The sequence below is a fragment of the Corvus hawaiiensis genome, chromosome 30 (genome assembly GCF_020740725.1).
Source record: "Corvus hawaiiensis isolate bCorHaw1 chromosome 30, bCorHaw1.pri.cur, whole genome shotgun sequence".
Lineage (NCBI taxonomy): Eukaryota > Metazoa > Chordata > Aves > Passeriformes > Corvidae > Corvus > Corvus hawaiiensis.
In genome coordinates, this window is record NC_063242.1 from 21004687 (window position 1) to 21293044 (window position 288358).

General features: G+C 39.5%; 1 protein-coding gene and 1 long non-coding RNA gene across 3 annotated transcripts; one reads left to right on the forward strand and one right to left on the reverse strand.

Moving 5' to 3' along the window:
- Positions 1 to 13786: 13786 nt before the first annotated feature.
- On the reverse strand, positions 13787 to 130461 carry CDH2 (cadherin 2). Of its 2 annotated transcripts, none has more exons than XM_048289424.1 (16): positions 130292 to 130461; positions 119028 to 119139; positions 52812 to 53038; positions 50857 to 51003; positions 49632 to 49787; positions 48111 to 48255; positions 46912 to 47084; positions 41915 to 42052; positions 41377 to 41562; positions 39303 to 39559; positions 37853 to 37995; positions 36425 to 36658; positions 35872 to 36105; positions 34506 to 34645; positions 23316 to 23480; positions 13787 to 15216 (listed from the first exon to the last, which is right to left on the reverse strand). In XM_048289424.1, exons 1-16 carry the CDS (start codon positions 130364 to 130366, stop codon positions 15010 to 15012), a joined length of 2739 nt encoding a protein of 912 aa, XP_048145381.1. In that variant the 5' UTR covers positions 130367 to 130461; the 3' UTR covers positions 13787 to 15009. The 2 variants fall into 2 exon arrangements, with proteins under 2 accessions (XP_048145381.1, XP_048145380.1); XM_048289423.1 differs by lacking the exon at positions 130292 to 130461 and adding an exon at positions 129239 to 129424.
- An 83839-nt stretch (positions 130462 to 214300) lies between these two features.
- Positions 214301 to 217937, forward strand: LOC125318644. The gene is made up of 2 exons (XR_007200462.1): positions 214301 to 214537; positions 217861 to 217937. It is a non-coding gene; the product is annotated as an uncharacterized LOC125318644 (long non-coding RNA).
- The last annotated feature ends 70421 nt before the right edge of the window (positions 217938 to 288358 follow it).

Below are 288358 nucleotides of genomic sequence, written 5' to 3' on the forward strand. Positions count from 1 at the left end.
CTTAAGGTTGCAAAATTCCTGGGTGTAGTGGGTGTAGTGGTTTGGTCCAAAATACTCATTACTTACTTATTTACCTTCTGTGAGATAAGAATTAGGAGAAAGCAAAGCAGGCACAAAACTTAAAAGAATATAAAGAAGTTTATTAACAGACCTAAAAGGAAGAAAAAAAAAAATCATACCACACCTTCAGAAAACTTCTCCTCCCCCCACCTTTCTCCCTTCTCCCACTGACAATGTAAAAAGACAACCCTTGAGATGTTCAGTCAGTTTTCCACTTCTATAATAACCTCTTTTCAGTTCACTTAGGGAGAGGAGTCTCTCTTGCTCATGCTATGGAGACATCTCCACAAGAAGTTCTCTAATGGCTTCAGTATCACAGTGAGACAGATGCCCAGGTTGGTTCTCTGCTTGCATGTGAGAGTCCCTTCCCCCAACTTACAGCTTTTCCCACAACTGCTTTCGAGGGTCCAATCTTGAGCTACTGGGGTACCATTTTAAGGTTGAGCTGTTCAAAAACAAAAGGTTCTCTTCACCCATCTCTGGGAGCATCTTCATCTCTAGGAATAGAGGCCCTCCCCCTTCCCTGGGAGCAACAAGGGTCATCATCATCTTCATCTCTAGGAATCTCTCTGGGAGCATCTCTAGGAACAGAGGTCTTTCTCCTTCTGATTTGGAGCAAGAGTCCTCATCACTTCCATCTCTCCCTGTTCAAACTTCTCATCAAATTACAGCTGCTTCAGCATTTGCTTATTCCAGCACAGGTGCTTTTGCTCACAAGTACGGTTTGAACGCTCCACCCCCCGTGCTTTCATGAAATTACAACGGGTACTCTGATATATCATAGTCCATCACCACCATAGCTTTACACCAGAATTTCAGCTCTTAAGCATCTCCTCTTTCTCCTCCCTCAGGTTTTCAGCTCTTCCTTCTTTACTTAATGTCAGCAGGCTTCATCTGTTCTGGAGGAAACTTACAGCACTAAAAGGGTTAATCTCACCCGGGCCTTGCAGCTGGAATTTCACTTATCGCTGTTGGTCACAGGATCTTTGCTGGACAGCGGGGCAGCTTCAGCTGAATCTTTGGCCGCACTGGAGGAGGAGGGGAGGGGGATTGTGTAGAGCTGGGCCACGCCGTCTGCATGGAACAGGGATGTAGGGGGCCGCGGGTGGAACAGGGCCACACGGCTCCAGGATGGCTGTGTCCTGGCCTGGCCCCGGGTTGAGCAGGGCCCAGCCCGGCCCTGCTGGGCCCCATACGGGCCCAGCCCAGTTACCTGTCCCCCAGCCGGAAGAAGGAGAGAGCTTCCCGGGGTTTTTTCATTCTTAAATGTGGACCACAGAGGCGGTCAAAATTTTTAAGGGGCTTAAAAAATTGTCAGTATTCAAACTAGCCAGTTGATAGGTTCTTTTAGGTCATAGAGGAAGCTGTAAGCACCTCTCTGCAAGAAAATCACTTCCGGAGCTATGCTAACCTATGACACTGGGATATTTCACTATTCTATTAATGCTGCACAGAGCTGAGAGAACTAAGGGACCAGTGTGTGTGTTTGTTTCTATATATGTTTTGAAAAGCTAATGATGCTGTGATACTGCCACTCAGCTATTGTTGGTGATATGTTTTTGTGGTGGGCTGACCTTGGCTGGCCATCAGGTGCCTACCCAGCTGCTCTTTTGCTATCCCTCCTCAACAGATGGGTGAGAAAATAAGACAGGGTCATGATACACACAGGGAAATCACTCACCAATTACTGCCACGGGCAAAACAGATTCAACTGGGCAAAATGAATTTAATTTATTGCCAATTAGAGTAGGACAGTGAGAAAAACAGACAAAACTAAACCACTTTCCCCCATCCCTCCTTCTTTCTAGGTTCAATTTCACTCCCTCACTCCTGACTCTTTTACTGGAGGAAGTAGGGAGGGAGGAATGGAGGATGGGGGTCGTGGTAAATCCTTAAAATTTCATCTCTGCTGCTCCTTCCTCTGTACTCTTCCCTTTCTCCATTGTGGGGTCTTCAATTATGTACAGTTCTTCAGGAGCTGCTCCAGCATGGGTGCCCCGTGGGCAGCAGCTTCTGCCAGAAAATATGCTCCTGGCAAGGCCTCCTTTCTGTGGACTGCAGCTTCCTTCAGGGCATGTTCACCTGCTCTGCTGTGGTCCTCCATGGGCTGCAGGGGGACAACCTGCTCCTTTACATTCTTGTCCAGATGCTGCAGGAGAATCTCTTCTCCAGCATCTGGAGCACCTCTTCCCCCTCCTTCCTCCCTCACCTTGGCGTCTGCTGGGCTGGTTTTTGCATGTTATTCAAACTCTCCCTTCTTGCACAGCTGCCGCACTATGTTTTTTCACTTTCTGTAAATATGTTATCACTGAGGCGCCACCAGAGTTGCACAACCTCAGAGTTGCTGAGAGGCTCAGCTTTGGGCAGCAGCAGATCCTTTTTGGACCCAGCTGGAAATGTCTCTGGCCCACATGGGGGCAATTCCTGGTTTCTTCTCACAGAGACCACTCCTGCTGCCCTTCCTGCTACCAAAATAATGCAGCATAAAACAAATGTATTTCTTCTCAGACTTCAAAAGAGTATTTGGCTTGAAATATGGTGGTCATCCAGGACACCTTTGAAAATCTTTGAAATCTGTTTTTTTATCATTGGTATCAAAATACTGTGAGCTGAATCTTAAGAGAAAAATAGAAGGTTAAGAACAAAAACCAATACAAGTGTCTTGTTCTCTTGTTAAACCAAGAAGGATTGTCCTCCTGAATAAGTAATTCACAGCTCTACCAGTTTCCTAAAGACCTATTTGTTATAGATACTAGATACAGATAAACCTGGAAGCTCATGAGTATGAAAAACAAAGGAAACATAGGGGACAGGGAAGTGAGAGCTGAGAAGAGCAAATAGGTAAAAGTGAATGGAGGCATTTTGTGCATCTTTGACCTCACAAGGTCTGGGTGATCACAGAGTAAATATGAGGCAGCAGTAGTTTTCTGAAGTTTCTGAACTAGAAAGTTCCTTGTAAGCATTCTCTTATTTTAATTTTACAGCCAAACTTTTTTGTTTCCCAACTGCTGCAGATTTTTGTTATAGGCACCCCTATTTTTAAGTGAAAATGTGTGAATGAAAAAAAAATCTCAGCACCTTCAGGCTTTGGGTAGTGAGGCAAAAATTGCTTTTAGCAGAAAAAGTGCTTGAACTAGGAAGAGCTTTAGCATCCAGAGGCTGGTGTTATAATAACCCACAAGTGTTGTAACACAATATCACATACCATCTAGTGTCATCATCATTCTCTTACATGGACGGTCGTGGGCTCAAGATTTGCCTCGTGGTAATAAACATGAATATCAAGGTCTGTGAAGTTACATTTGTGTAAAAACTGTGTCGTTAGAGGTCATCATTTAGAAAAGTGATGAATGGAATCCCAATATTCTTTAAAAGTGCTCTTGAAGGAAGCTTCTTGAAGGCATAGCATCTCCTATAATCAGTGCTTCCTACAATGACACCGTTAATGAATAACTGAAAAAAGCACATGAAATAAAAAGCATTTTGCATCTTCTTACCTCTTCTGTGTTCTAGCCTAAGAGTTTTCTACTGCAATACCCCACGCTTCTGGTCAGTGAGAATGAAGCACATTCCAACTCACACGTGGAAATAAAGCAGCTCAGCAGGGTGCAGCATGGAGGGCTGCTTCCCCTGCTGGCAAGGGCTATCTAAGAGGCAGCACCCTGCCTTGCTGTACCCCCACCACTGCGTGTAGCTTTACACCTCTTCCCTTTCCTTTTCTCTGTTTACAGTGGGGCTGTAACTGATCCCAGCTATTCCACCCCTCCTTTTCCTGGCTGAATAGTGGCTGAACAGCTTCCAGGCTCTATTAGGGCCCTGTCTCTCCATCAAGCTGACACTCATGCATCAAATCCTTTCACAGGCCACTTTATACATACAAATGTTGGAAGAATTTGGAGAATTTGACCAGGAACAAATGTTTGGCTTGGTTAAAATTTTAAGCTAACCAAACCAAACCAAAAGCACTCACACCTGTTTTCCTCTTGTTTTCTGAGGTATGTTCCAGGCTGAGCTGTCAGTGTAAGACAAAGACCAATCCGTGAACGTAACACAGAGACCCATAGGAATTATTATGGTCTTTAAAAGAAGGACATTCTCAGCTAAAGAAGACCCAGCAGGTGAAAATTCTGCTTTGCCTGAGGTGTTTTGAAGGTCTGGAAAGCGCTTTGTGTATTGGGGTGCCCATGAGAGACTGGAGGGAAAGTTAGCTAGGGAATGGTGACTCCAAGAGTATTCATCATTTTGAGGCTATACGTGGCTACTATGTTGTTCCTTCTACATCCTGCATCACTAAAACCTCACACTGAGAGCCACTAATTGATTGATACATATTTTTGTAAACATAAAGCAAGTGAAATAAATAAAATTCTCAGCTAGTGTAAATTAGTTTAGCCTGAATGGTTATGCAAAACTGAAGCAGGAGATCAGGGAATCTGCCTCAATAGACAAAATATTAAATAGTATTAATCTATTAAGAAATTACTAAATATTAAATACATGTGCAGGTATGTTTGTAGGTGTGTGTGTTCACATTCATAAGACCACAATACAATAGTAGCATTCTGTTTTAATATTTTTTAAATTCAACCTCCAAATGGATAAAGTTGACGACATTTTGAGGCTATCAGGTTTTATTAAAAAACCCAAAAGGAGCAATTCTTGCAGGGTTTGAAGCTCTATCTCAGTAATACTGTGTCCTATTTATGGCAAATAGTCTATGTGGCAATTCTTTAGAGCAGAACTGGAACAGGTCTCAGGTTGGATGACATTGACATGGTTCTCTGACAAGATGAGCCACTCAAAAGTCGTGTCATTAAAAAGAATGTGCCATTTTCTGACACAACTGAATACAGTACTTTGCCTACCAAAAAACAGGAAAAAAGCACTCTACCTAAAACTTTTCTCATTTCTCTCAGAACTCCTATAAAAGCCGTCATGATTCCTCCCTGCTATTGAATAATTTTTGGCTTTTAAATCCTTACTTTTCCCTTTAGTTTCTGATGATTAACTCTCCCTGTAAACTGCTTTGTAATACTCTGCATGGAGGACAGTATATAAAAATGAATTGCATTGAGTTTGATCCAAACCTCATTTGACTCAAAACTACACTGAGGTTTTAGGTTGCCTTTTTTTTCACCTCCACATTTCTAAGTCTGACTGGCAAGCCAAATAATTTCTATTTGCTATCATAAAGGCTAAATAAAAGGGCGAACAACTGTATGCTTTTTCAATAAAATTCATGTTATTTCAAAACGTAGCTCTCCTTTGTCAGTCCCCACCCCCATATAATCATTCACACACAATGCCACTTGGGTTGCTCATGTCTTTGCATATTACAGTATGCAGAAATTATGGAATAAGGTTCTACCTCTTTTGGTAAACCTGATCGCTGAAGAAAGAGCGAGTCTGTTGGAAAATTAGCCTTTATTTACAACACTGACAACAGTGAAAAGATGCAGCTTCGTGCTATTGTGCTGAGGTTATTACCTTCCTAGTAGCAAATCTCAGGACGCCCAATTAAAGTTAACTCACAGTTTGTAACAAGCAGCCTGTAAAGTTTGCGGGAAAGGAGCTGCCATATTGTCATTCAAAGTACTTTATACGAAACAGTGCAAGACAGCGACAAAACATCTAATTATCTGATTACTCTGCGAGAATGGCTTCTTACATGCACTGAATTTTGCATACCATCAACGAATACAGACTGTGTGCGTCAGTGACTCACAAAAACACAACAAAAAAAGGAAAATAAGATAGAACAATATGTTTCTGCTACTACTGTTCCTAAACTGCAGAGACAGTTTTGCTAGTACTTCAAATTAACCCTGGGGATTCTCAGGACATCCAGCTCAGGAACAGAAGTCTCTTCTGCTCTGATTTTGGCTGTGCACAAGGTGCATGGTGGCCAGAGACTGGACAGTCTGGGTGGCCACCATGAGGAAAGCTGTGCACCAGCTTTTTGGCAAAGGTGGTGCTCCATGGAGTCAAAAGATTTTTCTAACAGAGGATGGAGTACAAAAATGCACCCTTAGGCTTATTATTTCACATTTCCCTGCCCCTGCCACTGTACAAGGAGCCCTTTGGAGAGTGGTTGGGGCTAATAAAAATGTTCCGGTGGTGTAAAGGAGGGTCAGGATTAGCAGCTGCTTCATGGAGAAGAGATTGTGCACTTGCTCTTACCCTGGAAAGATCCCAGAAAAACCATTCAGGAGCCCTCATGGAAACTCAGACACAGACAGAGAAAATTAATAAATTTCAGTTTTATGCACAGGTTTACCCCACAGCTGCTGATTTCTCTGAACAATTCAGCAGGTGACAAAAGCAGAAGAGCATCAGCAAAGATTCCGCACAGTTTTTCCATAAGCTTTTCTGCTGGTTAGTCCCACCATGGCTGGGCTGCCAGCTGATTGCACAGAGAACATACCTGGTACTGCATGTGCAAAACTAAATGTGGGTAATGCACTCCCACTTCTTTTACTACAGTTTGGGGCAAGACAGAGGAGAAAACAGATTTTTTTTTTATATCTTACGACAATAACAAATTCAGTGGAGGCAGTTTTTTACCATGCCACTACTTTACTATCTTCATATCAGCCATAACATTGTCCAACTTTTCCCAGTTCCAACTCTTTACACCATTAAACACAAATCATGGCCTCAAGAGACCCCCTTTTCCAGAAGGGAGAAGCAGTTTAGCCTCCATAACATATCAGTCTCCAGCTTGTCCTGAAAAGGCTGTCAATTGTGCTGAATTATGTATAAAATCAATGAGAGGTTCTGTCTGCCAAAGATGGGTTGACATTAGCAATTTTATTTTCATTGAGGGGGGTCACAAGTCCCATTCTTCAAGATCACAGAATAAGTGCTCATTCTATCCCTACTTCTCTAGTTCTAAAATTATACCCATTTTGACTCTTTTTAGAATTAAAAGAAGGTCACAATAAGATGATACTGCTATGAAACACCTCTTCAGTTGTCTGCAATGAGCAAATTTATATAGTATTTTTGATGGGGTGCTATTATAATCTGCCCTTTCTACCCTAATTTCATTATAATCTTTATCAAGTGGACTTTAACAAACATATTCTTTTTGTTGGGGATCCCACACAGTGTTATATTCAATTAACAAAAACATACACTTACTTAAGACTCACTACGGGTTTTCAAATAGTGGAGAAAACCTCCCCTGCAGTAAGATCCACAAATGCAGAAGTACAGCATATTCATGTAAGCTGAAAGGACAAATAACCTTGTGATGATCTTCAGAGAAGCCTGATATGTTATTTGAGACTGAATATGAATCCTATCCTTGTAAAATCACCATCACTGTGCAGGTGGCCCACAGACCTACAATAAATACTTATACAGCATCTAGCTCATGATTCAGCACTTTACTTTATGATTTTTGCTACTGTATGTGTGAGTGGAGCAGTGTTAAAATCTAATTTCGCAGCATCATCTTTTCCCTCTCCTCTAGAATGGCAGCTGATCTGATATTCCTGTGGCAACTACTAAAATTCTGAGGGTCTAGTGGTCTTTGAGACCGTCAGCCAACAAAATTGCCATCAAAATTCTCTTCCAAATAGTCCTGAAATAGATTTCTGTAAAAGCTCATTTACACTGGGTCACCTGTCATCACAAGATTCTCCAGAGTTCAGCAAGCATAGTGCCTTGGTGAATACATTGAGTTGTTAAAAAATAGTAAGTAAGTCATTAAAGGACATTTTTCAAAAGGAAGTAGACTGAAAATTGATAACAACTTGAAATTGCTATGTCAGTCTCTATTTTCTGAAAACAAATGCATTCTTGCATATATTACTGGTGATTCAAGGTTGTTTAGCTTCAAATGCTACCACATATGGCTGCAGGAATAATACAGATGTAAATATTTCCCTGAGCTGAGTGCCTGGGGGGCATCCCCAGTGGGAGCATCTCGGTTGACTCAGGGGCTTTGGGTCTGAACCCACGTTGGAAGGGCTGTGTTCTGCCACTCTCAGTTATGTTTTGTAATGTTCTGCTCCAGTATATATGTTGACACTTCTGAGTTTCAAAGGGGAAACATTTTTCATGAGAACTTGACCTGATGGACTGCTATTCAGTAGAAAGGATTGCTTTCCACCCTCTGAAGGACAAGCCTGAAGGCTAGCACTCAAAAGGTTTCCTTGTGGTCATCAACCCATATGAAAACCTTATTGCCATTTCAGGGTTGCCTTCAAAGAGCTGAAGGCTGAGTGGGAATGTCCAGAAAACAATTTATTTTGTGAATAAATGCAAAAGATTTGTGAACTGTTTCTTTCACGACAAAATCTGGAGCTTTACAAGAGATTTTCATTAGTTTCAAAATAATGGCATTCACTCAGCATATAAAACACCTAGACATAGTTCCTGAGCATGGGCTGGGGCTTTTTTACATCCCAAACAGTAGTTCAAGTGTTAAAGTATTTTCCTAGGTATAGCAAGTATTTAATTAGTCATACCAAGAAGGAACAACAGGAAACACCAAAGCAACTCTAAGTCAGAGCTTGGAATTAGACATTCTGCAGTCAGATTATTTGGTCTCTAGTCAGTGTGAATTCCTGCCACACAAAAAAATGGGAAGATCAAAAAACTTGGCGATAGCCTGGAATTCTTTGTTATGAAACATGACAGCAGAGCAGGTCTTTGAAGCTGCCTCTCCCATTCCATGAGGAGTTTTTAAGGGTTGGGTTGACTATTTTTGGTCATTTTTCTTGTTTGCTTTCATTCTGCCCAAATGAGGAAATATTAGTTCTCAGAAAGATAGGGCTCTGAATATTGCTTCCTCACTAGGTCAGGCTAAAAGATATGTTTTTGTTTATTTCTCAGTTTATCTTGAAATAACCTTGCTGAGCAAACTGCTCTTTGTTAACTTCAAGTCAAAGCATACCAGTAATGATTCCACATTTTTAGTGTAATTCCCTCTAATCATCCTAGCACACTGCTTGTTTTTATAACTGCTTCACACAATGCCACCAGTAATGAATGTTCTAGAATTGGAGCATAATTTTGATTATCTGGCCATTACTTTTGATTTATGGTGCACAGAGACAGCTGGCTTTTTATAAGCTCACTCTGCAGTACTGCAGATAAAAAATGTAATGTAATAATCAAACTTCTGTAATTTGGAACCCAGAACGGGTGGGCTCATGGATGTCTGTCTGTATATACCCATACCATATCAAAAAATTTTATCTTCAGAAGCAGGAGTATAAAAGTAATTTGCACAATGCTACTATTCATTATTCATACCCAGAGCAAAATATGTTTCTTTCAGAAACAGTATTCAGGCTCTTTGGGAGGGAGTGAACCACCTAAAGGTGGTTTCATAAATAAATGTGTATCACCATGAGGTTTAAAAATGCATTAGTGCTTTAAAAAAACCCAAAAAAGCCTCTCAAAATGAATATATTTTAAGAAATAGTAATAAATAAAATCCATTGTGAACAATGAAAAATCTAACTTTTTTTCTGGGTGCAACACAGGAAAACAGGAAGTCTACAAGAATGTTCTCCATTAGGAGGGAAAAAAAATAGCCAATTTCAAGAAGAAAAGATTGGTCACTGTCTTGTTACAGCATATTGATTAAAGGTCTGAAAACAAGAGCAAAAGAGATTCTTACAAAAACTGAAAATGGGTAAATGGAAACAGGAACAAAAGTGGAAACATTTTCTCAGTCTTGCCAAGAGAACTAAGAAAGTAGAATTTGTTTATGCAAGGCAAAAGGGTTTAAAAACTATGTATTAGTTGGGAAATGCAGCAAGCAACAAGAATATTTCATAAACCAGAGTGCATTCCCTTTGTTAATGAGAGACAAATAGTCCTAGGTATTTTCTGAAATTTAGTTTCTCACAAGGTGGGGGCAGAAGAACAAGGATGGAAGCAAATAGAAAATAATGACCATCTTTTTGAGGAAATAAATGATTGCAAAGGTGGCAAGCATACAGGAGATGAGATACGTGGGTGCATTCCATGGGTCCTATATGGGCTGCTGTGTGCTCAGACAAGAGCAGCAAGAGATCTGCAACTACGCCTAAATCTTCTGAGAGGTGACAGTTACGCAGAAATGCATTCTCTGCAGCCAGAGCTACAGGAGAGCAGCTCGGAGAACACGTCCACCACCTCACCCTGACTGATCTTTCCAAAAAGCTCTCTGGGTGGGGTTTCAATGTCACGTTGTCACCACAGGATATGTCCCTCTGTGACAGAAGAGTCAAGAGAGCACATAAATGTGAAATCTGATTATAAGTACCTACTGTATCACTGACAATTTCTGCATTTTTAGATGTCCTAGAAACCCACAGAGGTTTCGGGGGTAAAATACTGTTCAGGACACTGAACTTTGAAAAGGAAGACAAGACTTCCCAGCTATTGCTATGTGGAGAATATATCCTCCAGCCTGCAGCAAAACAACCAAACCAAAATAAGACTTAAGACCTTGATTCTTTGAGGCTGTAAATTGAAGATTACATAAAACCTAGTGTGAGATTTGGCACTGTTCAACTATCTAGGTAAACTGAGGAGGAAAACTGGGAAAGCTCAGTGCTGGAATGTAACCCAGCAGGACAGACAGCAGCACAGACACTGGGAACTCCAGAGAAGGGGCATCTCCAAGCTCGCCGTTACACTCAAAAAAGCTGTTTGGCCAGTACAGAGCAGCAGGTTGGCTGGAGAGTGTCTTGCACTGATTGATCAAAGGGTCCATAACAAATGGGATGCTCTTTCCCTATCTGTGTGATGGAAGGCACCTTGGGTCCCTGTGGGGAACACTTAGCCATTTTTCTTTAGCCTTTTCTCCCCACTTCTATTTCCTAGACGGGCTTTGTTGCTAAAGGGAAAGATTTTTGTTATTCCTGTGACATATATTAAGTAACGGGAAATTATCCTGTGCTTTAAAGAAATTCCTCGGAAAGATCCTTGTCTAGAGAAAGACTAAACATTAAAGTTTATTTAAGCAAATGTAAAAGAAAAAAATAAGGGCACCATACAAATCCAGATCATCCCTGGCTGAAAATTGTGTATAAAATATCCATGGTGGATTAGGTATTTAAGCATTCGAGTGACTTTTCTGATTATTTGAATAATAAATATTGACTGAGGTAAAAGCAGGAACTTTGCTTTCACATTCCTGAACCAGAAATGTAAATCTGCCAAAATCATGCTACTACTGCTAGCAGGAAGATTCCTCAGGAAGGAGGGAGCAGTTGTGTAAAGGAATTGGCAGTGGCTTACATGAGACAACTATAGAAACATTTGAGAGACCCTTTTGTGGATTCTGTGTCCCATCACTCGTCAGAAGAGATTTTCCCTTGAGCGTTAAGGTGAATGGAACCACGGCAGAATAGATGTAAATGTTCCTGGGTAAGGAGTCTGGTCCAAAAAAGTACTCATACCAAGAAAGACAACTCCCAAGCAGCAGCCTTCATGTGGCTTTTAATCACTTTGCTACTTTGGCACCAAAAGAACCACTTGGGAGTTCAACTACCTGGAGGGAGCATGGCGAATACATTCTAGATTGTTATGTGATGAGTATTAGCATCGATTCATCAACGTTTGGCAATCCCAGAGAAAATGCAGTAAGGTAGACCCACCCACGTAAGGCCATTGGTATCCATTTCAGATGTTTATTCCCTGAAACCACCCTTCCCCACCTTTACTAGCCCTGAAGTTGAGAAGGATATAGGCTATGAAAGACTATCATTGAAAGGAAATACAAACTGCAGAAAGGCTGAAAGGTCAAAGTTGCTAAAACATCATTTCTTGCCAGTAACTTCCCTTGGATAGTGTGTCTACAAAGCAGAGATAATGCATGCCGCTACCAAATGCCATTTACAAATCAGGCTGCCAAAATTTCCACTTTTCAAAAATATTGTATGGCCCAAAGTTCAGCCATCTTCCTCTCAGTGCAGCCCTCCCATGGGGACCGAAGCAGGTACCATGGGTACAGAACCTGGTTGCACATTTCTAGAATAAGAATGAACCTGAAACTTGATGAAAGATGATCAAACATCTTTTTTCTTCTTCTGTAAGCATCTGAGATGTCTAAAAATGATTTGCCTTTTTTTTTCTGTTCAGCAGACCTAATGCTGATCTATCACTAGGTCTGAGAACTGTTGCTACACTTTCAAAGGAGCTGTAGAGCTGGAAGTTTGTCTGATCAAGATAAAGCTCCTACTGCTGTGCAAAACAGCCAAATGCTTATAAAAGATGACCACTGTCCACTTCAAAAAAAATATATGCTATAGCCCAAATTGGAAATCTTTCACAGATCTCTCTTCCAGTGTGTCTTTTAATATCCAATATCAATGAATAAAGTTCATTTAGCATTTCCAGTTTCTTGGTTCCAAGTAACGGTAATAGATTATGATTAAAATACATTTTTGCCTAATTTTTTTGTGCTAAAAGTGGTCTTCTGCTTATTTAACATGCACTTACAGTTTAAATCCTGCCCTTTATGAGAGTTTTCCTTACTTAACTATGCATAGTCCAGATTTCATTTTCATGTCCTGATCTACACCTCTTTTTCCTTATAATACAAATTGAATTTGGAAATAGTTTAAAGGTGCTTGTTGGTAACTCTGACATATTACTCAAAAATCAAGGCTTTATTACAGCATTAAGTTATAGCTGCAAATGCATGATATAAATGGTAGCCAGGTGTGCAGAGGTTGAAATAGTATACCCCAACCTGAGAGGATTGCTACCTTTCATCAGGAGCAAGAGGAAGGAAGGAGACATGCCCATGAAAAGCCCAGTGCAGACACCCCCCAGATAGCAGTTAACGCTCCCCAACTCAGATTTTGGGATTTACTTCCTGAACTCACAGTCAAATTATGTAAATTATGGTGTGAGTGCTGAGGTAGCACTGAAGTGGCACCAGTGAAGAGCTTTCCTCCCAGATTAACTCGCTGCCCATGCAGCTGCCCCAGCACAGAAGGCAGCTATGCCAGGCCCAGAGCCTGGTTCCCCTCCCTGACCAACAGCAGAACTGTGGGGTTTCTGCCGAGTTTGAGCTTCACACTGTTCACACTTAGGTCCTTAATGTCTGTAAATGTAGGCATTAAACCTGAGCAGATTGCTGCAAGAGAACAAAGACGGAACTGCTGTACCCACCATGCTTGCTTTGTTTGCAAGTAAATCATGGTACCAGGTCAGAATCATGTTTAGTAATGACAAATCTCCTAAAGGGGCTTTTTGATAGAGTTCCATGATCGTAAGCACCTCCTTGAAGGATATGATTTGATGTGCACTCAGGTTAGCAGGGGCTTGTCTTCACTTCAGCACAAGAAAGTCCAGGCGGCAGCTGACTGCCACAATCTGCAATTTATTTTATTTATGCAACCTGAGGCATAATCACAAACTCATTAAGCTGTCAGTCTAGAAATGAGCCAAAAATGATGAAAAAAATAGAAGAACCAACTTCTTTTTTAGATAATGCACATTAAACCAAAGAGCTAGCCATCGGTGGGGAACTGAAAATTGTGAATTCCCAGAAATCCCAGCACACATCACTTTGCTTTCACCTGGGAACTTGCCTTCCAAATTTGTGCCAGGCTTTCTTCTACATGCAGCTTGTTTCCAGTGCAGCAGTGTGAAATGCCAAAGAAGCACACACAACTTCTCACAGAACTCAAACACATTTTGCGTACTTTTTATTTACTGTAGTCAGGACTGCTCAGCTAGAAGAAAGAATGCCAAACCAAGCACCAGATCCAAAATTAGCATTTTATTCAGAACGTTGGGGTCAGAGGTGTATCATTCATATTCTGGTACACAATACAGAGGCAAAGCTGTTCTCAGAAGTCTCTCCAGTTTGAAAGCTCCTTCCCCTCCTCCCCTCCCCGCCCCCAAAACATACTGTATATTTTCTCGTGCCACCAGTATCAGGCCAACTCCCCTCCCTCCCCTTTTTTTGGTACAAATTATGTAAAACTTTTTTGTGCTAAGAACTTTTCTCCCTCCCCAAACAAAAAAAAATAATAAAAATAAAAATAAAAAAAATATTGAGTACTCTAACTACAGTTCAACAATTGAATCAATGTCACTTGTTTGCAACCTGTTTTGTAAATACTTTATCCATAACGAAAGATATAAACATGCAAAACCCTGAATCCATAGTCCAAATAATACATACACGTGTTCTGAAGTTTCTGCACTTCTCCACAGACTATGCCAATAAAACATTATGTACACATACCATTTTTTTACAGTGAAGTGGGAAAAAAATACTAGAAATTAAAGAAAAAAACCAAAAACCAAAACCAAAAAGTGTACATGGATTAAGACCAAAATGTGTCTAACATTCTAGCATAAGAAAAAAAAAAAATCAATTCTGCTACAAACTGGTGATATGAAAACTCCCTTTATTTGCAACCAGCTGCATAAGTTTTAGAATTTTAGTGAAAAAAGTCCCCTAACATCTAAAACTAGAAGTAATGTACATTGTTCCACCTCATGGTCTTCTCTCCTGGATAATAAAATTGTTCCATGAGGATTTTTTTGTTTATTTTTAATCTCCTTATTTTAATAAAAGCAATGCGATGTAACAAAAGCATGTTGAAGTATATTGTGTTTCACCTTACTCCTCCCCACCCCAACATATTTCGTCTCTTTAATGCATCATTTAATAAATCAGTACCATTAAAGCCTTAAACATAAAACTAATTCCGATCTGAAAAAGGTACAAAAAGGCACATAAAATCCCAGTGCTTCTGTACTGTAAAATTCAAGTGTAACTGAGCTCAATATTTTTTTCCAAACAGCATTGGATCACTGATATTCCACGGAGCCCAAATTGGTTTGCAGCCTAAGCCAAAGCCTTCAGCAAGCACTTGTGCTAGTAGACTACAAAGTTAAAGCCTAGCTTCTGTATGCTTTTGGGGAATATCAGATGAAATGTTTGTACTTGTCCAAAACCACAGTTCACTTTGAAGTTCAGTCATCACCTCCACCATACATATCAGCAAGTTTCTTGAAACGTGGGCCCCAGTCATTTAGGTAGTCATAGTCTTGCTCACCACCACTACTTGAGGAGTTAAGAGAGCTCAAGGATCCAGCAGTGGAGCCGCTTCCTTCGTAGTCAAAGACTAACAGGGAGTCATACGGTGGGGCTGTAGGGTCATTGTCGGCTGCTTTAAGTCCCTGCAAGAAGGAGAGGGAGAAAAGAAGATAAATTTCTGTATCAGAGAGTGAGACAAAAGCATATCCAGAATATTTGCAGCACAGTTATCTATCAAGCACCACTTGAGAAAACAAAGTTCTTCCTCTTCTGCCATTCAGTACAAAACAGGATTTACATTTTTGTAACTCTGATGCCTTAGGCTTTCACTTTTATATTTTTCAAATCCTGTACTGCCTAGTGTGTAACTCTGAAGTTTCTTGTAGCCTGTTAATTTCTGCTCTCTTGTGCTAGGTAGACATAACAAAGCCTCTCCAGGCCTGCCCTCCAAGGACACCTAGAAAGTCCTAGGCCCAAGAAGTATAAACCAAAGAGCCTCTAAGGGGGGGTAAGCTGAGGGGGCATTACAACATTAAACTGAAGCTTTAATTGGAAAATTAACCCTGATATGCAAATGAACCAAACCTATAAAAGTGTGAAGAACTCGTGACCTGTCGTCTATCTTGGGGTCCATCTTGGCAATAGCCTCTGTCTCCCCAGGGGGTACTTTGAAGGCCTTTCAAATAAATACCCACCTTTATTTCCTTACTCCTGTCTAGTCTCTGTTTTTAGGTGGCCTCTCAAGGCATCAACTCCTTTTAGAATGGCCAGGTTTCCAGCCATTCTAAATTCTGGACATTTTGAATGTAGCTGCAATTACAGCCCTAACAAAACCTTAAGAGAGAGTCATGGCACTGGGACAGAAGCTAGTAAATAAACAGTTTCAAAGATATACAGCTCACAACCTGCGCCATGGGCAATGTGGGACTGGTTAGGCAGATGAGAAAGGAGAAACATGCATGTTTGCAAAGATTCACTTTAACAACCATCTCATATGGCCAACAGCGTATGCACTGACTTTTCTGGCCTGCAGTCCATCTGCATGTGCCAAAACCCGTATTTGGTTAGTCCTGCGAACTCATGTACCTCTGTAAGCTGCTGTGAGAAAAATACAGGGTATGCTGTCTTAAGCCTTTTATGTTTTGCCACATCCACCCATGAGATCCACCTGCTCTTCAGAAAAAACACACAGTGACATCAAAGCTGAATACAAGATGATGACAGTTTTTCTTTCCTCATTTCAGAGTACTGAAGTTACCAACACACGAATAGCGGGTCTTCAGCAATTTTTGATTTTCAGTCTGTAGAGTTGAATAGCCCAAATTAAAACCAACACAAATTGAATTGGAGGAAATGCTGGGAAATTGAAGAGGAAAAGCCAGGAAAGAACCACACTTCTTCCAGAGAAAAGCCTCTTCATTCCCTATTTTCTTACATAAGTCCAAACGTAAACTGTTGCATGAGTAACTAATTTTAGAATATGAGACAATTTCTCTGTGCTTATCCGGGGAAGATTTACAAGCTGAATATAAAAGGCTGAAACCTGGAGTCAAAAAGCCCTCTCATGATTTGTGTTTTTTCAACCTCACAGTTTCTTCGATGGTATTAGCAATGCTTTTACAAGCTCTTCCACTCTGGCAGCCACTGACAAGGGATAATGAATCTTCCAGAATTCTATAAGGCTGTGCTAAGATTTTAAATTGCTCACTATTAATTTTTACCAGTGCTATTTTGTGCTGGCTTTACTTTTAATTTTTAATGTTTATTTATTTAAATAATGGCTTTATTATACTCCCACGTATTTGAAGGAATGAGTGTGCCTCCTTCAAACTATTTAACATATTCTGGTTTTAGAAAAGTACATTTTACTCTCAATTTTGCTTTGACCAAATATGACAAAATGGAAACAGATGCTGATTTTTCTTCTACAAATATGTATTATGAACATATACAAATTAAACCCATTAATTAAAGCATTTGGCATTGATAAGGTAAAAGTGAATCCTGGTTCTTTATTACCTATCTAAAATAATTCAGAATTGTGCAAAATGTCCCTAAAATAATTTCCAAATCAGTGGTGGAAAAGCCCAGCATATTTATCAAGCTGATGACCTCTAATCAAGAACAAATGTTGGCCTTGAAATGATCATTCCATGTAATACAACAACATCAAGCAGGTTATTAATAGCACACATTAAAAGTGCAATTTTGAGTTATGAGGTAAGAATAATTGGCGATGCTTGTTATCTCTCTTTGGCGTTTTCCAACCTGATGGCCGTAGTAAGCACAAAAGATGTGAGATTTTGAAAAGGCAATAGCAAGTGTTGGAAGACATCCCTTATCAAGCTTCCAAGGGGGAAATTCTAAGGCTTTCTCTTACTTTCTGCTGCTGAAGCACAAAGGCAACTTTACTTCTTAGGCAGTAACTGGCCTTATGGTATTTAAATCTTTCCTTAAGCCTGCTTGGGGTGACAGACACCCATGTGTTTGGAACGCAGGTGACAAGGAAGGAGAATAAATACCAGTTGAGCTCAAGGAGAGCTGAGGTACGAATGCCACGTATCCATGTGTGAAAGTCATTTAGAAAGTCGGTTTGGAGATGAAATGTTATTTTTCTCTGCAGTTCTGCCTACTAATAGCCAGTCAACCATGGGATACCAATTTATTAAAAAAAAATCAGTGAACAAAACATTTTCCTACATCACTGCAGAAATTCTGATACCTATCAGTCATCCATGATAAGGCAGAAGGCAGCCTCTTTCCATCTGTTTTTCCAAAGGGGAAGTTGTAATTTTTTTTTCAATTTGCTGCTGCTATCATGATAGCATTTCAAAAAAGGAAACTGGTTTTGAGTTACTGACTTACAAGATAGGATCTCACTAACAAATTCACTTTCTCAAAGGTTGTGCTGGCAGTGTAATCCATTTCATTCAGAGAACGTAGCTACGGGTCATGTTTTGGAGGTATTGATTCAACCGCGCAGCACAAGATACACTGACATCTGCACCTATCTTCTGGTTCACAGTGTAATGACTGAACTTAGTCTCTAACTCTTCAAATGACAACCAAGATTTCTGCTGTATTTGTGTCGCAAGTTACACACTAAAACAAGAAAGAAATACTACAGTGTTTTCTCTTTCCCTCTGCTAAGCCGATTCTTTGAGCATACCCAGCGTACTGCTGTGCTTTGCTGTTGGGTTCTACAGCATGTCAGACAGCCCTGGCAGTGATATCAGCCTATGAAGCTCCCTCTGGTTTCAGCACTGCCACCTTTTATTGTTTGTTATGCTGTCCCTTTCAGTGGGTGGAGGCGGTGTGGATACACAGCCTGCTGCATCTGCACAACTGAAAAGGCAACAAACGGCTGCCAGGAGTGGCTTCTACTGATTTTTCTGCCAAGGTGTTGTCAGCTGCTTCTGAAAAGAGATCTCAGTTTTCACCAGATGTGTTCAAGAACCTCAGAGCAGCAGAGTTGTTACAGTTACTTGGTTTACAGTTTCCTGTTCTAAAACCCCAAAGTTTTTATTAGGATGAGGAGCTCATTCAACAGCAGAATTTCCAGGGCACATCCTCAGGAGCAGGGGAACCTGCTGGGACAGTGAACTGTCACATTTCCTTGCATGTGCTACACCACCAGTGCACAGCGAGCAGTCACAGAATTGCCACGGCAATAGAAAGGCCAGCTTGAGACCTCGGACAGACTCCCTTTCTTGCTTTTCCTTTTTTATGTATGTAGTAGAGCTTTCGCTAAGGAGGAGGTAAGGGGCAGAACTGGAGAAACTACAGCGCTTGGCTGAGGCACAACAGTAACCTTAAGTTACACTTGCCTTAGTACAGGTTGCATTCTCCATTTCTCTCAAATTAAAGGACAGCAACCCCCCTCAGATCTTGAACTAACGTGGAACATTACAAAATCTAATGCTTCTATTTTCATTAATCCTACTACTTAATCCTATTCAGCAGACCTTCAATGAGAAGGAAAGGAAGAACACAGACCATCAGGGAAATGCAAAAAAAAATTGGTTTATATCTGGAACCATTTTTTGACTTGATAAGAGGAAACAGAAAACATTGAGGGACTCCATTCTGCATGGAGGTGCACTGTATCAATAACCATTTACTAAGAATGAATTGAGGGTCCTCCATGTCCCCTTGGGGTGAGACCTTTAGCTTGCAATTTAAACTTAGCTTACCTCAGGCTGTGTCCTCTATTGATTACAAATATATTCTTAGCCACAACTCTCCACCACAACAGAACTTGCTTGAGATTTCTAGGGACAATATAGGTGGGTCTTGAAAACAGGATTAAAAAAGCTACTTTGAACAGGTCTAATTTATACTGTCCTGCAAATCCTGACTATTCTAAGTGTTAATTATGCTCCACACTCTGCAGGTTAGGCTTTAAAAGGCTCAAAATGGAAAACAAGGTCTACAGAGGATTCTTAGTAACACATGACTTATTTCACTGACTTGTTTGTACACTGGACTGGAAGAAAAGGAGGTTTTTCCCTTCTACTCTAAATTAGAGATTCATCTACCCATTGAAACAGACAAAACAAGAAAGTCCCTGAGGTCATTTAGCTTATGCCTGCAAAACATATTTTGACTATCAAGATACCTCTGGAACCTTCCTATTTTACACAGTTCGTAGTTCTGTACATGCTATCTCAACTTTGTGTTATAAAAATGCAGGACTTTTTATCGTAATTCTAACTTGTTTTTCAACTGCAAAGTCACTAGAACACTACAAAATAGTCTTACTTATGTATGTCTCATTAAGTAGATTTAATAAAAGGGATGACAGACAGAAAGTAATACACCAGAAGAAACAGAGTACTGCTTAAGAGAAAAAAACCTGAATGACCCACTAGATCTTTTTCGCTTTTTGTTTCTATGACTCTGTAATGAAAACAAAGAAGAAAACCCCCAAGCTTGCTTAGCAAGGGGCCCTAAACTCTCCAGTATCTGAAATCAGTGACCTACAGTTATTTTTTGTCAAAAGCTAGAGTAATTCAGAAGCTAATCCGAACAATGCTGTCTGTGCGTCTGCGGTGCTGGTGAGCATTCAACAGACTAAATTAATTCCTGCATGTGGACCACCATCCCAACAGATCATAGTGACCAGCACTTCCTGGAATAGGGCCAAGTTCTCCAAGATCAGACTGATCTCCAAAATGCTGCATCTTTTCAAACCAAGGGGGTAACACAGACTTCGCTACTGAAGTACTGACAATTCAAAGGCAGCCTCAGCCTCTCCCTGCTCAGCTAGGGACTGGGCTGGTTTTGTTGGTGGCTTGGCTTAGAGATGCCCAAGGGAGGAATTTTACGTCTAGTAATATTGAAGTTGGATGCAGAGAGATATGAACTTCGCTCTTTCTTATCTTGCTATGTTATGTTGTCTCCACAGCTCAGCTTATCTTCTGCAGGAACTGCCTTAAGAAACGTCTGGTACAGGCTTTACTCAAGATATTTCTTCAATTTACCTCAAGTAAAACTGAGAGAAACTTACCAAGCTGCTTGGATTTAATTGTACCAGGACTGCAGGTGCAATTTTCTGGAGAGTCTGAAAACCTGTGCAGCCTAGACACTGATAACTTTGAAATTTAACAATGAACACTATTACGAAAGACCCATTTCTCCCTAATGAAGTGAGAGCTTCGGTGGATCGATGCCGCGTTTGTCGCTGCTGGGTCCCTCGTGGACACGCTCCGGCAGCACTCTCCCAGCACCTACACGTGCACACGATCTCACCTTCACAGGTGGTTGTGAACAGCTGCTCACACACGCAGTCTAAGCACAAACTGAATACAGACAGGTGAGAGGGGCTCTCTGCCTGCAATTCCGAGGTGTTTAATGGCAACACCCCCAAGGGAACAGAGGCAAGAAAGAACAACTGAAAGCCCGCACCTGTTTTATCCCAAAAACTCCCAAAGGAGGGAAGAACATCCAAAACCAATAGCCTGAGGGTTAGGGGGCAGAGGCAAGGTTGAATGGCATAACAGGGGCCAATGGGAAAAGGGATGGGATGGGGAGAGGGCCAGTGACCAGCAGAATCTAGACAACAGGAGAACCTTCTAGCACAGTGTTGTAAGGAGGGACCACTTTTAAGGCAACTTGAGGGGTGTAAAGTGGACTTAGCCACCGCAACATCTCCCCACACCCAGTGGACATTTTATAATCACATTTGCCATGGGAAAATTTTTACATAAAACACAAATTAAGATGACACTATTTTAGAGAAATAAAATGCCGTTTTGCTCAGACTTCTGGGAAAACAGAGAGGACATGGACAATCTTTGGGTGGCTACTGTCTGCTAGAGAGAGGGTTAGGTGGAATGCCCCACAGTAAAACAATACATTGGTGTGAAATCCTAAGAAAAGAATACCTTATGAAGAAGACAAGCTAAATATATAATGCTTAAAACATAGAAACTACCTCACATAGTTCCTTTCAATCAGAGGATAAAATTAATTCTGAGCTAATTTGCAGACAAGAAAATTACTGTGTTTTCTTTAACTTCATATATATTTCCATATATTAACTTAATCAATGACATTAATGACATGATTTTACTGTGTATGAATAGTTGGGAGAAGCTTTCTTTTTTGATGGATGGCAAGGGGAAGCATAAAGGAGGCTACTGATATAATGCAATAGGCAGCAGGAAGAAAACGACTCCATGCTCGTCTGTACTGCAATATAAACATACTGGGTTAAATCAAGACAGCAAGTACTGTTTCTTCAGCTCCATGTGTGCACACTGATGTCATCATCTTCAAGAGTGATGACCTATTAAAAAATAATATTGCAAGAACAGCTTGCTAAGTCATTTAAAAACTGTAGGAGGCCGGACAACCTCTGGCCCCTTTCTGGCTTTCCAGCAGAATCACACCCATTCCCTGCCTTTGCTCCAGAACAGAGCTTCCTAGCTGCTTTGAGAAATGTAAAAACAGGGTTTTTCACAACTGCCTGCCAGGTGGGCACAGTCTGATCTCAGCTGTGTGAGAACAGGATGGGAATCTCTGATTGTCTGGAAGCACAAGAAGTTCTTGTGTGCACACTGCTTTGGCCAACAATGTGGGCTTTTTATTGTCCCATGTCTGCACTATTTTCCAGAAGCCAATTATAACTGTAATATTTAGAAGTGTAAGGCATGAAAAAATTTGGAGTCGCTTAAAATGCAATGTCTTACAAGAATATTTGTACATTTCCTGCTAGTCAATTCCCCTCTAAGTTTTCGGACAATTGTATCACTGTATACCTTACAAGAGGCAAATTCAATTTTCTGCAGCTTTCTAACACAAAAGACTTTAGTATATTAGCCTGACTTTTCTTCAAGGCAAACAAGAATAGGCACATTTGCAGAAACCGTTCTGCAATATCTGCAATGTGTGTCCAGCTCTGGCTGACAAAGAAGATATGAGAAAATCAGAGAAAATAATTAACTACTACAATTCACGTACAGAATAAAGTAAAAATAGTAGTAAATTCTGGGTTAGCTTTTCTTTTTCTATAAGCAGCAAGCTTATAGAAACAGATTCTATCATATGAACACCAATGATTTAAGACTGATCAGTGATAGAAATAATGAGGATCATTTCTTTCACAACTATCAGCACTCTGGTATAGTCTGAATCTCAATTATGTTACATTTATCAGATTGAAGAATCAAAGATAATGCAAAATCTTTGCAAGCTCTATGACAAGACAAGTATTAAAAGCACTTACATAACATTTAATTTAGCTGCCCTGCTCAGTAATCATATTTGATGGAATTCTTTCTGTCTTATTGAAGGTACTGAATTTCCACTATTATCTGGATTCAAAGGGTAATGTATGAGGAGAATGAAAGTGAACCTCTTCCATTATTAAATTACTGTGAATTAATAAATGAATTTAGGCTACACTACAATTTTGTTAGTCTGTTTATTACTTGGAACCCATTGCATAATCCTGCTTGGAGGTACTGTGGTTGCAGCTGATAACGTATTATGAATGTAATTAATACGAATGCACAGAAGTTAATTGATATATCTTCCCTTTCTGTCTGAATGAGTTAATTAAATTTGTCTGCACTTTAAAAGAACATATTTACTTCTGTCTAGCGAGACAATTTTAATTGTCTAAGGAAGTTTTGAAAAGTTATTACGTTCTAACATAACAGCTACTCATGTGGAGTAGAATAAACAAAATATAAAAGCCCATCAGATCTTAGGAGGAAACTCTTTTTCGCTCTTCTACCTCATTAATGAAGTCCCCAATGTCCCCAGGATGAGGAGCAGCTGATCTGACTGGATACTGAGGTTCTGCATGGATTGGCCTTTCATCAAGACGTCTGATTCCAACAGGTTTGATGGCATCTGGTTCCACAGTGTCAGGCTGCTGGAGCTGGCTCAAGTCATAATCCTGCAAAATATGAAACAGAGACAGTACGTTAGCAGAATTTCAAACAATATCTGTCAGGGGGAAACATGAGAAAGAAAAAAGGGAAAATGCAAAGTGTCATTTCACCAGAAGTCCCGCTTTCAGGATTGTAATGCTTACTGAGAATAAGTCAGTAACATTGTTATTTGCATACCAACAGGATGTTATTTGATTTATACTCCCTGAATCTCCTGTTTTGATTCTATTCCATCAGATTTGTAGAGCTTCTCATAAGTTTTCCCTTGAGAAGCAGGGATTTGAGTAGTACTATTAAGAGACTAAACACTTTACCTAGTAATGATGATTTACAGCACAGAGCAAAGATGCCAAATCCAACGCTTACTTTTCTAAGAAAATAAATACCATACATTCTGAGAAAAAGGCAAGCATAGTGCTCTGCAGTATTTTCTAATACCTTCAAAGAATGAATTTAAGACTCCTTGCAGATTTCCTGTGGCTGCCATAATATGAAAGCCAAAGGGGGAAAAATGTCATAAGTACAAAGCTCCACAGATTTGGCCTTAATTCTAAGCACTTTCTAGAGATTACTCATGAATCTGTTCATTAAGTACTTGATCCTGCAGTTTCAAACTCTGGCAGACTGATGAAGTTAGCATAGCAGTATGAGTTCCAATAAGCACTATGCATGTATGTAAAGAATTTAATTAGATCAATGTTTCTGCATTTAACACAGATATCCCTGAATTCTCTTTGCACAGTGTGATGCATTTCATCATTGTCATTCCCCTCACTGCTGCCATATCTAGAAGAAAGTCCCGCTCTAGATGCCTTTACACAGGGTGTTGGTGAGAATGTGCAACAAAGAACTGGACTTCACAGCTTAAAAGAAAGCCATTCAAGAACTCTCAGCAGATGGGGGGGCTCATGCCAACTCTACTGTATGCCAGATACCCTGCCCCACAAATAACCCAAGCAGTTATAAGCATCCTAAATAAGCTACTCTATCCATCAAAAATAGCCATTTCTCAACAGTGCTGTTCTGGTAAAAATCTTATTTATAATCTCAACTTGCTGGAAGTTGTCTGTGTAGACTATCAGATTTTCATTAGTTCCTTACTGGCTCCTAAAGGAAGGAATGCAAGCTTTTACTGCTGCTGTTATCTCACGGGATGTAGATCCTTTTAGAGAGTATGACCTCCTGTGACCCCAAACTGAGACTTTTCAACAGGAGGAGAATTCTTTTTGACAGCAGTTATGGTAGTTTGGGGAAGAACTGCAGCTGATTATCAAATCCACTACACCTTCTGATTTGTTACTTGGGTTCTCAGATGACTGCACACAAATATATAGTCAAAAAAGGTGGAACAGCTCCACTGAGATCTGAGAATGCAGCTTCATATGCTTTAATTAGATCACAAGTTCCTTGGGGCAGCGCTGTAACTCCTACCCTTTGGTACTTCATGTACCAAACAGAATAATAAGTGATCTCCAGGAAGCAGTATGATACAAGGAAAAGTAAACAGAACAGAACTTTTTATCCTTTCCCTTTTTATTACGTAAAATAAATCAAAATAGTTTAGAGACATGCTATCAAAAAATCCTGTCAAACAGAGAAAAATGTACTTTTTAGAATTTATAAATATGTAACACGAGTGCTTTTCATACCCACCCAAAAGATAAAGGTGGAAAACACCAACACGGAGAAATGAATAATAATTTTTTTTTTAATCTAAGCCTTTCATTGTGGAGGAGTTCAAACTGGTATGATTAAATAACAATGTACTAAAACCAGAAAAGCGTCTCTTCATTTCAATTCTATAATTTTTTTTCCCCACCCACACATACATGTACACAATTCTTTTATTGGTTAGTGATCATACAGAAATATAAATCAAGTCTGTCAGTCTATTATGACCAAAACTAAGGGCATCTTTTTGTAGGTATTTAATAGTTTGAGACATATCCAGGCTCTAATAGCTAAAAAGACAGCAAAGATGGCCACCTGTGAGCTAACAGCAGTGCAGAAAGTGTCCTTGGATGGACTCCCACTTTGGTTTTCTTTTCTAGGGTAATTTATGACACTGTCATTCAGCCTTCTATCAGAGGAAATTTATCTTGCAGGTCTAATAGTGTCCAGACAGGAAAAGATCCATTGTACGTATTACCTTGGCCTCTCAAACTCCTCGTATCATTAGAATCAATACTAACTGCACATCAGTGGGGTATGGCCAACTCATCCACCACCTCCCCAAACTGGCTGAATGCCAGGCAAACACAGCATCATGCAATGACTCCAGCTGTTTCAACATTCTGTCTGAAGTCAACTCTACTCAATTACTGCAAAGTAAAAGAAGGAAAAATGTTTTAAAATGCCAGGTCATTTAAAGGTGCTGAAGTCCCATCTCTTCACTCAGTGCTGCTTTCACAGACAGGAAAGTGGAAAAGCTTTTCACATATTACCTAAAGCTCCTGAATGGACTTAAAGGTTAGCTTCAAGCAGAGTTTGTTAAGATAGTTAACTTTAGAAGTGACCGCTAAATGGAAAACCGGCACATCAAAGACAGAAGAGAACATGCTGGGATAGGCTGGGACAGCCAGCTTTGAGCACTATTATGGGCCATCATTTTCACTCTTAATTTCAGGACCACAAGTCAACAGCATTTTGGTTTTGCTCCAGTCTTTTCCCATAAAACCTGTTCATAATTAAAAGGGACTTAGGGACTACGGGCAGTTCCTTGAGGAGCAAGACTTGGCCCTCCATTGGAAATGTACTTCAGTGAGAGCTGGGAGCATCTAATTCATACGGCTGCCAATTTTGTCAGAGGTATTTATTTTTACTGTTTAGCCCTAATTCCAGCAATTCTAGAAAAAATTCCCTTCCTTCGGTCTGGACTTGAGCACACCCAAACAGAGTATGGTTAGTTTGAGTTTTTCCTCCTCAAACTTCTGGACAAACTTAGGATTGTTGATAAAAGAGAGAATCTACTTAGTTTTTCTCTACTGTGAGATTGCTAAGACATATTAGTTTGCTCACATTTTGCACCTAGAAAAACTCAGGCCTTTGGAAACCAGAAATTTGGACTAGTCTGATAGTCCTAGCCTACAGTCAACAGGGGAACCTCACATTCTACAAGAAGGATCTAAGTGAAGCAAGTTGAATGATTCTTCGTCTTTCCTCTTGTTTATGAAGAGATCTGTTATGACTGGAGACAATAGAGCCGCCTTTTGAATAAATGGTGGTTAAAGAGATGACAACCTTAATGTGCTAGAAGGGCATTTTATCAGAAGTTGCATCTTGTGAAATCAATCAATCTCACTGCTCCCCCCCCACCCCACTAACCCCCTCTCCCCTCCAAGTTGATTACAATATTGACATTATTAGCTATTCACTTAGTTCTAACAGCTTTAAGCAAATACTTCAACCTCTATTAGTTCAAACCTTATGTTCCTGAAACACACAATCCCAGTGAGGAGTGCTAAATGTCAAAATCAGGTAGACAAGCCCTACAAATTAGCCACCTTACCAGAACTGTAGGCAGAAGGCTCTAAAACTCCCAAAAGCACTTCTTTAACAACATCTACACAGTAGTTCAAAGCACAGTTCAAGTATCTCAACTTGAATAGAAGAAATATCCAAAATAGAAGAAAAGGCCATTTTATACTCCCAAGTAATAGCACAGAAACAAGATAATGCAGCCTGTAAAAGTCTCTTCCTTAAACAACTTCCTCTTGGGCAAGGCAGCTATTCACTGAACAGCACCTGAGTAATAATCCCTCCTACAGCAGTCATCAGTTACAGCAGGAGAGATTTTTTAAAAAGTACTTCACTTTCTGACTGACAGTTACCAGATCCTACAATCCCTGAAAAAAAAAAAAAAAAGAAAAAGAAGAAAGAGGGAATAGGCCAGGAATCAAGAGTTTCTCAGAAACTTCTATTTTTACACATCTTTTATTTTTTTCATCCTGATTAGCTGTTCTACTGTAGAAGATTTACTTAAGTTCTCATAAAAAACCCTAACAAAGCAAAAATTTTTACTGCAATTGAATCTGCCTCCTATGAATGTATACTGGAGCAGTGTAAAGCAGAACTGCAAATAGAATGAAACCACAATGTACTACAACTATAAAATGCTATGCACGGACAGGACTGACTTTTTTTACAAGAAAGGAAAACTCAGAAAATACTGTAATATATTACATCTGAATTGAGCTTTTCACTACCACAGCCTGGTGCCTGGAATGTGACTGACGGTCAATAATGATTTATGACTCTGGCTTCTCTGTTATCTCAGAGCTCTCAGTTTGTATCCTGACTGCTCATGAGACTCTAAGATACACTTCTAGGGATGACTTGGGTTTTTACCTTCTACAGAACTAAAGCTTTGACTAGGCATGAACGTAGGACTGGACATATGAACAATGTAATAAAACCACTATACCTGTTTCTCACTTTCAAGGGACGTACCCTTTGCAAAGAAATATGAAAGTTCAGCTCTATCCCCATACAAGAAGTAATCAACTTGCCACCAGAGCAATTTGACTTAACTTGATGGTGAGACCTGTGTCTTTCACTGAACACAATCCCCTGCAGTGGTTTAGGTGCATATAAAGCAACAGGAGCAGAAATTTGAATTTCACCTGCCCGTTTTAGAGGATGGTGCCTTAGCATAAACTCATGTTTTTTATTTTCTGAAGAGAACAGAACTAATTATGACTTTGAAGTATCTATGGATAAAACACGTGTTCTGCTTTGCCTTTGTGTTCCAAAGACAATTGCTGTCTACTCCAATAGAGAAAGGGGATGGGGAAGGAAGGAAAGAAGTATTTTACTCCTGTATATTCCCACTGAGATCTTTTAAAAACAAAGAAAAAGGAAGTGAAAAACAATCCTGGTATAATACTCTACACCCCCAAACCACCAAACATCACCCTAAAAAGCTATTAGAAATTTGCACTTAAATATTGCCTGAGTTCTGCAAAATGCTCCAACCCACCTTAAAACTTACATTTGCTAAAATAATGAGACTTCAAAACAAGCAAAGACAGAGGACTGACTAGATGTAGGCTGCAGGTGGGAGGATAGTTAAAATGCCTACACCAACAGTTGCTCTTTGTTTGTCACTTGCTTTTAGATTACTTTCTGACATATTGCTTTTCCCATTTGTTTTTATTATAGATGCATCTGGAGTACTACCAGTTAACAATTTTTAAGATAATGAAGAAGCTAGCTTATCTTTTTAATAATAAAAAAGGTGAAAGTTAAACTCCAGCTGGAGATAAAACACAGTAACAGGCAGAGGTTCTAGATACGATAAAATAAAACAATTTTGTAATGGAATTATGGAAACATTACTTTTCATATCATGAGATAAAGATTCACTAAGGAATGACAGCAATTCTTCCACAGGAGCACTGTATGAGTCACATATTCAAAAAAGTGAAGCTAATGTCTTAGTAAGCAAACACAATCCCTGAAATAACTACCTTTTAATTACAGTACTGTATATTCATGGAGAATATCTTAGCAACTTTTATTTAATTCATTATGTTTGGAATTTCAGAACATAAAATATGTTCTCTTCTTAATGCAATTCAAAATGAGGGTTAAAAAGTGAGAGTAAATGATCTGAGTAAGACTCAGGGTGGTGAAAAAGAAAATCTAATCACATGGATTTATAAAGTTCATGGAGTAAGTAAGGACCATTATCATGTTTACAACAGAGGTCATAACAAGATGCAGCACAGAAGGCTAACGTTATGCAAAATGTGGGCATACAGGAAGTTATGACAATAAGGAAAAAAAAAACCCAAAACCCACACACAAAAATTCAGAAGGATTGCCTAATTTGCTTTTATCTATGATACATAAATGCTGGAGCACAGCTACCCTTTCTATCAAGGAGCAATTTCTGTTTAGGAATTTAGATCCTGCACACATAACAATAAACCATTCATCTTTTACTTTTAATGCGATTAACACCATTAAAATAAATGCTACTATTTTCTTTCTTTACATAATATGTAACAAAATATGACAAAAATACTGACTAATGTAGAAAGAAAAACAGTGATGTAGGAAGGACCATGAAGAATCCTCAGGAAGAAAACTACTTTAAATAATAGTAAAATCATTGCATTGGAAATTCTTGTGCTGCAAAGATTTGAGGGCTGGATTACCCTACATTTTCAAAACAGCTCATCTGCAATACTTTAAAAGCATACCACCTACTTGCTCAGGCAACTTGCTTCAACAGGACCACCTGCGTGAGCAAGTACTACTGAAGAAAGTACAGAAAACATTACAAAAATGAACTCAAAGGAGAGAATCATCTCGTGCAATGAGATGTATACAAAAGCAGTTAGATGAAAAAAAAAGTATCACAGTTATCAGGCTGACATATGCTGCACACATCCCAGTCAAGCACCCCCTGCCTCGATGTTAAGTCATACAAATGGCCCGAGATACGCGATGAGAACGAGTTAGCGATGGTTGTGGGTTGTGATGTGCTGTGGGTGTGAACTACACTGCACACACATGCTAAGTGCTTCACCACTCAGTCAGCAGCAGGTTTTGGTATCTGGGACTGAGACTGGTGTTACAAGTGCAGAGAGCACGTTGCATCAGGAGACAATACCCATCATTTGCACCTCACACCTCCCCAGTTGCTAAACAACTACAAGCTACAGATCATGTGGTCCATTAATAATCGAGAGGCACTCACTACCAGTTTTGTAATTTGAACCTTCTGTTTCAGAATATAATGAACTATACTGTCCCCTAGCCCCATTAGTTTAAGAGTTAGATATAATTTTAAGAAAAACAAAACAAAATACCAAGGTTTAACAAAAAAAACCAACTCCAAAAGACAAACAAAAAAACTAAGCACAAAAAAATCCAACAATTCTCCCCTCCCCAAACCAGTCCCACTGACTTCCATAGAATGATGCTGACTCAAACCCTCTCATGGCCCATCTCCTCTAAGTCAGGTAGCTAAATTATTAAAAGCAGAAAAGAGTAAACAGAATCCTGACAAGAATCCAAAGCTTTCTATCTGGAATACCTCTGCTTTCTCTCATTTCTCCCTTATCCCCAACTTCTGCTAGTACAGTCATCTTTCACAAAACCGAGAAAGAGTTTGTGCCTGGAACGTCAGGAGTGCTGTACACCTTCTGGAGCCTGTTTTTCAGTCTGCTTTTTCTAGGTGAAAGAAGTCCCGAACATTTCCAGTGTTGACAATGCTCTTCAGTGGTGAGCAGGCTGACTTCAATTATGACCCACAGATCAAAAGCTTTTCTGCCTTAGAAAATTAATAGCATTTTTCTCAGCTGCTGTGGAGATCACACGACCCTGTGTACATCATGCCAGACTAGAAGATGACTGTGAATCATTCAAGATCCTCAATTTTCTTGACAAGCATTCAGTCTGTCAGAGCAAACAAAGCAGGCCAAGATGGCCTCAGATGGGATTAACAGAAGACCTTCATGATGGACTAAACTGCTCTTTTATTACAGATTTCACCTCATAGTTCCTGGGAATTGTTGGCACAGGAGAAAAAAACCAAACACACCAACAAAACCAAACAGGAATTCCAGCTTGTTGTTGGCAGTTGGTATTACTCAGAGGAACTAACTGGAATTTGAACTCATCTAATTTCTTACAAGAGACATAACTCTGATAGAATGTAGTTTGAAAGGAACATGCTGAATATGCTTTAGGAGTTTCTGGGTCTGCCATGACAGCTAAGAAACCCAACTGTGTAGCTTCAAAATACATAAATTAAACCTCTCAAATAAATAAATAATTTTAAGATAAAAACCTCCAGTTTAATTTGGTTTAGGATACAGAGAGATGTAACTTCTATCACTTAGCTTCAAGCCCTAACAGTCATATCTTCAAATAACCTAAACATCTGGGAAATATCAGGCCACACAGGGTAAATCTTCAAGTTGTCCTTCTACAGAAGCATGCGAATTTAAGAAGTAATTTGCTGGCTATAAATAGAAGTAATTTTAAATGGTACCGATTATGAAAAGATCTGAAGCTTTTAAAATATTGTTTTCACTGAGATACACATGAGGCTTTAAAATTCCCTTCTATTTCACCACATGAGATGCACCCTGGGCTGGATGGCTCTGTGTGTGAGTCACCTTGTGTACTGCCTTCTTCTGAAGCTGCTTGTTAAATAATCTTCAGGATTTTAGGGATGGTGCACCATAAGAAAGTTAATACTGACACAGAGCATTTTCCTGTCATTTGCTGATGACTTACGGATCCAAGACTGACACAAAGCAATTTTTCTTGATTTTAATAAAACAGCGGCAGTTTTACCCTATGAGGCCTCATTTGGAAAATACATTTTTGGTGTAAGTCCTATGTTTTTTTAGAACACTCACTTTGGCTCTTGAATACTTTCATTAATATTGACAAAAATGCAAAGATCTTTATAGCCAGTAACTTTTGCCCACAATGCTCTGCACACATCTTTGCTTATGCAGTATTTTGCTAAGCCGTGGTTTGCAAAAATGAGATTACCGCTTGCAGAGGACTTGTTGGGACATTCGAAAAGCTTTGCATTCTAAGTTCTTAAGTCTCACATAAAATGTGTGCAAAACCAAATAAACCCCAATGAAATACAATTCTCCCTCTTTCCCTTGGGCACAGGAGGTGAGGATGGCCAGGAGGGAACCAAGAAGAAACAAGCCTAGGAATTATTATCATCTAGTTAAGCACAGGCAGAATTTAGATTTTACAAAATGCCAAACCAAAATAATGTAAAATAATCTCCCTGAAAAGCAAGACAGAATTTATCTACAATCATCCATTGTAGACAGAAAAATAAGCTGAAAAGTTTATGCTCTCTCTTCATCCATTCTGCATAGGAACAAATTCCTAGCTTTGAAGCTATGGAGAACCTACCCTCATTTTGCCTAGTACTGGTGTAAAACCAGCTACTATAGAAGTGATCATAAAAGCTTGTTATACTTTGTAGGAGCTGTTCTTTTCCTGACATGTTTTCTACATTTGGAGTGTGAAAGGGTGTTTTAGACCCCCAGAGACTGGCCTGCTGTCAATGGATCAAAAAAGGGACCCATATACCCGAACCAAGTGGCTGGCAGTGGAGATAACTAAATCGCAATAGTGGCTTTAACATTCGTCTTAAGAACGAAATAAGGGGTTTTGTGACTAAAAATCATTCAATCTTTTGCAAAGCCCTCAAAATTATCTATATCTAGATGCCTTCTACGCCCACTGTGAGAGGAAATGGTCCTAATTTCACGTTTCTTACTATTTTACTGCTAGTCCACCCGTTGGCAGTTTTCCTTTCACTGCGTGCAGCACATTCATTCACTGCCAGTGAAAGGCTGTGATTACGGACGGTTTACGTCGCGCTAATCTCTGCGGCACTCGCAGGATGCTGCCTCCTGCCACACCACCCTAACTGCTCCTCTCACAAAGGCAGCACTGCCAACTGGAGTGGAGCACAGCACAAGATGGGCAGAGGAGAGACTTCAGAACCAGTCCCGTTTTACTCTCGTTGTCCACTGTTACAACGGTGAACGTTTCTGATCTGCAGCGCAATCTCTCCCTACGCTACCCCACCATCACCTATGACTTCCCAATGGACTATACTCAGAGAACCTCACTCACTCTGTCCTGAGGGTTATGTGGACAGTAATCAAAATCAAAGTTCCATGACAATTGCTGAACTGATCCTCCAGAGAATTCAGGATGAACAAGAGCTGGGGATACGTGAACTGAAAAATTACTTCTCACAGGACTGAGTTTTCCTGATTTTCTTTTAAGCTTGTAACTTTTCTGTACAATAACAGATGCACAAACAGGATGCAGTTCTTGTAGTCAAACCATGTACAAACAACTGGAATACATGCATAGACTCAAAGGGTTGTTTTCACTTTATTTAACAACATAAGCAATTTTCCAAAACTGCATAAACTGAAGTTTCCTTTGAAAACTGCCTAAGAAGAACATTATGCAGAAAAGCCAGGAAGTAGGAACAGTACTTGGGGAAATGCAGGAAGCATGGAAATTACTAAGGGGAACACAAATTTCAGACAAACAAACAAACGAGCAGAAGGAAACTATAAAAGTCTGTACCAGTAAAGGGAGACACTTTTCAGATAACTCAAGTGCCAGATGACTGGGACTGGGGATGTGTGGAAGAATTGCACTTAATTTTTCAAGGCTTTTAACTGGAAAATTTCTTAGACTCTATTATATGCACTGTTCTCTTTGTAATTACTACACTTCTACTATTAATACTGTGCATAAATCTGCTGTTTGTCATGTTCATAAAGCACTTAATAAATGTCCTCTGAAGGAAGGAAATCACACTGCTTGAAAATCCACTAACTTGGAGAGAGAGAGGGAAAAAGAAGCTATTCTTAGCATATGCACATCACTCCTAGTCCTCTGACATATCAGCAGTGGTTCAACCAGAGGCGACATGAGAGTAAATGCATATGGCACCTGCCTGGAAAGGTATTTGAATAAACACAGATGTGCCCTGACAGCTACTTGAAACCTAAATGCTTTCCAAGCTTGAAATCCCAGTGGTGGCAAATCTATCAATAGCCAACATCACTACATATCTAAAAAGGCATTCACCCACCACCAAGAAAGGGTCATACTTGGTTTAGGTGGTATTAGGCACCCTGCACTTGTGTTTCTGTACAACAATTTCCCAGACAAAGAGTGAGGAAAGTTTACAGACAGCAGTGAGAGTGGATGCAAACTTTAATTTAAATATAACAGCCTTAGCTGGAATCTGGTCAGAATGCTTTTACTGCAAGAGGACAAGATACAGTTTTTACACATCCAAATGGCAAGCAATTGGTATATCTGGAGCTGCAAAAAAACCTGAATGAAAAAGCAGTGTTTTATTTAAAGCTTTGAAAACCTCACTTATTGCCTTCACTATTTAACGTAAAAATTAGCTACCTACCATAGTGTTTCAATGTAAACAAAATAGGTAAGTGAAGTAAGAAGTGTAAATCTATACATAAAACCCATTAATCTTTCCTCACCTGATCTTCCTCTCCACCCCCTTCTTCATCGTATTTCAGAATGTTGTCCCTCACATCATCTTCAGGATCAATCAAGAGCTGCTTTGCCTGACGCTCTTTATCACGGCGTTTCATCCATACCACGAACATTAAAACTAAAACTGTAATGCAAAAATGGAAGAGACAAAACCACATCTTGATTCTGAAATACAGCCATGGAAAATCGTAGAAATTTGACGTCAAGATTTTAAAAGAAAAAAAAACCCAAAGAAGCAGTAAAGTTGGGATTTGACCGTTCTTGATAACGTACAGGTTTTTTTAAAGTGAAAAAACCTGGCAGAAGGCAGCTTATGCAAGATATGTTTAAACTCAGACCTCTATAGGCAATTTGGTCTGGAAATCAATCACATATTCAAGGTTGTAAGGAACAAATCCATTCCACATCTGCAAAATACACTTGTCATGAAAAGAATTAAGGAAGACTATGCTTCATAAATCACTAGATTCAGAAAGAAACCTCTCCTTCAATAAAGTTCTTTTAGTTTCATACCTAGCATTTAAAAAATATCTTGTATCATGAAAACAATTGTACCGTGTCCTGGTATAGAACTGTGTGCTTAGCCAGGCTCAATTTTTTTTTTTTTTTTAAATTACTCGTTTCCATAATTTTCTGTGTTCTAGACTGGTGCATAGTGTACTATGAACAGGCTACTGGTTCCTTGCATTCCACCAGATTAGGGAATCAGTTAAGTATAATGTGTAGGAGATCTAGCATCTAATTTACTACTGGACAGACACTTATGATTTTTAGTCATTTTCCTTGCTGAATGCACTTGACACAAAGTAGAATACTAGTACAGCTTTATGCTTAAACACCATTGTTCCTGCATACCTGCCTTTCCTGTCAGGCCTCATGTGAAGGGCTGTGATGTATTACTTTCCAACAGCCTACTTGCATTAATCCGAAGCACAACAGCAGTAACATCAGAGCACTCCTTAAAAGCACTGTTACCCGCTGTGGGTGGCACCAAATCACACAATACTGGCAGCACAAGAAAGATTAGATGTCTGGGGACTAATCACATCTTCAACCTGGTCACTCACTGACGTATCATTCCTAGTGTCCATGCGTATAAATGGAAAATCTCTTTGACAAACCCACTGCAGTGCTTGACTGCCGAACAGGTGCTAGCTGTACTCTGTCGGAATCTAAATCCTGTACTATCAAGGAAGTTTTCATACTTGTTCAGAACACTAAACCATGCAGGAGCAATTCCTGGTCCTGAGCCTTTAATAACTCCCATCTTTGTCAAGGTACCTGATACTAAAACGTAATACTGTACTTGCAAGAGTAAAGGAGTTAGAATTAAGAGAGCTATCTACTCACTGAGCAAGATGATGATACAAAGCAGAATTGCAATGATGGCACCAGTGCCCAGCCCTGCACCAACAATCCGGTCAACATCAGTGCAGTCTCCGTTTAAGTCACACTGGCAAACTTTCACCTTCAGCAAGGAAGTGCTGGATGCATGTGGATTTCCAGAATCTGTAATAACTATGGGCACGTCGTAGATACCGGCCTCCAGGAACCGGATTCTTAAGGAGAGCTGGGCGTGATCGCCTGTGTGTGAAAATAAGGTGCTGGTTAAAAAGTAATGTATTGCTCACATGGGCTTAAAATAGCACTGGCAAAAATAGCTCATGTTTGAGCTCTGTGTTAACTTGTTGCTCAAACCGCTATGTGACACTCAGGGTAACAGACTTCCTGACTGCTGTGAACATCTTTTCTTTCTTAAAATTTCTTGTTCTCTGGGGAGCTTACAACAAGGTGATTTCTTGTTCGTATTAACCCAATTCACGTATGTTGTGAAATAATACCAAAGAGAAAACATTTGCGGAAGTTTCTTTAAAACTATTAAGATTTCCATAATGTTAATTACCACTAATCCGAACAATGGTCCAATTCCTCTTAATACTAGCAGGTGTGTCAGGCAGCTCAAAGGCAAACGGGCCTGCATTTGGATCTATGTCAGGGTCTACAGCCGTGATGTTAATAGCATTAGGCTGCAGTGTTTCACACGTTGTGGCTTCTTTTGGATGCACTTGGGGGGCATTATCATTGATGTCCAGCAGGTATATCTGAAGTGTGCCAGTTCCACTCATTGGGGGTATTCCTTAAAGAAAAGGAAATAGTATTAAGCCTGTTTCCAGCTGCAAAGTTATTTAAATCAAGCTGTATGAACACTTTTATACATTTACCTCAGTTTTGGGATTCTCTCTTTACAAAACCAATCTAACACTGTTACTGCTCCTGCTAACACACTAGTTCTTACGTAGTCTGTTCTTGGAAAAATGGCCCTACTCAGCAAAATTCAGCAAATAACTGCAGATCCACTGATCAGGGACTCATCCACTTCACTGACCAGACAGATAGTCAATATCCATAGACAGTCCACATCAAAGGCTTCAAAGAAGAAGGTGCAAAATTGGGATAGTTTGTCCTCTGGACAAATTATTTTCTAACTTTGAAGACTTAAGATCCCCCTTTACCATAAATGTGCTGTTTAAATTATTTCTAATACTGACTTTCAGCATGCTATTTCTAGACATTCCTGCTATCCCTATCGAATGTGTAATGCTTCCATAAACCTTGTTGGAATCACCCATTTATGTGATGATTTGGCACGGAATGTTTCAGCATAACTCACAATGGTTCTCATTCCACCTCCCATAATCTTCCATTTATGTTTCTTCTCCAGAACAGAGCCAAAGTATAGAAACAGCTGATCCAGCTTCCAGTTCAGAAAATTTTACCATGTCTTCTTTCCAATGCAAAGAGCCCCAGTATTCCAGTTTTCCCTTCTAATGGGAGAATATTCCCAACTGCACCTGTCCATCTTTCTGCTATCAGCTATCAACAGTACAGCACTCCAGCTGAAACCAAAGGACTCATTTCTGAGCAGTGTTAATTGTCATTAACAAACTGACAACAAAGAGATACTTTTCCCTCTGCACTGCTGCAGCCTGAATGTGGGAAAATACAAAGCCCCCTCCACCAACACATCATTCTCCATAAAGCACATTCACGCTGTGCATTCACTCAACCTACCACCCTCCCATGCAGGCTTTTTTTCAATTTTCTGTCAACTCAACTAATGTCACCAAGCCAGTGTTTTTCGACAAACTCAGAGAACTATTTTTCAGCCATTTCCCAAGTAGCTGGGAAACTATACACAGTCTGATAGTAACACAGATTTCCAACGGGATGTATTCTAAGCATACCCTGTTTTCTGCCCCAGTAAAACTGAGTGCCATTCAACCAAAAAGAAGAAAGCTTTTTGAAAAAAATATACAATATTGATACATACCATTATCAGAAGCAAGAAACGTTGCATTATACATATTGTTTTGCACATATATTGACTCTCTGTCCAAAACAGCTGTAGTAGTTATTTGTCCATTAACAGGGTCAATTTTCAGCCAGTTTGCAGGATCAGAAAGTTTTGAGTACCTGTGTATTTAATAATAAGTTGTGTTATTTATCCACCAACATAAATATTGACAACAAAGGCAATATTAGTATTTTAATTTGTATTCTGAACACATTTTTGGAATTTTAAGATAGCATTTTTAAAATTTCCATTTATCAATGGAAATACGTATTAAAATCAGTCCTGCATTTCAATTCGTGAAGTGCCTTGCCCTGTAAGTTACCACATAATTGGAGAGAATCATGCAATTACCATAGACTATACAACATTAATACTCAGACTAAATTAAAATATTCAGTCAAGATCCTTCTTGGTTTTTCTACACCTACAGAGCTGTTCATACTAAGGTTCATCTTGTCAGAGTGCTGAGAGCAGGAGAGGTAAAAAATGGATAGTGTTACAGTTGCACTAACTCACATTGTTCTAGCACTTCAGTATCACTTCACTTTCAGAGACTCTGGTTTTACTGCATGCTTCTCATCTTAATTTGAAAGAGAAGTGTCTTTCAAAACCATTCTATCTGATAAATTTTCCCTTTGACATTAATCAAGTGCAAGCTATCTTAGCACTGAAATCCTCATGCTGTCATTTCTACGATGGTTATGTTCACAAATGAGCAAAATATCACAAACAGCTAACCAAGAATCAAGAGAAAATAAAATTGCAATGATCTTGATTTTGGAAGGAAAGACAGAACCTAAGTTCTGGAGTTTCTTCTAAATGAGCTAAAAGGAAAAAAAAATGCAGGATAAGGTGAGTCCTCACCCATGGCCAGTCAACATCTTAGCTTTGCAGATAATGACCGTGACTAACACAAGGCATGTTCATGTAGCAAAGTTTCAGACATAAGAAAAATTATGATCAAATTATGATCATAGCTATCAGTACAAGAGTTCACAGACAGACAACAGGACTACTTTGAACTGCTGGAGAAAAAATTAGAAGAGAACCCTTCAGATTTCATCAACAATCTGATTTTCCTGCCATGTGAAAATTACTAGTGAATTTAAATTGCAAATGATCTTAGTTCACAGAAGCATGTGTCTGCTCTGACTGAATTTGCTGGGATGGAACATATACTTTACAACAGATGCATAACTGCCTTCTACCTTGATGAAATAGGACTTAGGATGAGAAAATTACACAGCTATGAATACTGGTCAGTTCACCCTCTCTACAGCCAAAAATCCCTTTGGAGAGAGCTGCACAAAAGCCACAGGATGTGTTGGGATAGCTGTGTGCTACAGTAAATGCAGTCATTCCACATGCCATCTCTTTGCTCCCCACCCACTCCATAACACAGACATAGCAAAATGTTTATATAGACCTTAGAGACGTTTGCTGCATGTAACGATCGGGGTCCTGAGCAGTGAAAGTTGTCAACATGCTACCAGCAAGTAGCCCCTCTTCCTGACGCACGAGCTTGGGGTTTGGAACAAAATATGGGCTCTCATTCACATCAATGACCGTAATGGACACAGTTGCTGTTGACTGAGGAGGATGCTGAATCCCCTTAGCCAAAGGCACTTGATTTTCTGCAGCTACGGTAAGTACAAACATCCTGTTGGTCTCGAAGTCAATAGGCTGGGAAGAGCAAAGAGTGGGAAGTGTTAACGTTTATTCACAGCAGCAATAGACACACAGTAACATTTTAAATTTAAAGCACATTTTTGAAGATTACTTGTACTGCTTTTCTCAAAAATGAGTATGGAGTCTGAAGAGAACACAGTCTCATCACCTCAACATGAGCCTGTGGGCTGGGGTTTTGCTTAGCAGCAGCAGTTTTGAAGTCAGAAGAGCTAGAAACCTTGTCATTCCTAGATTTAACTTGCTCTGGTACTGCCATTAGAGACAAATGAGGAAACAAATAGTGGAATCACAAAATGATGAAGAAGCTCCTAGCTTTGTGCCAGGCACTCACATGTGCCTCCTGATGCTCTCTCCTGGGGAGAGAAAAGCTGCCTCTTTCTGTTACGAGGATTAAAGTTTCCTTCAAGCAAGTTCATGACCACAGCTATTCCCGTAGATTAGAGATTCTCATGCCCTTAACACCTTACTAGAAATACTCTTGGTAATCCCAGCCAACCTCATGTCTGGTATACCTATAGCTCCCATCTTCCCAGTGCAGACAACCTTCAGTTTGGAGATTTCCTCACTGAGCCAGAAGTCCAATTTAAGAAAAAATAAAAACAGTTTGAGTCTAGAGTTCCTCTGTCGTGCTGCATAGGGTTGAGGAATTCCCGGACACAGGATTTGCCTTTGCACTATGCACTGTACTATTCACACACATCCCAGACTGAAGAAACCTTGTACCTTACAGGGGCATTTGGCACGTGACAGTATGAAGTAAGTGACAAGAGACAATCTAATCTTCATTACAGGTTGACAGATCAACTCATTGCACTGCCAATAAAAACTGTAGGCATGTTTCCAACTTTTCCCATGTCTGGGCGCTTAAAGGAGTGCTAAAAAGCACAGACACTCACATAATTCTTCCTGGAAGACTGCAATATAACAATTGGCACCTCTGGGGAAGAGCAGTTATAAACCAGAGACAGTTCTTAAAAAAACCCAATGTGAATTACCATTAATGCCATAGGTGGGTTGTATCTTTCTGTCACCTAGATACTGGGAGGATTAAAATCAAACAAACCGAAAGAAAACAAAGCAAAAAAGAAAAAAAAAAAGTAAAACTAAAAGTGAATTTTTTAATTTCCAAATGGGAATACTGGCATCACATGTTTGACTTTGAAATGCATCAGCCAAAACGAGAGCAGGCCAACTCAGAGAAGAGACACTTATCAGAGGGTCATGAGCAAAGGTGGCTACTGCCTGGCAGGTTTAATTATAGAACCACATTGTTATTATCACTTGCAGTAAGTCATCCCTCAACACAGAGCTGTGTTGGTTAGAGAATGAAGATAGACAGGTTATTCCATAAAAGGTATTTAAACGAGGTTTTAAAAATAGCCAGTCTTTAAACATCTCTTGTGGAAGTACCCTCCCACCTATCATTTTTTCCTCTCTGATTGTGCTTTGACTGCCTATATCTGTTCCTTAATGGAACATCTTGACACAAAATGTGCAGACAACATGCATGACTACTAATTGAGGAGAAGTTGTTCCTTCAGACTAGCAAAAAATACTAAGCAGTCATTTTTTCACAGAGCAATTTCTATCTTTTGGCAAATAAAGCTTCACGATTTTTAATTTTCAACAGCCTTGTCTGATTTTTAAATCAGATGGAATACTATTGATAGCATAAGAAGGTAACAGAAGAAGAGACAGATTGCTAAATTCCAGAATTCACGATGGCCTCAGGAATTCACATATCCCCCCATTCAGTGTTCTCCCACTTCTTCCATCTCTGCTGAACTGTCTGGAATGCAAGCACGCCTTACCTTTACGACAGTCACCAGCCCATCGTTGCTGTTGGGATCGGTCAGGATGGTGAAGCGGCCCGTCGGGTCTCCTCCAGTCATTCGGTACATGGCATTCCACGCCGGCGTGTGGGGCTGGTCTTTGTCTGTTACGGTCAGGTTCGCTACAATCACATCCACCCTGTTCTCCGGTACTTCCCCGTAGAACTGCAAAAACCACACAAACACTTCACTCGTCTGGAGAAGCATGCAAGAGCCACACCATGCTGAGCATTCATCAAAGCCCGCCTCTCTTCTCTGGAATTCCGACAATTTGTCTAATGAAGTTTACCTGAGGCCACCCAGAGAATCAATGGCTTGATTCCCTTGTCAGCTTTTGCCTTTTGGCCAAAAGCAGAACACTGTATGTAAGGGATATATATTCTGCATGTATTTTAATTCTGCCTGCCAGTACAGTATTTAATAAGTAATAAATATTTACTGTCTGTGAATATAATGAGAAAAACAGAGAATGGTTATAAATATGCACATCCTTCAGTAACTTCTATGCTGTACTTACAGTCATGGCAGTGAACTCTGGAGGATTGTCATTGACATCTGTCACAGCGATGACAGCAGTTGCTGTGTTTGAAAGACCATATGTTGGGTTTCCTTCCATGTCCGTAGCTTGAATTATTAATGTATATTGTTGTACTTTCTAAAACACAAAATGACAACGTAAGTTTTAGACAAAACTAACATTACCATAGGACAGCAGGTGTTCCCAAAATTGCACTCTGCTAAGCAATGGAGCCTATCACACAGTTTATTCTAGTTAGCATCACCCAAAATGACAGGAGCAAAGTTTGTGCCACAGGAATACAGCAGCAGGTTGCTTATACTGAACTACCATTTGACTTTCTTCAAAGACCATCAAGGTAAGGACAGGCTGACTGCTTCCTACTCTAATAAATCAACCCCCTTTAGACAGTTAATGCATGATCACAGGTTTAACAATGCTTTTCAAATGGCAAAAAGAGAACCAGAGTGCAGTTTATACTAAAACAGGGAAAGTCCTCAAAAGCATTTGAGAGCACTGAGCCAAGGTAGGTTTCTCGGCCAAACGGCCACAACTGCCAAGGTTTTGTTTCAGCCAAGCCTGAGTATAAAACTGCTGCTGCAATTTCTTGTGATCTCTATGGAAACCAAAGATGTCGAGGCCAACAGAGACGAGTAAGGGCACTGGGAGAAAGGGGGAGGGAAGCACCAAACGAGCTATTTCCATAAATGTTAAACACCCTGGTTGAGGACGGCGCCCGTGGGCCCCCTCTCCCCCCACCACTGCTAACAGCCCTTGAGCTGGGCACTCACTCCCCCCTCACAGATGGAGCGGGGCCAGGGTCCCTAAGCACCAGAATCGCCTGGCGGAGACCTGACCTCAGCCTGGTGAGCTGTTTAAAATGACACTGACAAGGTCCTATTGAAAAAAAAAAAATAAAAAGGAAAATCATAAAGATGTTTTCTGTATAGAGTTGCTGAAAAGTTTATTTTAACTCACTGCACTCAAATATTGTGCATGCTTCTTCATTTACCAGTTCATCATCCTTCCTTGGAGAGAGGTGCTACCATTCAGTTCTTCCCAGAAGAAAGGACACAAACATAAGGAGCTGCTATTGCTTTGAAATGGCACTTTCACAAATGGTTTACTAACACTGGCAAAAACCTTTTGGCAAAATAAAAATATTTCAAGAAAAGCCTATCTTTATGTTTTGGGGTTTTTTTTCCACCTGGTACGTTATTTTCTTACACTGTCTATAGAGTGGGGTATATGACAGATTACTTATGGAAACAACTTATAGAATCATGAAACATGCTGAGTTGGAATGGACCCATCAGGATCAGAGAGTCCAGCTCCTGATCCTAAGCAGGACAGCCCAAGAATCACACCATTTACAAAAAGGAATTACAAGTACTGATACAAAAAATAAGCAATGGCACTTCCATGGATAGTATTTAGCATTCTTTCAAATTTTGGCCAGACAGTACGACAGACATGAGAGGTTTAACGGTTTACACATTTCCAAGCAACAAATATGAGTCACTGAATAGAAATTTTTTAAAATAAGCTGTATGGATCTTTATCTCCCACTGAAGATAATGATTTATGCTCATGCCCTCTTTCAAACAGAAACCCTTACAAGACACCCCAAATGTGTATTGCTATATATGCATCCCATGATTCTTCAGAAAAGCAAGATTAGTATTAAGTCTACAGAAATGCAGTATATATGTTTAATAATGCACAAATATATATATGAATTCGGACTTGGAAAATATACTTGCAAACTGACCTTCAAAAGGCTTTAAACATCCTAAAGGTTTCCTTCATGACACCAACAAGAGAAGCAGTCATGAGGGAACCAAAGAAATACTTTTACCACTTTCATCCAGGAAAAAATCATACTTTACTTACTGTGAAGCAATAAAACCTAAAGCAGTATTGAAGCAAATCTCGCTGCCATATGATTCTATGTTATTGAAACAGCAGGTGCTTCTGATTCATCTTGGTCTTAACACATTGATCCCAAGAAGCAAATTTCATTAAGGAAACTCCATTATTATTACACAGGGACTCAGCTTCCTTACAATCCTCTAATTCCAACAGAACCAGCACACTAGAAGCTTCCCCAGAAAGTGCCCCAAAAGACAGCGTATCAGTGGTTTTGTCTGGTTCCTTGTTTTTTTTCCCCCCTTCCCAGCACTCACATAAAGCAGATCAACTGCCGAGAGTGAAATTTCAGAAATCAACAAGCACACAACTTTCCAAACATGGGGAAATTGGGGGAGGTGGGGTCTCCTCTTTTCACTATGGTTTGAGATGCAGCCAGGAATAAGCTGTGGAGCATGTGTCAGCAGCCTGCACAGAGACTTAGCAGCAACACATCCAAAAACGAGCTGGCAGCTTCAAGAAAGAACGCAGACCTCACCAGTTCACATCTTTCCAATTCAACACAGGCCAAATAAAGAGCACTTCACTGAATTAACCTCACGTGAGGCAGGAACGTCAGTGTGTAAATTTAAGTACCCTGCCTGACTTCTTCAGCACCTCCAGCAGCAATGCAGATGTTTTAATGCTGAAGTGAATTCCACAGCAATAACGGAAGAAATAAGAGCAGCTGGATCTCATGAAACAGCATCTTTTGAGATAACAAATGAAAGATTTCTTCTGCCTAAAGCTGGGTTTCCTTACCTAAGCAAATCTCCTCCTGTGCATGTTAGCACAGATAACGCATTGTGCATGCTAATCTAAAATACCAGCAGATGAGGAATGCTATCAGAGGAACTTTTTTTTCTTTTCCCTAATGCCTACAACACTTATGTTCCCATAATGTGTCACATTATTTAAGAATTTAAAGTTCTCTCTAGTACTTTATGATTTTAATTAGAGCTTTATAAAGAGACACAAGACTTAAGAGAAAAAGAGTGGAAAGGCAGAAGTGGGCAGACCAGCTGGGGTACATGGAGAACAAGGCACTCCCCCGCCCACTGTCACAAGACAATTCAGCTTTTGCTTTCTAGACTCCTGGTCATTTTAATTTAATTGACTTCCACAAAATGATTCAGGAAATGGAGGAAGAAAAGCAACGGCTTGGGAAGGAAACCATTTTATCTCATATTAGTCTAATTTAATATTTGAGTCATTTAATGTTAATCATTAATATCCAACATGTTCAAGAAATGTTTATATATATGCATTTGGGTATCAGCAGAGTGATCCATCAGGAAAACTGATGGTGAATGACAAGGTTTTTCCAACTGTTAATGTGAGGGTCTAAGCTCCACAGGCAGCTGGTTTCTTCCGAGTTAAATCCCTCTAGTACAGCTAGTCACCAAGTGATAAAACCTCAAGAATTACTGCTATGTCCTTCTGAAAGTTCATCTGTCAAAGATGACCAAGGGATTTTAAAAACAAGGGCAAAGCTGCCCATCATTCTTTTAATTTAATAGGGCAATACTGTAAAGTTCAGGGTTTTCCTTTGCTCAAATCCCTTCTCTTCAAAACCAACTTGAATAGAATGAATGTTAATAAAACCTCAAAAATTAATTGCAATATCTAACAGTCTGTTTAGCTTTTCAAATCTTCTGATTGCTCCTTTCAAACTGAAATGCATCAGAATATTAATAGCAAACCCAGAACTTCAGAAAGCATTTTTATTCTCCATTTTAAATAACTATAAACAAGCAGCTAAAAGATGAAGAGCAAATCCAGTACTTTGGATTTAATGAAGTAAAATGAGGTTAGTAAAACAGAAGTTGAAACAACATGTGTTCAAAAGAGATTTGTTTGGATTTTACTGCTTGTTTATAAAATAATGCTTATCTCTTGTGAAGTTTTCAAGTGGTTTAAAAGCACAGTTAGTGTGACAGATTTGGATTTTGGGAGGGAAATATTTTTATTCCCAACCTCACAGATGGGTGAATCAGAGCAGAGGATCTGACACCCTCCTTCTCCAGTGGTGGGCACAGTGAAGAACTGTCTAGACAGAATGGGCCTTGCCCACCATGTAGCAATGAATTACTGACAGATGATTTATTTTCATTATTATTATTATTATTATTGCATTACTCTGCTTTAGTGTGTACCTGTTTCTTAAGAGCAAACAGGCTTATGGGACAAGATCCTTTCCATGACCCCACACAGCCAAGAGTGACTACACGTATGGAATATACAGGTCCAATCTTCATCCCTAACATAATTTTCTCTCCTCTGAGTTTTTGTACTCGGGGACTAGGACAATGACCAGTGTCAACAGGGTGAAGAAAGGGAGTAAGTTAAGACTGAGGAGGGGGAGAAATATTTCACAGCATCATAAAATTGCTTGGACTAGAAGTGACCTTAAAGATTATCTAGTTCCAGACCCCCAGTCCTGGGCAAGGACACCTCCAACTATACCAGGTGGCTCAGAGCCCCATCCAACCTGGCCCTGAACACTTCCAGGGATGGGGCATCCAGAACTTCTCTATGCAAGCTGTTCCAGTGTCTTACCACCCTTCACAGTAAAGACTTTCTGCCTTTTAGCTGATCTAAATGCACCTGCTTTGAGTTTATAGTCATTTCCCCTTGTCCTACCTTTATATGCCCTTATTAAAAACCCCTCTCCAGGCTCTCCTGCAGGCCCCATATTTAGGTACTGGAAGGCAGCAATAAGGTCTCCTCAGAGCCTTCTCTTCTCCAGGCTAAACAGTCCCAGCTCTCTCTCAGCCTGTCTTCATAGGAGAGGTGCTTCAACCTTCTGATGATCTTCACATCCCTCCTCTGGACTTGCTCCAGGCAGGTCCATGTCCTTCCTGTGCTGAGAGGCCCAGACCTGGATGCAGCACTCCAGGTCAGAACAGAGGAGGAGAATCACCTCCCTTGACCTGCTGGCCATGCTGCTTCTGATGCAGCCCTGTATTGATTGCCTGCAAGTGCACATTGTCAGCTCATGTCCAGCCTCTCATCCACCCAGATCCCTGAGACGTGCATCTTTTCAATATTAAGTGCAACCCAGACCACGGGATTAAGACCTGCCATACCTCTCTGTCAAGCCCAGCTGCTACAGTGATAATGTCACCAGTTTCGTTGTTGATTGTAAACATGTTTGGAGAGGGGCTGCTTGGGGCCTGTGACAAAATTCTGTATCTCAGCATCCCATTCTGTGCGTTGGGATCATCAGCATCGATGGCAGTAACAGTCATCACGTAGGTTCCTAGCAGCAGGATAAATAATTGATGTTATATAAACAGTTTACACTCAGATTATACAAGATCACTTTACAAGCAGTCGTCAAAGCATGTATTTCTTTTGGTAAAATCTGCACATTCCTTCTTTACTTAAAACAAACTGGCTAAACTCAAGACTCACCAACAGAGTAATTAAAATACATAAGAGAAGATAAAAATAATCTTATGTTTATAAAATACTAGATTTGCTTAAAACTGAAGAAGCTACATAAACAATGAAATCCTACAGTTCTGCCACAAATAACATTTCTATAACAGGAGAACATCTCATGTTTAGATACTTATGTTATTAATTGGGCCAAAGGAAATATACTTATTGTTCAGAATTGGTGGACATACTGATAGTGACTGAAAATCAGTATAAATAATACTTTTTCAAAAGTCTTTGAGATGTATCTCAAATGCCAAGTAAACATTGCAAAGTTAGAAAACACATTTCTGGTGCTAACCTTTCATTTTGCACTTCTGACAAATTAAGAAAGTGGTTTCAGCCATAGTGCAAACTTTAGTCTGAGCTGATTAGAATTTTAATGAGATCTGAACAACACTTAGGTTTTCTCGAGAATTCAAATGACACTGATTTCAAATCCCAGTATTTGCAAAGCTTCTGGGAATCAAAACGAACTGGATCTGGTGACATTTCGGAAGTCTCTTATACCCTGACCTGTCAACTAAATGAACATCAATGTCTATCACAAAAATAAATTAAGAACTGTGATGTTATAATTAGGATTTCCAAAAACATGAACCAGAAGTCATATTCTTAAAGCCTTCCCTGGTTTTAGTTCACGTACATAGCAATTCTACCTTTTGGAAATGAATCCTAACATGCTAAAAAGTGCATTAAAAATAGGGTGTCATAAGAAGACAGTATCTAAGATTTTGCTCATCACACTAAAGATACTTTTCAAAGTATTACAAGGTCTGAAGGCACCCCCTTCATCACACCTTCAAAATGATACTGTAAATGTGATACTTAGCCCATATTTTACCTGGCTTTGATCCCTCAGGGACTGTCCCATTCCAAACCTGGTGTAAGAATTCAGGTCTATTGTCATTCATGTCAATGACATTAATAACAATGTCAATAGGATTTTCCACCTGGTTTCCATTTACATCCACTGCGTGTGCTCTCAGCTGCAAAAATCATTAAAAGTATTAAAATTTGCACAATGTATAGGTGCAAATAGATATAATAATAGTGACAGAAGTTTCAGGCCAGACATTTTTAGCTCAGTGTATATTTTGTTATCTGCCATTGCACCCTCATATTGACCTTTTAAGTTTTCAAGTTGCTAATTGAACTGACGTTCAGACTTCCAAACTATTCTAAGTTGCAGACTTCTTTCTCTGATATGATGAAAATTATTTTAGATCATGCAATTTTGATTACTACTAGTTCCTACTGTCATATAGAATTCCGGTTTTAATAATGACTACTAGAAAACATTCTCTAAAAATATGCAGATTTAAATGTACATCTTTGTATTTAGACCAGAGGGTGGCCATTGTTAGGGAAAAGAGCAACTTTCTCCTACAGCAGTCCTGCTGATGCCCCTTACATACATATACACACACATATCTTACGGCTACAAAACTACTAGAAAGCAGCAAGGTGGCATTATTAACTTACCACTCTGGAAATGACTCATATAAATGTAAATTCCCAAGTCAGTAAATCTTGAATTGCCAATGTCAAATGCTCAGTTAAAATCTTACGGATGCCGGAGCTGTTGTTTGAGAGAGCCTTTCACCCATGCCTCCCCCCCAGACACCTCCTGCTGTGTCCTCTGTTTGGAAGAAGCACTCAAGGGGCTCCCCAGAGCACAAAGCAAGGAGTGTTTTAATCCACGATATGTTGGAAAACTCTCTCCAGGAGCTGGGTGACTTCTGTAACGATTTCAGCATCGTTTCCCAAAAGCACAGAGAACTTCAGGTCACAGTCTGCTCTCCCTCTTCCTTGAAACTTTCCTTTTCCACTAATACTGGAATCTGTGGTCTACTTTGTCAATTTCTTTAGAGCAAAGAATATAATTTTCATAAGCTGACAGACCTAATTTACAATTCTATTAAAATGCTTAGATTTGCCCCTAAAATAAAAATTGGTACGTTATTCTTCCCATTAATTTCTCAAATCACAGCTGCTGCAATTCTAATAGCAGTCACATCCTAATTTAAGTTGCTGAATTAAAAATAAACTTCTGGAAAGTATACAATTCAGTGTAGACTGTGATCAATGGCCTGTACTTGAAATATAAGCCCCAGCATCCATATTTCAATCTTTTAAAATTACTTTATCTAAATACATTTAATCACTGTTTACATATGTTAATGTATTTAAGCTGCTTAAATATAGTAAGAGTTAGCCTTATTAAGTACAATAAATACAAATCTGCTACAAACTCTTCAAATCATATCTCATGCAAAACTAAACGCTGGCTGCTCAAGTCATGTTTGAAGCAGATGTTCGTCTTCAATTTGATAATCTGATTTATGGTAAATTAAACTCTTACATGAAAAGAAGCAATCTGCTCCCGGTCTAAAGGCTTTGTCACAGACAGCTGTCCTGAGATGGGGTTGATGATGAAGATGCCTGTTGGAGGCTGGTCAGCTCCTGGGCCAGTCACACTGTACCGTAGCGAAAGGCTTTTATCACGATCGGACCTAATCTGTGTGTCAAAAAAGATGAAGTTTACATTAGCTAGAAACAAGCGCAGGACAGGACTGCTGCTGAGAAAAGCAGCAGCTCTCTATTTTCTCCTTGCTCCTTAAGCTGAACTTGCAAAAATAATTATTCTGGAAATGGTACAGAGTTGGTATAAAGTCTGAAGTTTTCAACACCACTCTTTGTTAGAAAGCTGGTCAATGAATACTCAGAAACATAAAATTATCCCTGTCTATTTCTCAGAATAAAAATGATTTGCATTAAACAAAAACAAGTAAGAATTTTTAACTTAGACAGAATTGTTTAAATCTTAGAGAAAACATATACTATCATAAAATTACACACAGAAGTCTAGTTTGTGTTTTTCCCCTTCTCTCTATACCTTTCCAGCCCAAAGCTACAGACTCTCTTCCACTACAGGCCAGCTCTTGAGAAACTCACCATTTTTGCTTGGACTGAACTTGTTTCATCTTCCAAGGAAACAACTGAAGGGCATTGTATCTGTGAGGAGCAGCTGAATCACCAGCACACGCATCAAACAGAACAGAGCAAAACTGTGTCCTATCAACTGGGGCTAATGTTCTGCCAAGTTCCAACAAATTGATCATGACCAGCCAGTACCATGGCTGGAAGCCAGCCCAGAAGAGGTGCTTGGCTCCTTGCAATGGCCACTTCTGGGCAGCAGAGTCCTGTGGAACAGCTGCTGTCCTCACCCTATCAGATCCCATTTCCTTTGGTCTCCTGGTGCACTCTGCTTCCTGCTCACTCACACACCATTTCCCAGGTAGAGAACTCCAGTGCAGGAGACTGGAGAACTCCTGAACCAGCAGAGATACCCCTTAACACACTTACCATCCAAAACAAGGTCATCTTCCACCAGTACAGAAGCATACAGACAACTCAAAGCCCTGGAAATTAGACGCATCCCAGCATGCAATGCAGAGGTAGCAACAAGAAACCAGCCCGAAAGACTCTGATAAATGTCTGGACGATGAACAAGACATCATTTACACAAAATCTCTTCAAGAGCTCTCTGAGGGACACTGAAACCACACTTCTATTAGCTTCCTTACCCTAACTAATTCCTGAGGAAAAGGTCCTTTGGAATTTTCTGGTAGGTTGATTGGAGGAATAACCCAGTCTCTCTTCTGCCTCTTCAGAGCGCTGCTGTGCTTGTATTGTTGCCATGGAAATATGATTTCTTCAATTTTCCTTTGGTCCTTTCCCAGGTACAAGATAAAATTAAGCACATGTTAGTAGGAGCATTACTAGTAGACATTATAATGTAACTCAGGTACAATTACAGAACTGACTGAAAGGCTGTCTTTCCTCTGTGTTCATCGAACTGTTTTATTTCCATTCCCAGTGCAGTTTGAAAATAACCAATATCATTTACAACTGCGCTGCAAAATTGTAAGAACCCTTTTTTACCTTACTTAACTAGGATGAGAAAGGGAATTATAAACCATTTATAACATGGCACTACTGTGTAAACTGTTCTGCACTTTCTGAGAAGTAGTTAATATTTTTCAGAATTTAATAGTATATGCCTTTATGTATTTCTCATTAGCCAGAGCTCCAGTCCAGGTAATGTGCTACTGTACACTAAATTTAGATCTGGGTGTGCTATAATGTAATTTGAGTTCCAAGAGAAGTTTAATACATACTGGTAAGGAATGTCTCAAATATTTATGACCCTATTAAATCCCATAGAATTAATGCTGTAATTATTTTAAACCTATGTCAGCCATGATGGATGCAGTAGATGACCCACTTTACACACTGGGCATTAATCTCTGCTGGGTGTCAACATTCCCTTCCTATTCCCTTCTATATCTGCAGTCATTTCATCCTTTGGATGACAGCACACAGAGCTAGCTTGTTTTTAAGGTTGGAAACAGGGCAACAAAAACATTTTCCAACTCTTTTAGAAGAAGAATTTTTTTTAAATCTAATCAACTATGTCACAGAGTATGAACAGATGCCCAGCTGAAGGCCGAGATTCTACTACTCTGCAGTGTCTTTGGAATAAACAGGGCATGCTCCGGCACATCTAAGCATCTGCTCTTTTACTACACTTCCATGAACAAAATGACAGTATTTCCATTGTTTAAAACATGCCTTAGCAGATTTAACACAATCACCAAGTAAGCAAACAAAAACCCGAGGATTACACAGCAGTGGTCTCCAGTGTGTTCTCAGGAAAAACGTCTTGCATAACCACATTACCTATTTTGACATTATGCTTAAATCTTTAATGTGCACCTATTACAGGTATGTTAATCTATGAATAAATTTTGTTCTTTATCTGTAAATTAAGCACTTCTCCTTCACTAAGAAGAAGGCAATAAACAGCAGGCAACAGGTACTATAACAGAAAAAGGTAGACAACCTAATATGCTTTTCTGAAGTAAATACATTGCTAATTGCATATTGCTGTGTCTGATTTTTGTTACAGTACATGGTTTATCCTATGGCAGCTTCCAGCAGAGGGAGACTATCTTCCTTACCAAGTAGTGCTGGAATCATGAATAATTTACAATCTCCAATTTGATTATGACGGGACAAGACAAAGCCAATATTCCCTGCCAGAAGTGCTTTCCTACTTACTGCTGTAAATCTACAGCTCCCATCTAATAAATGTGACTTATGCATTCTATCACAGATTTGGGTTTTTTTGCGGTTATATTTAACTGCTTGAATAAACACTGTAATACTTTCAAGCAACTTAAAATAAAGAAATGGCTGTGTGAGACTTAAATTCAGGTATAAATCTCAAGCTATACAAACAAAAAGCTCAAACATAAAGAATCCCATATAGTTAAACAGGCATCTCTTTCCGTACCTTAGCAGAACTACAGAATAAAAGACTACAGAAGCTCCTTCTAAAGCTCCAGCTCTGCATGCACTAGGTGTCCATTAATAAGCTGGTTCATGGAGAGGTGCATGACAGGCAAAATTAAACCCCTATTTTTAGGCCTCTTTGTGGATATACATTTATACAGAGTGCATTTAGCTGTTGTTTTACCTTTTCTGAAGCCCCTGTGAAGGCTGGCTCAGGGGTTAGCTTCACTCTCATTTGCCATTCTTGCTGGGTTTCCTTGTCTTGAGCAGACACAACAAACTCTGTGGGCTCTGCTGAAAGCTGAAAGCTACGCTCTGCATAGACCACACCATCTTCACCTACTCTGAAATCTTCTGGCTCACTGCTCCCAAAGTGTATTTTTTTGTTTCCATCACAGCTTCGAAACCTCACTGTAAAACAGATGTAAAATGACAAACAAAAAAAATTGGAAAAGTGGCCTACTTGAATTCACTGTGACATAAAATGCACTAAGAACAAACTCAAAAGCAGAGATACTTAACTTGCTGCTGCTATTATCACACGCAATTATGAGTTAAGAGTTGTACTTCAGGGGTCAGTCCACACTGTGTAACAATGACAGTCTGTGGACTGCTAGACAGAGATTTTAACCCTAGACAGGAACAGCCTCCCTCCTACAAATTCACCACACCACCAGCAAGCAAACCATCTCCTTCCATGTCCTATGCTACATTTCAGTTGGTTGCCAGTCGATGGCTGCGGGAAGTTGCACCTCAAGCCTCGAAAAGATCCAGTCAAGCCGATTCATTAAAAACACTCAAAAAATTTAATTACACTGCAACCACAACTGCAAACATAACTGTGCTTACAGCACCTTCTCTGTCAGTGGGGATAAGGCAGAAACTCAGAAATACGTTAAAAGTATTAAATTCTGTGCCCACATCAGCCTGTGATTCAGCTGTGTCATCTCAGGAAGATTACTTATGAGCTCTGGGAGTTTCTTCGTACCTCACTGACAAGATGGAGGAGGCAGTTAAGTACCTCACAGAGAACACCTAAGTTAAAGGGCTTGAGTTTTTATTTTGGTTTGGGTTTTTGTGCTTGTTTGATTGGGGGTTTTTTGTTGGTTTGTTTTTTTTTAAGCTACATTATGTACCACACACATCCCTTTATCTACTTAGGAATTACCTGTTCTTGTTTAATTCCCTCCCTCCTTCCTTTTGTCATGTCTGAAAGATACACACTGGAACAAGAAGTCAGTAAAACCGATTGTACAGATAATGATGTGACGTGAACAAAACAGAACTGGTAACAGGTTACTGCCTTCTCTACCAATTGTTTTCACCACCACTTACCTTCTGGGTTACTGCAAATAATAAAAAAGTAAAAAATTGAAAGTGTGCTTTTATAAGCAATGATCGCTCTTTAATGTTTCCAAAGCATTATGAAATATTTTGATTGTATGGGCAATAGAAGTGCAAAATAACATTACAAAGGTGGTGCTGAAATCCACATAGTGAAGATGAAGATGAAATGAGGCCTTAAGCTTCATTTCAGTTATTGGACTTTTTATATTGTGCTAAACCATGCACAAACTATTTAGCTTCAAAACCTAAAGGTCCTTCTCAAGAAAAATCAGTACGAAATGTCATGCATTGTATGCTTTCTTCTGCAGTGCACTGTTTCCAGGAAGGTACTGGGAAGAAGAATCATACTTTTTTGTATTTGAACTTCAAGGACCAAGCTGATGTTCTGACGACAGACTAAATTTCTTTCCTTATCGCACCCTTTCAGTTATCTCAGTTATCTAGAATTCCCCATTTGCCTTCTCCTGACAGGAAAGACTGTAATTTAAAAGGGTCCATCAGATACAAAAATGAGACAAAGCACAGCACTACTCTAAATAAATGATATAGCATCAACCTTCTTAATTTTAATCTTGCTGGACTGGGTGGGGATACTGCTCTTTCCAGGCAGATCCCAGAGTTCAAAGGTCTTTTCCTGTGAAAGGCCAGCCTCCCTTGGGAAGAAGAGCATGGCATGTCCACAAAACACTGCGCCCTGGAAGAACAAATCTGCCTGGGTAGAAGGCTGAAGCTTCACCATCAGGGCTGCTCCTGTGACCCACCTTGAGGAGGCTGACTCTGGTCTTCCTCATAAGCAGAGAGAGTGCTTTTCTAAAATTCTAATAAATACTCAGTCTCTTACGTAAGTCTTCATGTACTTAAGCAATTCCTATTGCTCAAGTCCATCCTACCTGCTTTATCAGGTACAATGACTTCCTTTCCTATAATCTACACGCCACAGGTCTGTAGAATATGGAGAAGGTGACAGATCCTCTGGTTTGCTGTTCACATGGGAGGAGAAAACTGACAGACAGAAGGTCCAGATCCCATATGTTAACCATCCCATTGACCTCCCACTTTTTTCAACATGGGCCTTGCAGCTCCAGTCAGCTCACTGCAACATTATGTTGAAATGCAATGGCCGGCTGATAAAATGTATTATTCTACGCCAAGAATATAAAACTTCCAGTATGTAGAAACTATTACCACAGTTCTAATTCTGTAATTCTGATTGGCCCACCTTCAGAGCTGGGCAGACTGTATTGCCCAGCACAAAAATAAAAAGATGTCTAAGAAGAGCTTACTCAAAGGTCACTACATTTAATGATATAAGAACTAAATGACTGGACTATTAAACAGTGCTACTTGTACCTGGTTACAGAGGCACAGACCACCCAGACTTCAAGCATGGAGGAAGATGGGCATCCTTGAAATGCCATCATTGTTCACAAACAAAACTCTCAGAAACAGTTCACATAAGTCAAAACCCAAAAAGCCACCAGAAACATAACCCATAGCTCTGTGTCTCTGCTAATCTCTCATCTCAACTCCAACTGCTCTCAAAGTCTGCTTTCCAAAAGAGTGTCTTGACCAAAAGAACAAAGAGCAAAGCCAGCTCCACCTCTGGCTCTTCTCAGACTTACTTCTGTAAAGTACGAGAGTGGGAAAAAGAATGAAGATTAATCTAAACTTTGATCATTACTGTTTTTCAAAAAGGTGAAAGCTAAAATGAGTATTTGTCATTATGCTCCAAAAGACTAAGATATCACAATAATATTTTATAAAAAAGTATTTCCTAACTATTGCACAGTAACAGTATACATTCATATTTTAGATACTCAAATTCATAAAGAAGACTTCTTTCCCCCCATCTCCTTACATAGAGACTCCAGCAGCACAAAAATAAAGCAAAAAAAAAAAAAAACCACCTTGCTAGCCACTTCATTGATATTCTTCCTCCAGGCAACCGTGTATTATGAAATTCAATGAAAATCCCTTCCTATGACAGTATCCTGGTAAAAACATATAAAATTGCCAATGTGAGAATTATTCTCCCTTTGCAAGGAGCACACATTAACGAATTATAGTCAAGTATAACCAACTATAATTAAATTCCCTTGACAGAGTACAGGTTGTGCAGGAGCTACTCTCCCCCCAAACACATGGTTATCAGTCCTGTAAATTCAATTTAGATCACTTTGCTTCATTTTTCAGTGTTCAACTAGTATGAACAGAGTGATTTCTGACAGTAGGTTTTTAGGCAAAGATTTTTTATTTGCAAAAATGCTACAGGAAATATTTTTTTTACTGTGAATAATGACTGCTTATGCAACCATGTTCTTTTCTAAAAACCACAGGAAAGGGAGGCATGCTTTCCCCAAGTCACTTTATGCTGACAGATCAATCACAGACTTTTTTCCCACTTAAAAAAAAGGTTAACTAGATATAACCTCTCTGCAGAATCTTAGTCACTTTATATGCAATAGAAAGAGTAATCAAGTATCTGATTTTACTGCTTTTTAATAACACTCTGCATAAATGACTGGATAACAGTATCATAATCTGTAAAAATAACGCATGGATTTTTAAGTATTTCTGAGTTTCCTGTGCATCTTCTGAAAGTATCTGCTTTTCAGAAGTGTATTATTTGAAAGCCCCGGGAAGTAGTCAGTCAAACTCAAATATAACTGTTTCAGTTTTAAAGAGAATACCTTTGGTTCTATCAAAGTATTAATATGCAACATGGGAGTAAATGCACTTAGTTCACAGGCTCAAAACAAGGCTGTGCACAAGGATTTACAAAAGTAGAGTCTTTAAACAGAAGAAAAATTGTACTTAGTACTAGCACATGATTACTATTAAATATTACACCCTAAGACAGAAGACCATTAATACCCTAAATTTGAGTCTTTTCTTCTCCTAAAACCAATGCAAGTATATTCTATTAAATAAAGAATAAAAGAGGACCTCTGAGACTACAACACTGTAAAATGAAAATCTACAGCTCCATGGTAGCAAAGGATACTTTCAGCTTAACACTTTCTCATGGAAGTAATTACAACATATGCATACACATGTAGTGTACAAAACGTTAAGAACTAGACATGCAAATTCATTTAAACTGCACTAGAGATCACCACCACTCAATGCTCAGGTCTAATGAGATGAATGATTCATACTATCTCTAAAATACATGTCCAACCTCATGTACCTTACTAGTAATCTTCAATTACCTAGAACCATTTCTCAGACAATAAAACACTTTTTTCAGCTACTCATGTTGGTTTGCACTCTTTGGCAACCTGCTTCTGCTCGTTTTGTCTTAGGCAAATAATATCAAAATTACTTGATCCAAATAAGGACTGAGTAAAAAATGATACAATGGGCTTGCTAACCTATGACAGGGCTATATTATTTACATCAATTTTTAATGAACATACTATATTCATGTGCAATACAGAATATTCATACAGAATTTTCATTACTCGTTTTGATCGTGAGACTGAGTCTACCATCTGTATTTTTTGCACTTGGAAAATATTCAAGTCACTTCTAGATAACACCCACATGCACACAAGCAAACTAGCGTGTTTCCTTCAGTAAATTTGCTGGAATGCTACTCCTCTCAAATGCTCTTCTCAATGCCTAAGCATCAACCTCAAGGCAAAGGCTCACTTAGCAGACATTATGGAAATTGCAACAAATGCCAAGTGCTAACAACACATATACTTCAGCAACACAGTTAAGAGTGTGCATCATAAAACAGAAAACCTATGGCTATTTAATCCACTTGGCATTGTTTTGCAGCAGACAAAATAAATAGAATACGAAAGTTTCTTAGGTACAACTACCTACTAGATACCACTTTTACCTTTGACAGAATGAGAAACTATATGGAAACACTCTGCTTGAACTGTCTAGCTATCTCCATACTTAATATCTGAACACTCTCCAAGAACACTGTATTTAACAAGTCTTTACTTCTCAGAGAGAGAAGCAGGAGAAAACTACACAAGAAACAACATATAATGCTTGCTCCCCCCGCCCCCCCACCACTTTATAAATTAGTAATTTATTCATACTGGTTACTTCTGTATCTGTAAGATGATCTGTTAGTCCTACTGACATGGTGCACAAGCTCATATTTCAGTTCATGGCTTGTTGGAGTGGCATGTGTAATGCCCATGAGACATCCTTTACTATAATTATAGATGACCTTGAAAAGAACGGGGTTTTTGACATCCTGGTGAACTGTTATAATCACAAATAACTAAAGTACATCCTAAATTGCCTTTCCCATCAGTGCCTTTAAATTTGGTCTGATTTTAGAACTTCCTGAAACCAGCTTTAAGTATTATTAAATATTATTTAGTATTTGATTTTCTGATACGTGGGTTGTCCACACCAGCCAGAAAAATACTGTTTGCACCTGTAAACGGAGAAAATTAGCTAAGGAAATTACTGAGTCAAAATAAATATGAAATATAATCAGGTTATTTTAGGCAATGGCATTTCCCTACCTGTATTGTAATTCAATTTGTCTTTATATCCTTTAGAGATATTTCCATACACCAGCATTATTTCTAAAAGGTTCTTCTGGTCTTTTTTCTAATCCGTTTTTCTTCTCTGCTTTTACATTTATAAATGTAAATACATTTATAAACCTGTAGTTTATCCCATACTCCAGACCATCAAAAAATCTCAAAGCGCTACTAATTCTGAGCCTTGTTGGAGTAACCAACCTGTGACACTTGGAAAGAAAGCTGGCTGTCAAAAGACAGCTACTTACCAAAGCCTGCTAATTCAATAATTGCTTTTGAAAAAAAACCTGTGCCTTGTGCTGAGCACTGTGTTCTGCCACCCCAGCCCACTCCGAGTAGAGGGCTGCTTCAGCAGGTCACGCAAGCCCAACTGGAGTTTTGCCACTTACTAAGGGCCAAATACGGCCATTTGCTTCTAATTCCCATTTGCACTTGTCTTCACCATCTTTACAACCCGCTTCCACGGGTAAGCCTGGTTATGAGGCTCTCAAGTAGCGAACAAGTGTCACATCAGAAGGTTTCAACTGAGGTAAAACCGAGGACGTATTCAAGCTATTTACCAACTTTAGGTGTTTCATGATCTGACTAATAGCAGCTTAACCTCCCACATTTCCATGCTCAACTGTTTGCTTAATTGTCTATTCAGTTAGGAAAACAATAATTAAAAGGGAAAGTGAGTTGCAAGAGTAAGGCTTAATTCATACTGTACACGTTTTTCATTAATTGAAAGCAGTTCGAGTGATCTGCAGCAAGCATTAGGTAAAATCTAGTACTAATATACGACTTTACTCTGGGGAATTAGGATGTTAAATAAGTAGTCTACTGCACAGAAGTGCTAAGTTTTTATGAAAGTTGTACATTATGCTGGTAAAAATAATTTGTACTGGTTACTACAACTATGATTCAATGTAATTCTCTCTCCTGCCCCACCCCCGAGACTGCTACTGCTAGATAGATAAATACGTACATTTCCTAAAATAACACACTTTCAAAGCAATCTGGCAGTCTACATGACAGAAGGACACCGGACATGAACCTCCCTTCTCCCTATTTCTGCAACATAATTTTTTTCATTCTTAATTTGTACAATTACTGTGACATTTTTTTCTTTTGAAGTATTTTGTTGCAGGGTACAATTCGGAAATATTAAAGCTGCTTCCTACGTTACAGGAATGCCTCCTCATGAACCCTAGTAATTCAAACATTAAGGTCTATTTTTAAAGTATTTTCTTTCACAGGTAGCTATCACCAGACTGCCTAATTCTTGCATTCACAGGGAAAGACTCACACAGTTCTTTAATAAAATGCCATCTAGTTTCCAGTTCCCATAATCCTCTTTGTTTACAGAACAAAGTCGTAACAGGCATGCCAGAATGAAAATGGGGATAATGTTCTTTCTATTCGATAGAAATGCCTCTGCAGCTTTTCAGTACGGGAATACCAGCCATCAGCAAAACACAGGACTGGTATCTCAAACAGAGTCCAAATTATATCTGATTCACTGACCCTTTTCAGTCCTTGCCTCTACCACTCACTGGCACAAAGATCTGTGCTTTCACACCCTTTTTGTCTTTATTTAAAAAAAAATAAAATGTACAAAAAGAGAATAATCATCTTCAAGAGGGAAAGTACTTATATTTCGACAACTGCTTTTGTTTTAAAACACAAAAAGGTTTCTTTCCATTTTCCTCCACTCTGTATTGTTTGAGGCAGTTTCACTATAGATGAGCTATAAGCCCCTGCAGAGTTCTGCACCAGCTTTTTTCCTAAATGATGCTAGCTGAAAGAAAACTCAGTAATAAATGTCATTTCTGTACTCTGGAGTATGCAATGCACCTTTAATACTTTCCCAAGTATACCATTCCACACAGTAATAAAAAGAAGGATTAAACACTAATCTCTTATACCCATAATGCATCAACTGACTACACCTGCTAAAATCCAATTTGGTAATTAAAAAATGTATCTACTGAACAGTCAAACCAGGAGACTAAAGGGAAAGTACTGTCTCTGCAGATAGCTAGCAGAAAACAGTTGCAAAACTGAGGCACTTAACACAAACCTATTTTTACCTCTATTCATTTTTATGTGACCTTAAGCAGTGTAAGAAATAAATACCTACAATTACAGTGCAGCAATTAAAGGGCAGTTTTTGTGCTACAGTAATGACTTAAGCATCTAGTAAAAACTAGATAAGCAGCTTTGCCTTTTAGTCTATCTTTAGAAAATGCCAAAAAAGTTACTCTTCTTTTTTTTTTTTTTCTTTTCCCTCACGAGCAATAAGGAAAGTGAGAACAGAGAATAGATGCTTTTATATGTTCTCTTTGCTAACTGTTCTTGGCCTGAAGTCCTTTTAGGCTTCAGGTTTCAAGATTTTTTCCTTGCTCTTCTCTCTGTCTTTATTGTTCCTTCTCCCTGCCTCTCCAGGTGTTCTGTTTTCTAGTTTCTTTAAACTTACTTTATTCCCTGATGCTCCCATTTTTCCTGTCCCCTCTTTCAACTGTTCTGCTGACAGAGGTGCTGAGGTGTCAAAGCATTGCTAATTTCAGGCTGCAGCTTAGGCTTTGAGCACATCTAGGCAGAAAGATCACTGGAGGGCTGTCTTTACAAAAATAAACAAATTAACTAAATAAATAAATATCCACACTCCTAGAGTTTCTGTAAAAAGCCAGAACTTGCTGAAATATCAAATGGGTGCATGCTTTCAAATGAGCTGATGATCTGTTTTACAGATTCAACTGGTCAGCAGCTTTAAACAGTGGCTTAAGCCCGCACACTAAAAGGGGTTCAGGAACAACAACAGAACATAGGAGAGAAGCATATATCACTTTCAGGCAGTGTGTCGCTTCTTACCATAAAAAGAAATACAATAAAATAAAATTAGGGATTTTTCTCATTAAATTACAGGATTGCTCAGGCAGAACTGAGTGTTGTATTTGCATTGCATTGCATCAAACAAAAATTCCCAACACTGACAAAATGGCAGTGATCCTCTCAACAACCCTGCCTCCCATTAAAAAAAAAGTCTTGAAAAATGCAGGAACATTTAATGTTTTGTATTCTGCTGCATACCCCAGCATACCACCTGTTTCTTGAGATCACATTTTGCAGTCCCTCCCATGTGGCTATGGATGCTTCAAGGGGAAGGGGACAGCTCTCCCTAAACTTGCCTTTCAGCTTCACAAACCAGCACACATTTGAATGCAGTGACCTTCCTCAAGCACCAGTACAGATTTTCATCTGCTTCCTTCCTTCCTCTGTCTGGTCTGCCCAACACTGGTGGCTTTTGTCACTCTCCCACATGTCATTCCTCTGGGCATGCTACGGTCTAATTTTCCAAAGCTGCAGCTATTCTTTATGACTTTTAAAAGGTCCTGAGTCATACTCTAGTTACTGTGGCAGCTCTGTGTGCCACTTATTTCCTAAAAGATGAACACTGTTATCCTCTGGGGGGAACCTGGAGAACCTTCCAGCCAATGGAGCTGGATATGGACACAACTGCACCAGCACCCCCACAGCAAAGAGCAGGCACAGCTGATCTCAAACCAGAACCACCCTGTTACACAGGGATGCTCATTTCCTTAGCAAATGGACAACAGGGAAAAAATACCCTGCTTGGACAGTGTACTTTTGTATTAAACAAGGGCAAGAAACCTGCCAGTTGCCAAAGGGGGTGAAAGAGACAGCAGAGACAGCCCAGCAGTATTTACACTGATGTGGTTAGATAGCAATAAAAATCATAAATCCCACAGATTATACTATCACTGGATCATGTCCAGTAGGCCTCAGGCAGAAAATTAGTTGGCATGGCAGCTTAATAGTATCTAGTCAGACCTCAGGTTTTCATCATTATTATTCTTAAACAGAGATATCTGACCTTAAAAATCAGAAAAAGCTCTTGGTGACTGGTGCAGGCTAGTACAGAGTATTTCACAGCTAGGCCACAGTAGTGCTCCCCACAACAAAGCAGAGGACTCGAAAAGTTGGATGTCTATCCCATTATGAGGGAGTACCTGTGAGTGAAAGTAACCCCAAAATGGGTATTCACTCCCTCTGTGTATTGCTTTGAACATTTAAAACAGCAAGGGTGACAAGCTAATTAACTGATTATCATTAAAGAGGGGGAAATATCAAGAGAACTATCAGGAAAATGCCTGATTTCACATATTTGAAGATTATTATTTGGGTAGTTCATAGAAGCCTGTTACAGCATCTCTCTCAATATGCCTCACATTCCCCCTCAATCCAATATACGTGTGCATATACCTTAAAAATAAATGAAGAATCACTAGTACTAGAATTAGATTGAATTAGAAATATATAGGAAATATACTTGACACTGCTCACCATGGAAGCTCACCTAAAACACTGCAACATCACAGGGAAACCTTAATGTTGTCATCAGTCCACACATGGGAGCAAAGAGTAATTAGTGTATATATTACGTATTTTTCCTCATGAGCTAAAATAAGTACAATGATCAGAAAAAAAAAAAAAAAATACAGTGCTGGAATACTTTCTAGTGACTGGCACTCAGTGAACACTCACAAATCATTATTAATTATTTTTATATTCTTGGTTGACTACCTAAACCATATTCTCAACAAGATGAAAACCGCCCATCCGTGCTAGATCACCAAGTATCAACAGTAGGAAAGGAAAAAAAAAAGAGGAAGAGAAACTTGGTCTTTTTGTATCTACACTACAGAGTTGGGACCTCAGACTTGAGTCTTTTCAAACTACTATTTTATTTCATGTAAGGCCTACTTGACTAGGTAAATTAGACAAACACTGGCTGCAAGCAGAAGTAGTACTGTTGCTTCATGTTTGACTGCACCATAGAGCACAAACTCATTAAAATGACCAACATGAGGTTACTTGTGTACAGCTGACACAGTGTAAGTCAAAATTTAAGTGACACTACTTTCCTTCAAGAACGTTTACCGTTCTTTGAATATCTTGTCTAGGGATTACAAAATTACGAGGCTCAAATAATCCCCTTAAGTTCACATTGACAGTAACAGAATTGACAGAAATAAAAGAGGCGTTACACCAGGAAAAAAACACTGATTAAAAAAAACCGCAAAATGCAGACAAGCGTGACAGCAGCACAACATGGTACCAGGATTAATATAGGAAGAGGAAGAAGAAAATAAGTCCTTGGATATAATTTGCAGACAAATGAGAGAAATAGAGACAGACTTCATTCAAGAGGGAACTTTCAGTACAGCCACTGCAAAATTAAGACATACTACAGGATTCTATGCCAGAGCAATGCTGTGCAAATTTATGCCATTTATTCCAGGTGGAAACAGAAGAGACAGACCTGGCTGAACAGACTCTTGTTTTACAATCGTGATTCAGTCTAGTCACAGAAGAACAGAGAAGAAAAAGAACAGATCTTCTGGTATATTTGAAGATACTGTTCCTATGATAAATGCAGCTTTTTTTTTTTTATGTCTAGACTTTCCTGGTGGCCTTGTGAGCACAAAACACGAGACATTTGACATTCAAATTGTGTTAGATTGGAATAATGCCTGAAAATAGCAGGGGCTTGACTGATTGAACTAGAACTGAAAATTCTACTTTTAGCAAAGCCTAAGGATGAGAGCAGGGTATTACCTTTCTGAACCCCTTCGCTGGATTGAACAGTTACATGAGCTTTGAGACCAAAGATTACAGTTATAAATATCTCAATGAAAACCCCACATGTGATAATGGCTCCTAGAGGGAATCATTAGGATTCATTTCTGGATGTGGCAATTAACCTATTACTGTCTGAGTCAAGACTACTTTGCTGAGAAGCACTGAGCTACTGCACTCTATGCAGTCTTGATTTTTCAACTATTAGTCACAACATTCCAAGTTTCTTAGTAAAGATTACACAGCAACACCCTCCAAATGCCCAGACTGCATCCCAAGTGTCTGGGGATTATTTCTACAGCAATCAGTATAACGGGACTGATCCTTGACTAGGAGTCGTAGGTACAAGACAGAAATTGTAGTAACTTCTAACATTTAGATAAATCAAACATGATTCAAATACCTGAACAATGGAAACACTCAGTGGTAACTTGCAGAATCAATGCATCACAAAAATGAAACTACATTTTCCTTTAGAAACCCAAGTACTGTATTATTCCAACAGAAAGGCACTCCTTGCTTTGCTTACCAGAATACTAAATATTCATTTCCAAAAGGAATCTGAGTGGAAAAGCTCCATTGTAATAAGCATTTTAACATTTCAATGGCTATTTCAACTGCCATCTGTATTCCTCTCAATTTTCCTCAGATGTTTGAATTCCTCAAAAAGACACCTGTGGCATTCACACACAAGAACAAACATCTCCTTTCACTTCCTCTTCCCAAAAACAATGCCAGTTTGCAAAGGGAATAAAGCAAGCCATGCTACACTTGCTATATACTTCAGAAAATACTATCCAGTGTGTCCGACAGTAATGACTGCTCATCCAGAGGTATTTTTCCTTAGGATAAGCATTACCATGAACATCTTCTGCGAAGATCACTGAAATGCTGTACTTTGATGGCTAATATAAGCAGATTCATGAACTATCTAAAAGACTGTTAAAGTTACTCATGGCAATATTCTTTCCTTTCTTGGTGCATGATGCACAGCTCCTCTCTAATACTATACTCTAGATGTGTCTTTGTACGCATCTGAAAATGCTTTTGGTCCATAAATGCAATAGTGTCACCAACAGAGAGACGACAAAGTCATTCAGTGAAACAGCATTCTGAGTGTTGAAACAAAAATGCAGAGGATGAAACAGCAACCTGTCATCAGATGTTGGGAGTCTGACATTCGTCAGTAGCAGATAAAAACTGCTCACTGCTCTCTGCTCTCACCTCTGTCTGAGGGAACTCACTGCATGCAGATGTGGCCAGTCTGCATCCATAGGCAAGGACTGGAGTCTCTGCAGTGATGTTTAGGATCTATTTCACTAGGGTTTAGGGCTGTGTTCTAGGAAGTTTAATAAAAAAACAACAAACAAAGAAAACTACACCAAACAAAGCAAGAAAAAACCCACCAAAAAAAAAACTCACCCCAAAAAATGCAAACTAATCCAACACTAAAAAGCTACAAAACAAACTGTCCCCTCATACATGCATGCCCTGAAAATAATAATAAAAAAAGCCCCCAAAGCTAAATACTTCCTATTAATTTCAAGTAATTTCAGTGCAGGTATTCTCTACTACTTTGTACTTTGTATTAAGATGTGCACATTGTCACTGTAAGATAGATTCATATTCACAGCACCCTACCCCATTTTATAGGAAAGGTGAGGAATTCAGTTGCCCTCTGGAGGAGGCTCCCAAGGAACACAGCCTGCAAGCCTGCAAACACAGGCTCAGTAGTTGACCAAAAGGCACTATCCAGAACATGTAGCATGACCTCTTCAGCTTTGTTTGGACAGGCTGCTCACAGTCCCTGTACTGCAGACCTTCTGCCCAGTGGAGAGCGTACATGGCTGGTGTTAACACTTTGATGAGGTAATCAGACAGGTTAGCAAGCAATATAATCAATTTGATCTGCCATGTCAGCTGAGCACTTGGAGTCCAGAACAACTCTTATTAAGTTAGGCAATGCCTACAGTAAATGAGTGATATTTTATTTTGATTTGCCTCTCACGGCTCAAATACCAATTGTGGTATCTAAAGCTCACCTTCCCATGAGAAAGGGATTTCTGCAAACTAAAAGCAGCCTCTCCCTCAGCAGGAACAAGCAGCAAGTGAAACTGAACAGATCTGACCTTACAATAAACATATGAGCTACATTTTAAAATACTGGCACTGAGATGTTATTACTTTGCTTTGATATGCTGCCAAGGGAAAGCAAAGAGCCATTGAAAATTGAACTTCATTTTGAGGTCCTGTCCATTTTTCAATAATCCTTGTGACACTATGTACATAAATTAAGGATGTTACAAAAGGCAACATACTATGATGTCATAAAATAATAACATTCATGTGAAGGTCTTAACAGATTCATGCTTAGTAGTGTCATAAACCAGAAAAATTACCAAGGAACATACACATGATCCCACAAATGAAATACATATGGTACCCTGGGTATGGAGAAAGGTATTTGGGTAAAATTAACAAGGTTTCTGGCTCACAAGCACACAACATGGCTGTTGTTCCTTATTAGAAGTAAAAAATTTATGAAGTTCACTACAGTATGGATTTTTTTGTTTTATAAATGCAGAGATGTCACTTTTAATGTGCATCTGTCAGCATTTTGTACATTATAGTCATAAACTTACAGATTTTCAAAACAAATGGTATAACCAATCTATATGGTTTTTCCTTAACTCCTTTATTGCTGGATGTCTCCAATACACAATTCAAATTTTTCTTTGAGGACCAAGGTAACAGAGTAACTTGAGACATCTGAAATTTTAGTCACCGAACTGTGATTTATCTGTGCTACTCTCAACAAGCCCCCAGGATAAAAATCAGTAAGTGCATTCAATCTGTTTAGAAATCACCTTCAACTGTCTCATGTACCACTACATAACTGTTTTCACAGTAGTTTACCTCCAGATCCAACAGATTTCTGCACTTTTGCCAAGTATTGCAATATTAACTTGTTTTGGTATTAATTAATATCCTTAATACTGCTTGAATCCACCATGTCTTTTCTTAGCCTGCTTTCTCACACATGACACAACCCAATTCTCTGCCTTCAGATTTTTCAACTCCATGTCTGCAAGAGGTGCTTGCCATAAAATGTGTCCATGTTTTTCAGGGCAGTACAATTGCTACATAGGTGCTTATTCTATCATTCTCCCAAATGGTAAAGATGGAAAGAAAATAAAAGTCTCTGAAGGTAGCAGACCCAATGGTCTTCACAAAATCTTGACACAGGGTGGCAGAGCCAAGACAAACAGCACTATCTTAAGCAAAAGCATCTCCCTCACCTGAGAAAGCTTAACTCACAGTATTTTAGGGGATAACAACACTGGATGCATCACTTCTTTCCATTATTTTGTCAAATGCATTCTGCCCATCCCAACTAGAGATGCTGTTATCTAATGATGGGTGAAGAGCAAACACAATTTACGCTGTATTTACAAATAATCAGAAATAATTCTTAAATTAATTTTAAAAAGCAGGCAAGGCCTAAGTTCAGAAGACTTCCACAAAGGAATCAGAAAACAGCACGAAAGTCTATAAAGAAATATTTGAAAGTCATACTGAAGTAATTAAAAAAATGAATGAGGCAACACAACACTACTCTCAAAACACTGTCCTGAAAATCTGTCACCACTTAAACGATGTACAGAAATCTTTGTTTATTTAGAAAAAAAATAAATGAGTATGATTTCTGTCAATGTTTCCTTTCTTTTGTAGCTTGTCAAAGAGAGGCATTCTTTCTTTGTAGCCTCATCAGGTCAAAAGCACAGGTGAGCTTGTGATTCTCATTGACTTGAAGGAAAAACTAGATGTTTAAGATCAAAAAAGCTATTTAATTTCTCTAGATGAAAGTGGAAAGGATGCATCTTTTCCGTAGAATGTCTTCTCAGTCATGTAGCACTTTTTATTTTTTAAATATTTGCTAATATTTGATACTTTTATTCACTGTGGTCATCAGCTGCAAAAAGCTGAGATTTGAGAATTTTTTTATTACTGTAAAAAAAGTGACTTTGTCCTTCACTTTTTTCATCTGAGCCTGAAACACATTTAGAAGGCCTGGCCAACAAATGTATTTAACTTTGAATCAGAGAACTGGCTTATCAGAACTAAACACGGTTTTGATACTGCTTAATGCTGTGTTGTAAATTATTACCCTTTCCCAAAATTAAATTTACCAAGTTTTTAAAAGGTGCATTTAGGTTTCCTGATATAGTACTTTACCAAATTTATGGGCCAATAGCCAAGTCTGCATTTCTCATCTGCTCACTAATATCATGCACATATAGTAATGGTTTGACTATTTCCTTTTCTTACCATGGATAATAAAGTCAAATAAAAACAACACCCAAACTTTTTAAGGGCTTTAAATGCAGCTACTATAAAACATGATCTAAGGTAAACAAAACTGTCCAGTAAAGGAGGCAGGGAATGAGCCTATGCCCACTCCTACTAATGCTGCTTTACTGGGTAACCCCAAGGAACATCATTCCCTGGTCAAACAGGAGGAGTTTCCCTGCAGATGGAGGTGGAGAGGTAGGACGTGAGGAGGATCCACTGCTACTGGTGCCACAGCTGAGCTGGGCGGTTTTACACTGCACAGCGAAAGCACCATCTGAGCCTACACACAAGCAGCTTCTGCTCCTCCTACAATTACCACAAACCTCTGTCTTTCTAGGCAAGAGCAGCCACCTCAGTCTCGGCTCAGATGAGGAATTTGTGCTCTGACCCACAAACACAGAGCTCAGGAATACATCATCAAGCACCACCCAAATACTGACTTTTCCAGCGACACCACTGCAGGCACAGCTGTGCCATACAGGCGGGACAAGAGGTCACGGAAGTCAGCAAAATATTAAGGGCAGCAAATTGTTTAGTGACTATGTTGTTTACTGTGCAAGTGGCTTTTGACTACAAGGGGTGGCAATTCTTTCCAGCTTGCCTTGGGCAGTGAGAGTTACAAAAGCATTTGTACTTGACTGGTGTCTAGGGAAATTGGCAGTCCTAGGTCTGTTTATCAAGTCTGCCAAGTTCTATGCTATGTGTGGCACACTTATTTTTTTCTCTCTCTCCTCCCTCCCCAATTATTCTATATAACGTGGCCAGGAAGAGTGCTAAGCAAGCCAGTTCAAAAGCAAACAGAAAGCCGGCAAACAAATCCCTCCAAAACTCAGTATTTAGCAAGCTGTTTCTGCAAAGGTTTACAATGGGAGCAAGAATCTGCTCTGGCCTTCATGGCAAACCACAATGCCACAGAGACTCCTCATGAGAAAAATGTCTCTCAGGCTGAAGATGTGCATGGCAAGTTGAAGGAAGCAATATATGGCTGAGAAATAATTTTATTTACAGCTAGGCAGACATTAAGTCACAGAGCCCACTAGCAGTCATTACCGATTATAAAAATAGAAGCATGGATTTGTAAAGTTTATTTATGGGCCATTGTGTAGTTTATGCTGTACCACTAGCACATGTTAAACAAGAATTATAACACAGCTGGTGACAATGGGGAATAATTTTGTACTAACCTGGAACAATCAGTTTTCCTTCCTCCTAACCTTTATCTAAGAAAAAGTGAAATTTTTGTCTAAACTCCTAAAACTGAAGTCAACTGTAACGTGTTACATTCATAGAAGAAGGTGACTTGAGCTAATACTGATCCATTTACAGAGAAACAATTCACCTTTCAAATGAAAACATTTAACATGAAACACTGATTTTATAAAATGATTAAATCATGAAATGATTAAAAATTTAACAGATTATAAACTGTGATTATTAAATGCAACTCAGAACAGTAGAGAAAGCTGTGTTGTCTTACAGGTTATTTTGACAGCACAGTAGATGAAAACTAATTATAGTTTCAAGATCTTCATTATTACATAACTTGATGCCCACATCAGTCAATTTACTGGAAACATTACACACACACGAAACAAATGATTTATGGTGCAACTGTACAACTAAAGGATGGCAGCCACATTATTAATGAATATGAATCTACTGAATTTAAGCAAGACCTGAAAAGCCTGAACCAACCAGCCATAGCCCGTTAATTTAGTAAGACCAATCATATCAAACTTAAGTTCTTGCAAGTCTTTATAAAATTTAAATCTCAAAAAAAATACTTAAAAATTCATGTGTCCTCCCGCCCTCTCCAATTTCTAGGTATTATTTACTCCACTCTTCTGTACTCTTGGGTAGTGTCTACTGAAAATGTAATTTCATGCTGTTTTGCAAAAAAACCCCAAAAACAAAAAAAAACCCCACAAAACAAAACAATAAAAAAAAACCCACCTCAAAGACTGAAAGCAGTAAAGTCGTGTCAGCATTATTTATTCTTGCTTTAAATGAGGCAAGAAAGGAAAAAATGAACAGACTGCTACAGAAAAATGCATGAGGTCTTCACTTGTGATTTCATTTGAAAGTTGAACAAAAAACCTTCCTGAACATGCATCTCAAATTGATACTTAATAAATAAATAAAATCTCAACAACCAAAGACCAGCTCTTCCAGAGTAAAGTCCCTGTGTTTGCCAAGTGCTAAAGGGAAACAAGTAGATACCAGAAAACTCTCTGTACTACACACTGGTATTGATTTGAGGGGTTTGGTATGCAGGAGAACTGCAAGACTGCATCCTAGGGAAATGAAAAGGAGCTCCAACACAGTTTCTGATGTCTGGAATCTTTACTACCAAATGGAGGATTTGCTCTTGTAGCTTTTCCTAAAATTTCTGATGACAGAAAAAGGGGACAAGGGGGTGTGTGGGGGGAGGGGAGGGAATCAAGGCTGCCAAAGCACAAAGAGTGTCCTAGTCTCCTCCTCCTTTTTAGCATATCCTCTTGCCCCTTAATTTGACTGCTCTGCTGAGACCCTGGTAAAAAACCAGAGGAAATGTTTCTAAGCACAGTGCTAAGGGAATACATAACTGGTCTCACCAACTGCATGCAGGCAAGGGAGAATGCTTCTGCCAAATTAGATATGGCCCTGGTCACAGGCACCACAGCTTGCTCTCATTCATTCCATTGCAGACTACACCTCCACCAATACTGTATTATCCACACAGTCCTTTCTTACTGTCTACAGGCAAGTCTTCGCTTATCATTTTCAAGTATACCAATACAGTGCTTGCAGAAATCAGTTTTATCTCTAAGACACTGGATTCTGACATACAAGTAAATTAATGGCCTACAACAAACACTATTAAAGATGATGCATTCATATAAAGATTTCCCAACATACATAAATGTTATCTACCTAGGTATTTATCTCTGTATTTGTACAGTACATTATTCATATATATTTTTACAGTATATTAAGGCTGCCAAGAAAACAGAATTGCCACTACTCAGGCTGGTACTTGCTATGAGAGAATTTTATTTCTTTTTATTTTATCTAAGCATGTGGGTCTCACACATTCTGGAAAGGGATAGTAACAGTTGCTTAACTCTTAGACATACCCATGCTAACTACCTTGACAAAGCCCATGGCAGGAATGGGGTGGTGCTCTTGACTGTGGAGGCTATAAACCACAAACAATTACATTCTCTTTAACTACTCTTCACTTCAGCCGGAAGAAACATGCCTTGGATCCAGCTTCTCCTAGACAACTGTAAGGAAACAGAACAATGGTAATTCCCAAAGTCCCTGACCTCATGGAACCGTATTTCATTAACCAGTTTTCTCTAAGCAAGTGGCAGAGAAGTACATTACACAGAAGGGGACATAGAGGCCACAGATCTGGGGCAGCTGAACACTGGGAAAGGATTGTGATGCTGTTGCTCAGAGAACGCATACAATGAATGATCACTCACCTCCCTCCCCGCCAAGTCTGCAGGTTTGCAAATCTGCAAACTGACAATTATACAGAAATCATAGAACTAAGTATTTTGACTCTCTCAACTTAAATTTGAAACCAGTAATCATTCAAGAAGGCGACACACATGGCAACAAAAGAGGAGGCAGAACACAAGACTCAGTACATCTCTATTCAGTGGCAGGAAGGCATCTATTATCAGATGCAGAATGGACCCAAAATGCAAAGAAAGCCAGCATTGTTGCAGGCGTTACTGGGAACATCCTAGCTGCTCGTTACAATTATTCAACAGAAGATGAGCTGGGGCAACCCCAAAACACTATCTTTAAAACCAGTATCTGATAAACCAAAGCTTAATTCTTGCAATAAAACTGAAACCAAAGCAAGCACATAAAGTACTTAGGCACTACCCAGAAAACACATGGATGAAAACTGGCTAGAGGTTGGCCCTCACAGCCGATCTCGGCAAGCTCACTATAGAGCAGCAGTGAAAGATGCAGTCAGCCTTTTAGACATGGTTGTCTTGGAGACACCAGAACACACTGTATTGATGACAAAGGAAACAAAAAGCTGGATGCACTTTCTAAGGCTTTTAGTCTGCTCTCTTTCATGTGGAGTTTACGGAGGAGGGCCTCCCTGGGATGGGTATGCGGGGAATGCTGGCAGCAGAACAGCTCATTGAGGTAGAAATCTGCACTTGCTTAGGAGTGTCATGCAGCCCCAGAGCTCCCTTTATCCCAGGGAACAGGAGGCTTCGACATGGAACCTCTAGCAAATGAGACTCACATTTGCTGACTTTGAAGGTTTAGCCCTGCACAAGCATTAAACCCTTCCACCTAAGGGTCTTTAAGAGAAATAAAGCAAGCAGTCTCTCCTGGTTTGTGCAAGGGCCCTGGAGCTGCTCTGGGGGCTCTCTCCAATTATTCAAGTGCTCTTTTGCTAGTCTCCTTCCAAACTTTGAAGCAGAAATCCAGCAAAGTACCTTGAGGTAACTAGCAGACAAATGGCTAATGACATTTAGGCTGTAACTGTGAGAACTCCAAGTTTTATCTCATTGCAACTGAGGTAAGCACGGAAAAGAATTTTGACGGAAGTTCAGAGACCATGAGCAGTGAATGCTTCTTATTCCAATTATCGAGTAAGTCCTGTAACGCTGAAATGTGTAACTCCCATTCTAGACTGTCAGATTCTAGCTTTGTGAGGAGATAGGACAAGCATATAATTTTTGTCACCTTTAACCTGGTTGGAGATGAAGGCTACTACCATGAAGCAGCACTCGGTCAGTATACTGCACTGTAGTCTGTGCATCATGTACAAGAACCTTTTCAATTTGTAATACTTTTCACTGATAACACAATTTAGACCTACATCAGAGGATGCCAGGACAATAACAGTAAATACTGGCTTAAGGTACACACTGCCACATGCATCTATCAACCCTTGAATTAAGCACTATACCACTGAGGTCTAGCTGGATAGTGTGAGTATTTAGCTGATAGTGCAATATTTGCTGCAAGGGGTCTGCCTCCCTGCCGCCACATCTTAACTTCCTGCAGGACAAGCATGATACCGACTTCTTATTTGCAAATAGAGTACAGGGGCTGTAACTATTTCTCACAAAAAGAGACGAAAGTTCTCACCCTGCCACAGGTCGCCTGCTTGCATGAAAATTTATGAATTTCCTGATTTCACAGGCTGCTGAGTTCTGTATGCCCACTTCCAAATTCTGTGAGTACACCAAAAATTGTGCATGATATATCAACATTTATTTCTGACAGTAGGATGGGTGAAGCAGGAAGAAACTGGTAATTTTTCACATCATAATCGCCTCTTCGTGTTGCTCCCCTCTTTTGTCTGTACAGGGGATTGAAGAAGAGGGAAGCAGGTGAGGCTACACAGATAACTCCTTGCCTTTCCATCTCCTCTGAAGAGTTGTAAAATAGATAGGTAATGAGTACCTGACAAAGGGATATTGAAATAATCAGCACCAATACCATCTCAGAAGACCTCTCAATGTCTTTAAGTAAAACTGTGTATCTGTAGTAGATGACTGCTGCCCACCCATATGTCTGATTGACAATGGCAGAAAACCTGGGTCAAATGATGCAAAAGACAACTCAACCTGATGGGAGCAATTGCTACTGGTGTATTTCCACATCAGAGGTGCCTGTGTAATGATGTAGTGTTAAAACAACCAACTCTGTTCATTCTGGCTCATTCGTTTTGTCACTAAATGCAAAACAGTATATTGAATTAACTGAATTGCTGACAGCAGCTGTGGTTTTTTGGGACCACTGAAAATCAAACTATTTATAAATACCACAATATGGATTTTTGAATCTCATTTCAGGCATCACATAGCTAAGGCATATCCAGACCAGGACAAACATCATCAGGACAGAATGCCTCTCAGCTGCAGAGCCTATGATTTCTGCAAGGTTTAAAAAAAAAAAAAATTCAGAAACCCTGTCCTCAGACACCACCCAGAACACTGGTTAACTGCACCCGTACAGGGCTTAGCCTGTGGTGCTTGCTTTTGTGTGAAGCTTGCCAGGTCTACAACATTATGAGTCTGTACTTGAAATAAAAAAGATCAATCTAACATCCCTGTGTTTTCTTGGGCACAAGCCAAAAACCCAAGGAACCTGGGATTGACCACTTACAGCTGCAGCATCCTAATGACCAGTGCTTGGTCATTATTTCTGAAGCAAAGGCTTTGACTTGTCAATCATTTGTATAATGAAAATCTGCCACTATTACCTTAAAAAAATTCAGCAATGCAAGTACCAGTTTGAAAACTGTGTTAGTTCCCCAAACTGGGCCAGTGTAACAGAAAAGTCTTTTTGATGCATCAGAGTTTCTTTGACAATGAGTAAATCCACACACTCTGTGTACAGATGACCTATTCCTTGGTGTAGCTACTTCATGTAACTGAAACATTTATCACAGTACAATTCAGCATGATTTGTGAGGAAAAAAATATTCTATTCCCTCAGTTAGTAAAATTAAAACCCTGCCTCCCACAGAGAGGTCCTCCAATATGGATACAGGTGAATTCTGCAGTCATGGAGTCATGACTCCTGCCGTGAAGTTTATAGGAACTAAATAGTCAAGCTGTGCTATCACCATTTCAGACATTGATGCCAACAGTGAAAACTAGGCTCAGAAAACACAACCATGTGATTTTGGTGATGATGAGCAAAGCAGAACACAATACACAACATCCTTTCTCCATCTACTTCTATTTTTAAAATAAGTGAAACATTACATGAGAGTCATGAACAACTGCATCCATTTTGTTATGTCACTCTAGAGACACATTCTGACTGGCAGGAAGAGCAACCAGAGGATGAACAAAAAAGGCATTTGTGTATGCTTTTGCATCAAAATCACTTTTTAGGTTGGATGCCAATCTGCAGCCTACCTCATTCTGTTAGAGGAGGCTCTCAAATGCTGCTTGGAACTGGAGCACAAGATGTTTTTACACGATGAATCCAAGGACATTTAGTAAAACAGTCAGGCAACGACCATAATGTATGCTCAGGGTAAGGAAATTTTTAGCTAGAAGAATTTTTTTCTTAGATTAAATTCAAAAACTTCAAAACCACACCAGAAAAATCTCCTCTTGACTCCCAGACCAAAAAAGAAATCAAAAATTGAAAGTTCTAATCCTACTTTTCAGGCAAACTATAATTAAGATCTTCTACTGCATTTATTTACAGGCAAGTGAAATTGGAAAGACAATACGCTTTTACTGATAGCTGAACTGTGCCACTGTGGACATGCCACACTGGATGTCTACTAAAATTATTTCACCATAACAAATCTGGGAAACAATGAATTAGAGGTTGCTCTTTAAAGCACATTCCTCTCTGCCCCAGCTCAAAATCACTGCAGCTCACTTTACCAAAGCTTTTTTAAGGACCTGGACTTTATATAGTTTATGTACAAAGACTGCCAAATTTCAGAGTTATCACTGACCCACCTATTACGTCCTGGTACAACAAAACCTAGAAGCAACAAGAAGGAACACAGCTGTAAAAACCAGAACCTGGAATATTTTCTTCCTTTCTTTTGTCATAAAAGAGAGTGAAACTCTGTGAACCTATTCACATTTGGACAATAAATCTCTGTATGTTTTCTGTATTTGCAATAATCAGCCAATAGACTAAGTTTTCACAAGATCGATGCCCACAATAAATATTTGCAAACTAACATATTGAAACTTTTATTACTAAGTAGAACAGGTTTCCTTATTTTTTCGCAGCAGAAGCTACTTGCTTCCATTACTTTGTTTTATGAGAATTCTGTTCTTCATTTAGACTTGAGCACTAGAGGCTGCATGGTTTATGGATACAATTATAACCACAAGCTTGTTTTCAATTTTCCAAAGCCAAGCCTTCATTGTAACAGTTAAAGTCAGAATTATAGGAACAAGGCATGATCACGGAAGAATGACACTTGTAATGTAAACATATAAAACATTATACTACACAATCAAAAAGCATATTTTGCAGCCTTAGGTAATACAAATCACCATGAGGTCAACTGTAGGATTTGCCTGACTGGAAAACAAAGCCTGAACCACTAAAATAATTTTTGTATTAATACAAATACTCTTGGCTACTCATATACTTTGAACTGGACATATGTATAAATCCTTGTGGAGATGCAGTTCTGGACTGTTAATATATACATCTCAGTATTCATACAGTAGCTGAAAAACTGAAGTTTTACACTCCTGCTGCTAACATCACTTTTATAGCTTGAGCTGGTATTTACACCCATGCTATTCCTATGGTGGAAACTGGCAGGATAAAAAATTTGGTAGGAGACACTTGTTAAGAAGGTATCTATGACTGACTGCTTCCAAAAGAGCAAAATCCCTTCAAACCCATCAGAGTAGGCTCTTAATACTATACTTAACATTACTTCCTCTAGCTCATTTCCCCCTTACTTTTTAAAATCTGTGCATTATATCCCTTCACCATTTTCTTCAGCTAAATCCCTTTTCTATTGTGCAGATGCAAAAAGAAATGCAAAACAAGCCTGTATTCCCTCTGTGGGATTGTGTCACCAAAGCAGAGAGAAGTTCACTAGAATTATATACTGTCAGCTCTGCTCTGCTCACAGTGATACTCACAGGCATCCTACTGTACAGGAGGGAACAGAGATGCAAAGCTCCAGCTGATAGCAAATACGTATTGGGGTGGTGGTGGGGGAACAAAATGGGAATCCTGGCGTATAATAAATATTACGGACTCTGACTGTGTGCGTAACAGATTGCTAAGCAGAAGCAACAGGAATGCTAGTTCTATAATCAACAGTCTTCCAATTTGATTCCAAATTATAGGTGTGTATAACTCATGGAGCTGGGGGTAAATCACTGCTTAAACTCAGTGATGTCAAATAAACTATACATGAACAATTAAATGTTTCTCCCCTCCTCTAAATGCAATATTCATAACACAAAGTCTGACAAGTTCCTTTTCAGCTGAAATCACAACTAAATACACTTCACAGGAGAGAGCTGGTTGCCTGTGAAGTTATTAAAAAGATTCAGAACTACTTCAGTTCTCATAGGAAAGTCATTCAAGTTTATGATGGTCAGAAATTATTTCAACATCTAAGACTTCCAAATATATAGGTTATTGTTATACTTATTCAAAAGTGGTCACGGTCCTCCCTTAGAAAATCTTAGATAAAGAGTCAAATTTGCTAATAACACTGCTGAAAAACTTTGATTTTTCAAAGACTGTATCTGTAATTGATATTAGAAGTTCAATTTCCATTTTGAGAACAGAACAAAAGAATAAAAGACAGACAGAGAACTGAAATTTTTTGTATTACCTTGTCCCATTAAAAAATGTTTTCTTTGGCCTTTATCCAAAGACAAGAACTAGATACATAAGAGAATCTCACATATGTTGGAAAAGGACCATCAACTAGTGTATTTTCAGAATTTCAGCTTAACCTTAACAAGATTGATATTGTTAGGGGATACAGAAAAATTCAGAATGTATTCAGAATTTAAACTAACAGGTTTTCCTGTATCTTAGGACATTTGCATTGTTTATACATACATGGGTGCCCTACACACATGCTAATAAATATATACGGAATCATAACAATGCCTTAGGACACCGACTGCTATTTATCTCTGCCCTAAGTTAACTGTGTATTTAAGACCTTGAAATGGGGATGCTGCTGATGTAGTATTCATATAATGGCTTCTGTCTTCAGGAGATCCTCAGAAGCAGACTTCCAGAAATTATCTGGCATTTTTTTATCCAATTTTCTACTCAATTTATCAAATAAATGTAAACATTTTAAAGACAGGAACAACTAGCTGAAGATGGTGGAATTCCTGTAGCAGGTTCAAATGTGTCCCATCATCTGGACACTTTCTGTACTCAACGGAAAGACAAATTGCTCTGCTAAAGGGTTAAGACAAACAGGGAAACCTGCCATCTAAAAGTAACTCCCTCTTCACTGGAGAAGCCAACACAACACAGACAACACAGACTAGAGGATTAACAACGAATCATAAGATGAAGAAGTATCTTTCATTAGGCCAGCTCACGTACTTTTTAAAAATGACACAAGACTTGGGGCAGACGAAGCCTTTTTTGTTTTGAAATCTTTCCAAAGTTATTCTCATCTGGGTAAGTATTCTTATTTTGGAGCCAAAGAAAGGCACACATACAAAGTCAAAAGATTTGCCCTGGGCTACGTGCAAGCCACTAGCAAACTAAGATCAAAGACCATGTGGTTCTAGATGTAGATTTGGAGTAGGCTCCTTTCCCAGCTTACATCACTTCTCCTGATACTTCTGGAGACCTTGCACTGAACAAAGAGAGACTTGTGAAAATGCCTTAAATGAGTTTTTGCAGGGCATATTCAAATGAAAAGTATTTTGGTGTCATCTACCCAGCAAATATACTCACTGCTGATGATAAACAGTATCAGTTCAAGTCACAAGAAAACTCCATACTCCACCCACACTGTCTGTTTTTTTAAAATGTCAAATCCACCTATGCAATTATTTCCACGAAGTCAAAGAACAGCCAGCCGCCTACAAGGAGGAAAAATGCTTTTTTTGGTTGCACTTGTGGTTGTTTGGTGTTTGGGGGTTTTTGATAAAAAAATATAATGTTACACTGTAACAGATTTGTTCCAAGTAAGATTAACTGGACTGAAACAAGAGCCTGGTTTTTAGGCACTGTTTCTGAAAAGGGGAGAGAGAGAGAGAGTCAGTACAGATCAGAAGTAGTCTATACGTAAATATATCCAGAGGGAAAATTTACTGAAATATTTGTTTACAGTTCTGAGGTTGAGACTGCCTAGAGATAAATAGTCTAGATGAGAATTAGCATCTGAGGGTGACCAGTCTTTCAAAAGTCTCTGATCTGATATAATCCTTCCACTGAGCTGTAGATAGATATCTGTGTACTTGCCCCTTGGGGACTCAGACACCAGACCCGACCTTGGATGGATACCAGCTGGTCTGGCAAAGGCTCCTACCCTGTATCTGAAACAGCCTTGATGATACACCCAGTGTAGGTCACAATTAGCACAGCCACTTGACAAGGAGCAACTCCTTCTCTAGTCCGCGTTGCAGTTGGCGGGCACAAACAAAAAGCTTCCCATAAATTGTTGAGCAGTGCCCAACAGAGCAGGAAGAATCCAAAGGGAAGCTTTAACAGGCCATTGAAGAAAACTGTGATGAGCTAAGTATGAAACAGCAACAGAAATAATAGAGGAAGATTGCAAAACAAGGGCATAAGGCCTAATAAGAAAAGATGTGCCAGCTGGAAGCAGACAGGAACTAACACTGGAAAGGAGAGATTACAACGCAATTCTTAGAATAATGAATCAGATAAAAATACCAGGTTCCTCTTGTCTTTAGCCTGTGATGCATTTAGTGTCATTGCATACATAGGGATGCTGCTTTGCTATTTGACTGTGCTCCCTGACTGGCTCTCAGCAGTCATCAGCCAACTGTGGCACCAGCTCCCGCTCCTCGCCCACAAACCTACATCCAAATTTGAAGATGCTCAAATAGAAACAGACTGATGATTGTTTTACCTTCTCCTCTGCTTTCTACAACCTGTAAAAGACACACCTCTCAAACGTAAGTCTGAAATTTAAGGACTGGACATTGTATCGCTAAGCACTGCACGCAGCACCTCCCCAAAGAGCACCGGCTGCACTTCATGGAGGCTCTGCTTCTCTCGGTACAACCTCACGGTGCTGCAGTGGCAGGGAAGCTATTAAGACTAAAGCACAGCGAACTAAGATCAGTTAGAAGATGGTGTGAGGTTTCCAATTAATATGTTTACAGATAAAAAGGGACTTGTTATTACAAAAGGAAATCAATGGGGAAAAGAGATGCCATGAAGGTTTGCTGGTTTTTTTTTTTCCCCACAGAAAAACAGTTTCTCTCAAAATGTCCAAGCAGCCAAACAAGACATGAATTTAGGCAACTATAACAAGGTACTCCCCGATCAGGACCTATCCAGGTTTAAAATCACAAAATTGTTTAGTTTAGGAAAGACCTTTAAGATCATTGAGTCCAACACTTATTAACATGACACTGTCAAGTGCACCACTAAACCATGTCTCTAGGTGCCACATCTACATGTCTTTTAAACACCTCCAGGGATGGTGACTCAACCACTTCCCTGGGCAGCCTGTTCCAATGCTTGACAACAGTTTCAGGGAAGAATTTTTCCTAATATCCAATCAATGCCTCCTCTGGCACAACTTGAGGCCAGAAAGTACCAGCTGCTCAGTACTAGCTGACAAAAATACACGATCTTGCACTCCAAGTCCCATAAAAGCCAGTCTTAAATAAATACATTTCTTTCTTTAGAGAAAAAGGATTTATTCTCTTTAAAAGTTTCTGAGATTTGCAGTAAGGTAAGCACACAGACCCAGGGGAGCAAAATTAGCCGCTGGAAGCTGAGCCCTTCAGACAAGCTGACGGAAGAGATCACATACTCTAAGAATATCTAACTGCAGAAGATCTATTGTTTGGAAGGAGGTTCATCCAAATAATGTATGAGAGAAGTGTCCCTGCTATTTGTGCTTTGAGACTAAGAAAAAAAAATCTTTTAACATACAAGATTTCTTTATTTAATTCATTTACTCTAGTAATGCTTTTAATTCCTTTGATTCAACCTCTTCAGAAATCATTCTTTTACTGACTAACAGCAAGGAGAAAAGCATGTACCAAGACACAGGAGTAAGTACCAGCGTGGCGGACAGAAATCTGATAACTACAGACTTGTGTTTTATGTACTTCACTGTATTAGAGTCAGATGATGCAGAAGGTAGGACATGAAGGACATAAGTTGTTCCAGCAAGGAAGACTCCTAGGGCTGCTAAAGGATTTGGTTCTCAAATTATTTATATAGTTCTTAAGAGTTTATTTATTAAGCATTTCACTAAATGGTCTACATAGTAAACTGACTGAGCAGAAACAATCAGTGTAGAATTCTATCCTGCCTCAAACAAGAATCACATCAATAACATCTATAAGGCTATTTTCAGCAGGCAGTATTGCAATGAGAAAAACAAAGCGTTTCCTATCTGTAGACAGCGTTTTCACAATCAGGATATATGAAACATTTAACATTGGTCATGCAAAAATTGTCTAAAGTAAATATCTGCTATTCCTTCTGCATTCAGAAATGACCTTCAGTGGTAACAGTTATGCCCTTCCAGCTGCATGGGCAAACACGGTATCTTCCATCCTGTCACTAACAGATTGTCACTCTGACAATGATTTACAGTGATCACAGTTAATGAGTAAGACTGCATAGTGAAGAACACAATGTTTCTCCCTATCAACTTACTGTAGTAACTGAAAAGGCTAAAATGAGATTTACAAGCCAAACAGTATGAGGTAAGAACAAAACAATTCACTTTGTTCCAAGAAAACACTTTGTTTGCTTTTCTAGGACACCTCACAAGTTTAGGTTTTGCAAGTCTACAACAGCATAGCTACAAGAGTCACTCGTAGCACTCACAGAAGCAAATATGCCTGCAGATAAGGATGGGCCTGAGGCTCAGATTTGCCTCTGGAATATTAATGTTTGTGAAACTGTTTCTGTCTTTTTTAGGTTGTTTCTGCAAAGGCAGTTCAAGGGTTAGGAAGTGAGTAGCAATTAAAAAGAAACCCAATAGGAATTATTGGGAGGGGAGTGGATCATACTTTTGTTTTACCAACAGCATTTAGAGAAACCTAACATTTGTGTTTCCTGCACTTCAAACTGTGACATTCCAACTGGTAAACTCTTCTAATGTATTCTGTTATACACTGGGTGTCAGTTGCCCAAACTGACCATTTCATTATAGCTTTTAAACTCTGTTCTATTTTCTTCACAAGAAAAGCCTGGAATTACATTTTGGGTATTTACTTACAAGTCCATCTGTGTCCTCCCCTTGCCTGCCCCCTGCTCCTTGCTGTGTTGGCTTCTCACTGGTGCCGAGCAACCTGCTGGTTTTTTGCCTTTATTAATACTTCAATGGCTTTTTGCTGAACAAAGAAAGCCTAATCATCAGGAGGCAAGACCACAAATCCCAGCTTCACTACATATAACCAGCCTAGCTATTTACCAACGTTATTATCACAATAACAGAAAACTATTTAGAGAAACAGCATAAAAGTTACAGGAAGATTTACTGCTTGGCTCTAAAAAGTATTCATTGAACAGCTGGACAGATAACAATGCAGGAACCAAAAATTATTCCCAGTGTTAATCTTCCAGCAATGAGCCTGCCCCATCATTATTTTCCTACAGCTAGCTTTTCCTCGTTAGATACCAACATTCAAAAAGAAATAACATGATGCTTTAAGTACTTCTATTTCTATCAGTCTCTCAAAATCAACTACTCCATTGTGGATGTTATGCTAATATGTTACTTCTGAATTCAATTCTAGAGAGGGGGACAAAACTACAACTACTTTTAAGTCAGAGGCTTGTTTAATGCTACTACTGGACAAAATCTTAGTGGAGAGGAAAGACTGTGGCTATTGCTATTTACTATCAAGGTGGACAATAAACATTTCTATGTTTACACTATGCAAAACAATCCTTTCATCTCTGAATTTGAATCAACCAACTGCAAAATGCTTTTCAGAAATCCTTTTTAGTGGATTAAAGCATCTTTTAAGTCATACATTTTACAAATGGTTAATTTTGCAAGCAATGGGAAAAAAACCCATCAAATCTAATATAAAAATTGTTAGCTTCAAAACAAATTATTACCTTTTATTGAACAGAGACACATGTAAATTCATTTATCTCCTTAATGCTTTTACAGTTCTGCCTCAAACCCAACATTTTCAGGACAGGGTATGCTAGACAACATGTAATAGGCATAATATTTTTAGGCTGTCCATGATAAAGAGATGATAAATACTGTGAGAAGCCCACAGCTATGCCCAAGACCATGAGAAGTCAGGGAATACTTTGGAGGTCCCTGTGAACTTTTAAGAATTAAAGGCTAATCGCCTTTTTAAAACAGAGATTGCTTAAAGCTTTCCGCAGAAGATAAAACCTTTACTAGATGAACTACATCTGTTCATCACATCATTTAGAGTCAGCCACACCAGTCATCTTGGAATGAAACACAACAAATCTGGGTGGAGGCTAAAAAGAGATTATTCTGACTTCAGTCCTTGCACACACTGTTCAGCGTGAGCCCCCCGAGCTCAATGGGGGCTTGTGCTTAATCACCCTTTCCCAGCGCAAGACCTCATCTAATTACAATTTCTGTATCCTCTGGTCCTGCAGAACTCCCCCTTACCTTCCCTTGTGTTAAGGCACTAAAGACAGTAATCTACGTCTAATTAACGGAACTGAGTCATAACGAGCTTCTTTCTTTTACGAGACTTGAATGTTAAATGTCTGAAATAACCAATGAAACACAGCTTTTAGTCCTGCTCCGTGTGTTAAGTTCCTGCAGCACAAAGCTGTTATTCAGGCCTTGCTTTGCATACAGTCGGAGGGTCGGGGGTTATTCACACTGACAAATTCTTAAGATGGCACAGACAGAGCCACCAGCTTCAATATTTTAGCTACACAGCCATGCTGAAACAGGCTCATCCTTAGGGACCTGCTGATTTTCTCCTCCAGAAAAGGAGGGTATCCTTTTCTTCCTGACTGAATTTGACAGCACCCTTTAGGAGGGATCAATTTCCATGCTGCAGAGACAAAAGGCGGGACAAAGTAGGACGGCAGGCGCACAAAGAGCTGCGTATCTGCCCAAAGAAAAGCATGATAAAGCACTTCTGCTGCTGATCCAAGATGAACCACCAAGATGTCATGAGGTAAACCAAGGCTATCAAGGAAACCAACCGTGCAGGAACAAAAACATGCACGAAAACATCAGAAAAGAAACTGAGCTTCTCACTCCATGAAAGCAGCAACTGTTTCTGATCCAGTGAATCGAACCACAATAAACAAAAAACCAAAAGGTATAAGGATACTGATGTATCATGTCAAAAGACAAGGCAAGTTCTTCTACCATATTTTCATCATTGTGTTTTAAAAGTTATACAGACAATGATGACCATGCATAGATTATGCAAATACTAATATGTGTAAGGAGAAAGCCAAGAAAACAGCCTGAGAAGGACCAGATAGACCATCAACCCACAGTCTTGAAAAACTTCGTTCTTCCATGTCCACATGAGATACCGTAACTTTGGAAGTCTGGTCAAATGGACCGTTCCACCTGCACAGCACAGATGTCTCTGCACACCCACTCAATTACAAATGGATCCATGAAAGATGAGGTTTCTATTCTACTTCATTGGGCCTTCCTGCCTGAGTTTACACAAATTACAAACACAGACTCTTTTGTGAGCTATTAGATGCAATAAAGACTGAGAATTATCTTTGTATTACAGCAATTCTATATGCTTGTTGTAACATTAGATTTAAAATCTCTTTTTTTTCCAAACTCACTTTAGGATAAGAATCTTCTTTAATGTTCAACTATTATGCCTGATGCCAAGTGACACATAAATATTTATAAATCTACCTACCCATTTTTATCTGTAGTTCACCTGAAGTGCGAAGTAGCAACAACAAAATAAAATCTTAGTCTAAATTACTAATATTGAAATCCAGTTTATATGGAAACATTCACAGATTAGACTTTGTGTCAGTATCGTCACCTTACCCACAAAAACCTACATTTCCATATATATTGTTGCCTCTTAAGTTCAAACTCAGCCTCTCTAAAAATGTCATGAAAAACAGCTTCAACTGGCATGGCATTTAGTTTTCAGCTGTTCTGACTTACCTCCCCAGTCTCTCTACATCATACTTTTTGCACAAACTTGTGCTAGTAAGACAAAATCAAAAGATCATAGTCTTTTATACTATTAAATTAATGCAATTATGATTTACTGCATAAACTTTTAGGGTTTTTGGTTATAACAGATTGAATATATTAAGCAAAACCTACATAGTTTTTTTTCCTCTCATGTCAGTCAAAGTAACTGAGGCACATTAAGTTAATAATCTAGTTACACGGTAAAAATATTTAATTTGCTTAATAGAAAGAAAAAGTGATTATTTTTCATTGGATAAAAGCACCATTTGTTGAGACGGAATTACATTAAGAGCACTTTTAATTTTACAGCCATATGAAACGAAAAAACAATGTACGTTTAAAGAATCATACTTGTCAAACATTCATTTTGTTAATGTACTATTCTAGTATTCCATGTTAATGGCTTACTAAATGTACTTTTCAAAGAAATTTAACATATAAAGAAAACAATTTAAGCATATCCCAGTATATTAAAACTAATCTTCACTTGAAAAAATACTGGTAATGAGTTGTTAGTAAGTGGAACTGCGTTCAGAAGCAATGCAACTTCCCAATCAAAGATATGATTAATCAAACATGACTATTTTAGTAAAACCACTGCAGTCTCTTTAAACCTAACCACCAAAAGCAAGATATATAGTTTTTCTTTTCCCCACACATATTTTTCTTCATATGTAAATATATAAAAAGAGACAAATATCAAGAACCACATATCATGAGTTTGTCAAGGATCCCATTCCTCTTTCCTCAATCATTCCAGTTCTGCTCCTTTCAAACTGAGTCAAATGGATTTGCAAAGGTTGATTATCATCCTTTGCATGTAAAATGCATTTTTACTGGAGAAGTACATAGGGCAGATAAAAAGACAAAGGGGAGGGAAACTGCTAATAAAAACATATACACGAAACATGAAAAATTGTTTCCAGAATTGTTCTCCCCCAATACGAATACACAACAACAGCACAGAAATGGAAATCTGTTGATGAGACCACTCTGCTTGCTAAGAGCATAAGGTTCAGCCTAAAGTGTACCATGTTTTCTCAGAAATTCCCAGTGCATAGTTTCCTGGAAGATGTATTTTTGAAACAGTATACATAGTGTTTCTACAAAAAGCACAGTGTAAGGTGCATCACAGATTACATGGCTCTACCCCTGGAAGAAAAAATAAGAAGTCTGACCAGCAAGGCTGCACATCGTTTTCTACTTCAATATTTGAAAAGGAATTTAATAATACCAAATTTGGTTTCTTATCCTTTTGATCCACATTATTTTCTATTCTATCATTTCAACATTTTTTACACATTATTTATGCAAGTAAATTGAATTATGAAGAAAATCCTGGCAGACTGACAATGTGTCAATGGATGGCATTGTTGTGCTAAACTCAGATTGCTTCAACACATGCTGTACTACACCTGATAGCATCTTACCTTTCCTCCTCTATGAAAACTGAATATAAAAGCCTGCATTCTCATGTAGCTAAAAGTTTAATTGTGTATAAGAAGAATCTACTAAAATTGAGGAGTGGTGGTCAATGAAATTTTAATGCTAGACAAACATGCAAGATAGGATTCATTTGTGCAATTTAAATCTCAGGTCTCTTTATTTATGTAGCAATGCAGTCTACTATTTAACAGACAACCAAAGCAAAACTTGCAAATCTATGGGAAAATTTCATTCTGAAACAGGGATAAAGATGGACAGAACACCGCAAAAAAACCCCTGTGTGTTTTGTTTTGTTAATAGATGTCTTCAAATGGGAAGCCCTTCTGCTGGCTCTTCCTAACACCACATTCTTAATTCTCAGTTATTGGTTCCACCTTGTCAGAAACTCTATTCTTAACTTGGATATATAAAAGCCCTTTTGTTCCTGTACTTAGCGAACGACCAACAGGAACAATAACAGCAACAAAAAATTCAGGCTGGAGAGAACTAGTTTTAGGCCTCATCTCTACAAAGGGTCTTTTTAATTGCTCGGTAAGATTCTATTCTTATGCATTTGTGCCCCAATGCAGCTGCACCAAAGCCAAACTCACACAACATAATGGATGCAGCATTCTACAGCACTGCAAATGTGTGCATCACATCTCCGACAATATCACAGGAACACAGTATTTTCAATGAAACATCAGTGTTGTTTTCCACATCCTTAAGTCTTTGCTTTATAAAGCTTCTCATTAGGAAGCACAAATAATTTCAAATAGATTAAATTAAGTGTTTTACAAAGGCATCAGTGGGGTCATTTTGCTGGGGTTTTTTTTATTTTTGGTGGTATTTATTTATGTTTACATAATATGGTTTCAGCAGAAAATGTAAAAATGCTCTGAAGATCAAAACTGTGGCTAATGTATTTTTCCATGTCTGAGAAAAAGGAAATATGCACTTTTCCTACAGAGAGCAAGAGGTCTTCAGGTGTTCACATAGTCATGATAAGTAAAGAGCCAAGATCCAAGAGCTGGATACCAGATCCATCTTTTAAACATTACCTCTCCAATCAAAGGAGTTTACCATCATGATAACATTAAAAGAGAAATTAAACAAATGTGGGCTTTTTTGCCAATATCAACCCCAAATACTGCTTTTAAGGTGCTCATCTCAGGCTTTCATTAAGGAGATAATGATGACCACTGCAACATCCAATCTTCTCTGCTAAGTGTTCCCAACTTAAAACTGGAAAAAGTCTGAAATGTAACACTAAACACATTTAAAAATACATTATTTCAACACTATGGGACATGCTGAATCAAAGGCTTTTTTGTTCCTTTTTAAAATTTCTGAATAATTATACTAACAGAGACATGCAAAACCTCTTTTCAGAAAGGCAATGTGTTTTTGCCTTCAGAGCAGAATTCACATCACAGTACACATTCCTTGATGAGTATAGGACTCCACTGAATAATGTTTTCAGAGCTGCAGAGCACATTATAAATCCTGGGTCACAATTAAAGTGTCCCATAGCTCCACCACACCAGCTAAAATTCCTCATGTGACCAAGCACAGTACAGCGTTGGTATGTCCTGAAGAAACAGCGAGGGCAGGAACATTGTGTCTGTGACTGAGGCAGAGAAATACTCTGCATAATACATGGTTCTCTCTGGTGCTCATTTCAGAAGCAAAAACATGCAGCCAAATAAAGGGAGTATTTCATTTTGGCCAAAATTAAGCATGACTTCCACCAGCATGGGTACAAGAACAGAACACAATAAACTACTTCTAAAATTGCACTGCTATTTTATAGGAAAAAAAAAAAAAAAGTAGTATCCCAGGAAAATTCTTCTCTAGCTTAAGTATTATTTGACTGCATTTTTTTAAAGCATATTTCTTTATTTCATTTTTATTCCATTAGGTAAGTGACTGTCTTGCTACTGGGTATAGACTAGTTATGTATATTGGAATTTAGTCTTTGTAACACAGAAACTACTCCAGACTTCTGCTGAAGGTTTTTATTTTTGTGGTTCTTCAGTTCTCTATGTGCGGCACCACTTCTGTGCAGAGCTATTGTGATGTGCCCATGATTGTTAAAAAAGAATAAAGAAAAACTCTCATCTTGAAAATATTGAACTTAAACGACAAACTTCCAGAGAAACTATTCTGATTGACCTGGTCCACACTTCCCAAGACTTTTCTTACCTCCTATAATATAAATTACTTCTCAAAGTATTGATTCAATCGGGTATGAACATAAACAATTATAAAGAAGCCAAGATTTATGGATGAAATAATTTTAAATCTAACCAGTCATCATTTTACTATAAGGGACTGTTCTACTCTCCATGTAGCAGATTAATGACTTAGAAATATTACTGACTTAGAAAATAACCATGCTGGAGAAAGCCAAAATATGGCAAATGAATTGCATATAAAAAAATATTTCCCATGCAAAGAAAATGGGTGTGCTTGCAAATAAACCTTTACAATACTGAATACGCTTTGTAAACAGCATTATTTCAGTAATAAATAAATAAATATCCAGCACCTAACATCCAATCAAGTCTGTTTCAAGCCTAGGAAAAAATATTTCGGATAAACTGTGGTATCTGCTGGTTTACATGAAAAAAAACCCCAAACCAATAAATCTTTAAAGATGAACAAAACACTTAAAACTGTAGTTTCAACAGGGTTGTAAAGTATTACTTCACTCAGTGCAGCTGGTCAGAGGGCAAACTACCAGTCAGTGATTATATGTTCTCATATAACAACTCCAAGTCACAAGAAAGGAAACACAGGATTTGGAAAGGGGCACTAATTCCAGAAAGGAAATTAGAAATTCCAAATGAACACCCATAATGACATTTTTTTTACTTTTTTTTTTTTTTTTCTCTTCTCCACAGTCCAAAAGTGAGCTTTCAGAGGAGGATAAGATAATGGGCATGAGGATATCTGAACAGAGCAAGGAACACACAAAAATAAGGAGCTGTTGGATTTTTTTCTCCCTTTTCTGAGGAGGCCTGAAACATTTTCCACCGGACATGTATCTCTCCATCCAACAAACGTCAGCCCCCTGATAAGAGAGCTTCTTAATACATCTACAGGAGACCTTCCAAAATATACAAACAAGAAACAAAAATCATAGTAATTGAATAGCTATCCTTCCTCATTGCAACTGAGATATAGAACTGACACAAGGCATCTGGCTGTAAAGACAAGGAAGTCATGGCTGCTCAGTAATTCTGCTCAACCAGAAAAAATAAAAATCTGTGACTGTGAGATTTAACCTATCAAATAACAATTCTGGAGGGCAATAATCCTTTTATTTTCTTCAGTCTGGAAATCTGTCTTTCCTCAATGGTGCTTGCAGGCACTTACAGTGGGAACAATGAAACTCAAACCACATATTTCTTAGAGGGCTGCTGTTAAATTTAGAAGAGCATATATAATTTGGGGGAAAGAAAAAAAAAATCATTCTTACTTGCAATGATTTCTTGCAGACATCTGCCAGATGGGACAATTCCCCAGACTGATCTGCTTTCCAATTCTGTTTCAGATACCCAGCTTTCCTAAATAATTTTAATTGTCTGACATAAAATGCCTGGCAGTAAATCATAGATATTTCTTCTATAACTTGCTGTAAAAATTATACCAGTTCTCACTGGAGTATGAGTTGTCATCATTTACATGTTTGTAATAACCTCCTTCTTTCTTTCTCTCTTTCTGTCAACTGCTTCTTGATCTTTGTTTTAAAAACACCATTCAAACATACAAAGTGACAAGTTACCAGGTCAAGAAAACAGAGCTACATAAGGACTACAGATCTACCACCTGTCTGATAACCAGATAATGGCCAAACTGCTAAGTTTCTTTAAATCCATTTCCCCTCCATCAAAAAAAAACCCAAACAAAACCCTTACATTTACTGCAGTGGGGATGCAACCAAAGGATGCAGATGCTTATTTTTAAGTCAACGCAATACTAAAGATGACTTTCTTCTTCTAATGACATAAAGTAGAAAAAAGAATACATAGCTGCATCATCCAGAAAGACTGAAGGTAGGATAATCAGTGGTATTCTATTATCCTCCCTAACTAGTATTCCAAATCCTTTGTTTGTCCAAGTCTAAAAAAGAGAACGATAAAGACAAACCTAAAGGAAGTTAAGAAACAAACATAAGAAGCAGCCTGGCAAAAGCAGTTAATACTGGATGACTAAAGAGCTGAACACAGTGCTTCACGTATCTTAGTGAAGCAACAACTGAGGGAGGCGTGATATCCTCTGCGAAGTATTTGAAGGACACATAATATGGAGGAGGATGAGGACTTCTGTAAGGCTGCATGACCCATGAGGGTGCCACGAGTGCACCAGCCTGTGAAGACAGGAGCAGTGGAAGCAGAGTATCAGGAAGAGTCTTTAATAAGAATCACTTACCATGCAGTTATGTTTGAAAGAGTAACACTTCCCCCGACTCTCCTAACTTCCAAAACCCTGCACCAACTTTGGAAAAAAACAGCCTTTCATGTGGGAATAGCTCTTAGCCCTTTGCAACCTATGTGACAGCAGGGAGTCTGAGTTGCTCACCTCAGATGTGTTTTCTTTTCTGCAATCTTGGTGTTTTTCCACATGGGCTTAGCTGGTATGGCAGGAATCATAAACCATAGATTTAGAAAGCCCTATCACTGGCCACACAAGAGACGATTTCATTTATTTTTCTGAAATAAAATCCACAAACAGGAACAGCAAAACAAGAAAGCCCTTGAAAAATCCTTCTTAAACATGAAAAAACCAAAACCCTTGAATACAAAACCCACGAAACAGCAACAAACACCCCACCTACTTCTCCAGAAGAATCTGGAGGCAATACTCTCTGACATGCTCTGGGGATGAAGAACTTACCACAGACAAATCGGTAAGAGAAATAAGAACATCATCATTTTTTGCTTTTTCTAGGTGGTAAATAGGAGTTACATCAGCATCTGAAAAGCATCCACAAAACCTTTCTATGAATCACTTTCCAGAGATAGCACTGAACAGGGCAGAGACGAAAACAGCAAGGTTGCTGAACCCGCATATTCATGCATGTGCCAAACAAGTGTAAGATACAGTAGATGACAGAAAGGCTCAAATCCCAGAAGATCACGTATTTCTATGTAGGAATTTCCTCAGATCGGCTTTCTAACTAGCATCGGTTTCAAAAAACTACCATGGGAAAAGAAAAAGATCAGGTTTTTGGCTATGTTTCACTCATGAAAGCTTGTATACGACTCCACAAGATCAAGGATGAGGTATCTGCTAAGGTTCAAGGTTAGCAACATCAACACTCTAAGAGAGCAAATTTACATCTAGTCTTTGAAAGGGCCTGTGATTCTCAGCTTTACTAAACTAGAGAGGGAGACACAAAAATAAATTTATTAAAAATAAGAAAAGTCACCTAATCCCCCCAAGAAAAAAAACCCCAAATAAAACAACAAAACAGCCCCAAACAACTAAATAAACAAATGCATCACTAGATACATACTTCATAAGGATGAAGGAGACACTTGTGTGTACACAAAAGGAAAGGTGAAGAATGGCATTATAGCATCCCATCTAAAAAAAAACTTTCCCAAACAAATTATGCATTGATTATAAACTGTGAGCCAAATGCAAGAAGCCAATACACCTGTTGGGAGTGTTAAGCAAAATTATTTTTGGAGGGTGATGGGATGGTTGGTATCAATACCAAGAGAAAACAGTTTTATTTATAAGTATACATCATATCTCTTGCAGTACAGCCTCAACAGCTCCACTGGGCAAACCTGCCAGGACTAGAGCTGCAAAAATAAAGGCTAAGCTGAATTCACACAAGATTTAATATTGAAGATGATAAAGGAAAATGCACTTTAAACTTAGGTTCCAGACTGAAAATGCAAGACTAGCAATTAGAGGGAACATAATTAAACTTGCACAGCAAGCATATTTGATGCACATCTCACTGCTGAACAATACTCTGGAAAGTACAAAGCCATTTTTACAGACGTGCTTTACAGATTACATGCACACAGACATTGACTTTAGGGTGACATCAGAATAGAGTATCCTCTGTTGACTTTTCGTTAGTTTTCTGTCTCAGTCCTACACATACAACAGCTTTCAACTCAGTATATAGCCTCCCAACTGATAATGGCTTGTTCGAATATCCTATAGAGTGCTCCGGTAACACTGACCTTTGATGTTTGCTCCTTACAGTAATTATGTTTAGAAGGAGAAAACATCATTACTTTCCACTAATGTGATAGTTATCTCTTAATAGCTGTAAATATAAATAAGGGTCCCAAATAATGTCAGATTTACATGATGCTTTTTCCTCAAGAAAAAGAAATTATTTCTAAGGTCAATTTTATTTAAACGAGGTAATGTAATCATTTTTGCCTGCCAGTTTTACTGGTGCTGTCCCAAAGAGCTCCCCCACAGTCCTGCTCAGGGGCTCCACCCCCTCTGATTTTTCTCTTTTCCTTCCCCAAAGTCTGATTTTAAATCTTCATTCAATATAGCATCCCTTGGCTCCACACACCAGATAACAATTAGATTTTACCCTGTTTGAGGGATGGCACTCAGTACCTTGTGATCACTCCTTAATACGACTGCTGCTCCCTTTAACAACCAAGTTCTTAAACAAAACTCACATTATTTTATTGTTCCTTCTATCAAATAATGTTTATTTGCAGCCTCCAAAACAAAAGCAAAACTAGGAGAAAGATATGCACTCAGGCTATCTGATCCACAAATCCTGGACAGGCTGTCAAGTAAGATGTTTACTTACTGTCCTTTTAGACAGTGCCAAAATTACATTTCATCCTTTACTACCCTTGCTCCTCCCATAAATGTACCTCTGGCAGAGGTTGTCACGTAGAAGCATCTTAAATGGGCCATCTGCATGAAGTGAATTTCATCCACAAACCCCATTTACTGCTACTCAGTGTTTGTATATTTTGTGCATGAATCTTCTACTATATAATTTACGCAGTCAGTTCAAAAGTACACAGAAGTCATTAGATGCAGCTGAACATTTAGTCTACTCAGATTTATGTTATGGAACTCTGAGCAGCATCAGAAATCAGATTATCTGATTTGCAACGGAAAAGGGAAGAAAGCATGGAGGAAGGGGTCTTCAGTCAAACAGATCCTCTTCCTAACATTACGCATCTCAGTTTGCTCTTTGAAAAAAAAAAAGTTATTGCAATGCCACACAGCATGGCAGTTTGGCCACCTCCCTCCTGGATACTAAGCCACTGCCTTAAAACAATCAACATCTCAAAACTTCATGAAAAGCAAGAAGCTTTAACCTATGTCCTAATAGCTGATGTAGCTGTGGAAAGCATGATTTGGCGTCAAAATGACCACCACTTTTATTTCCAGAATCAAAATAAAGTTCAATTAAAAAAAAAAAAAAAAAAAAAAAAACAACAAAAAACCAACAGCTCTTGAAAACAATGGTTTTGTAAACACAAACCATTAAAGAAATTAAACCTTCTATCTTTTCTAAAGTTAATAAGCTGTGAAAAATACTTTGTAAAAGAAACTCACCAAGAATCCTTATATTTTGTCATCAATTAGAAATTAGTTTTAGGAAAATTATCTTTTACTGTATTAGAAATTTTGCTTGTTTGTAAATTTCTAGTTCTTACGCAATGAAAACATGCCATAGACAATTATATATGTACATTGATCAATGCATGTTTCCAAAACTGCACACAACCTGTAACTTCCCTCTTTAGCCCACTTGCACAAAGGCAAACATTAGTGTTTACAGATGCCTCATTCTGAGGCAATACTTTGCTGAAAGGGTTAAGCAAAAACATTTTCTGTACATTTTGGTTAGCCAGCTTGAAAACTAGAAAGGAGACCAAGATGAACTTAACATCTTCCGTAGCTATTGTGGTTTTCCTTCAGTATCATTTTTGTAGCTACTGACAAAATTTATATTGAAAGAACTCCTTGTTTAAAGTACACATATTATTCTGCCATTAATTAAATGCAATTATCCAGATTTTTTTTTTTAATCGAAGCTATTTCAAAATTCTCTAGCACCGTTTCAGTCCGCAAACAAAACAATAACCCACAACTGATGGGAAGGGGTCGGGGTGTTTGGGAAGAAACACATATGAGAGGAGAGGGGTCTTGCTAGACAGTTAATAAAAAAACCCAACCTATATATGTCCAATGAGCATGAAAAATGGTGAAGAGATAAACTGACTCATTTTCTAACACTTTAGACCTGGCGTTTAACCAAGAGGTCCCTTCCTGGCAAGCAGCCCTGCAAGCTACCGACACTCAAAACATCTGTAAGTATAAACGTCTTCTGGACATTTATTCATTCCTAACATATGAGCTCATTAACTTTTTTCCTAATTGCAGTCTAAGTGAGTGGAGTTTTTTTTTTCCCCCCAAGAAAGACAGAGGCAGATTACCCAGCTAAACAGATCCAGCTGCTGCAACAGCAGCAGCCAAAAATGCAACTGCCCATGCCTGGGGCTCTGCCAGTTGCCAGTGCACCCAAGTGGGGTGGTGCTCAGGCCTTTGCCATACAGTTGCTGCCCAACTCTTTTATCCATAGGAGAGATTTTGACAGCAAAGCCAAACCCAGATTTTCTAAAAATCAGGTTTGCACTGAGCAGTAAGGTGGTTGGACTTCCGTGCTTTGTACTCTAAGAAGGCACAGTGTTTATCTAAGAACTTTTCAAAGCTTGTAGTACCTTCATCATGTTGGGTATCTCCGTCGTATAATCAACCAGTCAAGAGTGTCCTCCCCCACCATATCACCAGCTTAAAATGGAGGCTTACTTCAAAGTCTAGGCAGCCTTACCATTGTTGCAAAGTTAAAAGTGGGGACAGAACTTCCCTCTCTGTTTTCAAACTGATGCCACTTCTCCCCACCCTGTAAACCTCAGTTTAAGAATGAGCACAGCCCTTTGAGTACTGCCATCTTGCAGAATGGCATCCTACAAAGCAAAACCACAAACATCTAAGTAACTTGATAAATTACAGGGCTTATGAGAAAATGAGTTAACTTTGGTCTTGCACCACATCCCAAGAGAGCAGGAGAAAACTGCAGTATAACTTCTCATTATCCCCGCAGAACCATTATGCCTCTTTGCTGTGTAATCCCTGAACTTCTGGTCTTTCATTACACTCTCAAGAATGCACACCATGTCTTGCTAAGAATAACTTCACTATTCAACAGAGCATTTACATATAATTCTTGAGAAGGAACTTAAACCAATCCCTGCTTCACTGTCTTACGAGATGATCAGTTCTCAGTACACAAAACTCACATGGGTTTGATATCCCAACTCCCAACATTACACACTCCATAGGGCTCTCTGCAAGAGATGGGAAGGCTGTACAAGAATGGAAAGATCTATTGGCTGAATGATCTAGTAAAAGCAATAGAACTCACATGTGTATCTTACACTCAAAATTTTTTTTTGGCATAAACTAGCAATGGATGGTAGCATTCAGTTTGCCACCTTCTGGATGTGCCACCCCTTGAGCATATGCACAAGGAGGTTGTCAGCTGCTATGTGACAACGGCAACCTACTCCAACCTGTTTGATAAAGCTGAAGCAAAGGGGCATTTGAGGTACACATTTGAAAGATGATGCATTTCTGGTTCAGTAGATTGCGGATACAGATGAGGACAACAGCAGGAACTGTGGCAAAAGCAATGTTGGGGTCTGCATTTAGGAAAGCAGGATGAAAACGTGCAAGGGGTAGGACTGGGCCCTGCTTTCAGTGAGGTATAGATATAGTGGGAGTATAGGGAAGACAAATTTGAGAGCCCTTCAAGTAACTCCAGAGCCTCTTGTTGCATGGAGCAAACTTAAGTCAAAAAGGTCAATTCAGCCTACGTGCAACTACTCTGAAAACAAATGAAGAGTGGAGAAAGATGACTCAAAGAAGTTTGGGGCTATTTTTTAACACTGTCATTAGTTCTTACATACAGAAAACACTGGAGAATGTCTTCCAAGGTTTGCCACAAAGCAAAACCATCTTTCTGAAAAAAATTCAGCTAACTAGTAAAAAGGATGGAATGAACTTTACGTGGCATTTCAACAGCCCTGTCCTGTCAGAAGATTATAGACATCACAAAATATGCATACTGTGCAATGGTTAGACCACGGATGGCTATAATGACAGACTGCACTACTGAGGGCTTGCCGTTGTCAGTGAGCTTTGCAAACAAAAAAAGCATCACCACAAAGGTCCTTCCTAACAAAATTCTGCCTGGAAAAATATGAAAGAACTTTAAACCCCTGACATCTTCTTCTCAACTTTCCTTCTTGACCACATCCCTGTTTAGACTTCAGATGGCAAGTTAAGTGTGCCAACTTGAGCCTCTGCTCTCAGGGAGTGTAAAAGTTGACAGAAGACCAACTTTGCTCTAATGCAGTGGAATATTAATTGCCACAATTAATTAATTGTATTAATTCTATATGAGACCTCTGAACCATACTTGCCAGTGGTTCACAGGTCCAACAATGAGAAATGGAGAGAGTAGCCTCCTTTTAGGGAATGGAACATCAAAGGCAGGCTCTATGGAATTAGCAATGTTCAGCTGGTAGAAGAAACAACATTCTAAGGCCTATCCACCCTCACCTTCCCAGACAATACATTTGAGCAGCAACCTGGATCTACAAAAGACAAAAAAAACCCCACACCCACAAAAAATTTCTGTTGCCAAAATTCAATCCCACTGCCAGAACTGTCACAATTTCTAGTTTTAGGACAAAAAAGGTAACAACTTCAGGGTGCTGCACCCTCACTGTAGTACTCCTCTCCCCTTAAATATTTTCTTTAGGCATATTAAAGAGCTGGCTTAATTTACTAGTCAGAGGATACTGACAGCTGGGCTGCATGTCAAGTCCAACCCCCTAAGGACCAAAGATTCTTGTACTACTGTCTGGTAACTTTAAATTACAAGATCTATATTCTTTTACATAGACAGATGGACAAACAAATGGGAAGCACAAGATTTTTACTCACATTGTTATGATTTTTTATATTAAGGTTTTCTAATTTCTTTTAACAGTGTTTTTTGTGTCACCTTTGCATGTTTGATTGTTGTATCTTACAGACTCTGGCAGTGGAGAAACAAATAACTTCATCCAGCATGGCAGGATTTGACCTCAATTCTTCCTCTTTTAGCTGTAAAGGATGCCCACAAAAACATGCTCAGCTACTCACTGCTATTAGAAGTATTCAGCATTTAAATCTGCACTACTTGTTTCCCTTGATGTCTTAATTTTTGCTTCACTTTTGACTGAAAATTTCACTTCTACATTTTAACTTCACGTATGAAACAATAATGACTACCAACTAATTATAGACCTAGCAGAAAAGTACAGCCAGAATCCATATGATGAAGTTTATGGAACACCTTGTCACCTGAAGATAACTTCTTAAATCACACCCACTACAGGCTCCTGGAGGCACGCAGTTCTTTGATTTTCCTATCTCTGCTTTGTGGCCAGAGACAAAGTCACTGGACCAAAATAAACCACAGACACTTTCTGCTGTTACCATCCTGGGACCTGCCTGGAGACGACCAGAGGTGCCTCCAGCATCTGACCTCCCCGCAGCTGCGGCAGGACAGCATCTGGGAATGCAGCACACATTCCGCATGCTCAGGTCCCATCACATCTGACACTGAGGGGATGGCTAGAGATAAGGGCGATCAGCTCACTGCCACACCTCTTAAGTCATTTGCTTGAAATAGCCTCGGTATCTGTGGCATTCAAAGTCTGATGCATGTGCACATTCTGGTCTCTCTCTGATTTCACTCATTAGATTCTTTCTTGACACTGATGCCTTGAACAGGAAATAAAGACAAAAATGTACGACTTGTATGAAAGAACAGACAGTATCTGGTAGCAACAAAAATCTTCATTCTCCAAAACTTAACACTAGATTAATAGAGGCTAAAAAAAATGGAGGGGAAGAAAAGAAGAGGGGAAAAAAAAAGAAAGGTTAAACAACCATCCTCAGCTTTCCCCACGATGAAAATACTGACAGCAAAACATTAGCAGCTACCAAAATCTGTCTTCAATGAGTATTTCAACTCCAAGCTTCTGCTGAGGAGAGGAGGATTTTCCCATTTCTCCTACCTCTTAATAATTACAAAAGACTATTTCAGCCAAATATGTAAGAAGACTTCATCATGAGGGTTTTTTACACTGTCTCTTCTGGGTGAAACAGAGGTGCTCTTTGAAAAGACTGATTTTTCTTCTCTAAAGGCTGTTCTACTTCAGATGGTTTCTGGAAGTTTATCCTATAGCTAGACCCTTCTCAAATACAGAGATCAGCTTTGATATTTGCTTTTGATTCTTTTTTAAAATGCACTTTCAAAAAACACATCTCAAGTCTCCCAAGACTTTTGAAGATTGATATTGTGGCTTCATTCCCAGTGCAAGGATAGCGCACAGGTCTGATCTCCTTGGATAGAGATTAGCCTTGCTTGGCTGAACTGGTGGCACACTGTGCCTCAGCAGACCAACTGTCCTCTCCCCCATGGCACACAGCTGCCACCGTGCCCATGGGTGGGCAGCAAGGCCTCACTAGTACCCGTGACTCCATTCAGAGCTGCCTGATCCCAAAGCTTCCCTTCCCACATGCACAGTACAAAGGTTTCTAGATCAGCCCTTCACACTCACAGGACACAAGCTACCTTGACCAGCGATGCAAAGCCAAGCAGTATGACAAACAAAACAGTGACGACTTAAGAGTTTTCAGGAGAAAATATTTCAGTAAAGGCAACCCGGGGAACTCCAACTAGCCTTACACTTACTTTAGCCAGATACTTTTAATCCACATGCTGCTCTCCTCCTGTATCGCGATGATGATATCCTTTCAGGAGCAAAGGTTCACCACGGGAGATAAAAAACTGGACTAGGTGTCAATAACTGGTATTGCTTACTGAGCTTTCCAACAGCGTGAAACAAAAGACAAAGGCAGCAAACGTATCACATAAAACCAGGGGTATTTTTGTTCTATATTTTTAAAAAATCAAAGGCTTTTGTAGATAGCAAAGTTATTGCATTATTGAAAAGCCATTCCCATCTCAACATTTTATTGGGAAGTTTTCATGCTTAATTGCTCTGAACTATGAACACTGCTCTGCATTTTTTAAACCATTCTAGGCAGCATGCTCTAAAAAAACCTATTCCTCCAAGGTTGTGCTTACTGTCCGAGTCAATGTCATACTGCTTTAAAAGTGTTTCCAAATACCCACAACTACAGCCTTTGAATTTAGGGATGAGAAATGTTAAGTGTAAGGACAGAGACGTGGAGAAATCACTCAGTAAACACTCTGAAGGGAGCAGGGTAGCTGAGCAAAGGGACAGACTTTTTTAGCCAGTGCAATCTTCCAGCCAAACTCCTACAGCAAGTACTCCACCTCCAAATCACCTATAACCCTTAGGCATTTCTGGTGACACACAACAGGATGTTGCTCCCTACAGCGTCAGTGAATACAAAGTGAAAGGATTCCCGAAAAGAAGTGTGATGTTCCCTGTAGTTCTGGGCAGTTCCTACACTAGAATGAGCTCACAAGATGTTCTGCTTCCCAGCACTGCATGGCACGATTCATCGCCAGTATTAACCACCGGTTTCTAGAAGGCAAAATTCACTTCAAGCTTTGAACGCAGCTTCTGTACTGCAAATGATGAAATTTTACTGCTTTCTGCTGCTTCAAGAATGTAAAGGAGAAAAAAACCAAAACAATTCACATAATGAGAGTCGAGCCTATATAATTTAATTACAATTGAGGTACTGCATTTATCATTTGAGAAAAACAGATGTCCCTTGTTTTCACATCTACTGCAGTTTGAAAGAAGTACAAAAAAGTTACATCAAATAACATCAGATCACCATCTATCTTAATGTAAGTGTGCAGGAAACTACAGATTTCCATGTTCTATCATGTCATGGATTTCCCAACTTGTGACTTGGAATAAAAGAAAAAACCCACGGTGAACTCAATCAAGTAATTTTCTTTCTTCTTGTGTTCTCCTCCTTCCTTACTCAGAATACTTGCAGTTAAGACCGAGATGCACGTTAACTATCATGAGCTATTTATTGATCTCTGCTTAATAGGCGCACTGTTTCAAGTCTATTAAAATTGCTTATTTTAAAATGTAGTATTTTTATTCAGTACCTTGCATAGCATTCCAGAAAAGCTGAACATTACCAAGTTCCTAATACTCCTCAAAATTGCTCTATTTTTTCAGTATTACAGTCTACTTCTAAAGTTTTGCACCATGACAAATATTCACCCGTGCAAGGCAGGCAGTTATTGAATTCAGATAAGGAAATCATTCTGTACTGCATCTGTCTAAATACTGCAGATTTATTTTCACAGTGTTCTCATAACAGCAAAAAATATTTCACATGTACAAGAAAAATAGAAAAAAAGAAATATCTTCATTAAATTTTTGACTCAATAATGAAAGCTCCTCCCCTTCCCCTTGAAGTCTGCTTAGAAAAATTAAAATTATTGGCAAAGCCACACTGTACTGCATTGAAAAGCCCCCTCTGGCCACAGCTGTCAGTTTTTACTTTTAGAATCAGGATCTGCCTATGGGCACACAGCTTGTAGCTCATAGGCTCATTACAAGTCAAGGGCAAATAAAAAAATAATACATGTAAACCAGTAGGAAACACTAATGTAACTCTGGATATTTAGATTATGCAACTGCACATCAGTATTCTAATTAAAAAGAAAAGGTACTAACAAACATCCAACTTTAAGGGAAAACATGTAAGTCACAAGGAAAAGCAACAAACATCCTGACCACTAACTGGGTCAGATTAAAATAAAATCAGGTATCAAAAAATCTTTATCTGAAGAAACACACCTATGCCATCCAATACATTCTCTTCCTCATCACACATGACAATCTTGAGATATACCTTTATTCCTATTTGTCCCTGAACAGAAAATCAGCATCCCTGTCATTCCCTGTAACATTTACATAAGATACATAAAAATAATTTACAAATCTTTTCTAGAATGCAAGATCCATAGCAGATTCTACAGAATTTCCCTTTTCCAGATGAGATATTCCAAAATATATTCCAAAACCCCAAATCCCTAAATACCAGAAACTTACTAAGTTTTTGGTTGATTTTAGTCTAGCCAAATTTGCCTTGAATTTCAAGTATTCTCAGAAACTCCAGACCTGGTTTTCCTCTTTCTTATACCACATACTTATGTAAATCCACTGGTTTTGATGAATTACTTTTAAGCTGACCACTAATATAAGAGGAGAGATAGACTGTGTTATTTAAAGAACTTTGTAGTATAGAGTTTACAAGGCTGCCCTTTTTTTTCCCTCCCTTAATGGAAAGCTTTAAAAATGTTGTCCAAAACAAATCACAGTCTTCAGCTTAAAAGGAAACATTCCTATTGTTTTTAACCCAAACTTAATCAAACTGATTATTACAAGCCACGCAGAATGTGTCTCTTTATTTTTAACCCCAACTGCCACAGCACATACACCTGGAACAAGACTTCATCCTTAGCTGAAGACCAGCAAGCCTGGCTACCACAGGAATTTACTGCATAAAGCACTGGAGACCATCTTCTGAAGACTGCTTCAAAGGTCCCTGTGACCAAGAGCCCTGGGCTCTTTTCTGCCTTCCCACCACAAAGTACTTCCAACCCCAGATCCTGATCTTGACTTTGCTAAGGACAGTGATGAGCAAGACCTGACAGAAGGCCACGCACATCCTTGTGCTGCTCTAGTTCTTCTGCTGCTGCCCTGGTGTCAGCACATCTTTATTGATAATTCACAGGAAGCTCTGACCCTCAGAGGCAAAGTGCAGACAGGCAGCCTGCGTCATCAGCCCCGCTGCAGGATGGCAGCCTCCAGCAGAGAGTCAGCATGCATGCACTGAGGCAACAGCATCCTCTGTTACAGCAGGAGACTCCAGCAGAGCTACCCCTCAAATCTCTACACATGGAAGAGTTTACGGAACCGAGAATGCTACTGAGGCCCCTGAAGCAGTCCTGGCAGACTGTCATGTTTTACATCACCCAGGTGACTAAAGAGAGTTCAACAGGGAGTGCATGCAAAAATGGCTTTCAACTATGGTAGTCGGCTTTGCTTGCTTCATTTTGTCTTCGAATAAGCCTGTGAGTCTTCTTGTCTGAAGAGACTGCCACTTGCTTAGGGGTTTACTGCTGGATTGCCAGTGTGGAGGGAGAGAGGCTGGACAGACTGAAGATTAAAATGCTGCACATCGTTCTCATATTTCACAAAAGGGCTTGAGCTAATGGTGAAAATATCCATGATTTATACATTCATTAGAGAAAAGAAAAAGTAATCACAGTGAGAAGGTCATCTGATTTGCATACTAGATGCTCAAATCAAACACCCTGGTTCTTCAGATATTAAAGGACAGCAAAGCAGTATGGTTGGCCAGTGAGTGATGAAGATCTCAGTAGAAAATGAACAATATTTACAAACATAGCTAGGATGCACTTCTAGTATGACAATTAAAAAGATTTAAGCACAAGATCCTGCTAAAAGATGAGGTCTTGCAGCTCATGGTCCCATATCCCTCTTCTCCAAGAAGCCACTGCAGTGCAGCTATGGGACAAACTGATTCATCCAGCTGATTCACAGGAATATCACTTCTCTTTCACTCCAGTGTAAGCCTGCCATTTGATCCGACCAATGCATTGATTCATACTGAGGCTGCACGACCACTGGATCTAGCGCAAAACATGCTCTAGAATCTCTGGGAAAGGCTAGGAAGAGATGTGGGACTGCTCTCTCTCATGGTAATTTTTAGATCACTTGGTTTCAATACAGGATTAAGACCTCAGGCTTGAGAATTAACATCTGCCTGAGCTCCTTTACCACCATCGAAGATGCACAGTGGATTGTCTTCTCTGCAGTGTGACTCACATCAGTGAAGTTGCACCATTCAGTCCCTCATCAAAACACCTCTTTCAGCCCACCCCCAGTCCACCCCTCTTCGGTCCTACTACCTTTTACAGAACCAAACCCAGGGACCAAGCCTTAATTTAGCCACCTCATCCACAGCAATGCAAATGCCTCTGCACAAAATCTCCCAATGCATTTGGGTCTGGGAGAGTGAGGCACGAGTAGGACTGTTATCAGCAAACCTTATTTTAATGTGCATCTGTTTTATGTTTGTCTCTTGCTAGCAATATATGCTTCTCTAATTGGGAGCTGCTGATGCTGCTCTGCAATTCTTATATCCTCTAAATAAGGGGAACTGTTACTCTTGAAATGAGGGAACTTGGGGCAATCAGTCTTCCAAACTGGCCTAATCTTCCCAGCCATTTTCAACATCCCCCATGACAGCACACTTTAAGTCTTTCAATCACAGAGATTTAACTTTTTTCCAAGAGCCACAGATAGTGCCTGGAACCTGCAACATCCACCTCGGAGGGCTCTGAATACCCGATGGTTCAAGTCATAGAACCACTAAAAATTCTTCAGCATGTAGCAAAAACTTTTTACAAGATAAACTTTAGTATTTGCTATAGTGAGGAAAATGTATTTTGAATGTTCAGTAGAAGCATCAGTTAAAAAGATGAGAAGTACCACATTCATCCACATCTCTTTGGAAAGGCAGCAAATAAACTGTGCGTAAATGACTATTAATCCCCCAATCACATTATCAGAATTGGGTATGTTCTGAAACAATCTAAAACCATTTGTCTGTCCTATATCGAGTATTACAGACCCCACTGTCCCCTTGGCATCTCCAGGTCTTTCTAAAAATTTGTCTAATATTATCATTTTGTTAATAAAAGAATTATTATAAAATATAAAACCCCAAAAACTTACTTTTTGTTGCTGGCAAACTAGCAAATTTAACACAAAGTAAGTGACACAAAATGAACAATGTTATTGACACAGTCTGCATTTATGGCACGAAGGTGACCTTCTCTCTCAGTTCATAGCATGCTACGCTCAGAATTTAATTTATCCTGTGCATGCAGATCTGTGCATGGCTTGCAGAAATCCTAAAATGTAAGACAGCAAGATTCTTACCTAAATGACAATACAGAGACTTTAGAACCCTAACACCAAATAAAAACAAAGACCTATAAGCAAAAAACCCCACGTTTTGACCTGCAGGGACATTTTGACACTACCCATAATCTCGAAAATTCTCTGCATCATAAATATACATGGTTGACAGACATTATTAAAACACTGGTGTAACAGCTCACCAAACTATTATCTATCTCTACCCCTTCTATAAAGGTGTAAATGCTTTACAAGAAGTTATCGCTATTAAAAAATACATATAAAGCCTTACCAGACTCTGCTCGTCTGCTAGGCTCCCATTCACAATTTTTCAGTTGTTTGCAACAGAAGTCACACTATCATCTTCGAGCAGACAGCAAGTAGTCTTCAAAAGCAGCTTTTCCCAAGACCTTATTCGGTTACCCTACAAAAACTTTAGGTACCACTTGGAAGTTGACAGTCACTTACAGGACTGTGTTTGGAGAGAGCTTCAGTTTTTCATCTATGTCCCGCATGATACACGGGGCTTAAAAAATTAACAATCTTTGTATCCTGCTGTTGGGTTTTGTGAGGAACATACAACTCAATACTGTAAGGACTCAATAACTTTTCTTTTTATTTTAAATCGACTGCAGTATAAAACCCACAGATCCTGAGACACTGGCCACCTTAAGCCAGGCTTCATCACTGCACCATGACCTGCCCAGCAGACTGGAACAGCCATGTTCTGCTGGGATATCTCTTGCAAAATTGCATCCTAAAGCCAGGTGCACCTGTGCTTTTGTAGGCTTTGCTTCCTTTAAACAGCCAACACACTGAAGGCTAATGAAAGTCTTCCATTTTAGCCACACTATATTGGCTTTTTTGCATGCAACTGTAAATTACAGAGACTTTGTTTGAAAAATTGGAAGGAGGAAATAACTACCAGATCATTTGCAGCTGTAACAACTGCTATAATCACTTTCTCTGAGGAAAAAAAATCCATTTTTATAAATAATGACACATATCATTCTTAAATAATTAACTGGCACACAGGCATAACGACAAGATTTTAATTAAATGAGACTTGACATGGTCAGAAGTGCAGATAGTGACGTACAGGGTAAGGATGAGAGGGTTTTCTTTTGCTGTTAATTTGTATTTGAAGTCTCAGTGTGATACAGACTTCATTCCAGTTCTGGTAAACACACTGAATCAATTACAGGTAGGCAAAAACACCTCCAATACATAAAAAATGCTAGATGTGCTATTTGCGCCAAGATGGTAAAACTACTGCCCTAAGGTATTTCAGCTGTGCATAAATGCACTCCAAGAGGTCAAAATCCCACTGTGTTTCAGTGCTTCTCCCTTCCAGACAGTCAGGAGAGCACTGCGATATTGACCTTCTCCATATACCTTAGTACACATGAGCACTCCCTGCCTGCATGTGCTGCCCCAGTTTCCATTAATTTCAGCAGTATTTCTGCTCTTATGTAATAAGTACCTTTTCTACAGAGACTCCTTCAGAAGAAACCAAATCAACCAAAGCTCCTTTTGCATAACCTACCAAGCAGTTATAAGTTACTGGCTGCTGGATGCAGATGACAGACTGATCTGAACCTGTGACCTCCGAGGGACGTACACTCCCCCATTAACCATCCCCTGAGAACTAAGTTGATCAATTTTTTATAAAAGGACATGCACTAAAACACTGTAAAGGGAAAACTGTGGTTATTTGAACAGAAAAGCACATACTGAACTGGGAAGTCAAAGACTTTCACTGATGTATTATTTCTATGGTGTAAAATGCATACTTGCTGCTTTACAGAAAATACTTAACAGAAGGTTTTTTTGTTTTGGTTTTGTTTGAGTTTTTTCCCCTTGAAGAATTCAGACGATAATCAGCACTGAAAGCTAAATCTATGCAAACATTAATTGTATTTAATGAATGCACAGTGATGAGAATTTGATTTAGGGACGTACATTCCAAAGAACTTTCAGCATAAAAGATGATGCTGAACAAACACTGTAACAGCTGATGGAAGGAGTACTGATGGTTGATAAAACCACATACTTGACCCACTGATACAGTTCACACTTCTGTCTGTCAGTAAACAATATGCTTACAAAGGGTAGTTAGCAAGGTATCAGTGTGTCAATGAGTGAGAGATGTTTTTTAGATTAGAAAATAAAGACATTAGAAAGACCCCGAAAATCAAATTTTAAATGTGTGGTCTTTGTTTACCTTTCCCAAAGGCAGTTCTTATGCACCAGCTTTCTTGTAAGGCCAGGGAGAAACTCTTTACTGTGAGGGTGGTGAGGCACTAGAATGGATTGCCCAGAGAAGCTGTGGGTGCCCCATTCCTGGCAGTGTTCAAGGCCAGGCTGGACGGAACTCTGAGCAACCTGGTCTAGAGGAAGATGTCCCTGTCCATGGCAGGGGGGTTGGAACTAGATGGTCTTTTAAGCTCCTTCCAACCCAAACCATTCTGCGATTCTCCTTTGTAGAAACCTACTTGAGCCAGGCATTCAATTCAATTTTAAGAACCTGTACTACATGCCACTGAAAACCTTACAACATAAACACCACTAATATTTTATGCATCCAGTTTCTGGCACAAAGCTTGAAAATGAAATGGCTACACCATATAGCAATAATTTTAATAATGAACATAAATATGATCCAAATCCAGGAAAACTCCACAGAGTAACTTCCCCTGACTGAGCTATGTATCAAATCTTATGTGCACAGCTAGTTGACAAAACCAGAAAGAAACGAAGACAGGAAAAAAACTTGCACACTTAGTATTATGTTACTAATGTTTAAAAGCCACTCACTTGTGGAAGAAAAGGCATTTCTTTTTCCTCTTTTCATGTGCTTAAATTAAAATAATGACCTCTTGTAACCAGTGAGCCACCATTACCAAAAGCTCCATGCTGAAAACAAGAACTAGGAACTTACCCTTTACCCACACATAATTTTGATACCGGGTATGCTAAATGCAGACACCAAAGTCTACTTACATAGATGTTTTGCTTGTATTTGATTGCCAGTTTACTTTTATTTGAATATCAATTTGCAAGCTAATTAGAGAACATTGCTTAGCCCATTACAGAAAAATAGTGCTCCACCATTAACTGCAGTGCTATCTCACTAATTCCTTTAAAGACTAGCTTCAAACGCCATCTTCATCTCCATTCAAAACAATTAGTGTACATTTATTTCACATTTTAAACTGCAGCAAATCAAATTTTTAAACCCTTTAACAGATTGCACTGCTATTTTGATAGCTTTTATGTTACAAATTGTACTTTTAGGGATTCTAACTTTTCCTATTTAAGAGAATGTTAAACTGGAACTCACAGAGGGCTTTAAATAATTCCTCCTCTCTACAACCTGAGAGGCATATGCCATTAATTTTCAAAACCAAACAAAATCTACTTCTTAAAAGGCAGCACAGGGTACAAGAAAGAGCTGCAGGCAAGCAGACACAATCATAATATTTGCCACTGCTCACAGGTCTGCCAAAACACAGCAGACAGTAAAGAAGGAAAAAAAACCAAAATGGGCTGGTTTCTGAGCTCTGCAGGCAGCTCAGAGGAGGAGGAGATGCACCTGAGCTATGCTGTGCTGCTCCTCTGCCCAGAGCATCAGTGCCTACATGCAGGCAGGAGCTGCAGCCAGCAGGGTGGGGGACGGCAGCCGGGAGCAGCGCTGTGCGCCCTGGTTCTCCAGGACTATCTACAGCCAGGGTGGCAGGTTAATGGGATTGCTCACTGTCACCTGCAACCCACATAAGAACCGTCAGCACAATTCACTACTGTGTCCAGGCAGCGCTCGGATGCAGCAGGCATCAAGGGCAAGGGATGGCAGGGTACTGATCCTCAGCTGCCCAACCCTGGAATATATTAAAACTGCAGGAAGAAAACGCTGCAGAGAGAAAAGAGGGTGGAAAAAACCTAACAGAGAATCTAACACAATGGAGTTTCATTCAGTTATGACCTCCTTTTCTCTCATCACCACTGACACACCTCTTTTCTCATTAATTTATCTCCTTTTCCACAGCAGGTCCCAGCAAATCAACAACTAAGCTGAGCCAGAAGAGAATGAGCCCACTAGAAAAAGCAGGAACAGTTCTGTGATGAATCATGTTGCTGATCAAACTCACTCATCCTGCAGCCACATCATTGTGGTGCATTTGTAACAATAGGATTGATTTACATTTTGGGTATATCCTCTCCTAGCTTAAGGTTGGTGCTTTCATATGCACTTAAACTGTCCATCTATACACACAAGGTGAGAAAAAATGAAAAAATATTGCTGGTACCAAATCACCTGTAAAAAGAAGCAGCAGTGGGTTTTAATACCACTACATAAACACTGATGGACCCTTAGTGCTCAAACTCCATGTTGCCTCCAAAACTGTGGACAAGTCATGATGTGCAGCTGTAGGTACTTTGTCTAACCTCATGTCTTGGCTGTAAGATCAGTTTATCCTCAAAAGGCTCTTCCTTGTGCATGTTCTGATCTTGCCTGAACACTCACATAATTAAGTTTTTTTAGCATTCGTATGAATTGCAAAAAAAAAATGGAACATATGTGACACCGTGCTGTCATTCTGGTGTCAAGAAGGCCTGGTGGTTTCTCTTGGAAAAGCTTCTCAGCACTGTGCGCTCACTTAATTCATACTGGTGAGCTCCACTGGGTCCTCAGCATTTCCTTCAGGGCAGGTATCTGATGCCCATGACTAGCTCAAATTGGATGTCATGAGGAAATGTGAACGTATTCCAAGATATTTTCCTTTTTACCTTGGGTTGCTTCTGCCTTCTCTTCCAACTAATGCAAAATTTCTCTGTTCTTTCTAGAGTTTTGGAGAACCTGTGCTTTCCCTTCCCCCTTGAATGACACTAGGGTTCATACCTCCACCCATTCCATCATCCTTCATCACCTGGATTCTTCTGCTTCCATCCTTTCCCTAGCCTCAGCTCCATTTTGCACTCTGGAGTTTCACCCCATTTATCCCCCAACATTATTTTCCCTGGCCTCTGGAGGACACATCAGCCAGGAAGGGCATATGGAGAGGAGTAGAAAACCATTTGTGCTGTGTTAAATTGGAAAGATTTAAAGGGTGCCAAAGGCCAGTTGCTCCTTCTACAGTCTAATTAGAAGATAATAGCAAGTCCAGTACATTTCCTTTCCATCCAAAACCCAGCCCTGTTCCTTTGCACCTTCCTTCTGCTCCTTCTTGCTCCAGAGTTTAGCAAGGCTGGCTCTGATGCCTAGGACATGTTGTGAAAGTTTGGAAGTGAACTCTTCCAAAAGTTACTTCCAGAATAGAAAAATGCCTTTACACTGAGCGTCCCAAGTTCAACCAAAAGCAATAAATCTGCCTCACTGCATTCAACCAAAATCAGAGCAGTTCAAACTGTACTTGGGATTTGTTGACTGACACCCAAGTCTTCAACAGAGTAACATTTGATTTAATATGGTCTTTTAAGTGTTTAAATACTAGAGGAGTTTATCTGTATTTAGTATGGTAATACATTTTGCAATAAAGGGTATTCTCCTGTAATATCAGTTCAGTAGGATGCTCTCATAAATTTATCTTCCATATAGTTAGAAAAATGACAAGTCAACAGAAGATAGTCTTAAGTGACAAAATGAATGCCTAATTATAAATACCATTTTCTCACATTATGTATGCTAACACAGATGGTCCCACCTGAGTTTCTGCTCCACGTATTCCATATACTTACATACCACACAAAGAAACAATTCTTTTTTCCATGCAGCTCTTGCATGCAACAGCAACTTTTCTTCTATAACTAAATAAATCACCCATACCTAAGGGCACCTTTGCCTGTTGCAGAGGTTTTCTGCACAGCTTTGCAGCCACCATTCCTCCTAACCTCCCCTAGAGCACTGGTCAGCGTTGAAGAACGCTCTAACTACGATTTCAGGACAAATAATGGCCCCTTGGGAATTAAAGCCAGATGGCATAGTTTAAAATTGAACTAAGGCTACATTAAATGGTGTTAGAAAGAGTATAGTGCTAGACCCAGCTTCAGAGGGCAGAAACAAACATCCCCTTTGCCATCCTTCATTGAGCCATGCTCAGAGCTTACTGAGGCAGCTAACAATTCTGCTGTCGTAATTCAGATTTCTGCACACAGAAAGGACACTGCATTTGAGACCCTCACAAGTGACCAGCTGAATATAGGAAAAGGGAGTAAGTACTAATTAATTCAGTGCATTCCAAGTAAATGCACCATAGACAGAAATTACTATCTGGACTGGACTAATTAACTAAGATAGTAATTTACAGATCCCAAAACACTGCAACCATTCAAGATTTCTGTAATTTCTCCGTAGGTGTATTTTCCTCTTTATCAAGATGCAATTTTAAGAGTCTACACAAGAAACAAAAGCAGTGCTCCTTTTCCAGGGAATAAGGGAGAATCATATTTCTTCTTTGGAAAAAGTGGACAGAATAGTTCATTTAGAATTTAACTACAAAACGTCAGTTCCACCTGCAATACAAATATTCCATAAAACCTTTTGTTTAGTATAATTTATAAGGTTTTTTTAGAATTCCTTCTTATCTAGAACTCAAGTGATAAATTCTTTGATACTGGATATACAAATTGATTCACATATTACATACAATTCCACCAAGGGATAATAGTTATGTGTCAGAAATGTCTATAACTTATACACATCCATAACATCACTGCATTTCACTATTTATGCTTATTCTGTTTATATGTATGTAACATTCAACATGCAAGCTTGAAATGAAAAGGTACCAACTTTAGTCAGTAGTTTAACACTCAAAAGTAAAATCAGGTATCACAGACAGATCAGACAAAAAAAGCAAAAAGGAGTCACCATTCAAATAGGTATATTACCACTGTTCAGCAAGGTGAATATACACTATATGTACTCAAGGATATATTCTACGTTTAAGTAGTTGGTAAAAGGGAATAAGGAAACAACCTCCCAAGAAAAGCAGTCTCTTGCTTCAGCAAAAGAAAGCTCTAATTTTCAGGGGACAAGTATCTAAGAATACATTAAGAGCTTGGTACATGAATAGACAACTGGCAGTATAAAACAGGTACTGTGCTAGCATAGTGAAAGCAAACAGAAGCAGCTCTTCCAATCCAGGATAGTAAGCTCAAAACTGACACTGGAGAATTTAGGATGCTGTGGGATATCAAAAGAGTACAAACAGGAAAGCTGTTTGAGAAAAGAAGATGAAAAGGATTAAAAAGGCAAGAAACCAAGAACTGGAATGCAACTGTAACATACAAAAAACAACAAGGCACAGCATCACCAAGTAACAGCAATAGAATTTACTCTGCGTCTCACAGAAGAGGGCAAAACTGAACCTCCTAAATGTTAAGCAGAACTGAGGGGGAAAAGATATCTTAACAACAGAAGCTTCTGGAAAAAAAAATTTCTCACTCCCACAAAGGCTTAAAAGAGTAACTAGAAGGATGGTAGGTTGTAGTGTTTTTTTTCTTTTTTTTTTTCTTTTTTTTTTTTTCCCAAGAGGGGGCAGGGTGAAGAGTACAGGAAAAGAATTTCCGAAAACAATACATTTGGGAAGGATTGAAACAATCTTTCCCCAGCTTGCCAGCAGCTCATAGAGAGACCCTATCCATCTGAGATTCTTTGGCTGTCTGCCTGGAAGGAACTTGTCAACTTGTCTTTTTGCTTAAGGCAAGGAGACTTCAAACAAAGTGGTTACCATTTTCATCTTTTTTTTATAGAAAAAAAAAAAAAGGCAAAAATTTTTTTCCTGGGGAAAGACTAATTTCCCTCTTGGAAAATATAATTCTTCTAAGAACACTTTCACTAGCTCTATATATAGTTAATGCACACTGGAATATCAAAGCCCCCTGTGTATGCTGCTAGAGTAAGAATACAATTGTAAAAGAGCTGTTTACAGCAAAGAAAGGCTCATAAGCCTTAAAAGATGTGCTGCTGTCTTCAATTTTAAGCATTATGACTTTTTAAAAAGGAATTTTATTCTTAGCTGATGGCAGACATTTGTATACATAGAATAATAGAACACCACTAGCAACAAAGTCAAGTAGCTCCACCTGGGACAGACAGCATCCATGTAGCCCCCCACTACATCATAAAGAAATGCCAAGCCACTCTTCAACAACAGGCCACGCCTGAGAGCCACACTCCCAACAACAACACATTTCTGGGTTGAGACCAATGGGTATTTTCAACGGTAAACTACAAAATAAGTCTGTGGGAATGCAAAAATCAAGTTTTGTTACTCAGTTTGAAAGCATCAAAACAAATGCTATTTTCTAAGCATTTCACTGCTAGAGGAGAGAAGGCAGCAGGGACACCATGGCTGTTAAAGCCTACAAGGTCTTTGAGAAAGAAAGCCTAAAGGAGTGGGAGTGAAAGTTTACCCCAGATAAATTGGCTAACCCCGTTCATTTTATGGTTTCATGAGCACTTGGTACCAGGCTCAAAGAGGAGGGAAGGCGTAAGCGTGCCTTTTTTGGCAGAGCTGATGCTTACTGTGGCTTAAACAGCTCACAAAACTGCAGTGTTAATCATCCATAATCACTGCTTATCTCTGTGATCAACACCAAAACATTTTTCTTTATCATTGTGCAGTGCAAAGACCTTAGAAATATTTTACAGCTACACAGCGCTCAAAGGAATGGTTTAGGAATGAATTTGCTTAGCAGAAAACTAAAACCATGCATTTAGCAACAGAAGAGACAATGTTAAAATAACATCTTTGAAAGAAACTGCTACAATAATTATCAGAGTAAGAATAGCTAAGAAATTATTCTGCAAACCATTCAAGTAACCTTTTGACGTGAATGATTTTAGCTGAAAATGCTTTATTTGTATCTTAAAATTTCCAGGATATAGAACAAAGATTAGATAAACAGGCTGGACATATCAAACTGCCACAAGTACTTTTTCCTGGATGAACTACAAAAATGTGATAAAACCAGCACAAGCAAGGGCATTTAATATATTAAACTGAACTCCCTCTTGACTTAACCTCTTCTTCTCTGAATACTACATCTTATTTATGGCTCTCCAAACAGTAATCACATTTTATTTACAGAAACCAGTCATAAGTACTGTGCCTTAAATTTGGGTTAGATATCTACTGCTATTAGGTGATGGCTGGAGACTTATTTGCATAGTACTTATTTTCTTTTTTATATGTTGGAAGATTTAAGTCCTAAAAAAATTTGAAGTGTATTACATTCTAAAAGACCTGGAGGACCAAATAATTCCATGGTTTTATTATTAAGACACTTTTTAGCAATGAATGAAGTTTCTGTAAATTCTACTTCTGAAATTATTATTTTTTCTCCCTTTACACAAATTAAGGTAGTAGTTCTGAGCTCACTTAGCTCCTTGGTAAAAACCACTGTAATTTCAACAAAGCCACTGGTATCAAGTGAAACAACATGTCAAACATAATTAATAAATTCAATATTAGGCCTATATGACTCATCTTAAATGTATCTAGTGACCAGAGCGTATCGTATCTTGAAGTCAGACTTGCCAGGCATTGTACAAGAAAAATTGTAAGATACCAGCTTCAAAGAGTCTCCAAAGCTATGACCAATGAAGTCTGTTCCAGGGGAACAGAGAATCATGGGGCACTGGTGACACCGTGCCAGAAGGAGGCAATAGGGGACAGTCTATATGGTACAGGTTACCTCCTACAGAGCTCAGTCACAGACTACAAAAGGAGTAGTTTCCAACTTCTCTGACTTCTCAACTAGAATCATCTTTTCTATTTCCTCATCCTGAAACCAAGGGCAGCAAGGGCAGCTCCCTTTCTCTTTTTCTCCCCCCAGCCCCCATTAATAAATGTGGGGTTTTTTTTCCCTTTTCCAATTTATATTTTTCTGAATATACTGCTCCACCCATTTTTCACATACTGGGGCAAACCAAACACCTGCATAACAACTGAATGTGTAGCTGCCTCTCACGCACAAAAGGAAAAATTAGTAGATGCTGTCATAAAGTTCTAGCCGTATGAATGAACCATGCCGTTATGAACTATTCTTAAATGCAACAGGAACAATCCCGACCCTCTGTCAAAAACAAGCAGCACCTGAACAAAGGATTAAAGAGAAACCTCTTCAAAAAACATACCATATAGAGTAGTACAAGTAAACTTCTTATAATAGTGCTTCAAAAGCCAGATATCCTATGTTACTGTAACAACTGGAGTGCAGACACCAACAAGTTATATGATAACTCTAATTTTATTTAAGGGAAAGAAGGCACTAATATCCAATCTAAACCTCCCTGATGGAAGGTGATACCATTTTCTCTTGTCCTATTACCTGTTTCTGGAAAACCAACCAACCCCCACCTCCTTCCTTCCCTCAGTCCAATAGTAAAATGAGTTGTTCTCTGTACCCAGTCCCCTGAGCTGGAAGACCAGAACAGGGAGCAGAGTGAAGCCCCCATAACACAAGGAGAAATGGTCAGTGACCGGCTGCACCACTTAGACACACAGAAGTCTACGGGGCCAGATGGGATCCACACAAAGGTACTGAAGGAACTGGCAGAAGTGCTCAGAGAGCCACTTTGCATCATTTATCACCAGTCCTGGATAACCAGGGAAGTCCCCGTTGACCAGAGGTGAGCAAATGTGATGCACAGCTACACGAACAGCCAGAAGGAGGATCTGGGGAGCTACAGGCCTGTCAGCCTGACCTAGGGGCTGGGGAAGGTCACAGAGCAGATCACCTTGAGTGCCACCACGCAGTACATACAGGATAACCAGGGGATCAGGCCTAGCCAGCCTGAGTTCATGAAAGGCAGGTGCTGCTTGACCGACCTGATCTCCTGTTATGACAACGTGACCCACTGGATGAGTGGAGAGCTGTAGATGCTGTCCACCTAGACTTCAGAAAAGCCTCTGACAGCGATTACCACAGTGCTCTCCTGGAGAAACTGGCTGCTCATTGCTTAGAGGGGTGCAGTGTTTGCTGGGTAAAAACCCAAAAATTGTCTGGATGACCAGACCAAGGGAGTGGTGGTGAATGGAGTTACATCCAGCTGGCAGCCAGCCACCAGTCATGTTCCCCAGAGTCGGGGCCAGTCCTCTTTAGTATCTTTATTGATGACTGGGATGAGCAGATCAGGTGTACCTCAGTCAGATGGGCAGGAATGCTGATCTGCTGGAGGGCAGGAAGATAATGTTTCTTGGATCAGTGGGCCAAGGCGAATTGTGTGACCTTAATTGCTCTCTACAACTACCCGAAAGCACGTTGTAAGGAGGTGGGGGTTGGTCCTTTCTTCCAGAAACAGGTAATAGGACAAAAGAAAATGGTATCACCTTCCATCGGGGAGGCTTAGATTGGATATTAGAAAGAGTTTCTTCAGCAAAAGGGTTGGCAAGCATTGGAACAGGCTGCCCAGGAAAGTGATGGAGTGTTGGGGTCCCTCCCCCGCCGTGTAGCCCTGGGAGAGGGGCCCTGAGGGCACAGACACGGGGCTTCCCTGCCCCTGCTCAGCCTCGTTCCCATTGGTTGGTTTGTGTTCCCTGCGCGGGCAGAAGGACCCTTGGTCCCGTGACTGGAACAGTTCCTGGGCAGAGCTCCGGCCATGCGGCTGGAGAAATAAACATCTCTCTGAAACAGCTATCAAGAATCTGCCTGTCCGTATATATTTCCTTTCCACAGGACTCCTGGTTTGATATATGCGTGTTGCAGGATCCCCACTGCAACAATGGAGTCATCATCCCAGAAGGTATTTAAAGGACATGTAGATGTAGTGCTTAGGGACATAGTTTAGTGGTAAACTTGGCAATGATGGATTAATGGATGGACTTTATGGTTTTAGAGGTCTTTTCCAACTTAAATAATTCCATGCATTTAGATAGGCGAGGCAACCGAGATCAGAATCAGGCACATGATTATCCCTACGAAGCAAATGTCATGCAACTATACTTAACTTCCAGCATCATCTGAATCTAGTTTAATAACCAGAAAATAGGCTTTTGACAACAATAGTATTTCAAAATGACAGTATAATTAAATTTAAGTCAAAGCTATGCAGTGATGGACTGTATGTTTATCTGTAACCAGCAAATTATATGCTTTTAAGCATGTCAAAATTTTCAAAAGAATTAACCACTGCAGTAATTCAGAGGAGGAAATGGTGGTAGGAAAAAGACTCCCCCAGGTCATTTTTCAACCAGCTGATATGATGTGATACGTACCGTTTGCCTCATACAGTGTTTCCAATTCCTACTTCCCTAAAATGTTATGCATTTTAATACCATTCAAGGACAAACCAACAGTCATGCTTCACTCACTTCTGAGAAGCAAGGGAAGGGACTGTGGGAATGGGATGAATAATGAAACAGGAAGTCAGTTTGTCATCCTATGTTACTAGTTCAGACTCAGTTAAAGCTGATCAGACATTATCATCAGGTTTGCATGAGCAATGACAACTGACAATCAGTGCCCAGTCTACTGTGGTTCCTAACTGGTGGGAAAAGAAAAGGGAAAAACTGCAGAAAGAGCCTTGATTCCATACCGAGTAAAGAGAACTTTCACAGGGCAGAGCAGATCTCAAAATCTGTGTGATCTCCATTTCAAGAGGAACTGATGGCATGACAGTTAACCTGTAACAAACATTTGGTGGTTTCAAGGCAGCACCTTTGGGAAGCACTTGGCTCTGCATCCCTGTTTCTGTCCCCCGCCCCTGGTTTGTTCATCACATACCAAGGAGTTCTCATGCGGATGTCTATTACAGGAGTCTACAGGAGTGACATCTATTAACTCCCATTTGGTGGGAAAGTGAGGAATATTCTCTTTCCCCTTTATTGTTTTCTCAGTTGGCAGAACATTTACTTCAATACAAAAATTTCTAAGCCATCTTTTAATAAAAGAAAAGTCTGTGCTGGTAGAATATACTTCCTTGAAACTGATCAGAGAAAGCTTTAATAACTCAAGTTTAAATACACTAAAGCTAATCAATTCATCCTGCATTCAAGTTTCCATTATATTTCTAAGAAAGCACAAAACAGGTCTGTAAAATATAATTAACAAGAGACTGCTACATACAGCATGTAAAATCAAGACTACAGCTTTTACTTCATTTGTTTTGCAGACTCATTAGAATTTTTTTCATTTAAATGTCTCGAACTGCGTAGCCAAATTTATATGTGAAAGAAACAACAAATTAAATTAAATTAGTCCTTATTTAAGCTGTATTTGAAACCGTCTAAAACCAATGTTCTTAGTTCCACAATTTCCAAATTAGATTAAAAAAAATTATGTTAGCGGTTCAGAAAACAAACTAACGCAGATTTTTAAAAACTGTTGTACTTCTGCGAACTTGTATACTGCAACTTAACTGGCTGGGAAATTTAGGAAACATTCAGAGCACCTGCCTCTGTGTCCTACTCTATCCCTGAAAAATAGAGACACAAAAAGAACAGTGAACTGAATTCCCAACCCGGACAACCCGTGGGCAGATGTACTGACTGCCTGGCATCCCCGGCGGAGGAAACGGCTTGTGCTCACCGAGTGCAAGGCAAGCAGGTCATCCCCAGCCTGGGCACCGTGCCATTCAGATGCAGGTAGGTGCCAGGGTGAGAGAGCAGTGCATTGTCCCTGAGACAGCCCTGGCACTGTCCTGCCTCTCCTGGCATGGCTCCTTACAGAGACCGCAGTGCTGCGGTCACTGACCAGGGGCTCACAGACAACCACTCACTCACGTTGCTGCCTGTCCCATTACTTGCTTTCCACAGGTGACTCTCCTCAGATTGCCATGAAAAAGCAGTAAGGAAACTCCCTCTGCATTAACATGAGCACTAGGACTGGGTGTAACTGCAGTTCTTCTATGAGAGATGCAAAGCAGAAAGGAAATTTTCTTTACCTCCTCATACATACACACACAAGCTCTAAGTACAGACTGATGGCATAGCTATTATCAGTGGTAGTAAGAAACATCAATGTGAATGCTGTGCTGAGAATTAGAGGATAATAATGGGAAGTTTTGCAACACTCAGTGTTTTCAAATTACAGTCAGAGGTGCATGTGCGGTCACTAATGCCAACAGATTTTCCAAATCCCGTGACAGTGATCAAGAAATAATCATAGGGCAGCTGATGTTCTTTCCTGCAAGTGTTTGTATCCTACTTAAGGATGAAAATGCTCCAGAGTGACTTATGACTACAAGTAGGAGAAACAAAAAAGTTCAATATGTTTTCTAACAATACCATTGAGAAGAGGCTGCCCTCCATGTACACTCCTTGATACTACTGCACTGTGAACATCTTCAGGAAATCCAGTCTTGCATGACATATCTTCACAGGTTGCTTTTATCGGTGCCTGAAACACAAGACAAAATTTATGTAATACTTGCAACCCACATTCACCAGAGAAACATTCTAATTGGCACACACCCCACTTTGGTGCTGTCTTGTACAAGCAGAATCTTTGTTTTTGAATGACTGCAATTAGGACCGCAAGGGCAAAGGGTTAATCTTTCTGATAACTGGAATGGAAGGAACAAATCCCACTTGTCTGGTAAGATCTAAATAATACACCGTCTTGATTCTTCTGACAACTGAACATTTCCACTAAACCAGACATCGAAACTGAAGGAGAATCATAAGGGGAACAAAAACATTCCTTCATCTGGAAATAAATGTTGCATAAAACCCACTGGCAACTTTTTCACAGCTAGATTACTTAAGAGGAATAACTTCAACCACTGCTTTAAGATGCTTTATTTAGAGTATTTCTATGTGAGGCTGCACTAGAACAAGTAAACTAAGACAAAATGTTACATTTGCAGTAACTTAACAGAACTTACATTAGTGTTCACGTTCAAACAGATACCATATAAAGTCAAACGTTTCCAATGCAATCTCCTATTTCAAAGGGACATTAAGTTAAAAGGAGAGTAGCTCATCAAATTTGCACAATGGAAGAGCTCAGCCACTGAAACTGTTTGTTCTCTCACTTATTAAAAAAGTTTGCCCTCAAATCACATTCTTAAAAGAGTTTCATAAATGCCTTTTTATTAAGAAATATAATACAGCATTTGGAAATTTGTTTGTTCTGTAGTCTTCCATGTTCAGAAGATACTTCTGGTAGCAAAGCTGTTTTCCAGGACAGTTTGTTGCCTATTTGGAAAAAAAAAAAAAACAACCAACAAAATCAAACATTTTATGTGGCAAAGGACTAAGACTTCTTTTCAGTGGATTGTTTTTGGCTTGTTTCAGTGCTGCACAAGACAATGGCTCACCTTACATGTGGCTACATGACCATCCATTAGAAAAACCTCTTTCACACTGCACACAGCAGAGAGGTCATTTCCCATGCCAGCCTGGGCTGAGATACATCCAAGAAATCCTGACAGCCCTCACACAATCTCAAACACACCTACATGCAAAACAAAAGCCTATCCACGTGCATGCCCAGATGTAGTACATGGTCTTGGACAGCACAAGCAACTGTGTGATTATATCATACTTAAATCTGATTAAGACTTTAATTAGATTTTCCTGTTTGCTTTCCCAGATGGGCTTCCATCAAGCAGACCTACTCAAGGCCACGTACGCATGTCTGAATACACTTGCAAAGAAAGCCCTACAGGAAAAAATAAAAAAGGAAGGGAGAAAGAGGAGAAGATGGTGTTAACACCCATTCACCACAGTAACCTCAGGGAAAGAGAGCATTAAAGCAGAGGGGGGACAGGAGCACCTCAAACCACAAGGGTTTCCTCAGGGAAAAGGGACTAGGAGGAAGCGTAATCCCTCCACTTACAAACATGGCCAAACTCAGCATACCAAGCCCAGTTGGAACAATTTTATCACTAGTACAAGGAGGCATATGTATCCCATTGCATTGCATTTACACCAACAGAGTCACAGACACTAGCAAAAACAAACAAACAAACAAATTTACTAACTCACAGGTTAATGCACTCTCCAGGTATGCACTCAGTAAATGAACCTGTCTATCAAGTTTCAGGTTAACTTAAACTGTTCTGACTGAAGTTCTACATGGGTATCATCTCACCTCTGTACAAATGCTTATGTACTTTAATATGTTTATATGGAGACCCTAAAGTGAAAGCAAATAAAGCAACAGTTTAGCTATCACAGGACTATGTTACCTACAAAACCGGAACCTGGATCTGTAGCTAAGTGCCAAAAATCTATTTACATATTGAGTTTTTAAGATAAAAAGATGGGAAATCAAAAATAACGAAAATTTCAACCAGCCAGTTTTCTCAGTTTTAGAACTCAAATCACAGGTTTGATAAAGTTTCCATAATTTGAAAGAAAAATAGTAAGACTCATTTAAACTACTGTACAAAAGGTGACTTCAAAGTAAATGTGGCAGAAAAGGAAATAAAAGTCTTTCACAGTATCTTTGAAACAAGAAGGTACTGGGTGGGCAGCTGAGGAGATAGCAGGATTTTAACAAGTGTGCACTGATGTGCTTGGGAATCTTTCAGCCTTTCCAGTAATCTATAGTACTAAACAGCTCTCATAAACTGAAACAATGCCCACTGAAACAAAGGCTGGGGAACATGAATAGAAAGCCTTCTTTATTCTTTCATTTGCAGCCATCAATTTTATCCAGAAACAAAAGACTGTACTCTGCTCTCCAGAAACAGCACTTTGTAAAGATTGTTTCAGAATAAAAACACAAGGGAAGGAAGAATTCAAATTTTCAGCAATTCTTAATCGCCCAGTGTTAAGCATTCTGAATTAAGTAGAAGTTGCAACTTCAGACACACTGGGTCACAGCAAGTTCAGCCTAAGAGTACTGCAAGACTTAAACCATTTTAACTCTAAGAAAAGAAGGATGCTGAAATATTTTTATCCCCTTATCTGGGGCAAAAGGCGAAAGCTAGTGAAGATTATGGGACACATTATTATAATTTACAGGACTTTGTGTGATTAGTACAATTCCCAAGACACTTTCAAATTTAAGATAATATTACTTGTACATTCATCTACAGAAGGACACTACCTAAAAAACCCCTTGTCTTTTTAAGACAGAAAGCAATTACCTTAGCTTGTACCCACGTGAAACCTACTCAGTGGAGTCACAAAGCTTTGAACAAGCTCAGAACTTGGAAAATTCTCCTCTCAAGTACAAACAGACTTTGCGACAGCAAAATAGAGTTACTTCTAAAAAACTATTCTGCTTTCCTCATCCTTTATGACTTGTTTAGCCATTTTTAACTGGTAAATGAGTGATAAGCATTACCATCTACAGATGCTAGAGAGCTAGTCACACATGGTATCAGATCATGCATATAAACTCAGTACTGTAGATCACAGATTAAATGCAACAGGAAAATGCCAATTATGAAGCAACATGATGTAAATTAGAAGTCTTCTGTCAAAACTGTTATTCAATCAATTAAACGAATTCACCACTTTGATACAGTTAGGCAGTTAAGCCTGCAGTTTTGACACCCTGCTCCTCCGTTACTTTAGTTTCATCTCTAGATATGAAATCTGTGGTTTAATTCCAAAGCTGTATTCCAGCTCGATTTAAAACAAAAAACAACAAAAATCAAAACCAAAAGCACCATAACCTGTTTACAATCTCAACTGTATAATTCTAAGGGATTTGCATTTACATCTTTTTCTAAATACCACCAGTAAAAGTCTTCCAAGAATACAGGCCTCAAAGTTTTGAGAAGTTTCTAACTGAAACAAGAATCAAGCCAGGCAGAATTTCTTCAATAGTACTGACAGATCTAGACTCACAAGTCTCTCCAATTTCCATTGTTTCTAAAAAGTAGACACATTTAAAGTATAATTCCAAATATCTGGAAACATCCATTTAAAGGAACATCAATTTCCAACTGTTATTTCACCACCTCCTCTGCATATGCCATACACCACTGGCGCTCAGTAGTAGCTACCAATCTGAAATATCCAAGTGTCCTCCACTGTTTGCCTCTACATGTACTACAACACAAGATTTCTTAACAGCAACTCTACCAAAATGCAAGGCAAGTTGTTTTTGGAAAACTGCTTTCTTTTAGAGTCAATGTAATTTACTCCTATGGGAAAAGAAGCCTAGGTAGTAAAATGAGAAACCGAGCAGTATGCATCAAAGAAAATATCATACTATACAGCATAATTGAACATAGTACAGTCACCAACTGCCAAGGCTGGCCAATTCACAGGACATTACTGTGTGAAGTTCAAAACAATGTCTGACATAATTATATGCATGATAAAGCAAGAACGGAGTATTTGAGCTCTTCCTCCTTAATAACCAACATTAATTTGCAATTACCACAGTAATATTCAACTTAAGCACAGATCACAGAAGTATTTGTGACTGTGTTTAAAGACTGGGTGTTTCTTCATTAATTTAAAAGCCAGGATGGTACCCAGTACCCACTTGCAACTTAGGCTGCAACTCTAGAGATTGTTCTGTCCATTTTTAGTTTTGTGTACAGACATTATCTAACACACTGGGATATGCTGTAAGAGGTGGTGTTATTTAATAACAAGTTTCTACTTACTACCATAAGCCATGAGAAAGATATCCTGCAAGATGATAGAAACATCTCTGAAAAGCTTTAGATGCTAGAATTCAAAATGTTCAGCAACTCTTTCTTAAATCTCCAACTTGCTGCAAACAAAGCTGCCAACAGTTTATACTCTCACAGTACTCAGTACTTCAGCAAATGTAGTCAAGTACAATTTGTTTTCAACCATGGAGTGCAACTAGAGAAAAAGAAAAGTGCCTTTCATTCAAATTGTTCTGGAAGCCAAAAGCTTCCAAAGTGGGTGCCAGGCTACATCCTCCCAGAGGTCATTCAGTTACAGCAGAAAGGGCTTTCGTTATACCATCTTCAATTCTAATCAGCACTCTACTTCATGAACTGCGGGATTTTAGATCAGAAAATCCAGTTTCTTAAACCAACACTTATAGCTCTCAAGCACCTTCCCCAAGTAAGAGAATCTGCAACTTTTATGCTACCATCTGGTTTAAAACAACTTGCCTTAAACCACCAAAGATTCATAGAATCATACAATGCCTTGAGTTGGAAGGAACCTTATAAGTCATCTATTTCCACCCTCCCTGCCCATGGGGCAGGGACACCTTCCACTAAACCAGGCTGCTCGAAGCCCCATGCAACCTGGCCTTGAACACTTCCAGAGATGCGGCATCTACAACTACTCTGGGAAACTGGTTCCACTGCCTTACCACCCTCACAGCAAAGAATAACTAATCTAAACCTACTGTTTTCCAGTTTGTAGACATTCCTACTTGCCCTATCACCACATGCCCATGTAAAAAGTTTCTCTCCATCTTTCTTTTAGGGTCTCTTCAGGTACCAGAAGACCAAAATTAGGTCACTCCAATGTTCCAGGCAGAACAAACACAGTTCTTTCACCCTTTTCTCACAAGAAAGGTGCTCCATGCCCACCTTATGATTATCTTCATGACCCTAGTCGGAACTCACTCCAATAGGCTGACATCCTTCCTGTGCTGGGGACCCCAGACCTGGATGCGGTATTCCACGTAGGGTCTCACTAGGGAGGAGTATGGGCAGAACTGGCTCACTCGCCCTGCTGGCCATGCTGCTTTTGATGCAGCCCAGGACATGTTTGGCTTTCTGGGCTGTGGGCATGAAACGCTGGGACACGTCCAGCCTCTCGTCCACCAGCACCACCAAGCCCTGCTCTGCAATGCTGCTCTGCATCTGTTCATCCCCCAGCTATACAAACCATGTTCACAGCCTATCCTGTTAACCCCCACTGAGAGACAACGTTCATTTGCTGTATTAAAAATTGAGACGATTATTTAGTATATGCCACATAGCTCAAAGCCATAACCCAAGTTTGGACTTTCCCTCTCCCTCAACTAGGAGAACGTGGGACTGGTTGCATCTTCCAAAACACATGGTTTTTCGGGTAAGCCACAGGTTAGAGAAGGAAATCTTAAAATTTCAACTGGAATGACAAAAACAAATGACAAAAACTTCTGTATGTCTAAGTTACATTGCTTTAATAGCAATTTTTTTAAAAAAATTGGTCCTGTATTTGCCCATACATTCTAATTTCTCTACAAGAAATGACCTCTCTCTGATTTGATAATAGCCATTGTATTGCTCACACTGAACATCTCAGCCCATGAAACTGCTGCTATTCCATACAGGAGGATGCTGCTTTTTTTCTGACCTTTGGGGAAGCCTTGGAAGGCCTCTTTTGGGGGGGGATCACAAAATTTTAACTATGTCTTCAGCTGCTGGGTGATAATTATATGCTAATTATAAGGAATGGGAGAGTCCCTAGAGGAGTCTGTTGGTAAAAATATATTTTTTAAATATGTCAAGGAGTGCCTAGAGGAGAGGATAAACGCGCCTTTTGGAAACATGGTATTTAATTAAATACACGAATACTGACTAAAACCAAATAGTTTAAGTGAAATGCTGAAAAGATTTGGCAGCGAATTACCTTCCATCTTGGAAGCTGCTGATCCTGTATCTGTTTTCATAAGCCATTTAAAAACAGAAAGCCTAATTTCCCTTCTTTATTCAGACAGAGCTCCCATGATCTTTCAACAAGAACTGCAGGATCAAATCAAATGATGAACCACGCTCACTTAGGTTATATACCAAGGTGAACAGCAACATGGTCCAACACCCAGGTGAAAAAGGTCCCTCTGAGCTCGCTCACTATAAATGCAGTTGAGGAAAACACAGATCTTCCTTAAACTCATCCTGCAATAATGTACATTTCTCGCCTCTCAAGATTCGCCTCATTGTATGCCAGTGTTAACTTGGCCAATGAGTGAGTCTCAGTTCAGTGGCAGGTCAGAAGTGCTTGAGCACTGTTCCTGCAAAGGATGTCAAGTGTTCTTCTAGCCTTCATTACTCTCCACCCAAAGTTTTGACAAAGCTCTCAGGCACATTGTGAGACTCTTGGGGGTGGCACTGTGCAGGTCAGCAGCTGGACTCGATCCCTGTGGGGATCACCAGCTTATTCTCTGATCTGTCCTCACTGAACCTTATGCACAACTACTGCCACTGGGTTAGTGAAAGCACACAGGCTACTCAGTAAGGCCAGTATGGGGTCCTCCTACACTTTATAGCAAAAATTTAAAACAAAAATTCCAGGGAACATTGGAGATTGCACAGCCTTTGGGAATGGATTTGTGCTTTCCGTATGTACATTGTTCGAAATAAATTACACTCTCATCCTAATGGGAGTGCTGGTAACTACTGAAGCTATTCCAAGCTTTCTAAACTTTTTTGTTCCCCTAAAAAACCACTTACAAAACCAATGAGAAACAGAAGGAGAGTTTAACTAGTAAATTATTCTCTTAAGCAGGAAAAGCCATTCAAAAATTCCTGTTCCTTACCACATGACAAGTCCCTTACACAATACTGCCTGTATTGAGTAAAAATAACTTTACTCACAGCTTCCTCAAGCTATTTTTAAATATAAACATGCAATTCTGTCACAACAAAATTGTCTCGTGTTAGTACTCAGTTATTAAAAAAAGTAATAAAATTAAATTATTGATTTAAAAGTACAGATGAAACCAAGTAACATAGAACATGACAGGGTTCTTCCAATGACGTTTATGGGAGGTCCTCCAACTTCTAGAATCAAAAAGGAAAATAAAATATAGGAAGTTTTTGAATTACACACTCCTGACTAGATGTAGTTCAAAAATATGGTAATTTTGGGCTATATTTTAAAAGCTGGTATCATAAAACTGTACATTCATCTTTCCAGCACACTTAGCTGCATGCCTAGGTAGCAGTACTACCCAGGAAGAGACAGAACAGTAGAAGGCTCTCTGAAAAACACACATTTATTAAAAATACATAGATTGACAACACAAGAATATACACCTTCTTGTACATAAGCAAAATACGTATTTCTGAGCTTGCTACAATATCTGCCCAGATAATCAGAGTATTTTAATACACAAAATTACCTCCTTTTTTGTCAACCAATGATTTAAATTCAAAAAACTCGTTGAATTACACAATCTTATCTATCCTATAATGGACGTAAAAATGAGTTTTTTAAAAAGCATTTCAACAAAATATATTTAAATAATGTATTTAGTTTAATATGCAAAGAAATTCAGCTCCGCAATTAGCTGAATTTTGAGGATGTGTCAGTGGTATCACTTTTACCTAGACCAGACAGACAAGGATTGGAGAGCTCTCTGCTGCAATACCCTGCCACATTTAACTTTTCCAATAGATTCTCTGAAGACAAAGCAAAACCAGAACACAAAGATCTACATCCAGAAAGGCTGAGGTACTCACCTAATTACCCTGTTCTGGGGCTTATGAGATGTGTTATAAAATACATTCGATTCACTACACTCAGTTCACTTTGAAAGGAGTTAATGGTGTTGGAGTCTGTTAATGGAGTCGTTAATCAGAGACCCTAAAACTTGTGCTTATACAGATTAAAAAAAAAAAAATCTAAGACACAGGTATATTGTGAGAGACAGAAGATGTACCCAGAATAGGGGATCTTGCTTGTTTCTGCACAAAACCATGTTAATATTCTTCACCCCAATTCTGCCAGAGACTGCTGCTGAGGGTGATTCCAAGAGGGGTAGAGCTGGCAAGAAATGCCACTGCTGGATTCTCGGCTGAGGCAGCTTAACAGGAGTGTCATTTAGGGTAGTAGCTTTATCACCTGGATACATTCACTAAGACCTGGAATAAGACCAAAATTGCCTGCAGAGGGTAATAACTTACGTGCCCTGTCATCATCATTCCAATTCAGACCAGTCACCTAAGCTCAAAAGGCTCCAAAACTGCTTTATTGTTTACTTGATTTTGATTTTGATTTAGAAACGGGCAACATCCACAGAGTGATTCAATCAGCTTATATTTTGAAAAAATTACTCCCTTTTTGAGCACTTTATTTAGACTTTGTGTTGCAGTTTATGTATAATAATAGTTTAATTCCTGTAAACTCATACTACCTTTCCCATTCCTTCATTGGATTAGAATTGTTGTTTTAGCCAGAAAAACAAGACACACTCCTTTCATCCTCTCTCCTGTCAGGATTTTTTTCATGTAATACTCCCAGACTCATACTGATACGCTAACCAGCAAAATAAAGTGCAGTTTTCATTCCAGTCTTTCTTGTGCAGGTTACACACTGCCAGAACTCTTAAGCTGTATTTCCTGTACATAAGCAACATCCACAGATCTGCCTTAAAATCTGGCTCCAGTTACAACCTTTCAAGTAATTCCATAAGGACAGCTTTTCTGCACCACTAACGAATAACAAACTGATTAATAAGTCTAGAAAATAAAGATAGATACCGTGTTGCAGAGAGGACAAACTAAGTGAAAAGGTTCAACATTTCAAAAGAACCCGATACAGATAACCTCCAACAAACCAAAAGTAGTAGGTATGATGACAGGGGAAAAAAAGTTAGCAGTGCACCCAGCTGGTGAAGGTTCCCGCAGTATGCATGATGGAAGAACAGGAGAGGAAAAAAGAGCTCTTAAAATGAAAGTGTTGTACAGACACAGGTCTATAAATCTGATTTCATACCCAAGTTCCAATTTTGTTACACACTATTAAAAATCAACCCTAACCTGATTTAATGGATACCCAAACAAGGGGGAAATTGGATTCCCCAACCGTAACATGCCAGTGACACTGAGTGATATAAAAGCAACGCGGCTAGTTCCTGTCCTTAATTCATAGCCTGTGCTTCAATTTCAAACCTGCCTTGGGGGGGGGGGGGGGGGGGAAGAAGATGGAATGAAAGCTTACTGCAGATTTTCTGCTTTAAAGATTTATTGAGATAGGAAGACTGAACAGAACTGAAAGCACAAACAGTAAACAACACGTAAGGACTTAAAAGAAAAACCACACGAAAAAACCAACCCAACTCAACAATAGCCGGTAAGTGGCACACACAAGTTTCTGAATAGGGTGTCTGCTATCACATACAGCCGCTCATGCTCCGCCGGACACTCTCGTGTCACGCCAGCCAGCCTGCCTCGCGTCCTCCTAGGACTCAAGGGAAAATGCCCGGCTGCCGTGGAGCAGCGTTTCAGCACCTCGCTGGCCTGGTGCAAGTCATCAGCCCGAGAGTGCCTCAGAAACTGCGTGAAGGACTCAACTGCCCGGGGACCCCGCGAGGGGATGAGAGTGTCAGAGAGATGGAGAACCGGAGACGGGAGGCCGGGCGGGCTCCTCCCGCCCCCGGTGCGGCGCAGGCAGCGGGGCCGCACCATGGACAGTGTCTGCGCCCGCCGCCTCCCCCTGCCCTGCGCCAGCCGCTGCGGGCGCGGCGGGAGGGCGCCCTGCCCGCCCCGGCACCCCGGCCCCGCCGCCGGCCTCGCCTCAACCCGCTCCGCCGGCCCGACAGAAATGCCCCAATCGTAAATACCATTAAGAGGCGATGATCTGCGCCATCTGTCCCTCGGACTTACCGCCCTCTCCACCCCCGGCGCCGCGGCGGATACGAGCTCAGCGAGCACAAAGCGAACGGGGAACCCACCGGGTGCCCCGGCTCTGCGCCCGCTCCGGACACCCCTCGCCGCCGGAGGGGAGCCCCACCATCGCCCCGCGGGCACTGCCCCCGCTGCCCCAACCGGATCCATTTTGTCGTCTCCCCGTCACTCCCATTTCGCCCCAGACCTCCACTTTCTGCACCCCACGGGGAGCACACCGCGGCTAGCGGTGCCCAGCGCTACCCCGCCACCACCTGCCCGGGACCCCGTCACTCGCCCGCCCGAAGCACCCCGGCGAGGCCACCGGGGGGAGGCAGCAGCAGGACTTTCATAATAATAAATTAAACACTTCGGGGCCCGAGCCCGTCCCAGTGGAAATTCCCGTCAGCGGCAGGGGGTGGGGAAGCCCAGCGCCCAGGCGAAGGCAGATTAAATTCTTCCCGCGGAAGGGATTAGCGGGCGAGGGAGCCGAGGCGCAGGGGCTGCTCCCTGTCCCGCACCTCTCTGGCACCCCAGCCCGCCCTTCCTCGCGCGGGGCGAAGGGGGAATGGTCGCTCCGTCGCCCACTCCAGTAGTTTGTCCCTCGCGGCGAGGCCGAGCTCCCGTGCTCCTTGCCAGGCGCGCGGGTACCGGCCACCCCCACCCCGTCCCGCGGCACCTGCTCTACCGAGAGCGAGGGGCGATCGGCGCCCCCATCACCTCTCGCGTCTCGGGACCACCCTCTCCCTCTCAGCCAGCCCCGGGCAGGAGCTCCCCCCTCTCCCTCTCCGCGCGGAGCCGAGTGGCGGGGCTGCCCCGAGCAGGTGGCTCTGCGCGAGCGGCCACGAGCCGCCCCGGGGCACCCCGGCGGCTGGGCAGTGGCGGCTGCCGCCTTCCCCTACCCCCTCCCCGAGACCCCCACCACGAAGCGGAGCCTGACTGCCCCCCCCCCCCCCCCCCCTTCCCTCCGGCTCTCCCTCCTTCCCCGGGCATCGCCGCCCGCAGGGGAACAAAGAGCCGCAGCCCGGCCCGCTCCCCTCCGGCGCTGCTTACCTGCTGCAGGGCCGCCAGCAGCATCAGCGCCAGCGGCGGCAGGATCCGCGGCGGCGCTCCCGCTACCCGGCACATGGAGGCGAGGAGGGGCGGCGGCAGGGCGGCCCCCACCAGTTCCGGAGCGCGGCTGGAGCCCGCGGAGCGGGGCGAGGGGAGCGGCGGGGAGGGTCGGGCAGCGGCAGCTGCCGGGAGCTGCGGTCGGCGTGTGCCCCCGCCTGCCGGAGCCGGCTGCCGCTCTAGCTCATGGGCAGCGATGCAGCGGAGGGAGAGAGAGCGGGGGGCGGAGGATGGGTGAAACTCAGCTCTGGGTCAGCCTGCTTGTCTCTCTGCCGAGCCCCCTCCGCGGTGCAGAGGGTGGGCAGGGAAGAGGAGGAGGAAGAGGATGGGCGAACAAAAGGCTGGGAGATAAGAAAGAAGTAGTCGCTGCTGCGAGGCCGGCGCGGCGGCGGCTCCCCTCGGCTGGCTGCCTTCCCCACGCGTGGATCGTGCCCGCCTCGCTCCTCCCGCCGGTGCCCCCCAGCGAGCTCGGGCAGGCTCCTCTCAGCGCCTCAGCCCAGGCACGCCAGCACCGCCGCTTCGCCGGCCCCAGCCCTGCTGCATACTCGCCCCGCACTTTCTCTCTCCCTCTTTCTTCTCCTCCCTCCACCCCTCCCCCTGCAGGCAAAGCCCTCCGCCGGAGTACAATGATAACAATACCCCAGCAGCCTCTGCCTGCCGTGCGCCTGTCTACGCACTCGCCCGGTGCCTGCCTGCCTGCCTGCCTGCCTGTCTGCTGCTGGCAGCTCCCTCTCCGCCTCCCGTCGCTCCCTGCCGGCCGCGCGGCCAATGGGAACGGCGCGGCACAGTGAGCGCCGGGGAAATTCGCCGTTGTGCCTGCGAATAGCGCTGCCCCTCCTCGGCCCCCGGAGAGCGGGCGCTGGGGCAGCGGGGCAGGCGCCAGCGCCCGTTGACCCTGCAACGCCAACAGCGAAAGAGCGGTGGAGCGAAATAAATTCCAACCCACACACTTGGTGCACTGCAATGTTTTGGGGGGCGACAACTTGCTGGGGAAGGAAGGACTCGTCCCCGCCGTGCTCGGTAGGGGATAGTCGGTGCAGCGAGAAGCTGCGGGGGCGCCGCTAGTGCCCAGCCCGGGGGCCGTGGGACGGCCCTGCCCGCCGCCCGGTGCTGCTGGTGGCTCGGCAAATTCAGCTCAGCTGTTACTACTTAGCTTTCCTTTTTTTTTTTTTTTTTTTTTTTCCCCTTCAGCCATCCTCCCTCCCCCTCATTCCGTTTTTTGTTTTGTTTTGGTTTTTTTCTCTAAACTACCTGCTGAATTTTATCAGCAAATGTTTTTAAAAGATTGTCTGGGGCCGCAGTCCGCGGGTCCAAAAATGTCAGCGTGCGGAACGGAGCTGGGGAGTGCGGCTGAGCGAACAGTTACAGAAGCAAGTACCAGTGCTGGGTCATTTGCGGAGCTGGCACGGATTTTCGCTCACCCACAGGGCAATCGGCAAAGTTGTTTTGTGTCCATGCATCCGAGCTTCCATCCTGGGACATAGTAAGGGGAAGATTTGTAGGCATTGGCCCCTAGACAATCTCATAAAGTGTTCATTGAAAATGGGGTATTATTTATTTTAAAGCATCTTTACACCTGAATTTGCAAGAAAAATATTCTTTCACTCCTCCCTCCCTCCCCCCCCCCCCCCCCCCCCCCCCGCTTTAGAAAATAACGCAAACCGTCATGCCCAATGTTTTGAAAGGAAACAGCGGATTTGCTTTTATATTTTTTGTCGGGGAAAGGCGGGGTAAGTACGTGCTTTTACGATGCTGATTTCATTAACCTGGGAATTGAAAATAGCGGTCACTCGTGAGCTGCGATGCAGCTGCGTACCCAAGGCAGGGGAGAGGCAGAAAAGGCCCCGCAGCCGCGGGGCTGATGCGCGCCCGCCCGTGCCTGCAGCCGCAGCCGCGCCGCCCGCCGCCTCCGCGGGGCACGGCAGGGCCCGGGCACCGACCGAGCCAGACACCACCTGCAAGGCTTAAACGCCAAACGGGACTCAGCCGAGCACAGGCGGCCTCAACTAGAAAAACAGCCCCCCCCCCCGCTACCTCCCTCCTGCCACCTCCCTCCTTTCCCGCGCCCTCTTTAAAGTTGTAGCCCATGCAATTGGTACTGATCCCAAGTTGTGAAGAACAATGAGAGAGGGAAACTACGGCTGGTCTTGAGTTTCTGGATTAAAATTTAGCCGAAGACTGAGGGAAAGTAAGCAAGAAGGGCATAGCTGACGTTTAGATCCTGTTACAAGGACGAGTTTCCCGGTTTTGCACCTGACGGAGCATGTGTTGGGTCTTTTTAGCAATTCCAAAGAGAAATCCTTGGATTTGCTTATGAAACAGTAACTTTCCCTGAGTAACAGATTCCTGATTGTATTTTCTGATAGGTAGGCAAAATATTAGCATTTACTAATGACTGTATTTGAGCCTTTATTCACTTTTACAAGTGTTTTACAGAATGCAGAGCACACATTATAAACTACTCCATAAACCAGCTGTCCGATGAGAATAATTACCTGTCACCTAAATGAGCCTGGCCCGTCACATCCTTCAACCCATCCGTCCCTAAAGGCCTGAAAAACTAAAGGCTCTGCAGCATATCTGGAAAGTTACCAGATCTGGGCTCTGGATGATGCTTCTTATGGTTCTACTGCTGCCTTTAAATTTACTTGGCAGGAATAGTAACGCTGGCAGAAAAATTGCTCTCACCAACATCATTTTACTGAATCTTCTAGCCTTGAAAAAGTTTGAATCAAGCAGTAGGCTTCCCTCATTTACTTAGAACCAAAAGTATTCTCTGGCTCATAGTTCCCTACTTCTGGTTATTGTGATAAAGAGATCAGAGAGCAGGGGTGGGTGATACCTTTTCAGGTATAATCTCTGCACCACATCTCTTTATGGTGAGAGGCATTTGTTTGGGAGAGCAGAGCACAGGAGAAACATGTGCGTTGCTTCCAAACATGAATGACTCCTTAGGGAATCCTTCATTTGTAGCATAAGCCCAAGAGAACACCTTTTTTTGTTTTTTTTTCCCCACAGAAATAATCTAGCATTAAGTAGGCATAGCTGGAAATTCAGAGTTAGTACTGCTACTAGGATGAGATCATCAACTTTTTTCCTGTATATCATGCAAAACCCAGCAAACAGTGGCAATTTCTGGCCAAGATTCAAACAAGTGATTTAGAACTCAAAGGGTTGGTCTCCTAATTCAGCCCCAGATTCCATTTATGGCTGTGTTTTAACTAGTATGAAAATAGTGGACATAAGTTAATGTTCAGGCTAGGAGATCTCAAGGGCTTCCAGAAAAACCTTGTTAAAATTCCATGATTGAGTTGAAGAGAGGATTAGGGTAATTCCCATGTTAGTCATGGAGTTGAGTCTCTCTTTCAACTTGTCTAAATTAATTTTCATTCCTAAGGTTCATAGAAAATCTGTAAAAAATGAATGGTTTCAATTTGGAACATACTAGATTGCTTATGGCTTCAAATATTTTGGAAAAAGAGACCCTTTCCCTTGTGGATCTATTCTTACATTTAATCTGCCAGGTACTGCCACTACTACTCCTCAATTCATATTATGCAAATTAAGTACTTTACTGGTAGTTTAGGCCCTTATCTGACATTTATGCATGTGATTTTAGCAAGTTCAGTTGCACTGCACACATGCACACCTGTTTGTACGTCTAAGTATTTACAAGATGGAAGGATAGATGTATTGAACAAAAGTACTAAAGGCATATTAGGTTTTGCCCAGTTTTCTTGCATTCTTCATGACATAAGAAGAAACAATTTTATTTGTTTAAAAAGACTCCAAACCAAATCACACAATTAATGGGTCTGAGGGCATTCAATGCTTATTAACGAATTTTGTCATAATAGTGGAAAAAGCAGTGAATGGTTTTTACTATGACGCAAAGGCTGCATATGCTACCAGCTAATCCAGATAAATTCTTTTAACAGAAAAGAAAGAAGTACTAAGAAAACAACAATCCAACTTTTTAGGACAGTGCTTCTTAGCTTGGGTTCTGTTGTCATCCTAAGACTCCAGATTTATTTTGAGTAGTCTGTGACAGGCAATGGGGAAAAAGCGTATTTGTATATTCTGTATAGCAACTTCACACATGTGAAATTCCTAAGGGGAGGGAGATTTTTCTGAATAGTAAGATTGTTAGTTGTTGGCACCACAGGAAAATGATTTATTGCTTTAGGAAGTAAATAATCATGTATGGTGAAGAAGAATGCAGTTTTATGTAGATAACATCAAGTGGGTAAGAAAAACTGAGTGGCACAGATACTAAAACAGCTTAAATATTTTAAAAATTAGAATAATTTAAGTGTTATTGTTAGTGCTGCTGTCTTTTGCTTACTTCAGTAAAATAAGTATGACCCTGAACTATTCTGTCTGAGTGTTGGGTTTTTTTAATATGCTTTTTCATGTTGATCACTTACATGAACTAAAAACCCAGTAAGTTCTAATTGTCATTTTATTTAGGGAAATATTCTCAGAAAGAGGGGAAAAAAGGTGATGTTATTAGTAAGTAATATTTATTTGACTGTATCTTGTAATGTCTTACAGAACTTAACCAATTTATCCTGATGGGTTTTTCTGGCCCTATCATTACTTAAGATGCATAGCTCTGCATGTCTCCAGTTTGTTTCTCACATCAAGACAATGAAAGACATGGAAAGATAACTACAGCTGCAGCATTATTGGGCTGTTATGCTCAGATTTGAAAATCAGCTGGGTTAGGATAGAAGAATGTAGCATGCAGCAGTTCTGTTTCTGCTTTAGCAAGCCTCGGCAGCATTAATCTCTTTTTATTGAGATATACATATATGTGTCTCTATGTGTGTGTATATATGCACATACACACACATATGTATATATATATATATATATGATTTGTAGAAAAGGATTTTCTTTTCCCTTTTCCGATAGCTAAATTGTACCTGTCACCATAGTTATATTTCTATTAATTGCTAATGAAATTTGTAAAGGATTTCTCTACAGAGAAGAAGCTGAGCATATGTAATACCCAGATGTGATACAATATATTTGTATATTGTGTAATTGGCTTCACGTCTATACCCTTAGTGTGAAGATCTGGGATCAACACATTCAAGCTGATTGCTTGTATTTCATTCTTCCAGGAATCTCATTCAGCATCACTGCCCACTGCCTGCAAGGTGTTTGGCATGGAGAGTTTCTATTGAAAATCAAGATAGAGACCTTCTGATCAGCATAGCATCTCTATTCAGTAGGATAGCTTAAAAAAAAAAAAACCTTTTCCAGAACAAGACTTTAATCATATGGTGTGATAAAGGATGATCGACTGAAAGGATGATGACTTCTAACAAGGGCGTATGATGATTTCTAATCTCCACAACAGAAAGTTTTAGAGTTTCACAGAGCTGCTTCATATTGATTAGGCCAGTAGGAAGAGGTGGATTTGCTTCTTAAAAAGCTAGCCTCAGTGAATACTTTTTTTTTATTTATGGTTTGAAGTATTTCCTTTTTCTCGATTGGCTTTTCAACGATATCAAATAATAATTTTATTGTCTTGGATCAGAAGTCTTGACATTTTCCTGATTTATGCAGTCTGCAGAGTCCCAGACTCCCTCTTTAGCAATAACTAGAATTCACTGGTGTGAATGAAGCTGTTGACTTCTCCGAAGAGGTATGTATGTAACACCTACAAAAAAGAAACAAAGACATTTCCAAAAGATAAATCTTACTTATAAATCTTCTAGGTAAAAAAATTTTAAAAACTGTAACCCTAGTTGTTTGTAGTAAACCAGCATAGATAGATAATAATTTAATGAAATTTTAATAATTGACTTTAATAAAATTGTAAGAGCTGTCATGTGGATTGTCACTTTCATCATTAAATAGAATTTTAACACCTAGAATTAGATTTGCCTAGTATATTCTATCACAAAATCTTATTTTCATTTACTGTAGTATTTCCTTTATTTTTGTTAACAAGTTTCAAGCCAAGTGCTTTTTGAAAACTTCAGAAAAATCCTTTGTCCTTTTAGAAGAATGAGATCAAGGAAAACATGTAATTTTGCTGAAAAATTCTTGCTGCCATCTCAGGGATTTTACTCCAGGCTCTTAAGCATAGAACTTAACTTTGGGAGAAGCATGATTCTTATGTTGAGGTTGTTCCTTTTTCAGTTGCTGTTAAAGGTGGCCAAAATCTGGAATTTTTACAGATCTGAAAATTATGTTGTTATAGTTCAGGAGAGTTTCACAGCTATATCCCCTGACAGATCCATCTGCATCCAGTATACCTCCTATTCCCCCAACAACTGCTGTTTTGCAAAAATTGTGCAAACAAGCCATCTTCATAGAACAAGTCAATGTCCCTTATTTTGAGAATGGAGGAGATGCTCTGGAATTTCTAATACTTTCTGTTGGATTAAGCACGGGAGAGATGGTAGCGACTGTCTCTATTCATGAGTTTATTGCTCCTCTTGAAAGGCCCCAACAGCACAGGGGAGGAGCTGGGTCTGATTGATGTATCAAAGGGTAAGCTGAAGGGAAGGATTGAGGCACTACTTCTCTTGGGTGCAACACTGGGGAAAAAAATGTAGTGCTTAAAATTTTCATCAAAAAATGACAGAAACATATGGATTCCTCCATCCAATGAGGAAACTGTGCTGTCAATATGAACCATAGATACACTTAATAGATACCTTCCTTTCTCATGGATTATAGTACTGATAATTATGTTTCCTATTGGAAACCTGAAGGTAGAATATTAAGTAGCCCAGAATTATAATATAATTGATATGCTGTTGATACCCTTTTCTGATTCAAGGAAAGAAAGTGCAGTTATGAAAACTGCATTTTCAATCACAGTCAACGTTCTCAAAAATTGCAGAAGGATTCAGGAAGTTTAGAGCAGTTAGAAAGTTAGGGAATTGTGGATTCAAGCATCTAAAAATTGTTTTTATTGACAAGCAGATTAATAAGAGTGGTTCTCTTATTAAAAGCGTTTACAATTTGTCTGCAAAAATTCAGTTCAAGTTAAAATTAGACACAGTGAAGTAGCCATGCAGAAATATTTTACATACTTGCAGAGAAATCTGATGATTTAAAAAAATCATCCTGCTTTTTGAATCATTTTTACATTGTAGGACTCAAAAATGGCTTTCATCTTTAAAATGACGTTTTGGAGATCTTCATATTTTGCAGCAATGCAAGCCTAAATAATCCCCAAATGGTGTCTGAATTCACATGACCAGATCATTAACCTGAACTTTACAAAGTCTCTAAAGATTTATTCATAAGAAAGAGTATTCTCCCTTGGTTACATTAGACCCCTGGCAGCCTGGAGACTTGGGTTTTTGTCTTCACAGTGCCAGGTATGTCCTGTGAAAAGTCTGATCTCTGCAGGCACAGCTGTGTCTGCAACTAAGCTCCTCAAACAAAACAAAACTGAACAAAAAGACCAAAAAAAAGGCTTCTTCCTATAGCACCATGGTGTGCTACTGTTAACAGCTGCCCACCTTGTCTCTTCCCAAGAGGTCTCCATGCTCAGAGCTGGGGGGAACATGTGCTTGTACCCCTCCTCGCCGGTTTGTTAGTTCAGCCACTTCCACAGCCACACGAGCTGAGCAGCTGAGCGCTGCCCCCAGGTAGCTGCCCAGCAGTGGATTAGAAAGTGGCATGGTGACTCTGAGGCCAAGGAGCGGGAGGGTTGTTTGGATTAAGGTGTTAACAACTGTCATGGCGAGATGAGACACGGCTGCTTTGTCAAAGCCCTAAATCTACGTTCTTCCTGCTTATAAACACCCCTCTGCTGCTTCTCACCTCAGGATCAATGGGAGTTCCTGAGGGCTTGTCATGTTTGAAAGTTGGTCCATTTTTTTTCCAGAGTCTTAAAAAAAGTATTGAGGAGTTGAAATTAAGGATTTTTTTTTTTTTTTAACTGTAGCCTTAATTTATATTCTGTATTAAAGATCACAATTCAATACATGTGCAGATTCTGAAAACAACTAACCAGCTAATTAAAAAAATCTATGACTTTAGTTCTTTGGCTTTAAAATAAAGTCTCTTTTTCTCCGCTGCTAATGGATCATATTCATTGGTTTTTTATATTTTCTGAAGTCAGAGGGGCCATTTTAATAATTTATTTTGACTTCATCAGAGCACAGGCTTAAAAATATTACCTAGTAGTTTTCCTAACAAGGCCAAGAACTTTTGCAGAGCAAGGGGATGTTTTTGAGGCAGGCATAGAAGCTTGACTTAGAGTGGCAGAATCCAGTGCAAGTCTTGCTACAGCTACATTTTCCCAGTGAATGCAGTTCTTCTGTGAGAAGTCTTACTTCACAAGTCAGGGACAGACCCTTTTTCCACCTCAGCCTTTCTTTGAACCGCTGTGGAGAGGGTGCAGTATGAGCTGCTGCTACAACCTCGTCTGTTCACAGCTCCTGAGCTGCAGGCAGCAGCAGGGAGCTCAGCACGGACTAAACACCCAAGTGTTCACTTTGATTTGCTGAAGGATTTTCCACCCGGTGCTGAGCTTTGTGCTACTGCTGTGGTACCTACGTTGCACCACGGCTATTGCATAGCCAAGAATAGTTTTTGGAGAAAAACAAATAAATAGTGAAAATGCTTAAATGCCTCACGGGGTTTGTAGTCAGCCATTCTTTATGCATGCTTGTGATTTACCTTAAAATTGTTACTTTGGAAATGTTATGTATCCTAGATTAAAAGAAGAAAAGTATAGGCTGTCTTTTGACATCATATTACATAAAACATTACTGAAGAAGTTGCTGCCTAAACTAGACATTTATTCTTTTCTACAAAAAAATCAAAATTTCATTTAAAAGTTACTGGTGGTGGGGAGTGTAATGTCACCTGTACTAAGTTGTTCCAGTGGATGGTTACCCTTCTCTTTAAAAATGTTGCAGATTAATGTCATAGAATCATGGAATGGTTTAGGTTGGAAGGGATCTTAAAGATCATCTAGTTTCAATGCCCTTGCAGTGGTCAAGGACACCTTTCACTAGACCAGATTTCTCAGAGCCCCATCCAACCTGGCCTTAAACACTTCCAGGGAAGTAATGAGTAAGCTGCATTTATCTAACTTGTCTAATTTCTAGGCGTTCACTCTTGTTCCTTTTTTCAGCACTGAAGGAGTTAACTTTTTCATGTGTCTGTTCACTGTATTGGAACTACAGACCAGTTATCTTTGATAAGTTGAAGCTTTTCCTCATTAAGCTAACTAAATCAAAGTCTTTGAGTATGTCATTAAATACATAGTTCCCAATAATTTAATAAATGTTCCAGTTCTTCTCTGACCCTCTGATTTTGTTTGAAATACTAGAATGGCACGCTGTATTTCACCAGCAGCTGCAGCCATTTGAAAAACAGAAGTAATACATGTACCAGACTCCTACTCGGTGCTCCCATGTTAGCAGATACAGTGATCATATTAACACTTGCATCACACCTTTGGCTACCAGATGATTCCCAGTCAGAACCAGTTTCCCAGAATAGTAGCCTTTCCTCAGAAACACACCCTTCAGTATTTGTTCTCGGGCATCTGACTTTTACAGGAACAACCCTCATTTTCCTTTGCACTGCAGCTTTTGTAAATACATTCTTTGCAGTTCCACTCCTGGCAGTCTTCCACTTCCATCCCACGCTCATCACTTTACATATCTCCGTATTCTCTCCTGACACTGATTTGGAGTCATCATGACCAGATTGCCTTTGCAAATAAATATCCTTGGGAAGCCAGGAGTGCTGATAAATAATGTTGAGTTTCCATATCCATTAAAGCAGCCATGTCCCCTTTGATTCTGCTTGAATTTATTGTAAGCTTCTAAAGAGAAGAATGTGTAATCCCACCTGGAGATGAGTCAGTAAATTGTAAACACGTACAAGATTTTCAGAACTAGTGAAGAAATCCCTCCAAATATGGATCCTCATGTCAGTGCCTAAGAAATGGCAACAAAAGAACTGAAGGATGAGAAGAACAGAAGAGAACTGATGATGATGAATATACCACAGTTGTGAGGGGCCTGGATCTTGGTTGCATCAAACCAAAGAATTATACAGTGTTTAGTTATCCATCAAAACCACAATTGATATGATCCATGGCTGTAACTTTGCATTGTATGCACTAAATTCCAGGCCTTGGGATGTTTCTGTCATGCTGCAGCTTGCATAAAGTTGGTATCTGTTCTCCATCGAGAAGCAGACCTCTCTACAGGAAAAGAAAGAAGAAAAGATCTGTTTGGGGGATTATTATATTTGCTCTAAGAGTGCCGTAAAGAGACAGCTGAGAAGCAAATAGCTTCTTACGCTAGGACCAAGGGATTAAACTGGATAAAAAGAGTCAGGAAGGGGTCAAAATGAAGAAAATGAGTGGAAAAATTACACCAATGGAAATCTTCAGGAAAAGGCTGGGCAGCACGGCCCCAAGCTTTGCTGCTGTCGCTGTTGGGAGCACCCTTTCAAGCACTGGCTATAGGGCCTTCCCACAGGTATCACTCAATCCTTCTTTCCTTCCGAGTAAAACAGTCCTTTCCACGCATCCTTGAGAGAAATTCAGCTTTTAACCTTAAGTGGACCAAAAGCATTTTCCGATTTTAAACTAAGCAAAATTAAGCCAAACTGTTATTTTTTTTGCTGTCTGAGGAGCACAGAGAAAGCACCATATGCTGGGGAGCTGAAAATAAATCAGATATTCCCTAGTGAGGTGTGAATTCTCAGCAACATTAATATCTAGATTATCCAGAGAACAGATTTTCTTTTGGACACTGTTGAAAATGAACTCCAGTTCCTGGCAATGTTGATGTTTCTGCATTAATATTAGTGGACCTTCTGTAATAACTGATGAGGCCCTGTGGCAACATGAAAAAGTATTTTGTCCTGTAAATGAAGATTTGGAGAGATGAAGGCTTGAAACCTGGTAAAGGTTAGTCATTATACATCCCTCTATGAGTCCTAATGGAATCAGGAATGCAACTGTACAATGCGGTTCATAGGGAGCCTGTTACTCCTCTTCTGTGAGCCAGATGACCATGACATCTGAAGGTACACCATACTGCACAGTGGTATCCATCTGCTATAAAATTCCAGTTGCATAGGCACAGCCTATTTGTATAAATAAGATTTATATTCATAGCATTATTCAAGATTCCTTCAAGTGTCCAGAAAGCAATTCAAAAACAGGAATGGCAAAAGTAATGGATGTCAAAAAAATGAGGACGGTGTTAGTCTGAGTCAAAGTTTGAAATTCTTTTCTTCAGGGACTATCCTGCACTGAGAAAAAAAACACAACCCAACTGTGTAGTAGAGAGGTATGTGGTGGAACACCATACCATAGTGCATTTTCTCATACAGAGTGGTGCATTTGAAAACACAGTTAACATTAAAATAACCTCATTAACAATGAGACTGCTCTAAGCCAGTGCCATAAAGTGACACAGACCCACTTGGGTTTGATACTGCTAAATTGCTGTGCTGAACCTGATTTATGGTTTTTAATTGACCATCTTGTGTATGGTCAATTACAGGTGCAGCCTCAGAAAGGTGTATGTGCGGCATTTCTGCAGATGATTTTACTTGCTATTTTCTGCTAAAACCTGTACCAGGAAGTATTATTATAGTACTGAGAAAGTTTATTTTATTGACTGCCATGGCTCTCCCCTAGCTCATTCTTGTCTAAAAACTGGGCACAGCCCCATAAACCACAGAAGTACAGAATCAAGATTAAAATTAACCTCAGTGCCACTTAGTGAGATCATTTAAGCAGTTGGAGTCAGCGTGGTTTTACACCAATTAAGTACTGTTACAAGGCAAAATCCCATTGACTAGAATTATGTCAGTGTTTAGTGCAAAATAATGTACATTATCCTAGCTATATGAAGTCATGATGGAGTATGGTGCCAATACATTTTAAGAACACTTTCCACAGTCCTAGCAAAAAAATTAAATATTGCCAGTATCAACTGAAGGACAGCATTCATTTTCTTGATGTCATGCTGGGTCTGAAGAAAACACCTAGTGCAAAATATTGAATATGATATCAATGAAGGGTTTTGTTTGTTTCAAACCAAAAGGAAATGGAATAATAATACTGTTACCATGAAGCACTCCACCCAGGTAATGATTCATCTAAATCCAACAAAAAAATAAAACCAAAACCAAAAATTTGCCCCCCCTCCCCCAAAAAAAAAAGCTCACTTTAAAAAATAATAAAAAAAACCAACCCATTTACTCTGTTTGTGTTGGATGGAAGAATCAGAAATAGAACTCTGGCAAGCCAACACAGTCATCTATCTACACAACCATAATAGTTTTATAGATCTCTAACCATGTAACAGTCAGTTGTGTTACTCTTTATTTCTGGAGAAGTGCATGAAAAGAGATGAGGACATCTCCTTAGTCCTTACAGAGCAAATAAATCTTAAAATAAATTCTCAAAAGTAAAAAAAGGGAAATATTTGTATTATACTAAAGGCATTAAGCAGCATCTTTTTAAGTGTCTTGCCAACAGTTCAAACATGGAACTAACAAAACTACTCCTGTAATCACCATAAAAATTAATAACCTTGAAGCTGGGAAGGTCTCAGAGGCTTGAACAAAGGAGTCTGCATCTGCCTTACGTTGTTACTTTATGACCAAATTTTTTCAATTGGTAATACTCTATTATAAAAGCTTTAAGTCTCCTTACATGTTAAATCAGGCACTGTATAGAGAAAAAACTCAGAAATTTTAAGTCCCCTGGAAATTAGGCACTGGGATGACAGTTCCTTTGAAACAGAAGAAGCCTACTCTTAGGATGCACTGGCTAATAAAATCCACAGGTCACCAGAAAAAAAGGAGTGGTGAATATTTTGAGCATATTCTAAATGGTCACGTTTGAACCCTGCTTCTCCTTGGTGAAGCCCAAGTAACATTTACTGCTAGGAGTAAGTCCATGGGCTTCTATTAAATTTCTTCTTTATATTTGTCATGACCCGAGAATCTGCCATTCCTCTGGCCCCTACTGCAGGGAATGAACAACGTGCCCTCTACTGTTTTGCACTTTAGTTACCCTTTGGGTGCTCCTTCACTTGCCTTAATCCTCTGTGTCCAGGATTTATCCTAATTCCCTGAATTCAGCCTAATTTTCATTCAACTCCATTGAAGGTATCTCTTACAGTCTGAGCAAATGTTGCATGAGGAACTCACTGCTGCATTATTAAACAAATGCAGCCAAGGTGATTAGACTTGGATAGCTGGCTGGTGTTGAAATTCTTAAAGATTCCTGTAGTTAGTTTTTTCTTAATCAGTCTAGAAGTGACATGTTGCTATAGACAATCAATTTGTTTACAGCAGAAGATAAAGTCTAATATTTATTATTGATTGCTCCAGCCACTTACATGTGTGTGTATTAATTACATACTGTACTCACAAGAACAAAATAAAATTGAAAAAGCACAACATGAAGCAATTTTCTTAAAAGACTAACAGTGCTGACAGTAGGTGTCCTTTTAACTGAAGACTTTTTTTCTTCAGGTCTCTTCAGTAAGAGGGCAAGTTCTTTAAAATAACAAAGTTAATTGTAGCTAGCACTGGAATGATAAATAAAAGATTTGACTCTCTACGGGAGGCTATTTTTTCAACTGATGAAAGGACAGAGATGTCTGACAGAATAATAGGATTAATTTAAAAATCATGCTCAGCTTTGGACATTATGTCCAAAAGCAATGACATGATTACTGTTGTCTTTAAAGAATGTACAAAAGTTTAATTCTAGGGAAAACACTGGAAATGCTAAGACAGTAGGCATTTGATTTGCTGTGATGACTTAATAGACAGTTTAGCTACCTTTCAAATTGTTGGCTGACAATTGAAAAGGGTGCATTTTAAATAAGTTGTCGGGATTTCACAATCTCAGTTTCTACAGACTTTACTGGAAATCGTACTGTTAATATCTTTGGTAACAAGTCTAAGTTTTCTTGAGTCAGTTGTTTTGAGTACCACCAACTTTCCCTGTCAAGGAATGTGGGCAAGGAACACACAACTTTACCATACTGATCTAAAAGGAAAAGTTAATCACATTTTAGACAATTTTCTTTGAAAGTGAGACCCTGATCACCTTGAAATTAGTTTATTTTCAAACAATTTGAAATGGTGTTTTGTTACATGAACACACAGCTGTCTAAAAAGAAACTTTTACATGTTCACACACTGAAGCTGGATAAAGATAATATAAGAAGCTATTTTGAATTTCCTGACCTTCACAGATTGAAGTTTCAACTTCAATCAGTGCTAACACAGTTTTTCTTCTTCCCTCCCCTTTTCAAAATACAATAAAATTTTATTTGAATATTGTAGTGTGGGTTATAAAATCTCAGAGAATTGAAGTGGCAAGTCTCCAGGATCTGACTGTGCTAAGGGAAGAGATAAGTTACCTTTCTTGAAGAAGAGAGTGATTGCTTCATTTTTAAAACCTTTCTGCCATCAGGAATGAAAAACAAACACTTGGATTTTGGTCTGTGACCTCCCTACAATGTCCATGGAGGGAATCACATAAATGTCAACTAAAGCAGGCCCTCACCTAGCATGGGGGTTGAAACAATTTTTACAGAGAGTGGAGGCTTTGCCAGCTCAAAGAATAACATTTTTGAAAGACATTTTGGGGACAGGTGTATTATTATGATTTACAGTAACTGAACTCTTCCAACTTTTGTTGTTTTAAGCAAAAGAAATATTAGGAAGGTTTTAGATTAATATTAATATGACTTCTACCTCTGAAACAGAGAACATTTCTAACATTTTAAAGTCAATAAAGTATGCTTAGAGGAGTATTCTTGTTATACCAGAAATACACTTTTAAGCAAACATATTGTTATTCTACAGGATTTGTCTCTCTCTTTCTATGTAATAACAGTGTTCTAACATTAAGAAGACACCTAAGTAATATAAGTTATCTCTGCTTAGAACATTAGCTGCAATACTAACAGTCCTTGTCATTGTTAGATTTTAAATCTTCATTGCCAAATACACGAGACAAAATAAATAATTTTGTGTAACTGCAGAAACCTTTCTCCCCCAGATTCCTTTCTTTTCCCCTCTAAGACTTTTTCATGCTATTTTAGTGGTAGGATAACACGTTAACGTCTTTATGCTGCAATTTGCTGATATGAAGTTTCATTGTACATGTTAATATACGAATGCTACAAGAAAGTTGCTTGATCTTCTTCCAAGTTTTAAATACCAATTTTAAGCAGCAATAGTCTCATTCACTAATTGCTGTTTATTTCTTACATGGTGCTGTATTTTTCCTTTCTTATTTTCTCTCTCTACCACAGCAGAGTCTTTTTAATTGCAGCACAATTTTTCATTCTGGTCAGGTCAGTTTTATTTCCCTTTTTCCCCCAGCTTTAACAATATTTGCACAGAAAAATACTGAGTGCTGTGTTATTTTTGGCTTTCGATAAAAGTAGGCAATATATTCTAGCTTTGCATTAAAACTAAGGTTAAGTATAAGTAAGGTGTGAACCAAATCTGAAAAAGCTGCTTAGCTAAAATGCTGGGTTTTTTTCAAGAGGTCTTTTTCACATTCAAACAATAATTTGCAGTGATGCAAATCTGTGGTCTCATTCCTAAAGAAAAAAAATCAGTTATCCTTTTCATTAACAAGTTAAAAAAATCTATGTGGTTTTTTTCCCATTTCCAAAGATGGGAAATTGTTCTTGTAGATGCTTTAAACCTGAAACAGCCATAACATTCTAGCCTCTAGCCTTTCTTTCAACTTTGCCTCTTAGATCGAGAAACAGAAATGAAAACATTAATGAAAGTTTTGCTTTTAGTACCCAGACTTGGGGTCTCTTCAGGCATCCTGGAGGCTTTTCTTGAACTACTTAATGCTTCAAGGGAAAAGTGTGAGTTTCCTTGTACTGTCCTAGTGTTACCAAAGTGAACTTTAATTAGTCTGCATGTACTTAAGGAAAGATGCCATCATCTCACTTTGTGCTCTGTGTGTATCTATGCGTTCATAGCAAAATTAGTTCTTCAGTCTGATCCAAGTCTAAAAAGTGGTCTCAAACTAATAGGAAAAGAGCTCATATTCATTAAATGTTCTGTGTTCATTCTTTCTCATCAATTGTTTCCTTCTCTGGACAGTTTTTTCTCCATCTCTCTCTATTTCCTACACTGTATTCATAAGGCAGTGAAATGTCAAGGTACTTAAACCAAAATAACTCAGCGTTAGATAAAACAACAACTAAAATCGTGGGCAGATTTTCCCCTCCTCCCTCTCTTCTTTATATTAATGATGGTCATAAAAGACAAAATTTCCATGGAAGGTGGAACATAAGTGCAGCGTAATAATGAACTTTGCAAAACGCCTTTCGACATGCCTCTATTGCTGACGCTGCATACCAGGCTCCTGCTGAGTTTAGGGCCTTTTCCTTCTGAGCACTATGTAAACAAAGAAGCTTTATATCACACAAGGGGAGTGAAAGTAGGAAGCTATTCTTCACCTCCAAGAAGGATGGTGAAAAGGGACTGTGTTCATTCTGTTTTTGAGAGTATCTCTGGCCTGATAAGATTTGACCTGTAAGACTGATACTACAGGAGATGTTACAGTTGAATGAACCTGTTAAGACAACCAAGAAAAGGAGGCGCTGTAAATTGAGTATGTGCTGTCCTGTGTATTCCTGTGTATTCTCAAATTTCAAAAGTCCCAAATTTTAGAAAAGTTAGTGTAATAACAAGACTTAATACAGGACTTCCCAGCAGTCCACTATTACATAGTACTTGAAATAAATGTTGATTTATGTTGTTGTAGTTCTGATAAGTACTTACGTTACAGTTATTTTTGGAACACTCTGATCAGGTTTAAATAAAAACAGACAACTTGGAACTGCCATAGAAACTTTTATTTAAAAAAATAACTTGACTATAAATCCATATAAAAAGCTTTTGGTGACTAAGTGAATAAATACAGAAGAACACCCATAAAGAATCTTGAAAACCTCTGCTACAATTTGGTATTACTTTGTTGTAACATTTATGTTAAATAGGCCACTTTAATCTCAGCTCTTTAAGTTACACATGAGCCTGTTAGATCTTCAGTTCCTCTTCCATCTTCACTCCACATACCTGCTATTTAACGCTAGTGTAAAAGATTTTAAAGTTCCTGTTTCCCTTTGTTCACAGGGCTGGAATAGAGGACAGGTTTCCCTCATAGAGAAGAAAGTACTTTTATAATGACAAAACAATTAAGTTAATTTTCACAATTGGACTGAAATATGTCTTTTTCTAATTGAGAAGGTATTAACACCTTCAAAGCACTGAAGCCTCCCTTTGAATCACTCTTCCCATCTCATCACTAGAGTTGTCAGGGATTTTGTTGGCATGTATGCAGCAAATGTAAACTTTTAAGCTGGAGCTATGGTGTGGAAAGCATGGTCTGAAGGAGATGTAGAGTCTGGAAATTTCTATCAATTTGTCTTACTTTGTGAAGTTGTAAAGATAATTAAGTCACAGGATTTGTCTTAAAAAATAAGCCAATATTGCCTCTGTACAAGCACACATTCTCACATCTCTTCTAGTTTTCTGTTATGCAGTACAATTTTACAAAAGAATGTTAGTTTTAAACAGCAAACAACTGGATCAAAAATAGACACTCTTTCTTTCTAAACTTGAGGCAGAATGAACAGCAAAATTATTCTCCTTTCCACTTCCAATATCCTCTCACATGGTCCATAACGTGATCCGAAGAACTCCTCTCCAAGTTTCACAAGTCGTGTTTCTCAATACAGAAATTAAATTTTAAACAGAGCAGCAATAAGATTTCCTTTAAAAAATATCGAATTCAGGCATTTTTTTTGAATTGTTGATTTTTTAATGTTTGAACTTAATGATAATTGATTCCTAGAAGATTTATTTGCTTAGAGAATTCTTTATCGTCAATGCTTCAGTGGCCATTTTGCTGTTCTGGCTGCTGCCAATGTATCATAGACTTCTCTGTACTGGCTGTACAGTCACGTGCTATTCAACCATTGCCAAAACCATCTTCACATTTTCCACTAATAGAACTGCAGTAGAGAGAAATTGTCATGTTTATAATGTTACTAGAAATGATAACCCTTTAAGACCTAATATACTAACAGGCAAATAAAACAGCATCCCTCAAGATGGCTGAGGCTGTGAAACTCAGTTCAGAAGACTACTTTTTCTGTACATTGCTTTTGCTTTCAGACTTTACCATCACTTCATCTTGTACTGAAGAAACCATAAATTGCTCAACAACAAAGTAAAATTTAGGAGAATTTCTAACTCATAAAAGAGATTAAAAGTACACTCAATCTCAAGAACATTTGTTAGAAAGCCAGCTTTACTCACATCTTTTGAATCCTTCCACCCACAAAAGCAACTGTAAAAACTGAATTTTGTATTAGTCTGGGAAAAGAAAACTGCAAAACCAAAACCATTAGTATTTGGAGATCAGGTAGGTGTGCATAATAACTTCTATCTATCTATCTATCTATCTATCTATCTATCTCCTTTTTATTTTTTTTTTTCTAATGATGCATTTATATGTTGACATGCCCCGAAAAGTTCTAATATTACATGAAGGAAGGGGACTTGAGGAGGTAATCTGTTTTCAGTGGGAAACATAAGATGCACGATCTCTAGGGAAGATTGCTGAGGGGATGGAAGGGCTCAATTGCTTGCATTAGACAGCCCCAGTTGTATGTGTCATCTGGAGAGGGAAGCATGGTTCCTCTATCAGCTAATCTGCTTCTGTGGACTACCCAGTGGTGCTGCATTCTGCATACAGCTCTGAATCAGCACTGAGACTGCTCTCATATCTCACCATTATCTCTCTACCATGAAGGTCTTTGCATCTAATGAGGTTAACCTGAGGTATTTGTATTATTCAAAACCACTCTGGCAAGTAGCTCTCTGAAAGATGTTTATGCATTTCCCACGAAGTTTGAAATTTATGGACTATGTACAAACTAGCCCAGATGTCTTCTAAGTATCTGGCATGGAAAATCCAAGCATGTTGTTATGATTGCATGACTAACTGTGCTTTAGATCCTGCTAGGATATCTATTAAGTGACAGGCTTGTTTTCCCTCACCCATCACAGAACATGAAGCCTTGGAGTCCTATAGCTCTGTATTCTCAGCTATGTTGGCATTATGGACCCAGTTACACCCAGCAAAAGCAAAATCGTCCCTGTAAAAGAGCCTATGATCAGCACACTAGGTAAAAATTACTCAACTTTAGGCATTTATTAATTCATTCATTCACTCAAAGAACACAGAAAAGCAGGAAAAAGATAAAAGGTTAGGTGTATACCTGTATTTGCTCTTAACTACCACTTAGTCTTTACTTTTCAATGCTTGGTAAACCAACTTGCACACAGGTCTGCTCTGGGAAGAATAAACTAAGCTTCTGAAGTGTGCTTTATTTAGCTAGGTGTAACTCCAGTGATATAGTGAGAGCCTTAGGTCAAGAGGATTAAACTGAGCAATGCTTACAGCTGCTCATCATACTGTTTCATCCAGGTAGTGCATGTATATTTGGCTGCCTCTAAATCTTAGAAATAGGAAGTAGGTTAAGCATCCCAACTAGCAGTAACACAGGAGGACTCCTGTGTTATTGTTCACTCCTAGAGAACCCAAGCCTGAGTTTTAGATCAGGAGAAGTTGTCTTTGGAGTTCCACTGCACAGAATCAGTCCTGCTCAACCTTTTTCTTTTAAACACCCTGAAATCTAAATGTATTATGCAAAAGAAGAAAAAAAGGGGGGTGGGATGGGTGGGGATTGAAGTCTTGCTGTACATATTTGGTATGCAGGAAAACTGCAGTATTTTTAATGAAACTAGGGTATTAGATGGTGGACTGAGTTCAGTTCTAGGTGTAAAAGCAGAAGAATCAATGTAATCCAGAATTTGAAACACCTCATGTTCCAGGCAAGACTGCATCATGAGATATTTTCCATAAGGAAAAGAGACAGGGGAAGGACATGGTTACAAAATTCAAATATTTATAGAGTTGCTTGTTATTCTTTATGTCCATGGAAACTAATGTAGCAGAGGAAAAGAGAATGTGCAAGGGACACGTGAGGAATGGTGTTCTAAGGGCTCCCAGGTCTCCGTGCCTCATAGTAAGGACTGGAAGAGGAGAGGATGATCAAGTTAAGGGCCACCCAGGTAAGTTAGATCTGTGTGGGGTACCTTGAAGGTTATTAGGAGGACTGGTCATTCTGAGGCTGCTGTTTGTCATCTTTGAAGTTGTGTCCTACCAATGTTCCCACTTGCACATGCAGTGAGACCTTCACTATCTCACAACTTGACAATCAAACCTGGGCCACAATTCATGCTATCATTAAGTTGTCTAACAGATAACATGTTAAAACTCTAAGAATTTCACCACTTAAATTCCTTTAATTACTTTAAGATGACATGATGCTATTTATGAATATTAGCGTGATACTACTTACGAATGTTAACATGCTGCTACTTATGAATAAGTGCATTACAGTGAGGGTTGCCATAAATTTCCTACCAGATCAGGGGCTTTTTTTAATTCTGAAACTTATTTCTTGACGTCTTCTTGTTCGTAGCTGAGGGTCAACTGTACCAGATATTCCTATTTTCCCATCTTTCTGAGTTTCCCAAATATGAGTCAGCCTGGTCTAGAGCTGTACCTGGACCAGAAAGCTGAAAAGCAGAGTGTATTAACACTCTGCTAATTTGCCTCTCTGGCTGCCAAGCCAATGCACATGCACAGCTTCATAGCTTGGAGTACAGCCAGGATAAATCTATGACTACACTTATCCGAGCAGATACACATTTCAACATCTAATTCCTTTTTACGAACATCATTCTAAAAACCCTCTCCTCTTTCAGGGTAGGAAGCCTCTGTCTTTATACATTTCTTAGCATCAGTGTTGCTGGAGGCAGTGGGAAGCAGCAGCCATTTTGAAAGAGAATAATTCTTTTTTTCACTAGGAAAAAGCACCAGCTTCTAATGAAAGCAAGTTTCAGCTCCGTGTTTTTATTGATAGTTCAAACAATAACAGAGCTAAGAAGCACAGGATAAGGAAGAGTGAGTGTGTAGGTGTGCATTTAAACAGAGTGTGTTGAGAAGAAGTATGAGAGAGTATTTATGGAAGAAGAGAGCATGTGTCAGGGATATGCGGGAGGGGTAGGGAGTTGTGAGGAAGTCTAGCACGGACACTTCAGCCACATGGGCTCCTGTTTCACCAGAAAGAGAAAGAAAAAGGCACTTTCATGTGTTCTGGGGAGTCATTACTTTTAATAAATATTCCACTAAAGGTGAGGATCCTGATGAATGCCTCAGTCATGACCTGAGGATATTGCATGATTTCACTGGACATCGTAGATCAGAAATGAGTTGATTTGGTTCCTCTGCTGTCCATAGCTGGTGCTTGGTTTTTAGAACTAATGTTCAGCATTTTTTTATCTATGTACATGTTGTACTTCTAAGCTCTATTTTGACTATATTTTTTATGATGGTTTTGGGCAGAAAAATACAGAGGTGTTGGTTGAACATGATTTTCGAGCAGAACCACTTCTTGTGGAAGATTCTGTTTTGGCGAAAAATTGACAGTTTAAAAAATTGCAAATCAAAGCTCTGTCTATAAAACAACAGAATCAACCATTTCATGAGTCACTAACTTTTTCAATTGCAAATTTAAGTTAATTTAATCAAACCTTTTAAATAAGTTCATTGTTGAAATTGATTATACTGTTGACTGAATGGTTTAAATTGAGATGGATTGTACTGAATATTCTTGATATCTTAATTTTTTTCTTGATTTTGTGTGGGAAGAGATTATAAAATCTTGACCTTTTTCATGATGATTAAACTATTTCCTATACAGTTTTAATTTTAACAGTGTAAGAATATGTATATGGATTTCAGATATATGCCGTCAACATTAACTCCATTTTATTGTAGGTTTTTATAGCAATTTATTAACTGACACAAATACATTAAGACCATATTGTAAGCCAACCACTGATATAGACAAATTGAGGCTTAAATTCTATCTCAGCTCCTGTTCTCCCGTCACCTTCCAGCACTACATTAAATGAAATGATTAACATTGATCACATGCAGTTGTAGCAGAAAGTGGCAAGATTTGTAAAGGCCATTATTTCATGTGGTAGCTTAATTCATAGTCCTGTAGACATCCCTAAAGAGTTGTGTCTCCTGCATAGACAAGCTTTACCTCTGTCATAAACTTGCCCTTGTGTCTGAAAAATAATACTACCACCCATTAGTCATCATTTGAGAGCTTTAGGTGATTTTTCAGTTACCTTGGCTCCACCCTAAATCTTGTCCGGAAAATAAAGACTGTGACCCAGCACAAGGAGTGAAAAATAGGTCAAATGTACTCATGGTAGGTTACATTACTGAGGACACATGCTTAAGCTTTATTACTATTATTGTTATTTCCTAACAACTGATAATTTCCTGTCCAGATAACTTCCTGCAATAATGTTGTGATGGGACAAGACGATGGATGATGATGTCTTTTTCTTCTAGGCTGTGATGGAGCAATGAACCACCACCAGATTTATATTATCAAGTAGTGTTGATAGAAAAGACGTTTCACAAATAAAGTTGTGGAGAAATCTGGTACAAGCAAAGTACTACTCCAAAACTGAGTCAGGCTGACCAACTGCTCACACATACTTTTGGCTAAAATGGACTCAAACATTGCAAAGCACACTGCACAAACTATATTCTGTTTACCTGCATAACCTTTGCCTTGCTTTGATTCACCTCCATTTGACTATACCTCATTCATGAGATGAGATAATCTGATTGCCATTCTAGCGATAAATGCTGAAGATGAAGTAGAGCTAATTTTTTTCTTGAAATATCATCTTTTCCCCTGCATTTCTTGATTTCTCCATAAGCCTGGTATTTTAAATGCAGCATTCTTTACAGTAGGGGTTTTTTTTGTTGTTTTGTTTTATTTTGTTTTTCAAGTAATATTCCTTTGGCCTTGGAAAAAATGCCTGCTAACTAGCCATATCCATTTGGTGGTATAGCACCTTTTATAACATGATTATTCATATCCTATGGAGAGATTACAAGGATGAGGTAAATCTATTACCTATTACAAAAAGAGAAGATCCACAATTTGACACAATTCAGCATGTCAAAAGGCAGAGTTAATGAAATATAAATGAGTAAATAAGAGACATAGGAAAGGGGTAGGAAATGATGCAAATAATCCTAGAGCTTTCCAACACACATGAAGCAGTGCAGGGCTGCAGTCATTTGGTGCTGGTAAAGTGTGGTACTGTCCTTTTCCCAACTTCTCCTAAATGTGAAAGGACATTTTAGGGAGGTATCAACACAAGTATTTAAGGGATACAATATAGCATTGACAGCCTTTGATTAGGACAATGCTTGAAATCATATCCAAATACGTATGTGTAGAAATACACAAATGTGTATTGCATGCATACATACATACACATATACATGAGTGTCTGTATATATGGAGAGAGAGGCATAAATGTGTAGCATGTAGTTAGCTATATATTTAGTGTGGAATATTCTTCAGTTTGCTGCTGTGAAAATGACAAATTTGATCACTCCATGTCATCTATACGTGTTTGTGGCTTACTGGTTGTTAGAAAAACACAGGTTTTACTTTGATTTGAAAGGTGACTGAGATATGGTTTGTTCTGATTCATTCCAGATCTGTGCAAATATAACCTGTATTTTAGCTGGAGAAGTTTTGCTGTGAGCGGATGGAAAATGATGTATGGAACAGAAGGAACATAGTTTAATTTTTTTTTAGGCAGAAGCTGAACAGGAAACATAGACTGACGGATAAAAAAACAGTTAAAAAAAGTCTCTTTTGATTTGTAAACTGAGCAGATTTAATCTGGAAATCACCAAGGGAAAATAAATACAGTACATGATAGATGTCATTTTTATAGTGTCTTTTTTTTTTGACCAGAGTTACACTTTAGCAGTTCTGCTGACATGATAGATGTTCCAGAAGAGTCTTGTGCCTCACAGAATTTTAACTGCAAACCTTTATACTTAACACTTATCTCCTAAGGCAAAAAGACACACCACAATCAACACTAACATAATTTAAAACTGCATCAGCCAGAAACTACAAGTCTCTGTCAGTTATGATTGCTGCCCATTAATGCAATCCTTTGTTATTGTACCACCTATTATTTTACCACTTGTCATTATGCCACCCATCCCTAGGTGGTATGAATGAAGTTTGCTTTTTCCAGTAAAAGTAAAATGAAATTTTATGCTCCTAGAAATGTTATTATCCATACTGCATTGTTTCAAAATCACGCAACTTGAATGATTAGTCCCATATGGGAAAAGAGAACTAGCAATGGTACCTAGAGATTTGTAGGACATGGATTTGCTGCAGTAAGGCCACTAGAATAAGTGGAGAGCCTGACAGATGATAATTTTAGAGGAATAGGACAGCATGAGAAATGACAGTAGAAAAGTAAAAGAACTGAGAAAAAAATGGAGAAGAGAAAGCGCAAAGTGAATAGTGGCACTAAATCCAGCAAAGAGTAGTAAAGGAAAAAAAGCAGATATCCAGGGGAGTGAATAAGCCTTTAGTTATCCATAAGTGGTCCCATTACCAATTTAGAATTCATTACAAGCATTAGCATGGCAGCCATCAGCATCGTTTCTGGAACCTCCCTAAATGCTTTCTTTCATCCTTGTGAAAACCTCCAAAGCATAGCAATACAGCACGCCTGGCGCAGTGCCAGCTTACAGCTTCTCAGCTGCATAGCAAAACCAGAGATATGCTACCAGAGGGCGGAAAAAGTGGGGCCAGGCCAACGTCCTCTCCTGTCACTGGGATGGGCAGAGATGGGACAAAGGGTGGCCATGGGGAGGGAGGCTCATTCCTGTGATGGATGAGGGGACAAGCTGTGTTCTTCACCCCTGACCTCCCACTGGCACCCACTCAGCTGCAGAAGTGACAGCAGCGGTCAGGGAGATCTCCAGGGCTTTGGCACAGCAGCCTAATTTGCTGAAAATCTATTGTTATCCCAACTGCGTTATGGCTGGATTCCCTCTGCTGCCAGCTGAAGAGTAAGGGAGACTGACCAAATCTCCTGATATTTTGGGCATCTCTGGTTTCATAATATCTGATAATGTGTGAATTGGTGTTCTCAGCGATGCTAGCTCAGAAAGCAACAATGGAGATGTGCTGAGTTTAGAATGCTTGTCAAATGGCATTTGCTGGAAAATACTTTTTTGAGAATGGCTAAGCCCTTGTAGAAAATTCTGCTGAATTTGACTTATTATTTCAATTGATGAAGGTTGAAATATTTTAATGCTTAGTAAATGTTTTTTTGGTTTTGCCTTAAATAATTTATTTAAAAAATTAAGTAAAAAATAGCAATGAAAAATGTGTTAATAGGTAAGAACATTCAAATTAAATTGAAAGCTATCTTTTTAAGTCAGACAAAATCTTTCCATTTCCAAGAAACAACCTTTTTATTTTTTTCTAATGTCAGCAGTAAAATGGAGGAAATTTTTGAAAAATAGATGCTTAAATGAGAACTATGCCTGTAGCTTCTCTGAGGACTGCTGCTCTTTCTTGTGTCCTTGGAAGGCATTTGTGCAGTCCTCCAGTATTTGAGGCAACATTATTGTGGCATTTTGTTTTACTCAGGCAGTAGTAAATGTTGCAAATAACTGAGTATCTCTCTCTTACTCAAATATTGAATTTGCCTGGGACACTTAGAGATTCAAACATATTTATGAAGACGGTTGTATCAATACAGCATCCTTCATGGTGACCCTCAGAGTGTCTTCAGGGAAACTATACTAACAGTGTAATGTTTTCTGAGAAACATTGTTTCCCTTTTAAAAAGAAGCAGACAAGTTTTTACTTAGCTGAGGTAAGCTGGTGTTAGTCTAATGGTCTATTAGGAAGAATTTTTGAAAATGATGTTAATATCTGAGACAATTCTGGTGTAAGAACATGTAGCTAACACTGATATCCTTGTTATACATGATGAGAAAAGAATTTTTTTCTGAATTCTAAACCTAAATTTTTCATTTCAAGAAGTGTAGCAACATTGTTAATGTTGGGTGTTTTACAGTGCATCACAGAAAGATTGGTCTAACCTCCTGACTCATGCTTTCACATCCCTGGGTCAGACTTACATAGCCAGAGTCCTTGATTCTGTGAACATTGAAATGTCCTATGTTCTGATTATGTTTCCTTCTCTTTCATCTAGATCTCCAGATAAATATGAAGAAATGTTTACTGCAAATGCTTCAACTTTTATAATAACAAGTGATATTCAAAATGCAGCTTAAAATACAGACTTCTTCCTGCTTACACCCTCTGTATCCATTAGGCACCATTCTGTGACAATGATGAATTGGATGAGAAATAATACAGATTGGTCTTTGTTGGCATTTCCATTAAGACATTTTGCCTTTGAAAGTGTGGGAGAAATCAGCAGATTATTTGGGTGAGTCTTATTTGCTGTCAGGGAGCAGCTGGTGCAGGCTAAAACATTGGTCTTCTTTTTTGTTTTGCTTTTCATTCCATCTTGTTGCAGGAGAATAGTGTTTTTCATAGAACTATAGAATGGTTGGTGTTGGAAGAAACCATAAAGATCATCCAATTCCATCCTCGCTGCCCCGTTGTACTATCACTACATGCCCACTACATGCCACTCCAGCTCTCCTGCAGGTCCCTGTTAGGTACTGGAGGGCTGCTCTATAGTCTCCCCAGAGCCTTCCCTTCTCCAGGCTGAGCAAGCCAAGTCCATGTCTTCACCTAAAAGAACCACTAGGAGAACTTAAATGAAAGAGGTAGTCTCCAAGGAGTCCTGCCTGGAACTGGTCTGTGTTTGGGCATTACAGCAAGTACAGTAAAAATAATGGGAGTTCCAGAGTTCCAAAGCTGAAATAACATACTCAGAGTAAGTGGTGGCTAAATACTGAAGTCAGATAAAACAGTGGGAAGCAGACTTGGGTGTCAGCATAGCAAAGAAATGGGAGGCAAATGCATTCAAATGGGAATGTTTACAGCACTGGTGTAAACACCAGTGCTTTATACCACTGGTGTAAACAAGTATGATTTCAGCAGTAAAATCCTTGTAAGCAAATAGAAGCAACATGGACTTCAGTGAGATCAGAAAAGGTATGGTTACAGCAACAAAGTCTTGAGCTGGTAAATCTAATGGTGGCTATTGTTATTGTTGTGACCATTACTATTATTGTGAGTGTTTGCCTGAACAGGTAAAAGTGATCAAGTACTGTGTTTGTGGGAAACAGAGCAGCAAGATTTGGATTTTACAAACTGGAGGCAAGGCAGCAAAATGTAGTGTCTAAGTGCATTTTAAAATACCCTGGTAGTATATTTCTAGGATGACATTAGTATGTTATTGTACACCAAATTAGTGTCAGGGGTGCTACCTACTTGTGAGCTCACCACCATATCATATTTCCAGCTTGTCCCATCAGTCCCCCATGTGTTTTACATCTGTTGTAGAAGCTGAAAACCTTATTTCAAGCCTTGCCTTATTCTTGTTAGATATTAAATTGCCCCAGTTCAGTGCAGAGGCTCTAGTTTTTTCATTGTTTATGTGCAAAAGAGGGATTCTAGAGGAAGACAAAAAACAACACATAAAAATTTCATTCCTGCTTGGGAAAAGCTTGAGAAAAGCTTGGAAAAACCTTGTCATATAAGATGTAGAATATCCTATACAGCAGCTCAAGTGACAGATAGTATAAGGTATGTAAAGCATATGGAGGTGTTTACCACCACCAGTCCAGGACTTTGGCAGGTGTCTCCTGGGCAGAACACGGGGCAATGATTCTGGAGAAAACAAGAATGTCTGTGGCAATTGAGAGGCTGGGAGGAGAGGCTTGTCTGAGCAAGGGAGCACAGGGAAGAGAAATAAGAACGTTTCCTTTGAAGGATGATTCATTAAGCTAACAGACAACCTGCTAGGTCAGCAGGACTTGGTTCAAATGAAAGATCAGAGAGCTGAAGAGCCCCTCACTATGTCCCAGTTGCTGGTAAGGTGAAGATGTCCTGTGCCCTCAGGCAAGGGTGCTGAGTCAGAGGGCTGGCCAAAACCCAACGGTTTTGCTTTTTGAAAAATCTCAAGGTGGTTGAGATTGACATGAGCACACGCAAGATGGAGAATTTCTTATAGTTATCACTGAAAGAATATGATTAATCCATTAGCCAGTGAAATAAGGCTTTTATAGGGGAGTGACCTGCACAACACAGTGAGGATGTGGGTCTGACTCTGTGTGAGTACATTGTGGGCATGTGTGAATGGGAGGGTATCAACCAGTGTATCTTGTCCCCCTCCCAATGCAGCCACCAGCTCTTGGACAGGGAGTTCTTGGATGGTCAAACTGGATCCTTGCTCAGCTCTGTCTCTCCTCCGGTTAATCTCGTCAGCACAACAATCCTAGCTTTGCTGCCTGTCTTCATCAACATTACTGTTTGTTACTTGCTGTCTCGGGGCTTGTCCAGTGAGGAATTCGTGCCACTCACAAACAGAGTAGAGGGAAGGTAGAGCAGTACAGCAAGGGAGGAGGGAAGCTGGCTGTCTTTTCCTTTTTTGTACTGCTTTTCCCTCCAAATATCTGTGACTGAACACAGCTCCTTCCCCCACAGGAATCCCATTTTTTCACTTTGAAAATCTGGTCAGTCTTCTCATCATTAGGTTAAATTAGAATTCCCTGCCCTGTGCCTAATGTGTTATGTAGGGAATTAAGTAATGGCACTTAAAATTCCTTCTAATTTTAGTTTAAATTCTCTACGATTAAATCTGGCTTTCTTGGCAAAATTATTCTAGATTATTTTAAACAATCAAATTTGCTGAAAACACGTGCCCCTTGATACTCTGAGCTTCACCCTACTCTCCCAATCCTGGAGTGACTTGGAGCCATGTGTACTCCTTGCCCCCTGAGAGAATATCTCAAGGACAAAAAAAGCTGTCAAGTGACAAGAACAAAGCACAGGGAAGTGCTGCTTGTCCTTGCTCTCCCACCCAGTCCCTAATAAAGAAAACTAATAATGCCCATTTTAGGTAGCTGCTTGTACTACTCTACTCTCATTATTTCAGTAAAGCAGTGTAAGCTGCCAGCTGCATCTTTTGTACCTCCAGACACACTTTGCAGAACAGCTATTTGCTGCTGTTTTGAATGTGAGTTTTCCCCCTCCTCCCTCTTTTCTTCACGGTGCTTCTCTAGATCCTGACTGAAAGAAGAGTAGGGAGAGCTCTGCATGGATGGCTGAAGATGACAGGCAGGGCAGGGGGTGAGCAGAAGCAATCCCTTCTATTACTTGTGTCATTTTCTCACTTCCTTACTAATACCCTGATAATTAGAAGGGTTCTTATTAAGCTTATCCTGGTTCCTTGGTTTAAATGCTTACTATTTGTAATATCCAGAGGTATCCTGCCGACTGCTATTCTGAATAAGAACATTTCTGCTTACATCCCCAAGGCTTTTCAGCTGCGGAGCCCTTTGGGCAGCCATCTCCCAGTTCCCAGTGTAGGTAGCTCTGACAGGGGGCGGATTCTGGGAATGTACAGAGTGCCTCTGTAGGGCTGCAGCATCAGTGCTGCATCCTATCTCCTTTAGTGCTGTCCCTACTGGCCTCAAGCCAAGTTTAGCCCTTGCTGAACACAAGAAAAGTCCAAGTGTTTTTTGGCAGAAATACAAACCACTTGGAGCACTTTGGCGTATGGATGTGAAGTGTTTTACAAGCATTCTTAGAAGCCCAGCACAGCTCTTTGTATCACAAATTTCTGTACTGTGGACATGCCTTAAGAAAATACCTAGGAGAGGAACGGGAGGCAACTGACAGCATAATTACTGGTTTGAGGAAAAAGGAGGCCAGAAAGGGAGGGGAGAAGAGATACTTGTTGATTGGCCAAAATTTTAATAGTGCAGTTTGACCAAGAATTGGAAATCAGAGAGGAACTGATCACATTTCCACTTTGAGGGTTGTATGTTCCTTACTTATAGCAAAACCTAAATATTTGACAAAATCAGAATAATTTAATTTTATGAAGTAAAACATTTAAATTTACTAGTAGCCAAGCTTTCCCAAATTTCATTTTGGATTTAGGCTTATTATGCAACCCTTATTTTACTGTTACTTCCATACCATACAATCCTCCAATCTTCCTTTAATTTGCATGGAGACAATTAGAGTTGTCTGCAGAGACTATATTGTATTTCTGTCTGTACAAAGCCTCTGCATTATTGCATTCTTCAGCATGCTAATGTTGATACTAGTGTATTCTGCATGTATTTCCACATTTTTATTCCTCAGCTGATGGCTTAGATGCAACCACAATTTAGTTCCATCAGAAGTGATGACAAATGTTCTTTGGTGAATCTGAAAGATGATATCAGAATACACTTTCTGTGCTGTGCTCTCGTAAGTACATCAACAACCTATTTCTCTTGGCCTGATGAAAAGGAAGCAAAGTTCCTGCATTACAAAAATAGAAAAAGAAAGTGACTCAACTGACTTAAATTCTTGTCTCAATTTCACTATTATGAATGTGGAGAGAGGAAAAAAATGAAGTAATATAATTTTTTTGTCTTGCCCATCTATTTCATTTGAAGACTCACTGGTTAATTTTCAGTAGCTATGAAGCGGGACACATTTGTGAAGCTGCTTGAAGATTAGTGGGCACTCAAGACAATAAAGCAGTGATGGAATGACCCCAGTTAACTGGTTTTATCTTGACAAGGAACTTATTCCCATCTGCCTTAATGAGTTGAAAAGTAAAATAAGCAGAAGCTGTCAAGGTCTCAGGAGATGTGGGCATCACTTCTGAGTGTTAGTAGGGCAGTTTCACAGAGCTGAGGAGTCTCAGAAAAAAACATAGAGGTCTCTGCTTAGCTCTGGTTCCTCTATGGCATTCAGAGCACACCAAGCACATCCCACCACTAACTGACACAACACAAAGCCAAACTACAGCAAACGGTTAAGCAGCTTTATACCCACTGCTTATCAAACAGGATGTACTCTCAAACATGGGGCAGTGAGCACACAGAGGTGTTCTGCCTCCAGTAAACCTGTAGAGAATATATATGCTCTCCCTACATGCTGTTCTTTTACCACATGGGAGATACAGGTTTTGTGGTGAGTGAATTTGATGGTCCCTAATTATTCTTGCTATTTCTTTGTTGAGAGGACAGACCAGTCCCTGTGTTGAAAGCCACAGCTATTTACTCCTTTCCTACATCTTGCAAAGCAAATCTCCTTGTTTCCTATAATAAACCATGTACTTGCAGTTAGAAAGTGATACTGTAATATTCCTGGTTTATTAGAGGAAAATGGGAGCAGAGAGAAACTGTGAAACTATGGGAGGGAAGAGAAACTGGATGAGAAACGAGTATTCAAGAAGATTGAGCATTACATGTGCATGGTGGCACTGGGGGAGTCTGCAGAAGGTATGGATGTTTTTTCTCTGAACAAAGGAGACATGCTCCTTCAGTTCTGCATCTAGTTCTGCATCTAGTTCTGCCAGTGAATCTTTAGAAAAAGAGAAGAAAAAATATAGGACTTCGGAAACTTAGAACAACTTCCTAGAGGCTGGAAAGAAATGTGAATGAATGACCCCAGCATGGGGAGAAGCAGCACAGTGCAGGCTGTGAAAGGGGGTGCACTGGCTGAGACTCCCCTCCTCTGCTCCTCCCCCTGATGTCTGCTCCTGAGTTCCAAGTTACTCTAGGGGCTGCTTCGTCACAGACCATCTGGCAGCTGCTCCTAGAAGCACTGCTTACCCTCTGCAGCCAGAAGGAGATGGGATATCTTGCTCATTTCACCAGGATTTACCAGCATGGCATATTCAGACTGCAGCTGGTTAAGGAAGACTTGCAGGAACATTTTGTCCCCTGGATCTGAAGGATTGTTAGTCTTCAAGAGTGCAGTGGGAGCCTTTGAGGAAGGAAATGGTGGCACAGCTAGTGTTGGAAGATGATCATGCATAGACTTAATTGCAACCTCTCTTTAAAAATGCACTGCTAGAAACTTTAGCAAGGTGCAAGAAAATTTTTAAGGCAGTAAATAAAGACAAACCTTTGGGTTGGTCCCTTCAATTATTCCCAAGCTCTGTATGTGTGGGAGGAATTATTGATACACAAACTTAGGAACACTGAGATGTAGGATACAGGCTACTGTTGATAGTGAAAAAAATAGTGGTATTGATTGCTTCACCTTCAACAAGTAGGACAGGGAACAATAAGGCAAATGGGGACATCCCTCCACATGGTGAACAGCCAAATATCAAACATCAGTAAAGATTAAAAATAATTGTCATATATGCTTAGTGTTTGTCCTTTGATATAGACTGAGAAGAAGGCAATTTAATCAATTTGTTATACTCTGTGTGATATGCATGTCTCAGAAGTCTGTTGTTTTGAAGCTGGTTTTGAAAAAAAAGAAAAAAGTCAAAGAGATTTCATTTACAGATAATATGCTAAAAGTCGGTATCAGAGAGGCCTAGAAAGATATATTTGTATGTAGATGGTAATAGAATTTAAAGTTATAACACTTTAATGAAGTTTGGCCAGACACGTAGGCAGGATTCCTTTCAGTGTATGGCATCAACATGTACTATTCCTGCCTCCTGCAAAATATTGACTATTTAGAGTCTATACACTCTAAATTTTTCTTGTGAGGATATCAGGGCTAATATTAGTTTGTCTTTTTTGATGTGTCTGCAAACTCTCCTTCCTTACTGATGCTCTATTTTTTAATTTTTGTTTTGTTTTGGTTTGGTCTTTGGTTTTTTGTATTTTGGGGGTTTTTTTTAAGATTATTAATACATAGCAGGTCAAGCCTGGCATAAAATCCCTGTTAGAGCAATATATTAGACTATGGAATCTGCCATACAAAAATAAGATAAAGACAGCAGTTTGCTATTATAAATATGTGGCCAGCAACAATTCACAGCCACAGCAAAAGAAAAACTGATGCTGAAAATTGGCACATTGAGACATTCTCACTGTTCAAGTCCAATTATCTCCTTGGTAACAAGTTCTTTCATTCATTACATATTGTGTTGTCAGAATAAACCATGTAATAGTGCTGTATCTGGGTCTGTACTGCTCCTGCAAATATGGAATATGGAAACCTAAGTATGCAACCTGCTAACCATTTTCTTATGCTTGCTGGAAAATTAAAATATCCACGTGATTCTGGATCTGTCAGACTACAGTACTCTTCATTTTTCATGTGTAACTTTCTTTCAAGATACAAGTCCTCAGAAGTTAATGGATTCTGAGTTACTTACTGTCTGGTGAAAGAAAAAACTCCACCTGGCCATGATTTAAAATACCCCTCTCACCAGCAGATTGTGATTTTGCCACGCTAATAACCTCATTCTAATGAACATGTTTTATACATTTAAAGCTTTTACAAAAGTTGAGTAGACTTTACCCAAAGCACAGGTGGAATACGCTGAGGTGATTTACACAGCACCCCAGACTCGAATGAAGTGGTTGCAGCTTTGTGTGCTGAAGGTATAACTTGATGATGTTGATTTTGTGGGATTTTTTCTCCCGATTCCAGCTTGACTGTAATTAAGATAATGGTTGCTGGGGGCTGAGAGTGGAAGAGGCCATTCATTCAATAATTATCAGGTCTAGTGTCAAGGAAACTGCTACGTGTGAAAAAGAACAAGGCAGAGCTGGGCTATTATAGCCTTGTGTACGCTGCTATCTGTTTTGGGCCAAGATCCAAAAACATTTTGTGGTCTAAAACAGCATCCAGAGATTTTAGCTGGGATAGAAGCCCATTTCTCTTTGTTGCAGAAGCACACAGGAAGTGATATTCTGCCACCCAAGACTTTTCAGTCTTGCTACAACTGCAGACCTTAGAAAGGGGATGAAAAGATGAAGGCAACTGGGACTGGAACACAGCTTGTACGTGGCTTTGACATGACATATCTTGTGAAGTCATGGCAGCAGTGAAAGAGAATACCAGAACATTCACCTCTCAACTGGTTCCTTCTGGACAGACAAGGAATCTGAAATATAGCTTTTGGGGCCAAGGAATAATATAATATAATGCCAGTACAATTAGAAACCAAGAAAGACATAGTATAAGAATTATGGCTATGGCTCCCTTGTGTAGGAGAGAGTATTACCATTTGTAGCAGGAGTTATGTACCTTTTAGGTTAGAGCCTGCCAGCCTGCTTATATCCTGCTGCTAAGTTATTGGTATTAACTTGGCAGGTTCTGTCAGTCATTACCTTCAATGTCAGTCCTAAGCTTTTCTCAGTAGTAGTAAAAGTGGGAGCATCAGGACAGACAGCACTGGTGTGCATGAAGTAAATAAGAAGTCTGCCCTCCTCTGATAAAAGCTGCTGCCTGTTAGAGTGATGTCTGCTGCTGCAGCTGCTAATGGTACCCCATGCAGGGGTGAGTGAGTTGAAGGGAACAAACTAGTGTAGGCATATAGTTATCGTAAAGTTCTCAATTTTTAGGTTGCTTAGAGAGAAAGTAAATTGAGGAATGAGTCAAGTATGTGATACTAATATTAGTATTCACATAATGTCCAAAAGACCAAATAATCTGAGTGTCCCAGAAAAAGCAGTGTCTTCCAAAATCAGACGAAATGTAAAAACCAGTGCATATGTGGTTCAAAAGTGCTGGTGGGAATGTAACTGTATCAACACAGTTACATGTATGTGAACCAGTGAACATGTGATGATTTCATACAAAGCAGCTATTTCAGTGTGCCTCCTTTCACCTGCATTGCATCACAGAGGTGAGGCTTGCTCGAGCCCCGCTGTGTGCGGTGCAGCTGACCCACATCTGGGCTTACCCTGGCATGTACAGTTCTGTAGTTTTATCTGTAAGCACTCAAAGATGTTCCTAGCCTGAAAGCTCTTCAGCTACACATGAGATGTATGTGTTGGCTGACAAATGCACACTCTGGAGCGTGTAAATGGTTACTAAGGAACAGTTGCACTTTCCTTCGCCAACTTCATCTGGAATGTTGTCTGAACACAGAGATCTCAATTGCAAGGACTGCCATGATTGTGGTACAGTAGGTCCATGAAGAACTGACATTATTTTTATACTGAACTCTTCAGAGGAAACTGCCACAATCAGAAATCTGATCTTGGACTCTCTGTCATTTGGGGTATTTCTGTTTTATCATCTGACAAAAGGGAAAAAAATCACTCATAGCACTGCTTTTCTGGTAACCCTTTCCAAGTTTAACATCAATGGGACTTGCTATTTTTCTTCTGTGATGACTGAAAAGAGAAGAGTTTCTCACTTAGACATGCTGGGAAAATGTTTTAACACAGAGCAAAAAGCTGCAGCCTAAGAAACAGATCTATAAAGGTCTGGGAAAAGTCTTTCACAGCCGGACATTGAAGCAATTTCTCATAAAATGATAAAAAAAGAGGTTGGTTTTGTAATATCTTGTTTTCTTCTCATAGGTCTTGATTACTGTTTCAGTATTACACATGCTGTCACATGGAAGAGAAGCATGACATCAGCATTTATAAAAGTTACTTGAGTGATCATTCAAATACTCCCCATGTAACGTTAAGTGTACGAAGAAGATGACCATACACTACCCACTCGAGTCTCAGTTAGATAAGAAACTGCTGATTCTGAAAAGAATAAAGTTTTCACTCCCCAAGTCAGTGATAACACCACTTAAAATACCACTGTATTTCTGAGCTTTGAGCTAGCTGTTGTCCTCTGTAACTTCAGATGTATTTTAGGATTACTAGTGTTGAATTTGAAAAGAACTTGAGGTTTAATACAAATATTAGAGTCAAAAGAGAATTACAGATATGCATATTGCAGGGTGCTTTCACAAGATTCTGATACTGGAAGCTAAACAGAAATTAAAGTGCTTCCAAAAGGAATTTGAATAGGGAATAGGGATTTTCCCAGCCCTGTAACAAGTTTATGAAATCTGTTTGATGTGTGTTTTTGAGGAGGACAGAGAGCCCTATGTTTAAGTTTAGAAATCATTTAGAGATCCAAGTAGGGCACTGTTAACCTTCCACATTGACTTTTCTAACTGCTGTTGGATCTCAGTGACTTTTAACCAAGGACTAACCCCATCTTCCACGATTAAGCCATGGCAAAATTCTGACTCATAAAAATACAGCATATCTATGGTGGGATTTGATATTAAGGCTGTAAATTCTGGGCAGGTGGGAATTAATACCAGCTCCATAAAATTTATACAGGTGTCTTTTTCATTGTCTTAGCTAAACAGTGGTGTTTTCTGCTAAATTAAAGGCATTAAGGGAGTTGGTCCTGATGGGACTGAGGTTATACTCTGAGGCTGGCAAGAATGGAGGTTTTTCCCTTTACAAGTGAAGCTGCTCAATTTCGTGTGGTCTTGACTTCCTAAATTAGCCCTTTTCCTGTGCAGTTGCTCTGACATTACTTTAGTTTCTCCAGCAATGATAAAAGTCTTAGTAGCTGACAGTATTTTAAATACAACAGGGCGTGATCAAAGAAGATCTAGACTTTCAAAACCTACCTTTATTACTCACTCATATTTTTCCTATGGAGGTTATTCTTCCTGCTGGTATGATAGGTCTTGCTGGTGAATGGTAGGATTTACCTCAATGGGGTAAATGACTCCAGGCTTTTCTTTTCTTTCAAGCCTTTTTCTATGTATTATGCATGTTTCTCTGTTTATTTACTTATGAATGTACAAAACTTATTTGATTGACCTTAGTTCCAAGGTGACTGTGGCATGTATCATCCTTTTCAAGTTAGAAGTATAAAGGACAGAGATTGCTTGGGGGCACCTGCATTGAGATGGACGTGAGGGCAAAAGAACAGACTCATAGGAAATCTGCTTGCATAAGTTTTTCCTCTCATGGAATAACAACAACAACAACAATAATAATAATTAATAGTAGTAGTAGCAGCAGCAGTAGTAGTAATAGTGGTAGTGGTCATCTCCTAAGGGCTGGAAATCCAGTGCTCTTTAAGTTACAGGAAAAATGAGTTAAAAAAAAAAAAAAAGGTAAGAGATTACAAGCCCTGAAGCTGGGGATATTTCTTGCAGCATTTCTTCTGCCCAGCTCATTATCTGTATGTCTCATTGTCCCAGTGCTGTGTCTCCCATAGAGAGTTAAAAAGCGATAAACAAATAGATCTCGATTTAGCAGAAAATCCTTCTGGGAGGATATTGTAAAGCTGGAATTTTTCCATCTTCTAAATTTCCTGGTGATTTTGAATCTGAATGTTTTTCAGATATGAACGTCTTTTCATATCAGCTTGACAGGAAGCATTGCACATACCACACTACTGAAAGTGCCTAGAGTTTAAAATGAGAGATGAACAACCTGGCTTAGCAGGGGATGCAGAAAAATTCGTTCAGCCATCAAGCCAAATCTCAAAATGACCCCAAACTAATTTGTGTCTGGCTGAATGTTGTCTTTGAATCTTTTTTGTTCCAGGGTCTCCTGGAGAAAGAAGATAGCAGTGCATTTTGAGCTGACTCTTATGTAGGGAAGCCCCATAACTCATGAGATTTGAAAAGAGCATCTGGTGAAAGCCCAGTAAGGGGTTGAAAAGGATGCTTAAAAGACAGAAATAGGGCCCCAGTTCCTCAGAAGCTGTTTATCCTGTCAACTAAAATGTCTCTTTGGCTGTTTCTCTGAGTCATGCCATGATAGTAACAATAGTCTGTGCTATTACAAGAGGGGTTGGTGAGAGAATAGAAAAAGTAAGGTAGTTCCCTTTGCTCTAAGGCACCCTCAGTGAGTAATACATATGAATCTTCACATTCAGTTCCAGGTATCTTCAATAAAAGGATTGTTTATTTGCCACAGGGTAGAAAAACAAAGGTAAACCAAAGAAGAAATAAACAACAAAAAAAAAAAAGTTAAGCAGATTGTAAGCACAATAGACCAAATTACTTCAGGGATACGTTTGACCCAGCTAAATATATTTCTGCAAAAAAAAGCATTCAAGCTGGGCATGAACACTGACATCTTAAAATTTGTTTAGTGTCTAAAGTCAGGCTTCTAAATCTAGAGTCTAGAATGAGAGGGCTTAAAAAGAAAAAAAAAAAAGAAAAAAAGGAATCTTTCCTAAGGTGATCACATTTCTGCAGTTCTCACAAATGTGAGCAGTACCTGAGGGGACCTGTGTTTTGCACCTTTACAGTTCAAGCACTCCACTTGAAACAACCCAGCACAGAGCTGTAGTGAAACTTCAGGGCACAGTGTTGCTTTGGCATCTCTCCTCCCTGCCTTCCTGCCTCTGGAGATGCAGTGGAAATTCAGTAAAAGACACAAACGAGCAGTTTTGAATCTGGATTACAGCTTTGCTATAAGAAATGGGTATTTATAAGCACTTAACTGCTGTCCTCATTGTGTTTGTTCCTAATTTGCAGTATTTTTGTGTATGTTGTAGGCTCTCCAGTCTCTTCTAGCTCCTGCCATGTTGCTTGTTTAAACATCCTCGCTTATCTGTGGAAGCAGGGGAATGGGCTGGATCCAAGCAAGGATTGTGAAATATAAGCTGTCCTTTACTTTTTTCTTGTGATATGCTCTTTCTTTTAATTTCTGGGAAAAAGAAAGCTTCCAACTCAAGACCATTTTTTAAAGGGATTTAAGTCACATAGTTCAGCTCTAAAAATTGTACAGTATTCATACTTTCAGTTGATTTCAGAGGGAAATGAAGGAGATAAATAAGAATTATAAATACTTTCATGGACCTAGAGCCCTTGCTCAGTATTACATTCCATCTCTCCCAGTCAATCAAATAGAGCTGTTTTTCCTATAACAGAAAATTCCCGATCCTACTTTAAAATTGCCTTAGCAGATACTGTGGAAGCTGCATGATCTGACACATGCATTTTAAGCAATATAAAGCCCATTTTTCTCTCATTATTTCACATTAAGTTTAGGCTTTTTCTCTTTTTATATTGTTTACAACATTAATGATTTGCATTTAATCAAATAATTCCGGTCCAGTTCCATTGTATAAATTGGTTCTCCAAGCGTTCACATAAAATCCTATTAGTGTGTTTTCTCTCAGCACATTTTGGGATACCATAGCCCATTACTATGAGAATGGAAATAACTGTACTCCCAGGCAGGTGAAGTGTTGCATGGCATAACTGCTGTGCTACTAAATTTTACGCTCACACTTTGTTATACAGCATAATTCATATCAGAAATATAGGATGGTGACTTGTCACACGTGGTATATGCTGTGGGGTTTTTTTTAAGTTTTAGCAAAAATCAATCTAGCTGCATGAGCTGTGTGAGCAGGAGCTCCCTCCCCCACCTCTTCCATATGTTCTGAATTAACTGCTGCATTCACATGAGCAAAACAGAGCTGGAAATAGAAACTGGAGCCCAGATTCTCCTTTGGCATAAACTGCACAAACTAGTACAGTTACACTGCAGCTAAAATGCATGGGTTGATGTAAATAAGTGAAGATATGGCCCTTAAGATTTCACTTACTTCATAGTCTTAGCGACTAAAAGAAAAGCATCTGTGCTTTGCAGACTACAAGCCCTCTGTTGGAAAAGAGGATGTCCCCTTTCAAAGTGCTGTGCTATACATCTTCTTAAAAAGTCTTGACAGAAAATTTAAGAAATGTTAAGTCATTAAGTTTTATGATCTTTATATGATTTCACAACACCATGAAACTTGCTTAGACTAGAATATTGACTATAGAAAATGAGGAATCTCAGTTGTTTTTGTCAATGCGTGGTTGAGTTAAAGACACCGTGCTAGAGCAACTGGAAATCCTGAGTGAACTCTGAAGCCTGGGAAGCCAGGAAGGGTTTACTGAAAGCAATTTGTTCTTGAATAGCCTGAATTCTTTCTGTGGTGAAATGGCAGGCTCTGTGGATAAGTGGAGAGCAGTGGATGTTTGCCTCAAATTTAGCAAACCTTTTGACATACTCTGGACAAATATCTGCATAACTTCACTGAGGAGATAAGGTCTGGATATGCAGTAGTAGTTAATGACAGGAAGTTGAATTGGCAGCAGTCTGATGTTCCTGCGAGTCTGACACTGGGGTTGATGCTGTTCATCATCTTCCTCAACAGCCTGGGTGATGGGCTGGCATGGATGAGTCCTCTGCAAGTTATGGATGGCACCAGTCTGGGGAATGCAGCTGGCATGCTGTAGGGCAGGGCTGCCAGGAAGAAACCTCAACAAGCTGGATGAATAGGCAGAAAGGAACATTATGAAGTTCAGCAAAAGCAAAGGTAAATTCCTGTGCCTGGGATGGAATAAACCCATGAATGGACACCATCTGGGATTGACTGGGGTAGCAGCAGTTCTCCAGAAATGGACCTTGTAGTCCTGGTAATGTTAAAGGTACCAACACTGTGTCTTTAAGGAGAAGAAAGCTGACTACATCCTGGGCTGCATTAGCAAGAATATATTCAGCAGGCTAAACAAAGTGATTTTCCCTTCTGTTCAGTACTTACAAGCCACACTTGGAGTGCTGGGTCCAGTTTAGGGGCATGTCAAAAAAGTTGTTGACAAACTAGAAAGAGTCCAGAGGAAGGCTGCTAGGACATTGAGGAGACTGGAGAATGTGACATACAAGGAAAGTCTAAGTTTTTGTGTGTGTGTATCTAATTGAAGTCTTTCATTACCTGAGGAAGGGTTAGAGGCAGCACAGAGCCCGACTCTTCTTCGCGTACAAAAGGGGACGAGAGACAACAGTGACAAGTTGCAGAAAGGGAAATTCTAACGGAAATATTCTCAACACAAAGTGTGTTGGGACAGGTTCACATGCATGGAGCTGGATCAGCAAGGTCCATCCATAGCTGATGGTGTACAGAGTTATTTCTAGGGGAAGAGAAAAGGGTGGAGAAGGAGAAACAGACAGAAAGTGGTGGGCAAACTGCTCATGGGCCAGCTGGGAAGGGAAGTGATGAGGGTCCCCAGAGGAACACCCTCCTGCCTCCTAAACAGCAGGGCTCCCTTATAGTAATTTTTCCACAGTAACTCTATAGTTTCCGCCAGCCCTTGCTCAAACCCCTGGCTGGTTGCTTCTGCTGAGGAATGTTAGCACTGCCTGGAGTGTGCTTTGATGAGCTGCAGGTGCTACGCCCTGCTTGGTAGTTGAGCTTTGTGCATGTATATTGTTGGCTCTCTAATGTAACCCAGATGCTACAGCTGGAGGGAAAAGGGGAGAAGGGTTGAAAGAGGAGGTGATTGTTACACCAGCAGAAGCCACCTCCTCCCCACTACAACACTATCAGTGTTTGCAGGTGCTTGAGAGAACAGCATGAAGAAGCAGCTTGAGAGCAACAAAAGAAAGACACCATGGCAGAGGGTCTGGAAAGCACTGCCCTGGCAGCTGGTGTGAAAAGGAGAAGCTGGGCATGAAAAAGGAGAAAAGGAGGCCTACAACATTGCAGGCACAAGGCCTTTTGGAAGCCAACAGGCTAAGGCATCTGTGGCACTGTGCAGCAAGGCTTAAAGGGAGAGTCCTTCCCTGACAGAGTGGTTTGGCACTGGGACAGGAACCCAGAGAGGCTGTCATTCCCCAAGGACACCCAAAGCTTGACTGGACAAGGTCCTGAGCAACCTAACCAAAAGTAGCCTTATTCTGAGTGTGGGTTTGGGCTAGGTCATGTCCAGAGCCCTCTTCCAACTTAAATTTTCCTATAATCCCTTGTAATTAGTGTTGGGTACCTATAAATAAGCACTATAAATACATTTCAGTCGGTGACTATAGGCTTAAAATCTTGTCTAAAAATTCCTGTAAGGTGACAAGAGAGAGATCATGCTCACATTGGACATATTTTCATCTTCATAGGAAGATGATTAAAAAGAGATTATTTTAATGGACATAATTTTTATAGGGGCCTAATCTCTTTTTTTTTTTTTTTTATTTTCTTTGGATTGAGACTTATGAAAAATGTAAAAGATGATTCAAGCATAAGTACCAAACACATTGAAGGCTTTGCAGCTATATTTGACTCAATAGTGACTTCAAGGAAAGCTATAATAATGAAGCTTTCTTAATGTAATGAAATCTCCTTAATAATACTATTCATAAAAATAAAAGTGTTTACTGCTTGAACTAAATGTCTCACAAACATTAAAAAATCATCCACACATATTTCTTTCCCAGGCGTTCCAATTGATATTCTTGGAGAGATTGTCTTTCCCTAGGTTTATAAAAAGGAACAAGAACAGGTGAGTAAATTTATGTAGAATATGCATCTTCAGGGAGTTATGTAAATGAAACTTGAATTTTTTTCTATTTACTATAAATCAGAGTTCAGATAAATGAGTTCCTGTCCATATTTTGGCTGAATTCAGTCAACTCAGGTTCAAATTTAAAAAGAGCTTCCAGCACAGTGACCAGCCACTGTGCAACCTAGCCAGCTACGTTACAAAACAGCTTCATTAGAGTAACAAGTCCTAACTAGCACCTGAAAGCTGCAGGAATTATTTTTATATGCTCTAGAAGGGAAAGTGAAAGAGTTATGGGACTGATGTCATTCCTGTACAAGTGCATGGACTAAAAGATTTTAGTGAGCAGGAATTTGGGGTGTTGTTACAGTTCTAGTCTATATCAGGTGATGGAAAAATTCCTACACAGTGCTAGATCCAGCTGATGAGAAAACAAAATGCATATTTTGCCTATTTAGTGCAATATTTCCATCTTGGCAGCATTTTAGAAAATGTGGGGATTTGATTGGGGCTTTTTCCCACTTTATCTTATTAGCTACATGAATATGACTGGAGGATACAGACCACTCCAAAAATTATCAGAACTGTATTTTGCTGGAGGGAATTATTCTGTCCAATTATTTCTTTACAAGATACAGGGAGGAACTAGTGGTCCCTACAAATAAACACAAGAAATCAAGAGCAAACCAGGGAATATCAGGGTTATGCTTTCTCCATGTTTAAAGTTAGCCAAAGACACAGTGCCATTTACTCTGATGGAAATCCAGCTGCCTACCTTTGCCTGGGAGAATGGAGAAGGAAGTCTTTGAAAGTACTCGTGGATATGTATAGGCTGCTCCTTAGCCTACATATACAGGGATTAGACATATCTGCTTCTTCTGAGGTAACTGAGAAGACTTATTTTTTTCTTTACATTTTGGTTGTACTTATTCTAGTTTTTGAACCACTAATGCTTTATGGAGAGGTAAAATAAAACAAGAAACTTGTGAATGCCTAATCCTAGATTCAGAGATGGGAAGAGGGTAGTAAGGATATCTAAGGCTGTTTTGGTTTTCCATTTTGTCTCCTGGTGTGTTGTAAATCAAACTAGGATGAATGAGACTGGTAGGCCACCACTTGCCCAGATAATGGAAGAGAAGGTTGGAGGGAAGCTGAGAAGACCAGCTGGTTTTAGCCCATCTCCTTGGCCTAATCTTATATTGAATATTAGAAATCTGTCATGACTAACCAGTTTTTACTGTCAAATAATGCTAAACTGGGGGTGCTATACTTACCACTAAGTGACCTCTTGCTTACTGCCCAGTCTGCCATCAACTGTGCACTGCAGCATCTGCTGAAGTAAATTTGATGGAAGAACTGAAAATGCAGGAACAACCCAACACATACAGTCATGTTTTCTTCTTCATTGCAGAGATCAAGAGAGGACTAGCTTATGTATTCTATTGTTAATTTGCCTTTGTAAAATATTATTCCCTGAGCCTTGAGATAGAAGGGTATATCTTCTGCTAATCCAACCCTCTAGAGGCATTTTAGCAGTTAATCTGGTTGAATCAAATCAGTCCTGCTGCATATGATTAATTTTGGGCCAATTTAGTTTTTATTAGTCATGGGTTTCAGTCACCTACGATTGCGTGACTATAATTGCCCTTGAGCACACGGAATTCCTTTGTAAATTAGATTTGAAAATGCGTCGGAGTAGCCTCGTCTCCTCTTCACCTATTTGTGCACTGCTAATCTTATCATGCCTAGATTCGTGCCCTCTTAAATATAGGTTGGCAAAATAAAACCTTTACACGCAAAATTGGTGAGTCAATTTGCCTTCTAATTGTGGGATTTCTCAAGAGAATTTAGTGCTTTAGAATGTGGTGCCTATGGCACCCATGAAAGGATTAGTTTATGAGGGCCAGCTCTTAGAAACAGCCCAACAATAGTGCCTTATCCTCAGGATCACTTATCAGTCAATGGGAGTTTGTTCTCAGGAGGGCCAGAGCCAATGGGTAAACTCCTGTTTATGCTAGCCGAGGAACTCTGTCTTCAATGTTTGGATAAATTATCACTTTGTATCCTGTTGAGGTAGAGTAGTATGGGGAGCTTAGAGGAGTCTTCAGCTTTTCCTCATGCAGCTTTGAGTCACTTCGCTCCTGTCTGCGCAACAGAATAAATTTATTTTCACGTGGAGATATGTTGCCTGATCTTTTGCTTCCCCTTTCCCACCCATAAATCCCCTCCAGCTGAACCAATGAAGCTGGAGCATTCCCAAGAACTGCATGGGTCTTATGGGATCCAGACAACCTGGGACTTCATAACAAGGAGGGTAATAATGCCTCTAATGAGTGCCAGAAAGAATAATGATTTTTCTGCTGTGGTTAGGGAAGAGGAAGTGGCAACTCACTTGGTAACAACAGCAGTGTTGGTTTTGGCCAGTGCCAGACAGAGCTGGTTTGGGACTAATGTTCCTGATACCATTACACCACTCCCAGGCACCCATCTGTCTTTGTAGGGACTGGATTTCTGCATCTTACGGTGAGCATTAGGTCCTCGATGTCTGTGTTTGATTGGTATGACTTGAAAAACTGCTTCTTGTTTAACGAGTATAGAGTAAGAGCAAATGAAGGGAAAGCCACACTATCTCTTCTAATAACATTCTCTCTTTACTAAAATCCCATAGAGATGTAGCAGACATTGGTGGTATTAATATTATGGGACTTAGCTGATGCTAAGAAGCATTTGGGAAAACTTTGACTGACTGGCTCAGGCAGTTGCTAATGAGGATATATCACTTACAGGGATATGGCAGAGTAAAGAGGTTTATTTCTCAGTGTGCCATTGCCTCATCTGAGAGATGAGAGAAATATTCAAGCAAATGGGAAACATGAGGAGTTGTAAACCTCTGCCCTGCCTTAGCCCCGATGACATGAAGCAGCTAACAATGGTTTCCTCCCTACTTTATCACAGCACAGAGACACCGTGATGCTGTGAGCTGCAGGAGGGACCTTTTTGCATGGAGATCAACACCCAGGGGCAACAGCCTGGAGAGAATACAGCCAAGAGTTGCTATCCTAGGCAGAGCCTGATGAGAAATGGCTTGAGGCACCCAGGGGGGTTCCCTGTGCAAAACACTCCCCCCGGAAGAAAGAACAGAAATGTTGCTGATTTTAGAGACACCAAAAGTTTCAGGATGTAGCTCTGCCTGCCTCTGCAGAAACAACTCATCATCCTTGTTACCCTTGAGACTTCTGGCTGATGTTCCCTTCTTCCATTAGCCACCGAATTCTCTGAGGCTTCTCTGGGAAGGAATCATTTTCTCAAAGCACAGGAAAAGGGATTTATTTATTTGCTTAGATGTTTTTCTAGGCTGTGCTTTTCCCCTCTGACAATGGAGGTGGTTGGAATGTGTGAATAATGTGGACAGATTGATCTGCACTAAATGAATCTCAAGACAGTTTCTGTGAGAAACCTATTTGAAATGTCTTTATTATTTTAAAAGAGAAAACTTCAGCCACAGGATTTTACCAAGGATACAGTGACTTATTGTGTTACGGACTCCAATAAACCTTGGATTCCAAAATAGATACAGTCACTATGAAATCATGTGCATAAATTTTTCGGATTGATTCCCAGCCTTGGAGTGAATTTGCAAGTATACAATTCTTAATAGTATGTTTCACCTAATACAACTGAATTCTAATATTGTCATTGTGAGAAGTAATATGACATTAGGTTTAGTCCCACCGAAGATAATGAAGCTCTCTGGGGACTACTCAACATATACAAAATTGTTTTAACCTTAGTGTAATGCTGAATAACTATAATTGTTCAGGATACATGTTTTTCACTGTACACTTTTCACTGTACAACTCCCTCAACTGCTTCAAAACTCAGTATTAAATACGGACTTTAGGTATCTATATTTTTCCATCCAGAGGAAAAAAAAACCCAATAACAAAACCTCAGCTGCAAACTTCAGGGTTAAAACATTTCTGAATTTCTGCTCATGCCCTTCATGGTATCTTTCAGAAGGAGGGGAAGCATAACTGGAAACCCGTAAGTAAATTTATATGCATTTTAAATGGGCTGAGCTAACATTCAGTTTAATTGGAAAGAGTCCTGAAAGCAAAGCAAAGCCTTCCCACACTGTAGAAATCCATATGTTAAAAAGCTTCCTTTTTTTTTAGAATTTCACAGCACTATAGCCAAGAGTTGCTAGAACAAAGACCCTGTGCTGTCCTGTTTTGAAAATAAACAAATTGACAAATCTGTTCTTTGTGCCACAGCCACCAGTTCCCCGGTATATTTGCAAATGCAGAAACATAAAGCTAAATAATCTGCTTCTCTCAAGACTGCACATTAGGCAATTAAGGGGGTATGTTTGCAGGCAGGCACACTGGGCACAAGGCACATGACTATTAACAATAATAAGAATTGGGCATTTAATTCCCTTCATAGGGATGAAAATGTATCTCTGCTGTTTAATGCAAGCCAGTGTAGTATTATGTGATAAACATGGATCAATAGCAAAGGATTTTTAAATTTAGAATGCCGTTGCTCTGCCACAGAATTGGCAATAGAGAGTGTTTCCCAGTAATAGAACCAGTCTACCTTTGCTGAGACAGGAGCAAAGTTATCTGAGGAAGTAGCAACACTGTCATTTATTTTAATGAGGCTTGTTCTCCAACAAATGCTGTTTCCGCACTCTCGGGAAGGTTCCAGTAATGCTATAAAAAATGAAAAAGCCCTAACAAATGCTCGAGCATGTCTGTGTTTATATAACCTCAGATCATGGTATATAACACGACTCTGTGTTCATGCAGTAGCAGAGTTATTTAACCATGTGTGTCTGCCCTTGTTGGATATCCAGCTTTTTAGTCCAGCTAATAAACTGATTGTCACATATCCTTAGGTGATTCATATGTTTGTTGAGCACTAAAACCTCAGATTCAAACTTCCCCAGATGGATGTTAACCTGTTGCTTTTAGGACATTAGGGATTCATTATCCTCGTTCCTTTCCATGGCATTTTTATACAACCTTTTGGCTTGCCATTCCCATCCCAGTTGGGGACACAAAAAAATCCCCCAACAAATCAGTTTTGTTGTAGAGTTTGCCAGTGTGAGTCTAGAGAGAAAACCAAACCAAAAGTGACACACAGGTTCCATTTATTTTAAGTTTGTATTTCATCAGTCTAGCAAACCCAATGGGAAACTTAACTTCTAAACATGAACAATACTGAATTACAGAAGATGTATTTAAATCAATCAGTTAATGCCAAAATTATCAGACTTCACTAGGAAAAAGTACATTTCTGACTAGAAATATCAGCAGACATATCAGCACTACTTGTGTTAAATGTATTAACTGTATTTTAATGCTCTGTTACCTAATGCTGAAGACCCAGCATCTACTTCTGACATTTTGAAAAACCTGAGAAGTTTGTACTTGGATGTTTACAATTATTTTCTTTCTCAGGTAATCACTTACTCTGGGTGAGACAGGTATTTCTGTTTGGGGAGGGCACTTGACCCTTTTTTTCTCTGCCTGTGCCTCTTCTCTTTTCATGCTAGTGCAAGTTTATGGTGAAAGAGAGCTTGTTCAAGAAACCAGTCTGGGTAAAATATGATGCAGAAAAGGAGGGAGAAAATTTAGAGAATATAAACAGAAAAAGCAGCAAAAGAAAACTTATACAATGGTATAGAACCAGTATAAGCATGTGGTGAATATCTGATGTTCTTTTAGCAGGCATGTTTTTTTGAGCATGCTAGTTAGAGTTTCTTTTACAGCAATGAGTTGTCATGCCTTGTCAGATACAAGGCTGTGGGTTTATTATAGATTAACTTGCGACATTTTTAACTTTCCTGAAGCAATTTTGAAATCTGAGTTAGACTAAAAGCTTAGACAATGTTTGTTCCACGAAGCAGTAATTGATGAAAAAGTATTTGATGACTAAAAGAAGTTCTGGACCTCTCATTGGCAATTAAACCTTATTCATGGAGAAACTTCATGCTAGGAAATTGGGGTTGTCGTGCTTTATGATTCAAGAAGAGTGGGCAATGCTTGTAGCAGTGTGAAATGGAACTTGAGCTAAGCAGCAAAATCATTTCTTCTCGTATACCAGCAACAACTTATTCCTGATGCCTCTAAGGAAAAAACAGCTTAAACTGGAAAAAAAATCAGAAAGGCACAGACTTTTTCTGCAAAGTATAGCAAATGGCACTTGTTAACACTTACATTTAAGGTAGCAGTCAGTTTACTGTAGTCCACAGTAAGGTTTATAATCTGCATGGTTCTTTTTGATACTTTTCTTTTACAAGAAACCATCAAAGATAAAGCATAATTGAAGAATTCCATGGTAAAGATGGCTATCAGTTGCCCTTTCACCTTGTCATTTCTCTATTGTGAACTTCAAGAAAAGGTGATAAAATATCTTCCTGGCAAAAATGCTACATAATGTGTTCTTTTTCACTGTTAAACTCTATTTTATAAATGAAAGCCAAATTCCACATGTGATGAAGCCTTTTCATTCTGTTGTGGTATAGGTTTGTAAAAGGTTAAGCTAAAGTGTTCTGAGTCTAGTTTCAGTGTATAGTCTATGGACAAAAAGGAAAAAAAGTATTTAATAACGTTTTTTATTAAAATCATATCTTTGTTTGGCAATTTCAGCCTGCACAATTCTATGAAATGGAATATCATCCAAGGTTAATCCAAGGTTATCCATGAAGTATCGGCAGATTTATGCCATGCCAGCCTTTCCTGTGCTTCTTAGATAAACACAGTGAGTAGGCAATACATGATTTTAAATATGTAGAAAAAAAATACCAATCCCTTTGAAGCCAGCAGAAGGTTTGTCAGAGAAAATACCCAGGCAGTAAAGATGCTACAAGGGATAAGCAAAACCCACTTGATTGCTTAGATGCCTATTAGGGGTCAATGGCTTAATGCAGAAGCTACTCCTATTTGCCATAGCAGCATAACAGAATTGTTTTCTATCAGAGGCAGTGCTACCAAGGTGAGGGGTCTGGTCAGGTGTATCAGGGGATACAGAGTGTAAAGCATGGATCCATGCTTTACAGATACCTGCGTCTCACTGCTGGCAAGGCATCTGCTGCTATAGCATTACTCAGAGGAATTAAGGAGCCCAGGCTGCTATCCTGAGCAGACACTTATCTTTGACACTGAGGAACTGATTGGTATAAGCTAGTTAATGCCACAAAATGAAGGGAATTATCCTTCAGAAATAAAGAAGCGATCAGATTCTTCAAATGCTGGGAGTCTAAAAATGAATGATTTACCCAATCCTAGAAATAGTCCTGCCTAATTTTATAATTCCTCTAAATTAGACTAGCCACATGCTTACTGCTAAGCTCAAATCTGTCTGCAGGATCTAACATATGTTAAATCATGTGTCTGATTCCCTGCAACCTATTCTGTAACTCAAAAATGCACCAAAAAGCTGTCCTGTAATTTCCATTACCTACCGACAAATGAAAACAAATTGTGGTTCTGTTGATGAAATTTACGTGACCCAGGAACATTTCGTGATATATGTGTTTGTACAAAAACCCACCAAACCCAAAAAGGAGGAGAAATCTGTGTTTCCAGGGAATATTTTACTTTCTTGCAAAAACCAAAAGCTGCAATGGAAATCCCTTTTCTCACCACAGAAATACAGTCACCTCCAAATAACTATTTTTGGAAGTTTCTTGTTATAGCTATAATTGAAAGACTGTGAAGAGTTACTTCTTTTGAACATGTTGAACCTTAGTAATTTCTTTTCTGATTTTGTGAAAATGCAAAATTAAGTGTGATTTTTTAAGTATGTACTTTATTTGGAAAGGAAGTGGTTTATGGCATATTGAAGCTAAGAAATAAAATTCAGGTCACACTTGTGAAGGACTGCCCTGATTTCTTTACAGATAACTGATTTCAGCATGTAATATTAGGCACTTGGTTAATTTGCAACTTGAATTTTTACTCATGGCTTCTTGACTTAAGCAGCTTTGTTTCTCCTGGATACAGTTGCACGATGCTTGGTTTCTATACGAGTGGGGAAAGCTCTCTTATGATGCTGGTGCAGAACCCCAGTGAAATTACTTATAAACTATCTGGCTTGGGCAGGCTTACCAGCTCCTTCTTTTCTTTCCTAAGAATTACTGTCTGCATCAGGCTAAAATCACTTGTAACTCAGTGATTTTCATCCTGATTAATTTCAAGGTTAGTCACTGCTCACCCCTTGACTTGGTGAGTGTTACTTCCGACAGTGCCCTCTAATTGACCTCGACATTGGGCTTGTGGAGGAGCACTGATAAGGGGTGAATGACAGTTCAGCTGCATGCAAGCTCTGAGCCAGGTGACTGAGTCGCTCAGACCTTGTGTATCACCCTCTCTTATGTGGGTGATGCTGCAGGCTGTGACCTTTACGCTGAGGGTGCTGAGCTAAAAGCATAGAACCTGTCTCTTTTGGTGCCTGGGTTTCCTTCCAAATGTCACTGCTCTTATAAGGTAGCAGAATCACTCTTTTGACAGGTACAACAGGAAAAAGAGTAAAAAAAATAACCCAAGCAACTGAACCAAAAAAACAAAAACAAAACAAACAACAACCAAAAAAAACCAAACCGAACAAACAAAAAAACCAACCCCCCTCCCCCCACAAGAAAACCAAAAAACCACCCAAACTTGGGAATAAAGCTTCTGCTTTTTATAACAGAGAAAAGTCCTGCCGAGCGTACTCCACTGCAGAGTCGTGCAGTGTCAATGCTTACCCTCCCATAATCAGTTGTTAGCTATCATCTCCCTGCTTTGATAGTTACCTCTCACCTTCTTAATCAAATTGTCATAAATAGGTCAGAAATTCTTGTTACTGGTTTTATTCAATATCACCTCTTTATCTCTTACTTGTCCTAAGTCTCATCCAATTTTCTCCTAGTTTTCCATGTGCTCTGTTCTTATGACAATCACCTCTGTTTGATTGCTGCTACAAAGCCCTGATTGCAATTCTTCGCTGATGAGAGGGCGCCGGGACTCAGAGATTAGGGTTGTATTCCAAATTCTGCCAAAAACATCCTGACTTCAGGCAGTGCATTCTGGATACATGTTTGGTTACACAGACTATTTGTTTACTCCAGAAGAAAAGAATAAACAGGAATCAGGAAAATGAATCCCAAAATGATTTTATATGTTTCCTGTCAGAATTCATGGGCTATAGCTCACAATTATTTTAAATCCATTTTACCTCTGATAAGGTAATGCTTCTCTTGTGGGAGGCTGGAGGTGTATCCCTGTTAATGATTGTGAGCTTGTCTGTAACAAGCTTTCCCAGAACACGGCTGCTGTCTGACACCAGTCTGATAAGTGTGAATAAACCATTAACAATCTTAGTTCATTAACAATGGACCAGGTTGGTTTGGCTTCCTTATTTCATGGTGGCTTCATTTTTGCAGATTGTGGGTATTACAATAGGATTTATCTTAGTAAGAATATTGGCTTTTAATTGTAGGATTATACTGAGTAATTCCCAGCTCCCCCGTGGGAATTCAGCTGTTTTTCCCCACTGACTCAGAGGAGATGAGTTTTCTACTGGTTAATGCACAAGCCTGGGAACTGGGGAGTCCAGCTTTTATTCCCAGTTGTGTCGGTGATTTACTTGGGGATTTCTCAGCGCCTCAGTTTTCCCAAATAATAGTGTTACTTACCTTTTGATAGGAGTGCTAGGAAAGTCCCTGGGTTGTTTGCTGCTTCACTGAACATGAAGTTGCTTCACACTTACTGAGGGCAGATCAGTCATTCAACTAATTCAAGCAATAGCTGGAGACACTGTGATTCTACAGAAGGTTACAGCCTGTGTCTTGGTGTGTAATGTTGTGCATAAACTGAGTATCACTATTGTCCCAGCTCTACTGGGTGCTCTCTCTGTGGTTTAAATGGGAGCATCGGAGGATGCTGTGGCAATCTGAGGAACTGAATCTTATGAGACTCTCTGCAGCATCTGAATGTCTTTGAATCTTTCCTAATTAAATTTCCAATCTGTTTAAAATATTCTCATTGTTTTTATCTACCCCTCCACCCCACCTACCTGGGTACATATACAAACATACACTCACACACACTCTTTAGACTGTCAACTTCTTTGTCTTTGTCCAGGCTGACAAAAATACGCATCAAAAATACAAACTCCAAAAAATCCCAACAACTGAGAAACAGGAGGATTTTAAATAGCTGTTCCCTTCATACATAAATTATTCTAAGGGATTAGAAATGAAAAGACACCTTTGTTTTTGTTCAGGAGTGATATTGTGAAGCGAATTAGTTTCTAATTTTTTTTCAACACCCTCCTATATATTATCATTATGCCAAGAGTAGGTGTACAATGCTTCCTCCTCTATAGTGAAATTGCTTAGTTATATAATCATATTAAGATGACTAAGGAGAGAAGATAATATTTGCAAAAATGCTTTTAGATTTCAGGAGCTTTTAGTCCCACATATACATATGAGTATACATGCATAATTTGCATGCATGCCTATATTCTCTCATATACATATATATATATACACACATGCATATACCTATAGCCCCTTTGCCTCTCCACTGTGCACCAGAAAGACCTTCCATAGTGTCTCTTTCACAAGCTATTTTATTTCACAAAACTTTCTCATCTCCAAATGACCAATTTTAATCACTGTTACCCAGTCCTCTAACAACGTACAATAAAATAAGTATCAGAGACCAATTACTTAATCAAGCCAATAACAGGTTATACCTACTCTGCTCCACTGTGTATATTCATAGCACCAGCAGAAGCTTCTGCTGTTCCATCTTTGTTTTCTTTTTTTTTTTTTTTTGCTTTCTACCCTGCAGCAGCAGCAGCAGCAGCTCTGATTGCAACAACCAATAGACATGGTTGGCAGGAAGAAATGTAAAATAACAAAACCTGCAGTCTGCCTTGCTTTGTGGATAATATGCTGCAACAACCAGCCATTTCCTGCCCATGGCTGTGTCAGCTGAGCCATCCACAGTCTATTTTTTTCATTGGTATTATTTTTTTCAGTGTCTATGAAATCTGGAATGGGACACAGCATGCTTGGAATGTGGCCAATATCCTGTTGAGTTAGTAGAATGGAAAGAAAATAAAAAGTACACTGACCCAATTTCTTTGACTAAATATACTGGGCCATAACAGCAAAAGCTAAGAACAGGTTTATGCTTTGAATCCTTTTTCAGATGAAGTGGCTTAGGACAATACATTTCAAATGGAGATGGAGATCAGGTAGTGAAGCCTACTCGTCAGGCTCTCCATTGGCTTTAAACATCTCTTTACATCCCAGGTCTCAAAGATTTAAAAGTAGGTTTCATTTTTTCTTTTTGTTGTTTTTCTACCTAATTTAATTTACCTGAATGTTTCTGTCCACTTTTTTTTTTTTTTTGTACCTTTTGTACCTGTTTTAATTAAAGTAGTTAAACAAAAAACAAACAAAAAATTAGCCAGTGTATTTTTCCTTTATGTGACAAGTACCAACACTTAGGATTTGTGGAAATTGTGTCCCTTACTCTCTGGTGTGAGCAGAAATGCAGCTGGCTGCATCTGGAAGTGAGGAGAAACATAATAGCACAATCAGTTAGTTTTTCAAATGCAAAGTGGAGGATGCACTTAAAATCTGGTGATAATCTAAACTGAACAGCTTGTGCCTACCTTTGGCTCCCCCACACCTGTGCCATTCACACTGCCATCCCAGGCAACCGTGCTGCTCCAGCAAGGAGTGTGCCAAGGGGTCGGCTGCTCTATTCTGGGAGCTGCATCCCAGGAAGGACCAAGCAAACCCTGTGACCTCTTTCTCAGTTTCCTCATTCATAAAATGGGGACAGTGATCTGCCTCCATCTTTTCAGAACACCTGGGTATATCTGAATGCAAAGTGGTAGAACACAATGGGAGCCAAACAGCACTGTTCTCCAATGCCATATGGCCAGACAGGTTGCCAGCATTCAGAGATAAAGAAGCCAGATTAAATTACAAGTTGTCCCTCAAAAAAGGCCCAACCCAACAACAACAACAACAACAAGAAAGCCAAAAGCCCCAAGAACAAACAACAATTAAAGACTTAATTTAGCACTAATAACCAGAATGCATTTTAGAAATGCCTGGCCAAATAAGTATTCCCTTGCAGCACCCCACCTGCTGGTACTGGCAGAGTAATAATAGTATCTGCATTACTCCTCCAGTACATCCCATCTTCTTCAGACCTACAACATAATGTGCCTATCTTACTGCCCTCCTGCTTTTCAGCTTTTTTTTCCAGAGATCTCCACAGAATGCTGAAAAACTCTAGAAAGAATTATGCACCAGGAGTGAATGAGAGAAAAATATAGCCAACCATGTGGATTTGGATTTGACTTGGTCCTGAGCTCTTGCCTAATTCAGAGATCATTCAAGGTGAATCCTGAGCTTGTTTTTGGCAGCCTCTGTCCTCAACATTGAAATCCTTTGTCATGGGACAGAGAGGCCAAGATCTGAAGAGAGAGAGGGGAGGGATTGAACACCTGAGTGAGGGCAAAAAGGATATTTTGATGAAACTTGTAGATATTTCTGTCCAGGAGAGTTTTCCTTTCCCTTTCACAGATGAACGTGAGCCAAGGTGCTTTAAGGTATCCTGCTTGACATGGCACAGGAGTGAGGAAAAGTGGTCTGTCCAAAATGATTGCTTGGGGAATTCTGAGGACAAAAGCCCAGGCTAAACCATGTGCTGGTTTTACTCCAAGAAGCCTGAAAGCACAAAATCAGGAATCCCAGAACCCCAGCAATTTATGGGTTGGACTCTAGATGTTTTTCAAGACAGGGGTTTTCCATGCAACAGTTTCAGAGGCAACATCTGTTTTATAGAACATTCCTGTTAACAGGGCTGGGTGAGACGAGCTAACAGTGTGGTGGTACAAGTTCTGGGCACTGATAGGTAAACACTATTATTTGGTACATTTTTATTTCAGACAAGAGGTTTCTTTGCATGTGAATCCCCAACCAAAGTCTATTCATTGTAAGAACTGACAGAAGTGAAACTAAGTGAAGGAAAGCAGATGGCTGAAACGTTGAAAAGAATCAATAGGCCCAGCTCTGATGCATCGATATTTTGGTGTGGACACATTCAGAATTGATGTTTAAATGTCAGCTGGGCCCAATTTGCAGCATTTCAAAGCTGCCTTTGTGTTTTGAATGCAGCAGGACTGAAGGTCAGAAGTTTTGCTAAGTATTTGAATCCAATGATACATTTTGCAAACATTCATTTTTATTAGAAAATATATTCTTTTATCTTGTTCCACTGGTAGTAGCCAAGGTGGAAGAACATAGAGCAGGCACAAGTTCAAAGCTTGGTCAAAGGACACAGTTGCTTATACTATCTTGACTCTAACACTCCTGTTATTGCTCCTGAAAAACTAGATAGCTTCAAGTCTGATTTTTTCCAGTGTAGAATTATATTATACTAATAAGTTCCTTTCTGTCTGAATGCATAAAGATACTGTGGCAAATAAAACTCTTCACTGAGTTGGTTGGTTTTGATGTGTGCATCTTTTGTAGTAGAAAGAAGACTGTGTGGCTATTTAAGAGAAAGTGTTGATGGCACAGTAAAGAAGAACATAAAAGATATGTATTTCCTTTTTAATGCTATACATTTTAATTATCAGGACTTCAATTAGTACAATGTAGCAAAGTCTCTTTAGAACTAACAGAAATGTGCATTTAAACCATCTGAAGAGTTAATTATGAACCTTAAAATGCAGTAGAAACAAGAGCTACATCAAATTATATTAAAAAATATTCAGTGTATCAACATTAAATAGAATAGTTTGTTTTTTAAATCTATTTAAAGATGTTTTTTAGCCTTGTCATGGTTACAGAACAATATTTTGGACCTGCAGAAATCATAGTTCAGTTGTACATTTCACAAACCTGAGCAAAGTCCTCCCTTCTTTACACACAGTAGGGACTTCGGGAAGTAGTAATTGAAATTTAGGCAAAAAGGACATTATGAACAGGATTTTGCTAAGTAAATTCAAAGGGACAGTTTTAAACTCACTCTAACTGAAGCACATGTCAGTGTGTGCCACTGTGGTGACATTCACTGTGTGCTTTGCCGAGGAGCAAAGCACTGCATGAACAAGACTAGTCAGGATGGGCAAGTCAGGCTTCAGAGCTGTTAATAGGCTACAGTTCCCTTGAAATTAGTAGGACCGGAGGGTGTTCAGAGTTTTTCAAGAGAGTTGCATTTATTTTCATCTCAGCTACATTACATTCTATGAGTGACAGATGTGTGGCAAAATAGGGTACTGAAATTTTACTTTCAGTTCTGAACTGTGAAGATAGAACAATGCTTGTCACATTTCAAAAAGGCTACAAAGGAATATCCTAACCAGTTAACAGAGGCACTAGAAGGAAACAAAATAGAAGAGCTTGGAAAAAAAAAAAAAGAGAGAAAAAAAAATCCACCTATATTTATATCTGTAAAACAAGGAATCTTCAGAACTTTCTGAGTAATAGAGGAAAAGAATTATCTCAAAATCCCAGGCAGAAAAATGACTGAAATTGTGCTTTATTTTGAAGAAAATCTTGGATGTACTTCTGTTGAGCAGAAGATTCTGTTTGTGAGGAGGGGGCTAGGAGACACACTGGAGGAAAACATTCCCAGCTTGCATGACACAGTCAGGATGGGTTGTCTGGAGGATCAGAATAGGATACAATTATGAAATCATCCAGACATGAAGGTCAGCTTGTCCAAAGGTCATGTAAGCAGGATAGTGGTTAGGAATCAAGCAGGCAGGCAGCTAACAGGCCACAAAACCAAAACCAAATCCCAACTGAGCTTTAAACCCCCTTGTAACAGGAAAAAAAAAAAAAAAAGAAAAAGAAAAAAGAAAAAAAGAGGCAGCATTTAAAAGTTATTTTAAGATTTGGTAGCTTGATATTTGAGTACTGGAGTAAAATATGGAGATTCAGTATGCTCTGAATAATATCTAATTAAATCAAAGATGCAGGAATGGAAACATACCATGAGATACCCTCTCTGGAGAAAGCTGGGTCCTTCAAAGAGGTCTTTCAGTGTTACTGTGAATCATTCATGGGGGAAGATGTACTTTATTTAGGAGCCTTCAAGACTTAAAAGAAATTACATGCCATGTTTTCCTTGTCTATCTTACAATTACTTAGCAAACACAGAGGTCTTTCTTGTCCTCATTTATTCTGTGTAAGAGGAAAGAATAATTAAGTAGAGCTCTGAAAAACCAAAAATAAAAGAAAACAGGATCAACTTCATTGCCATGTGCCCCATTCAGACCTTAGAGGCATGTTATGTCTCTAATATTGTGAAAGAAAACTTCATTCACAAAGACCCTTTCGACTTTCTTGGAATGACATTTTACTTGCGGTGATTTTTAGTGGCTGGTTCGTTGGCTTGTTTGTTTGTTTTCATTAGAGGAGTCTGCTAAAGCATATTGACTTAACACAAAGTCACCTTGGTATCAGTTGCAATAGCCCCCAAAGCAGTGCTTGGATTTGCAGCCCTAACTGGCTTTGTGTTCTGATGCTTTTTTAAGGCTTTTGGAAGTTAAAGTTGAATCAGTCCTTAACACCACTAACCATGCACCTACTTCTTGATCTTAACTATTTGAAACATAACATTCTCTATCATTTCTCCCCCAGTCTTTAAAAAATAGTCTTATTCCCTACCCTCATATTCCTGTTAGATTTTGTGATTAACAGTCCACAGCCTTGAGTTTATGACTGTAGAGGCCCCCCCATAGCACGGGAGTCTCAATAATGCCACTTAATCCGTGTGTGCTCCCTGCAATGTGCACGAAGGGGAGACTTCATCCCCCAGGGTTATCTCAGCCGTATCTTCCACAAACACATCCCTTCTTTAAAAGAAGAAAGGATCTACCTTTTTATCCAGCTTAGCTTTGTCTAGACAACAAATGCAGCCAGGTTTTGTACAGCTGATTTATCTTCCCCAGCTGACTAAGCTAGAGTGAATGTGATTCACAAAGCTTTCCTTTTTATCCCATGTTTGTCTTTTGAACTTCTCTGGCTGCTTAACTATGCTTGTACCTGGAAACCTGGGGAGCTCTAAGCAGCTATCCCACTCCACAGGCTGAATGCCAGTCACCTCAGGAGGGATACACTAGTGGTAAAATGACACGTTGGAGAGTTTTATGGGTAACATGCAGCGCAGATAATGCAGATTTCTTTATTTTCCATTTCCGAAGTTCTTATTGTTTCTTCATGTTTTATCTGCAGTTTACCTGTAGCTTATACAACGTAATTTACAGCTCAGGATAGGTGTTTTTCTGCACTCTTACTAATTTAAAGAAATAAATATCTTGATGAGAATGACCTTCATTATACTTCAGACCTGATCATTGCTCCCTGTGGGCTCCATTACCTCAGTGAAAGCCAAAGACAAAGTTCACTCAATAATTAGAGGGACTGGAGTTGTTCTGGTCTGAGAACCTGACACCCCTGCTGTGCTGAATGGCAGTGTACAGATGAGGGATTCAAGAGCTAGGAGACCAAACTAAGTTAAGGCTGCCAAAGGTCTGCCTTATGCATCAACTTACTAATAAGGTGGGGGGGACAACAAAAAATGAGTGATCCTTCTCCTAAGTAGTCTTAAATCATTCCCATTTAGGATATGCTCAAACAGGTTATGCCAGCTTTTGTTTGCAATTCAAACCTACAGTAAGATGAGATGAATGTATAATAAAAAATATTGTTGTGTGTCAACTGACATGTCTAGTACTTATCCAACAAAACTTGTTGTATTTTTCTGTGCAACCATCTGTTTAGAAAAGTCATTATATGTAAGAAATTGTTATATACAATATGTACAAATATATATTTGCACACACACGTGCATGTAAATACGTACGTGTGCACATATCTGAACTAATCAGTGCATAGCAAGAGTACCTATTACAAAGAGCAGACCTATTACTATTAGATTCATGGACAAAATTTGTGTTTTAAACAACATTTCCCTTCTACATTACCACCAACTCCTGCTCTGAAGGACTATCTGGAAGTATGACCCACAGACAGCCTGTCCTACAAGAGTCCCATGCACCAGTTCAGGGCCCAGGACAGCTCCTGTGATACAGGGTTTGTCCCAGTACCTCACAGAAAGGCTGCATTCAGCTTGGATTTTTGGGAAAACTTGAAGGCATATATAGATATAACTGAGAATTAGAGGCCAACAATGAATGAAGATGCTTAAAATGGAACTTTGGTGGACTTCGTTCAATGCTGCCCTGCTAGTGAGTAACACAGCACATGACTAGCTGTGATGGGGCTCTCTTGGTTTCATTTCAGGTGGGAAAGAGTTGATTTTCTTCCTAGTAGCTGGTACAGTGCTGTGTTTTGGGTTTTGTATGAGAATAATGGAGATTACACACTGATGTTTTTTGTAGTTAAACAGAGCTTACTCTATGTCAAAGACTTCTTGGTTTCCCATGCTCTGCCAGAAGGCAGGTGCACAAGAAGCTGTGAGGGAGTGTGGCCAGGACTGCTGCCCTGAACTGGCCAAAGGGATATGCCACACCACAGAATGCCACACCCAATACATAAACTGGGGGAGTTGGCTGGGATGGACTGATCACTGTTCAGGGGAGGGCTGGACATTGCTCAGCAGGTGGTGAGCAGTTGTACTGCGCATCACTTGTTCCTCTCAGGTGTTTTTCCTTTCTTTCCTTTTGATAGCTATTATTATTAGCAGTAGTGTATTTATATTATTATTATTATTATTATTATTATTATTATTGCTGCTGCTGTTGCTATATTTTATTTTGTTTCAATTATTAAACTGTTCCTATCACAACCCATGAAGTTTGCTTTTTCTTTCTGATTCTTCTCCCCACCAGGGGATGGGGTGGGAGTGAGTGAGTGGCTGTGTGGTACTTAGTTGCCAGCTGGGGTTAAACCATGATGTGTGCTGGGCGATAGTGGTTAACTTTGTGGCTTCCATGGCCTTTCACAACATTTTATTCTCTGGAACAACTCTGCTTACTTTTCGGCTTCCAGCATCTGTTTTTGTTAGCATCCAGTTATGGCATCTGGCCCACCTGCAATCCCAAAACCAGGAGGAGCTACTGCATTCTATCTGAAAGTGCTCTTGATGCATACCAATCTGTATCAGCTGTGGAGGGCACTTTCCAAAATGTGATTCAGGCCATTTCATTTTTAATACGTGTTTTTAAGCACCCCAGTTTCCCAAAGAGTATATTAACAACCAACCCCTTCATTAGGTGTCCCCGGAGAGGGAAGTAGGAAAGTGAGGCTGCTTTTCATCTCTGCTTTTGAAGCAGTGTGTCTGTGTGGAGGGGAATGTCAGGATATTCCATCGCCTTTTCCAGCTTGTCCTTTCGAATCATATTTCTGACTGCGGGGAAGCAACCAGCAGAGCCAGTCTCAGATGCCTGAACGGTGGGTGTCTGTCTCTCTGGGTTCCCTGAGGAGCCCAGCCTGCTCTCATCTGAGGGCACGAGGGTCCTGGGCAGGCAGGAGGGGTGAGTCATTTGATTATGCCCTTCTATTTCAGCTTTGCAAGGGATTAGAGCAGAGCATAGTGGTATTGGGGAAAGAGGCAGAACTGTGAAGGCACACAGGACAGAATGGCAAAGTTCACATTCCAGTAGTGCTGTCTTGAGCAACCCTCACCTCTTAATTTATTTCCTTCCACAACAGCCCTTCTTTTCACTGTTATTTATGCTGGTTCAATTTTCAAGTGGGAGAAATTCCTCTATCCAGGCAGCAAGAAGCAAGAGTGCCTGGAAAAGTGAGGGTGTGGTGGGGAATAAATAGCGGTATGGAAAGGAAGGTAGATGGGAACTCTAAAAACCATCTTAAACCTCACTGCTGCTGAGCAAAAAGCTATTAGCAGAGGGTGCCATTAATTGTTGACTTCATGACAGCAAATGTCTTCTTGATTCTCCACCTAGTTTTTTTCCATCTTTCCTGTTCTTGGATACAGCTCCTTGCCTTGTTTCTCTTCTTTGTCATTTTGCCAGCCTCTTTTTGGATCCTGTGCTTAGAGGCGTGTTTCATGCTATGGTCACCAAGGCCATGGGATTATTCCTGCCGTTCTGGGACACCTTGGCATATTATATGAGCAGAAGGAGTCCCCTCCTGCATTTTTTTTTCTTCCTGGTGGAGGTTATCTGTCTGTTGTGGGGTCTCTGACACATTCAATGCTGTTGGGTGTTTAAGAGCCACCTGTTGGTCCTGTCTGGGGACCAAGCTGTCACCAGCCTCCACCTACTCCTGTTTGCATGGCTGTGGGTGAGGCAAGAGAAGCAGAATGTACAATGTGTTAATAGGAAATTTATACCATATTTGAAAGCATTACTCTATTGATGGCTGCCAAGAATATGACTGGCATAACTTTCTTGGGTCTTTCTCTGATTTCAGATGTAAATTTGATATGTGTTCAGGCAAGCACATATTCAGGAGAATTTAAAAGAAGAATTTATTCCATATATAGCTGTATTACAAGTATTTACTCTGCTGAATTGAATTCTAACCATCTTCACAATTTCTCTTTTTTTAATGTAAGTAATCACCTATAGCAAAGCAACTATTTATAGGAATTGGAAATTTTAAAATCTGTGAACTTCCAAGAAATTTACTCCCATGTTCCTGTTTAGTAAATTAAAGAGAAACCAGATAAGAGACATCTATATAACTGAGGGTGGAAACCACACACCTCTGTTAAAATCTCTGGTTAGTAATAGGAACAGTAATTTTTTAAATGTTTTTTTGTTCTAACACATGGCACTGAGATCCTATTGCAATGAACAATTTGAACCAAACATCTCCCCACCCCAGCCCTCTTTTATAAAGGACACTGTGCCTTCTCAGTGTCAAATTCTAGAAATGTTGCCTTACAGGCATGTTACACCACCACTCCATCTAATTCTTAAATGCAGTGTGTATTAATACTCTCGGATAGTGCTTTCACTTTTGAAAGAGAAAATTTTTGAAGGAAACAAAGGCAGCTAGGTAGTTTGATAGGAATTACATCTCTCTATTTGCTTTTGTAAACACCTTACTCTAGCATATTGTGGCATCAAATGTGCACATATTCTCTGTTTGCAGTTTTTTGTACTTGATATGTGCTTTGTCTTGGCAAATTTCTATAGTCCCTCTTGATGGAGGATGGAGTACTGACATAGTTTAAGTAAATATGTATATATTAGTGTCCATCATTGCTTTGACTACTGAAGAACACACAAACTGCCTCACTTCTATGTGTTCTACAGGCAACATGGAAACATAAAAAAATATAGTTAGAGAGCAAAGAAGAAAAGTCACAAAAATAATAACTTTGGATTTTAAAAAAATTATGTATTAGAAGTTTTCTTCTTTGCACAGAATGAGTGATAATGAAAAAGAGAGCAAAGAAGCAGTGGAATGGAGAAGCCAAGATGAAATGGAGTCCTGAGCCCCTTTGCTACCACACGTCCAGGTAAAAGACTGCTTCATTTTCCAAGATGAGGTCAGCTTCATTATTTGCTTGCTCTGAGTCAGAGATCAGCTGTAGAAATACTGGTGTGCCTGGCAGAAAGGAGTCAAAGGAGCACAAAGCAGCAGGGTGACAAAATGGCATACTGGCTCCTGGACTGAGTTAACGTCACACAGGGCTGCATGACAGCATGTAAAAAAGGAAATGCAAGAACTGCAGAGAGCAGGGAACTCTTCAGAGGACTAAGGGTCCAGTGCCTCTGAGCTTTTCTTAAAAAAATAATGAAACTATGAAGAAAAAGATACAGTAGCAGAAAGCACTGAAAGTTGAAGGATTGCTTAACTCAAAGCTATATCATTAGAAAACAGGTTGAGAGAAAGGGGAAACATCAAGGGCTAGAAAAGGAAGGCTGGGGAAGGGGGAGAGGGAAGACAGAAAATTGTGGATGACATCTCGCAGTCTGAGAAGAAACAAAAAAAATTATTGTTGCTTCCCAGTCAGTCACCAGGACAACAGCAGATTGAATTTGGAGCTGCCTGTAATAATTTATAACTACTTTGTTTTGGTTGGATTATTATGTTGCTTTTCCTGCTTTTGTTGGATTCATTAGCTTGGCAGAGCTTCAACCAGAAGGGCAAGGTAAAGGGAGAAGAAAGGGGAATTTTTGGAGAAATTTGGATCTACAAAACTGTGATATGAAAATACTGGTAAACTTATCACTCTTGTGATTGAAATTTTGAACACCTTTTGTGCTGTGATCTTTTCCCAGGGTTGAGGTACACACAAAGAGAAGTGACAATGACATCCTTTGCTGCTGTACAAGGACCTTCTGCTCCCTGTGTCCACTGCTGATCTTAAGGACCCAAAAAGAAAGTCCAAGAATGTGCTGGGATCTGGTAGGACCCCTTGGCCCTGACAGCCTGCTGGAAGGAGAATTGTAGTGTTTGCACCACTGGAGAGCAAGGTGGCAAGCCCAGAGCCTGTGGAGGTGGGACATGTTAGTGGAGCTGAAGCATGGTCCTGCAGAAGTTGTGTCTGGTATGTTTGGAAGGCAGGAATGACAGGGATAATGGAGAAGCTGCAAACAGCTGTCTGAAAAGACCAGTTCAAAAAGTAACCTAGCAGTGGCATAGCAGAGATGGACAAGCATCAGGCAACATGCTGCACTTAGCACTTCAGCTGTAGGGTGGAGAGATGGAGAGCGGCAGTGAGGGAGGGTGCCCTTTCACAGCAGGCAAACAGCTGAGTGACAAAAATCCTGTTAGTCCATTCCTGCTGTGGTATCCACACCTCTTAGGGGCAAAGATGGTAAACTGAACACACAGGCAAATTCCTCACCATATAGTCTAATTTCCTTTGGAACCAGTGTGTGGAGAAATGCAGAAGAAACCATTCTATGAATGCATGAAAATAAAATGCAGTTTTATGGCACTGGACCTTTAAGGCTTGCTTTTTCAGAGGCCAAAGGTTTTATTGGGAATCAGCTGTCCTTCAGACTTACATTTCTGGGACACTTCAGAGACATATTAAAATTTTCAAGCAACAATTGTAAGAGGGTATTAACGGTTGCGGGGAAAACTTTTTTACACCTCTGAATTTTATCCTAACATGCAAGTCTTGAGCAACCAAAAAGGGTGGAGATCTGTCTGGTGTGCTCCACCTAAAAACCTATCCAGCCTTGTGCCAAAATAGCCGAATTCCACCTAAGTATTTTAAAAAAAACCCAAACACCACTGATTCCTCCATCCTCACTGCATGCACAAGTTTTATGGCTTCATTAAAGTGACAAATGCAAGGAAGGAGCAGTTTGGTATGTGTCATGCTTTGCACATTTCACTGATTTTATTACCTCTAACATTTTAAGGTGTCAGGGTAGAAAACATCCTGTCCCTATGTATACAAAGGACTTGTTCAATATGGTGGTTTCTGAACAGTTGGAATTAGGGCACACCCCACACAAATGTATTTGTGCAAATAATTCAGTATTGTAGCCTAACTGTTTGGGTTGAAGCATCCATTTATATGCCCGTATTTTTCTTGACTTGTAGCTTTTCCTCCCAAAGATATTATGGCAGACCTCTCTTTCCCCCCTAGGCTGGGGTCAGCTGAGAACACTGTTTTAGGATTACAGTAAATAAACTTACAGAAAACATAAACAAGAAAAAGAAACGGCAACTCTGAGCCATACATCATTTTTCCTTCACTTTTTCTTTCTCCCTACAGCTATTACTATAGTCCTTTATGAACCCCGAATGCTCCTTGCTCTTCTGTGGCAAGCACTTTGTGAATTGTTTATTAGATTGGAAACTGTTTCTGTCTCTCAGGACAGGTGTCAGTAGAAGATATCCGGGACGAATACTCTGTGAAGAAAGTACCTTTATGCCTTAGGAATCAATGAGCTATTCCAAATCATCCAGCGCTCTGAACCATGCTGAACTGAAGACCAGCAAATGTTACCTTCCATCTCATCCAGACACTTTAGCGCTGTCTTCATTATCATCTTCTGTTCTCCCTTGCCATTTCTCTCAGCAGTTTGCCTCCTGCGCTACACACCAGCTGACAGATGTATCCTTTTCATTTCACATAGTCTTAAAGCCTTGGGCACTGCTTTCTGGAGATATTTATACAGCTCTGGGACCCAGAGTCTGGGAAAGTAGTTTGTACTGAATATTTGTTACATGTTCTACAAGATCCCACACACTATTACTTTGCATAGAGTAAAACAGCAACAAAAAAAAGCTGATGCCTTTGTGTGTATTTTGTATGAAAAGCAAACAGTGCACCTTGCTGACAGTACACCTCATTCTGACAGTCTTTCAAAGTTATCCTCCATAACAACATAAATTACATGGCTAAAAATTTTCACATACGCCACAGTGCCTTCAGAACCTACCTGTCACCAAGTTTCTTCATTTCCCAGAAGCAAATAGAGTAGGAGAATATCTTCCTTCTGCTCACCACAAGATGTTTCTTGCGTCCTTAACTCAAACACGGTAGAGGAAGGACATTTTTAGACAACAAACCACACCACTGAGTCTGTCCCCTGACATTAGTCAGCAAGAGAAATACTTATGTGCTAATTCTGCTGTTGTAATTTCTTCCTCTTATTTTAGTCAACATAGGACAAAGTGTGGAACTGAAATAAAAATCAGTTGGTTTTATGTTGAAATTCTCTTTATGTGCATTTCACTTTCAGAATACCTTATAGATATGTTAGCTATGTATTGAAAAACCATCTCCTGGCTCTGCCAGAAGAAGGTGTCAGAATCTGAAGGGTTTTTTGCCAAGTGCTTTACCACTGTTTTCTCATTTAGATGGTCTGCTAGAAAAAGCAATAAACATAGAATATTTGAAAAATGCCACAGCAGAACCCTTAAGGTAACCAGCTGGCCTTTGCTTCAGTTTCTAGGGCAGCATTTTAATAAACATTAGTCATGGTGATTATGGAACATTTTTATCAAGGATACATCATTTCCAGCATTATCCCATTTTTGAGTCTATATTAGCATAATAACTTGCGTTATTAGTATAATTTGAGACGTTTTAAGGACATGGCTGGAGAATAAGAAGCTCAGGCTGGAAAGCCTCTGATTGCCAGTTGCTTGTCTTGCTTGCCAGGGCCAATTAACATATTTCTTCCATTTTCGCCTTTGTTTGACTTATCAAAATACGAATGTGCAGCAGACTTTCAGAATCACTTAGGCTCCTTTTTCAGGCTTTAGAAGCACATAGCAACGCGAAGCAGATTCATGCAGATTAAGTGCTCTTTGGAGTATTAGAAACCACTTAATCTGTATAAATATGCTTCAGGTTGCTCAGCTTTTACAACACCTTGAGTAGGAACTGCAGTGGTTCAGAAAAGCTTGTGATGCATTATTTAAAAGAAGATATATAATCCATGATATGTTTATCTTCCAAGTGACGATTGTCAGAATCATTGTTTATATTTTTATATTTTGGACTTCATTGCACTGTGTCAATGCAAGTGACAAAGGGAATTTCCTATTATATACTCTATTACTTTCAAAATTCTGGTTTTATCACTGTTGATTTAGAAGATAAGCATGAGAGATGCATAAGTACTGAGCAATTTTACTTTACAAATTCATGCAGCAGGAAGAATTTACATTTTTAAACAGAAAAAGGTAAATAGTATTTATTTTCTCACTGAGTTAATATGTTATTCCATGCCTAAAAAGACCTTTTTATTTCCATGGACTCTAATTTTCATTTTCAGTAGAGCTGAAAAGTATGAGGTATGAGACGGGACTAAGAACATCATATTGTGATGTTAGATATTTTGCTTCTGGGGTTTACAGTGTCATTTAGTCTAATAACTCTTCATAGTATAGTTTAATTATTGCCAAAAATAGAAAGCATGGTTGCATTGTGCAGCTTTCCCAGAGGATGTCTTATGTGTCCTGAGATAAATCTAAGCTCTATATTTAATATATGTGCAACTGTAACTGTGTCATTTTCTGAAATCCCTTGTTAGACAAATGCTTGCAGCAGCCATTAATAATTGGAGGGTAACCCAGACAAGACAGCATTCATCTTAAAATGCTGACCCCAAAGAAGTAAATAAGACATTTTCAGAGTGCATGTCCTCACGAAGAGCTGATTTCAATATACGGAATTCCACTTTTTTGTGAAAACTCGGGGCTTTCAGCATCAATAAATACCTATTATGGGAAAAAGCCTACGCTGTGTTTGATCTCAAGGGATGATTTAGTAACTGCCTCTCTTCCCCACTTGTACCTCTGGGGCTATTTGCCCCCTGAGTTGGTGGACAGCATCCTTCCCAGCTGTGGCAAATAAATGTCAGCTGCTGGAGGCAACTGCCATATGCTCTACCCTTCACCAGTGAGCTTCTTCATCTGCTGAGGAGGCACCACTGCAAGCGAACACATCCAGGTTCATTGCTCCTGGAGATTATCCTAGATGGGCCATAATGTCCACAGTGGTTTATATTCAGGTCCCAGAGGAGGACTTCCCTTGCCACTGCGATCATAACCTCACTGTAGTTGCAGTGGCAGCTTCCAGGGCTGATGTTTCTGGCCCTGATACCTGAATGGAGATGGGGGGAGCAGGGGAATTCTTATTTTCAGGCTGAAGACTCCACTGAAAGATGTTTAGTAACACAAATGGGACTTGCAAAGGGCAGAAGAAGGCCTGTTTTCTGGGGACAGAGTTGAATTTTAACCTTCCTTTTCTTCTTTCACATAAAATAACCAAGGACATTACTTTAGTTGAGAAAGAAACTGTTGTGTGTCTGCTCTGGTCATTTCATTGTCCCTGTAATGAAATTTTTTGTTTTACAGATATTTGCAATTTTTTTTTTTGGTAAGAATTCCAAATATTCTCTTTTGTAAAAATAAATCTAAAGAAATTATAAAGAACCTTTGGAAATTCTGATATTTTGCTGTGATGATAGTATCCAACTGCAATAAACTAAAGCTGGTGAGTAAGGCTTCTCAAATAAATTCAAAATGGATTAAAAAAATTCAATTAATTAATTAAATTTAATGGATTAAAAAAGAAGACTAGAAAATTAAGGAAAATTTCCTAATTTTAATCCAATTTAAGGTGCAAGTTGCATTGTTTATGAAGCACACAAAAAATACCAATAGTTTTTCCACTGTAAGCTTGGAATGAATTCCCTGGGTTATATCCAGTGCAAACACGGAAATTTTATATGACCTCTATTGCACAGAGGTCCTTTGCCAAAAGCTCATTGCAGTAATGGGCTTTAATATTTTTTGCATTGGATTTTACTCTACTGTTGGTTTTATCATTCTTGATCTTGGCAAATGTGCTTTATTGTCTGGATCATTTAATTTTGTTAGGCAAACGTGCTTCATTTTTTAATGATAAAATGTTAGCATACTCTTCAATAATAACTGCTTTTCCTTTCAGAGCTACTGATGCATAAAGTCTAATCTTTTGTAGTTGAAGGAAGATGTTCTTTAAGAATTGATTTAGGGTCTGCCTTTGTTTTACTAATTTTTAATTACATGCAGTCAGACCTGATTAATCTGAATTAGCATGCAAAGCCCCTTTTTAGAACTAAATAAAATCAGATTAACGAGTAAAGGATACATACAAGGATGTGTTCTAAGGTTGGTTAAAAGTTAAATCCTTCTTCTTCTTAAACACACAGACATTTCTGTCTGAACAGTTTATGTATTCTAATTGGGTACACAGTTTTGCTGTGTAACAGAGCTTTAATTCCTTTTGACTTTTGAGCGAAGCATCTAGGCATCAGAATAATATTATGCAATGAAATGCCTTTGCAGGGCTTTATAACTGGAACTGGACTTAACAAGATCAGTTCAGCCAATGCCCTTATGAACACATGTGTGTTTAAAGAGGTGGGACTATGTTGCCATTTCAGAAGTCACTTTAGTTTTAAAGAGTGGCTAATGCAACCTGATACGAACTAAGAGCAGCTGCAATGAGGGTGAAGACTCTGCCTTTCCTCCAAGCTCTCCTACCCTCTTGCTCTTGGCTACCCACTTATTTTGTACTGGCTTTGGTGATGGAGCTCAACACAGCACCTCAACTAAATAAAATGGCAGAACATAACCTGGGAAAAAAGTGTATACGGAATTTTTCTGTTCCTAAAGCAAACTGAAGGAATTTACCTAGAGGTCAGCCAAGCACTGAATCTGATGAGATGTAGGGGAGAGGGTAAATATCTAGTGAAGGGACACGAAGGGGAATAGGAGGAAGGAAAGAAAAGACAGGGAAAAATCTCTGTCTTTCAGGCATTGTGGATCATTTGTCACTTCAGTCACAGTGTGGGACTGTGCTCTAAGGAGGCCAAAGTCTTCAGCTCAGCTGTGCTTGAACACCCTGTTTACCTCACAGGAGCAGTGTCAGTAAAGTCAGCTGGATTTAAGTATGTGCTTTAAGCAGAGGCAGATTTGACAATCCATTGTGGGCATCCAATTAAAATGTTTTCTGACTGTGCTCTACACACATGCCCCTGCCTTCATGGGACCACACAAATGTCTTGGTGTTTCGCTAATAGCACCAAACCTGCTCTTTGGGCAGAGGCCACAGATATGCAGAAACCTCCTTGGAGACAACTGCCTTTTTTAATTGGTTGCAGCCTACTACTACTGAACAATTACTTTTAGTTGTAAGAACTGCACAGTATAGTAACTCATCTCTGTTTTGACGGAAAAAATTATTAAAAAGCTTTTCAAATACAATGGAAAAGGCTAGTGTAGCAGGATGTTGGTTATTTTAATTTGAAATGATAAATACACATCTAGTAGAGGACAAAAAAGCCTTTATACTTGACTAACCCATGCCCTATTTATACTACATTTTGCCGTGATGTATTTCCGTACTGTGCACAATAAAATACAAATGGCTCAAATTCATCAAGAAGGGATTAATTGGCATATAATAGGGGATCTGGCTACTATACTGGCAAGCTGCCAAAAGGAAAGATGAAAGAAGCTTGTGGAGGACATGAAAATACATGTGAGTGCAAAAAGTCAGCAACTGTAAGAATAAGTTTATGTGCAAGCTGAATCCAACTATGTGACCTGCCTTATATCAAAGAACAGTAGTGACATTATGAGATTCCCAACATGGAATTATTTCTATGAGTCATTCATATATTTAATTTTATTTAGGCTGAAACTGAATTGCTTGGGCAGACAAGTGGAGTTTTGATACGGCTGTTTGGAAGCTGTAGGAACCTAGATGAGCAGAAACCACAACCATGCTTGCATGCTGATCACATCTCTTCAAGCTAAGAGACCAAACACTGCAAATTCTTAGCCCTCTGATTAGACATTTTGCTTAGCTGGGGCCTAAGTCAGGAAAACTCATTACTCTTTTCTTCTTTTTTCACTTTTCTATTTTCCTTTTTCTCAAGACTATATTCTCCATTCATTTCTTATACTGCTGTCGATTTTCAACAATGATCACATTATTGGTCAAACCCAGACCCTCTTCCCCATCCCCCATCTGGAAAGAACAAACAGTTTCTTACAGTTTCTTAAAAATCTGCTGTTGCACTTATGAACTTTAGCTGTCAGGCACTTAGATGCAATGTTTTTCAGGAGGGAATTCAAATCTGTCCATTTCAGAGCTATTCCGCTTAACCTTAATTCTGCTCCTTCATTCTGGATAAATAAAAAGATTAATTCCCACACATTCTTGAAGCTCTGCTTAGCTCTAAATTAGATCAAGTTGGGAGTTTTGCTCATTACAGCTCTTCTTCCCTGCTGGCAGAGAGACTCTTGTATTTGTCACTTGTATTCTTGCTGTCCTCCTGTCCTTACAATTCAATTGTAAATCCCGCATGACCATCATTCAACCGAAGAACAGGCTATCAGGGCTTTTGAACATGTTTCTTTCGGTAAAAAGTGTACAAATAAAGGCACATTACTCCCAGACAAACCCTTACACTGCTAATAAAGTTTTAGATGCATAGAAAATAATGCAGTTGAAAATACAGTGGAGCACAAATTTTAAATGCTGCTTATCTCATTAGAATGGCATTTCAGCATTTCAGAGTGCCAGAGTGTCGCTTCTGTTTTGTGGGTCCTCCCCTTCAGGAAGAATTACTGTCTCTCTTTATGCAGACATATTCTGCAACAACAGTTCCCACCATGTTTTTAATGCATATGTATATATATCTCAGACGCAGAAAAAGCTATACATAGGATGAATCATCTGTTTCATGAGCTCAACTGTGCTGTTGTCAGAACCCATAAAAATAATGTGACAGGCAGGCCTCAGCAGAGTGTCTATCCACCAGCTATCGTGAACACAATCAACCACCTTCAATCTTCATCATCTTGGCTGGAAACCTGCCCCTGGAAGCCCGGGGGAATGCAGGCATGCAGGAAGCCAAAAGTTTGACAGATCTACGTTTTCAATAACCAGGAATATATGTTCCCTAGCAGATGCTTTTGAAAACACCTTGTCAGTCCCACCTTCCTGTTTATACTGAAAGAGCTCCAGGCTGAGCAATTTTGTTGATTACAGCACTAGTGTGACTGGCCAATATGATACAATCTAGAAGCACCTCTGCTTTATAAACCTTGCAACTTTTTTAATAGCATGCTGAAAGTGCATGCAGACTCCTGAGGTACAGTATGCTCCTAAACATGAGCACACACACAGGAGGTCTCTTTCCTGCTTGTCGTTCTAGATGGCCACAGACAAGCAGCACTGAACAGACATTTCAATATCTCAGTGTGTTCATATTATACTCAGCAGAGTCAGGTTTACATTGCTAATGTTTGGAGTTTTTTTCACTAAGTCAAATGACAAAATGGAATGGCAAAAGATGGCAGTAGGTTCTGGTCTCCTTTCACCAGAAAAAAATTCAACAAGTTTTCAGAGGATTGCCCTAATTCATGTTTTTTTTTTTTTTTTTTAAAAAGGTGCTAAAATACCAGGAATGGTCAACACAGAGTGGCCAAACCACACAACATATTGGCTTACAAAATTAAGCAATTAGTCCTGTGAACAAGGAGCCAAGGAAATTATCTTAGCACTTTTATCCCTCTGTAAACACTAAGATGATTTGAGTGGCCAGTCTGGACATGGTGATTTTGATTATCACTAGATCAGTGAGAACATATTAATTTTATCATTCTCCAAAAGTGTAGGAACAATAATAAAACTACTCCTAAAACAACTTTGGAAATTCATACAAAGCTTATTTTAAAATTACAAAAAAAGTCAAAATAATGTGGAGTTCAGCTTTCACAAAGTAAGACTTGTGTCTACTATGCAATTATGTGAAATTTTATGTGATTTTGTTTGATGAGGTTTATGATTATGTGCTTCTTAATAAATCCTTCTATATTTGCACAGCTGAGCTGAATTCCATAGAAGAAATTTGAATTTAGACAAAATTAGTATGTTTTTTTACTGAAAAGCATTTATGAATGAGAACAAGAAATTGTACATATCTTCCTATTTTTCTTGAAGTATCAAGTTCATCAAGGACGTTTAACAACAGTTTAATACATGCTTGACCTCGAGCCCTTATTTGGGCTTGAGTTTAATGATATGCAACTTCTCATTTGTTCTAGAGCATAGGTTGAAGCCTCTTCAAAAGTGGAGATAAATTTCCATAATGCAGATTTGCCTGAAATTCAGATAAGACACAGGCAGGTGAAATGTTACATCATGTTGACATAAAGTACATTTCTGTTTCTTCGAAGTTTTCACCTGTCAACCCCTACATCCTGGTTACCATATTCAGAGACATGGAAAAGTTCAGAAAAGGAATAATTTTGTTTTTCCTAAATTTCTGTAACCTCAATTCTGCCAAAATATGAGACACAGAAGCTGTTTGAAAGAGAAGAAATTTTTAATTTAAATTAAGATGGAATTGTAATAAACATTTGGCTAGTACAGAGGCATTTCTGAAAACGAAAATGTGTATTTAATAATAACACTTGTAAAGGTAGAGAGGGTATAAGGGGCAACTGTCAGGTGAAATCAACTCAGCCACATTTCTGTTTCCCTGGTTCAGCACTGGAAGTCCCCTTGCTTCTTTGAGAAACAGCTTGAACAAAACACTAATGAATATACACAGACGATGCAACAAATCCTGTACTGGCAGAGGTACAGATTTTATGACCTAATAGGTCTTTTCTCTCTCCAAAGGCTATAATTCTCTGAAAAATGAATCCCTTCCCATGGAAATGTGGATATCTACTGCACAAAATAATATTATTTTACAGAGTGATGTGAGTTGGTTGTACTATGCGGAGCTCACCTGCACTTCCATAAAGGTAGAAAATTAAGAAATAACCAGTCTGTTAACAGTAAAGGCCCCAGGAGCATAAATGACTTCTTTTTTAACTACTTTAAACAATTACCCCATTTCTAGGCAACCCAGCCTGCTGCCTGAATAGTTTTGTGTTTTCCATAATCCCACTAAAGTCTTACACAGTCTTGCTGAATTTAATTTCTTCAGTTTCCTATTTGTATCCCTGTACTTTCTCAAATCAACCATTATTCTAGTGATGTTGAATTATACAGAACCTTTTGATTATAGTGCTACAAAACACAAGGAACCTTCAATATAACTGAGGTTTCTACAGCGGTCAAACCAGCCTCATCTGCTTTTTTATGCAGAATTACAGAAACCGTGTGACGTGGCACACATTCCTCACCACTTTGGCAATCCAAAACATCGTTTAAACAAGAAGGTACTTTGGCACTGGATATAATTCCCAGAAATACAAAGAAGAAAATTTCAGAACAGTATGACTCCACAAAGAGCCTTAGAGAAAGATCTGCTTTCATTTCCTGCTGGGATCAGTAACAAAATAAATTTCAGCCCCCCCCCCCCCCCCGCCCCCTCCCCTTTTTTTCCCTTTGACCAGCATCAAAATCAGCTCTTTCCAATGTGGGCCAAACTCAGCTGCTGTTCGTTTGGACCTGCTTTCCTTTGTGCTCTAGGATAGACTATGCAATTAATTTTTGCCAAGGTCTGTTGTGTAATTTTACTGAAGCTCACTAATTTTTACCAAAGTCCTCTGCATAATTTTATTCAGGTCTGCTCAGCAGGAAGCTGTTCTGGCTTCTGCTCTGATGGTCTAGCCAAATGCTGGATGCTGCCCTCATATCTGGAACAGGAGCAGTGCACTGCAAGGGCTTCTGAAGAGAGCAGGGCATGTTACAGATACAGCAGCAGGAATGTGCCTACAATCTGGGTGAGGTCTGCTCAAAAATGCTTTTATTCCTAATCCATCTGGAATCTCTTGTTTGAGCTGATGCAGTATGCATTTTATTAATCTGATGCTTTCTTATCCCATATTGGTGTAATTCCATGAACTTTCAGAATTATTTTTATTTATAGTATTATGAAGGAAGGAAGAAACAAATCCTTTACTCAGGAGTTTTTTCTTAAACTTAGAGCTCACTCTCTACTATTTGTGACAGTTTATCTGACAACCTCTTTTTGATGTGATGATTATATTATTTGTGAGTGCATTTTGTCCTCCTTTTCTATAACAGGTTAAACTGTAGATATTTCAGTGCCTTGACTTAATGAGGTCTTTCCCAACCTAGTAAGCACAGCTTTCTACTTCCTACATATGCAATAAAAGGTGAACAGACAATAAGAGATTTTTTCTTCCTTTTCATGTGAATAACATTTTAATAAAATTGCTGGAAAGTTGTGTATATTTATGGAGAATAAAGACTGAGTCATGTATCTAAAAGCCATTTTGAAATCCATGGGGGCTCGAGGTACTTCAATCCTTCCTAAAGTGTGAAAACTTCAGAAAATATTTCAATTGTCCAGAACATTGACTTTTGCCTCAAACCATTGCTCGACATATTGATGTGTGTATTTTCTATGTGCTCCCTTGAATGAACTGAGGAATCAGATGATGAAGGCTTTGCTTCTGAAAGCACACATTCCTTTTTGAAAATAAGGAGAAATTGTTTCAAAAACCCAACTACATTACTTAGGAGATGTAAGTAAGTAAGATGTGCTATGGATAGCAGCTATGCTAGTGCTATGGATACCAGAAATCTCTGCTTGGGAAGGTTTTCCTCTTGCCCCCTTGATATTTTATAGATTCTGCAATCAGTTTTGTCTTCTACCTGTAATAAGGAATCTAGAAGAAGTAGAAACTTCTGTCATTTACATACCAGCTGAATCCACAAAGCCATTTAAAAACTTATTTCTCATTGATTTTTATTGAGCAATGGCTCCTAAATGCCTTTGTGGATCTAGCAAGTAATATTTTCTTTTCTTTTTTGAGAAGAAGGTAATTTTATGGCCAAATTCCTTCAAAAACAAAGAATAGTCATGTCACTCTAATGCATGATTTTGATCAGTACTTGAAAACTTGTCAGTGTATTTTACTCCTGTGCTCAGAAACATAATTACATGCTTTATAAAGTATAATCAATATTAGCAGACTAAGGTAGAGAACAATCTAGATCTCTTAATTTGCATGGTTTCCAAATTACTACATTTTTCAATATGTTTGGCAACATTAGCAATTAAATACCATCATGACTTAGAGAGGGAATTAGGAACAGCCTGGGTCGGGTCTTCCAGTTCCTCTTGTGCTTCTTTAGAAATATGAAACAATCTCAAATGGTGTTTGTCTGACCCATCAGACTAGTTTTACATCTTCTTTCTATAGCTGGGGCAGTGCAGAACAGCCAGAGCATGCTGATGACTCTGGCTCATTAATTTTAACTAGACACTGGGTCTGAAGGTTGTTTAATACCTCTGGACTGAAGCTTTCTCTGCCTCTTTGGAGGCCTGATGAATGCATTTGGCAGTGCTGTGTCCAGAGCACCAGTCTGACTAACATGTCTTGGAGCCACTCTGAAACACAGCAATGAATGCAGCTATCCAACAATCAAAAAATGCATTCTGTCACCCTTTTATTTCCTTGCTGCACTTTATGGCCAGCTTATTTTCACAGAAAAAATGCTCCATCTTTAGGAGAAAAAAGGGAAATAAGACCCTGTAGGCAATGGTGGAAGAGCAAGTCTGCTCTACTCTGCCAACTTGCAGTGGTCCCATGGGGCAGTTACCACACCTATGAATCACTGAAGGAAGTTGCTATATTAATCTCACTCTTACTATAGAAGAGCAGAGCATGAAATAACTTGCATGGAAATCCTTAGCTGCTGTTACAAGGCTTTTTAAAGTATCTTGAAATGTCAAGAGTCAATCTGGCCCTAGTATACCTTAACTTCATACTTAAGATCAATGGGGCAACCCTAACATAAAAATAAGGAATGTGTAACACTATTAATCTGAAAAAGTACTATGTTTAATGACACATTACCTAAAATATATTGTCTACTGGTTTCAAAGTTAACACAAAAATATAACGTGCAGGTGGCTGAGTCTGTGAAATAAGGTTTATGTCTAGAGGTTGTCCTGGTTGTTGCTAGAACACCATCAAACTCTCTTCTACCCATAAATATCAGACTTTGTAATGGTCCAGAGCAGAGCCAGCTATAAAAATGTTGTTTGCTATTAACAAACTCTGTGCACTATCCAAACAGGATTATGGAATTCTAGGAGTTGGCCATGAATACATAATTACATGAATTAAACAATTCTATGATTCTATGATTTCAGCAGAAACAAAATACAGTCTAATATTAGGAAGGCATCATGGTATTTAACAACCTACCCTTCTCAAAAACAAAATCAGATTTCAAATATATTAGACTTAGGGTAAACTGCAGTTAGCTGGTACCACTAATCATTAATCTGCATTACTGAGTGTCTTGGGGTGACCTTATGATGTGTATCCCATACCGCTGCTCTGTGCCCAGAAATTAACTTTGTGCCTTTCTGTGCCTTTAAACTGAGCTGAGAGGGGGGGAGAGAAAAAAACCAAGACAACTTTTCAAAGCAGTTGTTGAAGGACATGAACACACACTCCTCTGCTTCTGCAGCAGCAAGAGCGGAGGAAGCACCCTTCTTGCTTTTCAGCCAGCTCTCGGCTCCTCTTCTCCAGAGGGAGATGGAGAGTTGAACTTTGTTTTCCTGGGACTTCGGTTTTTCCCTTCTTCTCTTCTGGACTGTTTCAACATCAGAACTCCTCAGGAGAGTTCTCCACCAAGGCCCTGGAGGTGGGCCCACGACCCGGCTCCAAGGAGGAGGAGAGAGACCACTTCTACAGAAGGACTCTGAAATTTCCCCAGGTTTTTCTCTCCACAGAAAGAGGTTTTATTATTTAGCATTATTATACTTTTCCTGTGTGTTTGTTAAAGAAATAGTTTTTATCTCTTTCACTTTCTTCCGAGGAAAATTTCTTTTTTCCCGAACCTGGTGGGGGAGGGTGGTTGTAACCTGCCTTCCATCAGAGGATATTTTCCTCCAAATTTGTCCAAACCGGCACACTGATATACAAGCCAAACCCATATATTTGTCAGTCCAGGGAAAATGTTGAATTATTAAAAAAAAACAACCAACCAACCAACCAATGAAACCAAATCAAACCATTTTTGCCAATATTGAGCCATCATGGGATGCCATAGGGGGTATGATCTTGGACCCTGCCCCAGGCCCAGCCATTTCAAAATTATACAAGTATGTGATTACTCAAATCCTTCCTTTTGACTAAAACTCCACATTTATTTTTCAAAATGGATCTTTTGTGCCTCTTCCCCACTATCTCCTCTTTCTAACTGAAAATTACCAGAAGTGCCAACCAGTCCACAGAGGGGATGAGACAAAACTCTAACACTTCAAGGTTCAAGTGCCTCTGAGGCAGCAGCAACCCTCACCAGCCTCCCAAAGAGCCCATGGGAGACATCCCCACCAGTCAATAGAGCACTGTCTGTCAGCCCCACTCCTCCCAACCTCACCCCTTCCTTCCTGCCAGCTAATGAGGGAGCTCATTGCAGAGAGGCAGAGATACTATGCCCAGAGGCAGCTGCTCTGAATAATGCCCATTTACATTGGTATTCTAGTCCTGCTTTCCCTTAAAGCTAAAAATGTTGGGGCTTATAGCAGTTAACTGTTCTTATGCATCCTTATGAGGACGTAAAGAAGTTGAGCCTATAGCGTTTCCCTTTATGGGTGCTCTTCAAGGAAAGAAAAGGGGAAAATCGATGACTACAGAAACTAGCATAAAATTAAATCTTGTGAAACACACAATCCTACATTTATTTATGCTCATTTAACCTGTTAAATGGGCTATTAGCAGGCCATAATTTTTCCAACTGTCTCTGCATAGTCCAGGCCTCACATTGCTACCTCCTTAACACTTCTAGAAAAAGTAAGACAGCAAAGAGATTTAAAGTTCATTTGAAACAGGTTTCTGTGAGTAGCAGTGCGCTGCATGTTTATCAATGTGCCTTCCAGTCTTGGAAGCAGAAAAATGGGTGTTTCCTCCTAGCACTTGCCCCCTGTTAACAGAGCAGTGTACAGTTGTCAGCTCCTCTGAACTGTTTCAGCAGCTACAGGCTGAAAATTGGACAGAAGAGGAAAATACAATCCAAACAAAATTGACAACTGTGAAGCAGCACGAATCTGCCTGTTCACTTTGGAGACCCTGCACCTTGTTACCTTTCTGTCGTGATAGGATATGAGGAAAAATGAGGGAGACATCTGGAAGAGCAATTAGAAATGCACAGGAAAGAGAAGTAAACAAGCCAGAAGCAGATAAAGTAGCTTACTAAGCAGTTACATCTTGGAAGGACCCCCCCATGCATTCCAGGCCACTTTGCTTGGTGTTTGTACAAACTTGAATTACCTTCCTGAGCCATAGTCCCTTTTCTCTCTCTAGATGTTTGTATCTCTGTATCCTTAAATACCCCAGCTTATCAGTTTTGTCAAGTTTTCTTACAGAAGAGTGAAATAAAGCAAGAGAAAGAAGAGGAGAACATCTATCAGTACATAAAATGCTTCAGGCAGATTTTCATCTGGAAAAATATTAAGGAATGAAAAGGAATGTATAAGTGAGCTACTATGAACAACAATAAAATGTAGTATAACAAGTACATGTAAAATAGAGCTGAGCCATCAGCAGAAAGCCCACAGGTTGCTCCTGCAGCACACAAATGTCCAGCCTGACATTTGAATGCCCAAAACGTCTGTATCATTTGCTTCCTCAGCGCACTGTGAGCAGCGTCCTTTAACAGTTACCCTAATAAATGGTTCGAAGGAGACGCCCTCGTATTTTCCATTGATATGCAAAATGTTTCCTTAGAGAAAATAAATAAACCAAGCATGAATAAATTTAGGCTGTTAGGCTGTGACATTCTTTACAACTGAAAATCTGGGCCAAGAGTAAGCTAAATGCAACAAATATATCTCCTGAAAAAAAAAGCAGCCCAACCAAAACCCAACAACTCTGAAAGAAAAGGTGTGATACAGAAAACGGTTATATAAATTATTATTATTATTATTTCATTGTATAACTGGCTCCATAAGGGACCCATCAACATCAGAGCTGAACCTTCACTGTACCAATCTGTTAGTGGCTTCTCAGAACATCCCTCCAGGTCAGTGTTGCTGATTCGGTTCCACAAATGATGTTTAAGGTTATACAGGAACATAAGGAGCGCCTTTCCTCTCTGTATTGCATATCTGCATCAATAATCCTTTTAAAGTATGAGCAGGGAGAGAAAAAAAAAGAGAAAGAGCAGGTTGTATCTAAAACCTATAAACGAGAAACAGGTCAGGAGGCAATAGTGACCAGGGTAAAAATAAAGTCTTGTGATTACTTTCTTCACTGAGATAAAAAGGACCAATGTGGCACTTCTGCCTCTTCATTGCTCTGGGCAAAGAATTTGCTCAGCAGTTGTGTTAGGTTGCAGAGGTAAGCCAGGCTTGGTCTTCTTGGCCATGGCTTTCTGCCTGTGGCAAGGCTGCAAGCAAGTTTGTGTTTGTTTGCTTTGAACTTGGTAGCCTACACATGTGGTTTCACTATAACTGAAGGCTATCTCTGTGATTCCTGATGTGGTCTTTCCCTTCCTCCTTCTGTGGCTCTCCTTTTGTGGAGGGATTTGGGCAGAACAGCCCTCATTTGGCAGCAGCTGCTGTGGGACCCCACCCTGTGCGTGGGACACACCTTCTGCCCTCACAAAAGGGCCCTACTGCAGAGAAGTAATGTGTCCTGCTGTGGGATCGCTTGCAGTTTGCTCTCCTTTGCAGTCCTTGCTCTCCACTGCTGTGGTGTTGGAATTTAAAAATACCATGTATCAGTGGGGTATGGGTGGGCTTGCGGAGTTTGGCGTCTGATTTCTTGGGGACCAAGGATCTGCTACAGGGCAGCCAGGGAAGAGCCCTGGACTCAGTAATGCTGGTGTACTCCTTGATACTACCCTTGAAGAAATGTGGAAAACCATATCCTTTGCATATCAAGAATCAATCTTACTGCTATCAAGGTTAATGGCAAATTTACAGTTTATTTAAGTGGAGACAAGATCAGGTCACGGGTGGCTAGAACTAGAGCTTGGAGCTGGAAAAGACATTGAAAATTAAGAAGGTGGTTGTGGTTAGATGGAGATTTTTCCATTGTTCTGCTGACTGAAACAGCCCTGCAGCCACTTGTTCTTGCCCTATTTGTTACATTGACCCCTGAGTTTGTACATGGAGCTCAATTACTTTTCTGGGTGGAAAACAAGGAGTTTTAGTGAGGCTTAATTTGCAAATGCATGTAATCCCTTATGTTGTTCATTCTGTGTTCCCTCTTATGCTTTGCCGTCACAACAATTGAGGGTGACAGGGAACAGGGACAAGTGGCCAGAAAAGTTGGGAGCCGCTTAGACACTTCTAATACCACCTCACCTCCTTTACTTTTTTCCTATTTCCATTTCCAAACATGAAATGCAAAAAAGAAAATGTTATTTCATCCTGTCTCATCATCACCATTGCTGTCTGCGTGGCCCTGTCATCTTCTGTCTTTCAGAGACAGTTCTGGATGGTAGTGCTGAGGGCAAGCCCAGGTAGATGAGGTGGCACAGCTCTTACCCCAGCTGGAAGTCAGAAAGTTGGCCAATGCTCTCACAAGGGTTCAGATTTTTTGTGCACTGGATACTAGTGTGAATTAACAGCCCACAGCTTATCAATCAAAGTACAATAGCTGCAAATGTGTGTGTTCTCAGGCGAAATAAAGTCAGCTGTCTTACTTAAGTCTCTCCTGTAGAACCCTGAACTAGGGTAAATTGCCTCAAATTTCCTGGGGCAGACCACTGTGCTGATGCATGGCAACCTGACTGCATCTGAGTCCTCAGTCTGATAGGAAGCACATGAATATTTTAAAGGACCAGCTCCTAAATATTAAGGCATTAGTCTTTATGTCATCGAGCAACTATGGTATGATATTCCCTTATGGGAAATAGTACACTGTAACTTGTCCTGCCTTACAGTTTATTTGCCTTCCAGTTTTGCACCTTTTTCTCAGGAACACTCTTGTTTCTCAGCCTTCTTTTAGAAGTGCCATTAATGCCCTGGGCCCGTGTCCAGCTGCCGTTGCTGCTGTTGGTCCCTCCCCCCAGATACTCTGACTCAGCTTTTTGTGAAACCACACTTGGCAGGAAACGCACTTTTAGAGGGACCAGCTGTAATTTAGACAAAAAAGACCATTAGCTGCACTCAGCAGCAATGGCAAGACTGCTTTTTTGCTGCTGTGTTAAAGCAGACCAAGGCCAGGAAGAAATATATTATTTATGTTCACTAAGTTTTGGGTAGACAACTTTTCAAAACTTACCCTGCTTCTTTTGCAGTATTTTGTTCAAATAAATGACAGGCTCTGCTGAGAGATCCTGCTCTGTGGCATTAAGTAGTTAACATTTAACAAGGATCAACCCACAAATCCACAGATGTTTCTGTGGGCGCTTCAAAGGAATGTGGAATTTTCTAAAATGGGAAGACCATAGCATGTGGCAACCAACATCAGCATGATCTTTGAATCTGATTCTTTCTCCCTGTAGACTGGATTCCCTCCAGAATTGCCTGCTTTCCTCATTAGGATGGAATTACCATTTCCTCTACGGCCAACCAGCCACACACTCTAGATCTCCTTTTGGATGTCAAACACAAGATAAAAGCAGAGGTAGCTTTAGGTGATATATTTACTTCTTGTCAAGGCTGGGGAATATTTCTTTCAAAAGAGCAAAACTCTTTCCTGATACAGCCAAGGTCTCTTGGAATTGTCAAGGTAGACACTTTAAAAAACTATATGGCTTCTCACAGAAAAAACAAGTTTTCTGTGGGAACAGGGCAGTCAAAAAGTCTATTCAGCCCTTTCCCTAGGCACAGCATTAAGGACAGGTCAAGGATAATGAGCTGTGATTGTAAGAGTCATGTGTAAGAGAAAGATGTAGCAATTTCAATCATGGGAAAGTGAGTGGGAAGGATATTTGTCTTGTGCCTTCTCAGGGAGAAATCTGCTTCCTCCTGCAGCATGGTCATCGCCGAGCAGCAGTTATTGGTCTGAACTGGCAGGTTCTGCTCTTGTTTCTGCACTTCTAGAGAAGGGTAAGAGCCCACTGTAGCTTTTGATCTGTTGCAACACCTGGCTGCAAGACAGCAGACTAGGCATTGCAAAGCAGTGAAATAAAAGCCATCAGCAATTAAGCAGAGTATTCATGACAGTGATTGAAGATGACTTTATTTCTTGCTGCCTTTGTTTAAAGAATGTCCTTTCCATATACTCATAATGTACATGACAAATGACTCCATAGCTGTGGGGGAAATACATAATGCTCTCTCTTTCCAATCCAAGGTTGATCACCAAATGATTAAAGCAGTGTTGTTTAAGGTTATTCCCAGGAAGAACTTGCTAACTTCTTTGTTATTGATGCTTATTTGGGCAATTATGCCAAAGTATGTTATGTATGCAATTGAAAAACTTTTTAACCTCATATCTGAACTCGTGTGTGTCTGCATATGGAAAAATATCTGTGTATAAGTAATTTAAAATATTAGTTTCATTTTAATGTCTTTCTGACAAAGAAATTGCTATGGAAACAAGCATGAGCAAAGGTAAATGAACACATTTTTTTTTAGCATGAACAATCCATTCTCTCTCATTGGAAAATTTGAACCTTTTGGCTAAATGAATTCTTAGAAAGGTTAGGGTATTTTTGTTTCTTTCACTGGGAAGGAAAGAAGGAAGCACCAGCAGGTATGATCTGTCAGTGCAAATGAAAAACAAACAAACCAAACAAAAAACCCCAACCAAGAACCCCCCTAATGCAATAGATTGGAAGACATTCATCTCAATGGAAAAGACACGCTCACTGGTTGAAACCTCTCCCAGGAATGTTCTCCTATGGATTTTTTAATTGATAAATTTCAATTGAAATTTTAAGAGATTATCTGACAATCTGAGAATTCAGCTTTTTCAAACAGCTTTCCAGGACTGCTAGCCTGTTTCAGGCATATGCTCTCTCTTTAAATAAAATTTCAGTTATTTTAAAACAGAGCAGAACTAAAAGCACTACAGACAATCAACAGATCTGATTACAAATTTAATGGCCTGATTCACCCCTGCTCTCCTTCAATTTTGGAGCAGTGTGAATCCAGTGCTTTTTATCTTCTCACCCCAGACACAATCTGGACTAGCACAGCAAGGAACAAGTTTCTGGGAGCTTAAGCTTGTTCCGCTTTATTTGTTTTTCTCTGTTTTTTTTTTTTTGTTTTTTTTTTTGAGAGCAGCTGTCTTTGAGATTTGTGATCTTTTCTAAAAGCATGACCATAGTGATCATAAGGGCTTGGTGAATTTATTAACTCTACTTGATTAAATCCTCCTTTGACTCCATTTTGAACGAATTAGTTCCGGAACACAGATTTAGATCTCCTCTACCATCTATTTGCCAGATGTAGGATGAACTTTATAAGCACTTTTATTCCTTTAGACTTGAACAAGAAATATCCAAATATGTAGTGTAAACCACTAAACCCAGAAGTTAAAGATCATTAAGATTTCTTATTCCAGGCCCTGAACTCTGGAAGTGGATTATCCAATGGCACCAGCTTCCCTTGCAGTCCAGGAATAAATTTGTGACCCTGGCTTGACAGGTAAGTGATATTTTGAGGGAGCCAAAAGTGATTATGTGTTATCTGTGAACAGTGTTTTCCTGACTAAAAATACCTTTGATGAAGGAGGTTGTATTTTAATCATAGCATCAGATATTTCTGAAAAGAGATGAAGCTTATTAGTTCTCCAATGCAAAGACATCTAGGGCTGAACATTTGGCTCAGGGAACAAAACAACCTGAACTGAACTTCTAAGTTGTGGAAATTATATTTTCATCACATCTACTTAGCTATTAGCAATGATTTCTTTTGTTTAAATATGACCAAAACTCTCCTCTCCTTCTCTCTTTCCTTTTATGAGGTTTTTTTCCACAGAAATCATTAAGTTAATCCTTGATAATCCAAGGAAAAAAAAAAATAGAGGCAGTAGTTAAAGCTCTTCTCTCTGTGTGTTTAGTAAAATGTGATACAGCTTCACTATTAAAACTCTTGGTTTTCTATCCAAATTCTAATAAACACTATATGATGTATAAACTCATAAATGTTCACAGCACATGAATGGGCTGCCTCTGGAAATTACATGGCTTGAGCACAGCATGATTAGATGTAAAGGACAGAATTTGTTATGACATTTCAAAGCTTCTTAAAGCACAGTACCTTTACCTACACTTGCTTGCCTGTTACCACAAGGCCGTAGATTGTTATTTAAAAGGCTTATAAAGGTTTTTCTTTCCTAAAAATAATGAAGAAATTAAACATTGTCATTTAAAAATCTCTTTAAAACGGGGTTCTTATCTTCTCCCATTCAGTAGCAGTGCCTGACTTAGGGAAGTGGAGAGGATGTGCATGATTAGCTAATGTCAGATGACATCCTAAATGACACCATGTAGTGATTAAGACACTTGGATTTTTCTAAACTTATATTTTAGTTCTATATAGAGGTGTTGAAATGACAGCTCTGGAGGCTGAAGTCTCCTCTTTGCTCAACAGTGGACAGAAGACAGGATAATCCTGTCTTTGCTTCATTCAGGTTTGTTTTCATCCATTTTCTACAGCCGCTGTTTGTTTTCCAATCAGCCAAAGCTTGCAGTACGGATTTCTCAGGACACATTAATAATTAGATTAAAAGTGGAAGACCACTGATATCTTTTATCTAGGAATCTATTATCAGTAGCGTTTCTTTCTTGAATTCATGGGCTAGTAATCTAGAGGCAGAGACTCATTTTCTAATAATCAAGTACATCTTTAAAGTTAACTTCATTTTTTATCTGCTTTCTAGCTAAAAATGCACCTTATAACATGCAAAGCCTTGCAGACTGGTTTTGGTGTGAAAGTGTATTTGAGAAGAGACTGGAAACTATTTCCACAAGTGAAAAAGCTGATTTACACTTAAACAGACTGTTTCTTCAGAAAGGAAGTTTACCTAGGGTAAATGCTGGGTGGGAATGTTCTTTGAAAGGATGTTAATTGTACCTTGGTTCAAAGAACTCCTTGAAATTCCTGTAATGCAATTATGCTAAGTTAGAGGAAGTTAAAGGATTGTGTATTGGCAAAAATGCAGTTAGAATCCCAGTTGAAGTCATGTGTCAGAAGTGCTATTGATGATAACATTGACACCTGCCTCAGATAACTTCAAAGCCTGTGCTCTCTGTATGAACCTAAGTTCACTGAGCTCAGCTGGCAAAAGGATGAACCCAGACAGAGAAACTGGTCCAGACCTCCAAGAAGTGCAAATGGAGCTGTGCCACTTAACAACAGCGCATCAAACCCCAGCTCAGCACCTTTTAACACAGAGGATACAATGGTACGCTCTGCCAAATGAAACCCAACATCTGTAGACCTACAGCTGTTCATCACAGACAGAAAGGGGTCTCTGTGACTATCTGCTTTCTCCATGCTGGTAGGAAAAATGAGATTGCTCTGTGTGAGTTTCTGAGGAAAGACGGAGTGTAAAAGACAAGTTCCACATTGGTTTCTGAAAGCACTGAGGTTCTAAGGTTTCTGATGTCTTCTGGGCGTGAGTTCCACCCTCATGGGCGCCATCTTCAGACAGAATAATGGCAGGTTTTTTGTCTGTCCCACGAAGTGCTTCAGAAATAATGAAGTCTGGACTGATGAATACACCCAGAACTTAACCTTTGGCAGTAAAACTCATTGCTCTGTGTATCACCCAGAGTTTTTTAAACTATTGTTTAACAAAAATGTTTGTGCATTTTGAGTTTGCCTTGATAATTTCTCTCATTTCAAACACAAATCTCATGTTTTATTTAATTGCTGCTCTGTTCTGCCCAGTTCTGTAAAATGACAAGCCAGAGATGAGAAGCCCTAGGATCACACATCCTATTTGGATTTGGCTACGTATTTGGAATGAGTGGCTTAGCAGAAGTCCAAATAATGGAAATATTAATAAATCAATTATTAACCTTTTTAGGTTAATAATCCCTTTTTAGGGGATTTCAGATTTTAAAAATGAGGTGAGAAAGGGCTAGATTTTTCTGCCCAAAGCACTTCTAATTATTTGGTTCAAAGTCTGCCCTGTCGCAGAAGCTCTATCTTTGGGTTCTGGTCCTTTGATTTCCTCCTCTGCAGACAAATGGAAACATTCAGTAGTTCCCACATCAGTCGCAACCATGTTTTCTTTTTTTGAGAAAATCAGGAATAGGAAAGTTGCAGAGCAATCTGGGTCTTCCCCAGTTAAGAGTTCCCCTCCAGGTGAGGCACATAACAAGATCTAGGACTACAGAGCTCTTCTGGCTTCTTTAGCAGAGATGCATCCAGGCCAGACCCTCAAATGTTAAGGGACACAGGTCCTCACTCTGCAGATTCAGTCTCTTACTGCTGGTCTCCTCAGCACTGAGTTCTGTCCATAGCACAACTTAAAGAAAAGGAGCCATGGACTCCATGTGAGGAAATAATGGTGGATTTCAGAATTTAGAATTTTGCAAGGGAAAATGCTCCTCCCTGATCATATAGTCTTGCTGTGTACATACTCCAGAGGTGCCCTTGATCTGTTATTCAAATGAATTCCCAGTGAAAAATCATATATGTGTGGTGAAGAGGAGAAGAAATATCACAAATGCTCTTATAGTAGAACTGAAAAATATGGAGTCATAGAATCCAGATGACAAAAATAGATTAATTTTTCATGTAGTGCACTGCAGTTAATCCTTGTGCTCACAGTATACTTTATTTAGAATCACTGCAGAATTCCTCCTCTGATTTTTCTCCCCAAAATTAGCCTGTAGTGATATGCTTCAGACTTCACAGGAGCCTAAAGGTATTTGATTTAATTTATATCTATGAGTTTTGTTCTTTGTTCATTTATTTTAATCACTGTTGGTTTTCTCTCCATTTGACTATCCTAGATATTCATTCTGATACATCATCGGTTATTTTGATCTAAACAAGTCTCCACTGAATACAGGTTTCCCAAAATTTCAGGTACAGCAATCTCATTTGAGAATGAGTATAATTAAATGGAACTGTGGGATTAAACTAACTCAGAGCAGAACGTGCAGTTATAATGTTTCTATAATGTTTATAGTCACAATTCCAATCATCATGCTGACACCTGAGTTTTTAATGAGATTGAACTCAGTATTTTCAGATACAATTATTATTTTAAAGAATATGCAAATATTTGTAAATTTGTAAAGGATTTGTAAAGGATTAGGATGCTGGGTTGTGGGTTTTTTGTAAAATATTCAAATGAATTATTTCATAATGTGTTCAAAGTTAAACCAAAATATTTCACTGCTGTATGCAAAAATATTTGGATATTGAATCTTAAAAAATTAAAATGATTTATGCCTATTACAAGAAAAAATAGAATAGCATATTCCAGAATTTGAATCTGACATCCATTTGTATTTGCTTACACAGTTATCACTTTTCAGTATGCAATTAGATTAATATTTTTAGATGTTGGATGGTTTGACATTTTGTTCCAACTCTAGACAGCCAACTATGCCTTCAGATGGGTCTCTGCCAGCTAAAAATACAGTCCTAGACAAGTACATACAGCCTCCACATTAGTATTAGTGACACCCAGAAATAGATTGCTGTGCTGAAATAATTAACTCCAAAGGATTCTGTGGCTTGTCCATTGCTACGCTAGATCCTAGCTTGAATATATGCAATAGTAGGAAGCTGAACAGCCTGTATATCTGAGGGGTTAATGGCTACATTCATTGGAGACCTGTGGTCTGGTACAACCCTGCAGCTCCTAGCAATTTAGAAACACATGATACAGGGCAAAAAGGAGTGTCTGGGTCATGGAAACAGATTCTCACACCATGGTGCTTTCCTCAGACATTACCATAAAGCAATACCTTTAGCTCCTGTTTACAACTGTTCATTTGCTGTCGGAAGGCTGCTCCAGACTGTGACTTGTCCAAAGTGAGAAAACTTTTCATTTAAAAATTAATTTATCATCAGTGAGTCACAGCTTTGTCTTAAACTCTGTGCCGGTGGGTCTAGCATGGCAATGTAAGTAGATTCACCTCTTCACAAAGAAGCACAGTGGAGGCTTCCCAAGCAGATGGACGAAAAACCCAGTCTTGCTAGAACAGAGTGAATACAAAAACTTCTGGTCACTGCCAGATAATCTCTGTAATCCAAGTGTTGAATCTTACTCTGCATGAGATGAATCAGTTCTTTGATGACAAATAAAAGCCCTGTCTGCATTTGTGGGATTGATGATTTCCTTTTCAATAAGCAGAGGGATGTTTAATTCTTTTGCATACAAACTCTGAACATGAGACAGCATTCTAGATGCCTTACTGTTGGAGAGTTCAAAGACTGTAGAGGACATGACTGCCTTGCAGAAAGGAGATTTAGAAAAAGAAAGGTTAAGATTTTAAGTATTTTCTCCCTGTTTTGCTCCGTATATTGCATTTGCAGGTTCTGCTCACATAAGTCATAAAATTGCAGGAGTATATTTTAGCCACAACTGATAGCTTGTTGTGGGCTTTTCCACCTCCCTCTACCTCTGCTTAAACCATTACTCCTGAGATAGGTGAACCTGTATTTGTTGTGCCAATATTGGTGAACCAGTCTTACCAATATTTTTGTACTCTGCACAAAGAGAGTAATGTCCTGTGAGTAGAAGATGCTTTTGGGAATACTTCAGCCCTGGCAGTCAAAGGTTTCACCAGCATTGCTTCACCGAGGACAGAAAATTGAACAGTATCTGAATTGCAGAGTTCCCAGAAGACCATTTTATTCTGAGTCTAGGGTGTGAGAATTTTTGCTTTTAAATCACTGTGCCATGTAGTTAGAGCAAAAGATGTTATAAAAGCAGCATTTACTTATCTGGATTCCTTGAATTTCTCTGCCACTGTTTATAATGGACTAATCTGGTGCTCAGAAAAATGTGAAAAAAGCCTTTTACAGAAAGCAGTATAAAGACATTTTATGTTCCTTTTTACTGATTACTTTTCCTTGATGCTAGGAAACAATTATTTAAAGTGGATTACTTCCAAAGAATAACTTAATTTGATAATAAAACAAATACTACTTTCCCATTTATTGATGAATCAAGCAAGGTAATTGGATTTATTACGTCTGAACCTATGAGTAATCCTGTTTCCAAATCACATATGTGTTTCCTCCTCTGCTTTTATGTTTGTCAGGAGATGACAATTATTTATTCATTCTCTTTCAGGCAGAATTTTATATATAATTTTTTCAATCTAGACAGCAACAGTCTTATGCATGGTTCTTAAGCTCAAAATAGAGATAATTTATACTTAACGCAATATACATCCTTTCTGGAGAAAAGTGAGTTTCAGTCATTCTGAGTAGCTAAAAATACTACTTAATTAAAACAGATCTTGCATTAGTATCTACAATACGCACACTAATTGTGGAATTGATATAGCATTGTTATGATGCTGTTTTGTACTACTAAATATCAAGGTCCTGGAAGCTGAAAGGCCCTTGGGACATATATCCTGGGCTGGGATGTAGGAGATATCTTTGATAGGCATATACAGATAATCTAGGGAGTGGCCATGCCGAATGTTATTGACATTTCTCCTTCATCTTCTTGTTAGCTTTATACTACAAATCCACCATGCTGAGTCTTTAGAAGATTATAGATTATTTCAGACATAATAAAATAATAGAAGATTTTTCAGCTAACTGAGTTAGTCAAATGTTCTTTTTTTTAGTAGTTAATCTAGCAGCATTTAAGAACTTCTTTAACTTGGAGATCTCACATCAGTTTACAAACTTTCAGTAAACTTCTTAGAATCTGTACTTAAATTCTTCATTTCTTTTAGAGGGATTATTTACATCTACAATGGTCTGCCGGTATAGCTATACCCATTCACACCAGCATGTTTCTGAAGTGGAAATGCAACTTCCATTAGAAAAACTGTTCCTCTTTCAGTACAGAATAAAATCTGTTCTTTGAGGAACTGAGTCTGCATGTTCTGGTTTAAAGTGTGATTTCTTTTCATACTCCTGTTCTGCTCAGTAATGCTAGCAAAACTTTTAAGAGTAGATCAAATCATGAGCTGGAAGTGCTAAAGAAGCTTATTCAAACTCAGATTATTTTCTTCTGTGAAGGGAAAATGACCCTTGTGCTCGAAATACATTACGGTATTGATGGGATTCATTGATCAGCATAGGACTTTGGTCCCATTGATAAAGATGGAAATCTGTCATTCCCCAAGTCCACACCTTTATTCTCTGCATCAGTATTGTCCTCTTGCCTGATAAAGTGTGCTTAAAAAGGGACTTCCAGAGCTGAATGAATCCACCTGTAGAGCTTGAACTGAAGAGCCAGCTTCTGTCATACAGAACCATAACAAAAATGCATCTGCTGAAAAGTAGACAGTTCTGTTAGCTATCGTGGTTTTACTGTGAATCTGATCATATTTAGACATTTCTCCCGGCCGTGTTCTTTAATGGTGGTCAGCAGTGAAGGATAATGATTCAGTTGGGAGTTTCCAGGGTTTCCAGGCTACCAAGCCCCATCGTGGTTTTCAGTTGAAACATTTCAATCCAGCTTTTCCATTTGTAGATGTCATTCAAAGCCAGTGCTGCACTTTCATATTTTTTTTCCAATGAGAATAGAATGTGGTGTTTGAACGGAAACACATTCTTGGGTGGAATAGAAGAAGGGAGAAGGAAAGACGTGTTATTTGCTAGCAAAAACATGCTATGGGCTTTGTGGTACTGTGGCAAAGTTTGCTCCTGCTGAGTCTACTAAAAGACCCAAATCCCATATCCACATTTCCCTGATTCCTACCACATTTTTCTCTGTGCCTCCTTCCATGAAGTGACAGAAAAAGCCAGATCTTTTTGACTAATGTAATATACTCTTTCCTCCTCAGTTGCTTCTGTCTCTCTTCATTGCTCCCAGAAAGGGAGGGACTATTACTGACCATTTCAGGGCATCATAGGGCTTTCTCACATCACTTCCAATGCATTCCTTGCCTCCGGTCACCCAGGAAGAATCTGCTGTGTTTGATTTCTGTCTCAGGTCACTTGTCTCACAGCTACGTGCCAGGTCAGTGCCAGTGAGTTGTCTTGCATGGCAGAGCTTTGTTATGCAGGCTGGTGGGTCAAGTTTCACATGCTCAAAAGGAGTTGGTATAAAGACAAAGAGAGACAGCATGTGTTTCAGTGCCAGTAATGAATAAACTACCACATCAACTACACAGCATGAACATCTTTATCCAGCTGTGTTTATATATTATTTTCATTTATTACGGTTGTTCCCATCACTTGACACAAACAAGGACTTTTTCTTTATTTTTTAAGTGGCCATTTTATTAATCCATTTTTCTTCTGAAGGATAATATCTGTCCCCCCCCCTTTAACTGGCAAGAGATACATCACTTTCAAAAATAAATCTCAAAATGCAGCCCTGCAAACTACAGCTCTTCGGATTATCACTTTTTCTTCTGTCCACCATGAATTAAAATAAAATTGCTTATAATCCATCCTTTAAAACCCTGTGGTCAAATTTATGCCTGGCATCACAGGGCAGGAAACAGCATAATTGCACAGTGGATGAACTCAGTCTCAAGAGTTTAGTGCTTTGAAAGCTTTTTGATGTATTGTTGTACTTTATTTATCTTTTAAATTTTTTTTTAATTTTGTTTTGCTTTTTTAATACTAAGACTGTTTAGGAGCTGTGTTAGTAACATGAACTTTCTAATACTGACTCTGGGAGCAGAACCCAAATAAAGCTAAAGGCATTTTAGGCTTTGTGTCAAAGATTACAGTGTAAAACCAGCAAAAAATGGTTGTTTTTCAGAGATATGCATTTTGAGAGGTCAGAAATACTTAGGCATTTTTTGACTACAGGGAAGCTTTTTGAATTCAGACAAATGCATTTCACACAATTCATTTCAGGGTTGATTCATTTTATCTGTGTGTCTCCTGTGCCAAGTGGAAACATTAGGCCTCTTTAAAAAATGATGGGGGATAATAAATGCTCCAGGCATTTGTTTTGCTGAAATGAAGTAATGGCAGGGAAGCATATGGTGAAATATATTTTTAATTACTTTTCAACAATGTTAAATGTTTTTCCTTATTTTCATATTTAATGTTCTTGATAAAGCTTGCTAAATAGGCAGCTCTTATGGAACACACCACTTTGTGCAATAACACATGACTAATTTTATGGGCAGTACTGTATATCCCTGTGTATCAGCACTATATTAGCTGTAGAACTTTGTTTATGATGCTTTGTGCCATCCAAGGAAGCTGGGATTGCAAGGGGGCTGCTTGGTTCCTGTTTCATTTTTTCCCTCTAAGCCCACAGCTCTCAACACCTTTGTTGAGAGGTTTCGTATTCTTAAATTTTTGTTTGTGCATGCAGAGCAGGAAATATGATTCTCTTCTGTTAGACTAAACAAAAGGAAATCCACCTGAGACTGAGAGGAGACACCAGTCTCCCTTTTAACAACTTCGCTTCTGAATCACCCTTCCATCCCCTTCCTTCATCTCCCTCCCTGTAGCACAGGTTCCACACTAAAGCAAAGTGAACACAAACAAAGGACACCTGTTCCCAGCCCTAGTAAAGAGAGAAAAGCTGCTAGTGCCTAAAGGCTAAAGCTGAGCTGAAAGTATTATGGCTACAGTTGGTGTCTAGGCTGCAGATATGCCTGTGCAAGGGAAACACAAGTGTATTGCACAGTGCCAGTAAAAAACAGCTGAAAAGTAAGTGACATCACAGGAGGGTGGCAGGGGGAAACCAAGGCACACCACTGTCACCACTTGTCTGCACGTATAGGTTACCTTTTTGGGATGGACACAAAGGTTCTTTCAATACAGAGTATAAAAACAGAGTAAGAAAACCTGGCAATTTGCTGTCAACACTTACAGCAGGTGACCACACTCTCCCCTCACTTGTTACAGAGCTGACACAAATTCTTTTTCTGAAGATGTCATGGTCATCACTGGTGTGAGCGAAGGAATGTTTCTTGTAGCATGACCTGGAAAGCAACAGTCCCAGGCTATTTCAGACCAGTGAGTCCTTTCCAGAGATGAGAACTCCTCACAGAGACTTCTCTGTAACCATCACCCTCTTTTTCAGCTTGAGTGGCTTTTCTTCCTGCGGCTGTAGCAGTGTGACAGAAAGGAGCTGGGATGGCTCTCTTGCATGTCCAGCACTTCCTTTCTCACTGCTAGTGATTCAGAGGATTAAAACAGCAGGATATAAAGCAACAGATGGGGATTTCATTCATTCCCTGTGCTTCGAAAACAGGCTCTGAGGAATATATCCATTGTTATTATTGTGACCTTCTCTACGCTGCATGCAGATTTCAGTTTGAGGTGGGAGGGGGATGTCTATGGGTCCGAGGCAGTGGCCACCACTGTGGAGAGAAACACTGTGCTAATAGTTTATCCACATTATTCACACGAAAAACTGGCTTGTATTAAAGGTCAGAGCACTGAACAAGTAAAAGGTACTCTTTTAGCTCCATCCCTTCCCCTTCTCACTGGGATCCAGGGCAGAGGAGCAGAAGCAGAATGGGTGGGAGTAGGAGAAGTGAACCCCAAGTACTTCTCTTGTGATGAGTTGCTGACATCTCAGGATTGCCCCTGGCACTGGGAAAAAAGCCAACAAACAAACAGAAAAGAGAAGTAAGAAGTTGCCTGAGGGAGAAGCAAGGCCATGGCAGTCAGTGGCCTGGCTCCCACGCTGCCTGTAGCTGCGGAGGAGGAACCAGTCAGCTCTGAGCCTGCTGGTGTGATTTTTGGGACTTATTTCTGTGGCAGAAGACGGAACCACAGCCTTTCAACCTCTGATCAGTGGGGCAACCTTGTGTAGGTGGTCTCCCAAGACGGAGGAGAGAATTTCCCATAGTTCTTTCTTTTCCCATGGTGCTTGCCAGAGGGCTCCCTGGGCAAACCCAGGGCTTCAGCCTCAGGATATGGAATGAAAGAAACAGCCTCCAGAAGTGGTTTCATTCTTGTTTTAACAGATACCAAAAGGAAAGGTTAGTCTCAGGGAAGCTTTTGCTTCTGGGATTTGTAACTTGGGAGTGCTGTGAAGCTTTCAAAACCCGGATGTGAGACAGAATGCTAGCATTTCCAGAGCCTTCGCTTTTAATATCCACACGTAAAGAACTGGGTCAGTTGTGCATGGCCAGAGACAGCACTTCCCGTTGCACTGTAGCTTGCATACTGGAGATAACACTTCCTATAAATCAAGACAGCCTGTAAAAAAATGACAAAAACTGTGAAGTTCAGCTTGCCAGGAAACTGTTATCGTGCATGTGTATTTTTTTCTTAGGTAAAAAATAAATTTAATATCCACATCCCGTTTTGTCAATCTTTTAAAACCCCTGACAGGGATGTGAATGTTGTTCAAGAGCTATTACATGTCATGATGATAATTTGTTCCTTTTGAAGAGGTGATGTCTAAGTCATTTTTGATGATTACATTTCCTTGGTCTGTATTTATTCAAAAGACACCTTTCAAACCTGAGAATTGTTTCCAAACAGTATACATAAATGATTAGTACTGCTTTCAGTCATGCAGTTTGACACCTTTTCCCTTTAAATGTTTGTCTAGATGTGAAGATTATGCCCTACCTGGTGCATAAAGAACAGAACTGCTGCAGCAGCTGAAAAATTTGAAAGATTTAAAGACAAAACCAGTCAGTCACTTCCCATAGAATCATGGTTTGAGTTGGAAGGGCCTTTAACAATCATCTAGATTCAGCCCCATCCTGTCATAGGCAGGGACACCTTCCACTAGACCAGGTTGCTCAGAGTTTTGTCCACCCTGGCCTTGAACACTTCCAGGGATGGAACATTCATAATTTCTCTATAAAGTCTCACAGTTCTTCTCTTTTACAGGCTGAATAGCCCCAGCATTCTCAGCCTGTTTTCACAAGAGAGGTGTTCTAGTCCTCTGATCATATTCCTGGCCCTCCTCTGGACTTCTTCCAACAGGTCCACATCCTTCTTATGCTGGGGACCCCAGAGCTGGACACAATGCTACAGGTGGAGTCTCACAAGAGCAGAGTAGAAGGACAGAATCATATTCCTTGACTTGCTGGTCACACTGTGCACATTCAGGTTCCTTAGATGTTCTTGAGCCTGATCTTCTACAACCAAAAGTTCTTCATTCTCTCAGTCCCTGCCTTTGTCTTCTCAACTTGGGCAAGTATGGCTGGAGCACTTGCCAGTGAAGACTGAGACGAATCATAGAGCATGTCAGTCTTCTGCATATTCCAGGTAACCAGGTCTCCCATTTCCTTTTGGAGATGAGGAACATTTTCCCGAATCTTTGTTTTATCACCAACATATCTGTAGAAACTTTTATTGTTGCCCATGACATTCCTGGCCAGTTTTAATTCTATCACAGCTTTACCTTTCCTAACATGATCTCTGGCATCTCAGACAACTTCTTTGTGTTCCTCTTAGGCTACAGGTTCTGGCTTCCACCCTCTGTAAGCTTTCTTTTTGTGTTTGAACAAGGAGCTCCTTGTTCATGCACACAGGCCTTCCGGTGTTCTTGCCTGACTTCCTCTTCGTTTGGATACATTGCTCCTTGTTGGGGTTTTAGTTTAGTCTTAGGTTTTCCTGTTAAAGGAATTTTCTCCCATATGCATGTTGCTAGGGGACAAATAGCTGTACTTAAGAAAGACAAAAAGGGGAGTGGGGCGGGCCTGGCTACTCCTTTGTCTACACCTGGGTGTGGGGTCAGTTCGCTCTGAGCGTCCGGAGAGAGAAGCTGCAGAGAAAGGAGCTGCTGCTGCTTTCTTTTTGGCCGTTCTTTCTTCCTGCTGGAAGCAACGCCGGGACCCCAAAAGCCGCTTTCCCTGCCCTGCTGGAGACCGAGCTGTGGCTGCCCTGCCCCGCTGCTGCTTCGAGCTTTCGCTACGCTGTAGCCCTGCTCGCCCTGCCTGCCTGGGCCTCCGTGGTTTTTTCCCATCTGGATACATCTCGCCTGCCACCCGGGATTTGCGTTCGTCCCTGCCGTTTCAGCCTGCTGTTCCTGAGAGTCCGGGATCGGCTGCCCAGGGGTTTGTGAAGCCTTTGTTCCATCCCTTCCCGGGATCCCAGGGCACCAGAGCCGCGGGTTTCCCGAGCTCGCTCCGGAGCGCCCCCTGCAGCCGCGGGGGAACCATCGCACCTGCCCTGCTCACCGGGAGCCGCCAGCGCCCCTGCCGGCTGCGAGCGGAACTGCACCCGAGGGGAAAGGGCCTGACAGCCGAGAAGGCTGGCACTGGGTTTGTGATTGCTGTTACTGCCATAGTTGTTGTTGTTTTGTTTGACTGGTTATATACATATATATATAGTAAAGAACTGTTATTCCTATTTCCCACATCTTTGCCTAAAGGCCCTTGATTTCAAAATATAATAACTTGGAGGGAAAAGGGGTTATATCTGCCACTTCAAGGGGGGCCTCTGCCTTCCTTAGCAGACACCTGTCTTTCAAAACCTAGACAGATCTTGGCGCCCAATGTGGGGCCTGAGGGCATTAAGAGATAGAGGTGAAAAAGGAATAACAGTTCCTCGATAACTTTATTTTGTGTGCTGGATATTGGAACCTTGTTAGGCAGCACTATGTGGTCTAGTTTACCCTGGTTTGGGTGGCATGTAGCCGTGGCTATATTCTTCCCCTTTGCAGCTCCTTACTTGAATATGGGTCCTCTGACTAAGGCTACCATTGCTGTTATCCAGCTTGCGTTATGGGTCGAGAAGGTGAGGAATTCATGGGTTTTTAACTTCCTCCGGAATGTGGGCACATGGATAAACAGCTATCACACACTGAGCACATGTTTTTGGGGTTATGTTAACAATGGTACCTTCTGTGAGGAAATGACACCAGGAGAAGTTTTCTCCCAACCCCTCAACCAGTTCTTTGGGCCCACCCCATCAATTTTCGAAGGGTTTAAATTCCCTCTGAATACTAACCATCTGCTGCTGATAGGCCTACTCTATTTAGCATTCAAGGATAAGTTGAGATTGGCTTGGATATCTACCCGGACACCAGCCCCAGAGACTAGAGATCCTGCCCCAGAACCTGACATGGCCCCAGAGAGTAGAGTTCCTACCCCAGAGCCTGATCCTGCCCCAGAGCCTGACACAGCCCCAGACACTAGAGATCCCGCCCCACAGACTGATACTGCCCAACAGTCCACCTCAGAAATGGACTACCCAAACTGGGTGGGGGTACTGGCAAAAGGGATGCAGGAGATGTGCCAAGAGATGGGTCAGGTGCGCCAGGGGATATGCCAGGAGATGGGTCAGGTGCGTCAGGAGATATGCCAGGAGATGGGCCAGGTGCGCAAGGAGATGTGCCAGGAGATGGGCCATGTGCGCCAGGAGATATGCCAATTGCTAAGGGAATACACCTCCTCAGCTAGTGAAAAACCCTCTCCCTGCCCCAAAGAGGGTGAGTCCGATGGTGCAGCAGTGGAACCCACGGATGTTACAACCGTCCAGGCTTCAGCTGAACCACAAGGACAACCACAGCCAGCAGCAGTCGCCTCTGTGCAAAGGAGGAAGTATAAGACCAAATCAGTACGACCAGTTAATGATGATGGGCAACCAGGGCCCTCACAACCAGCAGGAGAGCCAGAGCCAGGAGTCATCACTGAGTCCCTGTCGCACGACAGTCTCCGTGCTATGCGAAACGACATTGTGCGAAGGGGGCGTGAGCCTTATACCACCTGGCTGCTTCGGGTTTGGGACCTTATGGGCACAAGTGTGCAACTGGATAGTGGTGAGGCAAGGTATCTGGGATCGTTGACCCAGGACCCAGGTGTGGACCAGATATTTGTGAGGGAGCCAGGGCCTCTCTCTCTCTGGGAGCGGCTCTTAATGAGTGTGAGAGAAAGGTTCATTCACAAAGAAAGAATGCAGGAGTATCATCATAGAATGCAGTGGAAGACACTCGAGCAAGGGATCCAACAGCTAAGAGAGGTGGCAATATTAGAGGTACTCTTTGGGAAGGATGGACAGCATGATAATGACCCCGATAAGGTCAGGTGCACAGGACAGATGATGTGGAACCTGGCAAGGCTAGGGCCATCGCAATACACCACCTTCATTGCAACGATTGATGCTGACAATACCCGAGAAACAGTGGGCTCTGTTGCCAACAGGCTCAGGCATTATGACAGCATGATCAATGGCCCGCTGAAAGCTCATGTCTCTGCTGTGGTCCAGGACCTCAAAGAGGACATGAAGGAGATGAGGAAGGAAATGAGGGAGGAGATGAGGGAGGAGATGAGGGAGGAGATGAGGAGGGTCAGTGTGGCACCAGTGCGAGTCACAGGCCCCCAAGTCAGAGCCCGTCGTCCCCCTGCTAGAGAGAGAGGGTACACCCCACGAGCTGAGCTGTGGTTTTTCCTGTGTGAGCATGGGGAAGACATGAGAAGGTGGGATGGGAAACCCACCTCTGTCCTGGCAGCGCGGGTGCGTGAACTCAAGGAGGGAGGCACTAACCGAGGGGGTTCCGCTAAGGTGAAGGTAGCCTCAGCCTCCCGTGACCGAGCTGCCAGGTATTACAGAAGGGAGGATGATATGTCGGATCCCCTTGAAGGTACCTCGAGCATGTACGCCCAGGGAAAGAATGATAACCAGGGCTAGAGGGGCCCTGCCTCTAGCCAGGAAGAGGCACGGGAGAACCGAGTTTTCTGGACGGTGTGGATCCGATGGCCTGGCACATCAGAGCCACAAAAATATGATGCATTGGTTGATACTGGGGCACAATGTACTTTAATGCCATCGGGACATGTGGGGGCAGAACCTGTATCCATCGCTGGGGTGACCGGGGGATCACAGCAGTTGACCCTTTTGGAAGCTGAGGTGAGCCTGACTGGGAAGGAGTGGCAAAAGCATCCGATTGTGACCGGCCCAGAGGCCCCGTGTATTCTGGGCATAGACTTCCTCCGGAATGGCTACTACAAAGACCCAAAAGGACTCAGGTGGGCATTTGGGATTGCTGCTGTGGAGGCAGAGGGCATTAGGCAATTGAACACCCTGCCTGGACTATCTGAGAATCCTTCTGCAGTTGGGCTCCTGAAAGTGGAAGAGCAACGAGTGCCAATTGCCACCTCGACAGTGCACCGCCGGCAGTATCGGACAAATCGAGATGCTGTGATCCCCATCCACAAGATGATCCGCGAGCTGGAGAGTCAAGGGGTGGTCAACAAGACCCACTCACCCTTCAACAGCCCCATCTGGCCTGTGCGCAAGTCTGACGGGGAATGGAGATTGACTGTGGACTATCGTGCCCTGAATGAAGTGACTCCACCGTTGAGCGCTGCCATGCCAGACATGTTGGAGCTCCAGTACGAGCTGGAGTCCAAAGCAGCAAAGTGGTACGCCACTATTGACATTGCCAATGCATTCTTCTCCATTCCTCTGGCAGCAGAGTGCAGGCCTCAGTTTGCCTTCACCTGGAGGGGCGTGCAGTACACCTGGAACCGACTGCCCCAGGGGTGGAAGCACAGTCCCACCATCTGTCATGGACTGATCCAGACTGCACTAGAAAAGAGTGAGGCTCCAGAACATCTGCAGTACATTGATGACATCATTGTGTGGGGGAACACTGCAACCGAAGTGTTTGAGAAAGGAGAGAGAATAATTCAAATTCTCCTGCAAGCTGGTTTTGCCATCAAGAAGAGCAAGGTCAAGGGACCTGCCCGAGAGATCCAGTTCCTGGGAGTAAAGTGGCAAGATGGACGACGTCAGATTCCCACTGAGGTCATCAATAAGATCACAGCAATGTCTCCGCCGACCAACAAGAAGGAAACACAAGCTTTCCTAGGTGCTATAGGTTTCTGGAGGATGCACATTCCCGAGTACAGCCAGATCGTGAGTCCTCTCTACCTGGTTACCCGCAAGAAGAATGATTTCCACTGGGGCCCTGAACAGCAGCAAGCCTTCGCCCAGATCAAACAGGAAATTGCTCACGCCGTAGCCCTTGGCCCAGTCAGGACAGGACCAGAGGTGAAGAACGTGCTCTACTCTGCAGCCGGGAACAATGGTCTGTCCTGGAGCCTCTGGCAGAAGGTGCCTGGTGAGACTCGGGGCCGACCACTGGGATTCTGGAGCCGAAGCTACAGAGGATCTGAAGCCAACTACACTCCCACCGAGAAGGAAATCCTGGCAGCTTATGAAGGAGTCCAGGCTGCCTCAGAAGTAATCGGCACAGAGGCACAACTCCTCCTGGCACCCCGACTACCGGTGCTGGGGTGGATGTTCAAAGGAAAGGTTCCCTCCACGCATCACGCCACCGACGCTACTTGGAGCAAATGGATCGCCCTCATCACGCAGCGCGCCCGAATTGGAAACCCAAGTCGCCCTGGGATCTTGGAAATAATTACAAACTGGCCAGAAGGTGAGACTTTTGGGTTATCTTCTGAAGAAGAAGAGGAGCAGGTGACACGTGCCGAAGAAGCCCCACCATATAACGAGCTACCAGAGAGTGAAAGACAATACGCCCTCTTCACTGATGGTTCCTGCCGAATTGTAGGCGCTAGCCGGAAATGGAAAGCCGCTGTATGGAGCCCCACACGACAAGTTGCACAGGCCACTGAAGGAGAAGGTGGATCGAGCCAATTTGCTGAGCTCAAAGCTGTCCAATTAGCTCTGGACATAGCTGAAAGAGAGAAGTGGCCAAAGCTCTACCTCTACACCGATTCATGGATGGTAGCCAATGCTCTGTGGGGTTGGCTGGAAAGGTGGAAGAAGGCAAACTGGCAGCGCAGAGGAAAACCAATCTGGGCTGCTGAAGAGTGGAAAGACATTGCCACTCGGGTAGAGAAGCTATCCGTGAAGGTCCGTCATGTAGATGCTCACATCCCCAAGAGCCGGGCTAATGAAGAACATCGTAACAACAAACAGGTAGATCAGGCTGCGAAAATAGAGGTGTCCCAGATAGACTTGGATTGGCAACATAAAGGAGAACTGTTCCTAGCTCGATGGGCCCATGATGCCTCAGGCCATCAGGGCAGAGATGCCACCTATAAGTGGGCACGAGACCGAGGGGTGGATCTAACCATGGACAGTATCTCCCAGGTTATCCATGACTGTGAGACATGCGCTGCGATCAAGCAGGCCAAGCGGGTGAAGCCTCTGTGGTATGGCGGGCGATGGTCCAAATACAAGTATGGGGAGGCCTGGCAGATTGATTACATCACACTGCCTCAAACCCGCCAAGGCAAGCGCTATGTGCTCACAATGGTAGAAGCCACCACTGGGTGGCTGGAGACCTACCCTGTGCCTCATGCTACTGCCCGGAACACCATCCTGGGCCTGGAAAAGCAAGTCCTTTGGAGGCATGGCACCCCTGAGAGAATCGAGTCTGACAATGGGACTCATTTCAAGAACAGCCTTATAAACACCTGGGCTAGAGAACATGGCATAGAGTGGGTGTACCACATCCCTTACCATGCACCAGCAGCTGGGAAGGTTGAGCGGTGTAATGGACTGCTTAAAACCACCTTGAAGGCACTGGGTGGGGGGACTTTCAAAAACTGGGAGATGCATTTAGCAAGAGCCACCTGGTTAGTTAACACTCGAGGTTCCACCAGCCGAGCAGGCCCTGCCCAATCCGAACCCCTACAAACAACAGATGGAGATAAGGTTCCAGTGGTGCACATGAGAGGTATGCTTGGAAAAACTGTTTGGGTAAAGTCTGCCCTGAGCAAAGACAAACCCATCCGTGGGGTTGTTTTTGCTCAGGGACCAGGTTGCACCTGGTGGGTGATGCAAAAGGATGGAGAGACCCGATGCTTACCTCAAGGGGACCTTGTTTTAGGGTGAACTACCCATGGCTCTGTACTTGTATCAATATCAGCATGTATATTTGTATATAATTTGGGTAATGCATAGATTTATATGGTTAAAAAAAAAAAAAAAAAAAAAAAAAAGTTAAGTTTCATGTAACATGTTAGTATGGGAAAAAATTCGGGGTGGATAATGTTGGGGTTTTAGTTTAGTCTTAGGTTTTCCTGTTAAAGGAATTTTCTCCCATATGCATGTTGCTAGGGGACAAATAGCTGTACTTAAGAAAGACAAAAAGGGGAGTGGGGCGGGCCTGGCTACTCTTTTGTCTACACCTGGGTGTGGGGTCAGTTCGCTCTGAGCGTCCGGAGAGAGAAGCTGCAGAGAAAGGAGCTGCTGCTGCTTTCTTTTTGGCCGTTCTTTCTTCCTGCTGGAAGCAACGCCGGGACCCCAAAAGCCGCTTTCCCTGCCCTGCTGGAGACCGAGCTGTGGCTGCCCTGCCCCGCTGCTGCTTCGAGCTTTCGCTACGCTGTAGCCCTGCTCGCCCTGCCTGCCTGGGCCTCCGTGGTTTTTTTTTCCCATCTGGATACATCTCGTCTGCCACCCGGGATTTGCCGTTCGTCCCTGCCGTTTCAGCCTGCTGTTCCTGAGAGTCCGGGATCAACTGCCCAGCGGTTTGTGAAGCCTTTGTTCCATCCCTTCCCGGGATCCCAGGGCACCAGAGCCGCGGGTTTCCCGAGCTCGCTCCGGAGCGCCCCCTGCAGCCGCGGGGGAACCATCGCACCTGCCCTGCTCACCGGGAGCCGCCAGCGCCCCTGCCGGCTGCGAGCGGAACTGCACCCGAGGGGAAAGGGCCTGACAGCCGAGAAGGCTGGCACTGGGTTTGTGATTGCTGTCACTGCCAGAGTTGTTGTTGTTTTGTTTGACTGGTTATATACATATATATATAGTAAAGAACTGTTATTCCTATTTCCACATCTTTGCCTAAAGGCCCTTGATTTCAAAATATAATAACTTGGAGGGAAAAGGGGTTATATCTGCCACTTCAAGGGGGGCCTCTGCCTTCCTTAGCAGACACCTGTCTTTCAAAACCTAGACACTCCTGAATTTAGACGAGGTGTTTCCTGAGTATTAACCAGCTTTCTGGGGCCTCTCTTTCTTCCAGGAATTTATTCCCTGGTACCTTACCAAGCAACTCTCTGAAGAGGCCCAAGTCTGTTTTCCTGAAGTCCGGGATAGGGAGCTTGCTGTTAGCCCTCCTCACTTCTGTGAGGATCTCAAATGCTACCAATTCATGGTCACTGCAGGCAAGGCTGCCCTTGATCTTCACATTCCCCATCAGTACCTCCTTGTTGGTGAGAACAAGGTCCAGAACAGCACCTCTTCTCTTTGGTTCCTCTGTCACTTGGAGAAGGAAGTTACCTCCTGGATTGCCTGTGACCTGCTGTGTTTACCCTCCTACAGAAGTTCCCCATTAGGGTCAGGACCTGTAAATGTGAGGCTGCTCTTAACTATCTATAGAGTGCCTCAGGTTGGCACTGGCTGGCAGCCTGTAGCAAACCCCCACGATGAAGTCACCTGCCCCTGCCCTCCCTTTGATCCTGACCCACAAGCTCTCTGTTGTCTTCTCGTCCATCCCAGGGAAGAGCTCTATGCACTCCAGCTGATCACTGATGTAGAGGGTGACACTCCTTTGTTGTTTGCCCTGCCTGTCCTTCCTAAAGAGCCTGCATCCTTCCCTCCCAACACTCCAGCCATAGGAGCCATCCCACTACTTCTCTGTGATGCCAGTAAGATCACAGCCCTGCAGGTGTGAAGAACAAAAACAGTCAGAGCTCTGGGTTATCAAATCCTCCAAACATGAGCTAAGAATGTGGTGTTGAGTAGCAGAATGCTGCGTAAGCCACTGCTGTGTAGGTAAATGCCAATGCTTCAAACACAAGATTTCCTGTTTTAAGCTTCATTCTATCACCTACATGTGACATAGTCCAACTTTGCAGCTGCTATGCTACAGACCCTAAATTATCTTCTAATTTTTCAAATTCAAAAGAAACTCAGTCTGGTTAATTGTTTAATGTTTATCTAAAGAATCTGGGCACTTTACACCAGGTTCACCAGAATAAATGCTTATCTCAGTCATCTGCCTTTGAAAAGAAGGTTCTTCATTATACCAGTAAGGAAAATATTTTGTGAGTACTGCAATTTGTTTTCCATCGAAGTGACAAGCAGCATTTGAGTTTGGGTAAAATAGGTGTATATATTTTCATTGTTGTCAATTTTTGTTTTGTTTTAATACTTCATTATTAGTGTCCTTTACCATTTGACAACAAGGAAGAAACACATTTTCTTGAGAGAACAGCTTTAGATTCCCTTTATCTACTTCAAACAACAATTAAACATACGGTGAATTGTCAAAGCCAAAGAATCATTGTATTTTAATAAAATATATTATGTACTAAAGTCTGTATAGCTCCTATACTAGGGTGCATTTTAGATTTGCATCTATTTGGGAAAAAAAGTAGGAAATGGTTGCTGCACAAATTATGTCTCAAAAGAGATATGTTTGAGTAGAGGGGCTGATTTGTAAGTGTGCAACAACCATAAGATGCATGTGAAATGAATACCAACTCATTTTGTCTTTGTCAGCACTAGAAGCAGTGTATCTGATAGCTTTTATAGTATTTGCTGGTTCTTTGACCAGAGTTTTCATCTCTGCAGATCCTGTTCCTGAATCCATTCTTTCTCCTCCCCTATCTGATTTGACACCTGTTTCCAAATGAAATATGCCTTCTATCCTTTGGTTCTTGAGTGGCTTCTCTTTTCTTTTTATGTTTTTTATTATTTATGTCTAGAAAGTATATTAAAACTCATAGGACAGGCTTAATGCATGCAATGTGGACGTGTGTTTGGAAACAAGGGGATAGGGTTTTTTCAGTTGTTGCTGGGATATTTAGATAATGGGCATTTAAGAAGATGTTGTTCTGAAATACAGAAGAGGCCTTGCTTTGTGTCTCTTCTGTTGGTGACAATGTGTCTTGAAATTTACCTGATGCCTCAGTCCTTTTGCACGCCAACCTGTGGCTGCAAAGCTAGAGGGAGAAAACACATCCTGCAATTTTACCACATAGGACAAAAGAGCAAATGTTTCAAATCAGAGGAAGTACTGAGGGGCCGCCATTATGCATGGAGATGAGGAATGGCACAGCTGGAGACATGCATACAGTTTCAGATGGTAATAAAGTGTTTATCTTGGGGTTGGTGTGAGGGTGGAAGGAAGCACTGGTGTGACATTTTTATTACCCTGGTAAATCCATTCCTAGTCCTTTAGCCTTCTCCTTGCTTTAAAGAAGCTAAATATGTCCTTCAAAGGTCCACTGTTCATCTATTTAAAATTAATTGTAAATCCTTTCCTGAATTTGGGCTTGCATCAGAAATGGGCTAAGAGAAGAAATGAACCAGCTCTGTGAAACAAACCAGAGTCTGTATAACACGTACCCTATTAAAATTAGTTACTAAAAGCAGTAACAGAGTATGAGTTGTCATCTTGATGTTCTTAGACTGTCAGTTTGGCTCTAACTAAGCTACCATTTAAGGCCAATTTGTACAGGGGGTAAGAGACTGATAAAAATAATCAACACTAGCTGCTTCCATCTATCCTTCTCCAGTGAATGATTTTCTATTTAATTCTTACTGATATTTATCAGCAATTTTCTAGTGGATATTTTTGAATTTTTAAAAAAAAATATTTATTTGTTCTTTCAAATTTGCTTGTTAAAGACACTGTTTAATTTCATGGACCCCGCTGGAAAAATGTCTGTGACTGCAAGCAAGTACTCCAAGTCACAGATGCTTTCATAATCAGTTAAAAAGGAACAAATGCACACCTCCAGAACTGCAAATTCCAATACCTCTTCTGGCAGTTCATGCAAGGCAGTATCATTTTTTGAAAGCATAATAGTATTTCTAAAATCCAATTAAAGATCTTACTTTCAAGATATCTTATTTTCTGTTCCAAATAATCTTCAATCTACAGTATAACTTTGTCTTCCATAAAAAACCCTGAAATTAAGAGGAACATTATATGATTCTAGCATCTATTATGCATCTCTTTATTTGTTGAAGGCTTGCTGTAGAATTTCCTTGTTTCCAAGGAATGGAAATTGCTCATTATCCTGGATAATGAAAGATAATGTCGTCATCTCTAATTGTTAGTTTAGGATACTTACTCTACCCTTCTATTATAAAAGGGTTGGCATAAAAAAGGTTCAGTAAAAGAAGCAGCTCTTAAAAAATTTCTTAAATAAAAGAGGGATTTGTTTACAAGTGAGATTTATATGTCTTTGACAGCAAAATATACTGGAACATGTTTCTTAATTGACAGATTGTAACCTGAATATGAATGCTACTTACTGAATACAATTCATGAGTGTTAAAGTTATCTTTTCAATGATCATAGAAGTGTGCTTCTATATATACACCTAAGTATATGAGTGTACCCACCTGTCTATGTATGAGTGTGTAGGTGTATTGTATATGCACTTACTGCTTTTTTTAAAACAGAGCTTTTGCATTATCTAGACAGTTTTTCTAGTCTGTTCCTGTTTTATTTCCCTGATTAAACTCTTGCAAGATAATCTTTATAGGGTAAGAAGGTTTGCTTTAACACCCTCTGCCTAAATATGACAGTTCTGTAAACAGCAGCTGTATGTGGTCAGTCACGAGATCTAGAAATCAAAACTATATGGGCCGTAGTCACAGCTCACAAGACAAACATGACGTCCTGGAAATTGACTGCCAGACAGCCTGGATTTGATAAGTTGCACTAGACTGTATGCCACACTTTCTACAGCTGTAGCATTTCACACACACGCACAAGTGTTTATGCAATTAAAAAAAAAATAAAAGAAAAAAAAGAAAAAAAAAAAAGAAACCTACTCCAAAAAAAAAGATTAAAATCATTCAACTAGAAGGACATTCTTAGGAACAAATTTTTTAAATGTTTGTGCCTAAAGGGCTGGAAAACCATTTTAGACCTAAACCCCCGTGAACATCAGGTATTCAGAGCTGTTAGATCTTTCTGCAGTTGCAGAAGTGAGCTTTAAAGATGTGACTGCAGTCAGCCAGCAACAATTTATGCCTCCATGGAAGAAAAAAAGCTCAGCACTGGAACAGTGAACCAAAAAAACTACAAGATGAAGAAAATGAGAGGTTTTCTAATAAGGAAAATAATAGTGAAAAAGAGTATTAGAATTGGTATCAGCAATCAGTATAGGAGTTCATAAAAAAGTCTCCTCCTGATATCAGCCATGGATTTTTCATCTAAGCCAAGATAGCTTTCATCCATCTCACTGACATGTCCTGCCAAGCTTAGGCTAACTCAGCCTCTGTTTTGGATATCATTGCAGGGATGTCAGACTTGAGAAAGAAGGCTTCAAAATGGTTGCAGATCATTTCTAAACACACACACGTGCAAATTCCCCACGGCTAGCAGGTATAGCTGGCTCCTTGCAAGCACACAGGCACAGCTGGGAGCCAGCTTTTGACTTCTGTGTATGCCTAATTAAAATTATGCTAATTGTAACAACAAGATTACAACTTTGTAAAACAAAACAAATAAATGTGTTTTCCACAATGCTACTTTATTCATCTATTGCTTCTCTTCACCTTCTGACAGACAAAAAATGGGAAAGGTCTGACGGACAACAAAGGAAAAGCGAAACTGTCCATGGCAGTTCTTCAAACATTTTTGTAGGACTTTCAATTTAAAAAACACTCATGCTTTTCTGGGATATTCACATCCCATTTTTTTCCAAATTACAGCCTAGGGAATGTGAAAATCCCCAAATCCTCAACCACATTGCTGCTCCTGTTGTATTCAATATCTTTGCATGCAATAATGAGCTTTGAAAACCATTTTAGCCATTCTTCCTATACTTATGGAGATCCTAATTCATTTCTTTTGTGGTGTGCAGGAACGCTGTTGCTTTGTGAAGAGCTAGAAAAAAGTTCCCCAGGTGCAGGAGTTGACAAGAACTTTTGGGTCTCCATCTAATTAGGCTGTAACTGCTAGGAAGTAGGCACCACGCTGTGCTTGCTTGTTTGCATCAAGTCAAACACACTGCAGCACAGCTCAGGTGTTTTGTAAAATGTGGATATAAACCATTTTTTTTTCCCTGAGATAGTGGTTGGTGAGGGAGAAGAATGAGAGAAATGTTTTAGTCTCATAATTCACCAGTCTTAGAGAGAAGTAGGAAGATTCATATTTCAGCATTTAAATTGTCATAAGTTGTAAAGCTTGGATACCTTTTATTTATAGCATCTCTATTGTTTTATTTGGGAATTAAACAGGAGGGATCTTCTTTGTAGTGTGGCCATGGCTATGAAATTGATCTTCAGGGGGAGGTAATCTTGGCAGAATTTGCAGCAACAGAATGTATATTCCCTCTCTGTAGCCATTTGATGTTACGAAAGCTGGATGCTGTACCTGTGATGATAGAAAAGTCCATAATTTCGAGGTAGTCCCAGCTCAGCCACTGTGTTTTCTAGTATTTCAGCCTACAGTCTGTGCTCAGAACTGGAGTCCACAAAAAAAAGGGAAGTAGACTGTAAAACAACTGGAAATTCTGGAATAGAAACCTTAACTTCATCTTCTCCATGTATTTGACTGTTTTGTAGTACTACCTGCTTATAGCTGCTGTCATCTCTTTTGCTGGATATGTGTATTCAAGAGCACTCTTCTTGTGTTACATTTTTTTTCCCAAAATGATAACACAGTGCTGGGACTGAGGAAGGTCAGGAAATACAACCTTTTGTCATTTGTGCACACACACACAAAATTAGCCTGCACCCACACAGACTGCAAGCACAATGTGCCTTTATTGGAATCTGAATTTGAATCCTTGGATGCGAAAGCCATCTCTGTGCTGTCAGCCCATGGCCTCCAACACTGTATGGTCAGCAGCTCTCACAGGTGGCACACGTTTGGCAGGACTGACTCTTCACAAGCACTGCTGTGGCTCCATGGCTGCAGGGAGCACCTGCAAGTCCCTAGTTTGGCTGAGAGCTGCGAAGCAGATGATCCTCTGGCTTTATTCTTTGTGGGGCCTGACAGAGTTTTTCCTGCTGTCTGGATGCTGACACCTTGGAAATACCCACAGAGTTGGTCTTTAGGCCTCACAGATGTTGTGAATCCCACCTCACATCACTCCCATGTCCAGAGGATTTTCACCAGGCTCTGGGAGAGAGGAGGATTTATTATGAGTAGGGATGCTCTGCTACAGTTTATGTCATTTAGTTGCCTTCAACCAAGGACAGAAGGGAGAGTAATGAATCCTAATGCTGTGACCTGGAGGAATTATTTCAGAAAGAGAGGGTGGAAATTTGGTTAAATTTTAATTTTTGAGAGTGGCAAGGAAATGGTCCTAATACTATCAACTGTCCCAACCTGCTTGATCTGAGATGTTGGGGTCCAGGTCAGTAGGTCATCTTTGACTACAGAAGAGGATCATTTCTACCATAATGAGGCAAAGATGGCTTATTTCCGTCTAACAGATGGCAGTGGATATGACTCATGCGTCTGTCTGGGATGTATTTTTCTGAACAAAGTAATTTGACCAGCAGTTTCCAGTAGCCCCATGCTCTTCCCTATGGCTCCAAAGTTTGCACATACTTTATAGACTCTGACCATTTACTGTTATATCACATTTGGGAGGAAGGAAATAAAGCATATAGTGCTAAAAATATGTTTATTTACACTTGGGAGCACCACATTGTTTCAAATCACAAAAGCACAAATGTGGAACCTGCTTGAAGTTATTCTATTGGTTTTTTGGTCTTCATCTTTTTAAATTTTTCTTTTCCTCTGGCAATACTCCAACCTACAACAGGAAAGGAAGCAGAGGATGCTCAGACTGTTTGTATATTTATGGAACTATTTGAGTTTTAACAAGTTGTTCTGAGAGTGCTAGACTTTTTGCTAATGATTTTGTATCTTCTAGTTATTCATGAGCTCTGATTGGGATCTTTGCTGCAGTGATCCTGCAGTGTGGATTAATTGAAGTCTGATAAAGTGAGCTTTCGTGTTGCGAGTGGTCTCTCGGATCCACTAGACCATGCAGAGAGTTTCTCTCTGCTGCCAGTTTATGAGACTCTTGTAGAAAATTATCTTTGATCTTTCTACCTTTCTTCACAGTTGAGGTGAGCCACAGGGTTCAAATGTGTATGTACACACTTTTACGCAGTGAAACTGCTCAAGCCTTGCTTCCGGAGGGAATCGAGCCAGAATGATATGATGATTCTGGGGCTGAAAGGATTTTCAGTTCTGAGATATTGCAAGCTGACAGGTTCAGAAGCAGGGTCTGTCTCCAATTTGATTTTAGAATCTTATTTTTCTTTTGATTTTAAGAGCTGCTTTCTGAAGGAATAATGGATTTTTAAGTGAAAATCCAACTTGCTCAAAATACTTTTTTTTCCTTTTAGAATCTCTGAAAATCACCAAACAGAGGGTTTTCCAGAGAACACAGGACTAGTCTAGGATATAGCATTAACTATTTCTTCCTTAAACAAGTTTAAGCACTATCAAAGACAGTGAAACACCTGCTGTTTTTCAACTTCTTCTGTAAGTGGACTGAGCTTTCCTTGAGCTTAGTAGGTTAAGTGAAATAGAAACGAAAATGAGGAACAAACCAGCAACCTTTAATATATATTAGATTATTTGATACAGGTCTAACTGAAGAAAGAATATTAATTAGGATTCTATGTACATCCTTGAGAAGGTACCTTCAAGATGTTGGTATCCAGATTTCTAAGGCAATACAGATTAAATGGTTGCAGTGTGTACTAGTGTTCTCTCAAACTTTCAAACCTGATGGTGATTTCAACTAGATTTGACTGTAAAGTGAAAAATCTGAAGGATAATAGAGCATACAGCAGTAATTCTTTAATTTCCCAAAGGTAAATATATCCTTGTGGGTAAAACTTTCCCTCCATATTCCTTTCCAGTCTTAGTCTGGCATTGTTGATGAGTGAGGTGCTTTTAAATAGCACCTTCCCTCCCATTTTTGGAGTCTCTCTCTCTGGAGACATTTCAAACCCACCTGGATGCATTCCTGTGTAACCTGCTCTAGGTGACCCTACCTTAGCAGGGGGATTAGACTAGACGAACTCCAGAGTTCCCTTCCAACCAGCTCTTCTGTCCCCAGCTATTCTGTAATTCTGTGCTTTTACTGTTGTTCCTGGAGCTGTGAGCTTTGCAGGACCTCTTCTCACAGACAGTTGAGTCTAAGCACCTGGGTTGACCGCAGTTTCACACCAGTTGCAATAATGCTGCAGAGGTAACAAAACAAAAAAAAAGAGTTTTTGAAATGCATTTGATGCTTTTTGCATTTAAGAGATGACCAGCAGATTTATCACCAAAATCCAGATTACTTGTGGAGAAAATGCTATGGCAGAAGAGAAATGGGTTGTTGTCTACATGGATTCATCTGTTTTCTCCACAGACTTTGGTACACAACAAAACATGGTCTAGGGATAGTTCTGTTACACTAGATGCTATAACAAGGCAAAGTGCAAGCTCAGGTGTTTAAGGCATGTATATGCATAAATAGCCCCTGTGTCTTAGATGTGGCTAAGCTGCCTGGCTAGACATTGGCCAGACACTAGAATATGTGTGCCTTAAGCCTTGAAATCTGAACAAAATCTGTATAGTCCTAGGATTAACTTTAGTCCTTGAGATTTGTCCTTACTTCAGATTACCCTTTCCCAATTTTTATCTAGTATGAACATGCTGAGCTGCAACTCATTTCTCAGGTGCATGTGGTGCTGTAAATAAATTATCTTTACTCTCTGCTAAATAGAGCAAGAAAATCTTCAAACCTGCCTAAAATAACAACTCTTTATATTCCCAGTGTGAGTTTCTTTTCATTCTGTGACAACCTAAACTGCTTCTGCAGCTCATGTGTTAACTCCTGTTTGGCTTATCCCCAGGGATCGTCTTTCTTTACTTCCTTCACCATCTCGCTGCTTTTATTTTTTTTCTTTAAATTTTTTTTTATCCATGCCTTCCATAACTTTATTTTGTCTGTGGTAACCCTTCCTGGCTCCAAACTATTTCTATGGAGTGGTGAGCCTCTTAAACTTCAGTTTCTTCTGTCCCAAGTGTTTTCATCTCAGCAGATAACCATTAAGATTTAATTACTAACTGCTACCTAAGTTCTGGATAGGTTGTAATGCAGACCTTGATCAGCAGTACATGTGCATGGGGATATCCCAAAATACACTTCACCTCTTAGTAACAACTTCATAATATCAGCCAGAGATAATAGATTGGGCACAGACTTTCCTCTGCTTAGAATGTAAACCAGCACTTCGTTGATGCCCTACGAAGCAGCTATACAAACACACATTTTCTTCTTCCTCTAGCTCATTTGCTCAGTGCTCAAGCACCAATTTAGAATGATGGATCTGGTTTTAATCCAGATGGCTTGATGTAGTGGTTTCTCTCCCTCTCACTAACTCCCTCCCTCCTCTCCTTATCCTGCAATTTGTCTGCAGTGTTTGGTTCTGTTTTACAGCCTTTGGTAGGACAGGTATTTTGCTTTCTCCTTTACTGGATATCTGGCATTTGTACTGCATTTTCTGCCGAGTCTTTCCAGTCACTCCCAGAGATGTGGTCTTTAAAGGCAGCTCTGTATTAGAGAGGCACAGATTGTCTCATGATGTGGCATCACTCCGACAGGTAGCAGGTATTTTCCTGGCAGCTTGTCTTAAGCTTTGAGTGGAACAGCATAACTGATAAGGGCTAAAGATGTCAGCAATGTGTTAGTAGAGCTCTGTGAAAAAACTTATGCAGCATTTGTTTGTCTCCAGCTCTGCCCAGTATTGTAATCATGACATTGGTAATCTACTGGGTACTTCTGAGAATTAAAGAAAAAAATACAGCAAAACTGCTCATACTCTCAAGATGTATATGTGAAGATAATGAATATTATTATCCTCTCTTTAAAAACTGAGAGGCTGTGCATAAATGATTTACTTAGGGCCCCAAAGGAGCCTGTGTTTTACTAGGGAGCTGAACTTTAATTGTACCTGACTCTAATCCTGTGTTCTGACTGTACCTCCCTCATTACCTACCAGTCTATTTTCATTAGTGCTCATATCCATCAGCCTCATTAACAAATATGTGAGGGTGTTTTATCATGGCTACTAAACAAGGAACTTAATCAAGACCTGGACTGGAAATGTTTACTTGCCTCAAACACACATTGCCTAAAATTTGTGTCATTTACCCTGAATGCCAGCTATGTTATTGCATTAACCATGACTCAGTTAATGTCAGCCATTAACCTCAGGTTATGGTCACGGAATCACAAGTGACTGAACTACTGTTTTTTTAAGAGACTAGTGCCTGCCACTGGAAATTACTGTCCCCAGAGGGGACAGTCTGATGACAATTTTGGTCAGTCTAAGTCAGCATGTCCATGGTTCTGCCTTCATTGGCAACTCCTGAAATATATTGCCATTCATTTTCTTTCACTGGCACTAGCACCTGTAAGCACTTCATGATGAAACAGCTCAGAGAGAAAAATCCCTCCAAACATTTTTTAAAATTATTATTATTTTTAAAGGGATGGTTTGACTCTCTGAACTGGTTTATTCTCCAGTCATTCAAGAAGCAGTTCTGGCACATCAGAAAGTAAAAGATCATTGTCTGCTCTGGTTTGTGCTGTTCAGCAACCTCAAAGTCTGGTGGTTGCCCAAAAAGGCTGGGAAGGTCCCAAGTCCTTGCCATGCAAAATAAAAACAACTTGAACACCACTGAAAACTAGCTAGGTGTAGACAAATGATCAGTGTCTGTCTGTGAACACATGAAGAACATTAAATTCTTTTAACTAGCTTACTTGATGATGTGAAATTATCCTATCCTACCTACAGAAATCATGTTGGACTTGGGAAGAGTGACTGGAAAGATTACAAACCCAGTTACCAGCTCCAACTGAAGTTACCGCCTGAGTTCATCAAGAGATAGGTTTGCTTGGTGATTGAAGTTTAAAACAGAAATATGTGATAAATTAAATTGCTCCCCTTGGTTACAAGTAGACTTACTCTCAGAAGTAGACCTACTGCTTTCTCCGCTGCATCTCTAACAATCTTTCACAGGAGATAGAGGCTGGAGAAATAACTTCCTCAGCTTACTTGAGAAGGAATCATGTACCAGAGTCCTTGCCAATGGTTTAACACAGCTGCCACCTGCAGCTACAGCTGGAGAAGAAAGTCTCACTTATGGGGGGTTGTATCTATGAAGGATTATTTCTGCAGCACTGAAATCTTGAAAATACAGAGGAAAAAATGAATGATTTTTTATTTGCTGCACATTATAATTTCAAGTTTGACTGGAATAGTTTATGAGTTTGGATCAAGTTTAGTTGGAGTTTTGGCAGAAAAAAAGGGAAAATAATGTTTACTTTTAATTTAAAAGACTTTGCTCTTTCTCTTCAGAAGCTTTTATTAATCCGGCCTTCTTTGCTTATGTATTACTGCCCAAACCTAGAGTTAGTTTATGAGCTCTTGTTGCAGCTGATCTATTTTGAATAACTAATGAAACAGTCATTTGAACAGAAGTACCTTAATCATCACTTGATAAATTCAGTCAGTCTTCCTTCAGTTCATTTCTGTGATTAAGGACTAAACTGGATTAGGGAATAAAAATGTTCCATACCTGAATAGGAGCTTTCATTCAGCCTCAAATGAAGGTTCTCACTGCAGCTAAGGGGATCTAAGAAGTGACTTGCTGACCTTAAGAACTATTTTTTGTGTTGTCCTTCACACCAAAATCAAGGTTAAACAATTGATTCTACCAAACCAAGACAAACTAAAACAAAACAAGCTGATAAAACCAGTGATTTATTGAAGCTGCCTTAGTACCTGGATGAGGGGCTGTATAAGTTAAAGAAGTACCATAACTTGTGGCTAAAGGAGAGGACTGCACAGACAAGAAGAGGCCTTCAGAAGACATAACTTAGAGCTTTTGAAGCTGTTGGGAAACAGGATTCAGCAAACAGCAGCACCAGGTGCACCAGCAGCAGTGGAGAGCTCTGTGTGTGGGTAACAGCATGGCCAGCATGGCAGTGCCCTCACACACACAGGATGCAGCCCTGTGGTACCCCAGAAAGAACAGCAGAACAGGTCCAGTCAGCTGCAGTCCAGATCAATCTGTGGGTCCATAGGGATGGGATAGGTCCATGGACAACTTGGAAATAAGCCAGGATCAGCAAGGTGCACAGCCAGTGCTGACACACTGACAAGTAGCTCAGGCAAGGAAGGACCTGAGTGTAAATGCAGCTCTGGAGCAAAAAGAAGGGACAGGGACCAGCAGCTCATCCTGCACAGCCCCCTCACAGTATCCTGGTCCCAGGGTGGCTATGCCATGCTAGCACTGGCTTTGAGGGCAGGCAGGGAGTCACTGGGTACAAAGAGCCTGCAGAGCCTGATGGCACCCTCAGGGCCAAGCACTGGATGCCAAAAACAAGCCCATAAAATCCTGGTTATACTAGTTTGAAAACAAACCAGTAGGAGACCACAAGTCAGAAATATAATTTAATAGGAAAATTAAAATAAATGCAATAGTACAAGAACACTGACAGAGCCAGGATACAACCTGATGCCTGTTAGTCAGGGTGGTGGTAGCAGTCCAGATGAAGTGGTCCTGTTGAAGCAGCAATAATGTAGAAAAGGGTCTGGTCTTCACCTGAAAGCCCAGTGGCATAGCTCTGGTCCTCTGTAAGTCCCATAGGTAAGGGCTGTTCATGCTGCTCCAAATCTTAGATTATATCCAGGTGGGAATTCTTGGCTCCTCCCCCTGGGCAGAGCATCTCACAATGGGCTGATGTAATTCCATGGGTCATGTGGTGGGTCCTTGATTGCCCATCAAACAGAGATAGCCCCCCGAGGGAGTTATCAAGGATGAGTCATGCTAGGAGATAACGAACACTGCCCCAGCTGCTTTAACAGCTTGTGAAGATGATAATAGAATACATGCTTTGGTTGCATTTTACATTGTAACCTAGGACACTGGTGTTTATGTTACACAGCTGAGCTCCCTTCTTTTCTTGACCGTTTCTTCCTCTCCCACCTCTCTGTTCAACTTTTGCCACCCTCAGCTGTGCTACTGCAGGCTGGGATATCAGGCTCTCAAGCAGGTTCCTGAAGCCTTGCAGGTTAAAAAAAAAAACATCCCAAAGCAACAACAAATAATTTCCCCAAACCTTTCAAATCTCCTCAGGTAGATATACCTAAATGTTGGGAGGATTGTTGGGAACATTGGAACTTAAGTTGTCTTTGCTGCCAAAGAAAACATACGATCAAGACAAACCATCAGTCACAAGACAGGTTCTTTGTAGATTTTAGCCTCCTAATATGGATATTTCTCTTATTGTTACACTCACTTCATGTGTTTAATTTGGGAGTATGTAACCTGTTCACGTTCTTCATCAAAATGCCTTCATCTACTTAGAAGAAAACTACATTAAAAAACCCCCAAACCAAACCAATAAAGCAAGGGAAAACAAAATAACAGTGAAAAAAGCATAGGTGGGCATTTGCAATAGATTGCTTTCTTCCTCTGCCTCCAGCGGTGGTTTCAAGTCCATGAAATGTATTGCAGTGCTTCAGGTCACTTTGCTTAAGTCACCTTCCATAACATTACACAGTAAATGCAGGAGGCTAATAATAACACGGACTGATGATTAACAGAGGGATTTACTTTAGAGGGTACATAGAAACAAAGGTTCTTTCCCAGGATTGTGCTGAGGAAAAGATTAATTTGACATATAAATCTATTACGTAACTTAAATGTGTTGCATTATCACTGCTAACAGTAAAGACAACAACTTTACTGTCTGAAGTTTTCTCTGTCACTGCACAGTAATTATCTGACCTGTATCTAAGGCCACTGTCTACTGTGGTTGTATTTCAAGTTGTTTGAGACTACTGTAATTATTAAATGCATTACAACTGCATAGACTTTTTTAGTAGGAACTCCACAAAAACCAGAACCCAAGTGCTTTTATGGCCTCAATATCTATAAAACTAACAAAATACTATTTTAATCCCAAAAATGTGCCAGAGAGAAAGCTCTAGTTTTAGCTATGTCTTATAGTCCTGAAAAAGTTTTCTTCTTCTTCTTATCAAGGCTGTAGAATGCACACAGCAGTAGATATGCTTGACGTTATCTGTAGGAGGATAAAAGCCCACACAGCAGCTACTCTGTGCTGGACAATTTTGAAGCTGTTGGGAACAGTTTCTGTCCTTTCAAAGTATTAACTGCATGCACATCAAGGGCTGTGGTACTGTCTGGTCTAATTTAATCACTGTAATGGGGAAGATAATCTTTCAGACTACCACACAGCGTGGGATTTGGGTCTGGCACCCTTCAGTTTCGAACATCAGTGCTCCAAGACAGCATCCCTTACAAAAATAGAATGCAAATATAAAGAAAGAAACAGAGCTGATTATCATAAATTCAAGAACTAAAAATGAGCAGAAGAGAAAAAAAGAAAAAAAAATTACATGGCTCAATATTAAACAATGTTGTTCGAGATTTTACCAGTCAAACAGAATTTTTTTCCTTTTTCTAAGGCCCTTATAACGGAAAATATGGTTAAAAAGTTTCATGAGGTTGAATTAAGATATCTTATGATTTGTGATTATTTTCTCTTCTTTCCCCAAACACAAAAATCTGTGATTACAGAGAATAAGACATTCACTGAAGAAACAAATAAAGCTTTATTAGGTAACAAGTGCTGAATAATATATGTTGAAATCCAGTGTAGAAGTATGTGCTGTATTTTAATATGCATAAAGCTTTTAACTTGTGGAGTGGCATTTAAAAACTCCATATAAATAAACAAGTTTCCTGTCATGGAATGAGTATAATCACAATCTAACATTTTTTATGTAGCTTGCTTAACTGTGGCTAGCATTCAGATGCCTGTTTGATAGATGGCTTAGAAATCATGTGGATGTTTCTTTTAGGCAATTAGATGCACTAAGGGTCTTTTAAAGTTTCTTTGTTAAAGGAAGGAGGTTTTCGTCCACTCACTGCCATGGTAGTTAATTAACTAACATCCATTCAAAACGTTCAAGTTGTCAATACAATGCTTAATTTGGATAAAAAACCTAAAATAAGTTTATGTTCTCCAAAGCTCTCCTACGACATCAATTAGTCAAATAAAAGTGACACAGGTTCTCAGTTTCTTGCCAGTTGCCCATCAAAACTGCAATAAAACCACCTCAATGGATAAGGGCAGTTAGCTGTATGAACTCCCCAAATCACAGAAACTTACAATCACAGAAGCATGGAATTATTGGGGTTGGAAGAGACCTTAAGGATCCATCTAATTCCAACCCCACTGCCAAGGGCAGAGAAACTTTCCACCAAAAAGTTTCCTAATATCTGATCTAAACCTACTCCAATTTCAGTTTAAGGCTGTTCCTCTGTGTTTTGTCACTACCTGCCCTTGTAAAAAGTCCCTCTCCAGCTCTCTTTTAGCCCATTTAGATACTGAAAGGTGCTCTAAGGTCTTCTCAGAACCTCTCTTCTCCGGGCTGAACAAGCCCAGCTCTCTCAGCCTGTGCCCTGAGACAGGTGCCCTGTCCTCTGATCATCAATGATTAGGAGATATTCATACTATAAACATTAGTAAATAAGAGATATCTTATATCTGTAGATGTAAAGCATAAAACTAGACATAGATTTTTGCATTTCAGACATTTGGAACAATGATATCTGAGTTTAATGTTAACATTTATTTATGATGCCACTCACACATTTCAGAGTGGGACTGCTCCCACCTGTTGCAGAAAAAGGTGACTATGAGTTTTGAAAGCAGAGACATCCCTTCAGATTAGAAGTACTCAGGTGCATGTGTTGCTGTGAACAGGCTAAGTTCTCTTGAGGAAAAATAGAGCCATTATGCATATATAGGGGGTGATGTAGAATAACATTTAAGGTCAAGGCTGTGGATTACTTCACTGAAAACTGCATTTAATCAAGATGTTTCAACGGCTGAATTTGTCACAGAAAGACCACTTCTCCTCCAACATCATCTTTTCATGTACCATTTTTTATCAGGCTAATTTCTGATGATTTTGCCAGGAAATGCATTTTCCTTTAGGCAACCTCTCCCAGCAGTGGTCAGCACATATCATACCAGAGCTGAAAAAGCCAGACGGTTTATCATAAAATCAGAGCTGTAATATAGTAAGTATTATGTATGTGTTATACCAAAGTTGGGATTGTAACAGACACTATATAAAAATGTATAATTATTTTAATGCTAAATCCTCATTCTAAGGATGAAAAGGCAAGAAAAAAAAATAATTTAATTTATTCTGAATATTCAGTATTTTTTCTATTTTATAAACTGTGCTCATAAATTAACAAAGATTCAACTCACTCCTAAAATTCTCCTTTTAAATTTGGAATTATATGTGCTATCACTAACTTTGAGCCAAAAGTTTAAGAAACGGAAGATTTCTTGATTAAAAAAAATAAATTAATGAGATCTACGTAAAATCTTAAGCAATAAAATGATAAATAGGATATTTTAAAATATTACACTATTATGCAATATTATTATTACACCTAGATATGATATTATTCCCACTGTGCACTGTAATTGTTATGTTTCAAAATAATATGAAAACAATTAGGAAATTATATAGATTAAATGAAAATGTTTAAAGCTCAAATTAATATTTCCCCAAAATTGTTTCGATTTGCTTAGACAGTCAGTCATGCTGAGGGGTTTTTTTTTATTAGCATTATCTTTTTGGTGCATTTTCAATGCACCGAATACCTTACCCAGGATATAACTAGTGATGCCACACATATGTTAGGGAAAGACAGCAAAGAAGTAATTCAATTCACCATTCATCCTGTCCCCAGAATTTCAGCTGAAGATCAGCAGAGCTAGCTATCAGGCACACACTGGAGGAGATTTAACCTGTGACACCACTGCTATTTCAGACCCCAGCCTTCCCCACTAAAGATGAACAAGTAAATTTATGACAATTTTACTGTCAAAAAGAAGACTAGGACTTTTTAACATATGCTAACAGGGGCATATTATTAAATATACATATAGCTATTAATAGTTGAGTTTTCAAAGTAGCAGGGATGTCTTGAATACAGCTCATGGAATTGTAGCTGGCACAATTTTTTCCCCTGTGTTCCAACTGCTCATGTATGCAGTGTGTATATATATCTTTATATATATATATCTCCAAATTATAGCAATGTATTTGCATTCCAGCAGTAATACTTGAACAATGAAGTATTATTCAAGGTGAAGAAGAATATACTACAGCCCATATTGAAATGTATAGCTAATTTTAGGATGTATCTCTCCCTCCTCATCCTTTTGAACTTCACATTTACAGTGGAGCAGAAACATGCACATGGTCACTTACTGCAGATATGCTGTATCTGTGGGGAAGGAACTGTTTCTAGTTTTATCTTTGAATAAATGAAGAGGTCCTGGCACAACCCAATGAATGCTACTTTTATATTAATAAATGCCCTTTTGTTCTTGCTCTGCCTCATGAGAGTTTTCTCAATCAATCAAAGTTCAGACCCAAACCCTGCCACCTCACCGTGCAGAACACTAAACAGATATTTATGGCCAAGGCAGAGTACCTATCACTGGTGTCTGGTGTGGCTGGCACATGGCACTAAGTCATTTATACTGGCACTTACTACTCACCCAGAAATTTGGTTGCTGTGTGTTGATACTGAAATTCACACATTTCCTACTGTCCACATTGTGTAAATACTACTTTTTTTGACTTCCCTTGGTAGATGTCCATCTCCCGCACAGGGAACGATCTATGCCTTTGGTAGAGAAGTCATGTCAGAGGCATGGCCAGGAGATGGATAAAAGGAAGTTTTTTTGTGTTGATTTCAGCTCTTTGGGTCAGTGATGGATGAAAAGGCAGCTAACACAAACTATCACAGCAGCTGAGGGAGTAATAAATATTTTCACACCAACCCTTCTTTCATGTGCAAAGAATGAGCTGGTTGGGCTTAAAAAAGAATGAAAATTCTTAAGGAGTTTCAGCAAATCTTAGCTGAAGGAAAACCGCAAAAGTAGGACAGAAAGCTGTAGTATTATCAAAAAGTGATGTTCTCATGGCCGCACACCAACTTCTTTCTGCTGAAGAGAAACATTGCTTGATTCTGATGGCTGCAAAATATTCAAATTATCAGATTTGGTTTAAAAACAAGTGAAAACATCCTGCTTGCAATAGAAGCAACTACACAAGCTGTAATTTGAAGCTAAATACATATGGACATTTTCATACAGTGTGCGTGCTGGCTGCGGTTAGCAGTCGTGGTGACGTACTGGGCCCCATAGGAAGGCCATTGCATAGTTTTGTTAGGGAGAAAACACAAGCCATATCTATGTTTGTGACAATTCCCAGCTGGCTTCCCTGCCAGTGAGAGAAATAATTAGCATAAATAGATTTTTAGTTCTTTAATGCCTCTGACAGTATATTGCGCTGAGAATACATTTCCAGAAAATCATACAGCTTGTTATAACTTTTTTGTTTCACATGTGATTTATTACTACTTATTATTTATTATGATTTTTTCTATTGTGAATATATTTGCACTGAAATACTCTTTAGGGAAGGGTTGCCTCAAAGTGGAAAATGAAGTAACTGTGAAGTGACTGCTCCCAGAACAGAATATACCAATTATGTAGTCAGAATACATCTATTGCAGTTCAATGTATAACTGTGTTTTGGCTTACTTCCTAACCAGTTTCTAACTGTGGAATTAACATGTTCAAAGGCAGGGCTGTCTGCCAGCTGTGATGTACAGTAAGGCAAAGGTCTGATCTGATTAAAAGTTTTCACGTGCAATCTTTGTATGTGCCATGAATGCACTCATCAAATCAGGCCTCCCTCCCTGTGTGTGTAGAATAAACAGGAATGGTTAAATGGTTGCAAACAACTGATGGAGAGATGGTGAAGAAAGTGGAAAATGATGGATTATTTCTCAGAGTGTGACTATATATGGCGTATATAAGTAGGTATGAACACCCTTTATCATAGGAAGGACATTAAGTATGGCTGACTAAACCTTCAGCTGCGTGACAGACCTGGTTTTTCATCTCCATCACAGAATGCTTTGTGATACCTTCATGCAGGAACCTTTTCTGGTGCTGGAAAAATACAGAGTGTTACTCTCTACGTGCTCTTTGACTGGTGATGATGAAAGTGTCTATTGTGCTATCTATTCATAACATGCACTTAAAGGTGAAATCATTTATATATTGGCACCATTTTGCAACCAGAAGTTCTAGACAGGTAGCTCTTAGGAATGAAAATTCTTGCTAGAAAAGTCAAGATTTCAGCAGTGGAAAAACAAAGAAAACAGAGGAATTTGCTCTTTAACTGTCCTTGTCCATTACACAACTGACATTAAAGGTATAGATTTATTTATCTGAAAAATCTGACAGTTAAAGATGACAATGTTGAGGTATTTGATATATATGGACTGGTTCATCAGTGTTCTTTGGTTGCTTTCTGCTGTTCCAGTAATACAGGAGAGCCATAAACCCAGCTGGATTTACAGCTGCTTTGTTTGCTAGAGCAATGAAAAAGGGGCCCTGTGAAAATGGCTCATATTCTGCAGCCTAGATTCTCAACAGCAGGAACTTAAATCCACATTTAGGTGCTTAAATAAGTGGCCTTCTTTTCTGAAGTGCTGACCCTACTTGTGTCCCACTGAGCCACTAAAGAAACTTGAGTTTAAGTTTCTGATGTGCAAGACTTTACCTGCAGTGACTGGGGTGTCAGGATTCAGCTGTGGAATGAAGGACTGGTTTGTAGATGGGGCTTGTACAGATTGTGGAACAAGTTTTCCAAATTGCTGGATGGGGTGTAGTTCTACACCCAGGAATATGTGGAGGAGGGATGATTAGGTGACAAATGCTCGGCACTCGAGATGTAATAGTCCTGATTCAGTGTTCAGCAGCCTGAAAATCAGAATGTGCCTGTGTGAGCCTAAAAATTATTTGACAAGAATAATTAATCCTAATAGAAGATACACATATTGTTAACAGCAAATTGTCACTCTTGAAAGTGGGACAAGAAAATGCAACTCTACATCAACATGTCTTTGCATCTTCTGTCCATGTTTTCTAGCTCTGCTCCTTATTGTGTTGGGGGTGGCAAGGATTTCTCTTGATTCTAGAGAAAGCATTAAAGCTGCACCTTACTTTGATCAAGAAAGAAATGGACATTGCAAAAGCAGAGAAAAAAAAAAGTAGTTTAGATTTTGGATCTCTTCCAAATTTGAAAGCAAATCCCTTGGTGGGGAATGTATGGGGAATGTAGATGGGAAAAAAAAAAGGCAAAAAATATGGCAACAGTGCTCCTTCAAAATGATTAATTATTTTTAAACCCTCTACTTTGGGAGTGCAATGCACTGTTATTAACTTTTGGGGTCAAACTAGATAGTTGGAAGCAGACTGGTTCTGAAACAGATTTCTTACAGCCAAATCAGAAAGGTTTGTTGCAGTATAAACTTCTTGAACTATTGAACTTTTCCTCCTATGCGTTAAAAGACCAGATTTGAAATTTGTTCAGATCAGTACAGAACAACAGACTTCAGCTCAGCGCAATTTATTTATGTCAGCTGAAGATATTTTCTCCGCTAATTTTTCTGGTTCCTGTCAGTGAAAATGGACCCATGCTCCAAACATTTTAGAATTTAAGCAACGCAGCCTACATAAGAAGATTAATTTTGCAGCCAGTCTTCTGCTATTAGCAGAAGACACAGGATGTTAATTTACCTTGATTTTCTATGATTTGTGACAGAAGGCAGAATTTTTTCTTCTCTCCAATTTAAAAATAATTTCTAATTTTCAATATCACAGAATAATTTTTAACTCAAAAGAAAATGTGACATCTTGATTTGCCAAAATGCACAATAATTAAGAAGGAAACTGTCAGCACAAAACACCATAAATGTAGTCTAGATTTCAAGTCTATGATTCAATAAGTCAAATGGTTATGTTTAATTTCACTGCTTTAATCTAATAGACTGTAACTAAAAAACTGGATTTATCACACTAGCCTGTTACTGAAACAAAATCTAGTATGGCCATTCTAGTTCAGGAGGTTAAGACAAGGGCGCCAGGGTTGTTGAAACAAATGCGTTACAAAATGGAAATGATTCTCTGCTGAAAAATTCCTGGAGCAATTTTTATGCTTATCTGAGAAATCACAAAACAGGATGATCAGAAGCTTGTAAATGGAGTAGAGCATAGTCAACCTTAAATTGAATAGAATTTACCTCCCTCTCAACCTAAACTCCCACCTAAATTGGCCTCCCCACCCCAAACCAACCCTCCCACCTAGTGTCTTCTTTCTCTGGTCTTGAAATGTAGTGCTTATGAGCAGAGAAGTTTCAAATGCTTCCCTGGTCTGGGAAGCATGGATCTAAAATATTTTGTCATCTTCTGTTACAGCCAAGAATCCCTTTAGTACCTTTGTATCAAAGATAAAGTGATACACAGAGCAAGGGACAGGGGAGGCAAACTTGCTGCTGTTCCACACGAGCTCAGTCCCCTTACAGAGCATCCTTGGGGAGAGTCCTTCATACGGTTCCTAACCTTAAGCCAGCCTTTCCAAAGGCTTTCATCTGTAGCAAAATGGGATATCACAATATGTGTGTTTGCCCTCAGGAGGCATGGCAAAGGTTATGAGGCATTATTGACCTGCAGTGTAATAATGTCCCTCAAGACTAACCTTTAAAGCTTTCAGTTCTGAGTGAGTAAGACTAGCTGGATCTTTTCTATGTCTCTGGGAATATTATAGCTTCTCATAAAACTATGTATAAAGAATACTGAAAAAGGGCAAGAAGAAATTGCCATCTTCTCTGAGACAGGCCTGCAAGGCATGCACATACTTGGTTTAAACAAATCTCTCTTTGTTAAGGCGGTTGGTCAGACTTGTATTGGCAGCATTAATACGATCTTGACAATGCTAGGAAGCAACAATCTGGCTACATCATATCTTCACCCTTTCATTTCAACAAATAGAATGAGGCTTAACATACAGCTTTTCTGGGTTCATAGTTGGTGTATATTCGCTAGCAACTTTTAATTTGATGGAACTAAAAATCTTTACATTAGTTGAGATTCTGGCCTATACTTTAGATTACAGGAGCAATTTTCAGAATTACTAAAAGTTTTTTAAAAATAATAATGCCCATTATTTTTCCAAATTAAGGAAATATATAATTTTCATAAAGTATATCAGATTAAAAGATATCTCTTTTACTAGGAAGGTTTATTCTGGAGGCCAGAAAGGGCTAATAAATTGTCTAATGTCCTTCACCTCAGCTGAAAAGACAGACAAGCAGGGTTTTAATATTAAAATGAGATGAGGCTTGTAGAAGAGTTTTTGAAGAACTTCTACATTCTAAAAGCCATTTAGAATCACAACTGATGGGAATTTTCCACTTTGAATACCTGGTCTTGTGGTTTCACAGTAGTGGATCAAGGTATATATGACAGAGGAGGGTTACTGGGAAGGGCAAATTTGTTCCAGTACTTTTTTCTTACAATGTCACTGGAGTTTATACATTTATAAAGTAGAAACTGCATGCCCCTTCATACTCATGTTTTTCAATGACATTATGTGTGCTGGAGCTGCTTCTCACATCAACCATCAGCTGCTTTACCAGTTAGTTCACCATCTCAGAATGTTAATCATTACACCAGAATATTTTAGCTGTTTTGTACCTAGAATACTTTACAGAGTGTGCTTTAGGTGTCTTTGATACAGCTGGAAATCATGTCAACAGCAGCTTCAGAAAGATCTGTGTAACTTTTTGGTTTTCCATGTCAAAGGTTAAAATAATCTGTGGAAAAATGATCCCCAAATCCAGAATCATATGCAAAGAAGAGAATAATATTAATAAAAAGTCCAGTACTGCCTGTCAATCTCTTTTTCAAATTTTCTCAGAAATGCTTGACCTTGATGAGCTTTCAAAACTAACCCTAACTGCAATGAAGAGAAAGGTATTTCATAGAGAACACTTTTGATAGAGTTCTGTCTGATTAAAACTTCACCTTATGCTTTAGCACAATTTAACTATCAAAAATACCAGGAAATAAATCTTTGCCTTGAACTATGTAACATGTGTGAAAAATCTTGGTAATTCCCACCAGGTTCCTAACAAACAAATATCCATATCATGAGACTACTGCTTATCAGAGAATCCAAGGAATGAAAAATAAATGGGTGCTGATTCACTTAAAATTTTCCCTCAGAAGACTGCCTTTAGTAAAAAGCTCCTGTAAGAATATCACCTGTAAGACTTGGAGGAGAGCAGCACTCTGTGCATACTAATAGCTCAGTGGCACATGGTGCTTGAAAATTGTAGTTTAGGAATCATAGTTTCACATTCAAGGATTACTTTAGCAAACTGCATTTTTCTCCTTTTCTGTTTCTTTCTAAATATTTATTAGGTTTTTTTAGCCCAAGCATTATTTAAGAAAATAATGTAAAGGAATTTTATATGGTTATTAAACTGTTTAAATTCATATTGCTAATATAGGTCTTCTTTCACTGGTCTGATTCTATAAATTAAAATCATAGGAAATACTAATTCAGTCAAAGCTCTTTCCTACTAAATGATTTAGAAGAACTGATCTTTTTGGAGGTTTGGGAGGAAGAAACTCCAGCCTTTCTATAGCTGCAAATCTGGAGCCCTAATAATCCATCTTATCTCTTTCAGACCATCAGTTTCTAGGAGAGGTGTTTTAATTTGGCAGCATGAGAAAGGTATAATGATGTGATGAGATCTGGTCATAAATTGTTTTAACCTGACACTCTCTGGCTTGGTGAGACTCAAGTTTTGGAATATAGGATAATGAAAGAACTCAACAAACGAAACCATCACCACTACCAAAAGCAAATAGGAAAGATATTGAAACTAATGACTGCAATAAACATTAGCATTAGAAATCAGTCACTGAGTATCACTAAACAGGTAATTTTCAGCAGGCTAGCAGCTAGATTACCTACTTAAATGAATGCAGGTTATAAAGCCAGAAAACCTCGTTATGTCAATTTTCTTGCTGGCAATGTAATCATGTTGAATACCTTTTGCCCTAACACCGCTAGGGAGAGAGCCATTTTCTTATTACCAAAATCCAGCATCCAAGGCTAATGCTTCAATAACACTAAAAACTCTTGTTACTTTCTGTACCTACTGATGTTTCTGTCATTGCAAGGGGAGTGATATTATCAGCTGAGTTAGAGATGGCCCAACATTCTATTTTGAATGCACTTTCTTATTATGGTTAAGCAAACTCCAGGTGAGTTCAGAAATCAGTCCATTAACTGAAAATTTGTGAAAGGGAAGAAATGGCAACTGGAACTGACAGCTGACTTTAAGATAGAAATTAGGGAACACTCCTGAATGTAATTGCTAAGGAAGCAGCAATCTGCAGTCTCAGTTACTTGGGAGCTTTTCAGTGGCAGAGCAGGACCTGTAGAGCGCATTTTCTTGCCTTCTGGTGACAGGAAACATGACCTGGCCACTGCACATGGTCACTAAAAAGCTTGCAGTTACCTTGCCATTGATGGGCAAGTGTATCCTGCTCATTATTGCTGCTGCTTAGCTTTTACTTTGAGTATGAAGCTAGGCTGCCCTTCAGCTCAGCTCCCAAACCTGTATAGTGGCACTCTACTCAAAGTTAAAAGCATGGCCTCTGCCACTTCTCCAGTTAAGACCATTGGTCAGGAGGTGACTAATAAAGTACTCACATTGCTCCCTGCAGGTGAGTAAATTATTTCCAGAGTTTTTCCAGATTTTTTTTGCATACTGCAAAATATATGGACTTTCAGGTCCAGTGAAAGCCCCAAACACTCTTGTGTGGAAACCACCTCATATCTGGTTCCATGTTTGGCTAAGGCAGTTAAATAACTACTCCTTTGCATGGAGATATCATATTACTGTCCGCATGAAAACTGACCGGCCCCAAATGACTTCTCACATCCCACCCCACAAACTCATGCTCAGACAAAGCATTAGGAGGTGAGGAATGCTGCTGTGACTACCCTTATGATGTGGTCAGTCCTGGCCGACAGGCATCTATGTGATGAAAGAAAACCCAGAGTTTACACCTTTGGATTTGTATTTTGACTGTCTGATTCCTTCCCAAGGTAAGCGTCTGAGCTTTTGGATCATACATTTAAGGCACTCGATTCTCTCATATTATATAGGGAGCACAGCTCATGGCTCTGGATTTTGGATGATACTTTTGGGGACAAATTCTTTAAAACACACATTGTTCTGTCTAACGTAGATATATCAAAGTTTTTTGGTTGATCCCGTGAGGAACAAAAGGCTTAGGCATCTTCGACTTCTTTTGTCAATCAAAGTCAGTGGGAAACACATTTAAGTCTGGAACAAATACCACTGTGGCTGTTCAGTGATAAACCTGCATGCAGGATTTTCTTCTACTATTACTGAAGCAAAACAAAGTGCACTATTTGTTAAAGACTTTTTGAAAAAAAGCTCAAAAGTTGGAGGAGCTTTTTTTGCCTTCTTCTCACAGCTGCTTCTGGTTCAGCATAAAATTCTCAAGTGTGATGCACACTTATGAGAGAGGCATTCTGCAAGATGACAACCTTTTTTCAGTTTATCATTATGTGAATATAAACAGCAAGAACATTCCCTTTCTATAGAACACCATTTTTAGAATTTGATTTATTGCCTGTTTCATCATACCCCTGCTATGAACTGGTGAAAAAAAAGTGTGCCCTCCAAAGAAGGGTGAGTGATGTTTTTAACCCGTCATTTCCACAGACCACAGTTCTAGAAACCCTGGAATAGGGAATGTTGATACACATGTGGTGTCCCTAGATAAAGCTTCTCTTTAATGTTTGATAATATAATTTCCAAGTAGTCTTTTAGTGGAAGACAGTTGGTGCTTGGCTCTAATTTCACATAGAGAATAAGGGGTCACAGGACTTGTACTGGAGTTTGTTCCATGTCCACTCAAAGAATGTTAATCCTCTTTTTTCTTGCTAAGATTATCCATGGAGTCTCTGTATCTAATCAGAAGTATATATTGTAGATAATCTTGTTTCTACCTAGGTGAAAAATAGTATATAAATGCAGTATTTTTATTACAGTCATAGCATATATTTTTAAAAAGCACACTACTAAGATACATTGGTGCAAAATAGTTATTACAACAGAAACATATATTTTTAATGACCCCTGAAGCCAATATAACAATTATGCAATTATGAATGTAATTCACTACCATAATAATTTATTTATCATAACAAATTATCTCAGAATTAAAAAATAAAATATTACTTTAACTACAGTCTGTCAAAGGGGGCAGATTTAAGCATTCTGCTTTAAATGAGACACTGGAAAAGACAAATCAGGCAATTTTATATTAGATAATTAAAGGCCTTATGAAAACCAGGCACATTTTGAAGAAAGAAAAGAAAATGAAATTCCCATTGGAGCTAAGAATCCAACTTTCTCTTCAGAAAAGAAGTCCATAACTGAGAGGAATGTTTTGTGTTTTATTCTTTTTTTCTTTTAGTTGAAGAAAAAACAAGTGTAGATTTAGATTCTAAGGATTAAGTTATAAAAAGTCCCTCAGACTGACCTCCAGTATTTTGGAAGAAAGCCCAGTGCATAATGAGGGAGTAAAAGAATGAGAAAGATGGAAAAAAACAATTTATTTTTTTTTTTGTATGCTTGCAGTGCCTTTAGGGACTTTATCTGGGTATGTTGGGTAAACAACACAATGGACTAATACAGGTAGTCTCTCCCTCACCACATGTTTACATTATGCAACAAGTGTTTAATTGGTGACTTCTTTGTACTGAAAAGTGTCTGATCATTTCAACCTTCTGGTAAAAGAGAACATTACTTAAAGGGAAGTGAGTTAGAAAATAATACAGCAACACACAAACATTTGGCAGCAAAATCACTGTGAGAGATTGAAGCATCATCTCTAATATAAGTAAGCAACCCTGAGAATTGGAAGCAGAGGATTTCACATAGCTTGGGAATTTGGCTGCCTCTGTGGCAGATAGAGTAAACAACTTCAGAAATGATTGTGTGTTTCTGTTAATCACTTAGGCCATAAGATAACAGCTAAGTTGACATTTTGTGTGCAAGAAGTGAAACTGCTTAGTCTGGTTCCCTATTTTCTGTCATTTTTGCAGAACAGTGACTGTCAGCAGTGCACCCTGAGTGCAATAACGGTACAGCATATTGGCAAAAAGACAACCTTGAGACTTATGTGCCCCAAAACACAAGTCCTCTCTGAAATTTTCTCATGTTTTAAAATGATAAATGTTGCTATCTTTGCACATCATCTAGTAAGAATGCAAAGAGTGTAAAAAGAAATGAAGGTAACTTGAGCCTTCTTTTTTTGAGAAATATGCCCAGCACTTGCTCTTTAGCTTGCTTTCTTATCACACTTCAATATGTAGTTCCATCACTGCTGTTTAGTGATAATTTCATGACTTGGTGCTACAATTGGTTTTGTTATTAGAACTGATTTAAAATGTTTCTCTCCTCATCCACTGACGTGCTTTTTTTTTTTGCACTCAGATACTTTTGCATCCCGACTTTGCTGAAAAAATTGTTAATGAGACCACATTGTAATTTTCATTGATGATATATCCTTGGTAAAGACAGTTCTCTTTTGAGGAAGGTAGAAGTAGTGTTATAAATGAAGATGTGAAGAACCATTAATCTTTAAGTCAGATAAAATTTGCTCTTCATCAGGTGATGTAAAAACTCACTCACACCTAGATAAAGGATAACACTGTTTCAGGCTTTGGTCTTAGACATTCAGAAAAGGGCTCCTTTCTTCTTGTGCCCCCTTCATTTAAATTTAATAAGAAATACAGCAGTACTTCAATGATCTATTCATGGTTTTTAATGTAGTATCACTCGTAGTCTGTAATGTTTTCTTCTGATATTATGCTTTTCCTAAAGTTGCAATTAATTTTAAAGTACTGAACCTATCACAAGTATCACTTTTCTCTAGAAAAAGAAGCAACATATTGTCTTTCCAACCTGTATTTTACATTTCTGCATGCACATAAATAGATGCGCCCAGTTATTACCTTTGTTAATTTTACAGACAAATGTGTGATTTTAATGCTGAAGAGAGGCTGCATATGGCCTTCAGTAGTTCAATGTACCAGTGGAAGTGGTGAACACCCATAATCTCTTTGGAAGAAGCACATCTAAATTAGGAACAGTTTTTTTGTAAAAATTCTGACAGTCCATCCTTTCCTCTAGTGAAATTATGGAGATTTTACCAATGGGTGGGTGAAAGACTATCTTGAAATCTTGCTGAGTGCTTCCATCAATGATAAGGAAAGTGTCAAATCACATAAGGAGTAAATATGGATAGTATATTCAATTCAAGCATTTTGGGAAGCAGAGAGAAAATACCTAGAGACATGAGAAATAAGCTATATGGTAATAAAGGAGAGTAGAGGTGGATGTTTCCATAGGAACCAAGAGAAAAGAGATTTGTCTGTCTTCAGAACCACTTGCATGACATTCAGAAAGGGGTCAGCAAGTTTCTTGGTACAATATCTTCCTTTTCCTTCTGCTCTTGAAAACTCTTTATATACCTGGAAAATAAAAAGAGCTTAAAAGGTGGACAGGACTCAAGATTAGGGTCTGCAAAGCCAGTGTTGCCTAATTTACATGAGGTCCTCTATGATATCAAGTATTTTTAAGTGATAATTACTTAATGTGTTTATAAGGAGCTGATGAGTACTAACTAGGCCACATGTGTCTTCTTTGGATTGTTGGGTCTGTGAAATATGGGAACATAACACTTTTCTCCTTCTGCAGAATGGTGAGAAAAGCAAATAAATCTCACCAAAACAGTGCTGCCCCGAGAAAATATTACTATTTTCATGTCCCTAGTTGTACTGACTAAAAGTTTTTTCCTATGTGTGGATACTCTGTCACATGTCCAGGCAGAAAAATGTAATTTGTTTAAAGAACAGAACCAAAATGCTTCTAAAGCCCAGATATTTGGGGAGAAGGAAGTATGTGAAATATCTGGGGCTGACAGCTAGCAAATAGCTGAGAAGGAGCTACTAATGCATTGCAGAGGCAATAAAAAGTGATGTGATCTTGTGTAGCAAACCAGTGGAACAATCATTCTGCACAGAAGCATTTTGTTTGTACCTCTCTGGCCAGATCACACCTGAACTATTGCTTTCAGTTCCAGCACCTACAGAAAGGTGCAGATAAATACACAGTTACGATGGTTGAAGGAGGGAGTTAAAGATGAGGAACAATTAAAAGGTCCCTACTATTTTACTCAGCCCAATAGCAAACATGGAAATGGATGAGCTCATATAAGATGAATATAAATATGAAATAGGATGAGAAAAATATCCAAACGTAACCATGGTTGAATAAATATAGGCTGCATATGAAAACAGTGTATTTTTTTCATGGTAATATTTTCCCTGTGGGAATGCCATCATTTTTACAGCAAGTTTGAGGAAAACCCTGGAGAGCATATGTCAGAGAGCAATCTTGAAATTGTAGTTTATATGCATTTAGCATATCTTTCTCATTCTTCTTCTTCTTCTTTTTATTATTATTATTGTAATATAAATCATATTCAGTTAAATATAAGAGGTAGGAGAATAGTGAGTTGCTGAAAACAAGAAAAGTTGTAGCTATATGCTCCTCGTGAGATACACAAATTATTGCAAGTGTTAATTTCTTTTTAGTCAGATGTAAAGGGAAAAATATGGAATGCAAAGCATGAGTTAAAGATCAGTGGGAAGAAGGCTTGAGTGCTCAGAGCTCTGCCATGAGATCATAGGAGCTTTATCAGGTGACATTGAATGGGACACCTCTTCAAGGAAATTAGTTCTCCAGAACTCTGGACTTATTTTCCCTACAGCTTGAATTTCTGTAGACCCCAGAGACAAGGTTTCTGGTAATGCTGCTTTCTTAAGGCAACACATCAAAGAGAAGCTTTGCCTTGAGTTAACATTAAGAGTCAGTGAGAAGAAATACACCAGACAGCCAGACTGTCTGTTTTGGAGTCCCTCCAGACCAGTGGTGGCATGAACATGGCCAGGAAGAAGCCAACTGAGAGCCTGGGTGGATTGGGGGAGTTTGTTACCCTTTTCGCTTCTGTTTAAGACAGCAGCTGCTAGCCCTGCTGAAATGGGTTTAAAATTGGTTCTTGACAAACTCATGTGTAGTCTCAAGGCCGTTATTCTTTCTCCATCATGGAGATTATTGTTGTTCTGCAGCCCATACTTGGATCTTGAAAATGACATACTACAGCACGTTGGAAAGTCAGTCATGTAAAAAGTCAAGAAATAAGCTAGTAAACAAAAATTCACATTATCCTGACTGGCTTTGCCAGTTGGTTTAAATGAGAGTGATAAATTTATGTTTCCTTCACTGGCACTGTAGTTCTTTCCTTAGTTTTCTATAAGCCTGTTTTGGAAGACAGAATTTAAATGTCATGGATCATTGCCAGCAGAAAAATGAAACTTCTCTTGGGTGGGAGCACAGAATGTCAATGGCTTGTTTGAGCTTTAGATTCATTTTGCAGACACACAACTCAATTCAAGGAGATTTGGTAGGATGAGATAAACAAGTGTTGACAAAACGTAGAAAAGAAACAGACTTTCACATGCTTATGGAAGGTAGGTAAGCTGCTTCTCTGAAAGAAACATTTTAGAGGCTGATCTCTTGCCAGACTTAAGCTGCAGATTGCTATGTAGCTTGTCTGTGTTTCATTCCTTTCCCTGGGTTAGACATGGTTTCTCATCTCTCAGAAATGAAAGGTGGATGGGCAGAAAAAAAAAGAAGTGGAGGGAATGACGTCTTTTTCTCCAGTTTTGATGGTATCAGAACAGAGATGATCCAAATGTGACACCATCACTGATTTATGTGAAAGCTATCCACGCAAATCAAGGCAGTCTGAAAATATACATAAAGAAAAGCCCTTGATTTTATTCCTGCACATTAGGTGGAAAATTCAACTCTGAAACACTTTTTAGAGTACAGTTCTCTTCTATATTTTTTGCCAAGACATTGATACAAAGTTCTGTGCTTCTAGGCTAGAAAGAGTGCTTTTCTAAAAGAGACTGAAGGATGAAGCTCTCTGAGCTATCTTACTCACTGATTTAGTAAACAGATTTTAATGGGATAATTTCCATTATTAACAATAGTCATGCCATTAAAGTATTTGTCTGAAACAGGGTCCTATGCACTACTGAGGTAATCTTTTCCAGAATAGGAAACAAGATTAGGGCTTTGCAGACAGAATTATCAGTTCTGATTGGGTGGATTTGATGTAGCATTTCTTTCTCACTTTGAATCTGCTTAGTTTAAAGTTAGATCTTCTTGAATTTTTCACCTTTCACAAATGTTTCTGTGCACTTACTACCTATGGCATCTGTACACTAGTGCACGCTACTAGTTAGCCTTTTTGAAATAACTTTTCCCATTTAGGTTAAGTGAAGTTTTTACCAGTGTGGCTGCAGAATTCAGTTCAGCTCAGAGCAGGTAATAATCCAGAGAGTTTGCATTAATGTGAAAGACAGTGGGATATATTTTCTGAAGTGGGATAACAACTGGGTATGGTTGCTCCATCTATGCAGGTTTTTTGTGTTTTTATCAATGCCCGTATGACACCAGTAATGCACAGGTTGAATGAAGAGTAATCTATCAGGGAATCAAAAGATGAATAGAAAACTTTTAATACATGCATCCTGTGCATAGTTTCTCATTGTATAGATTTTGTATCCTTAGTTAAGCCCAAATATTTATGAAACTAAGGACGAGTTCCATAGGTAAAATATTATGAAAATCTCTATCTAAATAGTGAAATATCTATTGAAAGTAAACATGAATATTAAATGACTGAATGAAGAGATAGTTTCGTAGATACATTCGAAGTCCTTTGTGTACACAGATGTCCATTTGCAAGTGCTGCTTGGTAAGAAAGTATGTTGTGTCCATGAGAATCTGTATACAATCCAACTCCTTCAAAATTAACCTCTCCCTGTGTAGATATCATATTTCTCAAAGGATCAGCTATTAGGTTTTCTTAAGTCCTCTTCAGATTAGCAACATAATTCAATCCAAACTCTAATTCTCACAAGAGGTTCTCACTGCATGTTATGGTGTTTTACAACTGTTTTAGCTTTTGTCTGGGAAATAATAATATACCAAACCCTATTTGTACATAGATTTTTCTATATGCTTTTGGCCCAAGCAAAATAAAATAGAGTAAAAAAATGGTGCAAGCTTAGACTTCTGTTTGTTATTAGCAGACCCTGGGTACTTTGTGTTGCCTGATGAAAACAGTGCAAAAATGCTGACTGTACTATATATACGACAAACAACTCCCCACTAACACAGTGCTGAAGAGGAAAGGTGAAACAAGCTCAATCACGATGTTAATAAACACCCTATATTTAGTATAAATTCTCATTTAAATATTTTTTTAAAAATTGAGTGAAAATGTAATTGAGCAAACAAGTATCATGATTCTTCTAGCAGTAGGCTGGACCAAAGATAATTCAAGCCTGCATGTGGTCCATAACTGAAGCTGGGGTGAAGGAAGGTGAAGTACTGCTCAGTCAACCCTATGATACCCAGTGACTCCCCTCTGCTTGAATCTCAGAGCCATCTATGCCCTTCAGCGAGTCTTGAACCTGACTGTTGTGGCATAAGGAAAAAAACCAAAACAGGGTGACATCCATAAACCAACTTTAGGGCAAAATAAATGTCATCAGGAAAAACAATCAGGACCATCATATTCATAAGCAAAGAAGCAAAGAGTCTGCACATCATTTTCCTTATTCATTGCTCGGTAATGACAACTTCAAAAGATTATATTTCCATTTACTTTGACAACAAACACATTCAATCTATAGTTATTGAAACTGGTTATTTCAATATCAATTTATTAGCAGCATTAACAGGAATGCTGATTGTTTTTAAATGCAAAACAATGTCTTTGTCACTAATTTTAGAACTAATTTTAATTTGAACTTGACATTAATATAAACATGACAATGCCACTTTGCCACTATGTATTGCCATCATGTATTTTTATTTTCTCATGGGAACTGACAGAATGATTCATAATGACAATATTAATATAAGCCTATGAATAACAATAAGGATTTATAATAATATTAACATACATAACATCATCTGTATTGAATCTGTCGACGTTAATAACTTAGATTTTTTTCCCAACGTGGTATACATTTTCATGTGTCTATAAATGTCTTCATTAATATACATTTGTGATTACTCTTAAGCTTATGCATAGTCTCTTTTATTGTGCAAATAAGGGTTATAGCATACACTCAAAGAGAGCAACTCTCGATACATCACTTTTATTGTTAATAAGTCCTGTAAAAAAATTAGGTTAAAAACTCTTTCTCATTAATTAAAATTGATTTGTGTTCCTGAACTAAAAATGTTCATAGTAGAGGATATCTATGAAACTTACATAGCTCATGTATATAGAATCTCTCAGAAAAAAGCTATGCAAAAAAAAGTATTTTTCAGAACTGACAAAAAAAAAAAAAAGAAAAGGAAGAAATTTACAGCTTGTAGTGAAAGTTTTATCTCTACATACATCCAAGTACAATTGGGAACAATAAGACAGTCACAAAGGCAGTTCTAAATGATGCATAGTTGTTTGAGGGCATATGGTACATTTCACTTTTAACTGAGACTTTTTCTACCCTTTTAGTGCTTTATGTTAGAATCTTAACAAGATTTGTTAGTCCAGCTTGTTTTCTTTAAAGTACAGTTGCTAAAAAAAGCCAAGGAGGAAAGCTAGTGTCACAGCCATCTGTGAAAAGAGACAGAGCAATAAATGTGTTGAATTGTGATGAGATATACACCACTAACGATGAAGGTCTCTCGGGAAATCTTCACATGCTGTTGATCTTCTAGTGAGCTGGACCATCAAACACATCACTAACATTACAAGGAAATAAAACCTTTTTCCTCCATCTTCCTTCGCTGTGTTTAAGATGAAAAGCTCACCTGTAGACATTAGTAATTAAACTATCTCGAGATGGGAGTGTGAGTAGCCCCAAAGAGTTTCGAGATTATCCTTCTGCTCTTGTGAGTACAATTAGATTAAGTAGTCTCTACTGTCCACGTTGAGAAAAAAGCTACCTGGAAATGAAGACTCTGATTCAAAGAGCTTTTTCAGAATGTCTCTAGGCAACTCATGTGTTTGTATTGAAACTTCATTTTGGGAGCTTTCCTGAATGGGGATGTAAGGTGGTTGTTGAAATCCACACAGCCATGCCTAATGCAATATTTCTGAGGCTCAATGCCATACTTCTTTCTCTAGCCTGTGTCATCACTCATTAGCAGATATAGCTTGTCATGTATGATTAAAAATGTATTAATTAAAATTACTGTGTCAAAAGGTTAACTATATGATTTATGCTATTTGATTATAAGTGCCTTTAGAGACATGTTAGGCTGGATTCCTATTTACACCGTAAGATATATTCCGTTTTAACTCAGAAAGATGAGTTTCACTAAGGGAAAAGAAGAAGGACATGTTGAGAGGGTACAGCTTTTTCTCTGAAACGGCTTCAAGAAGCCTTTTACAGGTAAGTTTGTCTTGGGGTAGGCAGAGGGAACCCTGCCCTGGGAAGCGGCGTGGCAGCCACTGTTGCCCATAGGATACAAGGAGAGCCCATGCTGCTTCTGCAAGGGGCTCCCCAGACCTGCACTGCAGCACTCTCAATCACGGGGCAACACAACCGGTCTCTCTCCCCTTTGGTGGCAGCCATCACAGCCAAATCCAACAGCCAAGCAGCACAGCCAGGTTCTGGCAGGAGTAAAGTTGGGAGTGGGACCATTTCCCACTCCTCCCGATCTGTCTGCTGTTTAAATGGTGGTTTGTGTGTTTATGAGAGGCTTCCATGCCAGGGTCAAGAGCGGACAACTGCGATTCAGTTGTAGGGAATACTAGATGCAGTTACTGCTATGGATGGCTGCTGCCAGTTTGAATACTGCAGGACAGGTACTGTTTCAGCAGCTACAAAAAATCCCCAACTGCTAGAAGTAAAATTAGTCAACATGCTTAAGAATCTTCTTAAGAAATGACACTTACTTGTGGCTTTGATTTGGGTCCTTTGGGAGTCACATAGCATATAATGGGACCATCAATGTTTCATTTGGGTTAGGATATAGTCCTCCCCATATCTTAAGTTAAAATTGGGCTAGATTCCATGTCATCTATTGTATTTAAGTTCCTTGCTCTCTTGTTTCTGTACACAAAATCTTTACACAGCAGAATCAACATGGAATTGACTAGAGAGATAATTTTGGTCCTGGTCAGTTCTTACCATTTGAGCTGCATTGAGTGGTACGTTTTCCACCACCCAGAGTCTTGAGATCTGTCTCATGCCAAGTGAATCCTGAAAGCAATGGAATCCAATGCAGAGTTTACCTTTCTGTCTTTGATATTATTTTAAAACTGTATGAGATAAAGAGCAAAAGAAAAAGCAGTTAGGGAAGGAAAGTATTTTGAGATGGCAAAGGTGATTAAAATTATTTTTTTTAGGTGTGTATGTGCAAAGGAGAGCTGTTTCATCTTTATTGTTCTGAACTACAACTGTCATTGGTATATTGGTTTTACTTCCACTCGGGTCCTGTGTTGTTTTCAGGATATGCTGGATCTGCTACTGGAGTGGGAGTTGGGAGTAACAACCAAGGAAAACAATCTATTCTTATGTTTTAGGAAAGATATTTCAAGCAAATCTCTCTACAAATTTCCTGCTATAAGCTATTTGTTTTCAAATATTCAAAGGAAAAATCCAAGACTCATCCCCTCTCAAACATTCCTTAGAGTAGCATGCAAGAATGCTGCTTAAAGTAAAAAAAAAAGAACAAAATTGTCAACAGAAATCCGAAATTAATGAATGTTCTGTCATATATAATAAGAATAATGAAAATACAATTAGGTATAAAATAGTATGCAGAATATTACATTAAACTCTTAATTTGTAGGATTTTGCAGGTATTGAAACAAGCCTTGTTTCTGCATATTTATTGTGTGGTTGAATTTCTGTGTTTTATTTTCATTTAAGATGCAAAGTCTTTTATATAGTGAGACTCATGAATTCAGAAAAGAAAATTGAATTTATTTCATAAATCCTACTTATAGATTTCTTTATAGGCTAATGGAAATCTGCTATATCTCTATTATAAAATAATATGCTACAAATCTTTGATTACGTGTTTTTAATCTAATATTTTTCATGCTATTTTGACACAATCTATTATACCACTGTAAATGTTATGTATGTAGGTATTTTCATAATACTTGGAAATAAATTACCCATTAATTCTTGATGATTCTTTCTTTTAATGAACAACTAATTCTCCTAACTTTTGTATTGTCCTTATAGCCTACTCTAAAGGCTAGTGATAAGTAGTTTAATTGATTTCAATAGTTTGTAACTCTAAGACTTTATCTGAGGGGGTTAAAGTCATACACAAGCTGTAAATCATAGCTGATTTATTTAAGAAGTCCCTGGGGGGTGGTGGGTTGAAGGGGTGATTTTACCAAATTGAGATCAACATTCATACCTGATGAAAACAATTTTAAAAATTTGGAAATATTTCCCCTTGTTTTTGGATGCTGTTTAGTGAGTTCTTGCCTGAATTAAATTTATTCTTTGGATCGTCTTCATTTTACAGACATTTATAGTGACCAGAACCAAGTTAGCAACTGTTCTCTTCCCAGGAAAACTGGATGACACTGTTAATATATCAGCTGCAAAATATTCATATTAACCTTTACATTGTCCCCTACTAGCTTCAGCATCATCATTAACTGAAGTGTGACTCACTTCCCTGAGGATAAATTGTTCCATTTAAGAGGCCACATGAAGAACATGACCTGCACGAGTAGGGAAGAGGTCTGTGCAGTTTGGCAGATGCCTCTTAAGAAGAAGTGTTGGAGCAGGTGACGCAAATAACAGGGACACAACAAGGGCCACAACTCCATTAGTCTGCACTGCCCAGTTAATTGCTCTTATTCCCACTTATCCCTTGGAATACCCATGTGGATAAGTGATATACAGAGGTACTTAAAAGGTGAGAGAAAGCTGAAGACAGCTGAGCTGTCTGTCTATTTGCCATAGGAAGAAAGAGACTGTGGTTGTACATATAAGTTAATCTATTGGCTGGTCTTCTCTACTTTGTTTGCTACTGTTAACTTTCCCTGTGATATATCTTTTCATGGCCTTTTTAAAGGAGGAATGTCATGACTTGATGCAATTTGGAACTGTCCTGGCCACACTGGATTCAGAGTGGCATTATATGTTTCAGCCTCAGCAGTTTATCAGCTACATTGAAAACAATAAACATAAGACCGAGAAAATACATTTTTTTAAAACGAAATTAATGTACAGAAGCAGATTCAATCATCAACTAGTTCTTTGCAAACTGTGTTAAGTATATATAATACCACAAACTGTGCAATTGATATAATTTAGGAACACTTTCAAAAAAAGTGACCCCCTTACCAGAACTTCTGTGAACTCCAGGACACAGGTTTTACTGAATCTTGACTTTCATAGTTACTTTAAATTATAGGCTTAAACTAAAAGAGCAACCGATTAATAAATACCATTCTATTTCAGCACAAAAATTGGGCCAAAGTAATGGTAGGGCTCTGATTCAAAGAAAGAGGAGATTTAAAGAAATAAATACCCACAGTGACATTACAGCACTAATTTCAACTATCTGAATTGAGACCCACTGAAGGCAGAGTTTGTCTTAACAGTTATAATTATTTTGGAGGCTTTTCCTCTGTAGGCAGTTCAGCTTCTCAAAAAAAACATTGTTTTTTTTATCCTTCTGTTTGCCCTTATCCAAATCTATGCATTCTAAACCACTGTAATATTCAAATAATGAAAATCATCAACAGAATATGTGGGGGAAGTGTTATTATCCTCAGTTTTGCATATGAAGAGTTGAAATCAAGACAGAAGTAAAAGGAATTGACCAGTTTCACCCAGGAATTCTGTGCCACAGTAGGGAATAGAATGTAAGTCTTCTAAATGTAAGGTTAATTTCATCACTTCTGACCCATCTAACCTCTGTAATTAGTCTCCTTTCCCATGTCCCAGCTGAGTGTGACTAAGTATAACTCTAAGATATTGTTTTGATCCTTGACGGCTTTTGTTTTGTGTTGGCTTCCTCCCATTACCACATTCTTATTCTGTATTCCTTTTATACAAGGTTTTCCTTTTTCTTAGGAGACAGCATCTGGAAAATAAAGAAATAGATTGGTTCATTGCTGAGTTAGTCAATTATAGTGCCCCCAGCCCCTAGTGTTGATTCAAATCTTGACAAAAAAGCACACTACATAATTTTCAGATATGATCAAAATTATAAGTGATATAACACCTTTGCTTTTCAAGTACTTAATTCTTAAATCTTAATCTCCTATTAGGAAGAAAGAAAGAGAAAAAGAGAAGAGAAGAGAAGAGATGAGAAGAGAAGAGAAGAGAAGAGAAGAGAAGAGAAGAGAAGAGAAGAGAAAAGAGAAGAGAAGGTGTTTATCCATCCTTTCCTTCATCAGAAGATCTTGTAATGCCTTAGTCTCAAAAGATATTTTATTTCCATGATGTTCTGTCATCTTTAGCTGACCACATTCTTCCTTTCATTGCTTAATAGACTGTTCTGGGAGGACCTCATTTGGATGGAAGAAGGAAATATTCTTCCTCCGGTAGAATGAGGGCAAATCTCGTTATCTTCAGCAGCTCAATACACAAGTCCCAGTTACGTCAAAGCAAAACCTGGGTGAGATCATTAGGGACAGAATTTCTGAATAAATCTATATAAAAGTGTCTAAAAAGGTTAATGTTCTTGCTGGCTAAGACCTGCAAAATTAATTCTTCTACAAGCAGATTTGTACAGTAGTCTCCTTTGAACCCCTATGACCACAAATACATCCAAGAAGTACCTTACCCCACTTTCTGCCAATCTTAGTCCTGTCTTTAAATATTCAAGATTTTAGCAATCATAAAATATCCAAATATGTAGAAGTTTCTGCAGTTAACTGAGTCTGACTTTCAAAGCTATGAGCTTTTTGATCTCCTAAAGATCTGAAAGCATTTTGTAGTTTACATTTGCATAGAGGTGTTTCAAAAGAGATATGATTATCTCGTGTCCATAAAAAAGCATAATGAACTATTTTTATTTTTTAAAATATACAAAGCATTTATTTGTGTGAATATTTTTCCAGAAAGCCCCAAAGGTTTATGAGACAAAAGATCCAAAGAACATTAACTTTGAAAGAACATAAGAGCACATGTGAATTTTTTATTCATATTCTTTGTTTTTCATATAAAAAGTGGAAGTGTTCCCTTAAACTGAAGAAATCCAGATCAATGACTTCTCTGAATCAAGTTTTCTGTCATCTTTAGTGGAAGAAAATACATATTGAGTTTAATGGGCATGAACTGACTGGTAAGAGAAAGGTTGCAAGCTAAAAAGAAATACTGAAAATTCTTCAGATCTCTGTTTTCTGGGTCATGTATGATTTTGGAACAATCTGTGTATGTTTTACGCAAGTAGAGATCATAATCCAGAGGAAAAAAAATATTAGAAATAATTCTATAAGTAAAAAGTCAATTTTTCGGAGTAATTTCTAGTTTGTGTGAATAATCTAGATTACTTGAACTCATTGACAAAGGTTAGTATGCCCACATTTGGAAAAAAATTGAACTTTGCTGAACTGTCAAACATATAACTTCTACATAGCTAATTGTTTCTATTGATTTATTTTTTTCCAAGAGAATAAACAGGTCAGTCAGTTATGGAATGTCTGATAAGGAAAGAGGATACATTCTTGAACATTCTCCACATACTGATTTTTTCCTCTAGAAGTGAAGGAAAAGCAATGTTGTCTTAAAAAAGGTCTGTGCAGAATTGACAATAATTTTTTTATTGTTTTGGCAAAAGAATGTGGATAATATTGGTTACACTTGAACAGAGTACTGTGATTTATTTTAGAGTCTGTGTTATTCAATTTTGTCTTTAGCTGCCTTTTCATCATTTCTGTACTTATATCCACTGAGAGTAGAAGTTGCTGGGCACTGTTTATGATTGTTTGGTATTCCCTACTGGTATCCTGTGTGTGTTCCTTTGAGATAGGCAATATGAATCTTTCTTGGAGCATGTGTGGCCCCAAAATGAAAAACACAAACCTCCAAACTCTCTCGTCCTAACCTCTCCAACAACTATTTTCAAAGGAGCTCTCCAGCTCCCTTATCTCATTAGTACACCTGATGGCTCTGCCCAACAGCTTTTCCATCTCTCTTCAGGGCCCTAGAAATGTCCAAATTGACTGCTATAAGCAATGTGTTTGGCTGTTGTTTCCAGTGAAATATGGACAGAATGTAATTTTCTTTGTTTCAGTATCATACTTTTTAACTACACACTGTTGTCTGCCTGGAACACGTCTGATGAAACTGGAGAGCCTTTTGCTTTCCTGACTTTCTAAGCACCACTTTATTTATGTAAAGATATTACACAGTATGTGATGATTAATATATATAATATGTGATCAGGTCAATTAAATCTCCATGAAAACCAGTGCATAAAGAAAAAGGGAAAAAAAAATGGAGATGGAATAGCTCTGAAACTTGTTCCATCATACCACTGGTGTGTGAAGGTGACACACAGGTGATCCCAGGTGCAGAATTCACGTGCAGCCACACGGATATGTGATGTGTTAAAAAAATACTACCAGCCTTCCATCTGACTTTCTTAGGTAGCCAACTATTGCAGAAATGTTTGCTTTTGCTTTATATGTGTAATGAATTTATTTTCAAAATGCCTATTAGGTAATGTAAGAAGAAAATCTCCATTTGCATGTGACAAAGATGTATACCAAAATATCTGCAGCTTAAACTTTCAAACGTTGTACCACAAAATATTGATTTTTCAAATACTTTAGCATAATTAAGCATTTTCTATGTGTCTTTCCTATGGCTTTAATTATAGAAGTAACTATCCAGGACCTCTGAAAAACAAACCATATATTCTCAAGACAGTTACTCAGAAAATTAGAAAATAGGAGTCATTTATGGAAAGCTTAATATAAGTGACTTCACTTATCTGACACAGCAGTTTGTTGACAAAATGAGAGATGAAATTCAGTTCTTTGGGCTGAAAGTCCAAACAACACAAATCTTGGTTTCTTGTTTTTTGGGGTTTTTTTTGGTACAAATATGCCAACACTTAGTAGAAATGTTACTGGGGACCTACCATTATGAACTGTACCATCTCTCTTCATGTGCAGAATACTGTTCTCTGCACCTCATTAGAGTTCCAGCCTTCAGATCATGTTATGCCTTCTCCTGCTAAGTTAAAAATCATTGTACTATCAGAAAATGTCTAATTATATTTATATCAATGGTATTTACAACTTGAAAACAAGTAATAAATTTAATATTAAATTCAAGTGGAAGGAACAATCTGACTTCACTTTACCAGTAAACATGTGATGTATTGATCTGTCTCCATCTGTAATGACCTGCACATTTACAGTTCTCTGTTTTAAGAGACCTGGAAATCTAATCCAAAGCTATATTCACAGAGAAGATGTAAAGTGTTCATACACTTCTTAGGAGCAAGATTAGAAGGCTCAAACTGGTGAAGGCTGCATTGGATTTGGGACTGCAAGATTACATTTCCATTTTTTGTAGAATTATTTCCTGGATTAACATGTACTACTTACAGTCAGGGCTCTGCATTAGCAGGACAGCATTTGCTTTCCTGGTTTGCTGCTTTGCATCTTTGCACCTGGTTTGCATCTCTGTATCACGCTGACCCAAAACGTGTGGATATAGAATTCTGACCACCACAAGCTTGATGGGTTTCTGCCTGGCCCTTGCACAGTCTATATGAATTCCAAGGTGGGTAAATGTTCTTTTGTGTTTCACTGGCATTTATGTCTCCATTCACCACTTAAATATCTAGGTGCACTGTAAATTCCGTTGGCAATTTTTCTAGTGATTTTTTGGGGTATGCTCATAATGAGCCAAGTCCAAATACAGTCAAGTGGCTCAGTTCCAACTTCCCAGCTATCTCCTGGAACAAAGGAGGTAATGCTTTATACTCTCTCTGACGTAGTATGAGTTCTCAGAGGAGAATGAAGACAGCCAGCAAGGAGAGGGAAAGCCAACTGAAGAGAGTCATCTGAGCCAGAGCTCCCACCTCCCCAAGGACTTCTCTAGCCAACAGTGAAGCCTTGTCTCCAAGGCACTCTGATATTCACAAGTGCAGCAGAAGCATGGGAGTTGTTAGGATTTTGTTCAGTTTCCTACTTAAATGCGATGTGCTGTGCTCTCTATCATTATGTCTGGGAGGAAGGTTACCTGACCAAATTTTCTGAGGCAGGATGAAAACTTGTGTGAATGTAGAGTAGTAGGCTGCTTTTTCTCACCATAGAAGAGGAGGGCTTGCCTCTCTAAGCAACTACCATGGCCCAGGGTAGCAGTAAAATGCTCAGCACTGAGGACTCAGCATCTGTGCTGTCTGCATTGCGGGGAATTGCTTTGGATGAACTTTGGACTAATCCTGTGTTTAGAATGTTGTTTGGTGTTTGCAATCCATTAGATGCATTCATGTGCTTTCATCTCAAAGACAGCTAGTTCAGGTGCTCCAAGACAGCAACTTTATGCACTCCTGTCCTGAATTTAAAAATTAAATGGAGATGCTCTCTTCGAATCCTAGAAAGCAGAATAGGGCTATGAAGGGGAAAATTACAAGAGAGAAACTTGCTAGTGTGAGTACCTCCTTGGAGAGCCTGAGAGGTACAGAGAGCCAGCATGCAGCAGGGATCAGAAACAGAGCTTAGACTCTAAGTATATGGAAATAAAGACCCCTTTACAGGAACACAGAGAGGTCTGCATAGAGCTTGCCTGACACAAGAAATCGTTGCTGTAATGGACAGAAGAACTGGTTGAAATGTATCCGTGATGCATCTGTCTTCATGCCTTTTATTTGTCTCTTTTCCATCAGATATAAATTTCAACTATTGACAGATCTAGCTTTTTTTAGTGTGTTACTTTCGTGTTAGAATAAAATTATTTGTGTAAATGGGAAGTCTGACATGTCTTTTTCTGATTTCAACAAATTTTAGAGGATGTACAGGTTAAGATTTCTGGATCTGTCAGGTTAAAGAATTAGTTTGAGATGCGTTCAGTCTGCTGTCATTTTTTTTAGCTTATGATGCTTCTTGTCCCTCTGAGTTTAGTGAAAGAACTAGAAAGAACAAGATGAATTTTGTGAAATGTTTATTTTTGCCACTTTTAACACATTATTTCATCCACAGGTTTTCCACTAGAGAAAGGGTTATTTAGTCTGGCCCTCAGTTTTTATCCTATCCACACTGGAACTAATCTTACTGGCAACAAACATAATCTTATTTGAGTGAGAGAGACTGAAAAGTGATATCAAATTCATTTCTACATTTAAAAAAAAATATTTTAATCTGCTGTGCTCTTTTTAGTTCCAGCAATGACTCTATTCAGTTTATCATTCCAGACATTTCTTCCTCCAAACTTCCTCACCAGGTTTTGCAAATGCTTTTTTTTAAGGGAGAATTATTTCACATACCCTCGCACTTTGTCTGAGAAGCACAGTCACGTGGGAACTGATTGCTGTCCCCTGAAAGGATGTTTTCACTCAGAATTAATATAGCTTTATCTAATTTATGACATCACATAACATGATAAATTATGAATAAAAAATATCATTATTTGCTGTGTGAATGCTTGTCATCCATTTTGATAGCAAATTTATCCTGAAGCTTTTGAAAAAAAGCTTCCACCAGCACACAGTAACATCATTAGTAGCACAAGCTCAGAAAGGTCCTTTTGCAAACGGACGCTCCTAGAATGTGCACTGCTCTGCTTTTTCTGGCTTTTATAATTTACTAAATTTCAATGTATAATATATTGTATTCAAAGTTAGATAGAATTAATTGTTTGCACTCAAGCAATAGTTTGTAGATAGCAGGATTTAAATATGACACATGTGCTGCACATCAGTTCTAGCAAGGAAAGACGTATGGATCCAGCTACGGTACTCTATAAAGCAGCTTGTTTACAAATTACTAATTTGCATATCTGTCCAGTATGGAATTTTAAATATTTTTAAAAATTATTTCTTATAATTTCCTATTGTGCATTCATTTGCTTTCAAACTCAGCCAGACATGGAAAAATATCCTGCATACTGTTAGGTGTATGTCTACAAAGAACCTGTAGGTTTTTGAAAAAACACGAGAATATTTTTTTCTGTTATTTCTGTATTTTGATTTCACTAGAAAAGATGAAGTGATGGGCTAGAAATATTAACACAAAGCTAATTAAACCCTTTTTTATCCTAGAACATTTGAAATTGTTTGGCTGACGTTTCAGTCAAAGATTTGTGCTGTTTCTTCTTTAATCTGAACCTATTCACCCATTCCAGGGAAGTTAAGAATAGATTTTCTGTTTTTGTATGATTCCTGACTGTCTATAATCTGAGGAAATTAATAAGGAATGAAATGACTTTTACATTTACTTGGGACAGTACTTGGCAGAAATTCTGTTTGTAAACAACAAACCTTGAGAACAGCTTCTAGCTTATTCAACATCACACATAAACTGAATCAACAGCACCCCTTGGTTGAGTTTCTAGCTGTGCTGTTTGACTCAAATATCTTTTTTTTACTGATTGTAGATTTTATGGCTTTTGTTTAACCTAGGCTAGATTTTCAGTTACGGGGAAAACAAATGAAAGAAGGGGGAAAACATCCAGCACTACACAGACATCATAAATCCCAATAATATGAACCAGATAAATATGGCTCAGAAAAACATGGTTAAACTTTATTGGTGAATTTGCCTTTAACATGCTTTGCAGAATTTTAATAGCAGCCAGTTTTGGTTGTTCATTTCAGACAAGAAAGGTAAAATGTGATAAGAGCTACAGATAATTTGGGTGGTCTGAGTGTGGCTACGTCAGTGTCTGTCTGCCTTATTTACAACTAGGACAGCTATTTGTGGTGGGTAAACTGTATATTAGGAAGAGAGGCAGCTGCAAAGAAAGAAAAAGCAATAGTAAAGGAAAAAGCTTATTCAGAGGTTTCTGCCAGGGGAAAAAAATAATCAAGGAAAGGTCAGGTTAGAGGAGGTTCTGAGGGTAACCTGACAGTGCCCAAGGCTGAACACCTGAAATAAAATGCTTTCACTATAAACACACTTAGTTGCTTATTCTGGTGCAAATCATGTCAATTGCACCAATGTCTGGTGGGCAACATGAGGGCAATGTGTTTTCTTCACTGACATTTAAAGAGGAAGCTGGTTTAGAGCTGAGTACAGACAATAGGATGGCAGAAAATAAATGAGAAATGTTAAGTCCTGAGAAGTTTATATATATATCTAAACAAACACCTAGAAGATCTTCGGTGATAATTAGAGTTTGACACTGCTAAGTCTTTAGCATCTCTCTCTAAGACATGCATTCAACAAAGTATTTGAGCACAGACAATTTGGTGGTTTCAGGTAGAACTGTGAGACACTGACAATTTCCATAGTTAAACAAGTGCGTATGTTCAGGTAGCTTACACTGAACCAGTGTATCCCATTCAAAATGCAATTTATAAATTCTAAACTCTAAGGAGCAACAGCACATCAAATGTGCTAAAAGCTCAGACAAAATAAAGGTTATTGAAGGAAAGATTATTCTTTTGATAGACATCTGAGCTGTATAAATGTAGCCCTTTAGAGCAGAAAAGAGAGAATGATCAATATAGCAGTTGCTCCAATGACAGTTCAGTGAAACTTTGAAAGCATTTATTAAATATATGTTGCTGTTTTCTCAAATGGATTATCAGAAGCAGCACATAATATGCCATTAATTTAGTCTGTTTAATGATTTTTTTAAAGAAAAGGTTTGTAAATTGATCTTGGCAGCTTAACAAACAATAGATTACATTGCCAATAGTTAGCAGAAAGAACACTTTTTTAAAGACTCCGAGTAAATAAAATGAAACAAGATAGAGAAAATAATTTTTTTAAATGATGTGTGCCAGACACTTGGGAGTATTTTAAATTTTACATGTTCTAAGCCCACAGTAAGAACAGTCTTTTTATTGTTAAATTAGTGAGGAAGAAAGGAAAAAAAGCAGCATTCCCAAACCAAAGACTCCTAATTTCTTTTTCTTTTTCTTTTTCTTTTTCTTTTTCTTTTTTTTTCTTTTTCTTCTTCTTTTTCTTTTTCTTCTTCTTTTTTCTTTTTCTTTTTCTTTTTCTTTTTCTTTTTCTTTTTCTTTTTCTTTTTCTTTTCTTTTTCTTTTTCTTTCTTTGTCTTTTCCTTTTCCTTTTCCTTTTCCTTTTCCTTTTCCTTTTCCTTTTCCTTTTCCTTTTTTTTTCTTTTTCTTTTTCTTCTTCTTCTTTTTCTTTTTCTTTTTCTTTTTCTTTTTCTTTTTCTTTTTCTTTTTCTTTTTCTTCTTCTTCTTCTTCTTCTTCTTCTTTTTCTTCTTTTTCTTTTTTCTTTTTTTTCCCTTCACTGTTTTAACATAAATCTTTTTGTCCATACAAAGAGTCACTTCTGGTCCCATCAATGTAAAACAGGAAGACATAATTTATTACTAAGAAACACACAATACCATACATATACTTTTGAAACAAGCAGCCCTAAAATCCCCAAAACACTAACACTAAAAAAAACAGAGCAACATTTTAATGGCAGCCTTAATTCGGTCTCTGTTCTAGCAGTCATTCTCTGTGCACTATATCTGCTGTAAAGAAAAAGTCCTTTTTCAGGTGTAGCAAGGAGTACTCACAGCTTCACCTTTGATGACCAGTAAAAAATCAGAAAAGATATGTGCCTGCTATGAAGAAGGTAGAAGGAAATTCAAGGTGGAAAACTATCTATTGTCTTGATTATTGTTTATCCTTGGTTCTTCTATACATATGCCAAAACTCCACCAGAAAACATGGAAACCAACACAACACTGAGTCTTAACATACTCTTGACTACTTTTACATTTAGAATTTTTTCTGTTACTACACCACTCAGGACTGAATAAGGTGCTATGGGTCTGATAGTTTGTTAGAAACTGTGCCATAAGAGTCCTCTGATTCAGATCCAGACTTGAGCTCTCAATCATCTCGCTAGAGGTGCTGACTAATAGGACAACAGTTCAATATAATTTCAGTTATTCTAAACATTGCTCTGCCTACTCAAAATCCTTGCTGCATTAATGTCTGTGCTTGCCATACCTCAAGGCTGGAGTCAAAGCTTTGGCATCAGAAGGACAATTACAAATTGGCAGCCCAAGTACCTGCCTTGGGTTTTGTGACATTTTCATACATTTAACTATAAACATGTTTTCCACTATCTGAACTGCAAAGTAGAATTGCAAAGCCCCACGTTTTACCTCCTGCATCATCATCCAGATGGATGGGTATGGTTTTTATTCTAAAATCTTTATCACTGAAAAAGAGAGGAGAAGAATATTGTCTGCTTTCCAAGTAACACGTAGAACTGCAGTACTGGCAGGAAGGAGAATCTTGTTTTGACTTGCAAAATGAGTACAATTGATAAAGAAGTCACCGAGGGAGAATAAATGTGAAATATTAGATACCATTTTTATAGCATGCTTTTTCTGATTATAACAGCCACTTTCAGAAAAAGTAACCTTTGCAATAATTTTATTTATTATTTACATCCACTTTGAATAAAGTTGAGACATGGGAATGCAATAAATAGTACCAACAACATTTCTGAACAATCTGCAAAAAACTGTGTTTATATTCAGCTGCATAGGAAGAATGCAAGGAATAACACAGAGTTTATTCTCCTCAGGTGTACATGTGGTCTTTACTTTTTTTTTGTTAAATCAGACCATTTCACATTTTCACACATAATTCGGTATATTAAACATGCTACAGATGGAAAACATTTTAAAAAAAGGCATAAAACTAGCTTGAATTACTGTAAAAATAGATTTGGAAAGCTGGCTTTGATATCTATTGTAACTTAGGGACCTGAGGGGATGCAGTAATAAAACAGAGTTCTGGGACAGTCTAAAAATCAGAGTGACTTTGCCCCTGGCCTGTTCCTGGTGTGGAATTTTTAGTGGTTAAATTACAACAGTGCAGTAAGTTCCCTTCCAAAGGGAAATGCAAAAACAGACTCCAGAAACCTTTGGAATAGCTGGAAGTTTTCATTAAGAAGCCAGTATTTTAGAAGAAGCAAAAAACCTTTAACAACTGTCTGAAAACCCAATCTTTCTGTTATTTGCTTTCATTACTCTTTCTTGTTTCTTCTCCTCCTAAACTGTTACAACAGATCAGATCAACTTATCTTTCCAATTTTGTAAAATTGATAATAGTTACTATATTATAATTATATATTAGGTTATGATTAATAATAACGGGTTCCTGGTTTTGGCTGGAATAGAGCTAATTTTCTTCCTAGTAGCTGGTGTAGTGCTGTGTTTTAGATTTAGGACCAGAATGTCGAGGAAAAAAAAGACATTTTAGTTATTGTTAAGCCGTGTTTACACTAAATAAAAGACTTGCTTTTTCTCATACTGCCTGACCGTCAAGAAAGCTGGGGGAGCACTAGAAGTTGGGAGGGGACAGACTTGGGACAGCTGACACAAACTGACCAAAAGTGTATTCCACACCATATGAAATCATCCTTCGTATATAAACCAGCGGGAAAGGTAGCTGTGGGATGCTCTTTGGGAACTGACAGGACATTGGTCAACAGGTCATGATCAATTGCATTGTGCATCATTTGTTTTGTATATAGGTTTGCTATTATTATTATTATTATTATTACTTCCTTTCTGTCCTATCATACTGCTTTTATCTCAAGCCATGAATTTTAATTTTTTCCCCATTTCTCTCTCCTATCCCAATTGGGCTGTGAGTAAGAGAATGACTTCGTGGTGTTTAAGTACCTGCTTGATTAAACCACAATGGTCCTATTTTGGTGCAATGTGTGGAACCTCTTCAGCATTTGTCACCTCTTTTCTAGTGGTGTTTAGAAATCTGCCTTCTGCATAGTCCATGATCACTTCCAAAATTCCTGAATGGCTGGGGTTTTCTATTCAAGCTAAATGTGTGATCAGTGTGACCCACTTATTCTGCATAGCATCACCTTTATGATGAGGAGAGGGGACCCTTCCTTTCAAACATCCAGCCCAGCACTGGCAGACAATGTGCTAGCAGGAGCTGTGCTTCAGCACAAATCATTTCTGAAGCAGCTCAAACTGCTTCTTTTTTTTTTTTTTTTTTTTAAGTTGGAGTTTTGCAGTCCTCAGATCCTGTGTATACCTGACTCCAAAACCCAAAGTGTTGACCTAGAGTCTCCCCTGGTGCTTTCTGCCACAGGTTCCAGGTAGAGACATCCCTCTTGGCTGTGTTGTAGAGCACATTTTTCTTACTCTGTCCAAAGTGGCCCAAGGTCTTCTGCACGAACTATCTATCTCCTTCTTGATTTTTTTGAAAGGCTTTTCATTGCTCAGGGCCCCATTTGAAGTCGTTCTTCTTCTGTGTCACTTGATAGAGAGGACTGACAATCAGACTGTAATTTGGAATATGCATTCTCCAAAATCTCACAGTGCCTGAGAAAGCTAGTTTGTCAAATGCTGTAGACATAGTTGTTATTTTATTGGTCGCACCCACTGATCCACTGGCATCTGACAATGTCCATATTCGTGTTTTCTTTCTAAAAACTGATTCCCCGATACCGGTTCCATGACTTTATTTTATGGCAAAACGACTTTCAGAAGGATTCAGGCTATTTTCCTCCCTTCTCAAAAACTTCTGCTGTATAGCACAAATCAATAATATCATCAATGTACTTCAGATTTCTGGGGCTCCACTCTATTCCAGTGCAGGCTGGATCAGTCCATGGCAGATGGTAGTGCTGTGTTTCCATCCCTGGGGCAGTTGATTCCAGGTGCACTGACCACCCTTCCAAGTGAAAGCAAATTGTGACCTGCACCCTTCTACCAAAGGAATTGGGAAAAATGAGATATCAGTTGTGACATACCAATCACTTCTGGGGGACAGGTTGGGCATCAGTCAGTGGGTGGTGAGCAATTGCATTGTGCATTACTTGGGTTTTTTTGTTTATTTCTCTCTCTCTTCTTTTAATTACAGTGATTAATACTGTTATTATTATGATAGTATTTTATTTATTTCAGTTATTGTTATCTGAACCCACAGGTTTTACTTTTATCTGATCCTCCTCTCCATCCCACCAGGGCTGTGGGGAGGAGGACAGTGACTGAGCAGATGCATGGTACTTCGTGTGTCTGGGGTTAAACCACAACAGAACTATGGCTGGCATCCTTATGCTGCCAGCCCAGATCCACCTGAACCACTTCAACCTTAGCAGCCAGATGCACCTTCTGGATCTCGGATGCCCCTTCTGGATCTCGTTTTGTTCTTCAGTGTCCTGGGTTGACCCACAACAATGGTGAGTGTTTAATCACTTTTATGGACCTCAATTCTAAAAGTTAATCCTTGCAACCCAGTGAGAGGGCGGAAGGGGTTAACATGCTGCACACCTTGTCTGCTGGCTGTTACTGTCCTGCTGGAGAGTAGCACCCCTCTTGCACAGCTGCAGAAGGGAACATTCATCCACACCTCCTTTGTTCCAGTTTAGCTAACAAATGTATGTTGAAGGCTTCTACTCTTTCAGCTCTACTGAGATTTGTGATATTTTTTCCTTCTCTGTCCCCTGGAGGAGTCACAGGCTGACAGCTCAAAATGCAGTTAGTAAGGGTGAAGAATCTGGCCTACTAATGGTCTATACTGGAGCCATGAGAGTATTTCTAAGACTGTGACTAGGAGGCAATCAAATGCTTAAAGAAATCCTCAGTTCTTGCATTTGCTAAAACAAGGTCTTGGCATCATGTACTTCAATTCTGAGCTCTCACATAACATGTATTTTCCCTCTTCTGCGCACACATTTTTATTCCATATTTTTTCCCGCAAGAGTCTAAGCATATTATCAGAAGACTTGTCTATATGTTCTTTTAAAATATATTTTTATTGCTATTGCTAAATCCAAGGTATTTTTCCCTTTCTTGGCTGAGATTTTAACTAGTGCTATGACATAAACCTTCTTATTGCTTGCTGTTTACTGTCCAAGGACCCTCTATTACTGGATAAAAAAAGAATATTTTCCCATTTATTTATGTCCTGCACAGCTTCCTATCTTATACAAATGAGCCACTTAATTTCTATCACATTTATTTAGGCCTAATTATATCCACCTTGACTGGTAATTGCTCTTTTTTTCTTTTGTTTCATGCCCTGATCCATGCTCTCAAGACATAACCAGTTTTCCAGAAAGCAAAATATGGGCTAATGAGGTATCATTTTCTCCTAGACGACTAATCTCTCTACAGACCATAGTCACTCATGGGCAACCTCACAAAAGTCAAGGAAATTTCAGTAGAGCCACATCTGGCCCCACAACTCAATGAAACTACTCATTACATGGGTCTGCTTCTGCTTTCATTCCTCTTATATGTCTTAAGTTTGCTGGATGAACACTAACAACCTGATTCCAGTCATGCCTGTTGTACTTACTGCTTGATGCATTCCCCTTAGTTTAACAGCTAAATGGCAGAAGAGAGGAAGAGAAAGGAATAATCTTTCTTGTTCTGTGATCCTGCTGGCTGTGCCTTGTGGGATGAGTGTGGGATGAGTGTGAGCTTGTCCTCTTCTTACATTCTGCTTGACAAGGACAGGAGGAGAAAGTGGCAAAGTCAGTGGAGATCTGTGGGAAAGGATGAGTTTGCGGATGATGAGATCATGCAATTGCACAGCAGAGCCCAGGTCCTCATAACTACATACATTTCCTTTCACAATCTCAACTTATCCTTGTGACCTTGGTTAAATTAGGCAATCACAAGGCAGAGGAAAGCTAAACTCTTAATTTCTTTAAAAAAACCTCCACACATCAAACCAAATGAAAACAGACCCCAAGTAATCTCTGCTTCTATGTATTACAACTATAAAATAGATTTCTGAGCTCATAAAAGCAATCTTCCCACATTACTGAGGAAAAGATTGATGGATGGGAAGAAATTTCAGCCAAAATTCTTCCATTGCAAACATTACCCTAACTTTTTTTCCCAGAGAGAGGCAATTAAATTTGGAAATGAGTAACTGCTATGCTAACATATTTACACAAGTGATCTGTGCTATTCCATCAGTCCCCCTGCCTCATCTGACCCACTAAAGTCCCTTATGAAATTTATAATGTCCAGCTCCCTTTGTTACTTTAATTCAGCTGCAGCCACTCAGAAGTCATTCCTGTATGATAATAGGGTTAATTCTTTAGCATAAGCACTATATGGGAGTGTAACTGCGATAACCACACTAGAGGCAAGTAGCATTAGGCTCATTTTCAGGGGTCTTCAAACACTTGTTTAGAATTGCCTGCAGACCTTGGGCAAAGCTGTTTGTCGAAGTATGGGGCTTGTCTGAAGATAAAAGTGGGCATTGTTATATATAATTAAAGAGACGGTCGAAATTGTTTAAATATTTGTTTTTAATGGGAAAAATATCACTTGAATATATTTTTTATTCACTACAAAGAAACCTTTAGACTGTGTGCTAAAAGTGATGCTTTCATCAACATTCATACAAAACTAGGATCAGATATGATCTGCAGCTAAAAATACTAGGTATAATTGATTTAGCTACAAAAAATAAAAATAATGCATCACATTGAACCATATGAGGTTCTGCTGGTATTTTCTCTCCTGGGTATTGGTTTTATCTGTCTGCTGTCACCTCAGCAACATGAGCTTCTTTCTTTGTAGTTGAGAGAACTCCTAGGGACTTCAAACTACACAGATTTCCTTTTATTCACTTAAAACTGAAACAGAAAAACAACAAGAGAGAGGAATGCCAGCTCTTCAACTGCACAAGTTTTTGTCTGTAAATTCATTGTCTTCCAAAGAAAAGTTCAGACTCATGTTATTGGAAAAATGCCAGAGGTTGTGTGTAGAAAGACCACTGTAATGTAGTGGAGCATCCCAGTAATAAGTCTGGGGTGGAAGATTAGTGATCGTGGCTTATGCTGAACAAAGAAATTGGAAAGGAATTTTCTAGCGGGAGTTGCAGACCTGCTGGTTTTGTTAACTTAAACTCTGTATATGCACTTGCCTGGACATGACAGTGTAATTGATATGCACTGTTGAGCATGATATAGAATGGGGAAAAAACAAACTCAGTTTTTCTATTATTCTTTAAAATGAAAGGTCTAGGTAAACCATACAGACACCAATGTGGTCATATAGGACTAAGAAGGAAGAGTGCGTGTGGAAAGTGTCATCACAAGGTTGTGACTGTAGCTCTGCTTCTGTTATATAACACTCAAATAAGTGTTAGTGTGATACTAACCCAGCAAAGCAGACAAAGAATGTAAAAGCAACCTGTGCTGGGACTGAGTGGCTCCTGTCAAAAGAGAGAAATAGAACTTGATTCTCAAGTACCTGATGGGCTGTGCCACATCACATCAGGCAGTAACACAACTAAATGTGTCAGTCTGATAAACTGCTGGGTTAAAATGTAGTTCTTCAAAAGTTAAAAGGAAAAAGAAAAGAAGCAAATGTTGTTGCCCCATCTCCTTGCATCAAGCTCCCTTGTTGTATTTGGGCAGTTTGTTTTTCTTCAAGCAAGTGTGTTGAATTAACACAAGTACAGAGTGGCCAGAATAGAAAGATTAAATTAGTCTAATGGCTCTGGTGGATTCTTTTCATGGTGTTGGTGACTAGCAGTCCACAGAATCACAGAATATGCCCAGCTGGAAGAGACCCACAATGATCATTGGGTCCGACTCCTGGTTCTGCACAGCACCATCCCAGGAGTTATCCGAAGTGACGCTATAAAAAGTATTTACTCCCTGAGTGAACCAGCAAGTTATATTTGTGCGTGTGGGATATTCAAACAACCTTTGTGAATCCATGAGGGGTCACATGCAATCCCTCAGAATCAAGATTGTTCCTAGGGTTTCCGATTCTGTGGCGTATATGATGAAAATCTTTCATGTATACCATTTTCCTCTTCCATTTTATCAAAGTGCAACATTTACTAGTTTATTTGCATCCTTTGAATAAAATTAGTATGCAGAGTATGTAAATTGTACCAGAAATTAAATTCACTGGTTGGGTTCAGTAAATGGTAACAAAACAACATGGATCTCTACAACCCTTTGCCAACTGCTATAGATAGGGACCTGCAGATTTTGGAACACTTTTGATTTACTTTAAACAAATACCAACCTGTTTCTAGATACCTATCATGAGAAATGTTTCTGGAAGACTGCCTTTTACCTTCAAAGTTCTCTCAGGATGCTCAATCTTTAAACAGAGCCTTCCATTACCTTTATACAAAGAACAGGTCTCAAGCATTTTGCTTTTCTCTTCAAAACAGCACTGTTTTAAATAATGAGCAGTTGCCA

Excerpts from the sequence above, each read along its gene's own strand:
- CDH2 (XM_048289423.1), bottom strand. The coding sequence starts at position 129,409 with ATGGATCCGGTTGGGGCAGCGGGGGCAGTGCCCGCGGGGCGATGGTGG. Across the intron at positions 37,996-39,302 it reads ATGCAGCAAACGTCTCTAAG|GTACTCAAAACTTTCTGATC; the intron begins GTCTATATAAAC and ends TTAAATACACAG. Across the intron at positions 36,659-37,852 it reads GTTTCTTGCTTCTGATAATG|GAATACCCCCAATGAGTGGA; the intron begins GTATGTATCAAT and ends CTTTTCTTTAAG.